Below are 288,358 nucleotides of genomic sequence, written 5' to 3'. Positions count from 1 at the left end.
TGTCCAGCCAAGAAAACATGTTTATATTTCTTGTCACGTCAAAGTTTGAGAAAAGTCCACAGCTTTGTTGGAACGGATATCCTACTTGAGGTACAGTTGTCTGTGTTATTGTGTTCTGAATGTTTGGGTACTGTAAAGTATATCCAGGAATTCCGAACAAATTTCCGGCTGTTACCGGAACTGGAACGTTTCCTGCAGTAAATGGAATCATTGCACTTGGAGGCGTATGCATGTGTGCAGCTGCATAGTTGTTCATCATTGCAAAACCTTTTTGTACGCAATATGAATAGTTATCATTTGTGAATCCATTTGATACGTTATGAACGGTCTTTGAAAATGGCTGAAATGCACTACTTGTATCCTCGGGAATAGCTGGTTCATCGTTATACTGTTTTGTAAACGGGGTTGCAAAGCTATTTTGCATTTGGTTTTTGTTACCCTGTTCGCTTTTCTTGTGTTTAACAGGTGAAAAATTGTTGCGAGAAGATGGTACTGTTGGATAAGAAGGTGAAACAACCGAGTGGGCAGACGACACAGCCGTCTGTGCAGACGATACAACTGACTCGGTAGACGACACAACTGTCTGGGCAGACGACACATTCGACACATTTGATGTAGAAGACACTGTTGAGTTATGTTCGGACGAATTCAATGACTGAACAGATGAAATCACAGAATGTTCTGTTGGTGTTTTTCTACGATTTGAGTTGCTTAACAAGTCAAGAATCTGACCAATAGGATCCCGTTTTCTTCTTTCGGCTCTGCTACTTGCATTTTCTTCTTCTGGCATCGCACCTTTAGTTTATCAATTACTGCTACACTTTCTATAAGAAATATGTTATAAATTATATAAACAATTGTTAATTTCAAATATTTTATCTTAAAAAAACAAACAAATAATAGAGAAAAACATCACAACAACAGCAGAAAATAACAACAATGACAGAAAAAAAAAAAACAACTCGACAAACAGAACAAACAACAACGGTTTGTCACTTTCTCCTTTTTTTCATGAGCATGTGTACATTTGTGTCTCGTAACGCATAACTCAAAATCTGGTGTAGTTCGATATGATTTGAATACTAATTGAAAATTGCCATTTTAGCAAAACGAGCGTTTGATTCCGTATAGAAATCTACGGGACAAAATATATTCTTGAAATCAGATAGAAATATAAATAATAATAATAAAAGTAATAATGAAAATGATAATATTATTACTAATTAAAATGATGATAAATATTGTTTTTTTTTTTCTTTTTTTTACTTTTAATAAATTGTCGTCCAACCAACCAAAGTGTTCGTTAAAATCTATCACAAGTGCACAATGACTCAGGAATTTGAATTATAATAATTATAATTATTCCAGGAATATAACCGTTATTCTGTGTTACATAAAAAAAAAGAAGAAAAGAAAATGCTATTTTCTTATTGTTTTAATTGCATATAGATCAAGTTTACAATTTGTGTACGTGATTATTTTCTTTTGGGAACATATATTATGGAAATAAGAATTCATTTAAAAAGTTAATTAAACGTAATGAAAGAATTGCCGCAGTACTGTCTAAATAGTCTGTACTAATGTAAAGTCAAATTCTGTGTTATAGAATACTAAATAAATATTAAATAAAAAATTAAATAAGTAAAAATAAAAGTATATATTAATTTACTTTAGTATATTAAAATTGACTTACCAGAAATTATTTTCTGTGTTCTGTTGACTAATTCCTTTTAAAAACTATTAATTTTTTTGTTGATGTTGTTAAATGATTTTTTCTCTCTCGATACGATGTTTATTTGACGGAATATAAAATAAAAAGTGACAGTCCCAAATTTTTTCTCTTATAATATAAGTAATAACTCTGTTGGAAAGAAAGTGTTTCTGATGAGAACCATTACGTTGTCCTTTAATCAACCAATGAGAACGCGTGGTTTACCGAAGCTATTTACATCTAATCAATTTAACGCTACGGCACCTCCTACTGTTTAAAGACAAGCATAAGTAATGTAAAGAAAACGAAGTGTGGCAAACTAGCTAAAAATTACTTCCCACTGGAATCCTTGCCATTTCAGTTAATTTCTTCTCAAAATAGATAAGTGTCGGTGCCATTTTTGACACAAATTAAAAAGAAAAATTAGTTATTCACCTGTTTTGAATCTCTTTTCTTGTAACTATATTATTTTCTGCAAATAATAATGATATTTTCTCGAAGTACCTCGGATGTAATTGTAATACAATTGAATGTTATGAAGAATATAAGTTTTACTTTCTCATGAAATGATTTGATTTTAGAATTTTACGTATTTTCGTGGTTCATTATTTCTCCCCTAATTACTTTACCTTATTCTTTTGATAATTCATCTTTTTCAAAAGTACTATCACGGACATAATAATTATTTTCCTTCAACCATAACCGAAATTGAATTAAATGAAGTTCCTGAAACAAACTTCGGCCGCTTTTATTCTTACATCGCCGTCATTTGGATAGGTGGATAGGTGGATAGTTGTCTTATTTGCATGGGATTCATACCAAATCTCTTTATCTTAATATTATATAAATGTACTGTTTGCAACGCTTTTTTTTTACAAAAAAAACCACCTTTTATGACTAAATATTGATGGTTTTTAATCTCAGATACGGTTCCTTATAATGCATCCTGCAATTCAACCATGTAACCTTAAAACGCCTTGAATTTATGTTGTCCCTTTCGCAAAAAATTAACGACAATGTTGAACTATTTACCATTCGCGGTGTACCTCCACAATAATACTAAAACAATGAAAAATAAATATGCAATTTTGTCTTTCTCTCGTCCAAGTTTTACGGAATCGTACTTTAGTAGGCACATATGAAACCTTTCTCATAAACTGAGGACTTGTCCTTGATTCAAATTTGCTTGTTGTTAAACTTGTATTTTTTTCTCCCCATGTTGCAAGTGTATTAACACATTTTTAAATTCAAACCACCTTTTGATATTAATTTGAAATACACAAAATATAAGTTGACTGCATCAGATAAGAAATCATTTTATTTAAAAGGAAGTGGCCACTTTATAAAAATAATTAAAGTTTTATGATCACATATTTCAATATGAGATATTATCTTAGAAAATCTTGTGCTTTAAAGTTCGGAAGAAAACGTTTCTCACGCTTCCTGAAAAAAATCTGAATTGATCTCGAGTGTTCTGTTTATTTGCAGCAATAATGATACAGAAAATGTAAACGTATTCGATATTTTTTTTCTCCAAACTTTAAATTCAAGCTTTCTTAATTCTATAAGCACAAGTTAGGCTCAAACAGGTCCCCGACCAACACCAATTTCGACAATTTCAATGAAACATAGCTTCACCATCCTTCTCAGTCGCAAACAAGAACTTACTTGAAGTCACATCAAATGCCTTATCGCTTGATATAAGTCCCACATAAATGTATTTTTGGAGTAAAATCGCCCGGTCATGAATAGATTTAGGCAAAACAAATTAGAATGAATATAAAATAAAGTCGTTCGCCCATTTTAGTTTTCAACTTTTTCTTCTAAACATAAATTGGCTTGTTCCGATTCATGCACGCGCAGTCTTCGACAATATCTTGTCCTGAATATGCAAGAAATATTTGCCACTGCACGATAAATAAATAACCATCAATTAATCAAACCATTTAATTTTTACAATTCAATTATGTGTATAAACTTCTAAAGCCTTATTGCATGGATGCATTCCTGTTTAATATTTGGTTTCTGCACTTTTGCTTGTCTCTTAAACTTATTTTTTAGACATGAAATTACAACATTTAATTAATTTGCTTCTTATTTTAAAAGCAGGTTCTTGCCATTTGGTTGCAATCGAAAACCATTTGAAGTAATATAAATTTTGAAGTTTTAACCACAGACTTGATGATGGGAATTCTGAAGTACCTGCAACGAATTTCAAGAAAGATGTGAAATGATAAATAACAGTATATTCGAATGAATAAGAGAAATTTATGTGAAGGAAAATATTGATTTCTGTCAACACTTGGTTGTAACACTTTATGTTTACATGGTAAGCGGTATAATGAACTTGGTTAAACACTTGTTTTCCTTAAATACATCGATTTATAAAAACAGGTATTTACGAACTTCTTAAGTATTTACTTTTCAACTGTAACATTACTTTAACTAAAGTGTAACCAAACAACTTGAAAATACGAAATAAGATTTCCGTAATTGTTTTCCTAATTTCAGATTTAGACACTTGTATCCTAATCCATCAGATTAACGCTAGGTGTTTGATCTTTTGTTCGATTTTAAAAACTTTGTTTTAGTTAAAGGTATTGCATTTGAATGGTCAAAATCAATAAACTTTTAAGAATTTGAAAATATTTCGTTTTAGACAATAACTGAGGACTATTAAGAAAGTTTAAGAACATTTTTGTCATTTAATTGAATGAAAATATTTGAAAATTTAAAATATGAAATTACAATCAGCTGAATCAACGGGCTAGTCTTTGTCGGCACAAACATGAACTTAGCTCTAGTTTAATATCGAAACATATGTGGAAAAATATGCCATAAAGTATAAGAAATAACATGCACCTTTAAAAAATAAGCATCCTCACTCATAATTAATTTTCAGATTGGATGAAAAAAAAAGAAAAGAAAAAGGTAAAGGGAGAAAAATTCTCTTACATAGTTGACGCCTTTTTTTAATATTCTTTTTAAAAAATAATTCATATCGCTAAAAGTAAATAGAGAAGATTTTTTTCTAACGAGTTCCTCAGTTTGTCGCTATCAATCATCTCTGCAGTAGAACAATGGGACAGAAGAATTCCACTTTGATCTATTTAATCTCTTTATGCTGAAACTGATGCAGAAATTCAATTCTGTTTTCTCTTTCCCGAAAATTTAAATATTTACTCTATCCTGATAATTAGGATGTATTTATGATAAATGTTCTCAAGTGGCTTCCCTGCGGGACTGCTCATCAAAGTCTATGATAACAGATAATCTACGGCGTATCTATATCTACCATTGAAACATGTACATGATACCCACTATCATACCGTTAGATTTTTGCATATTAATAATGTTATGATAATGAAGATGTAACCACGATACATTGTTATATACAATAATAACACCAGGTGACTGTGCACGTGCCCAACCTGCAGAGGAATAATGAGGTGTATTACAGGGGACCATACCACTGTTGCAAGATTCTCTTAAAACAATTGCGCAATGACGGCACTAATTATATACTTGAAAAAACGCATGCAAATTATTTTCAATAACTTGACCATTAGTGTACTGTTGTCTCTCAATCTATAAACTATTATTGCATTAATAAATAAGAAGATGTGTTAATATGATTGCAGTTCGTTTAAATTAATATCCAACTGCAATCTGTTTCATCAGAGACATATAATACATATGGATATTTCTGGTTTCCTATAATTAAACTGCAGCATTATTAACAGGGCAAAAAGCAGACCAGCGTTTTCAGTATCTAAGAAACAAACTTATTTAGTATTATATATTTGTTCTTTGGTCTAATAAGGAATTTTCACAAACTAATCAAACGTCAAGCTGTAATATCTTAGTTTGCTTAATGTCCAGTGGCAACAATTTCATACATTTCCATGACAAAAAAAAAAAACTATAACAATACCTTCAATAGGCAGGTTTTGTAAAATGGGTCGACTTCAACTGAAAAAGAGTATATGTTGGACACTTTTGGACAAATGGTTGTTGCATGTGTTCTTTATCAGCATGCATGCATATTTATACATCCAACACAACCAAACTGCATGTTTCACAGGTAATCAAATGAAAGCATATCTGGTACAAAAAAAAAAACTCATTCATGGTATACAAAATCCCTCATTATAGAAACCTTTCTCATGAGTCCAGAGATAATAAATTAGATAAAAAATACATTCTGTTGAATAGAATTGGTAAAATTATAATTTTGTATTAATCTTTATTGCTATTTCTGCCTTTTTTTCAGAGTTATCTCCCATATCAATGCAAATCTCCATTGGAATTTTAAAATCATTATTTTTTTAGTTTTCCTCCAGTTACATTTTATGGGACTTTTTTTTCTGTGTATATTTGGAGTATAATGCTAAAGATTAAAACTTAACCAGGTGCTCCGCAGGGCACAGCTTTATACGACAGCAGAGGTCGAACCCTGAACAGTTGGGGCAAGTATGGACAAAACATTCAAGCGTGATACAGCTCTGAATTTGGATTGTGATCAAATTTTTGACATTATATGGGTTTTTTACACAAAACAAATGTCAAGATTTTACAAATCAATTAAAGATTTCTTCTTCAAACTTATTTAAATCTAAAATTAAATAGTTGACACAGCATAGGTTTCTGACACAGAATGAATGTGGTCTAATGAACTTAAAATTTTTTTTTTTGCCTTTGAGCAATTCACTATGCTGTTGAATATTAATCCTCTCAAAAAAATGTTTGAAGAAATTTTCTTTTCATTTATGAAATCTGAAATGAGAAAAATTTAACTCCCCCCCCCACATTTTTTTTTCACATCCCCCTTTCCCTTTTTCCAAAACTGATATCAATTCAAATTTCTAATGGAGTTTGCAACAATAACTACTCTTAAATACACCATAAAATATTAAAATGTAAAATAAAGTGCTTGTTATCACTGAATGGTAAAGATTGGTTGGTAGTAAAAGTGAATATACATTGTATATTGTATAAAACAATGATTTAAGTTGATTCAACTACTATTCTGAACAAAGAAAGATAACTCCAATTGAAAATTTCTTGCTATTGCACAATATTGTGCAATTAGATATTTCTTGCTATTGCGCAATACTGTGCAATTGAAAATATTTGCTATTGCACAATACTGTGCTATTGAAGATTTCTTGCTATTGCGCAATACTGTGCAATTGAAAATTTCTTGCTATTGCACAATACTGTGCAATTGAAGATTTCTTGCTATTGCTGAATACTGTGCAATTGAAAATTTCTTGCTATTGCACAATACTTAATATAATAATTTTGGATCCTGATTTGAACCAACTTGAAAACTGGGTCCATAATCAAAAATCTAAGTACATGTTTAGATTCAGCATATCAAAAAAGGCCAAGAATTCATTTTTTGTTAAAATCAAACTTAGTTTAATTTTGGACCCTTTGGACTTTAATGTAGACCAATTTGAAAACGGGACCAAAAATTAAGAATCTACATACACAGTTAGATTTGGCATATCAAAGAACCCCAAGTATTCAATTTGTGATGAAATCAAACTAAGTTTAATTTTGGACCCTGATTTGGACCAACTTGAAAACTGGACCAATAATCAAAAATCTAAGTACATTTTTATATTCAGCATATCAAAGAACCCCAAGGATTCAATTTTTGTTAAAATCAAACTAAGTTTAATTTTGGACCCTTTGGACCTTAATGTAGACCAATTTGAAAACGGGACCAAAACTTAAGAATCTACATACACAGTTAGATTCGGTATATCAAAGAACCCCAATTATTCAATTTTTGATGAAATCAAACAAAGTTAAATTTTGGACCCTTTGGGCCCCTTATTCCTAAACTGTTGGGACCAAAACTCCCAAAATCAAACCCAACCTTCCTTTTATGGTCATAAACCTTGTCTTAAAATTTCATAGATTTCTATTTACTTAAACTAAAGTTATAGTGCGAAAACCAAGAAAATGCTTATTTGGACCCTTTTTGGTCCCCAATTCCTAAAATATTGGGACCAAAACTCCCAAAATCAATCCCAACCTTCCTTTTGTGGTCATAAACCTTGTGTTAAAATTTCATAGATTTCTATTCACTTTTACTAAAGTTAGAGTGCGAAAACTAAAAGTATTCGGACGATGACGATGACGATGATGACGACGAGGCAGACGACGATGCCAACATCATACCAATATACGACCAAAAAAAATTTTCAATTTTTGCGTTGGTATAAAAATCTTCTGTTGCAATTACTTCAAGGTTAGGGTCAAATTTATGCTAGATTGACTGGACTAAAAGCAGCGCCTGGTGAATCTTGTCCAGTATTTTTGAAAGGTAACACTCATATACCACTTTAACATGTATAGTGGCAAATATTACTTTCTAATATAGGACAAGAAGAAACGCCACTGTAGGGAAAGTTTATTTGTCTGATACATGTCTTTGTGGTGAATTCAAAATTGAATTTGTAAAATGAAATTAAAAACGAAGTGAAATTAATGTTTTTGTAGTTCTTGTTTTGTTATCAAAGTATAGTTTTAAGGATAATAGGCAAAGGTAGCTTGGATTCCAAAAACGTAGAATACAGTTGGTCTTAATTTTCAATGAAATAAGCAAAAATTAAGGAATAAATGAAATTCATTTTTTAACTTTCCAATTAGATAAAGAAAACCATGTGACTATAATTTTATCAATTTGGCTTTTTTTACGTAAACATTATATTCTTTGGTTGATTCCCAAAAATGTTAACTTTCGTCTTATAAGGGGAGATAACTTATATTATTTAATTTTATATATTAATGTACAGTATTTTTCATAGTATGAATTATTTTTGTATTTTATACACCTATACAACATTAACCAGGTGCTCCGCAGGGCGCAGCTTTATACGACCGCAGAGGTCGATCCCTGAACAGTTGGGGCAGGTATGGACAAAACATTTAAGTGTGATACAGCTCTGAATTTGGATTGTGATCAAATTTTTGACATTATATGGGTTTTTTACACAAAACAAATGTCAAGATTTTACAAATCAATTAAAGATTTCTTCTTCAAACTTATTTAAATCTAAAATTAAATAGTTGACACAGCATAGGTTTCTGACACAGAATGAATGTGGTCTAATGAACTTAAAATTTTTTTTGCCTTTGAGCAATTCACTATGCTGTTGAATATTAATCCTGTCAAAAAAATGTTTGAAGAAATTTTCTTTTTATTTATGAAATCTGAAATGAGAACAAGTATGGACACAACTTTTAAGCTAAAAATATTTTAGATAAGATAAGGAAAAAAAAACTTCATCAGCAACATTTTATATTGGTAAATTTCCAATGAAGTTATTTACATAAAGTTATTGGCAAATAAAAATAGAAAATGACACCATAGTCATGTCTGGCAAATGTCCAACATACATTATCTAAAAACATTTTAGATAAGATAAGGAAAAAAAGCTTCATCAGCAACATTTTATATTGGCAAATTTCCAATGAAGTTATTTACATAAAGTTATTGGCAAATAAAAATAGAAAATGACATCATAGTCATGTCTGGCAAATTTCCAACATATATTATCAACTACTATTCTATACAAAGAAAGATAACTCCAATTAAAAAATTAATTGCTATTGCACAATATTGTGCAATTAGATATTTCTTGCTATTGTGCAATACTGTGCAATTGAAAATTTCTTGCTATTGCACAATACTTGATATGGAATCCTGATTTGGACCAACTTGAAAACTGGGCCCATAATCAAAAATCAAAGTACATGTTTAGATAAAGCATATCAAATAAGCCCAAGAATTTAATTTTTGTTAAAATCAAACTTAGTTTAATTTTGGACCCTTTGGACCTTAATGTAGACCAATTTGAAAACGGGACCAAAAATTAAGAATCTACATACACAGTTAGATTTGGCATATCAAAGAACCCATTTATTCAATTTTTGATGAAATCAAACAAAGTTTAATTTTGGACCCCCATTTGGACCAACTTGAAAACTAGGCCAATAATTAAAAATCTAAGTACATTTTTAAATTCAGGATATCAAAGAACCCCAAGGATTCAATTTTTGTCAAATTCAAACTAAGTTTAATTTTGGACCCTTTGGACCTTAATGTAGACCAATTTGAAAACAGGACCAAAAATTAAGAATCTACATACATAGTTAGATTCGGCATATCAAAGAACCCCAATTATTCAATTTTTGATGAAATCACACAAAGTTCAATTTTTGACCCTTTGGGCCCCTTATTCCTAAACTGTTTGGACCAAAACTCCCAAAATCAAACCCAACCTTCCTTTTATGGTCATAAACCTTGTGTTTAAATTTCATAGATTTCTATTAACTTATACTAAAGTTATGGTGCAAAAACCAAAAATAATGCTTATTTGGGCCCCTTTTTGGCCCCTAATTCCTAAACTGTTGTGACCTCAACTCCCAAAATCAATCCCAACCTTCCTTTTGTGGTCATAAACCTTGTGTTTAAATTTCATTGATTTCTATTTACTTATACTAAAGTTATTGTGCGAAAACCAAGAATAATGCTTATTTGGGCCCTTTTTTGGCCCTTAATTCCTAAACTGTTGGAACCAAAACTCCCAAAATCAATCCCAACCGTCCTTTTGTGGTCATAAACCTTGTGTCAAAATTTCATAGATTTCTATTCACTTAAACTAAAGTTATAGTGCGAAAACCAAGAAAATGCTTATTTGGGCCCTTTTTGGCCCCTAATTCCTAAAATGTTGGGACCAAAACTCCCAAAATCAATCCCAACCTTCCTTTTGTGGTCATAAACCTTGTGTTAAAATTTCATTGATTTCTATTCACTTTTACTAAAGTTAGAGTGCGAAAACTAAAAGTATTCGGACGACGACGACGACGACGACGACGCCAACGTGATAGCAATATACGACCAAAAAATTAAAATTTTTGCGGTCGTATAAAAACAATACAACAAATAAAGTGTCAGTTGAAACTTTTAGACATATTGATTTATTGTGTATGAACTGTTGATTTTGTATGATCATTTTTGCCTTATGATGATAATATTCAAGAGTTAGATTATGTCTTACTTTCAAGGTTCCATGAACACTTATTTTTTAGGTATGGTGGCCATATGGTTTGATGTAGGGATAAAACCACTGCATGCTAAGTATCCTTTTGATCATTCAGTCCAAGTTCATTTGTTATTGTTTCAGTGGTTTCAGCAGAGAAAATTTTGGCAAAAGTTTTTGATAGTGGAGGTCACATGATGTCCAAAGGTCAATTCACCTATTTAGCCAGAAGAGCTAATTATCGTTTTTCAGATAAAACTAGAAGAAAAAATCATTCTTTTTTATTGAAAATCATACAAAAATAAATTATATAAACAATAGAATTTAACAACATGATTCTTCAAACATAACAACTCAACAATTCTATTTCTCTTTGATTTATAAAATCATATCTCTATAAAGATAAAAAAAAATAACTTAATTTCACACAGCAAACCTTTTTAACAACAAACTATGTGGGGGTGTTTAAATAACTTGTGACTAACTAGAATAATTCAATCCCAGTCTATGTGTCCAATTTTCTCCCACGGGAGCCATATATTAAATGTAGACATCATATATCAGTGGAATATAAATATAAAGGGGACGATAAATGGCTGACCTGTGTTGAGAGAGAGACATATCTCTTGCACATAAAAGACACCCAAGTAGATTTTGAAAAAAGAGCTGGCTAATGCCCCTACAAGGCAGCACTCACATCCGCAAAGTGGAAAAGGATTACTATAAGTTGTAATAACTTGTTTCCAAATCCACTATAAATAAATATGTTTAAACTAAATTATCAGCTGATGTAATCGTGTATGATGGAATGTACTTTAATTAAATTTTGTCCTCTGAGGGAAAATAACTGAAAAAACAACCTCTAACAATACTGAGATTGGTGACCAACAGTTGTGAAATGATCCATATGACTTGTACAAAGGTGTAATACATCTTATGGTTTTCTGGTAACCTGTGCCTGTTGACCTGAGAATCTGTTCTGCTTGAATTATTGATGTCATACAACAACCACTTTTCCATTGTGGCGTCAGATATTTATTATTATGACAATAAAATTTCACAGGAACCTATGTGATGTCCAGTAATGGCGGAAAAATAACGATAAGGTGTATACATGTTCCACCAAATCACAGTACGTCACATTCAGTTTCATACGAAAAAGGTTTGAAAAAATATTCACTTGATTTTGACAGTAGTAGGAAATAAACCCTGCATTTCATTGCAGAAACAAAATTCTGAGTCATAAACACATATCTTGTAAATTTGATCTAAAGGATGAACTTTTATTATCAAAGAGAAAAAAAACATTTTTAAAATAATAATTCACAATCAAGGTTGGTCTTTGGAATTATAAAATTTAACCTCTGTAAAAATAAAACAATTTACATAAAATAGCTATTATTTTTCTCAGTAACATCAATTTTAAATTACACTTCATAAAGATACGAGATCATGTTAAAATTGTCATGATTAACAATCTGCAACACAGTAAAACTATACAATCTATTCTAATGTTTCACTTTGGCAAGTCATTCAATACATTTGGCACATGGGAATTACTCCATTTAATAAGATAAGTTAGACATTAAGTTCATTTGGGACTATATTTCTATATTCAAAAAAGTCCATAACTTGTATAGCTTTCTGTAACCCTACATAAATTAAATACTACAATATATATATATATATATATATATATCAATTCACATTATTTTAATTTAAATATGGATACATAAAGTGAAAGTTTGAATGCATTATTTCATCATATTTCCATGCATTTCTAAGTTAATAAATTCTGAAATCAAGATTTCAGCAAAATTTTATCATTAAATTATGAGTGTAAACACACACCATTATGTCTTTCAGTTCGAGTACACAATTATTTCGTAGTGCATTTCTTTTACTCAATAAATGAAAATAAAAAAAAATCCCAACTGAGCTTTCTCAATAATATTTTTACAGTGTGTTGTAATATTTTTGGGACAAATTATATCAAAATTATAGAAAACTTCAACTCAAAATATGGACAATTCTATGTTAAAGGGGTCTTGAAATCTTTTTACAGCTTCCGAGGTGCTAATTTTCAACCTTTTTCTGCTGGACCAAATCACTACTGTACTTTAAAATTCATGACCCAAATTGTTTTACAGTGTAATTTCTTCCCCCTACTTGCTATTTGAGACATAAAACATGAAGAAATACATTTGGAAAGGGTACTAAAAAAATTGGCAACACAGTGTCCACACTAGGTACTATATTCGTGGACATCGAAAATCAAAGGATGATAACTGTGTACTCAGACCATTCTTAAATGCTTTAGAAGAACTAAGAATATTCTTATTTGCAGATTTACAGTTACAATTAATTAACTAAAGTATGAAAAACATATATCTTTTGTCGGTTATATATAAATCTCGTTAACTATGCACAGTAATATGAAAATATACACTCAGTAGTTATTAGTGCGAGATAATATGACAAAGGCATGGTCAGAAAATGAGCTTATTTTTACCAAAACTTTGAGACATTTTTTTTTATGATGAAGATGTTAAAAAAAAATAGATAAATGAACTATGAAATATGTAATATAATTAATATAATCAATACATGTACTAAGAAATATTCAAAATAATTAATATAATTAATATTTTCACTTTCAAAACAAACTAAATGCAAAAATTACAAACTGGCAAATTAATAATGTACAAATTGTCACATGTTAGTAAAAATATCACAGCAACAGCAAATCAATAAATCCACCCTCCAAAAAACATCAGACCAAACAAATCTATGAAAATGTTTGCCAGTGATACAGGCTTCACAATGATAAATGCATTTATCAATTTCTAAATTTACAGTAGTGGCACTGTTCTAAGATAAACAATTAAGTGCCAGGTTAATATAATACTCACTATACAAACTAAAAGAAAACTTAACTTAAGGCAAGATATATACCCAAAGTGGTCAATTTTGTCTGAACTCAAGAAAAATAGAGGTTAAAAAAACTTAAAACCACATCACAGAGTATTTGGCAAGGTACTGAGTATTATTTGTACTATGAATTTCCAATGAATCCATTGTCATAATCATCATTCCAGCCGATTCGTTTAATTAAACCGCTCCATTGTCATTAATTTCCATCATTTCTAGCCGACTCGGCTGAGATATAATTTTCGATAACTTTTCGACAATGTTATGTCCCATCAGGTCCTTCCTAGTTATAATACCTGTTACTTGATTGGATGTATCAATTACAGTAAGATGTCGCAGGCCTAAAGTTCGGAAAATGATGTATGTTCTTTGTACAGAGAACTTTTCTGGAACAGTTAAGCCAGAGTCATTCATGTACTTGGACTGAAATAAAGAATGATTTTCTGTTAAAACCATACTTTGATCTCTCAATTTTGGAGAAAAAATTTGCATGGAGGCTATATTTCACCTAGTCAATACAAACACAAATATGTAACAAAAAAATACCTTCATGTGCTACTTTTACAAATGGATGGGGTTGAAATTTTTTACATTGACTTCAAATTGCAGTTTCTTTGACATTTTTATCTTTAAACAAATATACCTAACTTTTTTTGTTTCAACAGATAAACACTTGCAGATTTTTGTAAAAATATTTTGTATATTTTTTGCAATGAGAATGATGTATAATTGTGTAATAATTCTTTTGAAATAATTCATATCACTGGTTTGATGTTTCATACTGACTTTTTTCCTTAAATCAATCTCTTAGATGAAAAGCCCAACATCTGAGATAAAATAATAATAATATTATAAAGTACTTACTAAATCAATATACTTTTCTTTATATGACTCTTCATCTAAGTATCTATGTAAAGCTTCACTAACCACCAGTGGATTATCTAACTTGGTAATATTCATCTACAATGTAATTTAAAACAATAAAACTATAGTACCAAGGTCAACTTAATTTACTATATACAGGACTCACAGATTGTACATAATTGTAACAGTATAATTCTTATATGATTTGCATTTCTATAAATACTTGAATTGGATTGGTCAATTAGAATTTTTCTCTAAGTTTACACTTCGAGAGGTCGAACCCTGAACAGTTGGGGCAAGTATGGACACAACATTTAAGCTTGATACAGCTCTGAATTTTGGATTGTGATTAAATAGTTGACACAACATAGGTTTCTGACACAGAATGAATGTGGTCTAAGAACTTAAACTTAAAAACTTAAAAATTTTAAATTGGTCATTTACCTATTATGGTCCAATATCCAAAATCTAAATACATGGTTAGATTCAGCATATCATAGAATCCCAAGAATTCAATTTTTGATGAAATCAAATAATGTTCAATTTTAGACCCTTTAGACCTCAATGAGGACCAATTTGATAACCAGGCCCAAATATTAAAATCTAAATACATGGTTAGATTCAGCATATTGAAGAACCCCATATATTTTTGTTGAAATCAAACAAAGTTTAATTTTGGACCCCAATTTGGACCCACCTGAAAACTGGGCCCATAATCAAAAATCTAAGTACATGTTTAGATTCAGCATATCAAAGAACCCCAAGAATTCAATGTTTATAAAAATTTAAGTAAGTTTAATTTTGGACCCTTTGGACCTTAATGTAGACCAATTTGAAAACAGGACAAAAAATTAGGAATCTAAATACACGATTAGATTTGGCATATCAAAGAACCCCAATAATAATTTTTTGATGAAATCAAACAAAATTTAATTTTGGACCCTTTTGGCCCCTAATTCCTAAACTGTTGGGACCAAAACTCCCCAAATAAATCCCAACCTTCCTTTTGTGGTCATAAAACTTGTCTTAAAATTTCACAGATTTCTATTTACTTATACTTAAGTTATTGTGAAAAAACCAAGAAAAATGCTTATTTGGGACCTTATTTTGGCCCCTAATTCCTAAACTGTTGGGACCAAAACTCCCAAAATCAATCCCAACCTTCCTTTTGTGGTCATAAACCTTAGGTTTAAATTTCAAAGATTTCTGTTTACTTATACTAAAGTTATTGTGCGAAAACCAAGAAAAATGCTTATTTGGGCCCCTTTTGGCCCCTTACTCCTAAACTGTTGGGACCAAAAGTCTCAAAATTCCCAACCTTCCTTTTATAGTCATAAACCTTGTGTTTAAATTTCATAGATTTCTATTTACTTATACTAAAGTTATAGTGCGAAAACAAAATGTCTTCAAGGACGACGACACCGATGTCATACCAATTTACGACCAAAAAATTTTCAATTTTTGCGGTCGTATAAAATCTCATGTAACAAGGTCAACTAGACTTACACACTTCTGTACCAAGGTCAACTAGGTTCAAAAACTACTGTAACAAGGCCAACTAGATTTACATTATCTGTTCCAAAGTCAACAAGATTTATAATATCTTTGTACCAGAGTCAACTAGATTTACAATATATCAGTACCAAGGTCATCTAGATTTACAATATATCTGTACCAAGGTCAACCAGTTTTATTATATCTCTGTACCAAGGTTAACTAGATTTATAATATCTCTGTACCAAGGTCAACTAGATTTACAAACCATTGTATCAAGGTTAACTAGATTAACAATATTTCTCTACCAAAGTTAGTAAGATTTACAATTCCTCTGTACCAAAATTAACTAGATTTAAGTCAACGAGTTTAACAATATCTCTGTACTTAGGTCAACTAGATTTATAATATATTTGTATCAAGGTCAACTAGATTAACAAACCACTGTACAAAGGTCAACTAGATTTACAATATCTCTGTACCAAGATCAACTAGATTTACCAACCACTGTTCCAAGGTCAGCTAGATTTACAAACCTTTGTACCAAGGTCAACTAGATTTACAAACATCTGTATCAAGGTCAACTGGATATACTAACCTCTGTACCAAGGTCAACTAGATTTACCAACCTCTGTTCCAAGGTCAACTAGATTTACAAACCTCTGTACCAATGTCCACTAGATTTACAAACTTCTGTACCAAGGTCAACTAAATTTAAAACCTCTGTTTCAAGGTCAACTAGATTTACAAACCTCTGTACCAATGTCAACTAGATTTACAAACCTCTGTACCAAGGTCAACTAGTTTTAAAAACCTTTGTACCAAGGTCAACTAGATTTACAAACTTCTGTACCAAGGTCAACTAAATTTTAAACCTCTGTTTCAAGGTCAACTAGATTTACAAACCTCTGTACCAATGTCAACTAGATTTAAAAATTTCTGTACCAAGGTCAACTGGATTTACAAACCTCTGTTCCAAGGTCAACTAGATTTACAAACCTCTGTTCCAAGGTAAAGATTTTCTATATATCTGGATTTAGTTCATCTAGATTTGCAATATCATTGTATGTCATAAAAGATGGATTATCTCAATGACTTATAGCAATACTATTGTGATTCTGAGTCTTCTTATAAATGTTTTGGTTGTAGAAAATTAATAACTTGAACATTTACCTGAATAATTCAGGACAGGCCCTCCCTTTAATCTATCTCTCCTCCTCTTTCAACAATGAACAGTCAAACATTATATTTTGATAAGCCTTTTACATGTGTAAGAGATTATAAATAGTCAGAAATATGTTAAACTTGAATCTTTCCTAATTTAACTACAAAGAAGTAAATCTCAAAATCATAAAATTAAATTGCTGTAAAGAGGGTGGTAAAGGGGGGGTGCTTGCACGAAAAAAACGTGAAATAAGACATAATTTCACGTTGAACGTGAAATCATTTCTGTGATGAACATTGCACGAAAAATAAATACTTTTATTTGAACCTTTTGTGACTGAGTCACTGTCTTCTTGTATATATTAACTCTTTGTTTTACTTGATATTCCCGATTTAGCATACACATTTATGATATAATTGGTTTACGGCTTTTAAAAAAGTATTTCTTGACGATCCCTGCCAAGTGTTTGAATTTTATTTGAAAAATACCGAGCACGCAAAATAAGAATTTGAAAATCACGATGCACGTAAAATTAATTAAGCAGAACACGTTGAACGAGGCACCCGTCTTGCACGACTGAACGTCAAATAAAAAAGTAAAAACACGTTGAACGTCAAATAAAAAACGGCGATCACGTTGCACGAAAATAACCCTTTACCACCCTCTGTAAAGTTTGCTAGAACATGGAAAATGTGAAATAAAAAATAAGTTGGTTTACAGTATAAATACTGAATTACAGAAATCCTTGTATAAACTGACCTGTTCGTAATCTATCCATGAGGCTTGTGGTTCTATGTTGTCGGCTGCTAGACTGCCTGTCTGGAATATTCTTTCATTCATCAACAGGACTGTCAACTCCAATCTATAAAAATACAATAGAAATAAAAAAAAAAATTGTCTGAGAGTCTAATAAAGGCAACAGTAGTACACCTGTGTACAAAAGTTATAAATCCATTGAGAAAACACAAATTTGGGTTACAAATTAAAACCGAGGGAAACACAGTTATGAATCTCTAATTTTGGTTTTGTTTGTAGAAATAAACCTAGATTCTATTCTTACAAATACTGAAATAATTTTCGTTGCCAAAAGCAATAAATGAGAATTACAAAGAAAACTAAAATGTACCAGTACATGCATGTAACTTTCTTAAATTCTATTTCAATCTGAGTGTGTATTTAAGCTGAAAGAAAAACTGAATTGATTTACTACAAAGCCTTAAATATAGAGATGACAAACTTATGTATCATATTGGTTAAAAATATTACAAAACACTATTAAGAATTTGTTTGTCTGCTCCAATATAACTTTTACTGAACAGGATCAATGAAACCTTTAATAAATCATAACATAAACAACTGTATCTCAGGGCACATATAGACAATATTTGGACCTCAATATGGTTCTTGCTTTTTTGTGTCATTGTTTTTCATATAACAAACATCTTTTTCTTCATCAAACCTAAATAATATGACGTAACTGTGCTACATACCTGCCTATGATACCAAGAAAGCAATGGTCTCCATATTTGGTTGTCTTGACGATAGGAAATCCACTGTGAGTTGTGTTGAGCAGTAAATTAGACAAAACAGTGACAAGTTCTCTCTGTTGAATGGTTATAACAGGTGATGCCATGATATCTCTGGCACAGTACAACTCTAACTCAATTCTAAAATTATAATTATATACAATCAAACATTCAGAGTTTGAGAAATTATTGCCTCCCCCTCCCCCTTGTTATCTTTGCATTGCTGTTCCTACCTAAATTTTCATAGTACATGCATTTTGTTTCCTACAAAAAATAAGATGTGGTATGAATATTCTTCAATTCTTGTATATTCTAAGATTTTTTTTCTGCTGTTTTTTTTACCCAATACCATTTACATGAAAATTGCAAATTAAGTAAACAAGTCTGATTGCTGGAATAACAAAATACTCTTTGTTGATCCATTTCACACAAATAAGTCACATGTAATATAAAGTTCCAGTATTTTCAAATGATTCTTGTTATGCAATCACAAAAAAATAATCCACAAACCAATGTCCTAAATCCCACATCTATCTAGTCAGAATATTTTCCCATTATGCATTGGTTTTATAGAACAACTTGTGACTTTTAAAAAAAAAAAAAATTTAATACACTAAATATATCATGACCACATTATGTAAATACCTATACATAGCATACCTATGCATAAACAACAAGAATGTGTCCCCAGTACACGGATGCCCCACTCACACTATCATTTTCTATGTTCAGTGGACCGTGAAATTGGGGTCAGAACTCTAATTTGACATTAAAATTAGAAAGATCATATAATAAGGAACATGTATACTAAGTTTCAAGTTGATTGGACTTCAACTTCATCAAAAACTACCTCGACCAAAAACTTTAACCTGAAGTGGGATGAACGAACGAACGGACGGACGGACGGACGGACGAACGAACGAACGAAGCCACAGACCAGAAAACATAATGCCCCTCTACTATCGTAGGTGGGGCATAAAAATTGATAATTTGCAGAAAAAAAACCCATTTTTTTCATAATGACTATAATCAAAGTGCTGGATAGCACCTCTGGAAAGTTTGCAACTATATATGTGTATTATTTCAAATAGGTCATGTAGGTTATAGACGTGTATTATTTCAAATATGTATTTAATCACAGTTTTGATTTTTCAAACTAAACTTTTGTCTTGCCAGCAATTTCCAAAATTCACTTTTTAGGCCCCATTTATGGGCATTATGGGCCGTTCGTCCGTCCATTCATCTGTCTGTCCCATTCAGGTTAAAGTTTTTGGTCAAGGTAGTTTTTGATGAAGTTGAAGTCCAATCAATTTGAAACTTAGTACACACTAGAACACACCCGTGATATCTTGGGTCTGTGACTGAATTAAAGTATATAACTATGCGTAAGCCTTATTTTAGTATTGGGATTGTCATCTGATAAAGTCATGCAGTATATAAGATGCACAGTTTTCTCTGCTTTCAAAATCTTTCTGTTTGAATCCGTCAACTTGGATCTTATCAATTATTGGTAATATTAATTACTGCTGACAAATTGGACCTCGTTATTTTAGTATTACAGATGTTCCCTATGATTTAATCTTTCTAAATTAAATGCCAAATTACAGTTTTTACTCCATTTTCACGGTCCACTGAACATAGAAAATGGTAGTGCAGATGGGGCATGCGTGTACTATGGACACATTCTTGTTTATACTTCTAAATCTTAAGACCGTTTTAATTTCACCTGATAAATGTATAACCGAAGAAAGCTACAAGTCAAACTTATATATAAGGGTATATATACTTGATAGGGTATACTGAAAATTTCACCCCTTTACACCTAGAATGGTGAAAGTGACGCCAACAAAATTCAAGCTTGACTTGTGTTTTGTGGTTATAAGCATTGCGTATAAGTTTCATAAAATTTGGTTCAGGCAAACTAAAGAAAACAGAAATCAAGTTTGGGATGTATGGATGTACGTACAAGTAAGGGACGTACATACTTATAGAACTTGAAAAACAAGGATACAACTCATTATGGTGGGGGCATAACAATAGTAGTATGACCTCAGGAATAAAAAGTTTATATACACTAGATTCATACAATGTTGATCTGAGGTGCTTATACATGTAACCCTACAACACGTTTTAGTTTCTGCTGTGTAATCACCATTGAGGCAATGTTATTTGAATTTTTTGTTTTGAGCCATTTATTTGATATACTAGTAATCATTGCATCAGTCTTAGGACGACACATTGTTAATTATACATGTAGGTCAATCTTAAAGAATTTTACTGCCCCAGGAATAAAGTGTGAGGATAAAAAGTTCTGGATCCGCTACTGCATTGTTAAGCACTAAGAAAGTCAGTTTGCTAGTACAATGTACATGGCCCGTGACAAATGTTATTAAATCATTTTTTACAGCACTTGTCTTTAGCTTGATCTCGGTCTTGATACAATGAACTATAATATTCTAAGAAGTAGATGATGACTCGGTTGTTTTTAAATTATACTGATGCTATGATACTTATTGTCATTAAAACGTTTTTTCTGATGTCTGTTGTCAGTTTGATGCACTTGAGCATGCTGAACAAGTGAAGGTCCTCATATCCACATTGGAATGTGAAACAGTTAGTATTCAAATGATGTTTGCTGGGAACAGTATATCTAACATAATAATATATATGTTCCTGATGTTTGGCATCAAAACTGTCAGATCGATGTCAGTTTTGACAAAAACAATGCACTTTTCTATTAAAGCCGGTATTTACCTTATTTACATGTTCTTGACGTGAGACATAAGCCATATAATTATCGATTATTTTATATTCTATCACCTGTGTATTGTTAAATAAATCAAACCCATTATCACTTGTCAATTATCCCACAACTTGGTCAAATATCAACTTGTTCTCGCAAACCGGACTCTTTCGATATTCTCGGGCTTTTACTTATTCAATAATAAACAGTTGTAAATATCGTACATAGTAAAAAATAGTGCGGGAAAATGTTCATTCATGAAATATTCATGAATGAAACGCTGCCTCGCGTAGATTTCTTTTGATTTTCTTCAGCCAATGGCCGATCCGCAAAGTAGTTTTGTGATACTTATTTGCAAAATGAAGCAAAATTCATCTGAATTGTCGGTAAACATTTATTCCTTTTTTATTCAAGCTGTAATCTTTTAAAAAGAGTAGCAACTCAAAATATCCAAGAACCAGAATTCGAACACTAGTACTACATTATCTTGGAGCAGAACATTGCGATAGTCTGTCTCACTCGAAGTTGAGGCCGACGCCTATGGAAAGTAGCTATAGCAAGCTATAGCAAACTTTCCAAAAAGGGTACCTTTTCTTTTCTATGGTGACTCTGGGCTCTGGATCAAGGAATGGTATACATTTCATTTCCATCAAGGCATGGTATACAGGATGAGTAAAGAAATCTCCAACCCACTTAGCTACCATCACTGCTACCATAACAGGAAGTAGAATCTGGACATCATTTGTCAGCTCCATCTAGTGAGCAGAATAAATATAAATTTAAACCAGAACTACATTTATCTGCAGAGCAGAACAAAGTGTGACAGAAATATTTGTTTGGAGAAGCGGACAAATGGATGAATGGTTAAGGTGAAGGCACTATAGTAATTAGTATTACTCATGAAAATCTATCAATATTGGTCAAGCTTCTTCCATTCATCACAAGTTCCTTAATTATCATAAGGGATAATGTATGATAGTTTAATTTATCAGGATCTGTTTGGTTGTAAAGCTCGTCAACTGTTTCTGTTCTTATACAACCTCGACTTTCATATATTTGGCATTGAGTATTCCTGACGAAGTTAAATCAAGAAAAGGGCTACAGATGCATGAAATTTAAAAGGTATTGTTCAATTTTTTACTTGAAACCAAAATACTCATGAAACTTCCAGTGTTCTTGTTTCTGCTGGCTATCATATTTCAACTACTGAATGAAACAATCCTGTCAATAAAACAACAATTGAAAAGAAAATAATATAATAACCATGTCACCATAACAGTAGATACTGTTGTGCTATATAAGTACCAAACTTGACATACGCCACTTTATATATGTATATGCCTGTCCCAAGTCAGGAGCCTGTAATTCAGTGTTGTATTTTGTTTATGTGTTACATATTTGTTTTTTTCGTTCATTTTTATATATAAATAAGTCTGTTAGTTTTCTCGTTTGAATTGTTTTACATTGTCATATCAGGGCCTTTTATAGCTGACTATGTGTTATGGGCTTTGCTCATTGTTGAAGGCTGTACGGTGACCTATAGTTGTTAATTTCTGTGTTACTTTGGTCTCTTGTGGACAGTTGTCTCATTGGCAATCATACCACATCTTTTTTTTACAAAATTGTCTGCCCTAATTTGTACCCACCATTATTACTGTTACTGCTAATGTGAGTCTGGTTACACCTCCAAAGAACGATGCTGCACCAATCAAAGCAAACGAGCCTGGATCTATCCACGCCCAATACCCTGTGTCCTCACTGTGTACACCAAACATACTTGTCATCAGTACACCAATTAATCTTCCATATAAGGCACCAACCAAACTAGATAAAGAAAACATTTTATTTTCATCAATCTAAATCTAATAGATTGAGTTACATCTGTCTATAAATGAAACATCATTTTGGTTATATTGTGTCATTGGGTTGCTGTCTTGTTGAAGTTTAAAGTCTTAAAAAGTTTTTATCAGCAGTGAAAGAAACTTAAACTAAACTTTGTGGTGACATAATACAAAGTGATATCATTAGGAGCCTCAACTTCATGTATGTCACAGGCCTTTAATAGAGTAGCAATTGCACATTGATTGTGGCATTTGAACACAGACAAAAAATAATTGACCATATGAAAGCCTATTTGCCAGGCTGACCAGAAAAATCTGTAATGCTTGAATATAGGCCAACATTTTCATTTACTGTTTTTTTTTTCTTATTCTAACAGACCAGACTGGTTTCTATGTAAATACTTACAGCATAGGAACCAGAGCACCACATGACACACTGGTTCCTGTTGCCCAACAGATCATTATAAAGTAGAAAACAAGAGCAGTCAACAGGGAACCATAACCAAACTCTAAATGTGTATCTCTAGAAAACAGATGTTCTACTGCTTGCTCTAAAGTTCCAAACATTAAGGTTGCCACTAGAAAACAATATTCATATGGTTAAGTAAAATCAAACTCAATTTATTATAAGACATATGAAAAATCAACTAGATTTGATGTTTAAATCCCAATTCTTCCTAGTCCATAGGAACAGTTAACCTGAATATAACTAAAATGCCATGTTTCAGTGAAACCTAACCTTGTGTAAACATTTGGCGAGGGTTAGTAAAAGTAAAAGCAAAACATTCTTATGAAATTGTGTTAAACTTTTTGTATGATGTTCTTATTTCCTTATAAACTGCATAATTGGAATTTACAATACAATTATAATTTCAAAATGATCTCCACTTCCCAGTATGATTTCAATATATGGCTTCACTGACTAAAAGTCTTTACTATTAGAACAGGTTCATATCTGGACAACGAATTATTTCCCTTGCTTAATTCCATTGTAAGTTAGTGAATGTAAGCAGTTAAATTTCTGTGGGATTTCATTGATTTGTCAGTCTTGTAATCAGATCATGTGTACAGTTTGACAGTGATTTATCTCCCATACTAACTTTTGTTATACCCATATTGTTCCATATTGTTCCCTGACTTATCTCCCTTACTTACTTTTATTATAAGTACAGTTAGTTTCCCATACTATTTCCCTGACTTATCTCCCTTACTTACTTTCATTATAAGTACAGTTGGTTTTCCATGTTGTTTCACTTTCTTGCCAGTCCTTGCAATCAGGACAAGTGTATTTTCTGACATTATGTTGTACATGAAGTGGATTTCTGGTATCATTCAGACAATTTTCACTAAAACATTTAGTTTAATGTTTTTAATTTTTAAATAATTTAACTTTTCAAAAATGTTCTACACAATACGATTGTAACAAGTTTTTTCACCGTTACCCCTCCACAGGTTCTCATATGTTGTCCACAAGTTATACAGTGTTCATACCTTTTTAATTTTATTAATTTTAAATGTGTTATATTGTACAGAATCATTAGTTTTTGTGTTTGAGCATCATCATTAATTCTGCTGTAGCAAGCATATTTTGACTTGGTTTCAAATCATATGCCATTTTTATTTGTTATTTAGGTCTGTTATCCGCCTATTAAATGTATTATTTTGACACCACATGTATGGTCAGAGACGGAGAATTGTGGTTTAACATGTAATATTGATTTAACCCTACCATGTTTTGTGTCTTTATCTAGCCAGGATACAGGACAATGTGTTGCTTTGTGTTGCTTTAAGATTTTTACCTATAAATGTGCTTTAACTTATGTAAAGTTTTTTTTTTTTATTATATGCAGATTTAAAAATCCAGAGGCATACATAAATCTACATATTATACAATGGCAACCATTCAATTAATTATATACAGTACTTCTTATTTCTTCGTATATCATTACAGATCAACTATAGCTGCAATGTACTTCTGATTACCCAAATACTTTATGTACTTCAGTGTGTTGTAGCAAATTATTTTTTGAACTTTAGCCTAGGTCTGTTTTTTTTTTTTATATTAGTCAATTATTGGTGGTTGATGTGATCTGTTGAACTGCCAACTGGTTTAACCCAACCACATTTGGTGCGCTTATGAAGGCAAGATATCATGACATTCAGTTGCTTTTATTTTTTATTGTACATAGGTTTTTCAGAGAGTTATGTGTAGTGCTTGAAATTGTTCCAGAAGTATATTGTGTCAATGAAATCTTTATGAGTGTATCTACTTACATAGGTGAGCCTAATTTAGATTCAATACAGGATTTCTTTATGAGTGTATCTACTTACATAGGTGAGCCTAATTTAGATTCAATACAGGATTTCTTAGTACAGGAGAATGCACCAGGCAAATACAGTGAAAACACTGTAACTATAATCTGAAATATAATCAGAAAAAATTGGTGTACATATTGTTTATTCACTGATTTAAATTAAAATTGCACGTAACTCCAATCAACATTATTTGAACCAAGATTTCAGAAACAGTGTTTTTATATTTACCAATGCACCTCTTCAAATTGAAGTCATATCTTGGAAGGAAATTTGGTGATGCATGCCTCTCCTATATCATAAACCTTGTGTTTGTTCTAGTTATATCATAATGAATTTGAAATTAATATAAACCCTTTTGATATAGTAATTCACTATCTAAACTCTGGACTACTGTGGATTCAGTTATTTTCGTGAGTACCAATTTTCGTGGTTTGAAGAAAACTTGCATATTCGTGGATATTTAATTTCGTTGTTTTTGCAAAGTCTGCATACATTCCTTAAGGAAATTTGCAATTCGCTGAGTATTCAAATTCATGATTCCCCTGTACCCACGAAATCCTCAAAAATTGGTATCCAACGAATATTAATGAATGCACAGTATTTAGAACTTAAACAGCACTTGAAACAAATATTTGTCAATTATAAATGATCGTTGACCTCTATATAACGTTTTTTGTGTGTCATTTTTATGTTGCTTTCTCACCACCATTGTCAACAATAATAACCAAGAAGTAAGTCTTACCATAATCAATGCAGGTTCAAATATTCTGACCATTTTCTGGACCCATTCATTACTAATTGCATTAAGCAGACGTTTTCGACCTCTGGTCATCTTCAAGGTCATGATTGTAAACACAGCACCAAGGATCCCTCCAATCACGCCAATTATCATGGTCGGAATAAACATTAAAATATTTACATCAATTCCTTTCTCTATCTACAAAATAGTCAAATTTAAATTTTCAAACAGGGTTTATTGAGATAATAAGTTTTTTTTTTCATATGATTGGACCAATACTTGATGACTTATAGTGGTTGAAAAATCTTGAATGTGAAAATAGAAATTTAAAGGGTGTTACAGAAAATCAAAAACTTCAATGCAGTCTTGCAAACAACCGTACTGTAAATTCAGAAGTTATTGCACCAATGATTTTTGTTATTTGACATGACTAACATTAATCATATCTATTGTAGGACAAGTGAATAGATATTATGTATGTATCATATATTACTATGCAAGTTCTTATTCTTGTGATACTCTCCCAGTTGCATTATCCTCGAAAAGTAAACACCATATATTTTTTTTTCATTTACAGTGTTTCATTGTTTCAGAAATCCTACTTTTCACATCAAGATTTGAAAGTAAACTAAGCACAAAATTAATTTTCCAATCATTAAGCCTGTAATACAACTATCAAGTAAGTAGAATATTGATAAGCCTTACCTGGAATAAAATATATCTCTGAGTTTTAAACTGGCCAAAGTTTCCTGTGTAAGAAAACCCATCAAATGCTGAATTAAATAAATCTGTGGTAAAAGTTGCTATCATGCAACAGAAAAATATCTGCCACGACAAAGTTGTTGTCCAAAATGAGGATACTTCTTCCATGGAAAACAACAATCCCCCCACTGGTGCCCCAAAGGCAGACGACACTCCTGCTGCAGCACCTGCAGATATGAAGTTTCTCCTGCAAAAAATAAAATATACGATTTTATCTAAAACTGTCCCCTAACCTAATCTTAAAAGCTTTTAATTATAACCTAGAGGCATACAGAAACCAACATGTTATACAAAGGCAATCACTCAATTCATTATATACAGTACATCTTATTTTTTAGGTATAACATTGACAACCAACTTTAGCTGCAAAGTACTCCAGCTTATTATAATAATGTATGTACTGATACTTCAGCATAATAATTATCAAACTTCATTCAGATACTATATGATAGACAAATTGTTGACCAGTGACTAAATTCCAATGCTTTCAAAATTTATCATGTGATTAAAGTTAAAACAAGAATGATAACTGTTAAATGAGCATGTGTTGCAGTGTATTCCCAATTAGACTTACTTGTCTTCTGACGTCCTAAACCTCTCAAATACAGGTATAGTCAACCTCAGTGTTTCTGACTTGAACTGACTCAGTCCAGCACCAACTAAAGCACTGAAATATATAAATACGTACATCATGAAAAAGAAGTGCATTTTCCATTTTTTAATATAGTTATCAAAGGTACCAGGATTATAGTTTAATATGTCAGACGCGTGTTTCGTCTACATAAGACTCATCAGTGACGCTCAGATCAAAATATTATAAAGCCAAACAAGTAAAAAGTTGGAAAGCATTGAGGTCCGAAAATTCCCAAAAGTTGTACCAAATATGGCTAAGGTAATCTACTCCTGGGATAAGAAAATCCTTAGTTTTGTAACAGGAAATTTATAAAATTGACCATATCAATGATATTCATGTCAACACAGAAGTGATGACTACTGGGCTGGTGATACCCTCGGGGACGAAACGTCCACCAGCAGTGGCATCGACCCAGTGGTGTAAATAGTTATCAAAGGTACCAGGATAATATGTAAGACTTTAGGTAAACATTAATCATTTCTTATAACACAATGACAAAGGCTCTGACCATATATTGGAGAGATTCATATTCATACTGTTGTTTCATTAGTGTATAAATTTTTCATACGAACAATGGATCCAGTCATTCAAACAAGAAAAAAATTATGATGTTATGGTGCCATGACCAGAATTTGAGACTGGGTCGTGACTGCATCATAATACAACGAAAAATAGCTGCCAAATAAGGGAACTTACCCCATATGAATCATTGGTCCCTCTGGTCCAACAGGAAGACCACAACCAACAGCTGCCACACAAGAGGACTTACCACATATGAATCATTGGTCCCTCTGGTCCAACAGGAAGACAACAATCAACAGCTGCCACACATGAAGACTTACCCCATATGAATCATTGGTCCCTCTGGTCCAACAGGAAGACCACAACCAACAGCTGCCACACAAGAGGACTTACCCCATATGAATCATTGGTCCCTCTGGTCCAACAGGAAGACAACAACCAACAGCTGCCACACATGAAGACTTACCCCATATGAATCATTGGTCCCTCTGGTCCAACAGGAAGACCACAATCCACAGCTGCCCCACAAGAGGATATACCCCATATGAATCATTGGTCCCTCTGGTCCAACAGGAAGACCACAACCCACAGCTGCCACACAAGAGGATTTACCCCATATGAATCATTGGTCCCTCTGGTCCAACAGGAAGACCACAACCCACAGCTTCCACACATGAAGACTTACCCCATATGAATCATTGGTCCCTCTGGTTCAACAGGAAGACAACAACCCACAGCTGCCACACACAAAGACTTACCCCATATGAATCATTGGTCCCTCTGGTCCAACAGGAAGACCACAACTAATAGCTGCCACACAAAAAGACTTACCCCATATGAATCATTGGTCCCTCTGGTCCAACAGGAAGACCACAATCCACAGCTGTCACACAGGAAGACTTACTCCATATGAATCATTGGTCCCTCTGGTCCAACAGGGAGACCACAACCCACAGCTGCCCCACATGAAGACTTACCCCATATGAATCATTGGTCCCTCTGGTCCAACAGGAAGACCACAACTAATAGCTGTAACACACAAAGACTTACCCCATATGAATCATTGGTCCCTCTGGTCCAACAGGAAGACCACAACTAATAGCTGCCACACATGAAGGCTTACCCCGTATGCATCATTGGCCCTCTGGTCCAACAGGAAGACCACAACTAATAGCTACCATACACGAAGACTTACTCCATATGAATCATTGGTCCCTCTGGTCCAACAGGAAGACCACAACTAATAGCTGCCACACATGAAGGCTTACCCCGTATGAATCATTGGTCCCTCTGGTCCAACAGGAAGACCACAACTAATAGCTACCATACACGAAGACTTACCCCATATGAATCATTGGTCCCTCTGGTTCAACAGGAAGACAACAACCCACAGCTGCCACACACGAAGACTTACCCCATATGAATCATTGGTCCCTCTGGTCCAACAGGAAGACCACAACTAATAGCTGCCACACAAAAAGACTTATCCCATATGAATCATTGGTCCCTCTGGTCCAACAGGGAGACCACAACCCACAGCTGCCCCACATGAAGACTTACCCCATATGAATCATTGGTCCCTCTGGTCCAACAGGAAGACCACAACTAATAGCTGTAACACACAAAGACTTACCCCATATGAATCATTGGTCCCTCTGGTCCAACAGGAAGACCACAACTAATAGCTGCCACACATGAAGGCTTACCCCGTATGAATCATTGGTCCCTCTGGTCCAACAGGAAGACCACAACTAAAAGCTACCATACACGAAGACTTACTCCATATGAATCATTGGTCCCTCTGGTCCAACAGGAAGACCACAACTAATAGCTGCCACACACGAAGACTTACCCCATATGAATCATTGGTCCCTCTGGTCCAACAGGAAGACAACAACCCACAGCTGCCACACACGAAGACTTACCCCATATGAATCATTGGTTCGTCTGGTCCAACAGGAAGACCACAACTAATAGCTGCCACACACGAAGGCTTACCCCATATAAATCATTGGTTCGTCTGGTCCAACAGGAAGACCACAACTAATAGCTGCCACACACGAAGGCTTACCCCATATGAATCATTGGTTCCTCTGGTCCAACAGGAAGACCACAACTAATAGCTGCCACACACGAAGACTGATCCCATATGAATCATTGGTCCCTCTGGTCCAACAGGAAGACCACAACCCACAGCTGCCATACACGAAGACTTACCCCATATGAATCATTGGTCCCTCTGGTCCAACAGGAAGACCACAACCCACAGCTGCCACACAAGAGAAAAACTTGACTGCTAACGTCTTGATGTTAAAAATATGACGCAGATGTGTGCCATTGAGAAAGCCTGATACTTCTGGAATACCTGATCCACTGGCACTTGGTCGTAGAAACTAGAATAGAAAAGGTAAACACTTAGATCTAATGGACAAACTATACAGTAGAGATCTTTAACACATTTATTCCTGAATAGTTTTGGTAAAAAAAATAATGGTTTTATCCCTATATGTAGTATACTGTGAAGTGGAAGAGGTTAAATTTTGTTGATTCAGTGATTAAAATAAAATTTTGTCTTTAGAAAAGATAAGAATCAAGACAAGAAAAAGGCCAATATGTTTGGCACTTAAAATCATGAATTTAAGATTCTAAGGAACATTATAGCTTCATGTATTTCTTTTTATATAATTTTACAAGAACTAGATGTCTGAACATTAATAACCTTATTAAACCAATACAAATACTCACAACTACAATAAAGGCACTAAACAGAACAAATATAACACTGTAACCTGTGGCAAATAAACTGGCTACTGCGAAATCTTGATTCTGTTAAATATACAAATACAAACATATGATTATTTCTACTATTTTCAACGTAAACCATGTTCTTCCCTATTTACCATTAAAACACCTTATTCCCTGCTTTAAAGTTTCATAACTTGGCTTCCCTCTCTATCATGTTCTTATTAATTCACACATTTCCTCTTGTTCTATAGTGTTTCAAATGTGTTCTAATTTACCACCTCATTCCCAGTTCTAATGATTTCCAATCAAATGTATTTAAATTTACCTACCTTATTCCCTATTCTACTTTGTTTAAATAACCATCTAATTCTATGTTTTTTTCTTGTTCCACATTTGATTTTGCAACTTTATTTAAATTCATCTACTTTCTCAAGTGTTAAACTTTTGCCCCTGATTCCCTGTTATACTGTGTTCCAATTTAACCACTCATTACTTGTTTTACTGTTTGAATTCAACCCCTTTATTTTCTGTTCTACTGTTATGAGATTTAACCATCTTCTTCTCTATTATAAGGCATACCAATTTAGACTGTTCTACAATGTTCATATTCAACCATCACATTGTTGTTCTAACATATTCTAATGTATGTCTCAGTAAATCTTGGTTTTTGCAGTTCACAATTTACAAACTGCACATAATCTCTCTTTTGATATTGAATCGAGTATAATTCCTTACCTCGAGATATTTCTCTACCATGTGCCACTTAAGTTTATGTCTCCATTTGATTTCTAGTAGAGCATTCTTACCTTGAGATATTTTTCTACCATGTGCCACTTAAGTTTATGTCTCCATTTGATTTCTAGTAGAGCATTCTTACCTCGAGATATTTCTCTACCATGTGCCACTTAAGTTTATGTCTCCATTTGATTTCTAGTAGAGCATTCTTACCTTGAGATATTTTTCTACCATGTGCCACTTAAGTTTATGTCTCCATTTGATTTCTAGTAGAGCATTCTTACCTCGAGATATTTCTCTACCATGTGCCACTTAAGTTTATGTCTCCATTTGATTTCTAGTAGAGCATTCTTACCTCAAGATATTTCTCTACCATGTGCCACTTAAGTTTATGTCTCCATTTGATTTCTAGTAGAACATTCTTACCTCGAGATATTTTTCTACCATGTGCCACTTAAGTTTATGTCTCCATTTGATTTCTAGTAGAGCATTCTTACCTTGAGATATTTTTCTACCATGTGCCAATTAAGTTTATGTCTCCATTTGATTTCTAGTAGAGCATTCTTACCTCGAGATATTTCTCTACCATGTGCCACTTAAGTTTATGTCTCCATTTGAATTCTAGTAGAGCATTCTTACCTCGAGATATTTTTCTACCATGTGCCACTTAAGTTTATGTCTCCATTTGAATTCTAGTAGAGCATTCTTACCTCGAGATATTTTTCTACCATGTGCCAATTAAGTTTATGTCTCCATTTGATTTCTAGTAGAGCATTTTTACCTTGAGATATTTCTCTAGCATGTGCCACTTTAGTTTATGTCTCCATTTGATTTCTAGTAGAGCATTCTTACCTCGAGATATTTCTCTACCATGTGCCACTTAAGTTTATGTCTCCATTTGATTTCTAGTAGAGCATTCTTACCTTGAGATATTTCTCTAGCATGTGCCACTTAAGTTTATGTCTCCATTTGATTTCTAGTAGAGCATTCTTACCTCGAGATATTTCTCTACCATGTGGCACTTTAGTTTATCTCTCCATTTGATTTCTAGTAGAGCATTCTTACCTTGAGATATTTCTCTACCATGTGCCACTTAAGTTTATGTCTCCATTTGATTTCTAATAGAGCATTCTTACCTTGAGATATTTCTCTACCATGTGCCACTTAAGTTTATGTCTCCATTTGATTTCTAGTAGAACATTCTTACCTCGAGATATTTCTCTACCATGTGGCACTTAAGTTTATGTCTCCCTTTGATTTCTAGTAGAGCATTCTTACCTCGAGATATTTCTCAAGCATGTGCCACTTAAGTTTATGTCTCCATTTGATTTCTAGTAGAGCATTCTTACCTTGAGATATTTCTCTAGCATGTGCCACTTCAGTTTATGTCTCCATTTGATTTCTAGTAGAGCATTCTTACCTTGAGATATTTCTCTACCATGTGGCACTTAAGTTTATGTCTCCATTTGATTTCTAGTAGAGCATTCTTACCTCGAGATATTTCTCAAGCATGTGCCACTTAAGTTTATGTCTCCATTTGATTTCTAGTAGAGCATTCTTACCTTGAGATATTTCTCTACCATGTGCCACTTTAGTTTATGTCTCCATTTGATTTCTAGTAGAGCATTCTTACCTCAAGATATTTCTGTACCATGTACCACTTAAGTTTATGTCTCCATTTGATTTCTAGTAGAGCATTCTTACCTTGAGATATTTCTCTACCATGTGCCACTTCAGTTTATGTCTCCATTTGATTTCTAGTAGAGCATTCTTACCTTGAGATATTTCTCTACCATGTGCCACTTAAGTTTATGTCTCCATTTGATTTCTAGTAGAACATTCTTACCTTGAGATATTTCTCTACCATGTGCCACTTAAGTTTATGTCTCCATTTGATTTCTAGTAGAGCATTCTTACCTTGAGATATTTCTCTACCATGTGCCACTTAAGTTTATGTCTCCATTTGATTTCTAGTAGAGCATTCTTACCTCGAGATATTTCTCTAGCATGTGCCACTTAAGTTTATGTCTCCATTTGATTTCTAGTAGAGCATTCTTACCTCGAGATATTTCTCTACCATGTGCCACTTCAGTTTATGTCTCCATTTGATTTCTAGTAGAGCATTCTTACCTTGAGATATTTCTCTACCATGTACCACTTAAGTTTATGTCTCCATTTGATTTCTAGTAGAGCATTCTTACCTCAAGATATTTCTCTACCATGTGCCACTTAAGTTTATGTCTCCATTTGATTTCTAGTAGAACATTTTTACCTTGAGATATTTCTCTAGCATGTGCCACTTAAGTTTATGTCTCCATTTGATTTCTAGTAGAGCATTTTTACCTTGAGATATTTCTCTACCATGTGGCACTTAAGTTTATGTCTCCATTTGATTTCTAGTAGAGCATTCTTACCTCGAGATATTTCTCTACCATGTGGCACTTAAGTTTATGTCTCCATTTGATTTCTAGTAGAGCATTCTTACCTTGAGATATTTTTCTACCATGTGGCACTTAAGTTTATGTCTCCATTTGATTTCTAGTAGAGCATTCTTACCTTGAGATATTTCTCTACCATGTGCCACTTTAGTTTATGTCTCCATTTGATTTCTAGTAGAGCATTCTTACTTTGAGATATTTCTCTACCATGTGCCACTTCAGTTTATGTCTCCATTTGATTTCTAGTAGAGCATTCTTACCTTGAGATATTTCTCTACCATGTGCCACTTCAGTTTATGTCTCCATTTGATTTCTAGTAGAGCATTTTTACCTTGAGATATTTCTCTACCATGTGCCACTTTAGTTTATGTCTCCATTTGATTTCTAGTAGAGCATTCTTACCTTGAGATATTTCTCTACCATGTGCCACTTAAGTTTATGTCTCCATTTGATTTCTAGTAGAGCATTCTTACTTTGAGATATTTCTTTACCATGTGCCACTTCAGTTTATGTCTCCATTTGATTTCTAGTAGAGCATTCTTACCTTGAGATATTTCTCTACCATGTGCCACTTAAGTTTATGTCTCCATTTGATTTCTAGTAGAGCATTTTTACCTTGAGATATTTCTCTACCATGTGCCACTTTAGTTTATGTCTCCATTTGATTTCTAGTAGAGCATTCTTACCTTGAGATATTTCTCTACCATGTGCCACTTTAGTTTATGTCTCCATTTGATTTCTAGTAGAACATTCTTACCTCGAGATATTTCTCTACCATGTGCCACTTAAGTTTATGTCTCCATTTGATTTCTAGTAGAGCATTCTTACCTTGAGATATTTCTCTACCATGTGCCACTTCAGTTTATGTCTCCATTTGATTTCTAGTAGAACATTCTTACCTCGAGATATTTCTCTACCATGTGCCACTTAAGTTTATGTCTCCATTTGATTTCTAGTAGAGCATTCTTACCTTGAGATATTTCTCTACCATGTGCCACTTCAGTTTATGTCTCCATTTGATATCTGGTAGAGCATTCTTACCTTGAGATATTTCTCTACCATGTGCCACTTAAGTTTATGTCTCCATTTGATTTCTAGTAGAACATTCTTACCTCGAGATATTTCTCTACCATGTGCCACTTAAGTTTATGTCTCCATTTGATTTCTAGTAGAGCATTCTTACCTTGAGATATTTCTCTACCATGTGCCACTTAAGTTTATGTCTCCATTTGATTTCTAGTAGAGCATTCTTACCTTGAGATATTTTTCTACCATGTGCCACTTAAGTTTATGTCTCCATTTGATTTCTAGTAGAGCATTCTTACCTCGAGATATTTCTCTACCATGTGCCACTTCAGTTTATGTCTCCATTTGATTTCTAGTAGAGCATTCTTACCTTGAGATATTTCTCTACCATGTGCCACTTAAGTTTATGTCTCCATTTGATTTCTAGTAGAACATTCTTACCTCGAGATATTTCTCTACCATGTGCCACTTTAGTTTATGTCTCCATTTGATTTCTAGAAGAGCATTCTTACCTTGAGATATTTCTCTACCATGTGCCACTTAAGTTTATGTCTCCATTTGATTTCTAGTAGAGCATTCTAACCTTGAGATATTTCTCTACCATGTGCCACTTAAGTTTATGTCTCCATTTGATTTCTAGTAGAACATTCTTACCTTGAGATATTTCTCTACCATGTGCCACTTAAGTTTATGTCTCCATTTGATTTCTAGTAGAGCATTCTTACCTTGAGATATTTCTCTACCATGTGCCACTTCAGTTTATGTCTCCATTTGATTTCTAGTAGAGCATTCTTACCTTGAGATATTTCTCTACCATGTGCCACTTCAGTTTATGTCTCCATTTGATTTCTAGTAGAGCATTCTTACCTTGAGATATTTCTCTAGCATGTGCCACTTAAGTTTATGTCTCCATTTGATTTCTAGTAGAGCATTCTTACCTCGAGATATTTCTCTACCATGTACCACTTAAGTTTATGTCTCCATTTGATTTCTAGTAGAGCATTCTTACCTCGAGATATTTCTCTAGCATGTGCCACTTAAGTTTATGTCTCCATTTGATTTCTAGTAGAGCATTCTTACCTCGAGATATTTCTCTACCATGTGCCACTTCAGTTTATGTCTCCATTTGATTTCTAGTAGAGCATTCTTACCTTGAGATATTTCTCTACCATGTACCACTTAAGTTTATGTCTCCATTTGATTTCTAGTAGAGCATTCTTACCTCAAGATATTTCTCTACCATGTGCCACTTAAGTTTATGTCTCCATTTGATTTCTAGTAGAGCATTCTTACCTTGAGATATTTCTCTAGCATGTGCCACTGAAGTTTATGTCTCCATTTGATTTCTAGTAGAGCATTTTTACCTTGAGATATTTCTCTACCATGTGGCACTTAAGTTTATGTCTCCATTTGATTTCTAGTAGAGCATTCTTACCTCGAGATATTTCTCTACCATGTGGCACTTAAGTTTATGTCTCCATTTGATTTCTAGTAGAGCATTCTTACCTCGAGATATTTCTCTACCATGTGGCACTTAAGTTTATGTCTCCATTTGATTTCTAGTAGAGCATTCTTACCTTGAGATATTTTTCTACCATGTGGCACTTAAGTTTATGTCTCCATTTGATTTCTAGTAGAGCATTCTTACCTCGAGATATTTCTCTACCATGTGGCACTTAAGTTTATGTCTCCATTTGATTTCTAGTAGAGCATTCTTACCTTGAGATATTTCTCTACCATGTGCCACTTAAGTTTATGTCTCCATTTGATTTCTAGTAGAGCATTCTTACCTTGAGATATTTCTCTACCATGTGCCACTTTAGTTTATGTCTCCATTTGATTTCTAGTAGAGCATTCTTACTTTGAGATATTTCTCTACCATGTGCCACTTCAGTTTATGTCTCCATTTGATTTCTAGTAGAGCATTCTTACCTTGAGATATTTCTCTACCATGTGCCACTTCAGTTTATGTCTCCATTTGATTTCTAGTAGAGCATTTTTACCTGGAGATATTTCTCTACCATGTGCCACTTTAGTTTATGTCTCCATTTGATTTCTAGTAGAGCATTCTTACCTTGAGATATTTCTCTACCATGTGCCACTTAAGTTTATGTCTCCATTTGATTTCTAGTAGAGCATTCTTACTTTGAGATATTTCTTTACCATGTGCCACTTCAGTTTATGTCTCCATTTGATTTCTAGTAGAGCATTCTTACCTTGAGATATTTCTCTACCATGTGCCACTTAAGTTTATGTCTCCATTTGATTTCTAGTAGAGCATTTTTACCTTGAGATATTTCTCTACCATGTGCCACTTTAGTTTATGTCTCCATTTGATTTCTAGTAGAGCATTCTTACCTTGAGATATTTCTCTACCATGTGCCACTTAAGTTTATGTCTCCATTTGATTTCTAGTAGAGCATTCTTACCTTGAGATATTTCTCTAGCATGTGCCACTTTAGTTTATGTCTCCATTTGATTTCTAGTAGAGCATTCTTACCTTGAGATATTTCTCTAGCATGTGCCACTTCAGTTTATGTCTCCATTTGATTTCTAGTAGAGCATTCTTACCTCGAGATATTTCTCTACCATATGCCACTTAAGTTTATGTCTCCATTTGATTTCTAGTAGAACATTCTTACCTCGAGATATTTCTCTACCATGTGCCACTTAAGTTTATGTCTCCATTTGATTTCTAGTAGAGCATTCTAACCTTGAGATATTTCTCTACCATGTGCCACTTAAGTTTATGTCTCCATTTGATTTCTAGTAGAACATTCTTACCTTGAGATATTTCTCTACCATGTGCCACTTAAGTTTATGTCTCCATTTGATTTCTAGTAGAACATTCTTACCTTGAGATATTTCTCTACCATGTGCCACTTCAGTTTATGTCTCCATTTGATTTCTAGTAGAGCATTCTTACCTTGAGATATTTCTCTAGCATGTGCCACTTAAGTTTATGTCTCCATTTGATTTCTAGTAGAGCATTCTTACCTCGAGATATTTCTCTACCATGTACCACTTAAGTTTATGTCTCCATTTGATTTCTAGTAGAGCATTCTTACCTCGAGATATTTCTCTAGCATGTGCCACTTAAGTTTATGTCTCCATTTGATTTCTAGTAGAGCATTCTTACCTCGAGATATTTCTCTAGCATGTGCCACTTAAGTTTATGTCTCCATTTGATTTCTAGTAGAGCATTCTTACCTCGAGATATTTCTCTAGCATGTGCCACTTAAGTTTATGTCTCCATTTGATTTCTAGTAGAGCATTCTTACCTCAAGATATTTCTCTAGCATGTGCCACTTAAGTTTATGTCTCCATTTGATTTCTAGTAGAGCATTCTTACCTCGAGATATTTCTCTAGCATGTGCCACTTAAGTTTATGTCTCCATTTGATTTCTAGTAGAGCATTCTTACCTCGAGATATTTCTCTACCATGTGCCACTTAAGTTTAGCGATTTCTTCACTCAGATTATGGAGCAGAAAACCAATGATTCCAACACAAAATCCAATCAGTCCCATGATTATCCATTTCCCTAGCATGTACCTTTAATAAACATATAACATGGTCACATAAAAGTAATTATAAAAAAACCTTTTCTCACTTATACCATTTAAAAGCATGTTAACATCAATATGTACTCTTAGAATATTAAGAAAGAGTAACAAGAATTGCAACAGGAATGACAAGAATCTAAATTAACTGGCCAAGGAAATATAATAATAGGAACATGATAGAAAATAAGTTCAAATAGTGCATCTTCATCTATTAAAAAATTATTTAAGGTAGTAAAATCAGAGCATGGTACAAGAACACGGATGTTATGGTTAAAAGAAACACTAAGGAATAGAAAATAAGATGGTTTAATTTGAAAACAATAGAACAGAGAAACAGGGGTTGGATTGCTGCAATGCAACAAAGATGAAACAGGAAATAAAGGGGTCAACTTGGAACAGTAGAACAAGGAATAATCAATAATGGGATTAAATTGAAACACAACAGAACAGAGAATAAGAGGGTTACTCATCTTTTTATTGGAACACATTGGGGTTAAATTGGACAGTAGAACCGGGAATTATGAGGTTCAAAAGAATAAGATATTGTCTGAATCTGCCTCCTAAAGTCCTGTTTTGACTTCAATGTTAACAAGATTGGAAAATACTCAGTGTAGACTAATATTCACCACCAATCAGCATCCTAGTTTTGATTTTTACTTTATATTCAAACTCAATTTCATATCATTAAATACAATTAAAGAGTATACATTTTGTGCATTGGCAAAAACAAAGCAAATGTGTTTACTTTGGGGAATGGGGAAACCTGCAAAAGTATTTACAAATTATTAAGCAAGTGATACATTACTGCTATTTTTCATTGTTTATTCTCATCGTTGCAATAAAGCAAGAACTATAGGATATATAATTATCTCATCGTTGCAATAAAGCAAGAACTATAGGATATATAATTATCTAACTTACCATTTAGTTTTGTTGTTTCTATATTATTTAACACAATGAAAGATATAACTTACTAATATATAACTATTATAACTTTCTGAATAAATCCTGAGAAACTTCATTGAAAAAAAATGTCTGGTAATAGAGTTTAAACACCAAGCATAATTTGGTTTTTATCTGTGTGTATTCACTAAATCAAAATGTTAGTAAAATTAAGCCCTAAAATTGTATTCATATACTTTAGGAATTCCATGCTGAAACAAAATCAGAGAGGAAGATTTCTTAAAAGTAGCAAATCAAGATCAAAGACTGCCTCTGACAGCAATGTTAGTTTTTTTTTATCCTATTGGAACTAAATAGGGAACCTTAAAAAGTGCCTGCTTTTCCACAGAATTCTATGAAAAAAACATTTTAACTTGATGTGATAAAGTTAATGTAGCTTTCTTATACATCTATCAAATGGTCAAGACGTCCTATCTTACAATCAATTACTAAATGATATTATAGTGCCGCGACCAGGATTTGAACCTGAAACACAGAACCTTCACTTTGAACCACACTTTATGTAATGTCATATCAACTTGTGTGTTACTACAGCTTTTTAATCTATCAAAAGGCCAAAAGGTTTTATCTTTCAATCATCCACTTTATGATAGAAATAATGGATAGGGAATTTTAATAAAGAGGGAACCTTTAATAAATTATCACTATCAAATTTGAATCAAACTGGTTTGGTTGTATCAGAGATGATTATGAAAATGTAATGGATTGGAAAGAACAAAAAGATGGATGCACAATTCTGTCCACATTGATGAACATAACTCAAGTGATCCAATTGTTGTAAGCCAAGTACAGTCATCTAAAACTGGGATACTACCCTTGAGTAACTAGTTTGATAAATGCATCAGTTTTATCAGTCATATGGCATTTTATAAACAAATAAAATTAGATTTAGTAAAGAAAATAGCTTTAAAGTTGAAGTAAATAAGCTTTTTACAAAATCCCAAAATCTAATTATATCAATTAACCTCACAAATAAAACTCTTAAAAATTAAGTTTTAAAGAATCAAATGTTTTTTATATTAAATTTGCCCAAACTTATTGAATTTGTCTTTTCACAAACTTTTGTATCTTTTGTCCAGTATTGTGCTGGGAGATTTAATTAAACAAACTTACCCCAGTGGTCCTTGTCTCCTTAACCATGATTTATAGATCTCACTATGAGAAGGGAGATAATCCTCACTCTCAAATGAACTCAGAGTTTTCTTTTCCTCTTCTGTGTATTTGTGGGTGATATAAACTGGTTCATAGTCTCGACCCTAGAATACAATTTTTTATCATTAAAACTTAAGTCTAACATCATAATTTACAGTCTAGATGCTGTAAATATTCATATTTGTCATACACTACTTTTGTAATATAACCTAATATTAACCTATGAACAAAAATATTCATAGGAATAAAAGGTAGTACTGGTGTCGAAATTTAAACAAATATGCCAATGGTATTTATGTTGTTTGCTATTGTTGTCTTTGTTTGTGTGTTTGTTTTTACAGAGGAGTTGGGTGTTGGTGGTTGATATGGTTTGTTGTTCTAAACTGTATTTTAGGGGGAAAGGGAGCTCGGAGGGGGGAGGGGTCTTCATTTGAGTTATATTTATTATCAAGAAATTTAAAATCTATTCAAATAAGGAATAAAATGTATAAGGTAAACATCAACAAGACAGAAACCCAACAATACAATACAATCAGTACAGATACCTAGATTGCTGAGTTTGTCTAATATAAATTAATGTAAAAAAGATCAGATGTTAATGTATTAACTTTGACCTTTGGTCAAATTAAACCGTAACAAAAAATATTGTCTTGGTTATCTTCAACGATAGTAATCAGAAAACCATGAGAAAAAAGTAAAAAATCTTATAAGTATATAAATTTTTTTTTTAGATATACATATAATAGTGTATTTTAATGAATATTCTCACTAAATTTATATCTTTGCTAACAGAAAGTCAGAATTGAAAATATTGTTGCTAACATCCACATGATTTGGACTTTGGTAAGATAGTTATCCATTCGGCAATCATACCACATATCATTATACATTTTAAATTGATGCAAAATAATCTGAAACTGTACGTTGAGTACCACAAAGTTACATGTTCAAAAATTGGTATATTTAGTTCAATTTGAAATTTTAAAAAAATCTATCCATGTTTAAATCATCTCCAATCAGTATTCAAGTTGTAAATGACAATAAATTCTAATGTTCTATTAGTTTAAAATTCTATCAATTAATTTCCAGTTTTATACAAAAATTTTAATGTAAATATTAATATTCTATAAGTGCATTGAAACTGCATTATTTAACTCAAATATTTTACACAAGCAAATGATAACTGAATGAAAAACTATTACAGGTAATCTGCAAAAAATACTAAATTATCTTCAAAATTTTTTATTTTTAAAATCCATAATTTTGGTTTATAAATACAACAAGCATAATAATCAAAATTCAAGGGTGCGAAATTATCTACTGTATTTTTCCCACTTATTTTGCACCACAATAATTATTCCCAAGTTCCTACCAAAATGAAAATAAAATTAAATTTACATGAATCATATCGAATTTCTTTTTACACTAACACTGAAAGCTTACACTGCAGCAACCATGTATATAAGAATTTTTCTAAACTTGCTAATGACTTACAAAAAAATCCTGGACAAACTTTCTTTCTTCCACTAAAGTAGAATGGTCTAACATGGTGAAATAATTCACTTTTGCTCCAGTATTGAATGCTACACTATAAAACAGATTTTCTGATTCTATGAGCAACCATAGTAACTTAAATTCAAATTTGCATAATTATGTGGAAATTCCACTTTTTAGCAAGAATTTCAGTGCACATCCTGGTCAAGATATATTTCCTTTACTTATTTACATAGTTCATGTTATTTAAATATTAAAGGTAAAAATGAAGATACAGAAAAGGGAGTGAGATTACCTCTCTTGTGATATAACACACCCTGTTAAAATTATCAAAAATCTGTCACTAGTTTACATGTTTTATGACAATCCAACTATCTCTGTGGTTAACATGTTTGATAAATACTTGATAATAGCCTGAGGATTTAAAACAAGAGCAAACATAAAATTTCCCTTTTTAGCACAGAATTCAAATTTAATGCTTATACCATTTTTTAACCAATTACATTAGTGCATTAAAGATCAGAACCTAAAAAAGCAAATTTCAAACATTTCTGATTCTGAATAATAAGATTTTTTTAAACACCATTTCAATGATAGGGAAATGTAAATCTTATGTTGAACAACTTATTTAATCTGGTTGACCCTTTATTGCAAGATATCAAATTTGTTTTTACACCATAATGAAAATTTGCACTGCAGAACACAATTAGAAGAATTTTCCTAAACTTGCTAATGACTTACAAAAAAGTCCTTGACAATAAAATTGAGAATGGAAATGGGGAATGTGTCAAAGAGACAACAACCCGACCAAATAAAAAACAACAGCAGAGGGTCACCAACAGGTCTTCAATGTAGCGAGAAATTCCCACACCCGGAGGCGTCCTTCAGCTGGCCCCTAAACAAATATATACTAGTCCAGTGATAATGAACGCCATACTAATCACCTTCTTTCTTCCAATAAAGTAGAATGGTGGGGGAGAGAAAGTCTTTCGTTATATAACGGTATACACAGACATGCACAAATTGGCTTGTTACAATATCCTCCAGAAATCCAAGCTCCTCCTGATGTTCCTGATATTATTATATTCCCCTAATAACTCAGGGCAGTAATTATTCATTGTAAAATTTATATTACATCAAATATCTATACAATTATATCACTCATAATAATTGTTAATATGTTTTCTAATGGTTACTAAAATATTAATTTTAATTGTCAAACCTACTCTTCTATTGAATTTATTGAGAAAAATTAAGAAAACATCAACATTTTTGGTCTTTTGATCAGATATGTAACAGGCTTTGTAAATTTAAAAACTAACAATTGTTAAAAAGTAGTCAACGCCAAAAGATTCTTTGTCATAAATATTATATTGAAATACTAAATGTCTTTATTTCATCTTAAAAGTTTATTTTACTTCTCTTTAAAAAAAAAATCATCTACAAACATGTAATTTGATCCAAAAAATAGAAAAAAACAGACACAGTATAACGTGAACACAATCTTCTTCCTCTGTACAAAAGTTTAAAAAAAAACTATTGTTTACAGTTTTCCACCTGGATAAAAGTTTCTTTGTAGGTAGAATAAGTTGTAGTAATTTACATGCGAATATTTTAAGTTTATTTTCTTTTAAATATTTGAATAAAAATTCCTATAAATTGTTTTGATAAACTGTGGATTCATTAGTATTTGTTGGATACCAATTTTCGTGGGTTTGATGGGTACAGATGAACCACAAATTCAAATTTTCAATGAATAACATATTTTCAAAAGGCTTTGTATACAGAGATTGGCAAAACCACGAAATCAAATATCCACAAATATGTGTTTTCAGCAATCCATGAAAATTGATATCCAAGAAAATAAATCAATCCACAGTAACACATTATCTATATTAAGTATAGACAGCCATTTTTTTGGTCCAATAGATGGTTCAAATTTTTATTTATGAGAGACTTATAGAAAATTTTATTTTTTCTTTTAACTTTTCTATAATGTCAATTATGTCAATGGGGTGCAAATTCACTTTTGAATGGTTATAAAATAAAATGATAAACAATAAAACAAGAGATTATAATGTGAAAAGATAAATAGAGTAGAAACAAGAAACAGAATATTTTTATTTCCATCATACCTGAGCAAAGACTCCATAAGTATCATCTTTAGGATAATACACAGCATCATCACGGGGAGGTTCTACGCTGTGACCTGACTTTTTCCATGGCAAACGGTTCCGTATATTATTTTCTGTGGAGGTCTCTGGAAGTGACGGTGCCTCCCCGGTCTGTTGGTCCTCAATGTCATGTTGTAGTACATATGCACTCATTCTGATTGGTCAATCATAATCTGTGAAAGGTAACAATTATTTCAAACAAGGATCATTGACTTAGTATTGTTCACTTGATAGATCATCTTTTACATAGAAACTCTCACAAAACATGTTTAACCCCACCACAGTTATGAGTTTCCTCTTTTGGAAAAATAGGGTAAGTAGCAGTGGCATATCTAGAAATTTTCATAAGTGGAGGCCCACTGACAGCCTAAGAGGGGCCCGCTCTGGTCATGCTTCAGTAATTCCCTATATAAGCAACCAATTTTTTTTCCCAGAAAAGGGGGACATTTTGAGGAAGAGTAAAAATTAAGGTGGAAATTCTTATAACATGTATTTTTTTCCATTTAGCCTTACAATAGATTAGACATTTTTGTCACTGGTTTAAAAATGTGAAAGATTCTAAAGGGGGTTATCTAGATGTTAATTCAATAAATGTTCAGCTTCTTTATATGACATGTATGAAAGGTAAACTGTAATTAGGAACTGCCTATTATGAATGTCATGGCTTGGCTTCATAATAAATGTACATTAAACTAGAGGCTCTTAACACATGCTTAAGAGCCTGTGTCGCTCACCTTGGTCTATGTGCATACATGTATTAAACAAAGGACACAGATGGATTCATGACAGGATTGTGTTTTGATGACTGTGATGTGTTCGTAGTTCTTACTTTACTGAACATTCTTGCTACTTACAATTTTCTCCATCTATAATAAACTTGGCCCTTTAGATAAAGAGGAAAATATTTTGAAAATTTACGATAAATTGGTAAAAAATGACTATAACTCCTTAAGGGGTCAACTGACCATTTTGGCCAGGCTGACTTATATGTAGATCTTACTTTGCTGAACATTATTGCTGTTACAGTTTATCTTTTTCTATAACAGTATTCGAGATAATAACCAAAAACAACAAATTTTCCTTAAAATTACCAATTCAGGGGCAGCAACCCAACAACCAGTTGTCAGATTCATCTGAAAATTTCAGGGCAGATAGATCTTGACTTGATAAACATTTTAGCATGTTGGTCATGTTGACTTATTTGTAGATCTTTCTTTGCTGAACATTATTGCTGATTACAGTTTATCTCTATCTATAATAATATTCAAGATAATAACCAATAACTGTAAAATATCTTTAAAACTACAAGTTAAGGGGCAGCAACCAAACAACCAGTTGTTCGATTCATCTGAAAATTTCAGGTCAGATATAGCTAGACTTGATAAACAATTTAACCCCATGTCAGATTTGCTCTAAATGCTTCGGTTTCAGAGTTGTAAGCCAAAATCTACATTTTACCCCTATTTTCTATTTTTAGCCATGGCAGCCATCTTGGTTGGTTGGCCTGGTCACTGAACACATTTTTAAAACTACATACCCCAATGATGATTGTGGCCAAGTTTGGTTAAATTTGGCCCTGTAGTTTCAGAGGAGAAGATTTTTGTAAAAGTTAACGACGACGGACACCAAGTGATGAGAAAAGCTCACTTGGCCCTATGGGCCAGGTGAGCTAAAAAGGTAAGATATTAACATAGTAATTCATTTGTTTTATATCCACCATGTCATGCAGGTTCCTTTTATAGTGATTATATAGTTTTGTTTTTGCTAATTGTTGAAGGTTGTACTTGACCTATTGTTGCTTTTATCCACATTATTTGGATGGGTTAGGCAACATTTGGTTAATGACCTCCATTGAACAGTGTTTCACATTTTCAGAAAAATTGGGTGGCTAACTTTTAGTTATCTTATTTTCTGCAACAAGTCTCAGTTCCAACTCTTCGTATTCTGCAACATTTGATGACAGAAAAAAATAAACCAGATGCTCCACAGGGCGCAGCTTTATACGACCACAGAGGTTGAACCCTGAACGGTTGGGGCAAGTATGGACACAACATTCAAGCTGGATTCAGCTCTAAATTTGGATTGTGATTAAATAATTGACACAGCATAGGTTTCTGACACAGAATGAATGTGGTCTAATGAACTTAAAATATTTTTTTTGCCTTTGAGCAATTCACTATGCTGTTGAATATTAATCCTCTCAAAAAAATGTTTGAAGAAATTTTCTTTCTATTTATGAAATCTGAAATGAGAAAAATTTCACCCCCCACCCCCATTTTTTTTTCACATCCCCCTTTCCCTTTATCCAAAACTGATCTCAATTCAAATTTCTAATGGAGTTTGCAACAATAACTACTCATTTAAATACATCATAAAATGTAAAATAAAGTGCTTGTTATCACTGAATGGTAAAGATAGTTTTAATTTATCAGTTGGTAGTAAAAGTGAATATACATTGTATATTGTATAAAACAATGATTTAAGTTGATTCAACTACTATTCTGGACAAAGTAAGAAAACTCCAATTGAACATTTCTTGCTATTGCACAATATTGTGCAATTAGATATTTCTTGCTATTGCACAATACTGTGCAATTGAAGATTTCTTGCTATTGCGCAATACTGTGCAATTGAAAATTTCTTGCTATTGCACAATACTGTGCAATTGAAGATTTCTTGCTATTGCTGAATACTGCGCAATTGAAAATTTCTTGCTATTGCACAATACTTAATATAATAATTTTGGATCCTGATTTGAACCAACTTGAAAACTGGGCCCATAATCAAAAATCTAAGTACATGTTTAGATTCAGCATAACAAAAAAGCCCAAGAATTCAATTTTTGTTAAAATCAAACTTAGTTTAATTTTGGACCCTTTGCACTTTAATGTAGACCAATTTGAAAACGGGACCAAAAATTAAGAATCTACATACACAGTTAGATTTGGCATATCAAAGAACCCCAATTATTCAATTTTTGATGAAATCAAACAAAGTTTAATTTTGGACCCCGATTTGGACCAACTTGAAAACTGGGCCAATAATCAAAAATCTAAGTACATTTTTAGATTCAGCATATCAAAGAACCCCAAGGATTCAATTTTTGTTAAAATCAAACTTAGTTTAATTTTGGACCCTTTGGACCTTAATGTAGACCAATTTGAAAACGGGACCAAAAATTAAGAATCTTCATACACAGCTAGATTCGGCATATCAAAGAACCCCAATTATTCAATTTTTGATGAAATCAAACAAAGTTCAATTTTGGGCCCTTTGGGCCCCTTATTCCTAAACTGTTGGGACCAAAACTCCCAAAATCAAACCCAACCTTCCTTTTATGGTCATAAACCTTGTGTTTAAATTTCATAGATTTCTATTTACTTATACTAAAGTTATGGTGCGAAAACCAAGAATAATGCTTATTTGGGCCCCTTTTTGGCCCTTAATTCCTAAACTGTTGGGACCTCAACTCCCAAAATTAATCCCAACCTTCCTTTTGTGGTCATAAACCTTGTGTTTAAATTTCATTGATTTCTATTTACTTATACTAAAGTTATTGTGCGAAAACCAAGAATAATGCTTATTTGGGCCCTTTTTTGGTCCTTAATTTCTTAACTGTTGGGACCTCAACTCCCAAAATCAATCCCAACCTTCCTTTTGTGGTCATAAACCTTGTGTCAAAATTTCATAGATTTCTATTTACTTAAACTAAAGTTATAGTGCGAAAACCAAGAAAATGCTTATTTGGGCCTTTTTTGGCCCCTAATTCCTGAAATGTTGGGACCAAAACTCCCAAAATCAATCCCAACCTTCCTTTTGTGGTCATAAACCTTGTGTTAAAATTTCATAGATTTCTATTCACTTTTACTAAAGTTAGAGTGCAAAAACTAAAAGTATTCGGACGACGACGACGACGACCCAGATGACGACGCCAACGTGATACCAATATACGACCAAAAAATTTTCAATTTTTGCGGTTGTATTAAAATTAGACTTAGAAATAGGGACTGCCAAAAAAATGTCACATTTCACATCTGTCTTGAGAGATATTCTTTTAAAACTAGAGGCTCTAAAGAGCCTGTGTCGCTCACCTTGGTCTATGTGAATATTAAACAATGGACACAGATGGATTCATGACAAAATTGTGTTTTGGTGATGGTGATGTGTTTGTAGATCTTACTTTACTAAACGTTCTTGCTGCTTACAACTATCTCTATCTATAACAGTACTTTTTGTGGAAAATGTTATTGAAAATCTTCAAATTTTAAGAAAATTGTTAAAAATTGACTATGAAGGGCAATAACTCCTTAGGGGGTCAATTGACTATTTTGGTCATACTGATTTATTTTTAGTTCTTACTTTGCTGTACATTATTGCTGTTTACAGTTTATCTCTATCTATAATAATATTCAAGATAATAACAAAAAAACAGCAAAATTTCCTCAAAATTACCAATTCAGGGGCAGCAACCTAACAACCGATTATCCGATTCATCTGAAAATTCCAGGGCAGATAGATCGTGACCTGATCAACAATTTTACTTCCTGTCAGATTTGCTCTTAATGCTTTGGTTTTTGAGTTATAAGCCAAAAACTGCATTTTACCCCCATGTTCTATTTTTAGCAATGGCGGCCATCTTGGTTTGTTGGCCGAGTTACCGGACACATTTTTTTAACTAGATACCCCAATGATGATTATGGCTAAGTTTGGTTAAATTTGGCCCAGTAGTTTCAGAGGAGAAGATTTTTCTAAAAGATTACTAAGATTTACGAAAAATGGTTAAAAATTGACTATAAAGGGCAATAACTCCTAAAGTGGTCAACTGACCATTTTGGTCATGTTGACTTATTTGTAGATCTTACTTTGCTGAACATTATTGCTGTTTACAGTTTATCTCTATCTATAATAATATTCAAGATAATAACCAAAAACAGCAAAATTTCCTTAAAATTACCATTTCAGGGGCAGCAACCCAACAACGGAATGTCCGATTCATCTGAAAATTTCAGGGCAGATAGATCTTGACCTGATGAACAATATTACACCAGTCAGATTTGCCCTAAATGCTTTGGTTTTTGAGTTATAAGCCAAAAACTGCATTTTACCCCTATGTTCTATTTTTAGCCATGGCGGCCATCTTGGTTGGTTGGCCGGGTCACCGGACACATTTTTTAAACTAGATACCCCAATGATGATTGTGGCCAAGTTTGGTTAAATTTGGCCCAGTAATTTCAGAGGAGAAGATTTTTGTAACAGTTAACGCAGGACGACGACGACGACGACGGACGACGACGGACGACGACGGACGCCGGACGCCAAGTGATGAGAAAAGCTCACTTGGCCTTTCGACCAGGTGAGCTAAAAAAGTAAAAATAGATCAATGAATCAAAGAACATGTTAGCACTTGGTTGGGGTGGGTTAAGATTGCTACCAATTAGCACTGTGAACTTGAATATCAAAAGGACAAGGTTCACTTATGGCACAAAATGGCCTAAAATATCAACTTTATCATAAAACACCAACTAGAGGCTCTAAAGAGCCTGTGTCGCTTACCTTGGTCTATGTGAATATTAAACAAAGGACACAGATAGATTCATGACAAAATTGTGTTTTGGTGATGGTGATGTGTTTGTACATCTTACTTTACTGAACATTCTTGCTGCTTACAACTATCTGTATCAATAATGAACTTGGCCCAGTAGTTTCAGTGGAAAATGTAAGTAAAAATTTACAAATTTGATGAAAATTGTTAAAAATTGACTATAAAGGAAAAATAAATATCTCCTTAGGGGGTCAATTGACCATTTAGGTCATGTTGACCTATTTTAAGGTCTAACTTTGCTGTACATTATTGCTGTTACAGTTTATCTCTATCTATAATAATATTCAAGATAATAACAAAAAACTGCAAAATTTCCTTAAAATTACCAATTCAGGGGCAGCAACCTAGCAACGTGTCGTCCGATCCATCTGAATATTTCAGGGCAGATAGATTTTGACGTGATAAACAATTCAACCACAGTCAGATTTGATCTTAATGCTTTGGTTTTTTTAGTAATAAGCCAAAAAATGCATTTTACCCCTATGTTCTATTTTTAGCCGTGGCGGCCATCTTGTTTGGATGGCCGGGTCACTGGACACATTTTTTAAACTTGATACCCAAAAGATGATTGTGGCTAAGTTTGAATTAATTTGGCCCAGTAGTTTCAGAGGAGAAGATTTTTGTAAAAGATTACTAAGATTTAAGAAAAATGGTTAAAAATTGACTATAAAGGGCAATAACTCCTAAAGGAGTCAACTGACCATTTCGGTCATGTTGACTTATTTGTAAATCTAACTTTGCTGAACATTATTGCTGTCTACAGTTTATCTCTATCTATAATAATATTGAAGATAATAACCAAAACAGCAAAATTTCCTTAAAATTACCAATTCAGGGGCAGCAACCCAACAATGGGTTGTCCAATTCATCTGAAAATTTCAGGGCAGATAGATCTTGACCTGATAAACAATTTAACTACGTGTCAGATTTGCTCTAAATGCTTTGGTTTTTGAGTTATAAGCCAAAAACTGCATTTTACCCCTATGTTCTATTTTTAGCCATGGCAGCCATCTTGGTTGGTTGGCCAGGTCAACGGACACAATTTTTAAACTAGATACCCCAATAATGGTTGTGGCCAAGTTTAATTCAATTTGGCCCAGTAGTTTCAGAGGTGAAGAATTTTGTAAAAGATAACTAAGATTTATGAAAAATGGTTAAAAATTGACTATAAAGGGCAATAACTCCTAAAGGGGTCAACTGACCATTTCGGTTATGTTGACTTATTTTTAGGTCTTACTTTGCTGAACATTTTTGCTTTTTACAGTTTATCTCTACCTTTAATAATATTCATGATAATAACCAAAAACAGCAAAATTTCCTTAAAATTACCAATTCAGGGGCAGCAACCTAACAACAGGTTGTCTGATTCATCTGCAAATTTCAGGGCAGATAGATCTTGACCTGATAAAAAATTTTACAACTTGTCAGATTTGCTCTAAATGCTTTGGTTTTTGAGTTATAAGCCAAAAACTGCATTTTACCCCTATGTTCTATTTTTAGCCATGGCGGTCATCTTGGTTGGTTGGCCGGGTCACCGGACACAATTTTTAAACTAGATACCCTAATAATGATTTTGGCCATGTTTGGTTAAATTTGGCCAAGTAGTTTCAGAGGAGAAGATTTTTGTAAAAGTTTACAGACGACGGACGATGGAACACCTTGGCCGCCACCTACAATCCAGAATGTGTTGTAACCAAAAGATTCCAATTTTGATATAGATTTCATCAATATAAAAACTTTGTGGATCGTAGATGGCAGCCTAGGTTAATTATGCCAAAAACAATTAAAGTTATGGGAAAAAAGTACCAAAATTGACCTTTTAATACAAATTATGTTGATAAAAGGGGTCATAGCTCCATAAATTGTAAAGCAAAGTGTCAGAAAAAATATTTTTGTCTCAATAGTATTATCACAAGTATTTCTAGGTGAAATTTGTAATTTGTTTGGCCAGATTTAAAAAACATAAAAAATTCAGGGCCAATTTTAACCCTTCGTGAACCTTCTCCTTTGCTGGCCCAAGACCACAATTAAAGATCCCGCTTTTCGTTGTCCACATTGAAATATACATGTAGCTCCCTTTAATTATAGTGTATTTTTTCTTTATTTTTTTTCCCTTCCTCATACATTTCCTAGTTTTTCTTGAGTGGAAATGAAAGAAGAGAGCTAAAATAAACTTTTGGATGTTTTATCTTAACTGATTTTGATATGGAAAGAGTAATTAGGCCATGTGCAAAAAGGTAATATTTACACTTTTCGGAACATCTCTTGACTTTTCTATAGGGGTATGGATGTGTATTGACCAAATTTGTATGATTTATATAAACGTTCTATTATTCGAATTTGGAATTATTTTTAATTATGGAATTTTCATAATTTTTTGTGCTTGAAATTTTTAATAAATTCCATGTTTATTCTGTACTTTAATGTTCTGTGCTGCGCACAACACTTTCTATTACAAAGAAGATAGTACATTTTCAATAGAATGTACTGTGCCGCACACAACACTATCTATACAAAATACATTGTATTGAAAGTGTTATGAACAGCTCAAAACATTACAATACCAAATAAACATGAAATTTATTAAAAGTTTCAAGCACAGGAAATTATGCAAATTCCATAATTAAAAATAATTCCAAGTTCAAATAATAGCCTGTTCTAATCTATGCAATTTTTCTAAAAATTGGATATATTTTTGGACTTGTACTGTACATTACGCACACAAATTAAATACGTATTTTTTTTTAATGCGACAAAACGTTATAAAGAAATAATAGAGGAATTAATTGTGGCCTAGAGCCTGATATGCATTTAGGCTTTTTCAAATAGAGTAATCTCCCCTTGTCTTTAAATGTAGGTAGAACAGATTCATGCAAAATACCATACCCTCTGTTTCAAAATATCCAAAAATTTGTAGTATTTAAATCTAATGGTGAATTAAGTCATTAGTCTTTTCTTATGTCTATTGCAACAAAATCTTAAACATTCAGACATTTCTGTTTATCCCTGACATCAGTAAGAAGGATTGGTGTAGTGTGCTTGCCTTGAGTACAGAATGGCGTGGGTTAAATCTACAGCCAACAAAACACCTCAATAGCTAATTTTGTGGTATACATTTGAATCTTTTGTCTGGAGGACCATTATCCTGTTTAATTAAGAATCCGACCAAGATGCAGCTTTAGAGTAGGTTCTCATCCTACTATGCATGTAATATTTGCAACTGGAAATTTAACACTTAGATTATGATCCAGGATTTTGAAAAGGGTGCAAACTCCACAATCTTTGGATTTGGAAATGTAAAATGTCTTCCATTGACTATGCAATAGACATATATGTACCTCCATAAACCAAAGGGGGCTGGGACCCTGGTCAACCTTGAATATTGTCACCTATGCCTACCATCTTATTGAATTTCAGAGGTCAGAACTGATTGACAGTAGACTTAGGAAATGTCCAAATCCCAATATGTATTAACATGTTTTAGCCTGATTGAAACTAATTAGATTTATGTGAAGATGAACTCCCCCAAGCAACATGTATCTTAAATCATCATAACTATATATAGATCCCATCATGTGACAAGCTACATCGATATGAACAGTTTTTGTATCTTTTTCTAATAAGAGATTGCCTTTGTCAACTGTGTCACTTAATTAACAATTATGTTATAAATCTACCTTTTTTACCCAATTTTTACCTGCAGTGATTGTGTGTAATGAAAACGAAACCAGTGAAAAGAGTACTTTCAAGGGAGGTAATTACTTATTAAAAAGAAAAGCAACATGTGGGCGACTTCTTCGACATCCTTTTGATTCAAAAGCTTGATTCATTGTCCGTATACATATTTTAAGCCCCTCTTTGGAGTTCGAGATTTAGTATACAAATCCTTGATACGAAGAAGAATTATATCAAAATCATTTCAGCTTTACACAAAAATAAATCATAGGGTCTCTGATAGTATAGCCTGATATTTTTCTGTTGAGTCTGGGATGATAATATATGTTTTAGTATCTTATTATCAGCTTGGGTCTTCTCAGGAGCGGATCCAGTCATTTTAAAAAAGGGGGGGTCCCCAATCCATTTCAAAAAGGGGGTGGGATCCAAATATATGTCCCCGGGCATTCAAATGCATTGATCGGCCAAGAAAAGGCCGGGGGGGGGGGGGGGGGGGTGTTCCAACCCCTGGACCCAATGCTTCTACCAAATAACTTGTAAACATGTATCATGATAAGCTAATCAACAAGGAAGTATTTTAAAGTGAATTGTATACAAATACTTTACTATAACGAGAGACTTAATATAGATCAGATCAATATACAATGTCATATATCTATCTATATGATCTCTGGTTTCACAGTGCAATTGCGTGCATAAATATTAACCACTTGGAGGCTACCAATTCAACTACATAAATTTGTTTTACATACTTGATCTTCCTTTTCAAAAGTAGAAATGTCTTTTTATAACTTTTACGTTCGCACTTCTGTGCTGACATGAATTAATTTATCATTGATTTGATATGGTCAAATTTATAAATTAAACGTTTACAAAACTTTTGATTTTTTAAAATACTATCTTAGGAATAGATTACCTTAGCTGAATTTGGCAAAACTTTTAGGAATTTGTGTCGTCAATGCTCTTTAACTTCGTCCTATATTTGCCCTGTTTTAATTAAGGGAGCTACCATTTGATTTTTATGGGGGGCTAGGATGAAAAATTTTGTCCTGCATTTTCTTTTAGTTGTAATCTATGTCCTGCCTTTTTATTTTTCACTCTATTCGGTCCTGCCAATTTTTTTTATTAGTTTATCCTGACTTTTTTTACCTAAATTGTCATCCTGCCTTTTTTTTTTGGCAAAGTGTCTCATCCTGCCTTTTTTTTTTTGGCAAAGTGTCTCATCCTGCCTTTTTTTTACTCAAAACTCCTGTCCTGCCTATTTTTTTCAAATTTCATCCTAGCCCCTCCCCCCCCCATAAAAATCAAATCATCGGTAGCTCCTTAAGTTTTTTTGAATTCGAGCGTCATTGATTCAAGTCTTTTATAGACGAAACGTACGTCTGGCGTAAATACAAATTTAATCCTGGTATATATGATGAGTATATGATGAGCTTTATAAAAGGGGCACTAGCTGTCAAATTTATGTTCACCGATTTGACTCACATTTTCATATTTGATCATTAACAAGGTAAAACATTTATCCAAATTATAAAAAGTATAAAATAAACAATAGACTGGGAATGTTTTTTTTTTTTTTTTTTTTTTTTGTGTATAGAGTGGGGTGCTCATTTTCGCCATATCTTTCCATGTTTTCTACAGTTTATGCTCAGGTCTATATGTTTTTGAAGTATACTGATATTTCTATATGAAGATAACTTCAAATGCAAAATATTCTTAAGCTTGAAAAGGTGTTTGTTTGAAAATAATCATCTGAAAAGTTAGATTTAAGGGTGTTTGCAATTGCCTGATGTTTTGTCAATGGGGGACACATATTCGCCGTTTTTATATATCTATTTAAACCCAAATAACTGCAGCTTTAAACAATATTTTTCAAATCAACTTCATTATAGATGGCAATAGCAGACATTTTAAAGGTGTACAGAACTGAAATTTCTGGCAATCAGTAAAAGATTTACTAAGTAATACTTCTTTGAAATCATGTTTTTCATTCAGGAAATTAGCCGAAAATCGTTGTCCGCTTTTCGGTCCTTTGCGGTAAGTGTCGCAATTTTGTCGTAGTTTAAAAAATAACCATATTTGTTATAAAAATCTAAGTCACCGGCATATTTCTTTCATTTCAGCCATCTTTTGAAGTATTTACACCTCAAAATAGTAAAACGGCGAAATTGTGTCCCCGGCGAATATGCGTACCCCACTCTAATATAACTTTATAATACTCTATGTACTTATAAATATGTTATTATTATTTTGAGGACTCTCAGGAAGATTACTAGGCCGTAACTAGGCATCTTATTTTAGTGAGGCAAAATAATTGAGCTGAGCGAAGGGAGGCGAAATTTTTTTTTGGAGGGAATGAAATGAATGGTGCAAAATCCTGCATTCTAGGCATTTTTAGAGAGTTTGATAATGTTTTGAATTTGGATCATTAGTTTTTAACTAATGGGATCATCCTCTTGAAATAAAGTTTATTTATTTATTTATTTTATTTTATTTATTGGGCTCGATAATGTGTAGCTTTGTTTCGTGAGTATTTCAGTCTAGACGTCATCTAATGATCTGTCAAGTTGACCTCTAGAGAGGCTCTGATTGCCATATAAGCGATATAAACATAGTATAGTGTCGTGGGCCTCAATCCTTTTTGTTGTCTTGGGGGGACTATAAGATTGAAGTCACGTTTTTGAATATCGATATCTAAATTTTATTCTACAGCCATTTTATTAAACACATCGGTATGACAGACGACACTAACTGTTCGCCGCCGACAAATATAAAATAAGGTATACAGTCCCGTAAAATACAATTAACAGGCTAAATTATGTCCTACATTTCCGGTAACCAGAAATACCAAAAAGAGGTATATATTAATAGATATAAATAGATATAAGACTCGTGCATTTGGATTTTTCTAGGTCTGTTTAATTTCAGATTATAGATTAAAAATAAATGTTAAGGTGGTATGGGTGTCTTCCTCCATCTTGGATTGTAAAAAACAGAGAACCAAAGGTCCAGATTTTCTATCAAGCTAGCAAAATTTGATGCAGGAATGCAGATATTTAATGTGAATTTTCATTTAAAAGAACCAATTTGTAAGAATATAACTTATAAATATTAATATTTTTGCAAATGTTGATTATTTTTGGTTGTTTTTAAAAAAAATTAAATTGGCATTTTAAGGGGAGGTAACTCTAAAACAGTGCATTTTCTGAAGGATTCTTCATGGAATTTTCCTATTTTGTATTTTAGCCGGAAAAAACGTACGGTGACCCTATATTTTCTTTTGATATTCTCAAAGCATTGTATGAAAGCTATCTTTTCCTTAAGTATTTAACAGTTCTATCATTTTGTTTAGTTTTTAATCACAAAATGGTGTTTTTTCCTGTATAATCCATACAAAATGTGTCATTTTGTCACGTCCTTTAGCTTGAGAAAATGCGCGGTGACCTACCACTTTTATTATATTTTTCAACATACATCAATAGATACTACGTTTTGGCAAAGTATGAACGAATTCTATCATTTTTATTTTAGACTCCCATACCACCTTAATCGGTTTTTAACTGTATAAGAATGATTTTTTTTTGTGGATTGAATCAGTCAATCAAATGATGTACCTTTCGGTTTCACTTTCAATGATGACATTCTTATTCTTAAAATAATTGAACAGACACAATGCATTCTGTATCCATCTCTAGCTAAGGGGTCAAATTAAAGTTCTCATGAAAACGGATTCAATGAGATCGAATGTAAATGTAACTTGTAAAGACGTTACGCACGTTATTGCGTCAATACCGTGTAATCAACCAGTCCACACTAATAAACAGCTTTTCTATAAAATCATACCAGTTAAGTTATAGAAAACTTATATCCATAGACTAGACAGGTAAATACTATTCCGAAAAAAAAAAGTACAAATTGCTTTATCATATTTTACTTTAGTCTAAAATATTAACAAAACGTCAAAAATATGCGTGTCAGACGTAACAGACTATACGCATAATCACTTTAGCAGGGGTGTTTGTGTTCTTCAAAATAGTTTTATATCCACGAAAATTCGAATGAATGATATGCTTTATATATAAAGTACAACAATATTACTGGATATGAGTTTCTGATACGACCAACGCTATTTTTTTGGCAAAAACAAATAGTGTTCATTATGGTCAGATTTTGGAAGATGTTAAGTTATCAAAATTTATAGGTTTTGAAATATAAGATTATATGATATTTCGTTTGTATAAATTCGGCTCACATAAGTACATACATAGACCATATCAAAATCGAATTTTTGCAGCACTCACACTACATGTAAAAATGCACGGCTTCTGGCAAATGTCTTGCAAGATGTCCAATGTCGGATTTCGCCGATTTTTACAAATGAATTGTCATTTGCGACGTTATTTATTGAAAATTTAGATTAGTTGCATGCTAAATAGTGCTTTTCCGTAATTGTGCTTTAACTTTACAAAACAGCTACATACTTTTTGATAACTTGCGTAGTCAAAACGACTTCGTTTTCAAAGAAATGTAATGTCTTGCAAGTTTGTCCACTGGACGATTTTCGTACTAATTCAACGTTGTCGATTCGGGTACGCTATATCTGTATATAGTTCCTCAGCTAGAATTTTCTTGATAGTCAGATACTATCAACAAGACCACTAAGTATAAAAAAAAAATCCAATGACTGGGTTTGTTCGTTTAGATGAGGTTCTTAAGTTGTGAAAAGTTTTGTATCACAAGAGGATAACAAATCATCTTTATCAAATCTTCAAATTTGGGAAGCGTAAACGGACTGCAATTTTTTTTTTTATTTCTCTGCAATAAGATTCATGTGTATAGAATTGAAAGTAAAAATAAAATTGGACCTAAAGCGTGGCTATATACTTCTCCACATCATACAAAGCTTGTAAACATATGAGATGAATTATGATTAACCTTTTTTTCTGACAATCGTTTCATTTCATAATCTAATTGTACCGCTATTAAAGAAAGTATAGTGAATTTTATAAGCAAGACCCGTTTAACTTGTAATTTCCGACAAAGTTTTCATATTAAAGCAAAATATATATCATCCTTCTTTTCGGATCTAAATGGGAAAACATTGCACTTTTTTTTTTACGTTTTATGTCAAGTGATCTCTGGTAGAGAGTTGTCTCATTGGCACTCATCATACCGTATATATCTTCTCATTTCATATAGCTTATGCATTACCCAAATACGATATATTTTGTTGTGTGTTGCTTACGTTACTTTCATTGGGAAATATTCCATGCATATTCAGTACAACAAAACATTATAAGAAGTATCCATATTGATATGCAAAACAAAAGTTGCAAGCGAAATACAAAACTTATCCCAAATAATCGGTAATCGCCGTAAAACGTAAAAATTTGACGTTACCATTTGAAACGCAATATCGTGCTTAATCAATGTTTCTTAGCTTATTTTGACCAAATTGAACCATACTGGCTGCTAAAAGCGATACATTAATTCACTACTTCACTTTCATTAAAAATTGAACCAAAAAAAAAATCATATTTTATATGTTTTATATATCTCATAGCTAGTGCCCTATTTAACAACGAGAATTCCCCCGGGAACCGCCTATGCATGTGTACCATGGCTCTGTTTTTGTTTATAGTAATAGTACAAACAAGTAAGATGTTGTAGCATTTTTTTGACAATTTCAAAATTAGACCAAATTATGATGTTATAGAGTTATGTAAGCTTATATCCTATAAGGATTGTATTAGTGATGTTAGTCTGCTAGTAGCTGCACTAATTCCTAATTTTTATAAATTATATTTTGTTCATTTTAGCACTCCATTATTCTCTATTCTTTTTTTTACCATTTTTCTTTATCATGCTCTCTTTTTCTTTGGGGAAAAAGGGGGGGGGGACGCGTATCTACAAGGAGAAGCTGATTATTTTGTCGCTTTTTTGTGGTCTCTTTTAAAAGTCGGTGAGATAACATTCTACAACCGACCAACAATGAGGATAGCTTTCTATACTATTAGTATAGAAAGTCCCTACCTAGTATGAATAAAAAATATATAGAAATTGTTTTATTTTTGTCTTTTTGTCATCTCTCACTGGTTTGATTTATTTTGATTGTTTTTTTTTTTTGATTGTTGATTTTTTTCAACGACAACGCACCGTATACTTCTTAATTATTTCTTGTTTGAACCTTTTTTCTTTTGATCATAAATCTGCATGAAATTTTTCCCACTGTACGTTCAGAAAACAACAATCAATCAATCACATCTCCTATAAAACTTCAGTACTATTTTTCAAAAAATTGTTAAAAGATTCGATTCATTGTTTCATCAGATCATGGAAGTAATATTTAAAAGGAATAACATCGACTCAATATTACTCCCAAGATCAGATATAAACACGTCCGTCGTCACTCTCCTATTTCACATTTCCGATACAAAGAAAAAAAGGTCACAGTATTATTGAATATCAAAGGAAGTAACCCATTAAAAGATGCAAGACTTGTGTTTCGTTGCATTTTAAATTGAAACAGTTGATTTGAAAATATGATCATTTCAATCGGATAATTCATGGTAACACATCGAGTTATATGCATATTTGGGTCGAAAACATGTTAATACGACAATACAATATTAAGGATTGCATATTTTGGTATTAATATTGATTCACTCATATTGTCTTTGCATCGGAAAAAACACATTTATTCTAAACAAAACAGTTGTTGGCATGATATGGGTTATGTTCTTCTCGTTTACATAGGCGGATCCAGGGGGGTCCCCCCTTTCGTGGGAAAAATTTGGTTGATTAAATAGGGAATCACTGAAGCATGACTGGAGAGCCCCCCCCCCCCTTTAGGTCCGTCAGCGGGCTCCCCTTATGAAAAGTTCTGGGTCCGCCATTGCTTTATTTTATGATGGGATGATACTTAACCCCTAACGGGAGAGATTTTACTTGATTTTCATATGATGAAGACATAATCTTTCAATCAGTTTAATTGAGGCCTGCAGCTGGCATGTCAGTCCTTTGTTAATTTACGTATCATTGTCATTTTGCTTGGTTTCTTTTGTTGCCTATTTTGACATCGGATTCGGACTTCTTTTAAACTGAGTTTTACTGTGCGTATTGCTATGTGTTCCTTTATTCTACATTTGCTAGAGGTATACGGGGGGGGGGGGGGGGATATCACAAAACATGTTTAACCCCGCGCATTTTCAGTTGCGCCTGTCTCAAGTCAGGGGCATCTGACCTTTGTTTATTTTTTATTTTAGTTCATTTATATGTTTTGGAGTTTAGAGTGACATCCATTTTCACTGAACTAGAACACAATATATTAGGGGATGACCATTTGATATTCTGGGGGAGGGGGGGGGGGCAGGAGAATTTGTTTTTGATCGGTTATTTATTTTTGTAAACTAAGAGGACAGATTATTCATTTTCTATTTATTCACCATTGAAGCATTAAAGCAAAGGACTGATTATTCATATTTACAACTATATTTGCATATTTGGGTCGAAAACATGTGAATACGACAATATTAAGGATTGCATATTTTGGTATTAATATTGATTCACTCATATTGTCTTTGCATCGGAAAAAAACACATTTATTCTAAACAAAACAGTTGTTGGCATGATATGGGTTATGTTCTTCTCATTTACATAGGCGGATAAAAGGGGGGTCCCCCCCTTTCGTGGGAAAAATTTGGTTGATTAAATAGGGAATCACTGAAGAATGACTGGAGAGGCCCCCCCTCTTAGGTCCGTCAGTGGGCTCCCCTTATGAAAAGTTCTGGGTCCGCCATTGATTTATTTTATGATGGGATGATACTTAACCCCTAACGGGAGAGATATTACTTGATTTTCATATGATGACGACATAATCTTTCAATCAGTTTAATTGAGGCCTGCAGCTGGCATGTCAGTCCTTTGTTAATTTACGTATCATTGTCATTTTGCTTGGTTTCTTTTGTTGCCTATTTTGACATCGGATTCGGACTTCTTTTAAACTGAGTTTTACTATGCGTATTGCTATGTGTTCCTTTATTCTACATTTGCTAGAGGTATACGGGGGGGGGGGGTATCACAAAACATGGTTAACCCCGCGCATTTTCAGTTGCGCCTGTCTCAAGTCAGGGGCATCTGACCTTTGTTTATTTTTTATTTTAGTTCATTTATATGTTTTGGAGTTTAGAGTGACATCCATTTTCACTGAACTAGAACACAATATATTAGGGGATGACCATTTGATATTCTGGGGGGGGGGGGGGGGGGGGGCAGGAGAATTTGTTTTTGATCGGTTATTTATTTTTGTAAACTAAGAGGACAGATTATTCATTTTCTATTTATTCACCATTGAAGCATTAAAGCAAGGGACTGATTATTCATATTTACAACTATATTTATGATATTCGGAAACATCCAATTTTAATTGATTTGTTTATTATAAATACCTCTATAGTCAAGACATTATGTACAATTTAATCAGAGTTAATCCTCCTCCTCTGCAGAAATGAATCTTTTATATTCCTAACTGCATATACATGTATTGCATACATACATAGTATTAAAGTTTTGTTGTAACTAGCTTCTTTTAAAAGTAATGGCCAAGATATTTCGCCGAGCGGAGCGAGGCAAATTTATTTTTTTAAGAGGTTTTTGAGCGGTTTATTCCTTGAATGCCAACATCCTTTGATCTATCGACAATTTACCTGTAAATTTATGTTGGCATTCCAGGAATAGGTGTAAGAAGCTATCACAACAAAAGTGCATGTTTATCAAAACAATCATACTCTTATTCCCTTTTTTAGTTTAAAAAATAATTGTATTTAACTAAAATTTCTTCAATATTTCTAATACATGTATGTCTTATGTTAATTAACATTTTAATTGCCAATATATCTTTTTTTTGATAAAAAGTTTTAATTTTAATATTTTATTTTTTTTTTATTTTAAAATTCATAATAATTTTAACCCTAAAATTTACAATTTTTAAATAAAAAAGTGATAAAATGTTGCAATTCTATCAAGTTCACTAATTGTTTTTAACAGTTAAATACTTGTAAAAACACCAATTGTTATTATATAAACATATATTGAAATATTTTTGTTGGCATTCAAGGAATAGGTAACATATAAAATGTTGGCATTGAAGGAAGACACCTTTTGAGCCACTGAAGGCCCAAGAAGCTATAGAACAAATGATGCAAAATCATGCTTTCTGGATGTTCCGAAGACCCTTTCATAATTTGAAAATGCAAGTTTTGTTTTAATGATTTTTTTACTATATTTTGGTCTTAAAGCATTAATTAATATATAAATTCAGTGGAAGACTTTCTAGAGGACCATTTCCGGGTGCGGGATTTTCTCGCTGCGTTGAAGACCCATTGGTTGTCTTCGGCTGTTGTTTGCTCTTTGGTTGGGTTGTTGTCTCTTTGACACATCCCCCTTTCCATTCTCAATCTTATCTAATACAATACAATACAATACAGTATTTTTATTTTCCAAATTAAAGAGCTCATTAAGAGCATAACATTAATTACAACATGACATAACATTACATCTAGTGATTAAAGAAACATAGAATAAAAATTCAAATGCATGAGGAAAGAATCCGGCAGTTGTCAAGGGGAGATAATTTTGATATCTTTTAGAGTATTTAAGTTAACTAATTTTCTGATTTTCTAAGTTGCAGGCCTTTATCGAGGTATGCACATAAAATAGATAAAAATCTGCTATCTTCCTTAATCATGATCCATGAAAAAAGATCTTTTCTGTTTGAATTATCTAAACTGGGGTATTTTTTGATATAATCAGTCACATCTCTTCTGAGGTTATTGTAAAGAGGGCATTCCAGAAGAAAGTACATTTCATTTTCAATACAATTTGAATTACAATATTTACACATATCGTCTCATGTCGAGGTAATATTTCATATTTACCACATACATTGGTAATTCGTTCATGTCTGCCAGTTTCTATTCTTAAACAGTGGTTGCTGAGTCTGTATTTTTTTAACAAATGTTTTTGTGGGTGCTTTAAATCTAAATAATTTTCGTAGTCAAATGACCTTTTGAATGAAAAATAAGTGTCCAATTTGCCTTGATTCTGTAAATAAAAATCTCCCATTTTCTCCCAATCATTTTGAAAATTTAATTTGAGCTGTTTTTTTTCAGTAAATTTTTAAATTTATTTTTGCCTAAATTTTTACATATATTTATTTAGGTCAATACCCAATTTTTCACTGTATTTAATATCTCGAGGGGCAGATGCAGGATTTTCAAAGGCATATGGGTTTACTAGTAAGTTGGAAATCAGTCAGACTTCGTTTAGATGGGACATGTCTTCAGAATGAATAAAGATGAACAATATTGGGAGGGGGATTTAAAGATTGAAAAGTTCAACGTTTTTTCATTGTTTGTTTTGTTTATTAAATGCACAATAGATTTATGAACATCTCTTTTCGGTTAATCTTCCTCTTGGCAAATTCATTTAACGATTTAAAAGTACACCAAGCGGAACTAAAACTGTAGAAGATGTGTGTTATGCGTCCATTATTAAGTCAGCAATCAAACGACAAAAACCACCTAATAGATATAGGAAGATGTGGTATGAGTGCCCATATGAGACAACTCTCCATCAAAGTCATAATTATAAAATTACTAGTTTTTAAAAGAAGCTCTGGCACTATCTAAAAGCCTACATGAAAAAAGGTCACACTTCATGGTATAGTTATATTGTTAAAGTTTTGGAGCTCTTTGGATCTCACTCCCGACAGTTTACTACACAAGAGTAAATATTGTATCTAAAAAATAGTCATGGGAAAACTTAAAGGATTATATATAAAAGAATGGAAAATTAACATTTTTGATGATGTAAGAAGTATTAATAACCAAAAAAATAAACTTCGTACATTTGGTTTATTCAAACAAATTTCAATTTTGAACCCTATTTAAACCTGCTAAACTCTAAACAAAGGCAGGCATTAACAAAACTAAGAATTGGGGACCATCAACTTTCAATTGAAACAGGGAGGCCCAAAAACATCCCAGCTCATGAGCGTATTTGTAAACTTTGTGAGGAAGAGGTGGAAGATGAGATCCACTTTCTCCTACGATGCAAAAAATTACTGAGAAACATACAGAATAACATTTATTAAAGAACTATGTATTTCTTATCCTAATCTAAAGAAATGTAACGATGAAAATATGTTTATATGGCTAATGGGTTGTGAGAATCTATAGAAGTTCTAAAACCGTGACCTATGCAATTTAATAATCAGTCTGTGAACTGAGAGGGATAAGTTGATAAAAGTGGATAAGTTGGTAAATGATGCCAATTTGCTGACCCAATGAATCATTCATAGACCAAATTTAAATTTTATGGCACTAATGGTAGTTGAATAACATTTTTACATGTTGAATATATGCATATATCTGCGGTTTTAATTTTGCTTAAATGTGTTTATTTTCTTTATTCTATATTTTGTCATTTGTATATCATTAAGAATTAATAATAATCATTGTAATAAATTGTTTGTAATTTTACTGCTCTTTAAGGGCGTCCTTGATTGACAATAAGAAATATTGTATTGTCTTGTAAAAAAAACCATTCAAACGGGAAAACTTTGTTCTTGTATAGCATTTCCAGTGTAATGGGTTCTCCGTATATAGGAGGAACATTATTACAGGTAAACAAATATTTACCTGAAATGACACCTGAGTCACGTGTTCTGTCTTAACTTGCCAAAACGGAACCAGGTAAAGTTGCGACACCTGTCGTACCGACATAATGGATTAAACCGGAAAAGAAGCCTCATTCACAGAGTTATTTTGTAGTAGTTCCCAAATTCCAGAAAATTAAACAAGTGGTAGGTTCATATGATTTTGCACGAACTAAACCTGAAAAAAATACATGTAAACAAAAACTCTAAAAATGGCGTCCTATTATACAAAAATATTTGTTATAAGTAAATCGCCCACTCGCTTGAGTCAGAAGTTACACCTATAGAAGCTGATGGATCAAATTAACCAGTAAGGTTTATGAACAATATATAAATCAAAACATAAGCCAGTTTGAATTTCAATGGGATTTGATTGATACTGTTTCACTTTCCAATTAACACATAATTGTTATGCAAAGAGTGCACAATTTGCTGCACATTTCTGAATTGTTACTGGATAATGATATCTTAATCCTGCAGAAGACTGCTTCTGTCAAGAGAAACGAATAGCAGATACATAAGAGTGTCAGTCAATCCAGTAAACTTCTGGACAACATAATGTTTACATTATTTAAAACAAACAATTTTTCATTTGGCATGAAAACAAAAAAACAAGAATATAAAGGAATCTTGTGATTCATTTTGAGGATTTGAAACAGAATTCCAAAAGTGGAAAAATAATCCCTCAAGTATGGAATCAACTCTTTTACACATTTGTAGTGATTTTGTCAAAAGATGTACATGTATGTATTTTAAAACAGCTCTGTAAGCACTTTTGAATTCACAACAACTTAATTTGGGTAGCATCTTTAAGTGAACTTTTCCAGGTACTGATTAATTTGGTTTGAACTAAGAATGGGAAGTTGACAATCAAAAAGTTTAAATAATCTGATAAACAATAAAAATTTAAGTCCAAAGAAAAACAGACATTATATACATTGACCAAAGAAAAAAAAAACCAACAGTCTACTAAAAAAACTTACTTATGATGGAGCAACATGCAAAAATGCCATTTATTGTTCTTTGTACACATGTATTACATTGTGTACCCTAAAAATTTGACATTGTAAGATTAATAGACTGATAGTGAGGTTTGGATCAGATGGTTGAGTATTTGAAAATGACCAGATAAATAAGGATACTATGTACATTGTAATGACAAAATGATATCACTTGTGTCACATTGGACTACAAATGTATGCTAAAAATCACAGCATAAGATATTTAAAACAACCCGAGTGAAACACCTGTGTAATTTTTGATTTTATAAAAATGGATAATTACCACGTGAATCACTGTTTACATTTACTCGGAAGAAATTGTTCCCAGTATTCCTTATTTTGATTGGTTAATTTGTTACCTGGATACAGGACGCTCTTATATATTTCTTTGTTTCTGGATTCCCGGTACAATTGAAATCTTTTTCGCTTTAGAAAAAATAAAAAAAAAGTTACTGCAAGTTTTGATTATCCAAATATCCAAAATCGATTTTACATGTACATATATGCATATTGGTCAATCATTTTTTCCCAAATTAAGAGGGAGGGTGTGTGTGGGTTATCCTACATTGAACTTTTGATGTTGTCCTTAACTATATAGCTTTTGTACAGCTACAGTATAACTGTATGATACTGTATGGTACCTGTAGGTGATTTGCTTAATTCTGTCAAAGGCTGTAGGATTTTTTTCTTTTGAGTAGTTTGTGGTAGGTGCAGTCTCTTGTTCTGACTTGTGCTTTTGATTTGTAATGTTACAATGTCTGATTAATACAAAATTATAAAATTTCAAGGCTCATTTGTTACACCCCAAAAAATGTGGTGTCACGTAAACTAACTTTGGCACTCATACCACTTCTTATATGTCTTGTCTAATAAATGTGCAATACTTTTAAACCACATTTTTTGAGGTGTAACAAATGAGATTTTATATTTTATAATTTTATATTAATCAAGTCATTGATTTATACATGTATTATAATTGATTAAACTTTGAACTTAGTATACCCAGCATTGATTTTTTTCAGTGAGAACGTGCTGAAGTGCCCTTTTTAAAAACGCGCCCCTCTATTTTCAAATCCTAGCTGGAACACTGCCCAGCAACATTTAAATGATGCTATATTGCTTGATCAAATTGTGTTAAATTTAAGAAGAACATTTAAGCACAGAGTCTGTCAGGTTGTAGACCACCATCATGCATGTCCAATAAATTCTGAATCCTGAACATTTTACATGGAACTTTGGTCAATAAATACTCACTTTGAAAAATAGCTTATTTTACACACTCAAAATATCTATTGAGAATATTGACTAATACAGTAATACTTTGCATTTAAATGCTTAAATGCAGAATTATATTGCAAGTAACTGCATATAAAAAACATAAAAGAGGTTTGAATTGAAAATCAAACTTTTGAAACTACTTGAAATAAATTAAAAATAATGAAGTAATAAAAATGGGAAATAAATATTGCATATAACCACTGAAATATAGGTATTACTAAATTTGCATGTATGTGTAATTTATTGTCCAATAAAAAAATAAAAGTTCGACATTTAAGTGAAAGGAATTATGAAGATTGTTGCAAAATATTGAATTATTACTAATTTTGAAAGCCAAATGATTTTCCCAGGAATAAATTTTTGATGAAAAATAGAGTTATCTCCCATGGAATGTGAAAATTTAACATGAATAAATCTTGTGCATGTATCAAATTTTGTATATTTGGGAAAAGTGAAAAAGGTAATGCAGATTAAGCCATCATAGTCAGATATACAGTTTTAAGTTGTATTTGATTATGTATGGGCGGCATGTAATATGCATAGCATCAGCTAGAACTCACACATATTTATTACTGTAATTACAACTTTTAATGAGACTTGGTATCAATAGATTTCACATTTGATATCATCATTACCTATCTTAAATCAAAATCAATATGATTTACAGGGGCGAATCCAGCCATTTTAAAAAGGGGGGAGGGGGGGTTCTCAACCCAGAGTAAAGGGGGGGGGGTTCCAGCTATATTGAGCAAAACTTTGTTGAAAAACTTTTTTTTTATTAAATTAAAATTTATGTTTTTGGTAGGTAAGGCCACACCAATTTAATTTCTTGTTTTACGGATTTTTGGACTCCAAAAATTGGGGCGAGCGAGCGATTTGAAAATTTTAATAAAATAATATTTATTTTGCAAATTTTTGGGGTGAAGCTTGAAAAGTAAAGGCGAGCGATTATATTTTTTTTTTGTAAACATAAAATAGTAGGTTTGGCAATATTAAAACTTGATTTATCACTTGTACTTTGACATTTCTTTAATTTATGAAGTATTTTTCCCTGTTCACCAATAAACAATTGAATAATTAGTTTTGGTATATGTATATATGTGTGCCAATTAATGAGACAATTCTCCATACAAGTCATAATCAGGTTGGGAACAACCCCTCGATTTTATAAATATCCTTTTTATGAGGGGTCAATATAAGTTACAATATATTTTTTTGTAAGCAAAACATTTTAGTACAAAAGAGCTCATATTTTCCCAAAGAACTATATATCTATCTGGTATTAAATGGTCAAAACATGCCCAAGAATTTTGTAATATTCCTGGACTTTAGGCCATGTTAACACATTTACTTTAATATTATTCAAAATAAGTGGACCCCTCTTTAAGAATAGTAATGTTGTTTAAAATATGATGTATTTCTCCTCTTTTCAAGTAAATTTTTTTTAAGTTCTTCGAAGGATTTGTATAGTAACACTATGCAAATCCTTGGTATTTCTTTTTTCTTTTTTACAACATAAAATGACCCCTTATGTGCACTGTCTGAGGGATAATAGCAAATACAGGTCATAGTACGTACGGCAGGGCTTTGACCCAGACCAAACAGCAAGCTATAAGGGACCCCAAAATTATAATGTACACAATTCAAACAGGAAAACCAACGATCTAATTTATATATATACAAACGGGAAAATACCAAATAATATTTATGAACATCAACGAACGATATCTAACTGCTGAACGACAGGACCCTGAATCAATCAGGACAGGTGCATAAACATGCAGGGGGTATGGATAGTTTTGTATCGCCAGCATAAAATGATATTGTAGTTGAAGGCATTTCTTTCCGAAGTTCTTTGAAGTTTATTACTAACAACGAACATATTTTGATAGGGAATCTAAGTAAGGGGAAAGGAAACCAAGGTTTTGTTCTGTACAGGTATTTTCTTCTGTTTTCTGTTTATATCGGAGCACTCCCATTTGGGATAAATGAGTTTCATGCTGAATCAAATATTATCACAGACATTGACACAGTGTACTTGGGTGCTTATATGTTTAAAATCGTTATAAATACAGGTTAGATTGTGATTATAAAAACAAGTGCAAATATCTGTTTATAATATTTACAAAAAAAACGGTGCGGGAAATGGACGCGATTACATTTCCGGATGCGGGAAGCGGGAATATAAAAAAAATAAAAAAATTCTGCTTTGAAAAAAATAGGTGCGGGCGGGTCTGTCGAACAAGGAATTAAATTGGTGTGGCCTAAATATAAAAGGTTATTGCCAATTTTATCAAATTTTTATGTGAATTTTCATTAAATAAATAGTTGAGATGGACCAAAGTCTTGGAAAACAGCAGATAGGTCCAAGGTCTTTTCTTGTCAAAGATTTCGTAAAAATTACCTATGCAGAGGTAATTTAGGGATTAGGACATGACAGGTGGCATGAACATGTATTTATATTATAATGACAAATTTGACCTCGTCTGTTCATGAGGTCAACTACTTCAGACATTCTTACCTGTCTAAGTTTGGACAGGTGAGATAATTATAGATAAATGATAAAAACATTATTCTACATGTATGTTATGTAAAATACAAACGATTATAGATAAATGATAAATACTGATCATTCTACATGTATGTTATATAAACGACAAACGGTTACTGCATTAAACATCCAGTCGCAAATAAGAAATCAAAGGGGAATCAACCTACATGCATGTAATACCATGCGCTTACTACAGTGCTATAAAAAATCCTAGTTCGAACTTTTCATTTCTTTAATGTATAACATACATATTTAACCGGATTTTTGTGTCAAAAATGTCGGTTATTGATTTGGGGATGTACGGCGGGTGGCCGGGCGGGCAGCAACCAAATGTTGTACGTGCATTTACTCATGAAGCGTTCAACCAAACCTTTTAAAATTTTAATATGTTGTTACTGACAACAAAATGGAGGTCAAGTTCAATAATGACGATTTTGACTTTTACCGTTCAGGAGTTACTGTTCTTGAAAGTTTAAAAATTGTTGTGTCAGTGCATTTACTCATGAACCGTTCAACCGAACCTTTTAAAATTTTAATATGTTGTTACTGACAACATAACGGAGTTCAAGTTCAATAATGACGATTTTTACTTTTACCGTTCAGGAGTTACGGTTCTTGAAAGTTTAAAAAATGTTGTGTCCGTGCATTTACTCATGAACCAGTCAACCAAACCTTTTAAAATTTTAATATGTTGTTACTGACAACAAAATGGAGGTCAAGTTCAATAATGACGATTTTGACTTTTACCGTTCAGGAGTTACGGTTCTTGAAAGTTTAAAAAATGTTGTGTCCATGCATTTACTCATGAACCGTTCAACCAAACCTTTTAAAATTTTAATATGTTGTTACTGACCAAAAAATGGAGGTCAAGTTCAATAATGACGATTTTGACTTTTACCATTCAGGAGTTACGGTTCTTGAAAGTTTTAAAAATGTCGTGTCCGTGCATTTGCTCATGAACCGTTCAACCAAACCTTTCGGTTCTTGAAAGATTGAAAAATTGTGTTACCTGAGTATTATTGGCAGATTATACAACAGAAATGGGATTCATTAACTTTAGAAGCATTCTATGTTTTAGATATTTTCAAAATCCTAGGTAGGTGGACTTAGTAATTTTTTCTTACTTTATGCATTAAGGGCACACAGTTTGTCCTGCTAGAAGGTCATTTTCTATCTAGTTTATATGTTGTTATTGTTGACAACATGGAAGTCAAGTTTGATATTGATAATCATAAATTTTACCTATTAGGAGTTTTGGTCCTTGTAATATTGATAAATGCCAGAACACAAATAAATGTTAAAGAATCCGGTTTACTGTCATTTTGACAGCTCTTGTTTAGTTTATAAAAATGTTTTTCTGTTACAAATCATGATGTATTAATTGTTTTATGTGGTTGTCGTTTGTTTATGTGTTACATATTTGTTTTTCGTTCATTTTTACATAAATTTTCTCGTTTGAATTGTTTTACATTGTCTTATCGGGGCCTTTTACAGCTCACTATGAGATATGGGCTTTGCTCATTGTTGAAGGCCATACGGTGACCTATAGTTGTTAATGTCTGTGTCATTTTGGTCTTTTGTGGATAGTTGTCTCATTGGCAATCATACAACATCTTCTTTTTTATATTAACATTTGAAAATGATATTTCTTATATATGCATATAACTGGGAAAGTCTGACAGGTATATCATATTTACACCATGCTATTATGCATTATTAAAGCAAAATGATAGCTTTCAATTATTTAGAACAGGTTCTTTTTAGGAATTTTTAAGTAACTTTTCCTGCATTCTTAAAAAATTTCTAGATCACTTCCAGCTGACGTTTTAAAGATTGTGATATAGTGACACCTACATGAATGGTACACCTACATGAATGGTACACCTACATGAACCATATGTATTTACTTAAGAACCAATGATATTTTGACCTAGTCAGTTTATAAAATTATCAGGTCAATTTTTTAAACACCTTGAGACATAACAGCCTGTCAAAATTCAAAGGTGATAAAATATACATGGACAAGTGTAGATAATGTTAACCTTGAAAACTAATGGTCAGTAAAAATAAAAATATGAATTTAACAATTCATATTTTTATTTTTATTAGAAATTACATGTATATAGTCATATCATTTCAGATTTCTGATTTAAATTCAGCCAAAAAATTGCATGTAGCATTTGTTTTATTGGCTTTTGTTTTCATTGATGAGTATTGGGCCTTGGTGGCCAATTGGTTTAAGTAGTTCTACTACTGTAGACACATCCAGTCAACACTGAGGTTGTGAGTTTGAACCTCGCTCGTGCTGGTGCACTCGACTCCAATCTTATTTAAATAGGATTGTTAGTTTTCCTATTTAAAGTCGTGGTTTTCTTCAAGACCTCCACCAATAAAAACTAGCCGCCACGAAAATAGCCAAAAAGTGCCATTAAAAAACCAAAAATAAATCAATCAATCTTGTTGGGTATATAATTAATTATAGGATTGTCTGGGGTCTTCTTTAAAAAGTGGTTTGCTTGGTTACTGTTTCATGATAGTTGGAAAGTGTGGGCACTTTTTGAATCTGTCAGTCACCTCACAATAGGAATTTTTGAATATGTTGAATGAACTAAATCAGGATTTTTAAGTATATAGAATCGAATCTGTTGTAAACCTTCTTCCTGTTTTCTGATACTTGAGTCTTAGGTATGCTTAGTAAGACAACATGTTCAATCTAGTTTGAATAACATACATGTACTAAAACAATTTACTGTTATAAAATTTTATAAAAAGTGATTTTACAGTGAATTACCTGTATTTCTTAACAGACAAAAAATAATAAATAAAAAATAAAACTTTTGAACCCATAAGATCCTTTAGTTGAAACTTTAAAAAAGATTTTTCGTATCTGTGCCAATTTACAAAGTGTTTAATTGCCTCCAGTGGGTTATGTATCAGTTTGCTACAAAAGTTAAGGTGTGTCCTTTCCCCAAGATCAATTTTAAGTTGTTAGGTGCTAAATTTTATGGTTGTATAAATGTAATTGATGAAATTTACCTGTCGGAGACAGTTCTACCTACATTTGTATATTGTTTAATGTAATGTAACAAATTTAACTATGCTTTTCATGTCATTAAAATATTAAAGTACAATTACGGAAGTTAAAAATTAAATAGTTCTGTTGCGTGTAGGAGGATTAAGAAATGCTGATATTTAACTGGTAGTATTAAATGTTCAAACTAATGTACTGCATTACTCATAAACATGCAATTATTATTAGCTGTTCTGAGTTTGTGAGATTTATAAGATCATTAAAATTAGCTTGTCTGCGTGATACAAAGCATTCTTATGGTAAAATCACTTATAAATCATGTACAATTTAGTATACTTTCTGTTTCAAATTTTATTGTAAGATTTTTTGTGGATAGAGCTAAAGAAGTGCAAATTCTGAAATACGTTATAAATAACACATGTAAGGGAGGTTTTACCACCAATGTTTAACATATATCATACAATCGACATTGCACATGACATAAATATTAGTTACAAAAAACTTATTTACATACTAGATAGTAAGATTGTTAGAATTTGAATAATCAATTTACTATTCCACAATCTTATGAAGAAATATTATGTAATAAGTTTGTACAAGAGTCTTGCAAAAAAATGAAATAAAGACAAACTGTCTGATTTTTTAAGTTTGATACTTTATCATTTTATGAAAAAAATTGTCAGTTTTCTTTGGAGATTTTGTAAACATTAATTTATGGTTAGAAAACATGTTGCCCATTACAAAATACATGTATCATCATAGTATGAGGATTTTTTTGTATAAGATTTTACTCAACATATGGTAGCTAGTGGATTAATATTACTCCATAATCCATATTCACATTCTCCTGGGAGAAGGCAGAACATGTAAGGAGCTCTTGACAATCTGTGCAAGTAATGCTGTTTTTTTTTTGTTTTTTTTAGACTTTCGAAGATTTACAGCTTTTCACAGTGCTATGTCTATTTTTGAAGATTGTGTGCTGGTCACCTTTTTGAGTCTATAGAGTTTAGACATTTTGATTATTTTTGTAGTTGGGTTGCTGATTGTCTGATGTATATCCCATATTTTCTTTTTACTATCCATACTTTAACCTTCTGTTTCTTATGTCAGAGTAACATATTTTTATAAGCACTTTTACCTACAATAGACATATGTCAGAGTAACATATTTTGATAAGAACTTTTACCTACAATAGACATATGTCAGAGTAACATATTTTGATAAACACTTTTACCTACAATAGACATATGTCAGAGTAACATATTTTGATAAGCACTTTTACCTACAATAGACGTATGTCAGAGTAACATATTTTGATAAGAACTTTTACCTACAATAGACATATGTCAGAGTAACATATTTTGATAAGCACTTTTACCTACAATAGACATATGTCAGAGTAACATATTTTGATAAGCACTTTTACCTACAATAGACATATGTTAGAGTAACATTAGTATACAAATCATGATGTATTGTTATATGTGTAGATGTTATGCTGCCCATCAAGGGTCCTTGATTGGAATAATAAATATTCTTATTCTTATACATATAAATAAGCATTAGAAGCACCAGTGTGATCATTATCTTGTCAATCTTGATTTTACCAAATGATAATCTTGATTTATAAAATCACTGTTCTGACTAGTGGTCAGTAATGAGGTCTTCTGGGTAATAAATAAGATATAATTGAGCCAAAGTAATTTGTGAGCATACTCTAGACCTCATACAATGATGCATGTGGGATTGTGTCAGTTTAGATTAAGGTAAATGGTAGTTGAATTGATCGTAATGGTGTTTAGTAGTTGCCTACAGAGGATGGGATAGACATTGTAATGGTTGTCTTGACTTGATGTCAGTCTGTTCATGACCATGGTCTCTGTTAGATTTATTCACAGGAGTTTGAAATCTTAGCAATAAAGGTGTATAAATATGCCAAACTAGACTATCACAGAAGAGCTTCCCTCGAAGAGAAATGGCTTCTCTCTTCAACTGTTTTTAGACTAAGATGCATATAAGGGTTTAGATGATAATAAAGGGTAATTGAATTGATCCTAATGGTGTCTACCTATAGAGGATGGGCATAGACATTGAAATGGTTGTCTTGACTTTATGACAGACCATCCATGGTCTCTATTAGATTTATTCACAGCTTTTTAGACTTGGGGCATTAAGTATAAGATATTTACATATGGTATAGACACCTGTCTAATATTGAATACTGTATGTGGACATCAACATAAATTTGTTGTTTATTTTAGTGTTGTGGTAGACTGGCAGTATTTGTAATGAAAAATTATTGTCTGATTCTTTTTGTATCAACACAGCTTTTTGGACTGAATCTTTGAATTCAATATATGATGAAAGTAATAATTATGTGATCTACCCTATCTTAGATTGTTTATAATGTAAAATTGAGAACGGAAATGCTGTTTGCAGTATAGTTTCGATTTTTTTCTGCTGTACCTAGTGAGTCATGCCGTAAAGCTGGGGTATTAATGTTTTTTTTGTCAAGTGTAATATACATGCATGGAATATAAAGGGAAATAACTATTTTATACTCACAAAACTTTAATTCTAAAATGTACATCCTTGATGAAACAAAATGACAGGGATTATAAGTACATGAAAGGTTTGAAAACACTAGCTGCACTGGCCCAAGCAATTTATTTCTTATTATATCAAGTATAACAAACATGGAGGTGAAAAGCACCTTATGACTGGCAGGAACAGTTTCTCTGTAGAAGTTGTGATTTTCAATCCTGTCGGTAGGGTGTAGTTTTATTCAGATGTAATTAATGTTTTTGATGTTAATTATCGTTTATTGATCATGTTTTGGCTAAATACCACATTAAAAGTAACATTACTTATCATAAGTAATGATAAACCTTTGCCAGTAGTAAGTATTAACTCTCTCATCCTCATCATGTATATACCTCAAGGGAAATAATTTAAGATGAGAGTGATTATATAAAAATCGGTGTTCGGTGCATCAGGTCAAAAGTTTTTTAAACACCTGAAACTTTGATGAAGAAGAAAATTATCTTTAATTTAAGATCTACACGCAGAGAGAAAATGCACTGAAATAAAACTTAAAACATTATATTTATCAAAAATGTGCCTTTTCTGCTTTTTCAAAAGAGTTTATATAAAAATTGGTAGTTTTGGTGCATCAGGTCAAAACACCTGAAACTTTGATGAAAAAGAAAATTTTCTTCAATTAAAGATCTACATACAGAGATAAAATGTACTGAAATAAAACTTTAAACTTTATATTTATCAAAAATGTGCTTTTTCTGCTTTTTTTGAGCAATAAAATGATTGTTTTCAATTTAAGTTTGTATAGTTATATGATATTTCTTACAGTTACGTAAGACAACAGATTTTAATCTTGTTTTATTATTTTTTACGAGAAGAATATGGCATAAAAAACCATGCAGGTGCTTGCTTACGCCAGTGTATTGGCACATGATTTTATGATTATATTGATCTATAAAGGTGTCAACAGAAAGAAAAACAATTATAGAAACTGAGATAACAATTGATTTGGCACATCTTCTTACAGATATTTTTAAAAATTTGTGGAGTATTATTTATATTTATATTACCTGGCCTATACAGTTCATAGTGGCCAATTACTATGAATTGAGAATGGAAATGAGAAAAAAGTCAAAGAGACAACAACCGGACCAAAGAGTAAAAAACAACTCAAGGTCAACACATCAATAATCCAGCACATTGAGCCAGTCTTTAGCTGGCTCCTAAGCAAAAATGTGTACTTGTTCAGTGGATGACATACTTAATAACTCTGAAACATGTAAATGAACTAGAATTGAGAAACAGACAAGACTTAACAATTCTTGAATGTTAAATAAAAGTTTGAATAAGGACACTGAGAAAGGAGTCTGAAGTAATTTTAAATTCTGACTGATTTTCAAAAGCAATGACATTTCATGTATATACATGTACATACTTATATATTATTTAAATTAATCATACTTTTATTGGGGGCCTGTGACCTGTGTTCTACTACTGTAATCACTACCCAGTCCACATTCAGGTTGTAAGTTCGAACCCACATGTGTGGGTGCACTTGACTCCAATCTTAATTGACTAGGAGTGTTAGTTTTCCTATCGAAGGTCCATGGTTTTCTCCTTGCACTCTGGCTTGTTCCACCAATAAAAACTAGCCAACATGAAATAGACCAAAAGTGGCGTTAAAACACCAACAATCAAACCATACTTTTATAAATATATATAGATATATTTATCTAACTTATTATTTTAGTGTCTAATAGATTTTCCTTGTTAGATAAGTTGGCTCTTGATGACATTGACTGACCCCCTCTCTACCCCGCTACCAAAATGAGTTAATGTAGTAGACATTTGACATAAGTTTGTGCGAGTGAGTCATGCTTGGTACAGCCTCTAATTATATTTGTTGTTTAATTAAATAAATGATATCTCTAATACAAATCATGATGTATTGTTTTCTGTATACATGTTATGCTGCCCATCAAGGGCCCTTGATTGGAATAATAAATATTCTTATTCTCTTATTCTTGTAAGAAAAACAAATGTATGTATAATTAGTACATAGTTTAATTAAACTGCATTAAATAAGATTTCATTGAACTAATACATGACCGTAGTGAACCATGACGGCCATTACTCACAATAAACTTTCTTGGCCTTGAAGTACATACCATAATACTGTAAGGAAATTGACAATTGAAAGTAAATGCAAAGTAGTATGATGGAGAAATAATTTACATTCTTGTTGATTAATTCATACTGATATTGACCTAGATTTATGTATCAGCATGTCAATGGGATAGTATAGAAAAGTTTGTCATGAACATGGATTAAGTACAATAATATAAGGGATGATTTATGGTCATGAATAATTTATTATTTGAAGGTAAGTTTTAATATTATACTTTTATTTTTGATTGGATTAGATAATACAGTATTTGAAATTAATGAGGTAGAAAAAACTAACTTTTTAATATTGACTATATTTAACCTCAGGTTTGATGGATGTACATGGATTGGGAATAGTTACACGTTTTGACAGCTAAATAACGTTCTTACTGTTATGTGAGAGAGAAAACATAGTGCGGTTATAAATAATAGAAGTGTAATTTTACTAAAACTGAAAATGTTAATCTTTTTAGTTTAAATGAATGATGCACATACATTATGTAATATAAATTATATATTATTATTATTATATTGATGTTTTGGGAGGCAACTTTCCTGATATGGAGCGCCCTAATATGTAATATAAAAAATAGGAAGATGTGTTATGATGTTAACATTTGCAATAAACCATACAACAAATTACCCTTATAAATCTCTTTAATTTTAGTTGAATATACATGTTCATGAAGCAGGTTTTTTTTTGGCTATTCATGAAAGTAGATTCAATTGTTCATCAACAATTTAAATATACATGTTAGAGGATCAAGAAAAAGTTTCTAGATTGCATTTGTAACAAATACACCTGGTGCTAGCTATCAACTTTTAATGACAAGTCGTCTCACAACATTTCATTAAAACCTACAACAGAGCTCAAATATTTCCATTGATTACAACATGACCAAGGGAATTAGATTGATATATCACACTTGTTAATTATTGAATACTGTATGCTGCCCCTAGATTTGTGAAGGTCACTTATTTTCAATGGATTTCTGTTTATAATTGAATGCTATATGCTGCCCCTAGATATCTGATGGTTATCTTTGTCATTGGGTTGTATGACATTGCTTATTATGAAGGCCTTGGTGGCCCAGTGGTTTAACTGTATCACTATCCAGTCTTCACTGAGGTTGTGAGTTTGAATCCCATATAGAGCAGGTGCACTTGACTCCAATCTTCATTGACTAGGATTATCAGTTTTCCTACTGAATGATGGTGGTTCTCTCCTGTTCCTTAGGCTACCCCCATATAAAAAAACCTTACTGCCACAAATAGCGCAATAGTGTTGACAGTGGCATTAAACACCAATCAATGGATCTGTTTATATTTTAAGACAATGCTTCTGAAGGTTATCTTTATCATTATATTGTTAGTATGTACTACATCTACCCTTATACATAACTCTTCTGTCTTTGTCAGCTTGTTAATCAACATACCAGCACATCTTCACACATTCTTGTTGAATTTCAATTCTTCACCTTGCATGATTTTAATACAAGGTCATGAGATATCTTTTAGGGATAACTATTTTACTGAGTTGAAAACTGCATCAAAGTAAGTATTCTCGCTGCATTGAAGACCTTTTGGTTACCTTCTATTGTTGTCTGTTCTGTGGTTGGGTTGTTGTCTCTTTGACACATTCTACATTTCCATTCTCAATTTTAATTTTACCTTATCATTGGTGGTGGTTGTTAGTTTCTAACCAGTATGAGATACATTGAACCACCTGTTTAACACTCTATAGAAAAGATAATTTAAATCCTATAATACATTGCTATACATGTATATGCATCATTATATATCTGTTTAGCTATGCTAATAAGAAAGTAAGTTTTCCCACAATGTTAAAGGAAGTGTGATGAATAAACACAAAGCAAATTATAACTAATTATAGTATAAGAAAACAGAACTTTTTACCTGTATTATGTGTGTGTAAATTTGTCTTCAATATTGAGTTTTATATAGCTCAACTTGATGGTTATAGATAACAATGGCTAATTTAAGTCGATTCATTTTGATTAGAGGTTGAATATAATGACTGATACCGTATAGTGCAGATGTAAAATTTCATGATTTTCATTGAATAAGGTATACAAAATATTTGATGGTTTCAAAACTTTCATCAATACTTTTGCATGTACACTTTTAATTTGGGGTATCTATTTTGGTGATTTTGTTCTATCCGTGAAAAGAAGTGAAAATTTACACCCAGCGAAATCAACCTGCTACAGGGTTCTCGCTAAGGCAAGTCCATGAGTCCTGGACTCATCAAAATCTGTCTGGACTCACCATTTTCAAAATTGGCGAGTCCACAGATGCATCAAGATTGAAATATTTTGCATAAACTGAACACAGTTAAACACAAATATACTCATTTTATAGAAAAAGTTTAAAAGTAATCTGAATTGAATGTCATTTCATTGCTTTGTTAGGCAATGGAGACTAAAATATTACATTTAAGGTGGTACCCAACACTTTCACTAAAATTAATTTGGCTCGTTTAATTTTTATAAAATTTTGTCAAAGCATTTACTTTGACACTTTAACAAAAATATAAAAAATTTTAAAATTTTGAACCAACCGCTTTGACAGAAAAAATACACTGGTTATATAGCAGATTGACAAACACCAATTTTGATCATTGAGAAGCTTAATATTCCCTTTACAACACAACGTTATTAAAACGTTTGGCTGATTTTACAGAGTTATCTCCCTGTAGTGTTAGGTACCACCTTAATTGTGATAAATATCTTCTTCTTGATGTTGGACTCACCATGGCCAAAAATGATGAGTCCCTGGACTCGCCTTCAAAAATCCTTAGTGAGAACCCTGACTGCTATACGGTAGTACAGACTACTGCTAAGTTTTTTTAGAGATTATTCAATCAAATTTTGAAATCAATTTGTTTACTTTGTTTATAAAAGATCAATAGAAAATTTGCTTTATTCAGTATAAATTTGGTATTTTCACTTTCCATATAAAATCAAATTAAAATTGTTATGTTATAATTTGTGTAAAGATATCTTTTCTATATCTTCGTCATTAGGTAGCTGTCCAATTGACCCCACATTTACTTTTATTCATGTGAATCCTGATCTTTTTAACAATCACATGTTTATATATGGGACTAATTACTGAAAGTGTCACTGATCCAAACCATTATGTTTAGTATATCATTCTATACACAGGAAGGGATGAGAATTGCAAATTCTTCTCTAACTGGAAAATAAGTCGCCCTAGGCCAAATAAAAGTATGCAAGTTTACTGTCGCCTGACTTTAAGTTTCAGTTTGTTTCTACTTTTTATCCCTACCCTAAATTTATAGCGTAGGGGTTAACATATGTTAATACAGACCCTTATTATTTTTGTCATTTAAAAGCATCATGTATTTTATGTTTCTTCTACTTTTGTTTTCTTTATGAGTATTCTACATTAATAAAGTGTCAAATTTGGAGATTTTTTTTATACTCACATTACCCTGCAATGATATATGTCAGTATTATTTAATTCTATATGTCAAAATATATTTCCTTGTTTTGATATGTTGTGTTGTTGGGATGCTGTCTCCAGGACATTTATCCTCCCAGTCTTCTTTTCTTACCAGGTATGCATCCTTTGTTTGGTTTTTAAACAGTTAAAGTTCTTAAATTACGGTTTTTCCTGGAGGTAAAAATTTTGTATTCCCCCTGAGTGTTATTTACTTCCTAATGTAGTTTGAACAATTAGGATCCATTAGATAAGATTTCTATCTGATTTCATTTTAGAAATGAAAGTACATTGACAGTCGTAACAGCTGTGAGAAAGTGGTTATGATCGACCCAGTCTCATCTATATCTTTTATCATGACAATTGTATGTTTGGTGTGTAAAGTTTTTTGGGAAAAGGATATTTATACAAAGGTACATGTATGAACTAATTTTATGGACTTTTAGATTTAGTAAAGATAGTTATGTTCAGTGGGAAGATCATGTAATGATGAACACACAAAAAATAGTATTGAAACAGTTTTGCCTTACATGTACATGTGGTTGAAAAGGATTGAAAAAATCCTAGTCATTTAATAACTTGACACATTCATTTACCACAACAGTTTAAATATATATATATTGTACATGTATATAGATTTATTAATTGACTATCTACTCTTCTAATTACATGAGACAGGACATTTTAATTAGAAATTCACTTAATATTTGATTAACTGTCTGTAATTACTATGACCTCAGACTACGACAGTCATAACCAACCAAAGCTTCAACGATTATATTTTACTATTTGAAACGCTCAAACTTTAGCAAATCATTTAGATACATGTAAGTAAAGATTTGATAAGATTGTCCGATTATTGAGAATTAATAATCTCCATCAAGAAAAGTGATTAGTAATTTGTATCATCTGAATATGTCACATGAATAAACGATAGCCACTTACCATCGAGACAAATTTATTTATACAGATTTAATATAACGTTCGCCGAGTAAAAGAGTTGACTTAATTTTCTGCTGATTTGGGAGACGATTTCTTGGTAGTAAACCTATAGTATTATAATAGTAATGGTATTGATGATGCAGTTTTGTCTCATCGAATCATTTATCTCTCTCATGTCATAATTACGTATCGTTAAATAGTCGCAGAATCTAATAACTATTTATCTTAACCAAAATAATTCCAATGTGTAACAATAGTTTTTGTTATCAAAGGGAAAGAGGAAGTTAATTAAAGTCAAATTCTAAAGAGGCTGAAGTAATATTTGTTCCGTGAAGCTATAGCGTCTGTAGTAGGTCTGCTCTTCCCATGACTCAATTAATGTTTGTACAGTGAACATACTATCTTGGGCATTCTCAATTCTATGGAGACTGAATTAATGTTTGTACAATACAGAAAACTACCTTAGGAGGTTAAATTAATGTGCGGCTACTGTCTGGGGCATTTCCAATGAATGATCTTGTTTGTTAAGCAATGTTGACTTTCATCAGTTTTTCAGGGTTAGGATATAACATTGACCAGATTGTAAACCTAATATATTTAACATTGGCCTTAAACCAGACTAATAACGTGAAAAAAGCTATTCGTAAAACAGAGACATAAGTTTGTGAAGTATCAATTTTAAAATAAATAAAAGGATTAAGAACTGAATCTGATTTTTGCCTGGAATTATTTAAATGTTTTATATTCGTTGATTAATAAGGTAAGTGTGATAGTGTTATATGAAATTTAACATGTTAAAAATTAAATGTGGTTTAAACTAGTCAATGAGACAGCTACCCAACATAGTACACCAGACTTGGGGTCAATTACATTGGAATGTAATTAATTAAATTACACATTACATTGCAAAAATGAGCAATTACACTAATTACACATTACACAGTTTTTGAAATGTAATTAATTAAATTACAATTACTTTACTAAAGTAATTAATTAAATTACACATTACATTTTATCATAATAATTTCTTAACAATATTATACATGTATATAAAATACATGTGTAAAATATGCATGACATACCGATAAGCATAGTTTAAGCGTTGCATTTGATAACCATTAATAATTTTAATGTTTTGTCATTTAGTCTGCATATCTCTGGTCTGAACACTTTGACAGCAATTCTAAGTTTTCCGACAGGAGTTTATGTGGCAGATATTGCTTGATTAGAACATGGAAGTTCCATGATTAGAAAATGTGTTGATAGGAGAGGGAATTTGTTCATAATTACTTGCCAATACATTAAGGGGTATTTTGACATCTCAGAAATGAAATCTTTAAATAAAACATAACATAAATAAAAAAATTATAAATAAATTAATTTTTTTTTTTTTTACTTTAAAAATATTAATTAGTGTGCTTGTCACAATGTTGAAAATAATTTTTAGTACAAACAATGTACATAATGTCTAAATATTAGCAATACATGTATTTCACTAATTAGATAAAAATGCATGTAAAAGTTGCATTGTCCCTTGACATTTTAATCTGATTAATTGCTGTTTGTTTTTACAGCTATTAATGTTTATTTCTATAGTCCTTTTGTGTATACTAATTTGACAAAATGATTGGTGCAGTGATTTTAAATTCTAATTACCTGTATAAGAAAAAAAATCACAGTGACACATTTTTTGGGGTTTTGTTTAACAAGGTGGTTAATAACTTATCAATCTATTTAGTTAACAAAGATCTTTCTAAAAAACTGAACAACACAAATATTCTCACATTTTTTTTTTATTATCAGACTATTCAGAAAAAAAATTCTGCAGGTCAAATAAATAATATAAAAACTTCAGCAAAAATTACAGACTTCATATATTAAAGAAGTATGTGATATCAATATTTAAAAAATAAATATATTTAAAAATTTATATTATTAAACACAAATCCTTATCTTTAACACAATAAAAGTACATGTAATTGAAATGTAATTCAAAATTAATTAAGCATTACATGCTTTTTTCAATGTAATTAATTAAATTACCATTACATGTAATTAAAAAAATGCTCAATTACACATTACATTCAATTACATGGAAAATTGTAATGCATTACACTTAATTACCATTACATTTTCAATTACCCCATCCCTGTAGTACACAAGAGTAAAACCAACGATTAATGATTTATTAAAAGGAACTATAGAGAATCAGGACATCCATTAACAAATTGCTTATCTTGTGGTCACAAAATATAACCATCTGTCAGACCACCTACATACCTAAACTGGCTAAAGTGGTCACAAAATATAACCATCTGTCAGACCACCTACATACCTAAACTGGCTAAAGTTCATGTGATACAGAGTTTAATGTCCCATTAATCTATCCGGTCATGATGTGCCAATGAGGAAAGAGGATTAACTTAAATGAACAAGCAATTCTCAAAATTTTATTGTCATCAGCAATTAATTTTTCTCAGAAAGTGCAAAACTGTGTCATTTTAAAAAATTACTCTGAAATCTGTTTTATAAAAGATAGATTAAAGTTAAGCGTGTGTTAAGTTCAAATATTAACTAGTGATTGTCTGGACCCTTCAGCAATATCATAGGTAGGTGATTAGTAAGAAGTTAATACATTTGTTCAATTTTGTCAAATCTTATATAGATCTACTTATGAGTAAGAAAAACGAATTAGGTAATGTATAGAAAAATTTTGTTAAAGAAAAAAGTAAAATTTAGTAAGACAATGTTTATAAGGTCACAAATTAATTTCAAGATGTTAAAAAAACTTGTGTGAAAAAGAATGGAAAAAATATAAAGATCAATGTTGAAATCTTAATGGATTGACTATCCAAAATTCAAGTCTTAATTGAAGTGGAAACAAGTTTTTTGCATTTTTTTTTCTCAAGCAGCTTATTTAAATACATTTTTTAATTGATTGCAAGTTTTTAAAGGAAGATGATACTTTACAAGTGTAAAGTGACCTTGTTTTAAGTTGGTCCTGTTATAATTGAAAAATAAAATCAATTTTCATACATATTTGTTCTGTGGTTAACACGACCACAGACAAAGTGAGATTAAGAAAATTTCCATATTCACTTAAAGATATTAGATTTAGCAGAAGCAATGTAGAGCTGTTTCTATTTTCAATTATTTTACCATAAAGTCAATTAATTCAATGTGCCAGGGGACATTACTCTGTAACATCAACTGTCAATAGATAATAATGTTTTAAATTTATAGTTTAGACAAAATGGTTTATATCAGAAACCATGTAAAAATAGAGATGTGTTATGATTGCCAATATGAGAGTACTATCCACCAAAGTTCAAATGACCTAGAGATAAGCAATTATAGGTCACTGTATGACCTTCAGCAAGGAAAGAGACCCCATACCCTATAAATGCCAACAAATGTTCTTGCCACTGTAGAGTTCAATTTAATTTCATCAGTTACAGATAATTATCAGTACCCCAGCAATAGTTTTCTCTTATTAAATAAAATTGATAAGACCTTTTGATGAGCATGCTTTTTTACATCCTTGACTACCCATGAGGGTTTTGCACCGTATATTAAGTCCTTTAAATAAAGTCTTTTTGATATTATATAATGCAACTTTTAATAATAACATTGATCTTTTATACTTGGTTTAAAAACTATATACTCTATACATTTGAAGGTTAAGCCATAGAGATTTGTGTTTAAGGATGGTCATGATTTAACTTTTCAATGAAATGCGCTTGTTCAGCTACATGTATCTCAATTATCCACTAATAACTTGAGTATACCACATTTGGTGATTATTTTTTAGTGATCAGGGGAGATAATTTGCCTAGTGATCAAGGGGAGATAATTTGCCTGTGTTCTATCATCAAAATGAATTGTGAAGTTTACAGTAAATTAAGTGATTTTATCAACAATAATTGTTGGTCTGGTATCTGACTTCAGAAGTCAATATATATTTATTGTAATTGATTACCGTTGATTGAGATTGACAACCAAATACATAAAATCATCAAGGTTTCCTGGGACTTTGTTGCATAACAAAAATATACAGATAAAAGGGGAAATTGGTACAAAAAGACTATTTTTGAATTATTGAAATTGACAGAAATGATAAGGATTTTAAGAAATTTTCATCTTTTCATGTGATGAGTATATCTAAAAGTGCTTAATCTAGGAGTGCAGGACAATATTTTGTTTAAGTGTATAGTTTTTCAAGACTCAAATATTGACCTACTTTTACAGTATAATGCAAGCTTGCTCTTTATTGTTCTTTTGTTGTACAGTATTGACCTGAATTGTTGTGATTTCTTTGGTTATTGACCTTGAAATTGATTTTCTTGTTTTTGATTGACAGTGGTAGAGTTCATTAGAATATAACCTTATGTAGGTATGAATTAAAGATACAACTTTTTAACTAGCCTTTTGTTTTATTTTCATGTATTGAGCAAAATTTGTATTTTCATAGAAAATTTATTTTATGGTTTTAGAAAATCTGCATACAAACCTATTGTAAATTTGTGGCTAACTTGTGAACGAAGAAATCCTTGAAATCTAAGTCGTAGGTATCCAGGACCAGGAATGATAATGAATTCACAGTCATTCATTCTTCAAGACCCACTCATACTCAAGACAAGTTGTTTAAGATTTATGTTAATATTCATTTCGGGGCCTTAGTGGCCAAAGGGTCTAAGTAGTTACTAAGATTGTGAGTTCGAAACCCGCTTGTGAGGCCAGTGAGGGTGCACTGGACTGCAATCTGAATTGACTAGGAATACTAGCATCAGTTTTCCTATCAAAGATTGGTGGTTTTCTTTGGGTATTCCCGCTTCTTCCACCAATAAAAACTGGCCACTACAAAATAGCCCAAAAGCAGAGCTTAAAAGTAGTGTTAAAAACACCAAAAATCTAAAAATCAAATAATATTTATTTCATTTCAATATTTCATCAGATTTGAATATAAATTGTGTAAGTTTGCAAATGTATGAAAAAAATAGATAATTAAATGTTTCCCTTGGGGATGCAGGATTAAAATGTTTTTTAAAAGCTTGCAATAATTTTCTTCTGTTATTGTACAGAATTTTGGAGATATAGAACATTATTGACTTACGGAGTAGAAATCTAGTAAATTGAAAACACCATATACGTTGGTGATGTTTTACATGTAACCTTTAATAAATTGATTTGAGTGCAGTTTGAAGATGTTATTCTTACAATGCTTTTCCATTTGTGAAACAAATAATTTTAAATGATCACTTACCACCGAATGGTTTTTAGCAGTGTATTGTCTGCAATCAGCGCTATATAATTATTGTTTCTGAGGGTATTGTCTGCAATCAACACAGTTGATTATTGTTTTGAGCAATTTCGTCTGTATCCTGGCTTAAAGACCAGTTAATTAAGTCTCTGTTACACTCATTGAATGGTCAATTTAGAGGGATACTTAAGTTAATGGATTAATGTCCAGGAGAATACTGATCTGCAATTATTGTGTTGATGTTTAACTGATGCATAGGGAGATTTTCTGCTGGTTCCTAAAGGTCAGAAAGAGTAAGGAATAGTAGGTTAAGAGGGGATACAGAAAATCATGATTGATACATGTAATTAAGATTTAATTGAGTAGATGTTGGTGACATATCTTCTTGCAGTAAGTTTTTTTAGAGGGTTTATGAGGTAAAGTCATGCTAAAGTATTGGAAGTTTACTATATAATTTGACTCAATTGTAGCTTAAATTGCTTTTGGTGATGTAGGTCTGTGTGTTCTTGTAGCTCTGCAGTTAAATGAAAAATTAACATGTTGTATTGTTAAGATTATACATACAAATAAAATGGTTCACCTTTTTAAATGAAAACTTGTTGATTTGCTCTTTGGATTGAGGGAAGTCAAAATGTTAAACTTGTAAATAAATGAATTATTCTAATGCAATGTGACATTGAATGCTAATTTGTTCTGGATGACAGCTGCCATCCATGTTGGGAGTCATTGACTACAACTCTCACTGAATATTTCAAATGTTTCCTTAGAATACTAAGAAATAACAGCACTGGTTGAAGCATTGCTGGGGTCAACTGGGATTTCATAGTCACAATGATTACAGGCTTTTCTTAGCTATTCTCAAAGGAACTTCATTTCCAACCACAATTGATGCCCGCGACTCTTAAGAGTTGTACAGTTATTTTTTTGTTTTATTGTCATTGTACATCAAAAGTCAAAAGTTTAAAAGATAGATGGAAAATGAATAATGAATCAATATTTATTTTTAGTAGCACTATTATTTTTATAGTCCTTCTTACACTTAAATTTCCTTTACTTAGAATTCCAACTTTAAACTATATGTTTGTATATCTTGAATTATATAACTGTTTAATTATCATTTAAACCCTCTGTAATGTCTGATTTGGTAACAAATTTAAGAGTACATAGACAATTTGTATCCATCTTAAAATCTAATTAAGTCTGAATGAAGTAAATACATTAAGATTTAATGTAGCCTATGTAACAGGATACTGAAATATATTTTTTGTGAACTACAACTGAATTCGCTGTCGGAGGTGATGACATTGATGTTAACATTATAATGTACACATTTTTGGTGATTGATGTTTGGTGTACACGATTGTTCACTGTTCCAGGTTATATGTAAAACATTTCACTAGGGATATGGTTGTGACATGTTGTTTGTACTTATACAAAAAAAAGAATTGCTTCACAATTTAAAAAAAAATCTATTTTAGCATGACAAGCTTCAAAGATTTGTTGATATTCTGACTTGTGAAGTCAAAATCTATAATTGCAAGTATTTGAGCATAATTTGAACAAACAGATATCATATTTACCATAGCCATTCAAATACTCCCAGTCAAAAATAGTAAGATGAAAGTAAGAAATGATTGATTGATTGTCAATGCTTGCTAATTTTCCAGTGACAAATATTTCATTGATCTTCAGGAAAAGTTTAATAACAGAATTGCGTAGCCTTAGTCGATAGACTTATTTAAAGACTATAGCTATTGATGAAATGAACAAATTTATTTTTGGGGGGAATTTCAGTTACAAAATGTATTATTAGTTATCAAAAGTACCAGGATTATAATTTAGTACTCCAGACGCGCGTTTCATCTACAAAAGACTCATCAGTGACGCTCATATCAAAATAGTTATAAAGCCAAACAATACAAAGTTGAAGCAGGCCCGTAGCCAGGAATTTCCAAGGGGGGTTCGTTGGACTCATGAACTCGACTTTAACAGTCACAATTTGAACAAAACGTTGACTTTAACAGTGCTTATTTGATTTCAAGGGGGGGGGGTTCGTCCAAACCCCCCCTGGCTACGGGTATGTGAAGAGCATAGAGGATCCTAAATTCCAAAAAGTTGTGCCAAATACGGCTAAGGTAATCTATTCCTGGGACAAGAAAATCCTTAGTTTGTCGAAAAATTCAAAGTTTTGTATCAGGAAATTTATAAAAATGATCACATTATTGATATTCATGTCAACACCGTAGTGCTGGTGATACCCTCGGGGACAAAACGTCCACCAGCAGTGGCATCGACCCAGTGGTGTAAATAGTTATCAAAAGTACCAGGATTATAATTTAGTACGCCAGACGCGCGTTTCGTCTACAAAAGACTCATCAGTGACGCTCATATCAAAATATTTATAAAGCCAAACAATACAAAGTTGAAGAGCATAGAGGATCCAAAATTCCAAAAAGTTGTGCCAAATATAAGATATGGCATAAGGGGATTGCTCATTTATTTTATTTAACCTGACCTCCATTATTTAATTTTTATGTTTTGAAAATGCCCATGTTAATTGTATCTGAGTTGAAAAATATTAAAAGTTACAAATATTGTAATATACATACAAAGCCTGTTTGCAGAAACTTATCTGCAGAAAAAAAGAAAAGATAATGTACATTGACCTTTACATGTAAATGTATGTTGCAGAAAGATTGTCAAAACACCACTAAATCAGATTGTTTGTCAGCTACAGTTATGTAATATATGTAATTATTCTCCTGAGATATTGTAAACAAATGTGTAACAATGTTGTTAAAGTTATGAAATTGTGGTCCTCCAACATTACATTGTTGTTAAAGTCCTAGCCTGGATATAAGGATATAAACTAATGTGTTACAATGACATAGAAACAATGACATTGTGGTCAAGAAATGAATAAGGTGAAATAAAACTCTATAACTTGTGTAGAGTGAATTAGAGTGATTTGGAGTGATAATCAAAATCGGATAATTCAAAATATTGTTATTTCACCACTGTGAACAGACACACACAAACTATTGTAAGTAATTTTCTGATAGCTAGACCTATTATAGGGTGAAGCATCAATTATTGTTGACAATAGCATGTTATGGTCAGTCCTATCTTACCCAGGAGACACTGATTGTCACTGATGTTAGGTAATGGTCAGTCTGCAGAAGACAACTAAAATCTAATGGCCTTGATTCAAGCTCTCAGTCTTGTAAAGGAAATGTTACTAATCTTATCACAACTTCTGACTTGGCTGACAAAATCGGAGCTTTTACAGCAGAAACTACAATAATTGCAGTATGTGATGCATCCTAGCAACTTGGTGAAAATCCTGATTTTAAACAGAATGTACTGATTTATTGTAAATTCTATAATGTGTTTTACAGTGCATTTAATTTTGGATTGATCTTACATGCATGCTGTATCCTGGGCAAAGTGTCACTCTTTCATATTGAATTATCTCTTATTAAGTTCTGTGATTGAGCAGCCAGTTAATGACATTAACGACATCATTATGTCCTTGGTAGCAGTTAGAACTTGATAAACATGCAGATCGTAGTAGTAGTTGGAACCATATAAACATGCAGATCTTTGGTAGTAGTCAGATCCATATAAACATGCAGATGAACGATAAATATTGCATAGGAAATGAAGAAATTTAAGACAGGCTCTTAAGTCAAATTTGTATGACTATAAATTAACACAAAAAAGGATATTTTATTAGGTTTTATTTCCTGTTCTTATGAAACTGTTGCAATCACAAAGATGAGCTTGTTTGTTATGTTTAACTTAAGAATGTTTTTAGTACAACAAGTATACATCATGGACTATAATTATACATAGCAAATTTGCACTAGTATTAAATAGAAATGAACAGTGTAAGGCTGACCTCAATGATTAGGATTTTATTAAACTAATACTGTTAGATTGCTGTTCAAATGATGTTGAGCCCACATTTCCATTTATTCGATGATTAATTCAAATATGTTTAAATCATGATTACATTTTTATTTTTCAGATGTAAAAAGGAATTGTACAGAAACATTGAGTAATGGAAAGTGTGACAAGATGAACAGTTTTAATTTTTAAGCTTTGGATAAAATGTTTCTACACACATTGGATGTTATTATACCCTTTAAAAATAATTAACAGTATGCAATATGGAGAGATGTGGATAATGTTTCCCAAATATAATCTTGGAATATAAGGAACAAGTTTTCAATAGTACCTTTTGTGGATTTAAAACAAATAGAATTTCAAAATGTCTGACCACAACGATTTAGTTTTGGAAATTGCAATGGTGGAGAAAATGAGTACGCAAGAGCGACTCAAACATGCAAAGAAAAGACGTAGTCAGCAACTGAAAAAATTTGCAAATTATGAAAAACAGGTGGATAAAGAATTTGCTAAAAAGGTTAAAAAAGGAACAGGAAAAAAACGTCGTCCTCGAGTGAAGTTTCGTGGAAATATTATGCTTTTAGAATCAGCAGCTAGGGGAGACATTGAAGATGGTAATACTATTACTAAGTGTCACATGATCTGTTATAACTGTTGTGTTGTATAGGTTTTGTCAGGGGTATTCATGTTTCAGTTTTAAATACTGAATATCCTCTCAATTGATTGAGTAGTTTAGATCTGTAATATTCAGCTCTTCCAACCTCTAATGATTGTTGAAAAGATATCCTATGTTAAAACTTTGTTTGACTTTACATTGTCAATAAGTTGTTTTTGATAAGCCAAAGGCTGTTGTGATTGCTTCTGGGTTCTGTTTTTCTTTTTATGTTATTAACTTTAGTTCCCTTATTTGAATTGTATGCATTTGTTATCCTTTGACCTTTTCACTTTAACCTGATGATTGAATTCCCTTATTTGAATTGTATGCATTTGTTATCCTTTGACCTTTTATATCATTACTAGAACACACCCGCGAAATCGCGGGCATTCAGAGCGTAGTTTATAGTATGTAAAGTGTTTTTGGAAGAATTTTGTAAAATATTGAATGACTGGAGAATTTCAGCAAAAGTATCATAAGTCATAGGTTATTGGGGACAGGAAAATGTTTTTTTTTATCCCTCCTCCTTTATTTCCAAAATTCCCAATTTTTGGTTTTCTATCAATTTCAATATGAACACACATTTAGTATGTTATGAACATTTAAGTAAGGATCCCGAGCCTGTAATTCAGGTGGTTGTCGTTTGTTTAAGTGTTACATATTTGTTTTTTGTTCATTTTTTGTACATAAATAAGGCCGCGTTTTCTGGTTTGAATTGTTTTACATTGTCAGTTCGGGGCCTTTTAAAGCTGAGTATGCGTTATGGGCTTTGCTCGTTGTTGAAGGTCGTACGGTGACCTATAGTTGTTAATTTCTGTGTCATATTGGTCTCTTGTGGAGAGTTGTCTCAACATGGCAATCATACCACATCTTCTTTTTTTGTAATCAATGAATTTTGTAAGATTTAATGACTGGAGAATTTCAGAAAAGGTATCAAAAGTTCACACGAATATTTTTAATTAATTTATTGTTGAAAGAAGAGAAGCGACACACAAAATGAGGTCTTCTCGTTTAATAGTATAGATTAGCTTCGGATCATAATTTAAAGGGACTAAATAGGCTGTATGGTCATTGCCCTTTAACCTCTAGTGGCAATCATTCAACATCCCCTTATTTTTTATATTAGAATTTCTGTCTGTTATTTTAGAGTGGAGGTATGTGAACATTTAAAGTCAAGGAAAAAAATGCATTTATGATATATTCTTAGTACTTAATCAAAGGTACCAGGATAATAAATTAGTACGCCAGACGCGCGTTTCGTCTACATAAGACTCATCAGTGACGCTCATATCAAAATATTTATAAAGCTAAACAAGTACATAGTTGAAGAGCATTGAGGATCCAAAATTCCAAAAAGTTATGCCAAATACGGCTAAGGTAATCTATGTCTGGGATAAGAAAATCCTTAGTTTTTCGCAAATTCAAAGTTTTGTATACAGGAAATTTATAAAAATGACCACATTATTGATATTCATGTCAACACCAAAGTGTTGACTACTGGGCTGGTGATACCCTTGAGGACGAAACGTCCACCAGCAGTGGTATCGACCAAGTGGTTTAAATCAAAGGTACCAGGATTATAATTTAGTACACCAGACGCGCATTTCATCTACATAAGACTTATCAGTGACGCTCATATCAAAATATTTATAAAGCTAAACAAGTACAAAGTTGAAGAGCATTGAGGATCCAAAATTCCAAAAAGTTGTGCCAAATACGGCTAAGGTAATGACTTAAAATATGTGATTAAATGTATGTATTTATTTTTCAGTGCGAAAATTACTAAATCAGGGTGTTAATCCAGATGTCACTAACGAAGATGGTTTAACGGCTCTTCATCAGGTGAGTGATCACAGCTTTTAAAAGTGGCTCATTCAAAATCTGCTTATGTTTATAATATTATTTTTTATCAGGTCAATTTTAAAAGCAATGGACTAAGACGTAAGTAATCAGATTGTCATTCTGTGTTTCTGTCACTGCATTCCGCTCTAAATTAAAACCCCTTCGAGGTCCATGATGAAACTTGGTATGATTATTCACCATTACAAGAAGGTGTTTTACATAAATAGAAAAAAACTGTTTCGTGGCAAAAACCTAGCTAAATTTGTAACTAAGAACTTTAAGATTTTGGTAATGAAAGGTAGCATCTAAAAGTTTGTTACATACATAGCAGGTAAAATGCTTGTAATAAAGTATGATAATGGTCTTGTTTACAGCTTTTACATTAATGCTAGCAAGACAAATCTTTGTTTGGCTTGCTTGCTTTGTTTGTATCAATGTTTGCTCAAGCATGGTAATTAGATAGGCGGGGCTTCAGCTTGTATACATCATACTTAAAATTTATTGGACGTTATGTTGGAGGTTAAGGACACTAAATTTTAAAACATCACATGATACTTATTCTCACATGTTTCCTTACCTCTAAATATACAATACAGACAGGATTCTACTTCGTCGAAATTATCTTCCTATTACGCCAGTTCATTTTCACAATCGTAGAAACGGAAGACAATTTTTTTTTTTCAGAGATCCAACTTAAAGACTGTCGTCAAGCACTTTTAGTAAAATAGCTATTCAAACACACCTACTCTGATTTTGTGATCCACTGGATAGGTATTTCACTTGACCCCTATAATTTCATCTTTAAGTACTGTGATTTTTTATGTTATGAAGTCAACCTGTAGCTTTGCTATATAAAATGATGGAGTCTGAAGCGAGATGATGTATCAAATACTCTTGTTTTGTACATTTTCAAGACAAAATATTCATCTCAAACACACCCTAACATAAAAAAAGGTGCACTCGATTTTCTCTTTTCGATACAATTGTTTCCCATTTTTTGGAATATTTTCTTGAGTTGCATAATCGAAGAACAGACATGGAAATAACTGACTGAACTAATAGATTGTTATGTTATAAAAACAATATTAGGTCAATTAATGTTGAAGGCCAGTTTCTCAGCCTCATACAAGAAAAAAGTTTATATTTTTCTTTCATTGACAAATTATTGTATTTTTACAGGTGAGAAAACATGTGAGAATATTTGTCATGTGATGTTTTAAAATTAAGTGTCCTTCACCTCAGACATAACGTCCAATACAATCTAAGTATTCAAGCTGAAGCCCCGCCTATCTTAATTACCATGCTTGAGCAAACACTGATACAAACAAAGCAAGCAAGCCAAACAAAGATTTGTCTTGCTAGCATTAATGTAAAAGCTGTAAAAAAAAAATTCCTTGAGTTACACTGCACTGAGGCAGATTTAGGGGCAGGTGGACGGGGGGCCAGGGCCCTATTACTTATATGGTTAAGGCATAGGCTTTTACATGTCCCACCACTATGACTTTCATAATTTATGGGCTCCCATTTTCAAGATCCTTGAACTGCTGAAAACTAGATTATAGATATCTAAAACAATAGATCATTCATACATGTACGCTTTGTTTTGTAAAATCTATTGAAGGACAATTAACACAAGAATAAGTCTGAGAAATGCAAATGATTTATTGAATTAGAAGTTGACTGCTGCTGTTATTGACATTTTCAATTTAGACTGATATGTATGGTGTCAGCAGGTACCAGGCTTTATTGAATACAATGGACACATGGTTTTGGTCAGGTTTCTAGATTTCTGTTTATGATATTTACCTTACTGATGTAGTGCAGCAGATATTTGCTGTGTTAATTGTGATTAATGTTTAATACATGTAATTATGCTTCATAAATTTGGATGATTCATGTTCTGAAATATTTTTGGTAACTTTTGTGCTTTGTCCATATTTCCCACGAGAAAGAAAAACACACTAATTTTTAAAACTCTGAAAATGTTGTCATTTAAGCACTAAACTCCTCCTAAAAAACGTTGTGATGAACAATAAACACAAAAAATTACCAATACATATCAATAAAAGTTTACTTTTCTGTTGACTATGCTTCTATTAGATAACAGAATTTTGTTAGAATAAAATCTATAAAAGTAAGAAACATATTTATAAAGTTCCCCGCTCATGTATATCCTAAGCAGTACTTCAAAAGAGTGTTTGCTCAATGTTGAAGGCCTAACTGAATCTTTGAGATGAAGAACAGCAATGAAAGCTGAAATGACTGTTCCCTTTGTTTTTTTTCGTGTGTTTGTAGTTTAAACATATTTATTTATAGTGGATTGGGAAACAAGTTTTGCAACTTATATATTAATCCCTTTCCACTTTGCGGGTGCGAGTGCTGCCTTGTAGCGGCATTAGCCTACTCTTTTTCGAAATCTACAAGGGTGTCTTTAACGTGCAAGAGATATGGCTCTCTCTTAACACGGGTCAGCCATTTATCGTCCCCTTCCGACGGACTATCATCGTTTCCTCAAGACCATACTCGCAGATGATGTCAAGGGAGAGCCGAAAATTGAGCTCCTGAAATTTTCATCCCAAACAGGAATCGAACCAGGAATCTTTGTGTTAGTAGTCCGATGCACTAACCACTATACCACGGCTCTCACGTGCGTTTGTAGTGATGTTTTGTCTCAAATAGATACCCTATAAAAATGATTCCTTTCTTTTCTATTCCAACAACTGCTTCGTTTAAACTATTTGTTTAGAAATTAGTGTTGTCTCAATGCAGTACAAACTATCTTTAGATTAATATATAAGTGTGAATTAATGCAAATGAAGGAATTACATTTATGTTTTATTATATAGGCTTGTATTGATGACAATGAAGAGATGTTAAAACTTTTACTTGAATATGGTGCCAATGTTAATGCCAGGGACAGTGAACTTTGGACCCCTCTCCACGCTGCTGCTACATGTGGACATTCCCACCTCTGTAAACATCTCATCTCTAAGTAAGTACTGTCGTTATGGTGCTGCTACATGTGGACATTCCCACCTCTGTAAACATCTCATCTCTAAGTAAGTACTGTCGTCATGGTGCTGCTACATGTGGACATTCCCACCTCTGTAAACATCTCATCTCTAAGTAAGTACTGTCGTCATGGTGCTGCTACATGTGGACATTCCCACCTCTGTAAACATCTCATCTCTAAGTAAGTACTGTCGTCATGGTGCTGCTACATGTGGACATTCCCACCTCTGTAAACATCTCATCTCTAAGTAAGTACTGTCGTCATGGTGCTGCTACATGTGGACATTCCCACCTCTGTAAACATCTCATCTCTAAGTAAGTACTGTCGTCATGGTGCTGCTACATGTGGACATTCCCACCTCTGTAAACATCTCATCTCTAAGTAAGTACTGTCGTCATGGTACTGCTACATGTGGACATTCCCACCTCTGTAAACATCTCATCTCTAAGTAAGTACTGTCGTCATGGTGCTGCTTCCATTAGAATCTTTTTTTCACCATTTCTGTCTGTCTGATACAAAAGTATTAAATAATTTTAACTGGAAGTAGGTTCATGATTACAAAGTCATTTTTCAATGTTATCCAACAGCTCTTATAAAATGTAGATAAGCAAGTTATGCCCTAACATATGTACATGCAGTATCATATGAGTATAATTGATTATCAGACTTAATAGCCAAATAAAGACATGAAGTTTTAAGAAGATCAGACTGTTAGGAGAATAAAAATCAACAGAATTGACTGTAAAGGGAATATATTAGACAGATATCTACTGTAAGTGGAATAAATTTGCCAGAATCGTCCTTAGAAGGGGAATATATTTGACACACTTATCAGATTGACAGCTCCTATGTGTTATTTTTGTTGTAATTCGAGTACTTGGTTAAGTGGCTTTTTAACATAAATGATCACTAGACTTGAAATATCTGTTGGGAATATTGTAACTGTCAGCGTATTATGTGATCAACAAAATATTGCTGATTTAATGCATAAATATAAGACCGAAAAAGGTCAGAAGAGAATTGTCGATTACATGACAAGATATTGATCTAATATGATTTTATAATCCAGGATTTATTGTGCATTAGATTTATTATAACTTGGTCATTTGTTCTGCTTGGTTTTTTGGAGAATCTGTACTTAAGTGTGACTATATAATCTGTTGCTATTATTTGGTATCCATCTTTAGCTACTTTTTGTCATAAATACAATTACCCTTTCTGAAATAAAGACAAAATGAGAACAAAAATGACAGATATATCTCAGTCAGAATATGATTGTAGTAAACTTTTACCCAGATATTGCTAATAACTGATACAATGTCTTATCATTGCTAATATACATTGTAGTTAATTTTGGTGCAAACCATTATGTTACCATTTTGAGCCCCTGATGGTCCTTCAGACAATATTTGGACTTGAGATTGCCACAAATTAATACAAGCCTTCAACTGGTGAAAAGTACGAATTAAATCTATGCAAACTCCTATGACAGTTTCTTATCTTCATTGACTGCAAAAACTCTTAATTTTATAAGTAAAAATATTTTATTTTATATGTAAAAAGTATTGTGTAACATATTCTACCAAAACGAAATACTCATCTAAACCTTGTCTTGCATAGGCGGATCCAGGGGGGGCCCTGGGGGGCCTGGCCCCCCCTTTCGTGGGAAAAATTTGGTGGATTATATAGGGAATCACTGAAGCATGACTGGAGCGGGCCCCCCTTAGGCAAAGTTCTGGATCCGCCACTGTCTTGTTAGCAATTTATCTGAAATTTAAAGCTGAATGTTACTGATTCAGCAACCTTAGAAAAATATATTATTTGAAAAGAATAACTGTTAAAGTATCCTTGCCATCCCATGTTAGATGTACAAACTCTTTACCAATATTTTGTTGTTGATAGAAGTGATTTATCTTCATCGGTTGGAAGTTTTTATGTAATGAACAAAAGCTTAACAAAAAATTTAATTTCCCCATAGCTCATCACATCCCGCCAAAATAAATGTCCAGAACAATCAAAGTTTCCAAGAAGAGTCATAAGGAACAATTAACTTAGTGTTTCTGCTTAATACTGTGATTATATTGGTGAATAGGTTCCATAAACTTTTCCTTTTATTACATATTAAAACTAAAAAATCGATAAAGCTGTGAAAACTGGCTGACTTTCCTAATTATGGTATCCATTTATCTAAGTATTGGTGACAAAATGGTCTTGATTTTTCATTTGAGCTTTAGCACTGTCAGTTTGTTGCTAACAATAAAATTGATGAGTTGCATAAATGTAAATTGTATGGTGAGATTGATCAGGGACTTATATAAAGATTGAATAAAAAAGTATGTAGAAAGCTGGTGGAATGAATCTATTGAAGTTATGAATGACTTCATTAATTTAGATGTCATAGTATTGTGGGGTAATCAACTTGACTGTTTACAGACCTGTAACATTCATATCAATGTTGAACATGATAAATTTACGATCCATTTAAGAAATCTAATTCAGTTACCATGGATAGGTTAAATGCTTTTAATTTAAAAAAATAAGGGTTTTCTAAGAAATTAATTTAAAAGTTCAGAAAAGTAAATAGTTCATCTGTCTTTATCATCAATTTCTGGTATTGACATACCATTTATATTAGACATACTTTGGTATTTATCAGATTAAGAAATATCGGGCACTGTTGAGTTTTGGGTCAGTAACCAATTCTTACAGATTTCTATTAGACATGTATATTATGAGATAAATTATATTGTTTGTCTGTAGCAAACACATTGATGATCAGTCACTTACAGATTACATTTCATACTATAGACCAAAAGCACAATCAACTTGTAGCAATAGTAATAAGAGGGTGACTGGGGTCATAGCAGAGATTTCAACAGGGTAAATAATTGTAATGTAATAAATTTAAAAACAAAAATTGCTAGTAAAATGACAGTGATGACATGAATATTAAATTTCAATAAACTTGGCATAAGCTCTTTTAAATTTATTTCCAACCAGGGCAACAAATTTGGTCTGGTTAATGCACAACTGTCTACAACACTATATAGTGAAACATACTATAACACCTTCAATCCATTGATTACCAAGAAAATTGTATTAAACTTTTGGTCCTTTATTTTTGGTTCCGCAAATAGTACAGCCAGTTTTAAATAAAATTGAAATTTCGTCTTATGATATACAGTAACTGTTGTTTTAAAAATCATAGCATTTTTCATAAATCTTTCCGTTAAAATGAGTTTTTACCAATTCTACCATATTACATCAGTTCAACTACAGATTATGTATTAGGGATGGGGTGATTGATCGGTTTACCCTTGTTAAATTGTGAATGTTTCTTTTTGACATAAAATGTATTAAACTTTGTTTAATTGAAGCTTAGCGTTACATGTTTGCAAGGAAGATTTGATTGATGTGGGTGATCCTGGCTCCGTATCTTCTCAATTCACGCCCATTTTAATTTGCTGAAGTGACTAAAGAGTAGGAAGAAAGAAAGATAACATTTTGTATGTGTGATTGATGAAGTGGATTAACCATTAGTTGAAGAAGCCATTCAGGGACGTCCTTGTTGTCGGAATCTCAGATAACATACGACTCTTTAACATCCGTTATTGTTAGAAATCACCTACAAAACATACAAAAGAGAAATCAACTTAAACCTTCACACAGAACAAAATAGTCATCAATTATTGAGATTTAATTCATAATAAAATGCAGTCTATTGCAAAAACATATTAAAAACCTGTTAGTTGTACATGTATTTTCTGCATGATTATATTGAACACATGCATAATTATTTTACTAAATACTTTCTCTTTCACTTTATCATCAATAATTTAAAGATTTGAAAACAGCCACTAGTAAAACATGTTGTCTTTAAGAATATATTATAGTACAAAGCGATTAAAATATTGGAAAAGTAAAGTTTGATAAACTGGGAAATTTGTGAGCAACAAGAAAAAATTCGACAAAAACGTGTTTGAGTAAATTGATAAATGTGAGCTAGCCCAATTGAGGTTGATTGGATAAAATCACAGTTGTATATGAATCACTTATCAACATACTTTAGATATTTTTGCGGGGTTTTATAAGACCTTGACCTCATTTTCATGATTCCTTTGGTCAATGTTGACAATTTGTGGTGCATTCTGTTTCTCAGGTACTATTAGTGATAGTATCCCTATATTTGGTGTTTGTAATGATTGTAGGTGTACATGTCTCTCAGGCATGGTTCATCTTACTGTGATCTGGTACTATTAGTTATAGTATCCCTATATTTGGTGTTTGTAATGATTGTAGGTGTACATGTCTCTCAGGCATGGTTCATCTTACTGTGATCTGGTACTATTAGTGATAGTATCCCTATATATTTGGTGTATGGAATGATTGTAGGTGTACATGTCTCTCAGGCATGGTTCATCTTACTGTGATCTGGTACTATTAGTGATAGTATCCCTATATTTAGTGTTTGTAATGATTGTAGGTGTACATGTCTCTCAGGCATGGTTCATCTTACTGTGATCTGGTACTATTAGTGATAGTATACCTATATTTAGTGTTTGTAATGATTGTAGGTGTACATGTCTCTCAGGCATGGTTCATCTTACTGTGATCTGGTACTATTAGTGATAGTATCCCTATATTTGGTGTTTGTAATGATTGTAGGTGTACATGTCTCTCAGGCATGGTTCATCTTACTGTGATCTGGTACTATTAGTTATAGTATCCCTATATTTGGTGTTTGTAATGATTGTAGGTGTACATGTCTCTCAGGCATGGTTCATCTTACTGTGATCTGGTACTATTAGTGATAGTATCCCTATATATTTGGTGTATGGAATGATTGTAGGTGTACATGTCTCTCAGGCATGGTTCATCTTACTGTGATCTGGTACTATTAGTGATAGTATCCCTATATTTAGTGTTTGTAATGATTGTAGGTGTACATGTCTCTCAGGCATGGTTCATCTTACTGTGATCTGGTACTATTAGTGATAGTATACCTATATTTAGTGTTTGTAATGATTGTAGGTGTACATGTCTCTCAGGCATGGTTCATCTTACTGTGATCTGGTACTATTAGTGATAGTATCCCTATATTTGGTGTTTGTAATGATTGTAGGTGTACATGTCTCTCAGGCATGGTTCATCTTACTGTGATCTGGTACTATTAGTGATAGTATACCTATATTTAGTGTTTGTAATGATTGTAGGTGTACATGTCTCTCAGGCATGGTTCATCTTACTGTGATCTGGTACTATTAGTGATAGTATCCCTATATTTGGTGTTTGTAATGATTGTAGGTGTACATGTCTCTCAGGCATGGTTCATCTTACTGTGATCTGGTACTATTAGTGATAGTATCCCTATATTTAGTGTTTGTAATGATTGTAGGTGTACATGTCTCTCAGGCATGGTTCATCTTACTGTGATCTGGTACTATTAGTGATAGTATACCTATATTTAGTGTTTGTAATGATTGTAGGTGTACATGTCTCTCAGGCATGGTTCATCTTACTGTGATCTGGTACTATTAGTGATAGTATACCTATATTTAGTGTTTGTAATGATTGTAGGTGTACATGTCTCTCAGGCATGGTTCATCTTACTGTGATCTGGTACTATTAGTGATAGTATACCTATATTTAGTGTTTGTAATGATTGTAGGTGTACATGTCTCTCAGGCATGGTTCATCTTACTGTGATCAGATCTCATTTTCATAAAAATTTGATAATGTTGGGTTTATGTGATACTTGTTAGTAAAACCTTCATATTAAAGACTCAAATTCAACCATAATTCAATAATAAGTAAAAAAGCAAGACATTTTAGGGTGGCACTCTTGTTTTAGTCTGCCAATATTAAATGACATGGGTGTTGATGTCTAGATATTGTTTTTGTTTTTTTGTTGGATTGCTGTCTTGTTAAGAAACACTGTCATATATCCTATTATTCAGATGTTTATGTTGCACCGAACATTCATGAAATATTTACCACTGGACCATAATAAACCAATCATATATTTATTGCTTGTGGCTAGACCTTATTTTAAATGGTGAATGTATTACAGAAAACATATATATATGTATACTCAACATCCTCAAGGTGTAAGATCATTGAACTACTGTCCATTTAATGATCCAGCTCATTTCCTTATAAATTGGTCAACAATAATAACTTTGATTTCTGTATGGTAAATCATATTCCGAATACATTAATAGGGATTACACATTATGTATCCAATTATTTTCTCCAAATTGAACATTGATTTCTACTTCATTAAGTTGATAATGTCATGGAGAGGGTAAATAAATTTATAAGCTTTTTATTCTGTTTTCAATATGAATCTTGTCATGCAGTAATATTTTGATCAACCCCAAAGCTTTATTTGAATGACTGATTGGTTATTTAGATTCACTGGGTGTATACATGTATCAATTTTAGTGAAAAATGTATAAGGAGAAAAACCCTGTAATGAAATAAGGGCGAAATCACCCTGATTATACATCATCTCGTTCAACTTCAGAAGATATTTCCAATGAAGGGGAGCTAACTCTGTAATTTGCCACACTTGTATCCAAATGATATCTTGATATTTCCTTAATTACCAGAAACACATAAACGAAAGGTTAACCATTTAAACTCTGGATGAAGGTAGCTTTAAAATAGGATGGTTAGGTCAGTAGGTTTTCTTCTGTCCTGTTTTAAAATTTGTCTAAAATGTCTGATTTTTACAAAGACTGACTCTTATATACAAAAAATATGCAGTTAATTACACCACTAACCTGCAGGGCATAAGGAATGATGGAAATATCAATGGTTGTAGAATATAAACATTATGGGATATATGTAAATGTCAAAAGGCAAAAACCAGACAATACAAGTTAAAAATAATCATGTAAAGGTCGCAGAATAACAAGTAATAATCATGTAGAGGTCACACTTAAACAGATAAATGGTAAGCACTAAGTTGAATGAAGGAAAATTGAATTACAGAAAGATCCATTGAAGGCCAAATAGTTGTAAATAAACGTAGTCTGTATATTAAATGGTTTAAGTAGTTAACATAGTTAAGGTCAAGTAACGGAAAGAGGGTAAGACTACAGATTTTACTTTCCACTTGTATAAGCTGCACTTACTACTAAAATAAAAAATAACACATTTTAATCTGTTATTTTCCTGGAATATTATTGAATGAATATTGTCTATATAAAAGAAAAATATGTAGAAATGTTCTTTTTAAAATTCTGTTAATGTCAAAAGTTCATAATTTAACAGGATACACGATCTACATAATTCTATGGACTAGGTTAATTTATGTAGCTAAAGACTAAGTGAAGAGTCTTTAAAATTTTAGAATTTTACAGAACCATCATACAAGTGAGAGACTTAGCTCCCTATGAAACCAAGTTTGATCCATCGTTTTTACGTAAAAAGAACATACCTGTACCAAGTAAGGAATATGACAGTTGTTTTCATTTGTTTGATGTGTTTGAGCTTTTGATTTTACCATTTGATTAAGGGACTTTCTGTTTTGAATTTTCCTTAGAGTTCATTAGGGCATTTATTTTTTTTCTCAGAGAATAAAAAAGAACTTGAAGTAGTGATTTTCCTCTATTTTTAAATTGACTATTTTTCAGGGGAGCAGAACTTTTAGCAGTGAATGCTGATGGTAACATGCCCTATGATATCTGTGAAGATGAAGTTACTCTGGACTATATAGAAACAGAGATGGCCAAAGTTGGTAAGAATTTTTAGTAAGATAGTGTTGTGTAAGGTCACTTGATTTAATTGAAAAAGTTGTAAAAGTGAATTTAAACTTTTTCTCAACCATTTTTAACTTCAGATTTTGATAATGAAACAGAATAGAAAAAAAAGTATTTGTCTTTCTGGTCTAACTCTTAAGATTTGAAAATTAGAATTTGCTGCTATATGCTAAGCCCACGGGGGGGTCTCTTCCTATATAAAGGTATATACATATGTGCCGCTGGAATGGGTCCCTTTTTTGATCCGTCAAATATATCAATGGGGTGCAATTTTACCGAGGAAATATATCAATAGGTAGTAATTGACCGATTGTGATATATCAGTATATGCATATAGGTACTATTTGAGCTGATAAATATATGAATGGGTTATGATTTCGCTGTGAAATATATGTATAGGTAGGGATTTCACAATTATTCAATATATGAATGGGGGGTGTTTTTAAAATCCCAGCTGCACACCTGTACCCAAAATCCCATGTTGAGACCCCCCCCCGTGGCTAAGCCCCCAACATTTAAGAGTAAGAACAAAAATTGAATGGCTAGGTAGGATGAGCATGTTCAGAATCGGTATGCTGCTCCAGTACAAAACAGAGTTTATTAATGTAATATTTGCCACTGGACTGTACACATAAATTGTTTATTATTATTAGAATAGTTAATCCATATCTCAGATCATTCATAATATGCCTGAAATATTTGCCACTGAACATTAAACAACTAACAATCTTAAACCAATGTAGATCAGACTAAGATATCTGATGTTGATATAAAATTTCTTTTTGAAAAGAAAAAAATAGTTACCTAGCTGTCTGATGATACAGTATCCTTTGAGTTATAACTGATTTAAAAAAAAACAGCAATATGTTTGGTACTCATGGCAATTTCATCAATAGTTTCCATTTCTCAGTAGTAAAAATGTTTTAAAAAATGTACTAAGATGTAATAAATCTGTACTAGTATGTGAAAATGAATCCCCTGTAGAGTTATCTTTTTTAAATAGTATTATAAAGTTGTATGTAACATCAGTGTCTCAGTCCATTGTGGTCTTACTGGCAGGAAAATGACCAGGAATGGAATAAATTAATTAACTTTAATATATTATGTTGGGAGTTAATTTAATGTCAGGGAACCATTAAATTCAAGTAAAGGAAGGATGTAATATATTGTCAGTAGCAAAGTTATAGTGGTCGATAAAAACAATTCAATATGGTTTTATTGTATAGATTGATACAAACATTCAACTGTGTTGTGTCATATGTAATTTATTGCCGCGGAAACATTAATATTTCAGATTCAGGGAATATTATTAATATGACAAAAACAAGCCTCAATATACAATATTCTTATTCATAACAATTAATTCAGTAAAATCCTGATCGTCATAGGGACTGGAGATGTATAATTTCTGTAATTGATTCCAGAATGGTCATGTAATTTATAGATGGGTTTTGATAGTATTGCACAATTAGGAAATAATCATCAGAAACGAAGGTCTAATATTTCATCAGTAAATACCATAATAGCTGCAATCTCTTTGTACACGTATCTGTTTTATACAAAACTAATAGATCACGACTATAAAAAATTACTTTGTACTTTTGCAGGGTATGAACATTAGTTTTCATTACGTAAACGTTAATTAGGGTGCAGGCTTATTAATGTTTTGGTTTCCGTACTAAGTTCATTTAGGTCATGTATCAAGGACAGATTTTTCCTTTATACTTAAAATGATGTTCAGGATGAACAATTTATGTATTTGGTATTTTTCTGTAAAGAAAATATGGAAAATTTCAATATTATTTTACTTGATTTTAAACATTTTGCTCTGAATAATTCATTTTCCCTATTTTCTTAAGTCATATGAAACTTCAAATTAAAAAAAATCATGCATATGTTTTATAAATAAATGGCTAGTTTTTATTATAAAATTTATGTACATATACTTTTTTCTCAAAAAAATTCTATAATTTTTCCAAATTTAGAAGAAGTTTCCTTTTATTTAGTTGTTTGCTTCCAGCATACAGTTCGCTAACATGTTTTCTGTATGCAGGATATTAAACCTTTCTCGTAAAAATCTGGTGATCGCAATAGGCAAGTGTCAATGGAAAACCAAACGTAAACAAGATTAACTATATCTTTTTGTACCTGTTATACATGTGCTTACCTGAATATCCATTAATTGATTGTTTACAGGTGACAATGGTTAAGCTTAGGTTTAAAAATACGACCTTTAATTAGCTGCCATATTTTCACCACAACATTGACTGATTGAAATATTTTATGAAGATTATACCAAATTTATGCGAAAGAAATTATGAAATCCTGCACAGAAGACTAAGTTTATGAGATATGTGTGCATTGGTTCAATACTTGGATTAAGAATTTTTTTCACTGGTCACTCCTCTCATATGACTTTAATATTTTAATCTTTTCAACCTCAAAAGACACAGAAACGAAAACAAATATGGATTCATTAATTTTTGAGGATTGTGTTTCCCTGTATATTTGATTTTATTCCACATTTTATCATTTAATTCCACCTTAATTGTTATGACTGTAATATTATTTTAGGAATCACTCAGGAAGAAATAGATGAGAGAAGGTTGATACCAGAGAGAAATATGTTAAATGATGTGTCTCGGTTAGCCAAGACAGGTGGGCCCCTGGATGAGAGGGGCACTGATGGTGCTACTTTAGTAAGTAAATGATGTGTCTGGGTTAGCCAAGACAGGTGGGCCCCTGGATGAGAGAAGCACTGATGGTGCTACTTTAGTAAGTAAATGATGTGTCTCAGTTAGCCAAGACAGGTGGGCCCCTGGATGAGAGAAGCACTGATGGTGCTACTTTAGTAAGTAAATGATGTGTCTCAGTTAGCCAAGACAGGTGGGCCCCTGGATGAGAGAAGCACTGATGGTGCTACTTTAGTAAGTAAATGATGTGTATCAGTTAGCCAAGACAGGTAGGCCCCTGGATGAGAGGGGCACTGATGGTGCTACTTTAGTAAGTAAATGATGTGTATCGGTTAGCCAAGACAGGTGGGCCCCTGGATGAGAGAGGCACTGATGGTGCTACTTCAGTAAGTAAATGATGTGTATCGGTTAGCCAAGACAGGTGGGCCCCTGGATGAGAGAGGCACTGATGGTGCTACTTTAGTTAGTAAATGATGTGTATCGGTTAGCCAAGACAGGTGGGCCCCTGGATGAGAGGGGCACTGACTGAGGGCACTGATGGTGCTACAAGTAAACAAAACCAGATATTTTCTTTCTTGAAGGTTACAATGTCTGATCATTTTATATATTTTATCTATAGGTATAAGAAGATGTCGTATGAGTGCCAATGTGACAAATATCCATCCAAGTAAACCATTATAGGTCAAAGTACCGTCTTCAACATGGAGCCTTGGCTCGCACCCAACAGTAAGCTGTTAAGGGCACCCAAAGTTACTAGTGTAAAACTATTTTAACAGGAAAACAAACGGTCTAATCAATATAAAAAAAAAATAGAAATGAGAAACACTTATGAACAACATCAACAAACAACAACCACTTCACATCAGGTTACTGACTTAGGACAGGTGCAATTAAATGCAGCCTGTTGAAACCTTTTAACCAACCTTCACCTTTACCTGAAACAATAGTGAAACATCACAACATAGAAAGACACACTATAAAATATCAATTGAAATGTGTTCATCTTGGTGGAAATGTATTTCCTGGTCAATTGTGCATCCAACTCCCCAAAGAAGATGAAACTAGTTCTTATTTTTCTCTCTCAAGAAAATGTTGTTATGTATAATTATATAATTCGTGATGTAATAGTTTTGATCATGTGATATTTCAAAGAAGTTCAAAGACAGATATTGCATGTGACTAAAATTATTAGTGAAAAGTTGAACTTGAGTTGACTTATCCAAAGAATAGACACACCTGAGACTAAACTAAGGTGTCAAGCAATTACCAAACCAATATTATCACAGATCAAATATCTTATTGATTTGATCAACAAAATCACAAAAGAATTTCATACATTCACAATAATTGATGTATATAATTATTTCCTGAAATTAGCTGACTCCTATAAACTCCCAACAGTCTCAGATGTCGAGAGGTGGTAATGATTACCCTTCAAAGTTTGTTGACCATTGCTTTGGTCAGTTACGTGATAGAAGGTCATTTGAACCAAGAAAAATAACAATTAAATAAAGTAAGAAAAATAGAAGTCTTAACAGTTGTAAACAACATTACTTGATGTAATAGTTAGTGAAAGTGTTTGTATTTATATATAACAGAGAAAAGTACAAACTTATTTCTTTTATGGAAAAATCGTTCTTCTGATTCTTGTTCAGAGACAGAAAAAAATATAACCTACATTGCACTGTCTCCGATTATCAAGGCTTAGAACTAGTCCAAACCATTATTGATCGAGGCAGAGGTGCTGATTGTTTTCCTTTTGATATATAAGAATAAAAGATCTAAGTTGACATGGGAGACTTTGTAAATCTTTGAGATTAATTTAAAATAAGGTATGTGATCTTTATAATGTTATATATTTTTTTTCTTTTCAGCTTCACATAGCAGCTGCTAATGGTTACATGCAGGTGGCCGAGTTTTTACTTGACCACCATGTTTCTGTTGATAAAAGAGACAGTGATTCCTATCAGCCAATCCATGCAGCAGCTTTCTGGTGCCAGGTCAGTTAATCTCAAAGTATGATAGGGTCCAAGGGGATCCAGATTTGGATCAACAATTGACAAACACCCACTCATTCATACAAAAACATTTGGGTGCCAGTTTAGATAATTTTGTTACTATGAAATCATGGATTTCGAATTCTTTGATTGAAGAAAAAAAATCTTTAAACATTTTTCTTCCTCTTCAAATTCTGCATACTATCATATAGACATTTTAAATATATTAAAACTATGATGTGTGGCATGGTTTACTTATATCCACCATATCCACACAACTGGTATCCCATAAACTGTGGATTCAGTTATTTTTGTAGGTATTAATTTTCATGGATTTAGGAAACCTTGCAGTTTCGTGGATATTTGATTTCGCGGCTTTGCCAATCTCTGAATACAAAGCATATAGAAATTTGTAATTTGTTGAACATTTAAAAATATGTGGTTTAACTGTACACACAAAACCAACAAAAATTGGTATCCAATGATTAATAATGAATCCACATGGTTTCTAAATACTGTTTTATATCATCAGTTATTCATGCAGATCTCTGTACAGTATTTCAATGGTTAAGGAAGCTGGCTTGTCATGTTTTGGAATTTTTGTCAGATTTTCGAAATTCTCTGGTTTTATTCATTTGAATGCCTTGAAAAAATTTGCCCGGTGACCCCCTTTTTTCTTTTGGTAAATCTTTTACATGTATAACGATAAACCATCTGTAAAAGTCTTATAAAATTTTAATTATTTTTTATTAGTTTTTGAGAACTTAAACTTGTCAATGATAAAGCTATGAAAAGTCAAGAGAAAATATTTTCCCGCCAAAATTTCAATGGCTTATATCTCGAAAACAAGCACGGTGACCTATATATTTTTTTGCTCTTTGGATTCCTTTATTAATGCCCTATCAATATAAACTAGTGTTTTGAAAAGTTAATTACTTTGAAACTGAGAAGCGAACTCCCTTAAAGAACTATGTTCTATAATTCATTTTGTCGTAGATACATTCCCAAGGCAGATGAGATAGAGTAATACTATGGTTATGTTTTAATAAAACAAAAGTAACATAACCATAAAAAATGTCAATTTGTGCCATCCATGGGAGTCCAATGATTGAAATAAAGTGTTATGTGGTGGGAGTTGGTATCATTACCGATACTCAAATCCTATTAACAGCTCCAGCCTTGTTAATATTTAACGCTTGGTCACACAATGTATTACATGTCAATTCTCATTAATTGTAAGACAATTTCTGATCGGTCAAGCATGTTGCATTATTGTTACTATTGTTTAATAGAATTGTCAACTTGTCTATTTCACATCAACATCCCATAATTTATACTTGAGAATTTATATGATATTGAGAAAATTTGTCTGGTGTTATCTGGAATTATTCATTTGGACCATATATTAAAGGTAAAAAAAGGGAAATTTATTGAAAATAAAATATAAGAAGGGGAGATTTATTTCAAATGAAATCAATTTAGATTGTTGTGTCATACAATAGACATTACATTACTTCTAGTGAAAAGAAAAATACTGAATTTGTGAACCCTGCCCATGCCCAGACATAACTACCTTGATTCAACAAAAAGATCTTTCATATATTCCACTTATAAATATGAAATGAAAACATTTCGGCATACTTTTTGGACAGTGCTTTTTATGTAACTTTTGTCTGAAAAATTGTTGTCCAAGGAAGTTTTGACATCCACATGAGAAGAAATACAACAGTACATGATGCAAGTGACATTTTATATAACTACAGTGTTAAATGAGGACAATATGTCATTTAACAGTTCGTCAAGTAACATCACTCATTGTATAAATCCTCTATATTTATTCTGTTGTGGTTAAGATGATAATTGATTTAGAAGCTTGCATTCACTTATGGAAAGTTGTGAGATTACTCTCGGACAACTTCAAATTGATTTTTGGTTAATTTGTAATGGCTTCTCAATTCATAGAAGAGAAAGACAATTTGAACTACTAGTAAGTAGATCTGATAGATTACAATCAGCTTTACATTGTCAGTGTTAAAACGATGTATTTTTATCTTTTTATTAAATGTTTATATCTGTAACTGAATGTATTGAAAAAAAACTAAGTTTCAGACATAGTTTCTGAGAGATTAATTCTAAAGACTGCAGCACTCATTTGAAGAGAATATTTAAGCATGCTAATAACAAACATAATTTGAACTAAAAAGATTTTTTTTGTTTTTCCATCTGACTTTCATTCTAAATTGGTTATTTTTCTATTTTCAGCAAGATGTTTTGGAACTATTAGTTAAAAATGGTGCGGACATTGATGCCAAAACACGAAACGGAGAAACACCCTTTGGTATTTATTTAACATTCATAGTCCTTTTTTTGGGGGGATTGTAAAATTTCTTAAAAGTTTTTTTGGTAGAGGAAACCAGTGCTACTGTTGGTAAACCTTGTCTTTTCAACTAGTTTAAAAATTATCCACCTGCTTATGGACCAACCATTTAACTTAACTTAGGAAAGGGCGGGGGGGGGGTTATATTTTTTTTCTAAAAAAATATTCTGGTCAAGCAGGTAACAAAAAAATAATATTCTGAATGCAACTTCCCCCATACCTTACAGTGTTAAATTTTTAAGAAAAAAATCTGATTGATTTAGTTAAAAAACTAAATAAATTTGTTCTGTCTAAAAAAAAAAAGCCCATCCCCCCTTTTTAAGTTAAATGGTTGCTCCCTTTATATAGTTAAGTGGACCATCTGAATTTTGCAAATTGAGAGATAAGGCTTAGATCCCCTACCCAAAAGGGGTCAATTGTTAACTAGGGCCACTCTTCCAAGGATTCTGACCACCATTTTATTGTACCAATGTGAAGAAAGTAAGTTAATCCCAATCAGAGAAACAAATGTTATGAACTGCTTTATGACCGAGTTTAACAATGATTGAAGACTTCCCTAAAAAGCCAGGAGAAATGTTTTTAAGCATGCAATGTTTTTATTGATTAGGAAATGTTTAATCCTTAAGGTATTGTTACCAAGAATAACAAGTACAAATTTATAAAATATGGATTTTTGATGAGGTCAATATGTGATACTTTGACCTGTTATAGTGACCGAGGAAGAAGTCTGAGTATGAATAATCTGACCCAAAATAATCTAACAGGTCCATATATAACGTTTTGACCGAGTGAAAGTCATTAATTTTTAAATAGTTCATATCATAATAGTGTATTATGGAAATGGACTTCAATGCTTTTTCTGTGGCAAGCAGTAGATTTCAGACCAGAACTACCCTAATCAATAAAAAATTATTTTTCAACAAATTAATTTCAATTACTCAGCAATGTCATATAAAAAATTGATAAAATATAAAAGCGAGCTTCAATGGATATATAAACAAGTCGCCAAAGTTTATGAACACTGCTCAAAGAGTTTTTGGAGTTATATTCTGAAATATGTATTTATTAAATATGAATTGATTAAAGCAAATTCCTATTTTTTTTTTTTTATTTTTCTCAGATTTGTGTGAAGATCCTGAAATGAAACAGAAGATTTTAGACTTAAAAGATGACCTGGAAAATAAGAAGGCCAGTCGTTCATCTGGAAGTACCAAACGTGGTACAAAACATCAAACCTCACGATCGTAAGTTTATACCCACAGATTATAACCCTATCAGTGTTCTGTGTTAAGTACAGGTTTCCTTGTGTCTGTCATGTTTTGTTAGTATTTGTTAGTTCATTAGGATGGTTTTGGTTAAAGCATATATTATTCCTAATGCTCATTCATTTTTCATTATTTTGAATGAATCCATAGAAATCTGAAAGTTAAGAAATATTTAAAAAAAACGATTGAAAATTCAAAATTTTAAAGAAAAAAAATGTATCAAAGTTTAATATATTTTAAAAGACAAACAGTCAAAGGTGGACAATCCCTAACAATTATTATTTATGACAAACAAAAATTATAGAAAATATAACCCAAACAAAGGTTGTATAAGAAAATATAAAAAACAATAGATTAGAAAATATTTAAAAGGGGAGATAATCTAGTATTTTTAAGCTGCACTACATGTCAGGCTGCTGCTGAGATGCATAAAATATATTTGAAATATTTCATGTATTTAAATTTGTTAGCATGCAGTATTTGTAGAGTTTGCTCAGTGATGCTTTTATATACCAAGAAAAAGTATTAATAACTTTATATTATTCAGAACTTTTAATTATTTATTTTGCATGAAAAAGCATATGCTTTCATATAATTTATCGAGCTAACTCGTTACCATATTAGAGTAGACAAACTAAGGAAATAATTTTGAAGATCGTAGTTATCATTAACAAGCATTTATTGCCCGATTTGATAGCACTGTCATATCATTTATTAACATCCTTATTAAAAACTTGGTTTTTTATTATTAGTCTTTATTTTAATGATGGTTATTTGGGCTCTATAGATTGGAAATTAACCAATGTCTATGTTTATAGTACTGGTGAACCATACCAGGGGTACCTTTGTATGTTGGCTAATGATTTTCACAGCAAAGTCATGGCAAAAAGTTTAATCTCAAAATGTTTTTACATACATTTTTAAAGTTGTTTTTTTTTTATCTCTGAGAATGATGTTAATAATCTTGTTTCAGTAAATTACTCAATACTCAAAGATTTTATAAGACTATAAATAGAAACAGGTTTTGGAACATGACAGCATATAGAAATCAGAATATAAAGTAACACTTAATTTAAAAATTTAAATGCATAGATAATATTGTTTACAATACAAAAGGCTGTGAAAGTTTTTATCCCACAGAATAATTCCTTTATTAGCTCATTTTGTTGCACCATCCTCCATTTTTATATGTCTTTTTAGGAGTGGGTCTTCTAAGTAAGTATGATTGTCTTGATGTTATTGGACAATTCTCCACATGTCACCGTCTTTTCAGATCTTCAATAGCTTCTCGTTAACTGATGTCTTTAACCACTGAGCTGATCAGGAATAAACATTGACTAATGCTTCTCTTACTTTTAAAGTACTTTCATTTGAGAGGCCATATTTTGTGGGATTTATAATTTAGGCTTTTTATAAATAATTGGTTATCCTCAATTGGTTTGAAATATTTGCCACTGGACATTAAGCTAATAACATTAATCAATCAGAAATAATTGAATGATGGCAAAATTTAATTGATTGATTAATTAGTTGTTTAATGTCCAGTGACAAATACTTCATTCATATTTAAGGAGGCTCGCGGGTATAAGATTTTCAGAAAAAAATTAAACATTAAATTTTCATTACAAATTTTATTTATTACCTTAAGTAGTTGTTACTTTATCATGTGGTACAAAAATCATTCCAAAAAATCAATTCGTGTTGGCCCCAGCGGACTTTTAAAATGTAGATATCACTTAGAAAGCTCCAAATTATCTCCCTTTGGTGCAAAAATGCCATTTTTTGGCATTAAAATTGAAATATCTTTTTTAATTCATCGGTGACCTATATTTTTTATTGTTGTTTTCGAATAAGCTGTACATAAACTAAATAATTATAAAATTTTAGCGATTTCTGTAATTTAGTTCTTTTTTTATTTCGATATTACCGCTATTTCTCCTATTAGTTCAACAGAAAAAAAGGACATTAACAAAAATGTATGCTTCTTTCGAAAGCAGATTGTGAGCGTAAATGAACGGTGACCCCATTTTTTTATTTCATTTTTCTATTAAGTATAAGATAAAGTTCATTTATAGAAAAATATAGAGAAATCCTATATTAAATTTAAAAAAATCATTTAGACCCGCGAGCCGCCTTAAGGCAACCATTAGGCACTCTACCACATTTTTGAATTTTTGATTTTTTTAGAAACTCTTTTGCTTTCTGAACGTGTAAAAAAAAATGAGGGGTAAAATTTCATATAATATTATATTGATTTAAAAAAATAATTATTTAATGAAACAAAAATACAATTAAATCCTTGCAAATTGGTCCCTCGCATTAATGAAAGTACTTAGCAGTGTACTGTTGAACAATTAATACGTATAAAGGGCAGTACACATATAATAATTTATGTATGTTACACCCAAACTTATAAAGGTGTTAACTCAATTACTTTCAACTGGTCAGTAAGACTTGAATTTTACCTAGAAATTGAAATCAATGTTTCTAAGTTTTGTTTAACTTTACCTTAAAGGGATAGTAGCTACGATTTTGACAAAATTATGAACAAGTTTTAAAGCTGCTAAAATCAAAGATATGTACTAAAAATAAGCAATAAGATCGCTAGAATGTTTTCATAAACCACAGAAGTGTTAATAATTGATAATTCATATCGTGTTGTGTGCCTATTCATCTCATTAATTATGCATCGGGTTTACTTCCCGAACTTTGCCGACATAGCGAGTGAGCTAACCAAGATATATATAGATACGAACACGTGCTTTTTGTTTTCTTACATATTTGATAATTACTCTTTATTAAACGTACATATTTGACGCCATTTATCAAATTATGTAAATAAAAAATATAACAAATACCGGCATATTATTCCAACTCAAGATTCTCCAACAACGGCGATATTATACACTTGTTATTACATCTGTATGACCAAACCATGCCGATAATGTATACACGTGTTTGTGTGTTAAGTCGGGGCCTCCATGAACAGATGAAGGATACACTTGAAGAATAATACTAAAGTTTAGGAAGTTGATTTCAAATTTCTTCTAAGGTGGGATATTACTGCCCGTAAATTTTTAAACATATTTTTGACAATTATGAACACGTTGAGATTTTTTTTCATGTTTAATATCTGGAAAATTTAAGAAATGTAAACATTACGCAAACCGTCGGCTACTTCTGTTCGACTTTGCCTGCGTCGCAAGTGTTTTGAGTGATTTTAATGACCGATCTCATCGACGTTTTTAATTTTTAATTTACAATAACTTGTCTGCACCTCTTTTTTGTTTCTTTTCTCGCTGAAACTGTAAATTCGCGTACCATTTCCGCGATAACATTCCCCTGTTCGACCATTTTCCCTTCGAGGCACAATGTGCGATTGCGCATTGGGAACTGAAGGGTAAAGGTCATATGAATAAGGGTTGGGCTTAACATCGAATTATTATCTATAGATAATAAATAAATGTAGGTGTTAAACGTTAAAAAGCTTCTAAATGCTTAATGGGACGTAACCAGTAATTGTTTTAATCATAATTATTTAACTTTTTGTACAAAATTCGGCATATAGTTTAAAAAAGTAATTTTAATGAAAATCGTAGCTACTATCCGTTTAAATTAACATTAGTTCTACCTTAGTAATAAGACTTTAAACACCTGTATTTTTAAAGACAGATTTTCCTAAAATATAACATGATTGACCAGTTGCAAGAAAATAAATATTCACCTTTATAAGTTTGGATGTTGTATAAAAGAAGAAACGAAAATTCTTAGACTTTGAAGTTTCAGCTGTTTCTAATAGGACTGATTGAAATTTGGTTGAAATTCCTGTTGGGTGCTATGAACAATTGAATTGTTGTGTGATTTTCTGTTTTGACCCAGAATTTTGGTATCTGACAGACCAGATAAACAAATTCCAACATTGAAACATGAAATTGTCACCTCTTCATGGACACGATATGTTTTTATGGAAATGTATAAAAACATCCATTGGATTTTCTCCAGTGATAGTATGAATTATCTCCCTTATATATTCAATCTGTATACATGCATTTGTATTCACCACTTACTTATGATAATTTGCTTTTACATACAAGTTTAGGGCATTAAGGGACTAATATGTCTATATATGTGTGTTGTAATTTTTCAGCCTAGGTAGTTCGAGCACGATGTATAGCTCCACTAGTTCATTGAACGAGCCTCGGTCTCACGGTCTCCATCACAGGTGACGTCACTGTAACCTTCATTTAACTGTGGCTAACGTAACATCTATGTCATTCTGTCATGTGCAGCTATCACCACTCAGAATAAAACATACTCATCCGCTAGGTTAAAAGTACTGTAAACCAACTAATTTTAGAGAGCAATTTAATTTTAGCGACTTTCTTGAGTAGAAAAATAATGCGAATATAAATAGTTTAGAGTATGTAAAACATGGATCTTTCTTTATTTAACTACATTTAACAAATTTGAAAATCCTGAAATTAAACTGCCTTGAAAAGGGCTAGTAAAGGCTAAATGTGAAATAAAGTATCCATGAAAATAAGTTGGTTTACAGTAATGGGAAAAAATCATTTCATTCTTATTTTTCGTACATTTGAAATATACAGTCACCAAAATGAATTTTTTATTGTTCTAGAAATTGATCTTCTAATGTATCAACCATTTGATTACCAGTGCATAATTTTATATGATAAATCATTGGAAAAAAACTACTTTAAAACTATTCTGTGTGGTAAATGTGGTTGGTTGTTTTAAAGGTTGCTAACTAACTTTCACAACTTTTAATCAGTGTTTCAATTTAAATTATTTCCAAGTGTGGCTTTAATATGGAAAAGAAATCCTGCATATTCTCAGATCTGCAGTGACATCACAACATGTAACTGACCAATCAATGATTAGAATTTGTGTTATATAAACAATGTTGAGAGGTGATGCGGATAAGAATCCTTTTGATTTTCCATAGACTTCAATGCAAATTAATTTAATTGATATATATTGACACCAGCTGAATCTAGTAATTTTACCCACTTAATATTTTTAAAGACACTAAATAATATCTCCATTTTGATTTTTATCATACTATATCCTCTGGTTAAAAAATAATCAACAATATAAATAATCAGTTATCACCTTCAAATAGATGAAAAATCTAGAGGAATCCTATCTCCATCACCCCTTGAAAAATTTAAATGCCAGGATGTCCGGATCTGAGAATTAAGGAGATATGTTTGCCTTTCCATTGGAATAAAAGCAGTGAACTGATCATTCTTTCAGATTTAAAATACCAATAGCTGCACATGATGTTTTGACCACTAGGAGCATGCAGAGTTAAGGGAATCCTAATATATTTATAGTAATACACATCTAAGTTAAGGGAATCCTAATGTTATTTATAGTAATACACAGGTCTAGGGAATCCTTATGTTATTTATAGTAAAACACCAGTCAAGGGAATCCTAACGTTATTTTTATTATTACACAAGTCAAAGGAATCCTAATGTTATTTATAGTAATACACAAGATAATGGAATTCTGTGTTGTATATTGTGATATACTGAATCAAGGGAATACCCAAGTAACAGGGGAAATTAATTATAGAAATATACATCAAGAGTAAACCTTAGATATTAATAGTGCTGTACATCACATGCCATTCCTGGGTATCCTAAGTAATTTTTGGAAATACACATGATTTTAAGGAAATCCATTTAATTTATAGTAATCCTCATGCTTTTAAAAATCATTCATAAAATTTTTAAGTATCAAAATCAATTGGAGATAATGGTGTTTTCTATTTGCTTTTTTTAAATGAATTCAAAATGGAACTCCCCTCCCTCTTTAAATTTTTATAGTTTCCTTGGCCTTACTCTTAAATACAAATTATTATTCTGTAAAGAACCTCTTTAATTTGTTCTCGTCTGTTATAATCTTTTAAACACCTGTAACTGTATGCATGGTTGACACTTTTAGTTAAGGGCATCATTTGACAATCTAAATTAGAATGTTATATCTCTTCAGCATGATTTTAGCATGGACGGTTTATCAAACTGTATGATTTAGTTGTTCCATTTTGTTGACAGTATAACTAATAGCTGCATGATATAATAACCGCATTATGTATGTAAACTTTCTAAAAGGTAAATTTTCTCTGTTTATATTGGTTTTAGATATACAAATTAACAGACTCTGTCTCAGTACAAATAGCAAGTTGAACAATTGCTATATATTGTACTAAATCATCTCTGTTATTGATTGACCAAACTAACCTCAACTTGGAAGGAAAAATTACAGTAAAATGTTGTCTTGTAATTAGTTCTGATTAATAAAATATAGAGTCATGATGATGCTATTTTAGACCCTGATCGGTTAGTTCCAAAATGTCATTTTCCAATGAAATTGCATGGAAAAATCTTTTAAAATTTTGTCAGATTAAGATAAACTAAAACAGTTTTCATATCAGTGATCATTCTCTGAAATTGGCAATACTACAAAATCAGTTTTCTTTGAACCTTTATAATAAGGGATTTACATTTTTATGTGCTTTTGATATGATTATGAAAACAGAGAATGTCTATCTACATATAAATGCTTCTGTCTGCTACATGTGTTGTATTGACTAATTTGAAATTATGTTCTACGAGTACATGTTCATTTAGACTTGAAGTGCTGATTTAGAATCACTGTTTATTTATTTGATAAATGTTGTTGCTTTTTATTTATTTATTTAGTTACATTTCATAGAGACTTGTCAAAAAGGCTATCATAAAGGTTTACATGCTTTCAAAATTCTTGAAGACCCTGTATTTTCAACTACAAACATATATGTTTCTAAATCTTTAATTATTGCTACAATGCTGCAAGTCATTCTTATATGCAATTCTTATGACATTGTGTGTAATGCTGCAAGTCATTCTAAAGTGCCAATACAATGACATTATGTGTAATGCTGCAAGTTATTCTTATGTGCCAATCATATGACATTGTGTGCAATGCTACAAGTCATTCTTATGTGCTATCATATGACATTGTGTGCAATGCTACAAGTCATTCTTATGTGCCAATACAATAACATTGTGTACAATGCTACAAGTCATTCTTATGTGCCAATACAATAACATTGTGTACAATGCTACAAGTCATTCTTATGTGCCTATCATATGACATTGTGTACAAAGCTACAAGTCATTCTTATGTGCTATCATATGACATTGTGTACAATGCTACATGTCATTCTTATGTGCCAATTTTATGACATTGTGTACAATGCTACAAGTCATTCTTATGTGCTATCATATGACATTGTGTACAATGCTACAAGTCATTCTTATGTGCTATCATATGACATTGTGTACAAAGCTACAAGTCATTCTTATGTGCTATCATATGACATTGTGTACAATGCTACATGTCATTCTTATGTGCCAATCTTATGACATTGTGTACAATGCTACAAGTCATTCTTATGTGCTATCATATGACATTGTGTACAATGCTACATGTCATTCTTATGTGCCAATCTTATGACATTGTGTACAATGCTACAAGTCATTCTTATGTGCTATCATATGACATTGTGTGCAATGCTACAAGTCATTCTTATGTGCTATCATATGACATTGTGTACAATGCTACAAGTCATTTTTATGTGCCTATCATATGACATTGTGTACCATGCTACATGTCATTCTTATGTGCCAATCATATGACATTGTGTACAATACTACATGTCATTATTATGTGCCAATCATATGACATTGTGTACAATGCTACAAGTCATTCTTATGTGCTATCATATGACATTGTGTACAATGCTACAAGTCATTCTTATGTGCCTATCATATGACATTGTGTACCATGCTACATGTCATTCTTATGTGCCAATCTTATGACATTGTGTACCATGCTACATGTCATTCTTATGTGCCAATCATATGACATTGTGTACAATGCTACAAGTCATTCTTATGTGCTATCATATGACATTGTGTACAATGCTACAAGTCATTCTTATGTGCCTATCATATGACATTGTGTACCATGCTACATGTCATTCTTATGTGCCAATCTTATGACATTGTGTACCATGCTACATGTCATTCTTATGTGCCAATCATATGACATTGTGTACAATGCTACAAGTCATTCTTATGTGCTATCATATGACATTGTGTACAAAGCTACATGTCATTCTTATGTGCCAATCTTATGACATTGTGTACAATGCTACAAGTCATTCTTATGTGCTATCATATGACATTGTGTGCAATGCTACAAGTCATTCTTATGTGCTATCATATGACATTGTGTACAATGCTACAAGTCATTCTTATGTGCCTATCATATGACATTGTGTACCATGCTACATGTCATTCTTATGTGCCAATCTTATGACATTGTGTACAATGCTACAAGTCATTCTTATGTGCTATCATATGACATTGTGTACAATGCTACAAGTCATTCTTATGTGCCTATCATATGACATTGTGTACCATGCTACATGTCATTCTTATGTGCCAATCTTATGACATTGTGTACAATGCTACAAGTCATTCTTATGTGCTATCATATGACATTGTGTACCATGCTACATGTCATTCTTATGTGCCAATCTTATGACATTGTGTACCATGCTACATGTCATTCTTATGTGCCAATCATATGACATTGTGTGCAATGCTACAAGTCATTATTATGTTCCAATTATATGACATTGTGTACAATGCTACAAGTCATTATTATGTGCCAATTATATGACATTGTGTACAATGCTACAAGTCATTTTTATGTGCTATCATATGACATTGTGTACAATGCTACAAGTCATTCTTATGTGCCTATCATATGACATTGTGTACAATGCTACAAGTCATTCTTATGTGCCAATCATATGACATTGTGTGCAATGCTACAAGTCATTATTATGTTCCAATTATATGACATTGTGTACAATGCTACATGTCATTTTTATGTGCCAATCATATGACATTGTGTACAATACTACATGTCATTCTTATGTTCCAATTATATGACATTGTGTGCAATGCTACAACTGTAAGTCATTCTGAAGTTCCAATCTTATAACACTGTGTTCATGATACAAGTAATTCAAAAGTGGAAATAATATGAAATTGTGTTCAGTGTTGCAATTCATTTTTAAGTGGCAAGGGTATCTTTCATTATCATCTAAAACAAAAAATTCTTGGAAAGACAAAACTCATTTTCACTTAAATGCAAATATAATCATGCATTGTCATACCATTGATATCATCATGAATATACAAATCTTGTTAATATCATGATAAATATGCAAATCTTGTAAATATCATCATGAATATGTACATCTAATAAATGTTATCATGCACATGTAAAAGTAGTATAACATAGATTGTAGACTAATCACACTTTTTCATGTCTGTAGTCATATCGTCACCAATAGACTAATGAATAATAAAACAGTTGTGTTTGTACATAGTTATTTGTCATAGAGTAGTCCATCACAAGTCACTCATGTAGAAAGCATTTATAATTTTTATTTTTAGATATAGTAATAAATGTTCCTTCTTTTCAGGCATTCTTCGGATCATTCCCATAGGTATCCCTATATTTTTACGTTGGAATGTGTTTTGTTATATTCTTTTATTTTATGTTTGGAATGAGCTTTATGTTAATCTAACTTTTAACTTATTATTTTGTTGGTTAGTAGTATTTATGTTATTTTATATTATTGTTTATACTAAATATTCTGTTCACAGTACTCCATTTACTCACATGACTGAAAGCTACATCCATAACTTGACATCAGTCATTCCTTGTCAAAAAAAATTAATGTCCCAAACACAGGGTACAGCTGGACAAGAATCTTACTTATTTCAAAATGAAGTCTGAAATCAGATAAATATTACTGGATTAACCAAATTAACATTGCTATAAAAACACTGGGACACAAGATAAACACAACAAGGACATAGAAACACTGACCTAAGAGGAATACAACATGGTGATAGAAACACAATGGCATAATGCATACACAACTTGGTGATAGAAACAATCTGTTATGGCACTAAAACACGAGTAAAAGTTTTCTTTATAGAGTTATAACCATACTTGTCCAATAGAACTATAGGATTAAAATTTACATAATTTGCACAAATACATAGTGTTTGGATCTATCAGTATGGTCAAAGAAAGGTAACTCAATTGCTTCATTTAATGAAGTTCGCAATGCGACAGAGAAAATCTGACAGAGCCTAAGACCATGATTTACAAGGTTACTGACTGTTGTCATGCACATTAACATAAGTTAAAGTCAAACTGATTTTGGTTTAAGATTCATTTCACATATAAAAACTTTGTATCAACTCACAGCATGTTTAGATCTACAATAAACTTGGTATGATGTGAAATTAGTCCTAGAAACCAATATAGAAAATTAGAAAATGTAGTTGCATAAGAAAATTTAAACATAAAATAGTTTCTCTAATTCTTTGTCAATTTATCTCTTTCTGCACCCATTGTATAAAAAAAATTTAATCAACGTGTGGTTCGTTTGATCTCAGTACTTCCTTGGTTAAAATCCGATTATGACGTCAAATTTTCTTGCTTTCCTCTGAATTTCCTATTGTGAGGGCATGAAAAAAGGAGACCATGCCTGATGATGTCACATAGAAAGAACACATCTTTTTGCAGATCATTCGAAAAGAAGGAATAAGTTTGCCTGCATAATGTTAGAAAATCATTAGAGAAACAGATTCCACCACCAAATCTCTTGTAATACGATATTTATCCACCTCGACAGTTTAATTTTAAATATTTAAAACACTGGGGCAAGTCTCGTGTTTTAGATTTGAAAATTTAACTGTCTCGAGTGGATAAATATCGTATTACACTCGATGCAGTGGTAGAATCTATATGCATATATCAGTTATCACCTTGTGTCAAATTATCAGATCACTAATCACAGGTGTTTTTACAGCAACTATTGGTTTAAATTTTGGACTGATATAAATTTCAGACCTTTAACCAACTGTAAATGTTTAAAGAATATATAATTAAAATTTGTTTAGGATAGCCATTGTTTTCTCTTTCTAAAATGAAGTCTTTTTCATTTTGTTTTTACAATACATGAATAGTTCACAAACAAATAATCTTCACCCTGCATTATCTAAAAGTTTAAGTGAAGAATTTTTAAAATTATTTGATTGAAAATATGAATTGCCATGTAAACTAAAAAAATAACAAGTTTTGACATGTTTGATCACTGTTGAAATCATTATGACATCATAAATACACACTTTGATGATTAATAATATATTTACTGATAACATTAGCGATATGCATGAACCTTTATATTATTTTGTTAGGAAGTATATCTCACCCATATACTGAATAAAGGAATATTTGTACCTCAGCATATACCTCTTTAAGAGTTATAAATTGTGACTATTATTTAGCACTTTTAATTGATGTATACGGACCATCCATAGTGATAAACGAAAATGATAATGAAAGCTCAAACTGATTTAAGTTAAAAGTATTCAATGATGTTTTTATTGACGAGACAGCGGATCTAAATCTAAATAAGGGTAGACAATCCAGTTTATTTTGTAGTTTCATTTTCAGCACATCTATCAAGATATTATAATGTAAAATTGCCATTTTTAGGGCATCTATCAGGATATTATAATGTAAAATTGCAATATTGATTGAAGAAAAAAATGACATATTTATTTTGTTTTTTCAGTGCCTCTATCAGAAGGACTAGTATGAGAGGAGAGAAGAGTCAGCTGTTTATGAAGGAAGCAAAAGAAGAAGCTATGCATTTTGGTTGGGGAAAAAATGATTTGGATGTAAGTTTTAGACCAAAAAAGAAAATGTGCCTTACTTAGGCAAACTGAACTGAATTGTGAAAATTCTTACATTCGATGGATGGATAGAATTTTAACAAATATAAATAAGAAGATGTGGTATGAATGCCAATGTGGCATACTGCCTATCCTGGTATAGAAGGCAATTCTTATATAGCAGAATGTAGTAAAATTTCTATGGTTAAAGAAAAATTCAATATGTACAAAATGTAGAGTAAAATGTATATGTAAAGTAAGTTTGGACACACCAAACCATCAAAGATATATGTCCAGTTATGACATATATTGACTTTGAAAATCAAAGCATGTTATAGTGCCCCAAACACTTGTGATGTTTTATGCATATATTTTAGGAAAAACATATCTGAACCTTAACATGGAAGATTTCTGGACTAATGTATTTCTTAAACTTGTTAATTTTATAGAGTTTATGAAATTTTCTTCTTTTTAAGCATATATTTGCAGTTATTATATTTTTTAATAAAATTAATTTCTGATGAACAGATTTGTAAAGGTATATTTATATAAAAAAAAAGATGGTATGATTGACAATGAGACAACTCTTCACCAGAGACCAAATGACACAGAAATCAACAACTATAAGTCACTGTACAACCTTCAACAAATGTAAAACAGCTCAAAATGGAAAACTAACGCCCAAATGTATGTACAAAATAATGAACGAAAACAACAAATATGTTACACAGCAACAAATGCAACCACTGAATTACAGGCTGCTGACAGGCACTTAAAGAATGTTGCAGGGTTATATTAGTTTGAAGGTGCCAACCCTCCCCTTACCTGGGATAGTGGTGTAACATCACAACATAAGATTATTAGATATAGTACAATCTTACTTATATCAATTTTCATGTTTTACCGCATATTATCTGTTTTATTTGGTCGACATGTTTCGCCTAGTCGATAGGCATCATCAGGACAATTGTAGAAAGTAATATTACAGTGAAGTATGATTTTAGCGGTTAGCGGTTTTAACCGGAAGTACAAATTAAACAATGGTGGTTATGGTGACGTCGTTGAAAGTGAAAGTAAAAGTAATTTAAAAATAGAATTAAATATAAGCTAACCGCTAAAATCATACTTCACTGTAATATTACTTTGTACAATTGTCCTGATGATGCCTATCGATTAGGCGAAACATGTCGACCAAATAAAACAGATAATATGCGGTAAAACATGAGTGTTGTTGTCTTTTTGTCGACACATTCTTTATTTTCAAGATGACTGTGAATACCTAGCGGTATCCACTCGGTTTTACCCTACCACACATTCACCACTTCAGGTGTTGGTTCACTTGTATTTTTATTTTATTAGGCCAACTAAAATTAATTAGTAGATTTTCATCCAAATTTTTTTTTTAAATGGGGCGGGTGGGAGGATTTTATTTTTTAAATTTTATTTCAAATGAAACCCTTGTCACGAGTTCTTCATACCGCGGGTATATACTAGTGGAAAACAAGCTTGTATAATGTATATATACATGATGTAAAAGAAATCCTACACTATTTTTTGAACTCTTAAATAAAAATCCCTGATTGTCAACCACTGTTATACATGTACCGCTTTAGAAACCTATTTATAGTATACATCAAAAAGAAGATAAATGCTCTCTTCAGTTGGACTATACCTACCGGTACACCAAATTTATTGTGCTTTCTAAGCAATGGTTTGTAGTACCCATAAAATCAATAAAATGTATATGTTTTTGATGCGCTTTGTTATTTGATTTTGCTTTGTGATTATGGACTTTCCAAATTAATTTTCCTCTAAGTTCAGTATTTTTGTGATTTTACTTTTTGGTATTGTCCATTTGACTTCTATATATTTGCAGAAAAAAATTCTTAAAAATTCATTTTTATGAATTAATAATTTTTTCCTTGATGTACCGTATGTTAATATATGGTATATACGAACTCTGACTATTAATTTCATAATTTTTGGTCAATATTTAAAAAAGTTTCCCATTAGGCAGGGTTTCCCCTGGGTCAATTATTTTTTTCGCCACCTCTTTCGCCAAAACAATATATTTTTCGCCACTTTATTATTTTTTTCGCCAAGTAACATAAATATATTTGCACATGTATGTTGTTTTTGTTTTGTTTAGAAGGCCGTTACACTACTTATACTTACTCCATCAGGTAATCAACACTTCAAAAAATAAAATTAACATAGAGACCTAATGGGAAACTTTTTTAATTATTGACCAAAAATTATGAAATTAATAGTCAGAGTTCGTATATGCCATATAATAATATACATCAAGGAAAAAATGATTAATTCATAAAAATGATTTTTTAAGAATTTTTTTCTGCAAATATATAGAAGTCAAATGGACAATACAATTGTATGCAACACAAGTATTATGAGTACAGAATAAAATGTAAACGCAGTGTTGAAAGTAATTATGATGTAAAACATGAACTTAACCAAAAAGTAGTTGTTGTTTAATGACTAAATTGAGGGTATTGGGACAGTTACAGAGGGTGTTTGTCGTTTGTCAACAAAAACAACAGCCATGGGCTTGTTATAATTAAAATGCGTGTTTGTCGACTTTTTTCTCTCAATATACGGTCATAATTTAAACAAGTTTGTGCTTGCGTCAATTTCTTTAATCTAGTCATGTTTTTGTACCAATTTGTTCTACGATTCTTGGGCTTTGGATATCATTCAAAGTCCAAATTTCCTGACACAAAGTCATTGTACAAATAAAGAAAAAAACACGGTTTTCGATTCACTTGTGACTACCGCAATTTGCATTCAAGGACAAGGCATTTTACTCGTAACTCAAATAATTCATGCCCTTCTCGTTATCAATCTCCATTCTCGGTATATGATGTTGTCATCATAGAGCAGCAGAATATGTCGACTTAATCATTTTCGTTAGAAGTTACTCAATTCAATACAAAAACGAAATTTGAAACAGGAAGTTTTGAATGAAACGAAATTATCGATGGTTCCCGGTAACGGACATGAACAAAATCCGGAAATCGTATTTTTGTTAAATAAAAAAAATCGGGGCGCGACGATTTGAGAGGGGCAGGCGGGGATGAAAATCTAGCAATTAATTTTAATTGGCCTTATATGAATTTTAATATTTTATGTGATATATAATCTTATACTTTCTCCAGGAGGAGGATAAAGAGAACTCACATAGCACAAATATTGATGATGTTGAGTTGATTATTGATGACGAAATTGATAAAAATCGTCATAGGAATGAACATCATGAAGAAAAACGTCAACAACAAGAAAAACCGACCATCATACGACAGGAAATCAAGAGGGAAGACAGTGAACGGAGCTCACGGAGTGGTGGAGGAAATGACCTCTCTCGACGGACCTCCTTTAACAAACGAAATCAAAAACCTGACATTCCACAGAACAGGGACCAGTCCATCCCAGACAAACCTTACGAACTCAATCATGATGATTCTCGTCGGTCTCAGAACTACGATCATGAAAATTCATCAACAAACTTACCAAATGTAAACTCTGGTTCATCTTCCTCACTTACATCTAACAGATACCCTTCAGGGACCCCATCATTGAATTTATCAGAACTGAAAAAACATAGGTCTGATAGTCGAAGCCGAGAGAATAGTGTGACGGCTGTTGACAGTGCTGTACAGGACATGTTCTTAAGTTCTCTTAACAACAGAAATAAATACAGCTCATCACCTTCACAAAGTAAAGATCAACATCAACATTCCAAAAACAATGGACATAATAATAATACGCCATACTATCCTAATGAAAGTATGAAGAAATTCAAAGCTCCTGGAGGTGCTCCTGTAGTAGGAGGAGAAGAGAAAGATGGATGTTGTAGTATCCTGTGATATAATTAGATATTTTAGGGTATTAATTTTTAAACATTTTATATAATGTAATATTGCTATAATGTGTGGAGTACTAGACCGAAAAGGAAAGTTGACCGTATTCAGTTTATTTAAAGGACGAATGTACATGGCAAATTATATTTTTTTTTTACTTTTTCATATAAAAGGTTGAAACGATATACTTTAAAGTTACTTATTTTACAACATATAGCCATGATACATGGATGTAATTTTATGAAGTCTTCTGTTCAGAGGTTGATGCATGGTATGTTTCTTTAGGTGTCAATTAATACATTGAAATAACATATTAAAAGTGCTAGGTATATTTTATTTAACATGGTTCCTAATATAATAGCTTAGATTTCTCATACTATTTCTGGTAAGGACAGTTGTACTGAAGTAGATATTCAAAGAAGTGTTTCAATTACTTGGAATTAAATTTTATACAATGTAGAAATTTATAGGGAGGATTATATAAGTATTAATTTCTGAGAATATAGATCATATAATTACAGTTTAACTTAAGATAAATGCCAATATGACTTTGTATTTTATGAACATTAAAATAATAACTTAGAATAAAAAAATCTATTGGTGTAAATATATGTTTTATTTCTGGATTTCTATACTTCTATATTTTTCATGTAAGCATAGCAGTATAGTTTAGTTGATTTGATAATTTAGAGACATTCCGTAACAGTAACTAATATAGGAATATAAAGCTTTTTATAGGCTAATGTTATATACTCTAGACAGGGTGTGCTTTTTTGGAACCTTTTGAAAATAATGAAAAGAATTAAATAGAATTACAAATATATTTGCTATATATTAAGTTACATTTTATGTGGGCTAGTTTTTTGATAATTTTGTGAGGCATCTATCAAGATTCCTAGATAAAATCAATCTCTACTATTAAAGGAAGCAAGAGCTGTGAAAGAAAATTATCTCCCCTTATTGTATGAAAATTATCTCCCTTATCTTAAGTATTTTTATTGTTAAAAAAAAGTGTTCCCTCTTTCTTTCCATTCTCCAATTATTCTAATAAAGGTCTTTATTCAAATACTAATGCAAACGTATTCTAGGTGCAATATTGAACTATTTTTGAAAACTTTGATTGATCCATTGTATACATTAAAAGAAAGCTATGTTTTACAAATACAATGTAACGCTGTCTATGTTTTCTTATTAATACAGATGTATTCATTTCTTAAAGATTAGGTTAATAGTGCATTAGTATTAATACATTTACATCAAGGGTTTTTTTTGTTTTGTTTTGTACTAGTTTTTTTGTTAGATGAACACATATAAACATATATATATAAGTTGCAGTGCTTCTTTATATACCCAATCATTTTTATAAAATTGAATCTATTTGTTTGTCAAGCCTTGTTATATTTTGTGCAAGTGAATGGTGTGTTCTGTTCTGTACAGGTATGATTCTTCATTATATAGTTTGTCAGTAACTAAAATGATCATGAGTTTCTTTGGTGCCTTTTTTTGGCATGTGTGAAATAGGACATGCCTTTACTTTATAATGTCATAGTTGAGAGTAAAATTAATACTACTGTTTTAACTTTAAAACTTAACAATTCATTAATAAAAAAAATATGATCTAAAATAGTTCAGGTAAAAAACAAACAAATGAAGTATTTAGATAATTTTGTTGCATCTTGCTGCTGAGGAATAAGTTAATGTGAAATCTCTGATATAAATCAAGTATACAGAAAGTCCTTTTAAGCAGTAATATATACATAAATAAGACAAATTTTAAACAAACATTCCATGCTTACTGAAAACCTCATTAAAAGAGGACTTAAATAGGTTTCATATGTGTATGTATGTGTGTGTGCTCAGTATATTTTTACATGATTTTCATTTAGTTCTTATTTGTATACCTCATACACTTATTAATGTTGCTATATTTTGTGCAATGGTCCATGTATATCTTTAAATAAGTCATCCAGTTTCATTTGTTGAACAAGTAGATGATAGTCAAAGTTCTGTAAACATTTTTTTTTGACAGCATGTAAACACCTGATGCAAAATAGCTGAATTATCTCCCTTTAAAAGTGAATTGTTTAATTTAGGACTGTTTTTAAAGTTATTCTGCTCAAGTGAAACTGTTCAATTATCATTTTGAATTCATTTTTATAAACAGTTTGTGTTCAAACAGTATTGATGAATGAGAAACTCTAAAAACAATCTTAATTTTTTACACTTTGATAACATTTTGTTTGTTACCTTGTTTGATTGGGAATGAATGTCTTTGTCACATATACAAAAATGTTAATCATTGTATTATGATTTCAGCTTTTGGAAATTCTTTGTTTTTTTTTTATCAATTTGAGAAATTAAAAGTAAACATAAAGATAGGATAATCCATTTATAACTTATCTATTTTGAAAACTGTATCCCCAAAAGCATTTAAGTCAACTGAATTCAGTAGGAAATGTATTGATAAAAATATTGAAGATTTGTTACACTATAATTCTCTTGAATGTGTTATAGAAATTAACCATTCCAATATTGGTTTTGCTCACATGTTCAAACATTCAGGTTTTTTATATGAACTACAAGAATAATGAACATTCACCAACTAAACAGGAAGTAATTTATTTTATAGGACAAATCTGACATGTTATAAATGAATTTAAAAAGTTATATAAGGTCAAATCAATTATTCCTTCTATCCTCAGGTAGTCTTTGCATTATATATTAAAGGAGTAATAGACTTTTGTAATATAATTGGTTATGAATTGCCAATTAAGGTGAAAATATGAACTTTAAAATAAACTAAAATACTTTCTACACTGTTTATACTTATTTAAGTGATGAATTTTCAAAAATTGATTGCTAAAGGTGAAACCGTATTACAAATATAGAGGAAAACTATATATAATTTTAGTATTTTACCTTATGTGATGAAAGAAGACATAAATAAACCAACTAGCATTTTCCACTTTACCTTTGATCATCCCATAAACTGATAACTGTATCCTCATTCCCATTATCATATCATTAAGATATACACACTGATTTTGTTTTTTACAATAAATGATAGTTATTACAATTAATTAAATCATATTTTCCATCTTTAATATAACCAGTTCATTGATTTTGTGAAGACTTCCATTTGAATCCCCTGGTTAATAGAATAAGAAAAATGCACAGAAAAATAGGGGGTTCAAATTGAAGTCTGGTAAAGATTTTCATGCAGAAATAGATTGTTTGAAGGATTGCTTATTTATTGAAGAAGAAATGTAAAACACCTATCTGTGTTTGTAAGGTTGTCAAGTACATAATAATATACAATATTTTGTACATTTTTTTAATTTGTAAATTTTATTTTTTAAAGTAAACATTGCTCACATATTTGTTAAGTATGATGTTACAATGATGTATGTTATCACCTTAAGAGGGAGAATGGCACAACCTGAACAAAATATTATATACTAAAAATTTCTTTGTTTATTCCTTGGCCAACAAGGATCAGAAGCATTAGTCCCACTGCATAATTTCTGCAGAAGCTGAAATGGTGCATATTTGATGCTGTTAATTCAGAAATTATTGTGTGCATTTATTATCGAATTTTGTCATTCAAGTCTAAAATGCAATTTTAATTTTTGCAATATTGAGAAAAATCCTTTCCAAGTATTATACATGTACAAAATTTCAAAATGTGAGTTAAAATTATTGTGATTATAACCCTGTCACAGTTTTCAAATAATAAAAACATCACCATAATTTCTGAATTTACAATAGTAGAAAGTTACTTGTATGGTGTATTCTATTCCACCCACAACTTTCATTTAATAACATATGACAAAGGGTTTCTTTTCTGTGTAAATAGTTACTCCAACTAATTTCGGTTCACACATTTTAATCTCTCTGTTTATTTGTTCATTGATATGCACAATTCACTTTATATACATTTTTGGAGAATTTCTGCAGATTTTTTAAATGATGAAACTTGGTAAATTTAAGCAGCATTTAATATAGAGTGTTCTTTAATGATCAAACTTAAAAGCCTTTAAATTTTCTAGTTGTAAAAATAAGATGTGGTATGATTACCAATGAAACAACTCTCAGCAGAGACCAAATCATTAAGAAGAAAACCCAGTACCTTAAAATCTGCTATAAAAGGCCTTGATATGAAAATTGTGAAACAAATTCAAATGAAAAATTAACAGTTCATTTATAACCAAACAATTTATGAATAACAAACATGACAGACATTATAGTCAGCCCCTAGCACAGGTTCATCAAAATTCTATGCAAGATTTCGACGTTCTACATCTAAATAACACATAGACTAGAGTTATATCACAGGCAAATAAATCAAGCAATTACATGTAAGTTCACAATTACCGGTAACATTGTAAAACTTGAAAACAATAAAAACATTACAACAACATGTCACTTCAAGGAACTTGGTTAAAAGTATTGAGCATTGTTACTCTTGTGCTGATTTGATAACAAAAAAGGATTTGGCATGGACAGACTTTTTAAGACCTTAAAATTCTTTGAATTTAATTAAGTGTTGTAACTTTGGTGCCAATCCATGATTCAAAATTATTGCCAAATTCTTGGGCAAAATTTTGCAATGAAAACCAAAGCATAAAATTTAGAAGATGTGGTGAAATACATGTACAACATGTATAATTAAAACACTTTGGATTAATAATTACTCATGGGATAGCAATTTTCGTTGTAGCAGGTAAACCATGAATTTAAGTCATCAACCAATTAATTACACCTTGTCTTTGGGCTTGTTTACAGACTGGCAAAAACATGAAATTAAATATCCATGAAAAAAACAGTTTTTTATACATCAACATGATAAATCCACAAAAAATGGTAGACAGAAAACTGAATGAATCCACAATATACAGGAATACTATTTAAATATCTTAATAAGAGATTGGCAGTCAAACCCGACTTCAAAATTGGCCACATTTTTAAGTAAGAACAAACACTGGTCAGCTTGGTGCTAGTTTATTGTATCCAGTAAGATTTGACAAGTTTGCCCTATGATCTTGAATGTGAAATATCTTTAGCATGAAGGTCTTGTACTACCTGTAAGCTGGATACATTCACATCAAACTAACAGGCTCTCATTCTGAATATGCATGAAATATTTGCTGCTAAACAATAAAACAACCATCTATTTATTTATCCAATTGTTCTAGAGAATTTAATAAGAAATGCATGATCTCATCTTCTTTTTATTTCAAACAATAAGCTTATACAAAATTATCTATTTCACTCCCCCAAAATCAAAATGTAAATTTCATTACAATTTAAAAAATATATTTTGATATTCATTGTTCAGGACATCTGAAGGAAAAATAATGTACCAACTGATTCAAATTTAAACTAATGTTCATATATCAGTAGCTATATTTTTTTTCAATTACACTGCCAACAAAAGAATTCACCGAAAATTGTGTTTATGAAATAAGAACCAGTAGATTTTGTTCATTTACTTATAAAATGTTCATTAGTAACATACCTGCCAACTTTTCAAAATCACCATGGGGGATTTTAAGCATACTTATTCATGCCATTAGTGTACTTTTAAATTAGAACATCACTGGTTAAGAATGAGTATACATGTGTTAAATATGTATTTTATTACTCCTCTGAATGCCTTTTTCTAAAGTATTTTAAAAGTCTAAATAATTGAGTTTTTTAACAGTTAGGTCAAAACCTCTCATGGGGGAATCCCTCCATAAGCAGGGAAGTTGGCAGGTCTGTTTTAAAAGTAATGATGAGTCACAGCAACAACAGAAAAATAACAACAAAGTAATCTTATCATTACAAACTTTGGTCCACAAATTTGATTCATAAATCTGATATAACAATTAATAAAACAGTAATTAAAGCTTAATACATTTTATCATAATTCAACAATACCTATACAGTATTTCTTTATTCAACAAATCATCAAAAATAAGGTTATCTAAAATTAACCAACACATTATACATCTCACCGGTAAATATAAAAGTGTTAAAACATAATGCTGAAATATATATCACAATTTGGATCAAAATTGATAAGGGTACTTTTTTTTGCCCTTAATTTTTAATAATCAGTGTTTTAAAAGCTATTAGGTATCCTTCAAATACTTGAAATAATAAAAAAAAATCACATTTTTTAAATTACAGGTACCCATTTATATAAAATCAAACATGAAAAAATAAATCAGACTCAAATGTCTATGTTTGTGTAGAATGTTTCTTTAACAATGAAAAATATTAAAATACATTAAATTGGACAATATAAAAAAAAAACTTTAAACAATTCAATAATTGAAATTGCACAAGCTTTCTACGAAGTTTGAAAGAATTGGGTGGAAAACAAAAGTTGGTGGTACCATCTTTTGAAAATTTTACAGAACAATAACAGTACTCAAGTTTCCAAGGATTGAAAAATTGGAAAAACAATCCTCAAACATTTCAATAACAGATGCAAAATATGTGTGTTATATACCTGTGAAGTTTTAAAGATCTAGGTTTAATGTAGAATTAGGAGATTCATTATATAATATGAATTACACAAAATAATACAAAAGCATCAGTGGTCCTTTAATTTAGCAAATACAGCTAATATCACTATTTCACAAAAAAAATAAAAACATTATTTCTACCTTCATTGACATTACTGATATCTTTATAATATGAATGCATAGAGATATGCTAATTTTTATCACTTATCCTTTTTCCTTGATCATATATATACATATAAATATATTCTATATCTACTAAATAAGTTTTAAAAGTTCATAATCCAATTAGTTTCTATTTATGGTATCATCAATGTCTCCTTTGCTGTTTGCTTGTGCATGTTTTATTGGCAAGGATCCAGAATTCAACAGAGTGGGCGGTCAGAACCCTGTTTGGATCTTCTAAGTCTGACGGTATTTGACCTAAGACATCCATAGTTGTATCTTCAATCTGCTGTTTGCCTTCAAAGGGACAGGAGTCCTGGTATCCAATCAAAGCATCTCGCAAACTAGAAATACAAGAAAATTAAAAATAGTATCTTTCCAATCAAAACAAAAAGACTGGTTCTCTTATTGTAATTAAAACAACAGGGTTCAGCTTTTGTAATAAAGGAAGGAAAAAGATAATTACATTACCCCATGGAGTAATTAAATTTTATTGAATATTCTGTTTCATCATGCTCCATTATAAAATAAGGTTAAATTCCTGCAACTGATGGCAGCACTTCAAACATTTACTGGAATTACATCAAATCTCAAAATTTGTAAGCCAAGAATGTATTTAAATAATTGATACTTGAGGAGAATTAATACCTTAAAAGCGCTAAAAAGAAGAGTTAAATGCACCTAATTTGATCTCTGCCAGGGAAAGTTGGAACCTTACAGCATGATGCACAAGTATTTGTCACCTTAAAAAAAATATTGTGAGATAGTTTCTGGTTAGCTTTTAATGACCTTGCTACAAATGTAAGCAATGTTGTCTGATGTTCTTTGGTTTACTGTCGATTCATTCATTTTCGTGGATTGAGGGAAACTTGAATTTTTCTGGATATTTGATTTCGTGGTTTCCCAAGAGTATGCATATAATCATAAAGCAAATTTATGATTCGTTGAACATTTAAAGTTCATGGTTTCCTTGTACCCCACGAAATCCACAAAAATTGGTATCCAACGAATAATAATGAATCCACAGTATTTGATCAATATGTAAATTTTTTGATTTTTATGTGTTTCAGACATGGACAATGACTAATACTATGTTCCAGGAATGAGTAAAGTGCTTGTCAGATATCAAATATCCAAATGCTATTTGAAGGGTGATAAGCTCGTCAGTAATAACACCATATTTAGTGATATTTATCCACTCACTTCATTTTAGACATGTCAAAGTAATCCTCATCTTCTGGATTTTGTGGAACATCAATTTTCAAAACAATACATTCAAACAACAATTCCACCACTTCACTAATTTGTTCTACGGTAAGGCTCTTCAAAATGTCTTCTATAATCTTTGTTTGGTCTTCTGTTAGTGTTGTTCTGAAAGTCTCTCCTATACTTTCAAAAGCTTTCTGAAATAATACATAACTCAATTGAATGGAATGATTGTTATAAATTAAAAGTAAGAAAATTTCTTTGAATCACAGAAATTTGTAATAGCAATGTAGTTCAATGAATTTTAGAATTTAAAAGATGTCGGGCCTTCCTCAATTTAAATTTAACACTCACTTCCATATCAGGTAATTATTCTATGACTTGGTCTTACAGTTTAAGTAAGTATTGACACAATAGACCTTATAGTGGGTAATTTTGGCAAGTGTAAAATTTTGCGTTTTTCATTGAATAAGGTACAAGAAATATTTTGGCAGATTCAAAACTTTTATCAATACCTATGCATGTACACTTTTTAATTGGCATAATTTATTTTGGCAATTTTGTTCTAACTGCGAAAATAAGCCGCTGTACTATAACAGTTACCTTTTCATATTTGGCTAGGGTTCTAGCTCTCTCTAAAGCAAATAAAATCCACAAAGACATTGTGTGTTTACACTTGCTGGACTGCTTAGCCTGGAAATAATAACAATTTTAAAATATATGTAATTTAGAATAGCAATATAGATAATACCACACTATCAAATACCTTAGATTAATTATAGCAAACCCGAATTTAGCCATTAAACGTTATCATAGCGGAAAAAAAGACTATCTTTTTGTATTTCTGTCATATTTGTCATATATCTATATTCCTTGTTATTTTACTTAAACAATGCTGTTGCTAATGCAATAAAGATTCTTCTATTAATTTTTGAAACAAACGTGTTATAAAAGTGTTTTTGTAACCAATTTAAAACTAGCATTAATACAATTACCTTTGGACTTGGGAATGGGTTATCTATCTTGATGTTAGACATAAAGTCTACAAGAGAGTTGTCGGGGTCTGATCCTACAGACTTGAGGAAACTTATGGCAATGTCTAATTTATCCAGACTTTCACATAATTCAGGGAATGATTTTGTACGTAACTCTCCACATATCTGGCTCTGCACAGCATGATGTAACCTTTCCTGTAAGACATACAAACTTGGCTTAATTCTTTATAAAAATCTTCTATACTAAAATATGAAAGGACGATTTTATATACACACATTGATAGTTAAAGATTTGCAAATGGTTTAGGATGATCCCATCAATATTTGACATGTAATTATAAGGGGATAAATAGAATTTCAAATGTATTTAGCTTATGTAAGGAAATTGTTTTGTAAATAGTTTGATTAAAAGAGTTGTAAGTTTATAATGCTTTTGGTTGATATGCAGAGGTCAGTCTTGAATAAATAGTACTTGAATCTTGATCAGCTTAAAATTAAACATAATAAATAATAATCATTGGCCTAGACAAACATGGAAGATGGAGAAACCATCTATAAACACAAAGTACCAACCTGAGGAATCTTGTCACATAAGGTTTTGAAAACAATAGCATTTGTAGATTCAGATCTGTATATGATGGTTTCTATCTGAAAGTGGAAAGTAATATTGTATAGTAACTATAAACTATTCAGCCTCTTAAATAAGACCACCCTTTCTATACAACAAAAGAGGTTGTATAACACAAGTACATATTGTTGTTTAAAGTAGTGTTTTTGTGTCTATCAGTGGATTAAAATACAATCTGTGTAAGAAATTTACCATGAATTGTTGTAATGTGCTTTTCTGCATCTTTGAATATGATGATCTAATTCATTTATAGCAAAAAATAAATGGAGAATGTGTCTATGGGCCACAGATACCCCTGCTTGTAAATATGCATGATCTGTGTTTTGTAGTAATAAGCATTGTATATAAGTTTTGCTTATGCCACCTCTGCTACGGCAGAGGCATACAAAATAATTTCCTCCATAGCGATAAATTAGGCAGGTGCTTGTCCTGAAATTATTGAATGGAGTGGTTGGAAAATAGTTAATAAGCTAGCTGTCACAAATTATATATTGTCAAAGCTTACCTCTCCATATCCTTTTATAAATGATTTTGAGAAGAGAAATCTATCCATTAATTGTCTCTCCAAGTTAGCATAGTTATATTCTATCTCAGTACCCTGGCCAACCTTAAAGGAATAGTTACAGTTAGCCAACACCATGGGTAACAGGTCCTTGTCTGGATGGTAACTGATTAAATGGGCTGAAGATATGTCCTTCACATGCACTGTTGGAAGATTTTCTGCCCTAAAAATGTAGAAATACTTATTTACAAGTTACCTATATAGAGAAAATGCGGCAAAATCTAAAGGAAATAATTATTTTCTGTTATATCCTCTTGTCCTCTTGTCTTACAATTTTTAGCAAGATAGCAGTGTCTTTGCTCTAGGCAAACCCTGAAGTAGGTATCAGATAGATCCTAAAACTGACCATATACCAAATATAAATTCAGTAGTTGAAAGTGTGATGGAAATATTTTTGTTGGACAAAAGTTAATCTCAAAAAATATTAACCTTGTTGCAGAATACAAATGAAGATAACTCAACGATTTGTTTTTCCATTTGTATTTTGTATCTTAAATCTTTAGTTACATGATTTAAGACTCTAATACCATTTAAATTAAAACATCAATGGACATGTGAAATGTGTACTCCAATTTAAATTTCTTACTGGACTGCTGTTTACATGCAAAAGCTATATAATATTTCATCAAATTCGTAAAATATGAAAGTGACTTTGTTTTTATTTATCTTCAATAAACTTACTTCAATTTTCTCTGAGAACAATAACTTTGCAAAAACAAATCCTGCTTTTCTAACAGGAAAAACAACAAGACATAAGAACAAAGTCCTGCGTCCTGATATGTGGGAATCAGGTAAGAAACAGGTGTATCATCTGTGAACTTTGACCTACAGTAGGCCTTGTCAATCATCACTAAATTTCCATCAGCTGGACATGCTGCAACATAAGGTTTATTCATATCAATACAATATTTACATTAAAAACTGGTGACAGTTGTTGCAATTATAAAAAATAACAAAAATCATCTTTGATACTAAGTTTTTATTTACTTAAGTGTGCTTAATGTTGAGAGTGTTTGAGGTGATATTATGAAAATTATATACCCATATGGATTTATTTTCTGTCAGAGCGATAGGTCTGTCTTTTGATGAAACAGTTTGTACCTTACTAAGTTTTAATGTAATGCAGATATCTCAATAATTTCGAGGCTTTTGTGGAAATGAATACTGCAAATGTTTCTGTAAAATAAATACCACTGGATCAGCTTTATCACTTTGTTGTCAAATAGTTAACATGGCACAAATGTAGTCTTTTGGTAAAAAATAACTAACAATAGTATAGTAAAAAGACATATCAGTACTTACAATATGTCTCCAAAGATTCTTTGACACAATTCCAAGCTTCTGTGAAATCTTTCAACAAGCCTACAAATTCTTTCAGTTTTCTATCTACAAGGCAAAATATAAAATCGATTGAAAAGCAAGGCACTGAATATCAATAGCATATATTTCAAGAAAAAATAAATAAATTTACAAGCATATAATCACATGTTTTAAGCAGGTGGTTTATGGTTATTTTTTTTAAATATTTTTTTCAGGTTACGTGTTTTCAATTTTGATTGCAGTCATTGCACTATATATTGTGCATATTGGAAATAGAGCAACAAGTAAACTATTTAACACAAAAATTTTAGGTATAAAATTATCATTTTACTTTTCTTTCGTCCATGTTATAAATGTGAGGATATACAAAAAAACCAGATGCTCCGCAGGGCGCAGCTTTATACGACCACAGTGGTCGAACCCTGAACAGTTGGGGCAAGTATGGACACAACATTCAAGCTTGATACAGCTCTGAATTTGGATTGTGATTAAGTAGTTGACACATCATAGGTTTCTGACACAGAATGAATGTGGTCTAATGAAAAAAAATTCTATTAAGCAATACACTTTGCTGTTGAAAATTAATCCCCTCAAAAAAAAAAATAGTTGTAGAAAAATTCTTTTTAATTTCTGAAATCTGAAATGAGAAAAATTTTACCCCCCTAACCCCACCCCCTCCCACATTTTTTTCTTCATCTCCCCCGTTTCCTTATTAAAAAAATAGTCTCAATTCAAATTTCTAATGGCAACAATAACTACTCATTTAAATATATCATAAAATATTAAAATATAATATGACATAGTCATGGTTAAAATTAATATTAATAAACAGTAACTTCTTAAAATAAATTTACAGCTACACATCTCAAGACAATCATCATTTCGTAATACATAATTTTCAAGCAGTGTAAGGGAGATAACCAAGTTATCAAACATATATAAAACAGTGTTCTTTAAATTTTATTTGAATTACCTCCCCTTCACTGCTTTTAAATTTTCTAAATTGTCCCTTAACCAGAAAAACTCTTGTTTTCCCCCTTTTTTGTCCCTAATTACTTGATGATTTGAACCATAACCCCTCCCCCCCCCTGACCATCCCTTTGTAGTATGGAAACTTGCAGTATAATTTCAGAGAGATTTATACACTTAAACACAAGTTATTGACTGTAAACTAAAAAACAAAATGCTTATTTTGGCGTTTTTTTTGGCCCCAAATTCCTACACAATTGGGACCATAACCCCCAAAATCAATCCAAACCTTTTACCTGTGGTATTAAACATTGTGGAACAATTTCTGAGCAATTGAAATGCTTATACACAAGTTGATATCCTGAAAGTAGCAAAATGCTTGTTTTGGGCCCTAATTCCAAAACAGTAGGGACCATCATCCCCAAAAACAATCCCAACCTTCCTTTTGAGGTATTGAAGCTTTTTATAAAATTTCATAGAGATTTATTCACTTAAACTAAAATTATTGTCCAGACACCAAATGTGTCTTAGGACGACAACGCAGACGACAACATCATACCATTTTACAAACGCAAATTTTTTTTGCAGTCGTATAACAACAAGAGGTTCGGTTCATAAGAGACAAATTAACAATCAAATTTTATTTTAAGTAGAACAAGTAAAACTGCGAGCTACTGCTCACTGATGAAACCCACGCTGAAATATTTCGTTAAACAGGAAGTTGTTGAGAAATGAATCTGAAAACGCATCTCAGGGTAAAGCTGACTTCTATAAACCCTAAAACCAAATTTCAGAAATTCTTGTAATGTAGCTCCTGAGAAAATGTGACGAAAATATTCATGGGACAGACAGACTGACGGATGGATGGATTGACAGACAGAGGTAAAACAGTATCCCCCCTTTTTAAAGCTGGGGTATAACTAGATTATCAGTTAAAGAAAAACAAAGGTTTATATATCAGAAGATAAAATTTCAATGATTTTTAATATTATAACTACAAACCTTCATCCATTTTCTGTTTAACATCAGCAAAGGTCAAGGTTGTAGCTTCTGCTCTGTCTAACTTTCTACCATATTTCTGTATTAACATCCTCTGTAGTTTTATTATACTTGGTATAAATCTTATAGCTCTAAGATGATGTTCCTGCAAATGAAGATGTGAATTGTAGCTTATATAGCTTTTGTTTACTAGACAGTATATGTTTTGCTTATTTTTATCATCCAAGTCATCTATTTATAAATTTCCAAATGATAGTACATTTCTGAAACCTTCTTTTTTCTCTCCACTAACATATCCAAATTTGATGACTTAAAATATGATGTGGTATGATTGCCAATGAGAAAACTCTTCACAAAAGATCAAATGACACCGAAAATAACACCTGTAGATCACAGTACAGCATACAGCAGTGAGCAAAACCTATGATCAGCAATAAAAGCCCTAAAATGATAAATGTAAAACAATTCAAACCAGAAAACTAATGGTCTAACTTATATACAAAATAATGAACGAAAAATACATATGATATACAGCAACAAACGACAACCACTAAATAAGATCAAATAACTTTCTCCCAACTAGGGACAGGCAGATTCAGAGTGTGGCAGGATTAAACCATTTAAGCTATTCACATAATTTAACTTTACCTCTTTAAGGAATAGTTGAAGAACAGGCAGGTCTATTTTGACTGTATCTAGATTCTGTCTGAGATGGTTAACAGAAATCAGTTCTCTATATCTCCACACTGCGGGTATGTCATGCAAGTTCACCATATCCTGACCCTCTGGGGCTATGTCTGTTTCATACAATATCTGTAGCAATGGATCAGCTCCTGAAACATTTCAAAGTCGATATTGGAATATATTGCTCAGTCCCTTTTTTATATCAAAATTGCTTCCTTAAGTTTTTCAAAGTTACATTGTATTTAATTTTGGTGCTGTCTCCAACTTTTTTGAATTCAAATAACTTATCTAGATTCCGATTTTTACTGTAGTGTCCATGAATTTCACGGAATAGTAGACAATTTAAAGTTGAAGTTACATTACCCTCATCCAGTCCAATAACAAAAAGCAAAGCATAAAATCCTTACCAAGTCTTTCATCGTTCAGTATTCTTTGATTGCTCTCCCTCAAGACATTCTCCATATTCTACAAAATGAGTATTGTATAATCACATCAGTTACTTAGCTAAATAATATTTTGTATCAACTATTAACATATTCTTTAGTATTATCATATAGTGGTGAAAATTAAATCATTATTAGGATAATTTTCTGGATCAATCTACTCATTTGTTATTTTTTTTTTAAAACATTAATTGATTTAAGTTTGTTTTAGAGACATTTTTCTTTTTGTTTTTTACCTGTAAAACTGGTATTATAAACTTTCCAGCAAATAGCTCCTCCCACTCAGATCTGGATTCTTTACTGACCAATCCACAAACCTCTGGGGGATGATTGTCAGCTAAAAGAAAAAAATAATTTATGATATCTTGCAATAAAGTAATTTTGGATGTAACACGTCTTCTGATTGGCTGACGTCGTTTTGTTTATCATCCCATAGACGTAATTTAGTCATGTGACCGTGACGTCATCAACGTTTTTTCATGGTTTACTCCAGTTTAAAATGGAATTTAGAATTAAATTATAAGAAATGACTGTACTATTTTTTCTGTCTATTTAAAATAACATAAAAAATGTGGTGCACACTGTTAAATAACCTGCTATGCGTGTTATTCAGTGTGCACCACATTTATTAAGTTATTTCTTCATAGACAGAAAAAATATAACAGTCGATGTTAATTTACTCTATCACATGGCTGAGCGGGTAACAATTTTTTTGAATGTCACCCTCTCGTCTGGACCAATCAAAATGGATAATTTAAAGAACAAAGAATTGAATTTACATCAAGTAAATAATGGCACAGATTTTAGTATTTGACTGTCGAAATAAAAACAATAAAACACCTTGCCTCATTTTTGTTGTTGTATGTACCCGACGTCATAGAAAATACTTTAAAAATAAAATTAATCTGTAATAGGACAATAATGATAGGACATTCAGTATAATAAATTAAATAACACATAGCTGAGAGGGGGATAGAACAGATTGTTACCCCTCGAAAAAGCATTGTCAACCTTGGCTTTGACAATGTTTTCTCAAGGGTAATAATCTGCTTTAAAAAAAAACCAATCTGCTCTATCAACCTCTCAGCTATGTATTATTTATATAATGCTAAATGTTTTCAGTTTGTATGAAAGCAATCCATGCCTTATGTAAAAGGTATTTTTTGTCAACTGAACAGCTAACTCTGAGGGTTTACAAAACTCAATACAATAGTTACACTGATGATTATTTTCAAAATGACATTAACTTTACAGTGAGTGTCTTGAAGTTTTTTCTCAAAAAAATTGTTGAACCATGACTTTACATCTTACCTACTACAGCTGCTGTGTGACTAACCATGATCTGTACCAATAAGTAGTGTATCAACAACATGACATCATCTCTATTTTTACCCAGAATATTTTGTAGAGAGGTCAAATCAAGGTCAATATGTTCCAGTATATAACCACAAACTTCGGTCTCCTCTATACTTGGTTTGATGGACTGACAAACCGCCTGGAAAATATAATATTATATCACATCGAGAATACAAAGGAAGGAAATCTAAACAAATATCAAATGAAAAAGATTTCGTTTATCCAGTGTGTATCAATAGTTGCAAGAGCTATTCATAATAGTGTGTCATCAACATTTAAAATGATCATTTTAGGTGTGGTTGATTCTGCATTTAAGAAATATTTTTTTCTTATTTTAAGTATTTCATGTATCTATTCTTTGAGATGCTTAAACAGTAAACAAGATTAACCTGCAGGTTTATATTTGCTCCTAAATACATAGAGATATGTGTGCACAATCTGAGTACTGCTACTGATGTTCTGTTTAACCTCCTTTCTGGACCAGTAACAGGGTCTAATTTAGCTGCTCTTCCTAACGTATGTCCTGTCTCTGTTCTATCAACTCTGATAACATAAGAATCATATATAATATTACTCAAACAGGTTTAATTGATCATTCAACTATAATGAAAACATTTTTACTGTTGAATTTGAATTATGATTTTGTAGAAGACAAAAGGAGTTTTGCATTTACATTTTTAAACATAAACAACAATAATCAGAAATGGAAAGAATAATTTCCTAAAATTATCTGTTTCAGTGATAGCATTAAGGTGTAACACCACTAATTCGGGCCCGGCCAGAAAGCACATACCAGAAAGTAGTACATATTTAACGCAAAATAGTTCCTACGCATGAGTGTAACTTTCAAAATATGTAGGATATTTAGGTAGTTTTGACATCAAATGAAAGCTGAAGGACTGGTGATCATTGTAGAACACTTTTGGACTTTTAATTTTAAATATTTAAAAAACTGCAGCAAATTTTGAAAAGAGGGTACATTTGGTCTGTTTGTCAGATCTGAAGTACCTGTTTTGGTACATCCGAAGTTCTGGGAACCAGTTCTTTCTTATATGCCATGTAAGGTATGTTGATTTTTTCAGTAGAAGACGCCATAAAGAGTTGCTTTGACGTGCAATGATTGCCACTTTATTTGAACTTAAAATGAAAGAGGTGTGCCTGGTTGAAATGGAGGAATTTAACATAGAAAGTAATGGGACCATGAATTAGTGGTGTACTTCCTTAAATTTTCAATTTTGTAAACTGAAAGAATCAAAACTACTGATACACAATAAACCATCAAACCAATATATAGTAGAGACATCTGTTTACAGTTAAAAAAGAAAGAATGAAAGATACCAGAGGGACATTCAAACTCATAAGTTGAAAATAAACTGATAACGCCAGATAAAAAAGTAAAAAGACCAAAAGACAAGCAAATTAGGATACAAAACACAACATAGAAAACTAAAGACTCAGCAACAATAACAGCAGCAAAAACTTGATTTCAGGTGCTCAAGAAGTATTAGCAGATTCTTCTCCACAGGTGGCACTAGTCCTATTGCTATTATAACCAAATGACTGTATGGCCTTCACCAATGAGCAAAACTCCTAGTGGAATGTCTGTATTTAAGAATGAAAGATTGATGTAAAGATAAACAATGCCAATATTCAAGTTTTTTACTTGACCAATGCCATTGATTGAACCAAGACCCTCTAGCACTCACGGTGACAACTTCAATAGAGTTCAAAACAAGGGATAAGTCTACTTTAGAGGAAAACCTGCCTACTGTTAACCATATGTTGACCTATATATAAGAGGTTGAATGTCAATTACACAACAATCTACACAACAGCAGACAGCAACCTACGACAACCATTGACTAGTTGTTGTTGTAGTTTTTTTTTATTGTTGCGCTGATATCTCATTAACATATATTTCACATCTTCTTTATTATAAACATACCCAGTATCCTTGACATTACCGGCCAACAGTTTATGACCTTCTCCACCTATTTTCTCTCCACAACCTCTGCAGGTCTTAATCTCTTGAGGATTTCCACACTAAAATAAAAATAAAATCAATCCAAATACTATACAATGAGCTTAAAGGACCAGGACTTTGTTATGTGGGAATGTTATGTTACTGTAAATGAAGATTAACAAAATGCTTATAAATATTTGAAAACAAGACCTATAGTTGTTAATTTCTGTGTCATTTAGTCTCTGTGGAGAGTTGCCTCATTGGTAATCATACCACATTTTCTTTTTTATATTTCCAGCATGCCTCAAATACTGTAAATTCAGAAATGATTGCAAGGTTTTTACTTTATGCGAATAATGAGACTTGGTGAAAACTGTGAAAGTACTTTAATTTGTAGGCATCAATTCTTGTGGTTTGAGCAAAAGTTACATGTGGGTTTTTAAACTTGTGGATTTTAGTTTTCTAAAGAAAAAAAATCCAGTTAAGAATTGAAGCCATCAGAAATGAAGATTTATTGCAATAAAACTCACATTCTGCCATCTGATATATGTCAAGCCTGATATCGCAAGAAATAATCTTGCATTTTTGTCTATTCTTCAAAAATCATAAAAAGTAATGCATGCAATAATTTCTGAATTTACAGCAGCCTTATTATGAAAACTTTTATCACTATTCAATATGCAATGAACAGAGTATATTTGAGTATATGATACTAATGGAACTATTTTATATAAATAGATTATTAAGATACAAAACGTTTTGGAATGCTGTACACATGTTATGCAGGGGCCTTGACCTGTTAAGATTATTATCCAATCAGCAAGGGGGTTTCCCAGTCACACCTAGATGGGCTTCTTGTTTATTAATTGCTTTGTGAGATCATACTAATTAACCAATGAGATTGCTTATTAATTTTGAATTAACCAATCAGCACTTATTAGCAGGGCTTTGGTTTTAAACGCCAGCAACACTTGATTGTAGCAGGCATTTTATATTTTTCAAGAAAACAATTTTTCCCACCCACTACTCCCTAGTGGACATTTATTGTTATTTGCTATATACATATGTTATTACATATATTGTTGCATACGTAGAATCTATGCAAACTTTATATTGTTTAATAAGTAGAGTAGTAATGTTTCAAAGAACTCACAGTTTTTATGTACTTCTTGTATGGAGTACCACAGTTTTTCAACTTGATTTTGCTTTCTTTGTAAATATGTTTATTGCATATTGATATGCAAAGAAAATATTAAACTGTGATTCTTCTCCCAAACCTGTGTTTTTTCAGTTTATACTTAATACACTAACCAGTTAGCTTATGTCTTGGTCCCGCTACTTAACTCTGATTAGTGTAAATCAAGTGCCTACCTGCATTGTAACTCTTCAGCATTAGGTTTGGGCACCAAAGGGATAGCAACCTGGTTATTGGTACCACTGGCCTTAATATTCAACATCAAATAAGGGAGGATCTGGGTGGGACAAGTTTTGTGGATTAATTGCATGACATGGGTTGTATATGATCTGATATATATAAGGGGTTTGATTTCATTTCATATAATCTCTACCTAAAGAATAAGTCAACCTTGTAAAATTGTAAAATTGTAAAATTTTCAACAATCAAATGTTAAGAAGTTATTTCTCCAATTTCAATTAAAAATCTATACTCACATTACCAATAACATATCCATGGCCATTTGGGCATCCTACAAAATAAAATTAGTACAATATAGCCTTAAGAATATCAACATGTTAATTTTACTTTATCTTTATTACATTCCAAAGCAATTCCATATTTACTTATGTGAGGAAATTCTCCCAAATTTTCATAGGGTTGCCTTATGCTTCATTCTCATTTTATCTGCATACAATAGTACAATGAAACCTACTTCCAACCTAAGCAATATTTTGTACAACAGTTGACAGCTTTAAAGAGATGTTTAAATGAGAAGATCTTTAGGATAGATTTCCTAATACTTCTTTGTAACATTGTACAACAACAACAATATTTTATTTTAAGAGGGTTACACAGTTAGCTATATAACTAATCTTCCCTGAGGCTCTCATCATAGAAAAGCATAAACAACAAGAATGTGTCCATAGTACAGATGCCCCACTTGCACTATCATTTTCTGTGTTTAGTGCAGCGTGATATTGGGGTAAAGACTAGAATTTAAATTAGAAAGATCATATCACAGGGAACATGTTTACTAAGTTTCAAGTTGATTGGACTTCAACTTTATCAATCAAAGCACTGTAAGTGCTGTAGGCAGTTAACCAAAAACCAAGGCAAACATAATTATGAAAACTGTGGCAATGTTGCTTCAATTTTTTTTTAAAGATTTGAAAGAACAAACATTAAACATTCAAATATTGTTAGTCAGAGTAGTATTTTAGTTTCTTGTATATAATTTGGAGTTTAGTATTGTGTTCATTATCACTGAGTTAGTATGCATATTTGTTTAGGGGCCAGCTGAAGGACGCCTCCGGGTGCGGGAGTTTCTCGCTACATTGAAGACCCATTGGTGGCCTTAGGCTGTTGTTTGCTCTATGGTCTGGTTGTTGTCGCTTTGACACATTCCCCATTTCCATTCTCAATTTTATATATTGTACATTTATGTTCATTTAATGAATAAATAAAGCAAATAATTCATATTTTATCAAGGTTTTCAAAAGCAACGCATATATCAAGTATATATTTTTCATGGTCATGTGTCCGCAGTGGTACAAGTTTGCAATGATTGCAGTTCTTCTAGTTGATAGTTAATGTTGATATTAGTTGACTGTTAGTAGTTGAAGTTGACTTAAGTACGAGCTTGTAAAAGTATGAATGGACTTGCTTCCCTGGAAAGAAAACTGATTTTGTGTTCTACAGTACAAAAGTTATGAGACACAAGTCAGACAAATGTTTACTACTACAGGGACAAACAGGAATGATTATGGTTTAGGAGTTGGTATCTCAATCTTTTAAAAGTTATCAAAACACACACAAGAGGGGGTGGGGTGACCCTAGGGACTACCCCTTATATTTAATTTCATTTTTTATATTGTCCTATACATGAATACATATGGTTTAGGGTTGGGGATTTGACCGTTATCAAATTTCAAACAGTAGGGGTTGGGGTGACCCCAGTGACTTCCCCTATATTTCATTTGATTTGTTATATTGTCCAATACATGAATATATATGGTTGGGGGTGGGAATCTCATCTGTTTCCAAGTTATCAAACAGGAGGGGGTAGGGTGACCCTAGGGACTCTCCCTATATTTCATTTGATTAGTTTTTTGTCCCATACATGAATATATATGGTTTAATTTAAAGGTGGGGATCTCTACTGTTTCCAAGTTCTCAAATAGGAGGGGTGGGGTGATCTCAGGGACTCCCCCAATATTTCAATTAATTTAGAAGTGGGGATCTCATCTGTTTTCAAGTTCTCAAACAGGAGGGAAAGGGTGACCGCAGGGACCCCCTATAATTCATTTGAATTGTTATATTGTCCCATACATGAATATATATGGTTTAAGGGTGGGGATCTCGACCGTTTTCAAATTCCCAAACAGGAAGGGGTAGAGTGGCCCAACAAACTCCACCTATATTTCATATGATTTTTTATATTGTCCCATACATGAATATAATTGGTTTAGGGGTGAGGATCTCGAAAGTTTCCAAGTTCTCAAACAGGAGGGATGGGGTGACCCCTAGGGACCCCCTATAATATATTTGATTTGTTATATTGTCCCATACATGAATATATATGGTTTAAGGGTGGCAATCTCAGCTGTTTTCAAATTCCCAAGCAGGAAGGGGTAGAGTGGCACCACAAACTCCACCTATATTTCATTTGATTCATTATATTGTCCCATACATGAATAGATATGGTTTAGGGGTGGGGATCCCAACTGTTTCAAAGGTTCTAAAACAGGAGGGGGTGGGGTGACCCTAGGGACTTCTCCTATATTTCATTTGACTAGTTATATAGTCCCATACATGAATGTATATGGTTTAAGGGTGGGTATCTCAACCGTTTTCAAATTTTCAAACAGGAAGGGGTTGAGTGGCTCCATAAACTCCACCTATATTTCATATGATTTGTTATATTGTCCCATACATGAATATATATGGTTTAGGGGTGGGGATCTCGACTGTTTTCCAAGTTCTAAAACAGGAGGGGGTAGAGTGGCCCAAAGTACTCCACCTATATATCATATGATATGCTTACATTCAGGTATCATATATATATGATATAACCAGTTTGTGAAATAAAGTAAGAAACTTCCAGCTTTTTTAACTGACCCATCAAAATTGAGTAACAAAATACCCATTGAATTTGCAGTAATATGTTTACACTTTAAAGGCATCTAACATGCATTACCAACATTTATCACTGATGAAGAAAATTTATACTGTCACCAGGAACATATATATTGTTTAGATATACTGTTCCCAGCTGTCACATTAATTTTGAGTTTCTGTATAAAATATTTTCTGCTTTTTCTTTCTTTTACATATAGCTTTTGGTTTTCAATTCTAGTGTTTATATCTATTTACCATGCATAGATGTATTTTGTCACATTTCAGGATTTTTTTAGTTGATCGCCAAAACCTGGGATTACTCTTATCCGCTTCCAGAATCGAATCCGATATTGTAATTGTCTAGCATCAGTTTTGGTTTCAATGTTGTTTTTGTCAGATAAGATTTTACTCGAATTTACACATTATTTGTCGGCGATTTTCTGTATAAAGCTAGCGGTTGAACAAAATGAAAATCACTGTCGTGAATAATAATGATGAAAATAAGTTTTGAGATTGTTTATTAGGAGACTTTAGTAAAAAGTTTGCAAAGTTATTTTTTCAAATTCTTCCAAGTGGAATATGTCCGACAGGCATGTCAGGCATAGCTAGTAACCAAGTCGAAAGTCCGACTGCAAAAGTGGAAGGTCACAGCCCTCGGACCACCGCTAATATGAACCCCTGTCTCCAAATTGATAAGATAAGAAATTTTGTCGTCTTCTGATTTGAAATTGCCGCCAACAGCATGAACAATTCAACTTTTTCACAGTTAAACTTATATAATAGACTACTGACGTAGTTGACTACGTATTGTCGACAAACAATATTCCTACGAATTTTGTCATTTGGGAAATCTTAACTACTTGTCTTTAGAGATTTTTGCTGATTAAATAATTCATACATTTGTTCTTTGACATCCTAGCCAAAAGCTCAGGGGATAATAACCTACATAAGGATTCCTAATGTGCTCTACTTCCTATGTGCAACTTTAGAACTTTTGGGTGATTCGACGACCATTTACGGTTTTTCTGGTCATATATTTTGTAATCCAAAATTAAAAGTGTGAAAAAACTGTCCAATTAGTTATAAATAACATAACATCCAGCTAGATAATAACAATTGCACGTGTTTCAGCATTTATTGGGTAGAACACAAACCTAGGGTGCTCGCATAAGGCAGCTTAACTGCCTAAAAACTACCTTGACCAAAAACTTTAACCTGAAATTTGCACTATCATTTTCTATGGTCAGTGAACGATGCAATTGGGGTCAAACACACTAATTTGGCAATAAAATTAGTAAGATCATATCATAGGGCACATGTATACTGAGGTTCAAGTTGATTTGACTTCAACTTCACCAAAAACTACCTGACCAAAAACTTTAACCTGAAGTGGGACGAACGGAAGGAAGGACGAACGAACGGATGCACAGACCAGAAAAAATAATGTTACTCTACTATCGTAGGTGGGGCATAAAAATGCAATAATATACATGGCATACATAAGTATAAAAGTCAAGTATGATGCTAATGTTAAATACAACTTACTGAAACTAGAGGCTCTCAAGAGCCTGTATTGCTCACCAGATTCTACTTGGGTTTTTGAAATCATATAAAAAAAATATAAAATTTGGCTAAAAGTAACAACACTTGGCCAGCACCTCATAAGGAAAGGAACATTCATGTTTGATTTTATTCAATTCAGTGGTTCTTTAGAAGAAGACCTTTGTATGTATTTCATGGGGTCCTATGTTAAACTAAGTCCCCCCCCCACACTGGCGGCCATCTTGGATGTAGCAATGACAACAAAGTAACAACACTTGGCCAGCATCTCATTAGGAACATTCATGCTATGTTTGGTTTCATTCCATTCAGTGGTTCACTAAAAGAAGACATTTGTATGTATTTCCTATAGGGTCCTATGTAAAACTAAGTCCCCCGCAGGCGGCCATCTTGGATAATGGATCGGCTACAAAGTAAAAACACTTGGTCAGCATCTCATAAGGAACATTCATGCCATGTTTGGTTTCATTCCATTCAGTGGTTCTCTAGAAGAAGTTCAAAATGTAAAAAGCTAAGACGATGGTCGACGGACAACGGACAACTGACGACAGAAGCCAGACGCAAAGTGATGAAAAAAGCTCACTTGGCCCTTTGGGCCAGGTGAGCTAAAAATAAACATGATGAAATTATCAGTATTCATTTTTTTTTCTTTTAACAGGTTGATTTCAATATATAATCTGCTGTTTTGTATTTGAAAGAATTAACATTTGTAATATTTTCTTAAGATTATTGGAAAACTATTCCACAAGAATGGTCCAGAATACATAAACATTTTTTTAAACAGTTCTATTTTGGGTTTAGGGAGTTTGAGGTTTCCTTGAACAGCATTTCTCAATGGGTATGGATTTTTGTTTGAAACATATTGAAACTTGCTAGTAAGATATGATGGGGCATCTACTTACTATAAAATGCAAGTTCGTAATCATCTGGGTTTTTTGTTTTTCCTGCAGCAAGAGCTTTCTGTAAATCTATAAAGTCGTCCTGCGGCATAGTGGGGTAATATGAACCCTGTAAAGAAAAAGATTGAACAAAACTAAAATTCATACTATCTGGTCCTTCCATTTGTACAGATAAAAGATAGGATGATCTTTATTTCAGACTCAAAAGTCCATACATACACATAACGCATAATATTTTATTTTAAAGGAATTAAATGTTTAAATATTTACAGAATTTACTAGAGAAAAAATTAAGAATATAACTCATTGTACCACATACTCTTAACAACGTTAGAGAATACAATAAATCCCTACTGAGAATTGTATTAACCAAATGATTTTAAGATTCTTTTAAGCAACTTCACAGACTAAATCAACTTAATATGTGGAAATCTATGTTTTGATATTAATGCCATGACCACACTCACCACCATACTGGCAGACTCCAGTGCTATTTTCTTCAGTGGTGTCAGTAGAGTTCTCTCCCCTGGAATCTCTGTCATCAGAGTAAAATAATGTGTTAACAGACAGAAAATATTTTGTTCTGCTAGATCCATTCCTTTGGTTATGTTTCCTCCATATTTCCACACAGAATTATTCAGTAATCTCTCTGTGAAATCCTGTTAAAGATATGAAAGCAGGAATATGACATTTCTTTTTGTTTTTTCATTTGTATTATCTTCTGATACATTGTATGTCAAGTGTTTTCCAAAAGGGTATTTTGTCTTTGAAGTTCAGATTTTAAAAAGGTAATTTTCTTTTGAATATATGTTACAAGGAACTACAAGAGTATCAATAAGTCTTTGCATTCTTTTTATAAAATACCATAGTTTGGTGGGGTGTTATTTGATTATTTTTTTTATAATTTGACAACAACTGCACTATCCTTGTGAATAAAGGTTATATGTATGATATACTCTTACCTTATTTTTCACCAAGGCATGGTTCATTATGTGTTCACTTAGAACAGTCTTTCCCTAAGAAAGATAAATTGTTCATTGAAAATTTTGATATTCAATTTTATTATATAATGTAAGGAAGGTATATATTTTGAATGACCATTATTCGTTCCAACCACTAATGTAACTATGTTAAAATTTAGAATTCATAACAGTATAATTCAGTTATAGTTCAGGGCTTCCAAAACGGTCATATATTCCGGTCATTTGTATAATGTCCGGTAAAAGTCCGGCTGGTCAAAGCATGAAACGGTCATATACTTTTTAGTTTTCAAGGCTTTTTCTGTCATTTTTACATAATTCACGATCTTTTTGACCCAACCTTTTGCCTTTAACATCATCACATTTCCGGTCATAAATGTGACATGATGATTAATTACTATCAAAACAACACCTACTTCAATACTTTCTAATTTTAATCAAGGCTAATTAGTAGTTGGACAGCTGAAATCTACCTGTTCAGGTGACAGGTGATCTATGTTCAGTACCGGACATCGTATAAATTGATCGGTTTATTCACAATTTTTTTCTTACTTTTCAGCGGTTTGTTTCTAATAGATTTAGTCCAAAAGATTAAAATTATTAGAAATTAGTTTATCAACATAATTTGATGAAAAAATTAAAAGGTTTTAAATGAAAAATCGTCAGAACTACATCGTATGAACTAGAACACGTGTGCGCATGTGCACAGGTGGGAAATTTAATTATGCATCCTACATTTCTTCAAAAATGCTAAAACTATCATTGATACATGTATCTAACGTTCATTTCAAGTATTTTGTTGAAGAAATAACGTGGAAAGAGCTTCTTCACTCAGTCGTGCTTTGTAAACGTATACGGATTTTACGTATCCGTTTATGGTCCATGTTTTACCATTGTCAAGTCAACATCCGGTTGACCTCTCCTGCGGTTAGAACAATGTGAAACGAAAGTAAAGTTTTTGACAATGTCATTTTGCACAAATAAAAAGTCTAAGGCAGATATGAGCACGCTGATGTGCACACTTTGAATGTTGCACTGCCAATTTAACAGTTACATCCGTACATCAAATTCATATCATATCAAAGTAAAGTTTAAAATCGGTTTTTATTACTGTGCCTAACCGATCACCTTTGGGGTATTATAATACCTACAGTGTTACCTGGATAAAAAATTGTCAACACAATTTGTCCATTTAAACTGTACAATAGGTTTTGTGAGAGATTATCAATAGGTGGTCATTTAACTACCTGTAGATTTTACCTGGTTGTTTTTTGCCCTAAATTTTTTTTTCAGGTAGTTAAATGACCACCTATTGATAATCTCTCACAAAACCTATTGTACAGTTTAAATGGACAAATTGTGTTGACAATTTTTTATCCAGGTAACACTGTAGGTATTATAATACCCCAAAGGTGATTGGTTAGGCACAGTAATGTTATGTCAATCATTGGAATGGCCATCTGATTACCATAATTGCCTTTTGTGACCAAGTCTTAAGGGATTAAAATTGGGATCAGATATGAAATGTCCGGCTGGCTCAAATATTTTTTGGAAGCCTTGTTATAGTTAGACATATTACAATTCAAGTTCATTTACATTGGAAAGTCTTATCTGAAATGATAAAAGCAAAATGGTACTGATGGGGATAAAGTATTTCATGTTTTTAAAATATCATTAAAGTTACAATTGAAGTAAAAACAAACTTTGAGAGTTAATTTCTGCCGATCTTCCTCATATACATTCTTCATGCAGATTTCTCTGTGAATGGCCAGTGATAACTTTATTCTAGTCTGCCATTTTTTACCAGGATTCTGTTAATATAGAATTTGCATACATATATGTGAACTTCTGAATGAGTGAAAGTAAAATATATCACAAAACCACAGATTTCAGTCACTCAATAGAAATATTCAAAGTATCATCAATGAACTCAAAAGTTTTTTTTCACTAGTACATCTACAAGGATTTTGTCTATGTCAATTATTACTTTGTTAATTAATCTACAGGGCTAACATAAGTGTGCCATTCTTTCTTTCTCTGCTCTATAAGTTATGGATTACAGTAAGCAAATCTTTGTTTATAAAAAAAAAAACAAGAATGTGTCCATAGTACACGGATGCCCCACTCACACTATCGTTTTCTATGTTCAGTTGACCTTGAAATAGGAGTCTAAACTCTACTAAGGCATTAAAATTAGAAAGATCATATCATAGCGAACATGTGTACTAAGTTTCAAGTTGATTGGACTTCAACTTTATCAAAAACTACCTTGACCAAAAACTGAAGCGTGACAGACAGACGAACAAATGGACGAAACAAACACACAAACAGACCCACAGATGGAAAAACCTAATGCTTCTAGGTTGGGTATTAATTTTTTTTTTCTTACTTTTCTTGGTAACTATTTAAGAACCTTTATCAAATTACTTGTACAATAATAAAGCTACATAGAACATGATATAAATACCAGTAAAATCTTCTCCAGTGTTTCAATCTGTCCACTTAACAATGTTGTGACTAAAGTCTCTCTCAGTTGTTTGTAGTCATCTCCCAATACTATATATCTATCATGGCATTCCTCAACCTGTTGTGATAAATTATCTATTAAGTCTTCTGCATAACTAACACTATTTGTAAATTTCAAATAATTCTTAAAAACAGGCTTCCTGCATGATAAACTAAGTTTCTAAAATTATTTGCAAATTTCAATAAGTTCTCAAAGAAATAATTTTTCTTGCTCAAAAACAGTTTTATGCCCCTTATCAGTTCTTGTTTATCTATCTGCAGTTTAATATTATAATTTTAGGAACCTGTTCAACCACTGACTTTCCATAGACTGTTTAAGTTTGTGCAAAATGAACATTTAACTGTTTTTTTGATATTTGGTTTAGCTTTATGATGTAAATATGCAAATACTGTTTTAACTGTCAGGCATGTGTTTCTTTGCAGAGAAATGGGATTCTGCTCAGCTTTAACAATGCAGTTCCCCATTTCCATTCTCAATTTTAGTTACTGTTTAAGATCTTATCTTGTTTTCCATGATATAATGAGCATTGAAAGCAATATGGCCCTTCAATCAGATGTTCTGTTCTCGTATCAACCAGTTTAGCTGGCAGTGACCATGTTCAGGTGTTGGATACTTGACCCTGATAATTGTGAAATGTTTTTGGACATGATTTAAGCCAAAATATTATATTTTACTTCTTAACCTTACATAGGGAGATAAACAGGAGTTACAAAAGAACAGTTCATGGATTTAATCCATTGTTATGTTAATTTGTCATTATTACCTGTCGTCCTTTAAGTTCTGGTAGATTGACCCATCGTAACAGTCCTGATTCACTTTTAGCAACTATAGTCTGGTAATTGTCTATTCCATACTGTCTACACAACTGCTTTACAAAGTATCTTCTGCAATGTAGGGGTAGAAAAGGGATGACTATTGTATTTAGATTACAATCTTGCCTCAAACCATTATCTAATGTTTACTTCCAATGAACCACTGTTTATTTTTGGATTTTTTTATTAAAAAATTAAGGAAAATGTTCATCAACCAACAAAAGAAAAAGATAACACAGCAAAGGTATAATAGCATGGAGAAATTAAATGTACTGTATATTGCTGTGGTGTACTGTAAATTGGTATTTGATACCTAATATGCAATTCTATTCTAAGTGAATATGTGTTGAGTGACATCAAAATTTAGTTATTGGCAATATCTAGTGTATCATTTCTATTTAATTCACACTGACTTTATCCAATGCTAACATTGATGACTCATTAAGCACAATTAGAAACTACAATTCATCCATACCTTGGCCATGGTGAATTACATTCATCACAAAGTCTGGCTGCTTCCTCAAAAAGACTTCTCATGGATGCATCAGGCATGGATTTCTTTGATGTTCCGTACAATTTATGAATATATTTGGCAACAACAGTCAGTGAAAATCTGACTTTAGAAATATGTCCGATTTTGTCCAGAATGTCATTATCACTTGCGATGTTTGGAACAGCCTCCCTTAACATCTGAGTGGCTGCAGCAATATGTTCATCTTGGTCAAACTGCTGATGCAAGGAATCCTGAATAAAATTAACATGAAATCCCATTATTGAAGGCTGTACTTCATTGGTTAAAGTTTATATATTCCTCATTTGAACTCTTATGCATAGTTCTATACAACAATTATCTAATTATGTTAAGCCAATTGCTACAATTCTGGCATAATTCAAATGATACAACAAATATGACATTAAACTGTTTGGCCCCACAAACTCATGTAGTTTGATCTGAGTCTATGAGTTTTGGTTCTCAGCATCGTGTATGACTTTCATATAATTTGTATAAAAGATAAGTTGCGGAAAGAAATATAGGATGGAAGGACAGATGGTCAAGGGTAACACTGAATACGGCAGGGGCCAAGAAAAATAGGGGATTACTGTGTCCTGAATTGGAAGAAAATTTTCAAAATATGTTAATATTAGTAGAGAAAAAGTTTGTGATACTAATGGAAACTGACAGGAGTTATCCAAGAACACAAGGAATACATGAATTCCTCACCTAGCTGTTACATAACATTAATTGTAAATCAGTTTCAATTCTCATTTTGACTTCGATACTAGCACACATATTATTTGTTGTAATTATATCGGTAGTTAAAAACATTAAAATTACTGTTGTTAAAGGTAAAATTGATAATTTCATGCAAAAATTAAATGAAAGTGACCACATTCGACAGGTGTTCCCTAAAGAGAGTTAAATCAGGATTGAAAGTACGTGTCTACCAAAACAAAATATATTTTTTCCCTAAGGAAAATATGTCTCCATTCATCTATACATTACTATTGCATCAACCTTTGAGATGTATAGATGAAGGTCACTTACCTCCATACACTGCAGAACAAGGAGACATAACTCCACTAACTGATGAGGATCTCCAGAGGTCTTGACTAAGTCACTAGCACTGGTAAAATAGGCTGATAAATACTGATGTATTTCATTGTCACTGCTGAAAACAGTTAACAATTATGTCAAAACATTTATTTATCTGTCGCTACTTATTGTAAACAAATGAATTCCACAAACATCAATTTCAAGACCTGGTTACTTCCCTTTGCCCTATTTTTATCACAACTTTGCTTCTGATGTTTCTTCCTGTCATCAATGATAAGCATTTTGATTTACATTGGTTGTGTTTGCTATGCTAAGTATTGTTTGTATACTCAATTTTGATTCATTTGTATGTTTCAGAATTTAGTGTAATGTCCAATTGGCTGAACTAGTATAAAAATTGTTAGGGGCCATCTAAAGCCAACCTATGGGTGCATAAATTTCCCCTGATTTAAAGACCTATTGGTGGCCTTGGGCTGTTTTCTACAATTGTGTCCAGCTGTTGTCTCTTTGACACATTCCTCACATCTGGTAATGAGTTGTTTATGATAACAGTCTGACTTCTAACTCACCTTGTTTGCATCAACTGCTGTAAGAGGAATGACCTCACGACTGGTGTGGGGTCAATAGAATCTTCAAATATAGTCAATTCTTTAGATACAATTCTCTCAGCTCTCTTAGTCCTACTATGACCTGTGATATATGACAGCAGTTTATCAATAACCTCCTTTGACGGTGGTGTTCCATCAGCAAAACAGAGTTGTGATACAACCTCCATAAAGAAACTATTACATCTTCTCCTGAAGTCATAGTACTTTTTCATTTCCAACCTAGAAAAAAGATTTGTAACAAAAAATAATACATTGCTTTCATCATTAAAAAATATCATTTCAATGAAACAAAATTCGACTTGTGTTATGGTACCAGAAAACATAAAAAAAGGAATTATAAAAAAGGCTGTAAGAATACACAGTATTGCTATTTGAAGATCTGTTCTGATTAACCAGAGAATCTGCACCACTTGAACTTTTGTCATCATACAAAAATCACTTATTCATTGTGGCATCAAATATTTTCTATTGAGATGTCAAAGTTTTATAGAAACTGTTTAGATTTCCAGTAATGGCGGACAAATAGTGACTAGGTGTATTTGAAAAATACCATTTGGGTTTTTATAAAGCAAGAATCTGTTGGCCAAAACCAAACACTAAAATATAGCATAACAAATGCAAGTACAAACTAAAAAAAGTTCAACTTGTCTTTCCAATAAAACATGACAAATGTGTCAAAGTACACCAATGCCCCTGCTCATGCTTCAAACAAACAAAAAGGGGATGGACAGGGAAATGAATGGAAAGACAGATGGACAGACGATAAAGGGTAACACTTCATGTTCCTATCACCTATAAAAGAAGCATTAAAAGCTGTCAATTGAATTTAAGGTAAAGAAAGTAGATACAAATTTAAAATCTTACTTTGTATCACAAGTATTGGGGTCCAAATCTTTTGGGAATATCTCCTGACAGTCTTGTTTTGGACATGCAAAGTCTTCTGTAGTTACAAGTCCTTGGAAACATTTCCTACATGTCACATGATCACAAGGAAGTCTGACAGGAGCTCCCTCTATCAACATCTCACACTGAGTACATTTGTCTTGCTGACTGCAAAAAGTAAAATAAGTTTTGATGAAAAATGTGCACTCATTAATAATCAAGTTTATAAATTCAGCAATAGCTTCCACCCTTTCTCATACAAGTCTCAAATTTTCTTTAATCTGACATTAAATACTTGTTAACAAGCTTAAGGACGTTCATGAACATTTTGTGTGTTATGCTAAGAAATACACCATTCAGATTTCATAGAAAACAGAGTTGCAAGAAGGGAAATATAATTCAATGAATCTTATGGGACAATTAGTTTTGTTTGACCCAGAAATGTTAAACATAAGATGCATTATGAAGATTTCAAGGTAACTTTTGTCATGTTTACTGTATTATTATATGATATTTGTTTTACCCAAAGCACTGTGTTGCTATATCCTTGTTGCAGAGTTTCAAGAAACCTTCAACTTTCTGGAGTGACTTGATGGTCTTCATATCAGCCTTCTCTCTGAGCAACTGGGAAATAAATTATGAACATTAATAAAATAGCAGTTACTAATATGACTTTCTTGTCAATAATAATATTCCTAAACTGTATACTGCATTATTATCTACAATTCGACAATTGATGGTCCTACCAAATCAAATATAAACGACAATGCGTCCATAGTAAACAGATGCCCCAATCCCACTATCATTTTCTATGTTCAGTGGACCGTGAAATTGTGGTAAAACTCTTATTTGGCATTAAAATTAGAAAGATCATATCATAGGCAACATGTGTACTAAGTTTCAAGTTGATATGAATTTAATTTCATCAAAAACTACTTTGACCAAAAACTTAACCTGAAGCAGGACAGATGGACAAATGGATGGACAAACGGTCGCACAGACCAGAAAACATAATACCCATAAATAGGACAAAAAATATCCAGGAAAGTCCCAGAAAGTCCAAAAACTATTGCAAAATTTGTCCCAAACAAGAATGTGTCCACATGTGTACCAAGTTTTAAGTTGATTGCACTTCAACTTCATAAAAAAACTACCTTGAAAAAAAACATTAACCTGAAGTGGGACAGATGAAAGGAAGAAAAAATGGACAGATGAACAAACAGATGGACGAACACAACATAATGCCCCTTAGTGGGGCATAAAACTAGAGGATCAAGAAAACATTACTTTTTTATTATAACAATCCTCGTTTTTTGAAATGTGCCAATTATATCTGTATTGCATTATTTACTAAATAGAATAGAATAAATACTCACACCCCAGAGTGTCATGCATCGTTTGATATCAAGGTTTTCCTTTCCAGTACTGCATACATGTTCTATCAATAACTTCACCACCACTGCTCTGGTCCACTGATACCTTATAATAATATAATGAATAATTATTTTAATGATTCAAGAATTGAATTTGAATAATAAAACTGTATTGTCTATTTTTCACCTTACATATTAAAACTAAATGTGTCAAAGCGACACGAATGGCCCAGTCTCAAAAAGTTGGAAAATCTGCAATTTCAATAACACCATGTGGACACAAACATGATGGTAGTCTCCGTATCAAAAATCAGTTCAAAATCTGGAGGCATATAGAAAAAAAAGTGTGTATAACTGTGATTTTCAACAATTTTCAAAGTTGTAAACCCTTAATTTTGGCAAAAAATTAGCGGAGTGGAACGAAACTCAAACTTGATCTGTAGCTCATCATGATACCATAACTCACATACCAAAAATCAGCCCAATATCTGAAAGCGTTTAGAAAAAAAAGTCTGTATAACTGTAATTTTCAACAAGTTATCAAAGTCCATAGCCCATAATTTCGGCATTAATTAGCCAAGAGGAACACAACTTAAACTTGATCTGTAGCTCATCTTGGTTAACTCACATGTCAAAAATCATCCCAATATCTGAAAGCATTTAGAAAAAAAGTCTGTATAACTGTGATTTTCATAAAATTTATCTAAGTCCAAAGCCCGTAATTTCGCCAAAAATTAGCAGAGCGGAACGAAACTTAAACTTCATCTGTAACTCATCATGGTTAACTCACATACCAAAAATCAGCCCAATATCTGAAAGAGTTTAGAAAAAAAGTCTGTATAACTGTGATTTTCAACAGTTTATCAAAGTCCATAGCCCGTAATTTCAGCAAAAATTAGCAGAGCAGAACAAAATTTAAACTTGATCTGAAACTCATCATGGTTAACTCACATACCAAAAATCAGCCCAATATCTGAAGGCATTTAGAAAAAAACTCTGTGTAATGGTTTGTTGCGGAATGACGGAATGACGGGATTTCTGAATTACGGAATTACGGAATTTTGGAATTATGGAATTACGAAATTTCGGAATTATGGAATTACAAAATTTTCGGAATTACGGACAAGGGTAAAACTATATGGCACCTAAAACTTCGTTGGGGGGCCATAAAAAAAATCCTCTTTCTTAAACAGGTAAAGATAAAAAAAAATTTATAAAATTAATTAATACCTTGCTTCTTCTATTCCTTTTGCACACCTCTCACCATATTGACAGTCTTTGTCCTCAAATTCCTGATTAAAATGTCCAAAAATCCTTTCTACAACTGGTCTGTAATCACACATTAGTCTCATCCATTTTGTTCGACCTTCTGTCATATTCAGCTCCTCTCTGTTTGGCTCAAGTTTACCCATTAACATGTGAAGTGCTAGTATATCTATTGTCTGTAAAAGGATTGGCTTGTTAATTCACATTTCACCCATATGTTACAAATGATTTTGTCCTGCAGTAGTCTTATAGGGCAGCGAACAACAGTATTGCTAGTTTAAACATATCTTATTCTTCAGAAACTTACCAAATAGACACAAATTTTACAACATAGTTATGTCTTTTGCAGAAGTACATCTTCAAATAAAAATTCATAAAAGGTCGACACATTTGATCCCTTAAATACAAATTACTAGTTTATATACTCTCACATTGCAGAACATTAAATTTTCTACCTTGAATTTGATACAAAAAAGAAATAATAGACTTAATCATTAGAGCTGCTTACAATTTCATCCTGAGTGACTAAATGAGCTGTAGTCTGTTTCTGTTGGTAATCCAGTGTCTTCTGGCTGCATTCTGGCCATACATGTACAATGTTTGAAAAGTTTTTAAACCTTGTGTCATGTTGAATAAAAGTCATGTGGCATCCTACAAAGGAGGGTAGGATTCTTCCAAATTCTCCACGAATCAGTTGTCTACATCCAATTACTACATTTTCACACATCAGCTAATATAAGAAAGTTATATGAATCAGTTAAAAAATATAAAAAACATACAAACATCTACTGCTTAGGCCAAATAAAAATATGTGTGGTTACAGTTACCCTACCTACCCTACTTTTAAGTTTTAGTCTTATTAAAAGCCAACCCTCACAATATTTTTGTCTTTTTTCATTAAACACTGTTAAAGTAGGGATTTTGCTCCCATAAAATCAATGAAAAAAAACCCAACCATTTTTAGAAAAATTCCCTACAGACCTACCCTAATTTGTTTTGGATGCAACTGAAACCACACATACTATTTAATTTGGCCGTACTAAAGAATTAAACAATAATGAATTCATAAAGTTTTATTTGTTCAATAATCTTTAGTACTGATCAAACTATTTGATTCAAGAGTAAAAAAAAATATTTCCTGAATATTCAGTTTTTAGGAATATTAATTTTCTGTCAATAAGGTATTGTTATTAAGTCCTGTACTGGAACCACACAATCACCATAAGAGCATTTTGAGTCCATCAGTGTGCTTTGATCGGGTTTCTGTTGATCTATCATTAGTTTTCTGTGTTGTGTTTGTGGAATAATGGCTGAGTGTTGTCTTTTCATTTATTGTTTGGCAATGCTGTGTCCATCTTTCTTCCATACGTGAAAGAAAAAGAACTCTTACAATTTTCAGACTACAAAATGTTTTTCTTGAAGATTTTCTAGTTTTTATTCATCATAAGTTGAATGCTTTTCAAGCATGTAATACATTTGTTGGAATGGCAACCCTTTTGGGATTTGTTTAGTGCTGCTTGACATATATAGTTTCTCAATCATTATGTAATACTTTGAAAACCTGATTTTTTGCAAAATTTTCAACATTTGAAATTTGACCTTTTGGTGACCTTTCTGCACTTAAAAGGAAATTTGAGAGGTCAATTTTAGGATAATCATTAGTTTCATATTTGTTCATATAATTGATAAAGCAATACTAAAATGCCTACAAAATATTAATGTATTTCGAAGGCGTATTTTAGCAAAAATAGCATGTTTTTAACCTTTTATCTTGACAGAAATTCTATTTTTAGAAACAGCCCTTTATAAGGTATATCCTTGAAAATTTTTGGAATTATTTTGTTTCCTGAAATCAATATATGATTAGACCTTCCTTGTAACAGAATATGAAGATGATCTTGTAACCTTGCTTCTGGATGACTTTGCATGGATTTATTTGAGGCAGGCACTTAAGTTGTCTCAATACTTTGTTTTTTTAAATAAATTGTGATAATAACTCACACTGCATTCTTCCTCTGACTGCACAGGATAAACCATATGAATGAAATCTTTAAGATATGCCTTTAGAACATTATGAATATATGTTCCCTCTATACTATCTAGTAGTTTACCCAATGGTATAGACTGGAAGATTTCTGAAGCCTTCACCACCACATCAAAGTCACTGTCTGTAAAACAGAAGTAAACATGAACAAAACAATAAAGTATCAATATAAGAACCCAGTATAGGATATATGTCAACGAAAATGAACTTAAAAAAACATAATAAAAATAAGAAAATAAAACATCTAAAAATAAACAAAATTTCAAATATTCCAGCAAACTTTTGACACCTAGATCCGAGCATTACACAAATTAGTGGACAATTATTAAATGTTAATGGGATTGTTCTAGATTAAACAATTGATTTATCTACCTTTCATATCTTTTGCATCAATAGTTTTTCTCAAAACTTCTTCAATCTGACCGAAAATAATCCAGGAAAATGGCATACTGGCTGAGAACAGTTTTCCATCCAAGGACGTTGTTTTAACAGAAACTTCATGCAGTTCTTTATGTCTTGTTGGCGATACCATTAATGAATATTTCAGATTGGTCAATTCTGGACTATTTAAAATTTGAGACCAAAGATGGAACTGCCAATCATTGCGGTTTGTATTAGCTAGTATATCTAGATTTTTGTTTGTGTCTATGAAGGCTATAATACCAGCTAAAACAGGAATAACTTTAGATTCCAGACATTGAAGGGCAAAGTTCCTAAAAAAGAATATGTATACAAATGATTACATACTAAAAGTTAATGTTTTAGATTTTTAAGCCTTTTTCAGTCCACAATATATATATATATATGTTAGCGGCAATAAGTAAAATTAGGCATTAAGCTGAAATCCTAGGCAACAAGCTAATGCCTAGGTATTAAGTTATTGCCTGAAATTTTCAGGCATTAAGCTTATTGCCTGAAATCTGATGATGATTATTCATCCTATTGCCGAACATAATTTTAGGCAATAAGTAAACTCTGGAATTTATGCATTTTGGGTGATTTATTCTTGATATAGAGTCGTTTTTTAATTACATTTCTAATTCTACATTTATAAATATACATTCATTTGACAGATCCTGAAATTTAGTAAGTTTATTTAGTAATTTTAGCAGTAATTTGTTGAAAAACAGAACTAACTCATACTTTTTTCATGTTTGTGTGGTATTACTAAGTATCAAAAAGACTTAAAAAAAAGTGATTGTATCCAACTGAAAAAGGGGCAAATTCTATAGAATAATTATAATTATATTTATTTGAAAATTTGTACACTTCATTAGTCGAGCTGGTTTGAACTGGTCAAAAGTAGACCAAATTAAGATATGATTTTTTTTTATAACACGATTTTCCATTTTTTTTATTGGATAAGTAAATTGTCTTTGTTAATAGTTCCACAATTTGGGATAACAAAATGATTTTTTAACACAAATTTCTATCAAGTTTTTATATTTCTAAATTATTATTTGATGTATTTTAATATAAATAACATATTTTATTAGTGAATTTATTTCTGGTCTCTTGTGGAGATTTGTCATATTGGCAATCATGACACATCTTCTTTTTTATATTTAGGATGACACTGGGCCCTGTACTTTTGCATCGTTAAAATCGGTGAAATTCGATTTTTTTTTCCTGCTCATTTTCAAACGTATCCCAAGAGAAAACGAAAACGGGATCCATCAGGATCCCAATGCAATCCCGGTGAAATTGTCGGGATAAACCGGGATAAGCATCTGGAGGCGGGATCCCATACGGGATAAATATTTGAAACTGGGATCCCATTCGGGATAACTGTCTGAAGCCGGGATTCCAGTCAAGATGAAACGGGATAAATATCAAACACTGGGATCCCAATCGGGGTAACTGTCTGAAGCTGGGATCCCAATCGAAACTGTTTAAAGCCGGGATCCCAATCGGGATGACTGTCTGAAGCTGGGATCCCAGTCTAGTTAAAACGGGAAATTGTATGAACCATAATTATGTTGTTGAAAATATGTAAGTGTTTAGTTTCTGTGGTCGGGTTGTTGTCTCTTTGACACATTCCCCATTTTCAATTTTATTTTTATATATGTCTCTGATAACATCAAGTACAGGTTATTGGTGTTAATTACAGTGAGTTGACTGTTAGTGTTGCTCTCCACCAATTGCAACTCATTCAAAATTTTGACCAAATTGCAATTTGTTTTATTAAACCAAATTGTTCAACTGGTCAGAATATTGAACAAATTGTTCAGTCAAAATGTGAAAGTGCAAGGTGATAAAAGAAAACATACTTACAATCCTATAAGACTTTAACTCCACTTTAATGATGTGACAAAATTAGTTTATCAGTTTGTATAGTTATATTATAGCCATTTCCATGCTGAAGGGGAACTGTTTATTTTGAATTGCTATAAAATTGTCCAAACTAAGCTTTCATATAGTTTTTCTTTCTAGGAAGTTTCCATGGGGGAGATAATAACTTTTCTTTCAAAAAGTCTTTATTCAAAAGAACAATATTTTAGGTTATCTCCCCTGAAAACTTATCAATAGCATATTGTTATGTCACACATATTTTACTGAATATATGATGTTTTATTTAAAATGATATCTGATTCTTATAAATATAGAATACTTTTAGAAAGAAAAACTATATGAAAGCTTAGTTTGGACAATTTAATAGCAATTCAAAATAAACAGTTCCCCTTCAGCATGAAAATGAATATAATATAACTATACAAACTGATGAACTAATTTTGTCACAACATCTTTTAAGTGGAGTAAAAGTCTTATAGGATTGTAAGTATGTTTTATTTTATCACCTTGCACTTTCATGACTTGGCTGTGGTTTTCTACAGCAGTTGGTTCAAATTTTGACCAGTTGAACAATTTGATTGTATAAAACAAATTGCAATTTGGTCAAAATTTTGAATGAATTGCAATTGGTGGAGAGCAACACTAACAGTCAACTCACTGTAACAATGTGTATGACACCAAAGCTGTCAGGTGAAGCCAATCACATTTAAGTGTCACTTAATATTCAGTTTGACAGATATTTATAAGTCAGAAAAATGCAGAGATTTTCGCAATAAAAATGGCAGGGCGTCCGAGAAATGTCAACGAGTGTTTTGCCAGACAAGCTTCGGCGTTTCTGATGTTCCCCAAGTTCCCATAAGTGTGTTACTATTAGTTGTCGTCCGGCATCAATGATAATATAATGATCGACATCGTAAAACTTTGATTTCTAAACTTATGTAAACTGTAAAAAAAATCATAACCACGTGCTTTGTTTTCAACTGTACTGACTAGTTCGACCCTAGAAAATACTGTCCTAAATAATGCGGCCACTATCTTATCCGGGATCCGCATGCACCATGTGCCGATTAATAAAGTATAATTTTCTTATATTTAGTAAAAACTGGCCAGTAATTAATACTTTTATGCGATACCTTTAATTTATTTATAATACCGTTACGGAGACAGATCAACTTCTGGCCGATATAATTTGGGGCGAGATTCGACGTTAGTGTACTGGTAAAAACGTCATCAAAATCTGATTACGCTGATTAGGATTTACGGAGGAACAAGATGATGCAGATGTTTTCAGATAAGTGCATTAATAATTTAATTTAACATCTGTATATGTGCATATAATGATTATAAAAATAATTTATTGAGGATCTATGATTTTTTATGGTTTTTATTTGAGCAAATCAACATCAGAAAGTCTGAAAGCATGAACTGAAAATATATTTATTTTTAACATATATACAATGAATAAACTTGTTGTCACATAACAGGCAAAACTAGTAGGTATGTAAAAATTTAATTCAGTTGTGTATATGTTTATTTGGTGAAAATAATAAGTCGCTAGTTATTTATCTTCAGTGGATAAAATAGGGGGAGGGTAATTAATTTGCCAAAAAAATTCAAATAGCCTTCAAAGACTTCATAATTATTTGCTACTGTATAAACATGCAATAATATTTCTATTGAATTTGTTGCTTCAAAACGTATTGAACAAATGATTCTTTGTGGATTTTTTTGATACTTTTAGGGGATTTAATGATATTTTTAAAGGCACTGGCTACGGTTACATGGAAATGTAACAATAATAAAAATAATATTGTTACATTGGAGACTAATTGCCGGAATGCAAAGTTGGGTGAGGAACCGATTAATTACAAATGTAACAATAATTACTGAGGCTACGGTTACATTTCGTTATTGTTACATGAAAAACAGCAATGTACGCTAGATTGATTAAACTTAAATCTTCTATAGTTGTATTGCTTCATTCTTTCATATGTACTAAACAATACTTGTAATTTAATACTGATAAATAATAAAATATTATTATTCAACAAATGGTGTACAACTTGAATAGTTTTACTACGTATTACTAATGGTTTTGATGTTCTTAAAGATACTACTCAAGATTAGGAGTGTGACTGTCAAAGGCGAAAAATATAGTTCAATGGTTTCACTTTTTTTAAAGTATTTAACTGCACACCTACTCTTATTACTGTCATTATACTTTGGACCAATTTTGTTTATGGTGAACAAAATAAAACTTGGGATGCGTTTTAAACGAAACTGAAACAATATCAAGACATACATTTCATACAGCTTTATAACTTGACGCAAATTGATAATCAAAAGCAAAGTTTGCTAACTGTAACTTAAATACTAAGAAATTATGTATGTACACGTATCTGTGGAGGACGTAATTTCGTTCATCAAAAATGTGTCGGACTTTAAAAACAACTTACTGGATTTGTAGAAATTGTCATTGTAAATAAAAAAATTACAGTAAATAAATTATATGTTATAAATGTATGTAATAAATGTCCTCAACTTTTATTATTTAGTACATATTACTAGTCCCATCGTACATTGCTTTTTTTCATGTAACAATAACGCAATGTAACCGTAGCCTCAATAATGTATCCTCATCCAAGCATCTCGGATGAGAAGGATGAGGACCATTCTATGAGGGAGCCAGAGGCTCCGAGGGTTAAGGTGAACTTTAACTATTATTCCCGCCGCACGTGCCTTTTTTACAGTAGAGTGATTTTCTCCAGGTGAACCCTATATAAGGACGAGGAATCCAGTACAAGGCCTCTTTTTACAGCATAGGAAGCAAAAACAAAAAGCCAAATATATTTTTTCCTGGAACCTCGAATTTGAAAATAAATTGTCATTGGGTGGGATCACCAGAGGGAGGGTCCTTAACCCTCGGAGCCTCTGGCTCCCTCATAGAATGGTCCTCATCCTTCTCATCCGAGATGCTTGGATGAGGATACATTCTATATCGGTAGCCGACGGCTACTCAGGTTAAGGTGAACTCTTTAAAGCCAAACCAAAAACCAGTTACTGAGAAAAATATATTTCCCCAAAGAGTAAAGCTTGTTGACCAGTAGCAACCTGAAAATGTCTCATTGTATAATTACCCACAAAAAGTATTATACTGATATATGTGTACAAATAACTCCTAGATAACTACCCACGAAAACTACAGAACTGTCTATTGGCATTTATACCACACTCATCTTGTAAATACAGAATGACTTAATCTATAAGTATAATAAGTAATGTACCAACAATACTGGCAAAAAGAAAGGATTAGAAACTACTATATGTTTATTAACATAACTGTATAAGCATATAAAATACATAGGTAATATTGACAAAAAGTTCAAAGTCTCTATAAACACCAAAACTGTAACACAGTCACTCGAGCTCCCAAGTCTCTAAAGCATCTGCCATGATCTGGATATTAATCCTTCCAATATATAAGTAACGACATACCGGTACAAGTACCTGGAAAACAAGATATCAAAATCATTCACAATTCAAGAAAACACTGATTCAGTGTAGTTAGCTGATTTTTTAATCTCTTTATGATAAAACTTTTGAAAAGTACCAGCAGAAGACCAATTCGCAGTCTTAAGAATGCCAGCTAGAGATAGGCCTGCCCTGCTGGCTGCTGAAGTAGATGCACTTCTATAAGAATGTGCTTTAAACTTTGAAACGTCAATGCCTGCTAATGTCAGGACATCACGTAACCATCTAGCAATTGTAGATGTTGTTACATTCTTAAAAGTTTTGTACGAAACAAATAACTTGTTAGATTTGCGAAAATGCTTCGTTTTTATGATGTAATGTTTTAAAGTATAAACTGGACATATCTCTTTCCTATGAAAAGAATAGATCTTAACATCTGGAGACATATGCTTTGGCCTAGAGGTTTTAAATAGTTCCCTTGTATTAAATGTAACAATATTATTATCACATTTCATCAGACTTAAGTCCAAAGCAATCAAAGTTTGTGCTCTATGAGCTGTTGAAAGTGCAACCAATGCAACACATTTCAGAGTCAATTCCTTAAGTGGTAAGTCTGTTAATGGAAAAAGCTGTGATAAATATGCCAAAACTTCTTTGACATCCCAGATAAAAGTATACCTGGGTAAAGGAGGTCTTAGATTGAAAACTCCTTTCATAAATTTCGATATAGTGTAATTTTTAAGAAAAATTTGCTTTCCTAAAGCAACCAGAGTCTGGCAAATAGCACTTTTATGTGAATTAATACAACTATAAGATTTACTTTCTGCAAAAAGCTGAGACAAATAATTTACTATCTCCATTGGAGATGGTGCAGTGGGATTAACTTGTTTTGATGTACACCAAAAACACCATTTTTTCCAGCAAAGATTGTATTGTTTGTTTGTCGATTTTCTCCAAGAATAAGAGATGACTCTTGTAGCCTCTCGTGAAAACCCTTTATTGATGAGGCTTTTCCTGATACAAGACATGCGGTCAGGAAAAGTTTCCTTTTGTTCATAGGATGAAATTCTTTGCTGTGAGGCAGAAACAACAGATCGTTGCATAGTGGTAGAACCACTGGAAAATCTATCAGCATTTCCAAAAGTTTTGGAAACCAACTCTGTGTTGGCCAAAAGGGTACTATTAATAAAGCTTTCCTCACCTTGTCGCCTTCTACTTTCTGTAAAATCTTTCCCGTCAAACTGAAAGGAGGAAAAATATATGGTTCAAATATATTCCATGAAAAGGAAAAAGCATCTGTTGCAAAAGCCTCAGGGTCAGGAAACCAAGAGACGTAACAATCCAGATGTTTATTAATTCTGGAGGCAAATAGATCTATGTTTGGTGTGTAAAAGTGAGAACAAACTTTTTTAAATACTGCCTCTTTCAATTTCCATTCTGATGAATCATTAAAGATTCTTGATAAATTGTCTGGACCTATATTATCCTTCCCCGGTATATGAACTGCAGTAACAAATATTTTTCTATCTGAACACCATAGCCAGACTTGTTTTACAATTTCTAATAGAGTTGTTACTGAACCTCCCATATTATTGATATAAGACACAGCAGTAGAGCTATCTGTATGGATAATTATGTGAATGTCATGACAATCTTTACAAAGTGATTTAAGAGCAAAATATATTGCTTTCAATTCTAAAATATTGATATGTAATACAGATTCCTGAGGCGACCAGCGACCTTGTGTATTAAACTTTCCACATACTGCACCCCAACCTAAATGGGAGGCATCTGTCTCAAGATAAATTTTATCTTCCTCATGTCGAATGGGATTTCCATTTTCTTTAACAACATTTTGTATCCACCAAAAAATCTCATTTTTGCTATTATTTGATAGTACCATTTCAGCATCATAATCATTGTTTGACTTAGATAAACTTCTTGTTTTATCTATATCTAGATACCTATGAAATAAAGGAGCCAGAAGGATACCATACCTTGCTGAATTGTACAAACCAACAAGTTGTGCAATTACTTTAATTGTCACCACATTTTTTCCCAAACAAAACTCAGATAGATCTAGTATCTTTTTTACCTTGTCTTCAGGTAAGAAAACTTTAAATTTTACCGAATCAATAATATATCCCAAAAAAGTAATGCGCTGACATGGGACGATGACTGACTTTTCATCATTGATCGAAAAACCTAAAGATTCAATAAATTCATATACTCTTTGAGTATTCATAAGACAGGATTTGTAAGATATGTCCTGAAATAAGGAATCATCAATATAGAAAAAAGATGATATACCATAACTTCTAACATGAGAAAAAATTACTTTTACAACCTTAGTGAATACTCGTGGTGCAGATGAAATTCCAAAAGGGAGAGCACAAAATTTGTACAGCTTCCCTCGCCAATAAAATTTCAGATATTTCCTGTAAAATTTGTTTATTGGAATAGAAAAATATGCATCTGACATATCCAAAGAAGTAAAGAAATAATTTTTTCCTATACTGTTCAAGACCATATCTAAATTTTCCTGCTTAAAATGATGATATTGAATAAATTTATTCAAATTTTTAAGATTGATTACTGGTCTAAATTTACCATTTTTCTTATTAACGAGAAAAATTTCAGATATAAACTGATCTTTCTCAAAAACTGAAGGCACTATAGCCTTTTTTCTTAATAATTCTTGAATTTCATTATCAATCAATTCCAGTTCAGTTTCAGAAAATTTCTTTTTCTTTTCCTTAGGGACATATTTCTGATATGGCTCTTTACAGAATTCTATCTTATACCCTTTTATAGTTTGTAGGATCCAAGGATCATTCGTAATTTTTATCCAATTTTTAAAACATGATTTTAAGGAACCTGCCTTAAATTTGTCTTTCTTAACTTTGAAACTAACCTTTATGGTTTTTTCTGACCGAACCCTTGAAATGCCTGCTGTCTGCAGTTTCTTGGGAACCTCTGATAGGGACTGGCTCTTGCACTCCCCCTGTTTGTGCCTCGGAAGCTTCTCCCAGCTCTGCCGTAGCTTCCCTGGCGCTTGAAGTTTTTTGAATTTGATAAATTTCTATTCAATCTATGAGCATCATTTATATCTCTCAAACGTTTAGAAATGTCATCCCCAAACAAATTATTTTCACCAACTGGCTCACTTCGGTTAATCAACTGATTAAAACGTCTGTCAATAGCAGGTCTTAGTAACATACGTCTACGAACTGACATTTCAAAGAAAGCATTACATAAAATGGCAATGGCTCTAGAAACTAGTTCCCTGCAAATAGTCTGATCAAAGGATTTAGTTTTCATCATTTGTGCAATTCTTAAAATTGGGACAATGCCCAGGCCCATCAAACGTTGTACTGTTTGAAACATTATATCTTGTGATCGTGCCTTGCGGTCAAGATTTTGCCAAATTTCTGCATTAACAGCAGGAGGGTTCAGACCCTTGCAGTTACTAGGGATCTTGTTATCTTCTTTCTTAACAAGGGAGGCTACATCGGCCTTTTTCCTAATGACTGTTTCAACAATGTTAGAGACTGAGGCTTCAACCTCTTCCCCATAACGCTCAGAATCCTCAAAGATGTTTGGAAGTTCAAACTCGATATCTCCTAACTGATCAGAATGATCCAAGTTATGATGGGTGCTGCCCTCAGAATTATCAGATTCATTATCGCTAAAGATCATTTGAACTGGTTCAGTTGAATTACTTATATTATCAGCACTAGTACTAGTGGATGGAACGTTTTGTTCCCCTACAGCATGAGATGGAGTAAATGGTAATGCTGCCAAAAGATTAGATGTAAGTTCTGTGAACATAGATCTCATACTATCAGAAAAATCAGAAAGTTCCTGTTTGCGCTTAGAATGTTTAGACTTCTTACTAGGAGTTTTGACAGGTATATCAGTGTCAGACTTCCTTTTTAATGGAGCCTTTCCTTTCTTATTCTCCCCCGGGCCTTTGCCTTTCGAGGTTGACGCAACGGCGCCATCTTTGATAATTGTAGCTTCCGGTTTGGAGCTCTTAGTTTCAGATTTTTTGGAAATTTTCCCATTCAAAGATTTAGCTGGAGATGAAAAACCAGAAAAACTATTATCAACTTCATCTTCTGAAGCGAAAAGCTTCATAACCTCTGAGTCCGAAACTATCGACTCTCTGTCAGATTCTGACTGTTCCATTGGAGTTCAAAATCTAGAACAGATAAAAATAACAACGTGAAAAAAGTTTTACCTTGTGCATACAAAGTCAAAACTAATTCTTCCTCGAGTCGAGAATGAAAAACTGATTCAGTTTTTACTAAATAAAATGCTCTGTACTTACCGTACTTGTCTACGTGCGGCCTAAATAGTTAAAGAGGCCTTGTACTGGATTCCTCGTCCTTATATAGGGTTCACCTGGAGAAAATCACTCTACTGTAAAAAAGGCACGTGCGGCGGGAATAATAGTTAAAGTTCACCTTAACCTGAGTAGCCGTCGGCTACCGATATAGAATTATTGTTACATTCGTAATTAAACAGGTCCTTACCCAACCATGCATTCCGGCATTTAGTCTCCAATGTAACAATAATATTTTTATTATTGTTACATTTCCATGTAACCGTAGCCATTTTTAAATGCAGCTGCCAACGGAACAGATTGCATGCAGATATTCAAGTTACCATCATTTACTCAGCAATACTAGTTGGAAGTACAGAGACAGCAAATTAATTAACAGAAGGGAGAACATGACATGTATCCTTTTGCATAAATAACCCAGGAATCCCAGTGGCAGTTCAATTTGAATTGGTGCATGTATATCCTGCTGGGATTTATTTTTGGGATCCCGCTTTTTTTCGGGAATCCCAGTATATTTCCACTGGGATTTACATCGGGATCCCGCTTCTTTTACGGGAATCTCGAAATTTTATCCCAGTACATTTACATCAGGATCCCGCTTCTTTTGCAGGAATCCCGAAATTTTATCCCAGTGGGATCCCAATTGAAATCCCACAATATCCCAGTGGGATCCCAGTACATTTCAACCGGGATTTGCATCGGAATTCCCGGATTTTGGGCGGGATTCCCGAAATTTTATCCCGGTGGAATTAGGTGGGATCCCACTTGGAATCCCATCAAAATTCCAGCCGGGATTCCAGTGGAATTCCAGATTTATTTTCTCTTGGGATGTTATTTGCAGTAATAAAATAAAATAGTTGAAGTATTCAGTATTTATATGAAAGATGCACGAGATTTTCCTATGAACTTAAGTATAAAACCGTGACGCTTCGAATTCAGGTCCCTCAAAGCATAAAATGATTTTACTGATTATATATTTAATTTTAACTATTTACAACTATTTTGTTCAATTCTAATATAAAATGTAGTTATATTTTTTGACTTATATTTTGTTTCAAAGAGTTTATATCTACAATTATAATATATAAAAATTATTTATAACCTTTCATTTAAAATAATAATTATTTTCTAATAATTAAACGGTTTATGAATTAAAAGTTTTTGGTTGAATTTGATACAATATTTCATTTTTTTTATTTGCTATTTTCTTTTACGCCAATACTTAGGACATCCCAGCTAATATAATCCTCAGATAGCTTCGATGTGCAGCATGCTGAGAAATGTCGTAAGTTGATCCTAACTATATCATATTTTCTGTCCTAAGAATATCTTATAGGACTAATCTTAGGACAAGCCACAGTTATCATAATGTTATTATGTAACAAATGTATTTTAATTTAAATGAATAAATGTCTTTTATTTACTAGCATTTACATTTTAGGCATTAAGCTTAATGCCTGCACACATTTTTCAGGATTTAAGCTTAAATCCTAGGATTTAAGACTAATGCCTAACATCATTTAGGCAATAGACTTACTGCCTAGGCGTTAGCTTATTGCCTAGGATTTAAGCTTAATGCCTAATTTCACTTATTGCCGCTAATATATATATAAATATTAATACCTTTAAATTCCTCCTGAAATTTGACATACTGTCAGCAGGCGTCATAAATGTTTGTCTTATCAGAAGTACATTTTCATGAATATTTTCATACAATATATTTCAAAAATGCAAAGTTTTATTTAAATTCCCATTGTTAAAGGAAAGGATAAACACTTACAGTATGTAAAGATTTAATTTTGTATTTAAAAATTAGTTTTAAAAATAATAAAATATCTGAAACAAAACTATGTGTTTTCAGGAGTAAAACTGTAAGATCTTGACAAAGACTTATATATAAGGGTTGATGTATACAAACCTAAAAGTTCCAGCTCTGTTTACATTTTCTGGTTTAGCAGCTTCTCTGGCCAGCCAGTTATTTACTCTTTGGGCGATCTTCTCCTTTTCCTTCAGTATACAAGTTAAGTGTTTGGCAATTCCAGACAAGATGGTCATTTCACCTGTAAACAATAAGCATTGAAGCTTTGTATGAATTATTTCATGTTTCTACAGGGTTTTCGTCAGTCAAAAGCATTGAAGTTATAGATATAGGAAGATGTGGTATGAGTGCCAATGAGAAAAATCTCCATCCAAGTCACAATTTGTAAAAGCATTAAAGCTATGTATGAATTATTTCGTGTATCTACAGGGTTTTCGTCAGTCAAAAGCATTGAAGTTATAGATATAGGAAGATGTGGTATGAGTGCCAATGAGAAAAATCTCCATCCAAGTCACAATTTGTAAAAGCATTAAAGCTATGTATGAATTATTTCATGTATCTACAGGGTTTTCTTTTGCCAACCCTTTAGAATAATTCTATTATAATTTGAATTGCTCTCTTCCGTGAACTTAATTCCCGTAGGAGATAAGCATCTTTTCTTTCAAAGAAGAATATCAGGTAAGCTTATTCAAAGATATAGGCTACCACAAAAATATAAACATAGTAATAGGTATCCTAAGGATAATTCAGTTCAAGTAGGATTGAACTTTGTACAAAGTTTTCTGAGATAAAGATTTTTTTTAAATTTAAGGCAACGACAACTACAAATATTATAAATACATTATATTACAAATCTGTTATGTTCAACATTACAATAATTAAGAATTTTAAAAGTTTCAAATATATTAACAAACCTGTATCATTATGTATACAATTGAGAATTAATGTAAGTCTTTCTATTGCTCTGGAAGATTCAGATTCCGAGTCTTTCACATTTCCTACAGCAGGCTGAATACATTTCTCTATTAAATATTCAATGTTAAACTGTCTTGTTGGTGCAAAACTTCTTCTAATAATCTTTTCTTCTAATTGAATGTCTGTCAAATCTATATCCTCTGCTGTTTCCAGTCGTTCACGATCTTCTTCTTCAGGTTGTCTTTCCCTTAAGCTGGTGTTATCTCCCTTAGAGTCTAATAGAGCACTAACCGACATTCCATACATATCAGCAATAGAGGGTAGCTCCAATGGCGGAGGGTGGATGTCATCTATGTGAACAGAATGCCATAACCCACACTAAAATTAAAATGTTTAAATAAATCTATGTGTAATTATTTTTAATTTTCATGATATTTCACATACCTATCAAAGTGGCATTGCAGTATGAAATGGTTAATATAATGTTGAAAAGCCTATCATATATAAAAACTTGTCATAAAAGTGTCTGACAAGTATTAAGGAAATTATAACTTTCAAAAACAAAAACTTTGTTGTTTGGGGTATAATTACAAACTATACCTGGAAACCAGTAAAGCTACTTCCAGCTATCCCAGGCAGCTGTATCAGAAACACCACATGAACATTCAATGTCTGATCATGTATCTGTTGTAATTCATCCTGTAAAGTATTCCTAGCACAGGCTATCAAGTCATTGTTCTGATCACCGCTATCACATTGTATAATCAACAGCAGGTCTTCAGTAGTATCTTCTTTGTCAAAGAATGCCCTATACAGAATAAATTATGTAGGAAATTGATAATCAAAACTTTGATGTGATAAAAGAAAGGAACAACTGAACACTAATAATGTAATCTCTTATAGCATAAAAAAATATATGAAAACCAAGCTTCAAAATAAAATTGTGTTTTTCCATGTGATGTATCAGATAATGATAAGGATTCTCTGCTGAGTCCAGAAAAATAAAGAAGCTCAGAATCAGAGAAAATTTCCATTAAGGTATATGCCAATTATAATATCAAAATTATTACTTGATCTGTCTGCTGAACTGTTGTTCTGTATCAAATGATTGAAGATTCAGTAACTCTACATTCTTTCTCTGGATTGGTATAACTTTACACAGGATTTCAATATCTGCTACTGAGAGCAACTTGGAATTAGTTGTGATCTGAAAAAGTATTTTGATGTTATATTTTAGCTAGATTTAATATTTCGCTTTCTTAACTTTTCATCATCACTTTAAAGGAGAGAGTTCCTACATATCCAAAGGATCCAAAGAACCAAGTAGTAAATTTAAACTTATCCCTTCCAACTTTTACAGCTGCCACCATCATTTGTTTAAACATTGTAGAATATTTCTGTCACAGATGACTAGGATATGTTCAACTTCTCATCGCCTAAATCATGTTCTCTTTTACTTGACTGTGACATTACTCAATGTTTCTTACATCAGTAAATTCCCTTGCAAATTAGTAACATGATAGGTGCTACTGCTTTTTTAAAGGAGCATCTGGGGTTTCCAGCTTTAGCTTTCTGTGTAGTTTTTTGTTTATTATTTCTTGTCTTTTAATTTGGGATTTAAGATTGCTATTTGGTTTATTCTATCTCCTGACATATGAAATTGGTATATAAGACATTCAGAAAATATTATGAATTTGACTCATCTCTCTTTGTCGATAATTAAAGGTGAATCTATTCTGAATACAGATAGATTCATACACAATGCAAAACTGATGCAATTTCCAATAAAATAGTGAATTTTACTTGAAAATCTTGATATAAACTCCTGTGTTAAAGATCCATTGGTGGCCTTTAGCTGTTGTCTGCTCTTTGGTCGGGTGGTTGTCTCTTTGACGCATTCCCCATTTCCATTCACATTTGTATAATACATCTATATTACCTGAGAACGAATGCTGTGTAGTTCTTGTTCCACTATCTTATAATGCATATAATCCTCTAGACTTTCATGGTGCTGATCCAAGAAATATGTGTACAAAAACTGTTCGTCTTCAAGATCAACAACAGCTGAAGGAGTAGCACACCATAATAGCATCGTCTCTGCATCTCTCATTATCTATTTTTTAAAGAACACTTTCTTAAAAAAAATATGATTGATGTACAACATTGTTCAAAATATTTACTAAAATTTTGTAACATTATGAATTTTTCATCAATATAAATAAAATAGATATATTCTTCTATCCCTGTTGCTGGGTTATAAATTGTTTTATAATATCTTTTTGCAATAAAGATGTATACAAAAAGGGATTTTCAAACATAGCTTAATTTTTATCAAAATTCCCCTATACACTAAAATGGAAAATATGTCATCAAAGAAGAATATTTTTTATGTTTTCAAAAACAATAATGTCGTAAAGATATACCTCTATAATAAAATACAACATTGCTAGGCCAAAAATAAAATATTGTTTTTTTCCCCCTTCCCTGACCGACCGGTAAAATCGCCGCGACTCAAAATTTTTTATTGGCCATTCTTGTCCAAAATTTCTTTTTTTTAAAGGATAAAATCTTTGAGTAAAAATGGTCTGAATCGTGCTTTGAAATCAATCTACTTTGTCTTCGACTTTGAACAGGTTGGGCACAAGTCAGAAAATGTTGGATACATGAATTCCCTGCTTTCAGGAAACCTCCCTGATTTCTGGTGTAAACAAGACCAGTTTAAATGTGTTTTTATTTTTCAATTTATGGCATGAAATTTACAAAAGGACACGTTTTACGTTTAATATAACTGCATCAGTTGAATTTGTAAATACTTAAAGTATTTTAGGAACAACAAAACATATAAGTGAAGCCTTGTTTTTTCTAGAACTTGAAAAAAACATACAAATCTTTTGTTTAGGAATTAATTGACCAAGCTGCATGATCCAGGTGCAACTGAACATACATGTAACTGAATTATGTTCACTTCTATTGAAAATTTTTATTCATTAAATTTTAATTCCCAACTGGCAAGTCATTAACATATCTTTTTGTCATCTCATAATGTTGTGAGTTATGCATCAAATTAGACTTGAAATAAGCGTGATTTTTAACTAATTTAACACTTATTTTCATTAAACATTGTTATCACATGAAGAATGTGTGCTTTTGTAGATTTCATACCATAAAATGAATAGGAAAAAGGAGGTCCCTGTATACTGTTTTAACACCAGAAAACTGGGGTGTACACTGAATACAGGGAATACCCCACTTTTCTTGACTTATCTTACCTGTTGAATTTTGTAAAAATTCAATATAGAAAAATTATATCAAGAAATAAAATAAAATAATTTGCCTACCTACCTACCCATACCCTGATAACCTCAGTCGGGGAGGGGAAACAAAGATATTTTTAATGTTGGCCCTACTTTTTTTTTAAATTAAAAACATTCTTATGCATACAAGTACACATATTTGAAAAGGGCCAGCTAAAGCCCACCAGAGCAGTATTTAGTCACTGTATTGAAAACCCATTAGTCAGCCCTCATGAAAATATTTTTCTGAATTATTTCTGAACTCGATGCTGAAATTTTACTGAACACATTTAGTAAACCCTTTTCTTAAAAATGCCTGAATTTGGCACGTTCCAGCAAGTTTTCAGCACATTTTCAGTAAAAATTCAGCAGTACGTTTTCAGTAAATATTCAGCAATATTCAGAAATAATTCAGCATTAATTCTGAATTTTTCTGAACACCTTGCTGAATTTTACAGAATCTATTAAAAAGTCTGAATTTGGCATATTCCAGCACATTTTCAGCAACAATTCAGCAAGTCATTTTTAGTAAATATTCAGCAATATTCAGAAATAATTCAGCATTAATTCTGAATTTTTCTGAACACCTTGCTGAATTTTACAGAATCTATTAAAAACCTTTTGCTTAAAAATGTCTGAATTTGGCATATTCCAGCACATTTTCAGCAACAATTCAGCAAGTCATTTTCAGTAAATATTCAGCAATATTCAGAAATAATTCAGCATTAATTCTGAATTTTTCTGAACACCTTTCTGAAATATTCAGAACCTATAAAAAACCTTTTGCTTAAAGATGGCTGAATTTGGCACATTCCAGCAAGTTTTCAGCAAACTTTCAGTTACAATTCAGCAAGACATTTTCAGTAAATATTCAGAAATAATTAATATTACTTCTGAATCTTTCTGAACAATTTGCTGAAATATTCAGAACCTCTTAAACACCATTTTCTAAAAAAAAACCAGCTATAATTTAACCCGTTCCAGTGGGTTTTCAGCAAATTTTCTGTTAAAGTTCATCTAAGACTCTAAAGGTAAACTTTTTAGCATTTCTTTTTAAAATGTTCAACAAACAAAACAATATTTAAGGAAATATTCAGTAAAAATTTGAATTAATCTATACTCAGCCAATATTCAGTCTTCAGCTATTGTTCAGGAAAGGTTCAGATGATTTTCAGTTATAATTCAGGAAAGTTTCCATTGGTATTTAGACAATATGAGCTTTTTAATATTCTGTCTGAAAGACACTATTTATCCAAAACAAATAAACATTATTTAAGAAATACAATGGTGTCATATGTGAAGTAGAATAATTAGTTGTGTCTTTGTCTTTTTTATTATTGCTTTTTATTTTGTGTCTTATATAGTTGCAATCAGATCAGTCAAGCCTTTTACAACTGATGATTAGTTTGTTATGTTGTGACATCAATGACCCAGCATTGTGACATATGAAATTTCTTATGTCACAATGAGAAAGTGGACACATTTTGAAGTCGGTTATACATAATACAGTATAGATTTTGCCCATTTTAATCTTTAACTGACCAGTAATGACCGTTTATTATATCTCTGGGTTTTTTGGTTTTTTTTATCTATGAATTGTTTGCTCAGCATCAATCATGCCACATCTAATTATTTTTATATTTTGTATAATAAACTTATAATTGTCCCAAGTGAAAGCTTCCATGCTGCTGTTGATACTTGAGCCAAGTATTGTACACCGTTAGGTTACCACACGAAAGGAGCACTACAGTAAATCTACATGTAATCTCACGTCTTTCACTTGAAACATTTCGTATATATAACAGTAACATGAACAATATGCGTCTTGTTCTATTTTTCCAACTAAAAAAAAGAAGTCTTTTGGACTCTTTCCTGTCCTTCAACCCTTTGAAATTTTCTTGTGTTAGTGTTAATAGGGAAAATCATCAATCCAATTTCAACGGCCTGATAATTATTTCAAATAATGTGAATCATGAATTATTCATGAACTTTTAATTCTATTAATTCAGAAATTGAGAATCATTTGTATATTAAATAAAAATCAGATTATAATATATGTAAACTTCTCTTTCTTTCTGTATTAATCAAAATTGAAGTTTCAGAGCTTCAAACTTAGATCAGTTCAATTTCTGCTTGAATTTCAAAAAGTTTCTGTGGAAGATGCAGGACTTTCACCTGCAAGAAAATACAATCCACAAAGAATCCAATGTCTTACTTATTTTTTAATTCAATATAAATTATGATTTTTTTATAATGCCATTTTTTTAATTGATTGATTTAATATCATGAAAAAAATTAATTTTAGAAGGGAAGCGAAAAAAAGTATAAACATTTCTTAGAGTTTTCTGTATTGAAAGGTGCAGATCCATGATTTTGTTAGAGGAAAGGGCACCCACTTTTTTTTTAATGATCAATGCATTTGTCAATTTGAATTGGGACATATAGTTGCCGCACCCCAACTTTTTAAAATGTCTGGATCCGCTCCTGTTGGTGTGAATACTTGTAAAAAGTCTATGCAATTATCATATATATGAAGCTCCATATGTGGGATCCTGGCACCCTGTATCTGCCATTGATTGATACGTTCATAAAGAAAAGCAATGTGTCATATCTAAGTTCAGGTTAGAGGCACAATATGGTTCATTTCCGAAATCCTGCTTTTTTGTATTTTTTTTCCCATTATTCCTCTCACATCTGACATCCTCCCCCCTCACTCAATTTCATATCCCCACAATCCCCTATAATTCACATCCCAAAATTTGCAAAAGCATGCCCCCCCCCTTTTTGTCCCTCAAATTAAAAAAAACTGCTGGTTCCCAAAATATGGTTCATTTACCTAATCCGGTTATTTTGTAAAAAAAAATCATGAATTCTCTCACATTCTCCCCCTCCCTTTGTTCCATATTCAATCCATGTATCTCACATACCAAAACTTGCAAAAGCATGTCCCCCCTTTTTCTTTTTTCCCCATTAAAGTAAAAAAACAGCTGGTTCCTAATAAAAACAAGAACATTCCCCTTCCTCCTCTGATTTTCTCTAAATACATGTAAGTTAAATGGTCAGTGCATAATGATGTGCACAAGTTCAATACATAATACACCTTATCGCTATTTGTCCGCCATTACTGGATATCACACAGGTTCCCGTAAAATTATGACGTCATAATACAAAAAAGCTGACGCCACAATGAAAAAGTGATTGTTGTATGCGTCAAAAGTTCAAGCGGCAGGGTCAGCCGGGAATAGCGATAAGGTGTATTTCAAGGATTTTCTTCATTTTTATTTATTTTCTGGTGTTGACTTTCTCAAAAATGGTATTTATAGATTGTCTCAATAAACTTTTATCTTTAAATATGATTTAAAATTAGCAATAAACATTTCAGTTCAAACTGTAATATACTTATCTGATAAATATAGCCATCATTTCACAAATCGTATTTAGGGCGCCTAAATAGTTTTTTGTTGACGTAATTTATTATGCGTTTCCGGTTCAGAAAGGTTTCACTTATTAAACTGGTATCTACTTTCTACGAACATAGTGTAATAGCCAGCAGGGGACCAGCTTAGATCATGAAAACGTTTGAACTCCCTATATAACTGACTGTACTATCAGTGCTTGTAAATAACACTGTATTAGTTTACAATTACAACGATTGACTAATCTGATATTTTTCTTAGTTCTTTTTTATGCCGGAATACAATTAAGTAAGGCATATTTAAGAACTTGGAGAGAGATTCAGAAAACTTCTTCTACAGATAAAATTAACACTGGCAGTGCACCAGCAAAAACGGATAGGCGATCGAACAAATCGCAAATAATTTCAACGTAAGTTCCCTTTTCAAATTTTGAATTTTTATAAATACTTCGACACCAAGACACATTGACACCTGGCAAGACCTCCGGTGTCAATATTTTAATATAACATAGGTCCTTGCTAGTATAATTTTGATATGCCTCTCAAGTCTTCATATAAATGAATTCTAGACATTCCGGCACCTTGTCAAATCGGCACCGTTATAGACAGTTCCGCACCAAGTCAAATCGGACCTGGTTAATTCGCCCCCAAAATTAACAGATTATGTTTTGCAAGTTGGGGAATCATGACTTTTAAAGAAAGGAAATTTATTATAGAAAAAACAAACTTGTTATAAATTGTAATGATATATAAGATCTTCAGTTTTTAATGTGATTACCAATCATAACATTATTAATAGAGTACTCATGACTTTAAACAGAAAGTCAGCTTAATATTGTTTATTGTAGATTTCACAGGTACCTGTGAACATGATTACATTTGGGTGCCCCTGAGTGGGAGAATCTTAAATGACACCACCCCCCCCCCCCCCTTTTTTTGGTACATGTAGTTAATGATTTTGAGATTTTTTTATTTGTTTATATAAACTATTTTCACTTCGAATATATTTTGATTTTACTGATTGGCTAATATCTCAAAAAGATATGACCCAAATTCTTAAACTTTCCCTTAAAAATCATATGTCACAATGACTCAATGCTTATGTTATATCAATTACTCTGCTCTAAAAATTAATTGTTTACGTTGTTAAGGCCAATTGACTTCAGATCAACTCATGTAATTAAAAAAACAACTTCAGTTTGGTGGTCTTTGGTGTACGTACATGTATTCTGCTCTGGTCTGATATAAAAGTTTGAAAAAATATTTTTTATGCCCCACCTACGATAGTAGAGGCCGGTGGCATTATGTTTTCTGGTCTGTGGGTCTGTTCGCCTGTCATTTTGTCCGTCCATTCATCTGTCTGTTTGTCTGTCCCGCTTCAGGTTAAAGTTTTTGTTCAAGGTAGTTTTTTTATGAAGACTTAAAGTCCAAGCAACTTGAAACTTAGTATACATGTTCCTAATGATATGATCTATCTAATTCTAATGCCAAATTATGCCAATTTCAAGGTCCACTAAATATAGAATATGATAGTGTGAGTGGGGCATCTGTGTACTGTGGACACATTCTTGTTTGTATTATTTTCAGAAGATTTTCAGTATTCTGTCTGAACAGTTCAGCATCTGGCAAATCTGTTCATACAAGCTTTAGAGCTGTTCTGAACAGTTCAGCTTTCTATCATTTCAGAAAGTTTTTTTTTAGCTGCTTTGAAAAATTCAACACTGTCTGAATAGTTCAACACATTTTCAGATGTCTCTCTGAAAAATTAAGCAAGTATTTATTCTGTTCAGAATGATTTCAGTATTGTTTCTGAACATTTCAGGATCTTGAAAATCTGTTCAGAAGTTTTCAGGGCTGTTCTGAAAAATTCAGCACTGTTCAAAGATATCAAAATTTTTTTAGCATAGTTTCAGATGTTTGTCTGAGGAGTTCAGCAATAACTGAACAGTTCAGATTATTTTCAGCTTCAGTTCAGCGATGTCTGAATTTTTCAGCACAGTCTGAACTTTTCAGAAAATGTTACAGCACTTTTTCAGCAAATCTGAACATTCCAGTAAGTTTTCAGTATTTGTTCAGAATTTGGAAAAAAAGCTTCAGCACATTTTCAGATCCCAAAATTTGGTTCAGCATGCATTCAGCTAGGGTCCAGAACCTATTCAGCAAAACTCAGCAAAAATTCAGACATTCTTTTTCATGAGGGTGACCTTCAGCTGTTTTATGCCCTTTGGTCAGGTTGTTATCTCTTTGACACATTTGCCATTTCCATTCTCAATTTTATTACATCTTACAAAATACCTGTTTCTCTAATTGTGCTATAGTAAATTCTGTACATTCTAATTCTTGACAAACATGCAGAATTATTGCAGCACAGGTATCGTCATGGTAACCCATAAAAACATCCCCTATTTTTTTAGTCTCTTTCCTGCAAATAATATCAAAATATTGAATATTCAGCAAAAAAAAATTCAAGAACATGTTAATGGTATATGAATGTATACCGCTTTGAATTCAACAAACATGCTGAGACATATAATGAAACTTTTGCACACAAGGTAACAGTCCCCAAAATGAACATAAGCGTAGGAACTATTTGGTTTTAAATATGTTCTACTTTCCCATATGTTCTTTTCTAACCGGGCCCTATTAGGTGGTGTAACATTTTACTAAGACTATCCAAATTATTTTTGAAAGAATTCCACTCAAGCCAGGCTAGGGCCATCTTAAACTTTCAGTGAGGTGAGAGTTTTTTTGCTCGTTGCTGAAGGCCTCACTGTGTATTTGAGATGAAGAACTGCAATAAAAGCGATGTTTCTTTGATTTTTTTGTGTGCTTGTTTGCTGCGTATGACCTGATTTTGTGTCATGTCACAACCCCATATCCTTTGTTGTTCTATTATAACTACCACATCTAGTCACATTAATGCCTTGTTCATACATACATTTAATTTGAATTGAATTTGAATCGAATGCAAATCGAATACGCTAGTCGCTTTCTCACACTCTTCTTTTTTTAATTTGAATTGATTCGAATTGGCTAATTTGAATTATCAGATTCGCATTAAAAATACATTTTTGTTAATACGAATTAAAAGTTAATGTCGTTTGGACAGTAAAGCTAATTTGACGCGCATTGCAATACGAATTAGAATTGACGTTAGAACGTAATCCTTTTGGAATGTGAATTAAACTAATTCGAACTAGTTAATGCGAATTGAATTCAAATAACGTGTGAATGCTTTATAATTTAACTCTAAACCAACCAGACTTTGCACTCACCCATGAAAGCCTTATGTCTATGATTTAACCAAATTGACGATCAAAACAGACAACCTTCTACACAAAAGCAAAAAGGATATTTCCATAAACTTGAACAGGCTCAGGATGGATGCATTTTTTTTTAAGAATTATGTAAAGGACATGACTTTATCAACTTTAAATGAAGTGTTATAAGTAAAGGGTTAACTGTTTAGTACTTATATGCTATGTATAATTACTTTTTTATCAAGTATCTCATGTCTAAGGGAACTTTGACCTCACAGAACTGTTGTGCCCATTTCTGTAACTTGACTGTAAGCTCTAACTGATAAGGTGTCAGCATGGTCTTCAAAGACAAGAAATGTTTCTCCAGTCGATTGATCAAAGGTATTGGAAACTTGTCATATACAATCTGTTTCTCTGCTACTACAATCAGTCTAAAAAATAATTGAACAAAATCTTCAAAAATATTCTTTCTGTACACACAAAAAAAAAGGCTGATTTTAATAAAAATTTAAAACTGACATTGGGTTGAATATTAACAGTATTCGAATTATAAACTATATCGTATAAACATGAAAACATATTACGTGAGAAATATTTCTAGAACCAAATTGTGACTAGAAGTAAATGTCATCCATGTTACAAGTAATACATTACTGTATCAAAGTTACTTGTCCGTAGACAACTACTTGATATTCTATAAAGGAAATTTTCATAAGATACTGGCATTTTTTTAACGTAAAATTAGACAACACCAATAATTGCCTTTAATTTCTCATTTTACAAAAAAAAAAAAAAAGAAAAAAGAAAGTCATCAGGTAAAAAGTGCAATAATTTGAAGAAGTAAAATTTTACCTGAACGCTCTATGTACTCTACATTTTACTCTGTGTGTTCCAAGTCCTAAATCTACATATCTCTCATCACCAAACTCAACATAATACTGAAATTATTGTATACAATTTATAGTCATGAAAATCTAGAAAACAATTTTTATTTTTCAATCTTTTTTAAAAACAACAAACATGGATTGATATCCATATAAATAACCTTTTTTTTCAAGAAAATGGAGCTACTCAACATAAAAATATGATCATAAAAAACAATAACTGAAAGAAAACATTTTATTTTAAGTAACTGTCTTATGTAGAAAACAACTTTGATGTTACAATTCCTACCTGGTTAAGTGCATCGTAAAGACTTTCATATAGATTCTCCAAGTTTAACAAGATAACTGTACTCCCAGTCTCCATACAAACTTTGATGCGGTTTATATTTCTACACACCTTCAAAATAATAGTCAAAATATTTCATTTATTCTAATTCTCTATGTTAAAACAACTCTATGGAAGAGATTTATAAATCTTTCAACTGATTAAGCTGGTCTTTTTCACAACTTTTGTCCTCATTTTACACTCATAGGGCACTTGGTGTTTTATTAATCAGAAACCAGTCTTTGGTTGAAGACCACATACTAGTGACTATATGTTCTTTTGCCTTTTACATTTTTGTGCTGGTGTCTCATAATTGGATAAACTGGGTCAGTCATTGTTTATAAAGTAAAAAGTTCAATCAATTTTAGTAATATTTTGAAATGGAAATCATGTTCTGTTAAAAATCTTGAGTTGCAAAACAATAAAATGACAATTAACATCTTAAAACTTTTAGAGCAATGTGATCATTTATCTAATATATTATACATGTTCAAAAAATGACCCTTTTAAAAACTATGCCCACCCATTTTATGTTTTACCTGTGTATATTCTTGATCACTACGAAAGCTACTACCAAATATAACAACAGCATTCTCCATGGTAAATATTTTCTGCTGTAATATGGTCAGGGCTCCATAGTTCTCTGTCAGTAACAGCATGTATCTTGTCTCACTACAGGTATAAAACATCTTTTATGAATATCAAGGTTTTTCTTTTAATGAAAATCATACAATGTTATAACAGGTAATTTTTACATCTGAAATCATTATAAAACCCATATAATTGATCAGGTTTGTGTTAAATTTTTTTTGTATAGTCATTTATCTATAGTTGATGTCTAGATGTCTTTGTGTGTTAAGTTGTTTGGCTGCTGTCTCATTGATGTATACAACAAATCTTTAATATAAGGAATCAACTTGGTATAACATAGATGTTCCATGACTTTCTTACAGTAAAGTTATAATTTTACCTATTTGACATCTTGTCCCCTGTCAGACACGCCTGAATCATTCCTGCTGATGTACAGTTTGGATCATCCTCTCTTGGCTGAAATAAATGATGTCAAACAATAAGAGTTAGAAGCAAGGTATACCTGTTTCAAAAAGTGTAAAAGAAACATTTTCTATCAAATATATGTTCATAAAAAAAATGGAAATAGTAATTCTTTGAAACTATCTGCCGGATTTTGAAGACAAATCAAGATAAATCAGGAAGATAAAACATATTTTCTGCTATATTGGACTTGAATTTTACAATACATGGTGTTTGAATAAATCAGGTCATTAATATATATTTTATAACATTACATAATTGTTTGGTTTACCTCCTCATCTTTGTCAACAAGATGTGATAATTTATCGTAGAAAATGTCAACCGGTTTGACATTCTCTAATCCACCAAAGTTTCTAAGGATTGAATGCTTTAGTTGAAGCCATGAGGGTTTCTTTTTAGATCTGGACAGGAAACCATACAACATCTTCAACAAACTGAAATAAATAAATCAAAATTTCGCATCTGGCAAAGAATAAGATCAGAACAAGAATGTGTCTATAGTACACAGATGACACCAATCGCATTTTAACTTTTTATGTTTAGTGGATACTGAAATTGGGGTAAAAAATATCCTGTGGCATTGAAATGAGAAAGATCATATCATAAGGAACATGTGTACTAAGTTTCAAGTTGATTGGACTTCAACCTCATCAAAAACTACCTAAACCAAAAACTGTAACCAAAATCTTTAACCTGAAGCGAGACAGACGATGGACAAATACACGGACACAGACCAGAAAACATAATGCCATAAATGGGACATAAAAATTGCTGAATCGCTACAACTCATTATTATGAAGGTGCATACCAAATATTAAATATTCCCTTTTGTAGTAGCCAAGAAAACTATGACAAAAAATTTACTTGTATAATGAGTGTTGTTATATTTCAAACTATAGGCAAACTGGAAGTGGCTACATGGCAGATAATAAATTGCTTACTCGCTACAACTCAACATTATGGAGCTTCAAACCAAATATCACATCATACTCATTCTTAGAAGCTAAGAAAACCTTGACAAAATTAAAATGGATGGAAGGACAGAATCCAGTGGTAATTATACCTGCTTACACTTCTGGGATGCAGGTTTTAAAACGAAAATAAAAACAATACATGTAAATAAATACCTGTAAAAGTCTCTGAGGCCAAAGAATTCTCTCATTTCTGTGGATGCTTCTTTAAACAGGGCTAAGTAAGATTCCGCTAGATCTGGAATCAGCGGTTTTATATACTTCAATATCTTTTGTCTTTTTGTAGTACAGATTCCCCTGAAAAGAAAGAAAAATAATACTCCATAATTTTTATTCATTAGCTGACAAGATAAACTCATCTAGTGAAATTCCTTAACAATCAACAGTAAACATATTTACACTTTTGGTATTTAGCAGGATTTTGTCTCCAAATGACCTTAGATCTGCTACGAATAACCTTCTGATGTGAAGCAACAATCAATTTTTAATTGTGATGTCAAAGTTTACAGGAACTTGTGTGATTTTATGTAATGGTGGACAAATTTGTTCTTATATTAACTTAGCATTTGACTTCATCATCGTTTATAGATCCTTCATAATAAACATTTACTTTTCTGTTGGTTATATCTTTTTTAATCAGTCCTTCTGTGAGGTTTCAGCTGTTTCTACTTAGTGGACAATATTTCAACATCATCTAGTTTCAATTTTTCAGTAAACCATGGTCATTCTTACAAAAAGCAAATTGAGAACACATGTGGAACTGTTGACATGTCACATTGCATGGCACAACCAAATGAATCTTGGGGCCATAGTAGTATATCAAGAAATCATAACTTGTAGTTGCTGAGATATTGTGACAGAAATGTATCCTGGAGAGACAGATGTATAGAAGCAAACAGAAAAAAATCATACTCAGCACTTTCGATGAGTTCTGTAATATCAGGAACTTCTCTCTGTACAAGGATACCTCGATTCATTTTAGCTGGATCCAGGGCCCAGTTTGATATACCAATGAAGGCAACCTGTTCAAAAAGCATTTCATTATGTTAATTTCTAAAGCCATATTTGGTTATGATAACACATTACATTATGTTACATTTTTTAATCACCGTTACACTTTTTAAAAAACATTCTTAGGGTAACCCATATTTGCCATCTCACATGATTTTCACATATAACATGTGCACAAGAAAATTTCCATTCTCGGTGGCTATACTTTTAAAATAATTTAAAGTATCTTCAAACAGGTTGTTATACTTAAAAAAAAAATGAAGGTATCTTCAAACTGGCAGTTACTGCCTGAAAGATCTGAATTCATCAAAAATTACAGACCACATATCTATTGTATACTTTCTAAATATAGTAACTGAGAAAACAAAGAGAAAGTTATGGCAAGACACATTTATTTAAGTTTAATTTATACTCTGTGAGTGTATTTAGAGGATAATTCTATCAAATTAAGAAGAAAAAAATAGTTGAAAATAATATTTGATCATTCTAAAGCATTTATGGATAACATACCTTTTTATATTTTTCTGGTTTTTCATCATCAGGGCAACCATCTTCCAACAGAGGATGTAAAGTCTACAAAAAATAAAAATTGCTATAAATAACAAGTTTAAATTATTCTTGTATGAGATATTGCGGTGTTGTCTGGCTTCCTTATTCAGGACTTACTGGGGCAGTCAGACATAAGAGACCCCTTATATAGAACACATATGTATTATTTTTAGCTTTAGCAGTCAAGTTAGTTTGTAGGCAGAATCAAAGGACACACATTTTTAATACTAGTTTCTCCAAGGCTGATTCTGGCAACCTTTAGTTCCATTTTGACCAGCAGATTCAGATTATGATGATTTTTGTTAAAGTAAAGAGACTATGGACAACAGATGAATAAAGCCATTGATTGCAAAACCTCTCAATTACCTACCTTCAATGGCATTCTTGGAGAATCTTCAGCCAGACCAATCTCATCCAATACAACAATTGACACAAATCTATCAAGTGGTTTATCTTTCTGGAAGTTAGCACATTGTCTGAACATACCCACAATGCCTTCTGGTACTGATAAGGGGCTGCACTGGTATGATACCATCTGAACCTGTACAGAAATCAGAACATATACATTACTTGTGCTTTCCTTAGACCTGTAAATTTTGCTAGGATCTCAAATTAAACAAAAAAAGCAGAAATTTTGTTAGTGTTATAATGTTGTTTATCCAATACAAAAAATATTACTTTCACCTAATAAAAACAGTGAAAAACTAATCCCCATGAAATTGAACTACAAGACTCAACCACTATAAGTAACTTATTATTTCTATTGAAAGTATCATCAAAATGAAAGTGAACTGCAGATCTGAAATTTTTTACCTGTAGGATGAGTTACTGCAGAATGAAAGAACTATAGAAAGGGCAAGGTCATTTCAAAATAAACAGATAATGCCAACTTGCAAATTACATTATAAAGGGAAATAATTCAAGATAAGAACAATGAAAGTGACACTACCCAAATTTGTACTTGATCTGAGTTTTGTGGTAATAAGTATTGTATATAGGTTTCATAATGGGTGTATGGGGCAAACTTAAGTTACAGAACGGAAACTAAATATTTTGCATTTTTTTTCTATTTATAAAGGGGCATAACTCTATGATGGTAAAAGTGACATTACCTAAATTCAACTTTATCTGTGTTTTGTGGTAATAAGCATTGTGTATAAGTTTGATAACATTTGGTTGAGGCAACTTAAATTAAAGAACGGAAACTAAAAACTTTGCATTTTTTTTTTCCATTTATAAAGGGCATAACTCAAGAATAGTTAATGTTACCCCACAAAAATTCAAACTTGATCTGTATTTTGGGGAAATAAGCATTATGTATAAGTTTGATAACATTTGGTCGATGCAAACTTAAGTTAGAGAACGGAAACTAAACATTTAGTAATTTTTCCATTTATAAAGTAGCATAACTCTATAACTGTTAAAGGGACGCCACCAAAAATCAAATTTTACCTGTGTTTTGTGGTAATTAGCAATGGATATAATTAGTTATCAAGAGTACTAGGATCATAATATAATATGCCAGATGCACGTACGTTTCATAGCAGTAAAATTAGGCAAACTCAATTAAAAGAACGTAAACCTATACTCATGTACAGACAGACAAGGGTAAAACTTAATACCCCCTACGCAACAGCAGGGCATAAAATCAAAGAGCATGATTGCTCTGAGGGATATGATTGCCATTGTTTTCATTGATACATGTATTGTATTATTTTCAAAAATAATTAAACTGCACAAAGTCATGTAAAATGTAATTTACGTAAGTTAAGTAGTTACTCAACTTTAAAAATAGCCAATCCTTGATACAAGTGTATGAACAATGTAATTATTGTGTTTTATTTTTGTACTATCAATTCCAAGCTTACTTTCCACAGCAGTCACTAGAGTGAGACTGAGAGAAGGTATTTCACTTCGTATCTCATCACCTATTTTCCTACGTGAATTCTAGGAGGAACCACATTTCTAACTCTTTAAATATTTCATTTCCTTTGGGTCAGTGGGCATGACTCATTTCCGTACACATTCCTCATTGTGATCACTTTTAGTATAATACGACGTCTATCGACAGAACGAGTTATTTTTCCTCGTATCGTCGTATTTTAATTCAGAATTGACGAAATGTGGAAGACTCGATTTCGGCTGAAGGGGTGGTCTAGTTACACCTTTACGTCGTGGACTACATTTATTTTAATTTAAGTGATGTATATGATTTAAAATTATGCAACAACAATAACCCTCAATAGCAGACAGACATTGAAAGGATCAAATTAATCAATGGAGTGGGGAATCCAGAGCAACCATTCAATCTGATACCCCTTGAAGTCAAGAAAACTATATGCATGCGCATAATTACATTAACAAACCCTTAACTTGTGATTTGTAGCAAGGACGTATATTAAATGTTAATTAAACGATCTAGATGGTTCTCCATTTCTTATGGAAGTACAATATCAAATATCAGTTTCATAACGTTGACATATAAGAAAAACTCCACTTAAGTTCTTATATGACAGAAATAGATTTATCGGAATTCAGAGAACTCTCGCATTTTATCAAAACTGGGGAATTCCCTCTGACGTGTTTCTAAATTTATGAAAACACTAAATATAAATACTGCTTAATTCTGATTTTCCGTGTTGTTAAAATCACGCATATAAGTCAAGGGAAATATCGAAACATGAAGATTATGAGCAGAACATTAAAGGAAAGTTGTTTAAATTCAATCCTTTTGTTTGTTTTTACCTTTTAAAGCAAGACAATATTAAGAATCTGAGATGTTCCTTAATGTTAGAATAAAATGGTTGACGTGAGGGCATGGACCTGAGTCAATGGTAACAGTCTACAGATTGCTTGAAAGCAATTGTATCCCAAAAACACACTCCATGAGTTGAAGCATAAGTTATATATACCTGTTTGTAGTTTTTGAATAGATCATCTTGTGCAGCATTTCCCTGCATGGCATCAGCTACAATGGTCTTGGCTAGAGATTTAGAACTTCCAGGTTTACCCACCAAAAACATAGGAATTCTCAACTCTATACACACTATCATCATAAATACATTCTCCTTTAAAGCCTGATTTTTTGCAATATTTGGTGCTAAGCTTACACTATTCAAAAACACAGACTGACAACTGAAAAATACATATTCATGTAATATAAGTATCTATTACCAGCTAGTATTTGGATTTTTTTGTATATTGACTAGTAGTTAATATTTCTGTCATACAAACATTATCAAATGTAAACAAAAAGAATCTCAATGTATTTAAATTGCAAATTATGAAATAAATCCTTTCTGGAGATAAACTGACTTCAAGTTATTAATATTTAAAAAAAAGTATGTAGATATATATATAGATAGAAAGGTAAAATAATAAAATGTCAAACTGAATTACTTTGAAATTTCCTCTTCTATTTTGTCAGCTTCTCCTACCAGAAGTAATGGTTGTTTAAAATACTTGGCTACTGTATCTCGGTACTCTTCTCGATTTTTTAAGCAAGCATGATAACATACTCCAAGAGCAAGAACCAATGATCTAGTGATCTCATTTATCTAATATACAGAAATTAAAATTGTTAGTAAACTTTAAGTTATCAAAGTACATTTAAGTTTAAACAGGTATATTTGTGTTAATTGTGACATTCAGGAATTGTGATGGAACCTGTGTGATTTTACATAATGGCGGACAAATTTGCATACAAGTGTAAATACGTCTATTGCAGACAATTAGTGATTAGATGTATGCTGGAATATACTTTTCATATGTTAAGGTAAAAAAATACAACAGGGAAGAAATAATGCAAACATCAAGAGAATTATATAGGTCTCAAAGTTAGATTCAAACAGTGCATAATTATGTACAATATATACTGAGCCAAAAAAGTTTAGCAACAAAAATATGAAATTTTGTTTTATTATAAAATCGTAACAACATATAATTTTAATAATAAACCAATCTAACTTTGACATGTCAGAAGCAACATGAGTGTTTAACACTAATATTCATTAGGATATTTTTTGTATGGAGCGTGGAAGGGTCAAAATGCGGAAATGAGCACAGTGTTATTCAAAATCAATTTCTCGGCCATGCTCTAAGTGCGTCAATGAAGATTGGAAGACACAACAGCAGCTGCCCTTAGTCAATGCACTACTCTTGTGGCCGGAAAAAACTTGTCACATGTTGACGTAAAGAGAAGGTAGGGCTCCTCCCTTGACGGTGGTTGTTTTTAGTCTACTACATATCGACCTATCCTGTGCCGTTGCAATTTATTGATATCTGTTTGTTAGTCTCTAAACTGTTGACTTATTCACATGAAATCAAACCAAGACGTCAGCAACACTCATGACTGCATCAACCATTCCAAGAGCCATCTGACGGTCATTTTCGGAGAGGCCTGGTTGACGCCCCATGCAATTTTTTTCAAACTTTTATGTGTTTTTCTTACCAATGGTGTGTTTCTGCACGTTAGTGCCCCCAAAAAAATGACTTCGTTTTAAAAGTACAGGAACAACAATTAAACATTAATTACACATGCAAAGCTGAAATGGCGCAAAATCAATCACCTGGAAAAAAGTACGACTGATTAAAATAACAGGTAAAACTAAGGATTATATAAATGATGTTTAATAAAAAAAAATATCCAGAAACAACAAAAAACAAGCGTTGCTAAACTTTTTTGGCTCAGTATAGCAACTTTCTTGTTATGAAAAGTATGTCATAAAATATACCTGTGGAAGTAATATTTCTTCTGTTGATTCATCATCTGAGTCTGTTTCCGAATCAGAATCAGAATCCTCTAATTCACCTCTCATTCTCCTAAACAGCAACTGGTCCTCATTACTCTGTCTAAAGAACCAACTCATCACTTGTAATACTCTCTCTACATCCCTCAAACTAACAAAACTACACTCATCCTGAAATACAAATTGAAATTTTATTTTTCAATAGTAATCTTTGAGATATAGACCAACATAGCAATGCATAATTGTCTCAATTTGTATGACCAACTATCTGAGAGAATCATCTTTCACATCTACCTTAATTGCTATGTCTATTTCTCTCTCTTATGCCTGGTATAAAGATATTGACAAACATAATACTACATGTTATTGCGAAGCCTATGATAGTTTTCCATAGATTCACCTACAAGTTACCTGGCGATTTAAACTTTTGTAAGTTCTATTGTCCCATCTAACAAATACAACAGGTATTGTTCTCTGCGTAGTTTATTTGATGGGACCTTTAAATTTCTTCTAGGAGAAATATATCACTCATTGATTAATTTACCTGACCAAAAAATTATCTTCTTTTTTTATTGAAATACTTCTATAAACTCACATAAACTGTATGCAATATTGTATTTATTCAATATATCATTAATATATTTTCAATCTGTTCAATATAAAATCTGGTTTAATAATAAGAAGTTTATTTCAGACACATTTTTCAGTATTTTCTAATGAATTTGCATGTTTTTGTTGTTGTTCATTTATAGACTTATGTTTATGAAGACCTTAATTTAAAAATAATAGTATTCAAATTTTTATTTATAAAACACACAAAAATATTGCATATGTGATCAGAAATCAACTTTTAATTTTTGAATCAGTATTAATGTCGAACACATTAAAAACGAGTTATTGGTATTGAATAAATACAACACCACATGCAGTTTTGTGGGTCCTTACTCAGTATTGGTATAAATATTTTTTCATCATTGACAGTTCAATTTTTTGTTCAGGTAAATTAATCAATGAGTGATATATTTCTCTTGGAAGAAATTTAAAGGTCCCAGTGAATAAACTACACAGAGAACAATACCTGTTGTATTTGGTAGATGGGACAATAGAACTTACAAAAGTTTAAATCGACAGGTAACTTGCAGGTGAATCTGTGGAAAACTATGATAGGCTTTGCAATAAAATGAGCATAAAACCTGACATGATAAAGTTATTTCTTGAATCTATTGTAAGCCATAAAAAGTTTTCATTTTTTTCAGTTTTGACTCTTGTGTATTTTAGCCATATCAAAATTTGAACAGATGGTAACACAATTGTGAGAATATCTTCTTGAGTATATAATCATATGATTAAGATGCAGGTTGCTCACAAGTTTCCACTTTTTTTCTTGGGACAGAGCTTCTAAAAGATTAAATGATGGGCATGTACATCTTCAATCACTTCACAAATCTTCCATCATTCCTGTTATGATTCAAAGGCAAATACATTGAGAATATCAGTACAATTACCTTTTGTTGTCTCATAAAGTCTTGAGATACAGTCAGTATCTTACTTAAGACTGTCTCCAATCCTTGAATGTCAGGGAGTTCTCCATTCTTTACCTACAACACAATATACCTAGATCATATGCCAAGTACAAATACATTCTGATTCTAAAATTTACTACATATCAAGTTGTTTGAAGTAATGTTAAGACAATCATTAATTTCACTAACTGTTCATTCATAATACTGATGAATAGGTATTATAAACTTTAGCATACTTGGCCCAATAATTCAGCATGTTCCACAAAACAAATGGTTAATACTTACATATCTACGGACCATCTGTTTTATGTACATCTCCTCTACTTCTGTTTTCAGTTGTCCAAAGTCCCAAACAAGCGGCAGCATGCTTTGTGGGAGTGGCTGAACTCTGTACACCAATCTTCTCATTGGTACACGCCCTAAAATCATAAGAACTTTTAATCACATATCCAATCATTTTTTATGCACAAATCGTGGTCTTTATTTGGTAACTTTGACCTTGAACTTTAAAATGTTGATCTCAAAATCATTATGGATCTTCCTGATTGTAATGAAAATGAAAATGACTGACAAACTGAATGACTGACATGTCAAAATCCAAATATCCTCACTGAGGCTTTTGGTCACATTAGCTACACGCCCATTCTGGTATTTATGCGGGTTATTTTACAGACAAACAAAGTTTTTAAAAGTGCATTTTTTTGTTTAACATCATCACCTACTGCCTCTCTTATAGAATTGCAAATCCTACTTCAAAATTAAGAAAAGCTCATCTTGTCTAGTTTCTTATTAACTGGATAAAATGCTGCAAAGCATTGCAACACTGATGCTTGATCAGATTATCGCTAATGTTTTTCTCATTTTACCAAGTTTATCTGTTGTTTTGTCAGCATCAACATGATAACCAAGTCCAGCTTGTTCTAATCTTTTTATCAACTCATCAGAATGTCTGCAAAAATATAAGTAAATTAACATTACTTAAAACTTATATATATATCTATATATGAGTATAAGGGTTTATATAAATATGAGCTTCATATGGATAGTTTTGGCATACGGCAAGAAACATCAAACCAACAACAAAAATAACAATTAGGCCGTAGTTATTTTATTTTTAGTTTTAAGAACCCTCCTACCCTAATTTTTGCCAAATAGGAAAACAAATAAAATTAAAAATGTTGATTTTTATTTTTTTTTCTCCTCCGACCCAGTGTTTTTCATGCAAAAAAAAATAAATTTTAGTTCATAACTGCATGAAAGAATCTAAATTTATGCTCTTGGTGATTTAGTAAGTTGTTGCACATTGATTTTCAATTCAAACCTTGTCAAGAAAAAAAAAATAGTTGTTACACTAGTAGAAAATCTCCTGGTGAAATAAAAAAAAAAAAATTTGATATTGACGGTTGGTATTAAAAAAAAAATCAGCAGCATTTTTTTTTTTTTTTTTTTCGTCCTCCTACCCATTGGTTTTGTCAAAAAAAATCGTAAAACTAAAAATATAATAACTATGGCCTTAGACATGCAGAGGTTATGCAGAGGTTAACAAACATTGTATTTTTGTATCAGACATCTTTATTGGAAAGCAAAAAAACATATTTTCTTGTTTTATTGGGTATTTGAAAGGTATAAGCCTGATTACAGCAAAATACCTTGAGTGTGTAGGTTAAGGTAATATCTTTGGTTAAACTTGCTTGCTAGCTGAATCATGAAGTCATTATAAGTTAGGTTTTTTACCCTCCCTTAAGTGTAGAAAAGTTCAACAGATCTCCAATATATCTGTCTGTAGGACTAGACTACTCTGAAAGGTTTAGCTAACAAACAAGCTAGCCAAATATATGACCTATGATTACACACTCAAGCCATTTTGCTGTAACTGCAAGAGAAAATTTGTTAAAATTAAAAAGAGATATTTTGATATAAAACTTACTTTCTATATGGATTACAAGCGGCCACTATTTTCAACCTCTCATGGAGATTAATTGGTTTCCCTCCAAGAGATTTGTCACACATGATTTCCTTGATAACACCAATGGCTTCAGTTGTATTAGCTTCATCAAAGAACAAAACTGTGTCCATATTTTTATACTTCTGTGCATTATCCATGGCAACTACTTCAGCTAACTGGACCTTTTTAACAATGTCTGAAGGTTTTGTACCACCATGTACCTTTAATCATAATTAAATTTCTTGTAGCATGAATGAGGAAATTATAAAGTCTAAAAATAATTCAAAATCAGATAGAAATAAATAAAAGAGTAGTATTACACATATACAACTGACATAAAGACATTGTGAAGTTTATAGACGAAAATGTATGAAGAAAATATCATTTATATTTGATGCCATTTTGTTCAGAGCAGATTGAGAAGTCTAAATATAGTTCTTTTTTTTCTTTGACTTTCAAGGAAGCTACATTCACCTAACCACATTTATAATTTCAATAACAACCTGGCCACCGTTTCACAAAGCCTTCTTAACTTACGATCATCCTATCAGTTTACGATCGGTTTACGTATGGTTCTACGTTCCCGTTACGTGTGTTTCACAAAGGCATCATAAAGAACTACTAAGTTGATCGCAAGTTACGTCGTGTGTATCATCGTAAGTGTATCGTAAACCGAGAAGAGTGCTTTCTTTCACGTCCGCACTTTTATCGAGTATGGCATGCCAAATAAACATTTTTTAAAATAATTATTATGGATGGCGAATTATGGCGATATTTTTATATCAACATTAATACAACTAAAGAATTTCAGTCCGTTTTCAATATGAATTCAAGATATATGACGCTTACAGTCATAGGACAAAAGTGAGTTCCCACTCAAAAAATGTCCTATTATTTCAACTAAAATCGGTTTTTTTCAAAAAAATATTACCAAGTAAGTCTATGAGTGATTTTTATAAAATAGATACCATAAGATGCAGAAATGTCTGAAGTTCAATTGTTTATTTGGCCATATTTTTAGTGAGGTGCTTTTTCATTATTCAATGGGTTAAACACAAATGCAATTTTTAACGATTTTAATTTGGTAAGAATACATAGCAAACTTTGCCGTGAGTCAAGTTATATTTTTCTTTGTGTTCACCTCGTCAGTAATAATACATATATTAACAACACTTTGTACCAATATTCTATTTGGAGACAAAAACAGTAAAATATATTAAACGAAACTATCCGACACAGTGAGGGTCTAGATTAGTGGCAACGAGGGGGGGGGGTAGCATTTCTTTGTTTTGTTATTCTTTTAGCCATTCTTATCTTTTCAGCATTAAAAAATATGCTAATACTTTAAGTTATGTGCCTCTTTAGAATTTGCACTAAACAAATGAAACCATTTATCAATTTTGTTAAAGGGGCACTAGCTACGAGATATATAAAAAATCTAAAGCGATGGAAAACTTAATGAAATTGTTTGCTTAATCAACTTTACTTTATATTCTCTTTTTTCTTGGGGGGGGGGAGGGGATTATTCTCTATTCTGTAAACCTCATTCACAACCTCATATATCTTGTGTTATTTCAAATAAATATCTGATATTCAAGCGCCTATTAGCGGGATAGGATGCTTAGTACTATAAGAGTATCCACAAAGAGAGTTTGCGGGTGGTCTCTTTTAAAAGTCGGTGCATGAGAATATTATGGTACAACCTAACAACAAAAAGGTTGCATACTAAGTATATAAAAGCTAAAGAATATGCAAAGCATGTAATTTTTACACCGCAGGAATTCGGGTTAAAGGGGTTCCCAACTGTGAATATTAAATAATATACATGTATACCGATTTGATTGTCCAATAACTGTTTTAACACACGACGACATCAATTTACGTGAATATTTTGGAAATATACAGACGATATTCCGCAATCCACGGCTTATAGGAAAGTTTCTTGTAGTGTAACGAAAAGCGGGAAATACTCGTTTATGTAGTTAAAAATTGGCAATTTTAAATTATTAACTTATTTTACATTTAGGCTTCTCCTATTTTTCTAAATTGTTACATTATTTGGAGAATTGCGATTTAATGTTATTTTTTTGTATCGTTTCTAAACTAGAAATTGACCTGTTGTCTCACAAGGAAACAGCTGTTTTGACGTTTTTTCTAGAAAAGTTCCTAAATATTCTAAAAACTTTGCACACACATTATGTCTTCAATTCAGTGAGCAATATTGAATTTCATGCTAAATACAGGAGCTTACCAGATTAAATTAACGCGACCTATTAAAATAGGCAAAACAATAAGTTTTTATTCCAACTACAATTGAACTTTTTATATCTAATCGAGATTCATGTCATATTGATCTGTAATATATTTACATGTATTTGTATTAAAACTTGACCAACTTCTTAAAATCTGACCGTACGCGAACAGTCTGGTGTATGCGTATTTTGAAAAAGTACGCATACGGTGTGGAACATAGACATCTGTCTATATTGTTGAAAACTATACTATACTATGTTGCCTACTGGATGTCCTTAGTTTGTCTTTGTCATTTGATTGCTGTCTTATTAACGTATAACCTACATTTCCAACAGTTTTGTATAGCTAAAACGGCTGTTGTGTATAGAATAATTGTCTTTCTTTCCCTAAATAATATGCTTAAAAGAAGATGGACCGAGGAGAGATGTGCACAGGCACTTGTTTCGATCTATCAATGGGAAGGTCGACAATTCATATATATATATTACATATTGATAGTCCACCTTCCCATTGATAGAAACAGGTGCATGACTGTGGCAATGTCCCTAAATAAAAAAATATATAAAGTAAACAGAAAAAAATGCTTCACTTTTCAATCTTTAACTTCCCCTCCCCCTTCCAAATTTTTTTCCTACTGTATTAATTTTTTTAAGACATGTCGCATCTACACAAAGTCTTATTGGTCTGCAGCTTACCCCTCCCCCTATTAGTTTTGGTATATATGATCTACATTAAATTCGATCCAAACTTGAATAGTCACTAGAAAGGCATACAGTAACATATCTAAATAGTTGCAATAAATTCCATTAACCACGAAACTAATTACAGTCAGATATTTATTTCGATATTCTAATTAAAATACATTTCTTTTTTGGCCGAAATAACAAAAAAAATAATTATTATCTGGTTTGACTGTGAAACACTGATTTCAGATTTATATTATATACATAACTTTAAAAATGAATCAAAAATGGGGATAAAACATCCTTCTTTAAACGTTTTATCGATTACCACTGTGCCTGTAGTGATATAATTATAAATAGATTTCAGAACGCGGACGTGATAGAAAGCCTATTTATTAAATTGTTTAAAAAGACGTACGCCGGTAGGAAATAAGATGAGTAAACAATGATTAATACCTTAGATTTACATTAAGTAAGTTGCTTGCATATACAAATTAACAAACGAAGAAAGACTATAAGTGTAGTTCTATAATATTGAAGATTCTTCTTCGTCTTCTAACATTTGAGGCATCTTGACCAAGAATAAAGAACGCTGCAGCCATGTTAGATGGATTAATTCATTTTCGTAGAAAAACTACGATGGAGTTACGACTGGGTATAGCTGTAGTAAGTTACGCCAGGATTTACGCATTATTTACGATCATCTTAAAGGGAAAATTCACGATTTTTTACTTATGGTTTAAATATGTTCATTATGACATAATATATATATTCACAAAGTTTTATCGCTATATGTGCAGTAATAAAGGAGAAATTCAATAATTAATGAAAAAATATCAACTACTTCCTGTAGGTCGTGACGTTTTCTCCTGATTTTTGCATGCCGGGATTTAAAATACAATCATTAAAAGTCTTGGTTTTTAATCATATTTTAACGTAATCGTAAGCGCGCCGATGACTTATGCTTTATCTAATAACCATCCGATAATAAGAAGATAAAACGCACAGACGTTCAATTGTACTCATTCGTGAGATAAATTATCTATGTTAAACGTATATATTCGAATTATATTTGTAGACAACACAAAAAGTTATAAATTTATTTTTAATAAATGCATTTTCGGACTGATAAGGTGAACAAATTAAAGTACAATAATCTGTAAAGACAATATGTTGGTGTACTATTATTGACCTTTTACTATCTCTGCTATGGCTAGGTTTATACGATGTGTGTATTCACGGTTCTGTGGCAATACTCGTAGATGGCTTGTTGAAAGGTAAATTGTTATTTGCACTTCAGTATTTAACCACGCCTCTAGGGCACACCTTGCCAGGTGTGACTGTCTATTCGGATCAGTGGTAGCATTTAATACACACATTAAAAATACATATTCAAGTTGGTGACAAATAAAAATTGGTCGCCGTGGAATTATCTAATTATATTTGGTGCTATTATTTATTTGAATTCAAATAAGTTAATTTACTAAGAAATACACAATTTTCGGTTAAAGACGGGAAACTTAATTCATATGTCAGAATGAAATGATATACAAGTCTTGTCCTTGATTTATGTCTCATAAAAAAGGGGGACTTAGAAATTAGAAATAGCTTTACTAAATCATTTTTATTTGTCTTTATTAGGCGAAAAAATGTACGAGAACACTTACATTTAGACTTTTGAAAGCCATGTATTAATTAATATATGAAACTATCTGAAGATAACTCTACCGAAGCGGAATATAATATGTACGAATAAAGAAAAAAATATTTTTGTAATGGAATCGAAAAATTACGAATAGATATTCTTTTCAAGTGTGATAAACGTCAACCAAGTTTATTCATAATGGGGAACGTCCTTATTAAAATCTGAGACAACTATAATAATCGTCGTCTCCCAATATACTTAAATAACTATTTGATCAACGATGTTTAAAATTAAAAGACAACGAATTTAATGTTATCTTTCCCTATTTCTGAATGTTATTATAAGTCTGTTCAACTTGCAAGAATACCCCTAAAGCGGACAAATATCCGACAAGCAGTTTATTCTTTAAATTGCTGTCATTGAATATCAAGAAAGAAAATAAATCCCGAAATTGATACTCAATAGCTTTCCTAGAAAATATTCACATTCCTTGGGGATTATAAGTGTACGTCCAGTTGCATATATTTTACATGAATGTTGGAACAATTGTGATGATGACGAATTTCGTCCTTTATTCGAGAACAATTTAATTGATATATAAATCTGTGAGTTTACTATGTTCTTAACTTCGATGAACCAAAGCAAGTTATAAATTGACCTGTATTTAAATCAAATTGTTTCTTTTTTTTCTTCTTCTTCTTTTGGTATACAATAGTCTATCGAATTCGTTGATTACATACTGTTGGCATACATGGACTAGTCTATTTACAAAACTTTTACCACAATTTACACAAAAAGGTATGTTTCTTTCTTATGTTCAATGTATACATGTATACATATTTTAAATTGCGCTACTGACTATAGTTCCGTAACTTTCTACCAGGCGTATGTATACACGAATCGTCGACAAGTGCGCACATTTTTTTAGATCAATAATTCTGGTATGTTCCAATCTGTCCTAAACTATTGACAACGAGTATATATTACATTTTCCCAAATTAACCCTTGGAAAAATATGTAAATAGATTTGTATTTCTTCAATTATTTTTTTTTGTATTATTTTTTTTTTATAAATAATATTCTTTACACCAGAAATGTTATTTATAAACAAGCGTATGAGTTCAGTAATGACTAGTATATTATATCACTTTCGGACACGCAAGACAAACATGTATATTATACATGCACCTGATAGTTCAAAATGGAAAGTTATAAGTAACGGTCGTGTACACTGATCAATACCTACAGAAGTGAAACGATGCATGAACTTGCAAGCCAGTCGGACAGGAAATCGATTGAATACCTGGACGTGTCACCTTACACCCCTTCCAATACCTTTGGGAGTAATACCTTTAGCCATGCTGGTGATCAGATAAGGGAAGATCCGAATTTATTTAAATAAAGTTTATTACTTGAAAGAATTATGAACGAATTAGATTTTCGAAAACAATTTCCACGGAACACTTATTTATCATTTTATGATTTGAACTTTGACTTTTTAACTAATTACAATATTATCAGTTTAAAAATAACAGACTATATGGTTATTTAAAAATATAAGACCATTTTCCGTATCAAGTTAGTCAGTCAGATAAAACAACCGTACGATTGACAAGATATCGACACGCAATTACGACTACATCGTTTACTGTAGTTTTGTTCCTTTGTGGTTTATTGACATATCGGGATTTTTCATCGGAGAAGGTGACAAGATGGCGGAGAGTAGAGAACTGATACTCAAAATTTAAAATCGATGGTGATCTCTTATTTAGCGGAATAAAACTTTAATATCTATAAATTTGAGCATTTTTATACAGAATGGACATAATATCAATTTTTGATTTTTTTGCGAAGTTTCCCTTTAACTTACGACGGCTTTGTGAAACGGCTGTAAATCCTACGATTTATTTACGATGGACTTACGATGACACGTAGGCTTACGAAGGCTTTGTGAAACGGTACCCTGATGTTTTTGGAAGTGGCTACATAAAATGCTGACTCAGAGCATTTGAAGTGACCATGTAATATGCTGACTTAGCACATGAACTGGGCGAGTTTTTGTCAACTGTTCAAGGGACCTTACTCTTACCTTCATAAGAATCATATTTTCCACTTTAACACCAGGAGGTTGCTGAAGGGCACACATAAACTTGATAAGACGAGTTTTGCCACATCCTGTTTCTCCCATAATGATAACTGGTATATGACATCTGTAGTGTACAAAATAATACAGTGACAGTAAAACAGAATAAAATTGCTTAGCATCCAGAGGCTAAAAATTCATGCATGTTCAAGACCAGTTTAATCAAGAAAATGTGCATCTGACAAAGTGCTCTTATCATACTTTCACATTTACATATTCAGTTAACCATGAAATATGGGTTGAAAGACTTAAAACCCTAAAATGGTCTTCACTTGAATCATTTAATTATTATAATTTTTTTTCGTTGGAATGAGAGAAGATCTTTGTAAGGATATTCATGTTTCTTTTTAACTTATAACATGAACTTTAAGCGATCTTGCAATATAAGAATTATCAAAAAGAAAAACTTTTGATATATAACCCAATATTTACTTGAATCTCATATAGATAGCCAGTATTTTTTTCACATTATCTGTGGTCAGTTCGTACGTCTCATCAGGGTCGTGTGGTGTATCTAATCCCATAACATTACATAGCTTAGTAATTTGTTCAGATCTACAAAAACAGAAAATAACAAGAATGTGTCCAAAGTACACGGATGCCCCACTCACACTATCATTTTCCATGTTCAATGGAGCATGAAATTGGATAAAAAATATAATTAGGCATTAAAATTAGAAAGATAATATCATAGGGAACATGTGTACTAAGTTTCAAGTTGATTGGACTTCAACTTCATCAAAAACTACCTTGACCAAAAACTTTAACCTGAAACATGCACTTTCATTTTCTATGTTCAGTGGACCGTGAAATTGGGGTCAAAAGTTTAATTTGGCTTTAAAATTAGAAAGATCATATCATAAGGAACATGTGTACTAAGTTTCAAGTTGATTGGACTTCAACTTCATCAAAAACTACCTTGACCAAAAACTTTAACCTGAAACATGCACTTTCATTTTCTATGTTCAGTGGACCGTGAAATTGGGGTCAAAAGTTTAATTTGGCTTTAAAATTAGAAAGATCATATCATAAGGAACATGTGTACTAAGTTTCAAGTTGATTGGACTTCAACTTCATCAAAAACTACCTTGACCAAAAACTTTAACCTGAAACATGCACTTTCATTTTCTATGTTCAGTGGACCGTGAAATTGGGGTCAAAAGTTTAATTTGGCTTTAAAATTAGAAAGATCATATCATAGGGAACATGTGTACCAAGTTTGAAGTCGATTGGACTTCAACTTCATCAAAAACTACCTCGACCAAAAACTTTAACCTGAAGCGGGACAGACGGACGAACGGACGAACGAACGGACGAACGGACGCACAGACCAGAAAACATAATGCCCCTATGTGGGGCATAAAAAGAAATATATATAAAATATAACTTCAAACTATCAATTCAATATAAAGTAGAAGGAATGTACAAATTCAGAATACATAACAAAGAGAATAATTAATACATGGCAAAATCCCTATCATATGCCGTATCATCCCGAGATTCCAATATCAGCCTGAGGGATGATATTGGTCAAGGGTGATACAGCATTTGATACGGATTTGCCATGTTTTATACTCTTTATCCTATATTTCAACAGGAGAGTATATATGAACTAATTTCTGATTCCTAGCAACTAGGTTACCTTCAGTTCTACTTTTGTCTTGTTTTAAAAGCTTCAAAATTACTGCTCAACTACTCATTCAAAGCACCTGGGTTACCTTACAATTTGAAACTAGAGGCTCTCAAGAGCCTGTGTCACTCACCTTGGTCTATGTGCAGATTAAACAATGGACACAGATAAATTCATGACAAAATTGTGTTTTAGTGATTGTGATGAGTTTGTAGATCTTACATTACTGAAATTCTTGTTGCTACAATTATCACTTTCAATAATGAACTTGGCCCAGTTATTACAGTGGAAATTTCAGGGCAAATAGATCTTTACCTGATAAACAATTTTACCCCATGTCAGATTTGCTCTTAATGCTTTGGTTTCAGAGTTATAAGCCAAAATCTACATTTTACCCCTATGTTCTATTTTTAGCCATGGCGGCCATCATGGTTAGTTGGCAGGGTCACACCACACAATTTTAAACTAGATACCCCAATGATGATTGTGGCCATGTTTGGTTTATTTGGTCCAGTAGTTTCAGAGAAGATTTTGTAAAAGTTAACAACGCCCGACGACGCTGGATGCAAAGTGATGAGAAAAGCACACTTGGCCCTTCGGGCTGTGTGAGCTAAAAATGAGTAGGGTGAGATAAAGGGTATGATAAAGGATGTGCATCAAAGTTGTGCAATATGGATTAAACAGCAAGTTATTTATCAGATATCCAAACTACTGTATTAACTACTAAATATATGATAAATGTACATATAGCATATTCTTTGTAAATTTCTTTCAAACAGTAAATATTTATAAAAATTACCGAGCTGAAGTTAAAACTGAAAGAAATTTCTGTTTAAAAAAATATATAAATAATTTTCTTTCATTTTTTCTAAATGTTTGAAAATATTCTAAAAAGTAAAACTCACCTTTTAAGGGCATCAAAGTTTTCTGCCAGGTTGACCTTGTTTCTTTGAAGTGCATCAAATAAATTTGTTTGCATTATTCCTTTTTCTAAGACTGTCCCTGTCTGTAAATCAACTAAGTTTCCTGTTCTTTTCTCTATGTTAAATCCAAGGAATGTCATACTGTGGTGGTCTGGGTTGAAGAACAAGTATGGATGTGGACTGGATAAAAATAAGAAAATAAGACTTAATGAAAGAATTTTGTATTAACAAAACATAGAATGTCTTCTTTTTTTGTATGGAAAAAATGAATAATTGCTCAATATAATTGCTTCTTTAAGTAAACATCACCAAACCATCTATGTTTGTCAGAGTTAGGCTATTTTCAAATATGTTCTTCTTCTTCTATATGTATATAATTCCAATTATGGAACACCTCCACAACGGATATTATCCAGACAGGAGTTAATTAAAACGTATATTGTATGCACTAAAAGTTTTCCACAAATAACATAAAAAATTTAGATTCGCTGTACACGGATAAAATCTAAACTAGTTTAAGTGTTCTCAATACTGATTGGTTGATTTTTGTCTTACTAAATTGGTTAAAGCATTCTTGATTTGGGGTGAACAGAAAGTAAGACTGATGATCGTTTTTACAATGATATTTCACAGCTTTTTAAATACCTAGTTTCCCAAGTTCGCCTCATCTTGTATTGTTGAACAACATCATCATCCCCCTCCTCAGGACTTATTTCTCTCTTTAACATCTGTATTGGTGACTCCTCACTTACTTCTAATGATCTTGTGGAGAAATCCTTTAAAATCAAGACAATTAAAATGATACATTCTAAACTAATAAAAATATGACCTGCATTTTAACTTGGTAATAAATATTGAAAAGTTATTTAAACAATTAAATCACATCAGTCTGTCAATTGATAATAAATAAACAAATAAAGGAATTCAATTCTTTAAATAAAATGCTTCGCCAAGCTCAGCCTGATATGACCGCAGAGTTCAAACTGTGAACAGTTAGGACATAAATGCAATATTCAAGTTTGATACTATTTGATTTTGGATTGTGATCAATTTGTTTTATTTCTAGATCTACTGTCCATCAGATGGCTTACCCTAGACATCTGTATCAAAAATCTGAGAACAAATTTAGAAAATCCTGGTAAATCCTCCATTGCTGCTAGACCACAGAAAGCTGACACCTCAAAGTCTTGTAACTGTTTGTTCAGGAAGCTGACAAAATGGTACAACTCTGACCAAGATGGATCTTGTATACCACAGTGACTGAAAGAAAGTAATATATCTATTTCATTACAAAATTATGTAAAACGCTTATCATAAATTGATTTGACTTAAAATGTATAATAGTCTGACTATTTTACTTTTGGTGTAGTTGGGTTGAGATCAAATTGACCCAAATCCTTCATTATCTGTTGTTCATAACAATATCTGCTTTCTTGAAAATAAATGTTAAACAATGAAATTAATAAAATTTTGTTACACTCCAATTAGGAGATAACTGTATTGTATTCGCGTTAGCATAGACAGTAAACGGATATTTGCGACCATCAAATCCCCAATTGATGCCATCAGAGATTAAAATACAATATTGTTATCTCCATTCTATTGAAACTGACAGAAAACAACGTTAAAACATGTATTTAATGTCTCTCATATGCTGTTTGCGCTTGCACTTACGTCCCATAGCATCAACTGTCAATTGATGACATGTAAATAAGTGATGTTATCCAATCAAAATGAATGTTGCAAACGTTGTTGCATTAGAATTACTATTTTAGAGCAACGACAACAAATCATAAGGTCATACAATTGAAAACGGCCACTTTATCTATGTTGAATCAGCTATTCTTATTTGTTACCCTTTTACATGTAATAAAGGGGATTGTTTGGGAGTACGATTTCTTCAAGCATTCTGAGAGTATAGACGTATTTACACTTGTATGCGTCCGCCATTTCGTAGAATCACACAGGTTCCCGTAAACTTTGACATAACATTTAAAAAAATTTGACGTCACAATAAATCAAAGCGCTGTAAGCACTGTAGGCAGTTAACCAAAAACCAAGGCAAGTCAGGAGACTGTAATTCAGTGGTTGTCGTTTGTTTATGTGTTACATATTTGTTTTTGTTCATTTTTTTACTTAAATAAGGCCATTAGTTTTCTCGTTTGAATTGTTTTACATTTTCTTATCAGGGCCTTTTATAGCTGACTATACAGTATGGGCTTTGCTCATTGTTGAAGGCCGTACAGTGACCTATAGTTGTTAATGTTTGTGTCATTTTGATCTTTTGTGAATAGTTGTCTCATTGGCAATCATACTACATCTTCTATTTTATATAAACATAATTATGAAAACTGTGGCAATGTTGCTTCAACTTTTTTCAAGATTTAAAAAAACAAACATTAAAGTCATAAGAAACCTCAAATCAAAAATAAATAATGCATATGTTTTTTGTAACTCAATGGATAGTTTTAATTGTAAAACTTATGTACATATACTTTTTTCTGAAGAAAAATCTTTAATTTATTCATATTTAGAAGAAGTTTACTTTATTTGAATTGCTTCCTTCCAGCAAGCAATTCCCCCGATATATTTTCCGTATGCAAGGTGACCTCAGTGTGACCAATCTCGTAAAAATCCGGTGACCACAATACGCATGGATGTCCTTAAAATAAACTATTATCTGAATTTACATGTTAAACACATGCTCAAATTCGATGCTTTTTTGTTTATTTTTCGTCAATTGTTGACAAACAGACCTGTGACAATCGTTAAACTTCGGCTTCAAAACACGAACTTTAATTACCTGCCATATTTTCACAACAACACTGACCGATTGAAAAAAAAATGACGATTATACGAAATTTACACAAAAAAAATGATAAATTCGAGCACAGAAGACTAAGTTTATGATGTTTGTATGCATTGGTTTAAGAATTGGAAGAACATTATTTTTCACCGGTCACTCGTTTCTTATGACTTTAAACATTCATATATAATTGTACATTTATGTTCATTTAATGAATTATTCATTAAGGCAAATAAACATATTTTATCAAGGTTTTCAATAGCAATGCACATGACCATGAATGGTCATGAGTCCCACATGACCCAGCAGTGGTACAAATTTGCAATGATTGCAGTTCTTCTAGTTGATCCTAATTGTTGGTATTAGTTGACTGTTAGTAGTTTAAGTTGACTTTAGTACGAGCTTGTAAAAGTATGAATGGACTTGCTTCCCTGGAAAGAAAACTGAGTTTGTGTTGTACAGTACAAAAGTTATGAGACACAAATCAGACAAATGTTTACTACTACAGGAATCAATGGTGAGGTCTGACTGACCTGTCCATTGTAAATGTAAATGACTCCCACCTTCACCCCAAGTCCATGGTGTCTAATTAGTTTGGAATAAAATGACAGGTGTTAGGGTCTAGCAAAGTGATATGCATATGTGTCGCCTATGAGATTGACCTTGTATGTCATTCAATCTTTTTTGAAATGACAAACAGGAATGAATATGGTTTATAGGCGTTGGTATCTCAATCTTTTACAAGTTCTCAAAACACACACAAGAGGGTGTGGGGTGACCCTAGGGACTACCCCATTTTTTCATTTGATTTTTTATTTTGTCCCATATATGAATATATATGGTTTATGGGTGGGGATCTCGGCCGTTATCAAGTTTTCAAACAGGAGGGGTGCGGGACCCCAGTGACTTCTGCTATATTTCATTTGATTAGTTATATTGTCCAATACATGAGTATATATGTTTGAGGGGTGGGGATCTCATCTGTTTCTAAGTTATCAAACAGGAGTGGGTAGGGTGACCCTAAGAACTCTCCCTATATTTCATTTGATTAGTTCTCATACATGAATATATATGGTTTAATTTAAAGGTGAGGACCTGGTTTGTTTCCAATTTCTCAATCAGGTGACTGCAGGGACTCCCCCTATATTTCATTTAATTTAGAGTTGGTGATCCCATGGCCAACTGTTTCAAAGTTCTTCAACATGAGTGGTAGGGTGACAACAGGGACTTCTCCTATATTTCATTTGATTTGTTATATAGTCTTATACATGAGTATATATGGTTAAGGGGTGATGATCTCGAATGTTTCCAAGTTCTCAAACAGGAGGGTGTACAGTGACCATAGGGACCCCCTTATAATTCATTTGATTTGTAATACTGTCCCATACATAAACATATATATTGTTTAAGATTGTGGATCTCGACCATTATAAATTCTCAAACAGAAAGGGGTAGAGTGGCCCCACGAACTCCACCTATATTTCATATGATTTGTTATATTGTCCTATACATGAATATATATGGTTTAGGGGTAGGGATCTTGACCGTTACCAAGTTTTGGTCATTTTTGTCTCTTGTGGACAGTTGTCTCATTGGCAGTCATACCACATCTTTTTTTATATAAGAAATGTCCAGCTATTTTTACTGACCTATCAAAATTGAGAAGAAAAAAATACCCCTTGAAATTGCAGTAATATGTTTAACTTGAAAAGCATTTAACATTCATTACCAACATTTATCACTGATAAAAAAAAATATGCTGTTACCAGGAACATATATATTGTTAGATAAACTGTTCCCAGTTGTCACAATGTATTGGATTTTCACATTAAAATTGGTGTACAAAATATTTTCTGCTTTTTCTTTCTTTTACATATGTCTTTTGGTTTTAAATTCTAGTGTTTATATTTATTTACCATGCATAGTTGTATTTTGTCACCTGTCTGGTTTTTTTTAGTTGATAGCCAAATCCGGGATTACCCTAATATCCGCTTCCGGAATCGGGTCCGATATTGTAATCTCGCGGCAGCCATTTTGGTTTCAATGTTGTTTTTGACAGATAGTGAGATACGATTTTACTCGGATTTACACATTACTTATCGGCGATTTTATGTATAAAGCTAGCGGTTTAACAAATTGAACATCGCTGTCATGATTAGTAATGATGAAAATAAGTTTAAGATCGTTTATTAGGAAACTTTGGTAAAAATGTTTGCAAAGTTATTTTTTTATTTTCTATCAAGGTCCGTCGGGCATGTCGTGCGTAGCCAGTAACCAAGTAGAAAGTCCGACTGCAAAAGTGTAAGGTAGCAGACTTCGGACCACCGATAATTTGAACCCCTAGGGCCTGCGTCCAAATTGGAAAGATACGAAAATTTGTCTTCTTTTAAATTCAAAATTGCCGCCAACAGCGTGATCAGTTGAACTTAAATACCTAGTTGACTACGTATTGACGACAAACAATATTCCTACGACTTTTGCCATTTGTGAAATCTTAACTACTTGTCTTTGGAGATTTTCGGCGATTAGATATTTCATACATTTGTTCTTTGACATCTTAGCCAAAAGCTCAGGGGATAATAAACTACATAAGGATTCCTAATGTGCTCTACTTCCTATGTGCAACTTCAAAACTTTTGGGAAAATCGACGATCATTTAAGGTTTTTTTGGTCATAATTTTTGTAATCCAGAATGAAAAGTATAAAAAAACTGTCCAATAAGTTACAAATAATATAGTAGCCAGCTAGATGATAACAATGGCACGTGTTTTAGCATTTATTGGGTAGCACACAAGTCCAGGGTGCTCGCATAAGGCAGCTTAACTGCCTAAAAAGTGATTGTTGCTTGACGTCAAAGGGTTATTCAGAGAAGATCTAAGGTCATTTGGAGACAAAATTCTGCTAAATACCAAAAGTGTAAATATGTTTATTGCATGGCAATACATAATCCCACTAACCGTTAAAAATTAATTGTACTGGAACAAAATGTTAACTTGATCTATAATTTGTAATGGTGTAAACTTTGTAACAAACATCAAGTCAATATCTTTTAAAAGCGACACAAAAAATTTAAAATCTCTGATTAAATAAGTGAATTTTCATAGTCCAAGGCACAAAATCATCAGACCAAAACAAAAAGTGTACAATAAATTTGTGCATGCTCTATATGAACTCAAGTACTATATTGTACCTGATTAATACTGTTAAGCAGTTTCTCTCATCTCCTTCAACCTTGTCAGGGTCCACACCATCAAGTTTCTGGTTGTTATCTAGTCTCTTTAGGTACTGGTATGGTCTTTGGAATGTGGCACTTTGAAATTCAATGTTATCAAAGAGTCTATCATGGGTGGTATGGTCCTTAGGTATCCTAGTATTATTGAGTATATCCAGACTATCTTGAGGAGATCTACAGGTTACATACGGTAGAATGTCCAAGCAATGATGTAAACATTTCAGCTTTCCTACCTGTATGAAATTTAAATGAATCGTTATCATACATCGTTCTTATATTAGTATCTGAACTGCAGTCAGTTTAAAATTTGTGAAATCGTAAAAATAAAAAAATCATGTACAAGAATTAGGAGATAACTGTATTGTATTTTAAGCTCTGACCAGCTTGAATTGTTGACTGGATGGTCCCATTTAAGTTTACTGGTGACACGTTAGCGAAGCCAGTAAACGGGTACAAAATGTATTTGCAACCGTTAAATCAGCAATTGATGCCATCAGAGCTTTACAGGCAATATTGTAATCTCTGTTCTAATGAAACTGACAGAAAACTATGTCAAATCATACATTTAAAATATGCCATACATTTTCTGCACTTGCACCTACCTTTTCAAAGCATCATTTGGGAATTGATGCCATGGAAATTGAGAACATTATCCAATCAAAATGAACATTACAAACAATGTTGCCTAAGAATGTTTATTTATTGTAACATGTTTTCAAATCGTAATAAATTTGCACCTCTTTGACTTTTGCATCTGTGTCCCTAGCCAACAGAGGCATAGACTCAATGATGTAGTAGTCCAACTCAGATCTCCTCCATATATATCCAGAACTATGGCCTATACAACCTAGTATCAACAATTGAAAGAGAAAAGCATCTACTCCCTCCTGGACCTGCAAATAAATCCAAAAAAAATGTATATAACAAGTATAAATCGGCTGTTTACATACTTAGTAAAAGAACAGAGTTCTAATGTACCCCGCTTTGCATTTATTTTATATTTCCATTTCAAAAAAGTTGATTATCCGCGATTATAAAACTTGTCTGAAATATAACTGATAGCAAGTTATAGTATTAGTTTTATAAAAATTTGGCAAGAATTGTACCTTTGAGAGGACTAACAAAGCCATTTTCCATAAATTTAATATTTCCAAGGGACATAACTCTTTTTAAAAAATATATATCTTTCACCATTTTAGAACTTGTTTGGGATATTACTGATATTAACCTATAGTATAAGTTTAATAAAATTTTGAAAGAACTGTACCTGTGAGAGCACTTACGAGGCCATTTTCCACAAATTTAATATTTCTAAGGGCCTTTTATTGTTGACTATGCAATATGAGCTTTGCTCTTTGTTTAAGGCTGTAAGGTGACAGTCACCTATAGTTGTTAACTTCTATGTCATTTGCAAGTTGTCTCATTAGCTATCATTCCAAATCTTCTTATTTTTACACCTGAGCATAATAGAGATATTACCTCATGTGAAATATCTATATGAAATATTCTTGGTCTATAATCTTGTGGGGGTGAAATTTCATCTTTGAAGATGTCCATAATTTCATCGTTGTTTAATGTCTTTTCATGAAGTGGAATGGTGATACTGTTTTCCATGTTAGAAATTTGTTGCTGTAAACTCTCTACCATTCTTGTCTTGTATAATGTCTTCCCAATACCAGCTCTCCATGACTTTACAACCCGGACACTACATCTAAATGAAGCATAAGGAATAAAATATGAAGATATTTTTCTGTTATTGATGTTATTTGGTGTCTGATTGATTAAAGAATACGCAATATGTAAATACAGAATTAATATATAAACTTTTTATTTTCATACTTATCACAGAAAATGTACAATATATGCAAGTTATGATAGCAAATTTACAAAATATTTTGAAAAGTGTTTTCAACTCTACCATTAATAGCCCTTGGTTTAATAATTTTCCTAAAAATTATCAACTTTGTTATATATTTATATATATGTGTAATTCAGTTTGATATGTTTTACAAAATTGTACAAGTGATGTGAAACACCTTTTTGTTTTATTCTCTCTTTTATTAAATGTCGTCAACCTAAGACTTGAGCTTGAGCTAGTCCCAAGCTATAACTTATAATTAAAACGAGGCGATATCGTTACAACTTCCAGTCAAGAAATTTTATACATTTTGTACTGAATATTCCAGTACTGCTGGAATAAAAACAGTTTGCACATCTCTTTATTTCAAATTTGACATTACCGTTCATAATCTACGACAGATGCTGGTCTTGTGGTGTTCTCCTCATGGACCTTTAATTTTGCGAGCAGGTACTTCCTTATAGTAGATACCTCTGTGTTTAAAGGGCTCTTGTGATATTTGTCTAGGGCTGCTACTATTCTAGATTTGTATTCATTTTCACTACTGCAAATAACTACAAGTCGGTACTGTATGTCTTGAAAAAAAAATAAAGATTAGCCTATATATTTTCTATGAAATCAAGTTTATTTTTCAACACAGTACTTCCAGTAGGTTTTGAATTCATAAAAGGAGTAAGTTTGGTAAGGGCCATATTTGACCCAATTATAAAGTTCAATGTTATAAGACAAAAGATGTTTCAAGATGACTTAAAGACTTGTGAGAAAGTTATATAGAACTATTTTTGTCAAAGTTTAATTCTAACATGTTGATTTTTACATCCCAAAAAGGACAAAATATGAGATTTTGGTAAAATTTGACAAAATCGGTTGAATTTCAACCATATTTAAGACCAGGAAACATAGAGTGCAGGCATCGACAAACTAAATATTTAAATAAGACATGTGAAATATCTTTAAAAACATTATTTTAAAAGATCTCTGTTGTCGAGGTATGCGCTCTGTTTCCTGTCCAATAATCTATTGACATTAGGCCATTTTTATTGATTTTTTCGTGGAAAATAAATATGAATACAACTTGTGACGTCATCATAAAACGTAGGAACGTAAATTTTCAACGAAATGGCTTATTTCCTATCTAGTCATTGTATTATATCAGTGAAAATACACCTACTTCATGTAATTGCAGTGATTCCGAATATATTTATGGACCCATTTCCCATGTTATAACAGGAGATCTTAACATCGTTCAAGACCAAGAGTTAAAATCATTCCTCAGTAAAGGACCTAAATATCGTCCCCCGTCAATTATTAATTGGAATGAGTGTTGTAATATCATCCACGACTCACTCCATATATACTGTATGAAATGGATAAAACGGGAAAAAGCTGACAAAAAATCTTTGGACTCTTTTTTTAATTCAGTAATGAAGATAAATGATATACTTATTCAACATTTTAAAGAACATTTTACTATAAACAATAACCACAATAAACCTATTTCTCGTATCAAACATAAACTAAAAGAACTAGCCAAGGAATTTGTTTTTGTCCCGGCCGATAAAGCTGCTAATAATATTATTATTGTTTGACGTAAATTTTACATTGAGGTTCTGAAAAAGGAAATCACCAATTCACCAACATTCCAACTGACTCCATTTTCAGAAAAAGAAATCTGTAACAAACATAAACTTTTAGCCACCGCTTTACAAGCAGAGCCAAATACAATGAAAGTCCCAACTATGTATTGGCTTCCGAAGCTACACAAAACCCCTTACAAATATAGATTTATTTCGTCTTCAAGCCATTGTTCAACTACTAAATTGTCTATTCTTCTTACCAGCACACTTGGTACAATTAAATAACCTGATAATAAATTGTTCAAATAAGGCCTTCGAAAATAGTAGAATAAATTACTTTTGGAGTGTCAAGAACTCGTTGGAAGTACTTGATAAATTGCATGCTTATATTGGTGATTTTGAATCTGTTCAAAGTTTTGATTTTTCTACCCTGTATACCACATTGCCTCACATTCTCATTAAGAAAAAATTCACACACCTAATTAAATGGGCATTCAAAAAATCAGAATGTGAATATATATGTTCAAACTCTTTTAGGTCATTTTTTAGTAGCAATAAACAAAAATAAACAAAGTTAATTGGACATGCTTTGATACTATATATGCCCTTGAATTTTTACTAGATAACATTTTTGTTCGCTTTGGGGATTCCGTATATCGTCTAACTGTGAACCACTTATTGCGGACCTGTTTTTGTATTGTTATGAGTTACAATTTATGACAAAAATAAGCAAAGACCCATCGAAACAACATCTGATAAACAAATTTAATAATACTTTTAGATATTTGGATGATATTTTGGCTCTCAATAATGACGACTTCAGTATGTATATTAATGAAATTTATCCTGTTGAACTTACTTTAAATAAAGCTAATACTAACAATGACCACTGCCCTTTTCTCGATCTTGATATCTATATCACTAATGGAAAGCTGAATACTAAAATTTATGATAAAAGGGATGATTTTTCATTTCCTATCGTTAATTATCCGTTTTTAGATGGTGACGTTCCCTTGTCACCATCTTACGGTGTTTATATATCTCAACTTGTACGATTCGCTCGTGTATGTAATAATGTTTTAGATTTTAATGAGAGAAATTTATGTATTACTGAAAAATTATTACACCAGGGTTTTCGATATCACAAACTAGTCAAAACATTTACTAAATTTTATCATCGGTATAAAGACATCATTCGTAAATATAGCTCAACATGCAGACTTCTAATACGTTCAGGTATTTCACATCCAATTTTTTATGGAAATATTCTTTATAAAGCACAAAGGTGTCAGTATTCACCTCAGAAACTTACAAAACCTTTGAATAGACTTATTAAGAAGGGATATAATTACGATACTGTTGTCAAGTCATTAAAGATTGCATATTTTGGCGTTAATATTGAGTCACTGATAAGGTCTTTGCATCGGAACTAAACACATTTATTCTAAAAGCAGTTGTTGGCATGACACAGGTTATGTTCTTCTCATATATGTTATGATGGTGTGATACTAAACCCCTAACGGGAAGGATTGTGCCTGATGTTCATATGATGAAATCATAATCTTTTAGTCAGTTTAATTGAAGTCTGGAGCTGGTATGTCAGTTAACTGCTAGTAGTCTGTTGTTATTTATGTATTATTGTCATTTTGTTTATTTTCTTTGGTTACATCTTCTGACATCAGACTCGGACTTCTCTTGAACTGAATTTTAATGTGCGTATTGTTATGCGTTTACTTTTCTACATTGGTTAGAGGTATAGGGGGAGGGTTGAGATCTCACAAACATGTTTAACCCCGCCGCATTTGTGCGCCTGTCCCAAGTCAGGAGCCTCTGGCCTTTGTTAGTCTTGTATTATTTTAATTTTAGTTTCTTGTGTACAATTTGGAAATTAGTATGGCGTTCATTATCACTGGACTAGTATATATTTGTTTAGGGGCCAGCTGAAGGACGCCTCCGGGTGCGGGAATTTCTCGCTACATTGAAGACCTGTTGGTGACCCTCTGCTGTTGTTTTTTATTTGGTCGGGTTGTTGTCTCTTCGACACATTCCCCATTTCTATTCTCAATTTTATTAGCTATAATTTCTTGTGATATTGGTCAATAAATCCCAAATTGAAATTTAATCGTAAACAGGGGGCTATTTTATGACCTTGCCGAACCTACTCCTTTCTTATCTTTCATTGAATGACTGACTGATTTATCTCATTTGATTCTGTAGCAAGCTTTCATTTTCTATGAAACCAACCCAAGATATATGAAATCAACCTTGCTTTGCTCTCTAATAAATGAACACTATAAACCTAACAACTAAGAAAAAACTTTAACATGAAACAGAATATTTCAGACAGATAAATGTACAGAAAATAAAGCATAATACCCTGCCAACAATAAATTTTTTTTTACAGTATATTTTAATTATAATTACTTACATTCACTTACCAAAATGAACAAATAATAATAAAAGGTTAATGAAGAAAATTACCTCTTTTTTTAGCATTTTGCATGTGTCTTTCCAAAGATTTCTCTCCTTTATCACTGACATCATAGTCTAGCAGATCTGCATTGACAAGGCAGTAGATTTTACTGTTGTCTGCAAATAAAGCTCTTCTCCAGAATGTTTCAAGCTGAAAAAGGTGCAAATTTAATGTTTTGTATTTGATGTAAAAATAAATGTCACTACATGTCTATTGTTTACTATCATTACTACTTCAAACAAACTAGAGGCTCTAAAGAGCCTTAGTTGCTTATCTTGGTTTATGTGCATATCATAAACAAAGGATACAGACGGATTCATGACAAAATTGTGTTTTGGTGATGGCGATGTGTTTGTAGATCTTACTTTACTGAACATTCTTGCTGCTTACAATTATCTCTATCTGTAATGAACTTGGCCCAGTAGTTAAAATATTTTGTAAAAATTTATGAAAATTGTTAAAAAATGACTATAAAGGACAATACCTCCCGAAGGGGTTAATTGACCATTTTGATCATGTTGATTTATTTGTAGGTCTTACTTTGTTGTACATTATTGCTGTTTACAGTGTATCTATAATAATATTCAAGATAATAACCAAAAGCTGGAAAATTTTCTTATAATCACCCATTCAGGGGCAGCTGTAGGATTTAATAATGTCCCCCATGAAAAAATGTCCGCTGGACACATTTTCATAGTAAATACTGTCCATGGACAATATTTACTTATTTAAATGTGTCCTGGACACAATTTCCTATGAAAATATGTCCTCAGGTATGAAAAAGTGTCCATGGACATGGACATAATTAACAACCATAATATTGTCCAGGGGGACATTTTTTCACAGGACATTGTGTCCGCCAGGGCATTTTTTGATATGATTAAAGTATTAAATGATATTCATTGCCTTGTTATTACTGAACGCATTTTAACTTTTAATTGCGACCTTTAATTGTTACTTTGACATAGAGTTGTCTCATTGTCACTCATATCATCCTTATCTTCATATCTATATCTTTTAATATAATATATACATGTATAATTCAAACTCAAATAAGTAACGAACAGATGCTGTCAGTATTATTTTCCTTGGGGGACACAAGGATTTGTAAAGTGATACAACTCCTTAGGGACACAATTTCTTAACATTCACTACAAAAATGTGTTCTGTAGATGGACCATTTTTTATAACTGTTGCTCTAAAATGCTGTCCACTTAGGAGACAATATTTCATGGCAATGGACATTATTATTTATTTTCAATTGCCTTCTTCTCTGACAATAAATATATAGTAAAGATCTTCAGATTTAAACTTCCTTCTTATTGTTATTCTTTCATTGTCATTTAATTATTTGCTGGAAAATTCTTAGAACTTAAATTTCTCTATATTCATGCACTTCCATCCATTATTTGTTTGTTTACATTTGTATATTATTCAATTTCTCATCAGTCCTTCACATTTTAATTAAAATTCAAGTATAATAAAACTTTTTAATGACCTTTGTATTACTTCCCTTGGAGGACACCATTTAATAGCAACTATTATGAAAATTTGTCCTGTGGGTGGACACTATTTCATATCTTTCACTGTAAAAATCTGTCCATTTGAGGGACACTATTCCATCGTAATGGACATTATTAAATACCAAAATTCTATGAAAAACTGTCCTCATGGACACTTTTTTACAGGACACTATCATGTCTTACACAGCAACCCAAAATCGGGTTGCCTTATTGGTCAGGGCACATAGACCTTGACCTAATGAACAAATTTATACAGCCAGATTTGCTCTAAATGCTTTGGTTTCTAAGATATGAGCCAAAAACTGCTTTTTACCCCATGTACTATTTTTAGCCATGTCAGTCATCTTGGTTCACAGGCAGGGTCATCAGACACATTTTTAAAACTAGATACCCTAATTATAATTGTGATCAAGTTTGGTAAAATTTGTCCTAGTAGTTTCAGAGAAGAAGATTTTTGTAAAAGATTACAAAAATTTACGAAAAATTGTTAAAAATTGACTAAAGGGCAATAACTCCTGAAGGAGTCAACTGACAATTTTGGTCATGTTGACTTTTATGTAGATCTTACTTTGATGAACATTATTGCTGTTTACAGTTTATCTCTATCTATAATAATATTCAAGATAATAACCAAAAACAGCAAAATTTCCTTAAAATTACCAATTAAGGGGCAGCCACCTAACAACAGTCTGATTTATCTGAAAATTTCAGGGCAGATAGATTTTGACCTGATAAACAATTTTACCCCATGTCAGATTTGCTCTAAATGCTTTGGTTTCAGAGAGATATAAGCCAAACTCTACATTTTACCCTAATGTTCTATTTTTAGCCATGGTGGCCATCTTGGTCAGTGGACACATTTTTTAAACTAGATACCCTAATGATGATTGTGGCCAAGTTTGGTTTAATTTGGCCCAGTTGTTTCAGAGGACAGACGACGGACGAAAAGTGATGAGAAAACCTCACTTGGACCTTCGGGCTAGGTGAGCTAAAAAGCAAAGGTCTGTCAATGTTAAGCATCATCTAACATTCCATCTTTGTAAGATAAGTATACAGCAATGATACTTTCGTAATCTGACAAACATTGATTGTAAGTTATAAAGATTTTTTCATATTTACCAGTTAATTGTCAACCACTAGCTTTCAATAAGACATGGACATAACCTCAAATTAAAGAGATGTCTACTTACCATATCCAATGTAGTATGCGGTGTACACAAGAGAACCTCATCTGATTGTGGTAAAGGTCTATCCACTTCATGGCTGTATATTGACAATACTGTGTTGTAGATTTCACCTAAAATACAATGTCATGTATTTGATAGGATCTGCACTTCCTATATCTAAAACAAGAATGTGTCCATAGTACACGGATGCCCCATCCACACTATCATCTTCTATGTTCAGTGGACCATGAAAAAGGAGTAAAAACTCTAATTTGGCAATAAAATAAGAAACATCAAATCAAAGGGAACATGTGTACTTAGTTTCAAGTTGATTGGACTTCAACTTCATCAAAAACTGCCTCGGCCAAAATGAACAGACTGGCGGACAGACGAAGAGACAAACCAAAGCAAAAACCACAAAACATAATGCCCATAAATGGTGCGTAAAAATTGTAAATGCATTTGACAATTTTACATATAATTGGCATTGATTTAAAATCTAATGTGTTTTTTTTTAAACTCTGATACATGAAAATATTAGGAAACTAATATTACATGAAAAACCTATCATCTCACTTCAAAACTTGATAGACTTTGGATTAAATGCCAAAACATTAAATTAAGTTTACAAATTGCACCTAAAATATATCTAAGAGTATTTATATTCTGCAATCTGAAAAATTGAAACACTTACTTTGTGGACAAATTATAAGGTTAGGTTCTGAAGAAGCAAAACATGGCAACAATGTTCTTTCTACAATGAATGTTGTTTCTGGAAAATAAACAATAAAACATTGTTGGTTATCTTAAAGAATAAAACATGTAATCATCAAACTAGAATTATAAGTGCGGGTGAAGCTCACAAAATGATACCCCATAAAAATCATGTACTGTCAACTTTGCACAAGGGACATTGAACCTTAGTTTCTTTAAAAATAATGTATAAATGTTTAAGCATGAAATTATAAAGATTCTGATTATTTTAAAAAGTTGTTACGTGGTACTCAATACTACTCATTAGTATATTTGTGGTACATTTACATCATCGTCATTAATTACCAATTTAACAGTAATCATTTTTGAATTGATTGTCAACTCCCTTTTTAATTATCTAAAGTTTACCTTGCTCAGCAAGTCTGTTTAAAATCATGCCTAGATGTTCCACACTAAGATAGTCAGAAACACTAGATGAAACGGACATCAGAAAATTCTTCCATAGTTCCTCCAGAGTTTTGATAAGTTTCTCTACAGCATTCTCTCTGTAAAGAAAATATCAACTTTATTAATATATGTATTATGACAGTGTATTACTGGTTTTCTGTTATTAACAAGTGAAACTGCGAGCTACTGCTCACTGATGATACCCCCGCCGCAAGTGGATAATACTAATAGTGTAAAAATATGCAAGTGTTCGGTAAACAGGAAGTTGTCGAGTGATGAATCTGAAAACGCATCACAAGGTATAGCTGACTTATATAAATCCTGAAACCAAATTTCAGAAATCCTTGTATTGTAGTTCCTGAGAAAAATGTGACGCAAATATTCAACTTGGCTATCATGTGTAAAATCATACAAGTGTTCGGTTAACAGGCAGTTGTCGAGTGATCAATCTGAAAACGCATCACACGGTATAGCTGACTTAGATAAACCCTGAAACCAAATTTCAGAAATCCTTGTATTGTAGTTCCTGAGAAAAATGCGACAAAAATATTCATGGGATGGACGGACTGACGGAAGGACAGACAGAGGTAAAACAGTATACCCCCCCTTTTTTTTAAAGCGGGGGTATAATGAGCCAACAGCTAATAGGAACATATTTTGAATACTTTATATTATTGTGTGCTGAAAGAGTTTTGTGTTGGAAAAGGTCAATGAAACTGGAGCATCAGACCCTCATTTACATTTGCACATAACTGATATAATAATGTATTGAGCTTTACACAGAAATGATTGAAACATAAAGAAAGAGTTACGATGACAAAGTCAGTGTTGGACAGGGTAAAAAAGGCATAGATGAAAAGGGCATAATTCTGAAAAAACTTAATCCTCTCATTTAGATGTTTGTGCATATCACAATAAATATATTTTTTCAAGTTTGAAGCAAATACGAGGATTAAAAAGTAGGTCTGGGATCTGTTAAAATTATTCCTGTGAATTCCCAAACTTTGCTTACAGGGAAAATATTAATATCTTTTCAGAGATTTTTTGTTCTGCAAATAGTTCCTTTGGAACAGATATAATTAAATACCTAGTGACACCACCCAGGTCATAGCTGAGGGGGGAAATATCCCTCCTTGAAGGTTTCAGAGGTAAGCAGGTATGGGAAACAGATATAGTTTAATACCTAGTGGCACTACCCAGGTCATGAACAAGACCTTTTGTTACAGAAGCTAATGATTGATCTGTCTTTATCCATCCTGTAAACACTTTCTCTCTCTCAGCATCATCTATAGTTTGTTCTTCTGGCTTGAAATCATCTTCATTGGTCATACACCAAACTAATCCTAAATCAAAATAAAGAAAATGATAAAAGAAATTATTGATAAAACATAATGACATGAAAGATTTTCAAAAACTGAAAGAAAAACAACTGAAAATGAAATACTGTGGATTCATGACATATATTTTTGTAAATTTCAATTTTCATGGATTTTGTGGGGGTAAAATGTTCAAAGAAATCTTTTTCTCTACTATTGCAACTGTATCGTTATACAAAACTGTTAACTTTTATCATGCATTTTCCCGTATTCTCTTATTCACAATGAGTATGTAATAGGTAAAATAAGTAAGTTGTTATATGTGTTTAATGTAAGATGCTAAACAAATGAAGCTGTAGAAAATTTTATGGTTTACAATTTGAATCATGGACATTTAAACAAGAGTGCACACGCTGAAATGTCTCGCCTTCTTTATTAATCATTGATATTATGTTGATAGTCCTAAGTATAAAGCTTTATTACAACTCTCACATAAACTAAACATTAACCAAGATAACTAAATAAAGACCAATGAGGTCAAGGTCAGATGAACCATGCCAGGCAGACATATACAGCTAACAATGCTTCCATACAACAATTATAGTTGACCTATTACTTATAGTTTAAGAAAAATAGACCAAAACATAAAAACTTAACACTGATCAATGAACCGCGAAAAGGAGGTCAAGGTCAAATAAAACCTGCGCCACTGACATATAGATCATAAAATATTTCTATACACCAAATATAGTTGACCTATGGCTTATAGTATTAGATAAAGAGACCAAAACTCAAAAACTTAACTTTGACCACTGAACCATGAAAATGAGGTCAAGGTCAGATGACATTTGCCCGCTAGACATGTACACCTTACAATCATTCCATACAACAAATATAGTAGACCTATTGCATAAAGTATGAGAAAAACAGACCAAAACACAAAAACTTAACTATAACTACTGAACCATGAAAATGAGGTCAAGGTCAGATGACACCTGCCAGTTGGACATGTACACCTTACAGTCCTTCCATACACCGAATATACCAGCCCTATTGCTTATAGTATCTGAGATATGGACTTGACCACCAAAACTTAACCTTGTTCACTGATCCATGAAATTAGGTCGAGGTCAAGTGAAAACTGTCTGACGGGCATGAGGACCTTGCAAGGTACGCACATACCAAATATAATTATCTTATTACTTATAATAAGAGAGAATTCAATATTACAAAAAATCTGAACTTTTTTCCTTGATATTTTCAATATCGGCCTTAGCTGCAGTCATGGCTTTCACCAAGTCTTCTTTAGTACACCCTTGTTTCACGGCAGATAACAATGGATAAATTAGAGCTGATGGTTCTTTGTCAGACCCCACTTTCACAAGTTCTTGCTGTAATATCACCATTTGGTCAATTGTGAAGTTGTTCAAGCAGTAATATTTGTCCCTTGTTTGGTCAATATACTCCAGCCATTTGTTATGACACTGCTCCAGATATCTAGCAAGCCTTGGAATAATATCACTGACATCTTTATTTGCTTCGTCTACTCTCCCTTTTAATGTCTGTCTATCTCCTTCGACACCAAAGTTTATAAAAGCACATGCTATGCATTCTCTGTCACATAAGAACTTCACATTCCAATGTGAAAACAACACACATCCCTCAGTTACAAGCTTGGAATAAAATCTTCCAAGTCTCTCAACTGAATCTAGAATCTAAAAATATGATCAATTTATATATACCGGTAGATTAAGATATAAAAACTTTGCTTGCAGATTGAAGGATACTTTAAATAGATATTTATGATATGAAATAAACTAATTGAAGTGGGTTTTTATTTTCCGGTTAATAAGAATTGCTGTTTTGACATTTTAAAAAAAAGATTCTGTATTTTTATTTTTTGTGCAAACAACAGGACTATGTAATAAACAGGAATGAAATTAAGTGGAGTCCACTTATAATGCAATTAAGTTATAATCTTTAAATGATCTTAATGTTTCTCCTATTAAAATCATTTGCTTCATCTGACAAAGGTGTATGTATGTGTCAAACTTACCCACATAAATCTGTCCACATCATCTTTGCCTCTCTCAGCTTTGCCAGCGACTAACATAAGTCGTGATTTGAGGTCATGTAACTGATCATATCTGTAATGTTTCTTTTCACCCTCACTTCCTTCCTCTTTGGGAACAAACAACTCTATTACATCGGATAATTCCTAAAAATTAAAACCTGTATTAATCAAGATAAATCAAAGATCTTGGTAGCTATGATGGAAAAGATCACTATTATTTACCTCAGTATCTTCCAGAAAATAATTTGCACAAACATATGTTCATCCTTACAGAAAATAAAGTTCCATTTATTTTTTTAAAACAATGTAAATATGATTCTTCCAAAACAGTGTTTAGCTTATGCTGATGCTCCCAGAAACTGTGCATTAGTTAATAGAAAACTTTATCATTTTAAATACTAGTATGCTTAGAGAAACAAACAAACCTGTCCTTTTTTGTTGGATTTTACACCCTGAAAACCAAATTTATGCAACATTGACCATTGATAAAAAATCTCAAGGATCCCAATCATTTTTAATTTAATAATGACCTTGACCTTTGACATATTAACACCCAAATCAATAAACCTCTTTCCTTTTACTATATTCCATCTGTATGCAATAAATTCCAAACAAGCATGGGCTACTCACAAAGAAACTATTTGTTTCAAACATGCAGAAGCCTGCAAGGATAGAAAGAAAATATTACCAAACAATAAGATTCAGATTCTCTTCTTATTCATGTCAACTATTTCCTGGAACCAGCTAACTTTTGGAATACTCACTGGGCTTTTCAGAGTGCCTGTTTTCATCAAGTTCCCTATTTGGAAGATGCCCTTTCCATTAATAGCTTCTGTCTGAGCAAGGGAGGTAACCTCTACTGATCCATGAGATTTTTTCACTGATTGTAACCATTCAAGTTGTTGTGTGGTGCGAACCTGAAAAGTGAAAAGTTTATTACTTTAAAATAAAGATACTGTCACAGTGCAAGTGGTGTATCAGATTATTACAGATAAAATTAAATTTATAATATATGTCACTGTGGCAATTTAAAAAAAAAGCTGCAAAGTTTTGCTGTTTGAAAGGCACAATAAGTTCAATGGTGATGAATATTCCATTGTCTTAAAATAAGAGGCTGGAAAGAGCCTGTTACCTTTCACCCAATCTCAGACAATCATGTGAAGTAAAGTGTTTTAAAACTTGTCTTCAAAAAGTTAATTATGAATCCACAGTATTTGACTAAACTGGCTTGTGTGTTTTGATCCTCAGTGCTGTACAACTTTATACTTGTTTTGCCTTCCAAACTTTTATATCTGGGCGTCACTGGTAAATCTTACAAGTGTGGACGGCGTGTTTCTGGCGTATTGAATTTTAAACCTGATGCCTTTTGTTCATGTTTTTCTTTGTCTAATATGTTCTCCTATTTATTTGTATTGTAGTCCTGTAATATTATGTTGTCATTTTAATGTTATATTTAACATTGCCATTAAAGTGCGAAGTTTGGCATGCCACAAAACCAGGTTCAACCCACCATTTTTTTCTTTCAAAATGTCCTGTACAAAGTCAGGAATATGGCCATTGTTATATTATAGTTCGTTTCTGTGTGTTACATTTTAATGTTGTGTTTCCGTTGTGTCGTTTGTCTTCTCTTGTGTTTGAGTGTGAATTAACATTACTATAAGACGTGTCACGCTACTTTTCTATCCCAAATTTTGTGTATTTGGTTTTGATGTTTTATTTGTTATTCTCATCGGATTTTGTCTAATGCTGAGTCCGTTTCTGTGTATGTTACATTTTTATTTTCTTTGTTCTCCTCTTATATTTAATGCGTTTCCCTCAGTTTTAGTTTGTTACCCGGATTTTGTTTTTTGTCCATGGATTTATGAGTTTTGAACAGCGGTATACTACTGTTGCTTTTATTTACTAAATATCATTTTTGCACGTAACTGCAATCTTATTGATGTCCCTATCACTGAGGGCTTATCCAAGTTAGTAGTTAGTGTGCAACATAATAGAATTTGCATATTTCTGGAAGATATTAAATTCCTTTAACTCTGAATTCCCAAAAATGAATCCCAAAAATGTATACATGCATGCAGGCTCTATCATCATTATCCGAAGAGAATACCATAACATACCAGTTTTTCAGGAAGTTTACAGTTCGATTCAAGTTCCTTCCACACAACCTCACATTTTTCCAGGAACATCTTTGTATCACATTCTTTTTCCAAATTAAAGATGAGTGGTGCATATCCAGTGGTAGCTGAATGTAAACAATTGACCTTGGCAATCTCATAGGGTAATTCCCCAGCAGATATACTGGCCAAGTCTACAAATACTTTCAACTCCTTCAAACCAGCTATGAATAAAAAATTACAAATAGTTATTTCATAAGACTAAATGAAACATATCTAACCAAAATAATCGTTGAATCATGATAATCCAGTAGTTGCCTTTTGTTGCTGTTTATCATATTTGTTTTTCACTTAAGGCTTTTTACATTAATCAGGCCTTTTGTTTCTCATTTGAGTTGTTTAAAAATTGTCATTTTGTGGCCATTTATATATTGCTGTGCTGTATGGGTTTTGCTAGTTGTTGAAGCAGTACAGTTATCTACAGTAGCTAGCTTCTTCATCATTTGATCTCTGGTTGATAATAAGTTTAAAACATAAAATTCACTAAATTGGCTGCTTGCCAAAACAGTACAAAGATTTCAAGTTCTCTGTTTCGTGTTGTATCCATGTAAGGGCATTGCTGATACATCAATTTTTATAATGTTTTAACCTTGTTATTATCGACATACATGGGAATGTCATTATCAAACAACTAGTACAGGTAGTTACAACTGTTACCTGGCATAGATTCTGTTAGCCATTCAACAAGTGGTTTACATTTGATAAATGCCTTAAGACATTCTGCCCTTTCCTTAGTAACTTTCCCAAGTATGGAGCAAGTAGCTAATAGATTGTGATCCAGTTTCCTCATGCTAGTATCAGCACCACCAGTCTGTAATAATTGAAAATTAAAATAAATAAGAAAGTTTGAATTCAATAAGAAATTACACACTCTATTCTCAAAAGGTCAATTCTAATTTTGCGTATGAATGCATGGATTGGTTTTCACTAATGCATTGTGCTTTTCTATAAAATAAGTCCAAATGGTCACATGTCACCTTTTTTAGACACATAATTCTAACTTTGACCAGTCTTTGATCTTACTGGTAATTGCCACATGGTAACTCATTTACTTGTATTTTAGCAGTTATACCCCACTCGAAGCATACACACTACCATAAGACCACTGGATGGTTTCAATTTTAGAAGAATTATAAATAAATCTGATCCAAAGATAAATAAGACCAAATGTCATTTAAAAAGATATCTTATTATATATTGTTTCACTTGTAACTTTGTTTTTCATTTTGTGTTAAATAATAAAATGACTATCTTATAACATATAAGAACAAGAATGTGTCCATAGCACATGGATGCCCCACTCGCACTATCATTTTCTATTTTCAGTTGACCATAAAATTGGGATCAAAAATCTAATTTGGCATAATAATTAGAAATATCATATCATAGCGAACATGTGTAATAAGTTTCAAGTTGATTGGACTGGACTTCAACTTCATCAAAAACTACCTTGACCAAAAACTTTAACCTCAAGCAGGACAGATAGACGGATGAAGGAATGATTAACGGACAGACGAATGGACAGACTAACAGACAGTTGCATAGATCAGAATATATGATACCCCTCTAATATTGTAGGAGGGGCATAAAAAAGTACAAGTTTTATAATCTTTGGTTTGATCTGGCCTGGAATCAAATAAACATCCCTAATTCAAAGTGAATATGCTACCTCAAGTTCACAAAGGCATTTCTCTACATGACTAAAAAATGTGTTTTTACAGCAAAAAGGCAAATTTAATCAGACACTAGGTCCTGACTGTTGTCTCATTGGCAATCATACCACATCTTCTTTTTCATATGTAGGATCATTAAAGATATTTAAACTAAACTTACCAATCCAATAATATCCTGAATCTGAGTAAAATTCCCTTTCAGTTCATATACATTCACTACCTCCATAATAGCTTCTGCTCCGTACAAACAGCTTTTCAAATCCCTGTGATTATCTATCTGAAACAGCCTGTCTTTGATCCAATTTGTATTTTCTCCATTTTCAAAGCTTTCAATATACAAAAATTCTTTTCTCAAACTGTTGGTATTTCCTGCAATTTCTTTGAACCATTTTTCAAAATCTGAGAATAACATGTCACCTGTTTTCAACTGGTTGCACAAACTTGTCCATAATTCAAAGGCTGGTTGCCAAACCTTTTCAAAGATTTGATTCACTGGTAGGAGTTTTCCAGTCTTCTTTTCTAATTCTATTCCCTTCTTTTCCCAAATTTTCAAGAAAAGATATCCGATACAGCAAGTAAGAATTTTAGGAATAATTTCCAATTCTTCAGAACTTAGTTCAAACACAATTACTGCAGGCTTATAATGTTCAACACCTTTCAAATGTTCTAAATTCCTAGTCTGAACAAGTGTATTGAGAATAACCATATCTGTATTGCTGAATTCTTTGAGTTTGGTTTCCAACAGGCCAACATCAGCTGTGGTAATCATAATAACATAATGAGTTCATAAAAAATATTTACCTACTTGCAAAACTAAATGAACAAAGCTTATGTTAAAGGGGCACTAGCTACGAGATATATAAAAAATCTAAAGTTAGATTTTTTTCTGTTCAATCAATAATGAAAGTGAAATAGTGAAATAACAATTCGCTTTTTGCAGCCAAAAAGGTTCAATTTTGTCAAATAATGCTAAGAAACATTGATAATTAGTTATTCACTTGCAAGTGAATGATTCACTTGCAAGTGAATGAGTCGACCTCTTTAAATCTGTATACATGTGAACTTCAATTTAACCCCTAGCTAGAGATTGACAACGCATGCATTGTACGTGTACTGGTTATTTAAAGAAAAAGAATGTCAACAATGAAAGTGAAACTAAGGTAAATCATTTGATTACTAACTCGATGCACATAAAATCATTCTTATACGGTTAAAAACAATGAGAAACATCTTTTTTTAATCTATAAAATAAAATCAAACAGACCTATAAAAATCCAATTGCACATGTTGGTTTAATCTATTCATATCTTTATTTATGTAAACATCGCTTATATGGTCATCTGAGGTCAAATCTATAGTTAATTAGATGGCGTCTGGACTAAAATACACACGAAACGAACCTATATAGTATCTACCCCATGCTCTGTAAACTGTTTATTTTAGACTTTTGATAGTCTGGATAAATGTTTTACATTGTTATAAATCAAACATGAGAATTTGAGTCAAATCGATGACCATGAATTTGACAGCTAGTGCCCCTTTAATGTAGAAGTCAAAAGATATAATTTGTTGTTACATCTTTGTCAATTTAGTATGGAAGATATTTGGTAGCATAAATTCCCAATTTGTTCTGACGCTTGGTGTTTAAATGTTTGACCAGTAGTATGGACACTTGATTATCATTTAAGACTATATGCTGACATCTAAATATGCTATGATTTTAGGGGATAGTATCTTACTGTGACTCTATAGGAATTATTTACAATTTAAAGGCTGTCTCATTGATATTTACCCCTTGTCAATGTTTTATAATTTTCACTACTAGTACTACTCTTCTAGGTCAGTAAGGTTTCAGAGGTTAAATTACAATTTGCTGTGAATAAGCCAACTTGTACATTAAAAATCCTTCATTTCATTAAACTTTTTTAACAGCTACATATATATATATATATCAATACAAATGATATATGCAAAGTTTCCATGGGATAGACTTTTCAAAAGTGAAATTAGCAAATACTGTATAGAATATAGCAACAAACCTCTGCAATGCTTGCTGTAGTAAACAAATTCTTGGACAGTCTGAAAGGTTGTCTTGAAAGTCTCATACTCTTTTATTCTCAGATTCATAATCGCCAATATGCTATCTGTATCATCAACTTTTAAGGCAATAAGTAATTTCTGAAAACTATTCCATTTATTTGACAAGTTCATCAAATCTTTAATTACAATATTTCCTTTGAACAAGTGTTGAATAAAATCGAGTATAATTGCTTTAAACTTCTCCAGCAAACCTTGACAATAATCACTCAACACATTTGGACTGTCACCTGAAAATTATGTGATTAAAATCAGTGAAAAACTAAAATGTATCCATGTAAAAAAAAAAAAAAAATCTGAAAGTACATGTACTGACATCATTGCCATCAACAAAGTATGGATATTTTGAGACAAGAAAGAAATTCATTTGCAAAACTTTTCATCTTAAGATAGAAACTATGTGATTTGTCTTATATGTAATAAAAACCAATGTTGTTACAAGTACAGAATATTTTTGCTCAATTAATCTGAAAAATTACCCATATAAGGAAAGATCAATTAGATTTTCAATTTCATAAAGGAGTTATGGGTTAGGTCCCTTCTTTGCCCAACTATGAAGTCACTATTTCCAAATAAGATGTCTCAAGTTGATAAATAAATGTGTGAGAAAGTTAAATAGAAGTTATTGTAAAAAAATTCTAATAAAACATTATCATTTACACCTAAAAATTTTACTTATATTTCCAGACAATAAAAACCCATAATGAGTTTAGAGTGTAAAGAATAGAATTTCATTGAGCTGCTGACCTATATACTTACAGTATAACTCCATATATGTTGGAAAAGGTCCCCATGTAATGGCATGATCCACTGCTTCATGGAAGTTTTCTAACTTTTTTACATCCCAGCTTGTTTCAAACACATTTGATAGAAGCTCTCCCAACCGTAAGTTACATCTTTCATCTTGAATGTTTTTAAACTTAAAATGACTACACCTGCCTACTGCCTGAAATAATATATACGAGATGACAATCCAGCCGTTTTGGTATTTTAAAATGAAATTAATAAACATAAAGTTATAGTACATAGTACACTGATGCCCCACTCACACTATCATTTTCCATGTTCAGTGAAATTGTGGTCAAAAATCTAATTTGGCATTAAAATGAGAAAGATAATATCACAGGAAACATGTGTACCAAGTTTCATAAGGATTGAACTTCAACTTCATAAATAAACAGCTGTGCCATGAGCTTGATACGAAAGTCTCTTTTTCAAAGAATAAAGTTTAATAACTTCTCAACGTGATCAGAAATTCATGAAAAACTAAAGGGAGGTTATCTTTATAGATATAAACCAGTCACCAAAGTTTCATGATAACTGGTCAAAGCATTGTCCGAAAACTGGAAAATCACCCCTTTTTTATGAATATAATCACATAACTAGAAACATAAAATTTATAAATTTATATAAATCAAAAGCTCATGTCAATAAATTTAAACAATGCATCAAAAATTCTTGCAAATTGGTGAAAGCGTTTTTGACTTATTGTCTGAAAAATAGAAATCACCCTTTTTTAATGAAAAATCCCCAAAACTTGGAAACTTAAAATCTGGAATCCACACCAAACAACATCAACTTAACATAACTGTCATACAAGATGAATATTTTGACATGTGGGTAATGTTGGAACAACCTGTCATTTTCCTTTTTGAAAGTGTCTGTATCAATTCATGACTTTAGCAGCCAATCCTTTATGGTTCCATGAAAAAAGTATAGATTATTATAACATGCCCTTTTCCATATTGGCCCTGGTATCATCCTGAGACTTCCATATCTGCCCTAGACTTCAGTTGAGTATGGAAAAGACATGTTATAATATATTTATCACATATTTCAATTCGTCAGAAAAGAGAAAAAACGTCAATTATGACTCTCTGATTAACTACAAAAGGTAAAATCTAAACAGATTTATCACATTTACCATAACTTTTTTTTCATGTACTGCATTGAAATTAATTGTAACATACCCCTTTTTTTCAATATGGTACTACACAAAAACAATAATTTGGCATAACTGAGGCTTAATCAATAAGCAGGTGCTCCGCAGGGCGCAGCTTTATACGACCCTAGTGGTCGAACCCTGAACAGTTGGGGCAAATTTGGTCACAATATTCAAGCTTGATACTGTCTGAATTTTGATTGTGATCAAATTTTTGACATAATATAAGTTTTTGCCACAAAATTAATGTGGTTCAAGATCTAACACATCTATTGCACGATACTGTGCAATTGAATATTTCTTATTGAAACTTTTCAAAATTTGAAATTTGAAAAATGTTGAAAAAAAAAAAAAAATCCCTTAAAAAAATGGTAAACTGAAATCCCCCCCCCCCCAATTTATTGAAACCCCCCTTGGAGCAATAACCCTTAAACTCAATCCCATGTTTTCCTTTGTAATATTGAACCTTGTAGTACGATTTCAGAGAGATCCATACACTTAAACACAAGTTATTGTCATGATTGTTTGGAAACTAGAAACATGCTTCTTTTTGGCCCTTTTTTGGCCCTTAATTCCTACATATTTTGGGCAATTAACCCAAAACTTAATCCCAGCCTCCCCTTTGTTATATGGTACATTGTGGTACAATTTCAGAGAGATCCATGCAATTACACACAAGGTATTGTCTAGAAAATAGAAAAATGCTTGTTTTAATGGCCCCTTTTTGGCCCTTAATTCCTAAACTTTGGCCCCATAACCCTTTAAAGGAATCCAAACCTTCTACTTGTGATTTTAAACATTGCAGTATACTTTCAGAGCAATTGAAATACTGGTTAACAAGTTATTATCCTGAAACTAGAAAAATGCTTGTTTTGGCCCCTTTTGGGCCCCTAATTCCTATACGGTTCGGACCATCATCCCCAAAATAAATCCCAACCTTCCTTTTGTGGTATTGAACCTTCTGAAAAAATTTCATCAAGATCTATTTACTTAAACTAATTATTATTATAATTATTATCCGGAAACCAAAGTGTCTTCGGACGACGACGACGCAGACAATGCTGACGACGCAGATGACACAGACGACGACATCATACCATTATACGAACCCAAATTTTTTTTGGGGTCGTATTAAAATTAGTTGCACATTGTTAATAGTAGCTATTGTAGCAAAATTTTCATAATTTTCAGTACTAACAATGTCATTGTTAGTCATTGTCGTTAAAGGAAGCAATAAAATCAAGTCATTTGGAATCAGGGCACAATAACGGTTTTGCTCCACGGCAGTTTTGAGGTTATTACATTACATATGTAAAACCAAATGTATTGGTAACAAATATGTGATGAACCAAAATATTGAAGTGGTTCCATTAAATAAACCAATATACCCAAACCAGCAAGTCTTTATTGAAGATAAAACATTTTTTTAAATCTAAATTCTACTGTGAGCATACATACATTTAAAGCAACTTTAAGGAGAATTTCTTGCACTACTCCTTCAAATGAGTCAGTGTGTAAACAGTAAATTTCAATCAGTTCTTCTTCTGATCCCTGAAATAATACATAATATAAACTTTTATATGCAGGAGCTTGATAATATTGGAACAGAGGCAGTTCAGAGGGGGGAGCTCAGGGGGTTATAGAAACACCTTTTTTTTTTTGACAATCAATGCATTTAATGGGGACGTTTAGTTGGAACCCACCCCCTTCAAAAATGGCTTGATTAGCTCCAGTGATTTTTTTCATTAACTTAAGGTTAAAAGTATGAAAATTTGGTGAGAAGTTGTATTTTTCTATTATGTGAATCTGATTAAAATGTCAGTTAAAAATCCAAACATGAAGGTTTTTGTGGCATACGACAAGGCTCTCTAAGAATTGAACTATATGGACTTTGAGGCTAATAATACTCCACAAGTCAACTCCCATCATTTACAATTTACACATTTACACACAAAACAGATGTATGTTGAGGCAAACTTATAAAATGTGAATTGGGTGCTTACATTTATATGTACTGTAACCTTACTTATTTCTTTTTTAGTAGATTTCTTTAGATCTGAAGGTTTAACACATTCAACAATTATAAAAAGTGATAGTTTAAATAATTACCTTCTTTTGAAGGATACTCCGTAAACTATCTGCTAGTTCTTTTATATAAGAGTCTTTTATCCTGCCGTTTGGAATTTTCAAAGATAAGGCTGCATTCCATTTCTGAAAAATACATTTTGAAGAGTTTTGAGATTTGTTATCATTATAAATAAGAAGATGTGGTATGAGCCAATTAGACAACTCTCCCTCCAAGTCACAATGTATAAAAAGTTAACAATTATAGGTCACAGATATCACACCTTTATCAAATCATCCAATTTCATCATAAACTAAAGTGAAGATCAAATTCATGATTTGAGATTCACACCAAATTTTTAATATGAATTTGTGGGTTTTTAATTTTATTTTGTAATTTCATACAACAGACAAAGTAAATCTCTTTTGCATATTTAATCAAATAAAATATATTTTAACTAAACAATGTGTTCTTATCATTATTTATTACCTTCATATATTCTAGTTCTTTGTATGTAAATTTTTCTCCTGCTAACCATGCAACTATTTTTAGTCTAAATTCATGAAATTTTGTTAAATGTTCATCCTTGGTCATACCGAGTTCTTTATATTCATTTCTGTTTGGATCAAGCTTTTCCTGGATTTTATGAAATCTATCAACAGCTGTCAAAAACACCTCTGCTGCTAACAGATGAACTTCTTGATTTCCACTTTGATGGTATTTTAAACTTTCTGCAAGAAGGTCAGCTGCAATCTTATACATCCTAAACCACTTAATCAAACAATTTGAGGACCTGTAATGAAAGGGAAAAATTATCATAACTTTTAAAAACAAAATAGAGAAACAAGAGTGCACACACTAAATGTCTTGCCTTCTTTATTAATCATAGATTTCATGTTGATAGTCCTAAATATAAAGCTTAATTACAACTGTCACATAAACTTAACATTAACCAAGAAAACTAAACATTGACCAATGAACCATGAAAATGAGGTCAAGTTCAGATAAACCATGCCAAGCAGGCATGTACTGTGAGCTAATAATTCTTCCATATACAACAAATATAGTTGACCTATTGCTCATAGTTTAAGAAAAACAGATCAAAACACAAAATCGTAACACTGAGCAATGTACCGTGAAAATGAGGTCAAGGTCAAATAAAACCTGCACGACTGATATATAGATCATAAAATATTTCCATACACCAAATTTAGTTGACCTATTGCATATAGTATTAGAAAAAAAGACCAAAACTCAATAACTTAACTTTGACCACTGAACAATGAGAGGTTAAGGTCAGATGACACCTACCAGTTGGACATGTACACCTAACAGTCCTTCCATACACCGAATATACTAGACCTATTGCTTATAGTATCTGAGATATGGACTTGACCTTCAAAACTTAATCTTGTTCACTGATCCATGAAATGAGGTTGAGGTCAAGTGAAAACTGTCTGACGGGCGTGAGGACCTTGCAAGGTATGCACATACCAAATATAGTTATCCTATTACTTATAATAAGAGAGAATTTAACATTACAAAAAATCTTTTTTTTCAAGTTCTCTATGAATCATGAAATGAGGTCAAGGACATTGGACATGTGACTGACAGAAACTTTGTAACATGAGGCGTCCATATACAAAGTATAAAGCATCCAGGTCTTCCACCTTCTTAAATATAAAGCTTTTTAAGAAGTTAACTAATGCCGCTGTCGCCTTAGCTCCACATCACTATTCCTATGTCGAGCTTTCTGCGACAAAAGTCGCTTAAAAAAATGTTCTTCTTAAAGGTTTTATATTATATCACAAATTCTTATTGTTTTTCATTTAGTCCTCTCTGTCAAAAAGAGTTTAATTTCATGCAATCTTTGCTTTGCCGAGTGCAGCTGTATACGACCGCAGATGTCCAACCCTGAAAAGTTGGACCAAAATGGACACAATATTTACGCTTGACACAGGTCTGAATTTGTATTGTAATTGAGTATTTGACACATAAGAGGTTTCTGAACCAGAATAACTGTAGTTAAAGAACTTAAAATTGATTATATGATTTGAATTTATATTCAATTTTTTGCTTTTGTGCAATACACTATGCTGTTGCAAATTGAGCCCCTCACCACCTCCTCATGATGCCACATTATATATATAAGAAAGAACACATCTCTTTGCAAGGTCGTTCAAAAAGAATGTTTATATTGTCTGCATATCATCTAAAAATCATTCAAAAGATTCCACCACCAAACCTTGTGCAATACGTCATATTTATCCACCATCAATATTTAAATTTGAAATTCGAAAATCTATCTGTCCTTAGTGGATAAATATTGTATTACACTGAATGCAATGATTGCATTCAGTGTAATCTTGACTAGCTTATATATATATCAATTCTACGATTATCATAGAATTGATATATATAAGCTAGTCAAGATTTTAGAATTAAGCCAAACTGTCATGACCTAAAATAACCCCCTTCAAAGACATCATGGATACAAGCCACTTACATATCTGGACTATCATCATAACACTGCTTTGCCACATGCTGAATTATCTTCTTAATAAATCCCTACAAACAGAAATTCAAAACTCTATAATCACTCATCAGGTTTCAAACAGGACAGCAGTGTGAATATATATGTAACACTCCCAAACGTGTCCTGTCCCCCAAACGTGTCCGATTCTCCCAAACGTGTCCGATTCCCCCAAACGTGTCTATTCTCCCTAAACATGTCCGTAATATCCAATATTCCCCAAACGTGTCTGATTTTATAACCCCCAAACGTGTCAGATAATTGTTATTCTCCAAAACGTGCCCACTATTTAACGTCAGGACATCTCACGTCTTTTAGCGCTAATACATGAATAAAATCAATAACGTTTACGGCAATTCTATAATTGGGGACACAGTTGATAAAATGATCATTTATTAGTATTAGTTGGTTCAATGCCGGTTGTTATTGCAAATTTAATCTGTAACATATAAATCGACTTTTGACTGAAATTGCTTATAGTCCAGTTGCAAGTATTATGCTCGTTTAGAGCGCACAAACATGTACAAACAATTCTAGTTCAGTTGGATTAAGCGTTTACCATAGGATAACACCAAATTAAATTCAAATATAATATATTCAGGTTAAACTATGCCTATACATATTGTTTAAAGATGTCAGTCTTATTTACAAAGCTTGTATTAACAATTACACAAACAAAGCAAGCAAGCCAAACAAAGTTTTATTTTGCAAGCATTAGGAAATCAGCTGTAATCCGTGAATACTGCACGGTAGGATTTTAAATGAATATTCAAATCATAAACTGGTTATCAGGTATTTTAATAAATTTTAGATTTCCAGCATCACTACTAAAGTGAAGACATACAAACAAGAGTCATAAGTCCAGTGCCAAATATTTCATGCATTATTTGAACGATATCATATTAACAATAAATACTATACATAAGTTTTATTATCAAACCGGAATGGGCCTAAATTTGTTTACAATTATTTGGGATAAACCTTAGTTAAACTTTAAAATCTAAAGAGCCAGTAAAGACCGATTTTTTTAAAAACTTCACAAAGAAACTATTTGATTCTCTCAAAAAAATGGAAAAAAAGCTCTAAAAATTATAAACTGGTAGTAAGGGTTTTTATTATGAACTTATTATGAACTTTTAGTTTCGAGCATCACTTAAATACACGCAAACAAGAGACATTACGTCCAGTGGCAAATATTTCATGCATGGACAGGACGACAACATACTTTGGATAAGTTATATAATGAGATGCAGAAGAATATTTGTCGGAACTCTTGGATTGTACCTTAATTATTCCAGGAATTTGGGATTAGGCCTAAATGAATTGTGTACAGTTATAAGAATTTACACTTTACGGTTTTTAGGTATCTACACTAATCGTAACTCGGAATTTAATTATATTTTTTTTTGAGTGGAAAAGGACAGTTTTATTTTTACGGAATATCAGTGTTACAATCTTTTAGTTCACTTTATATTATAGGACAAGTTTGGGGGATTGGGCACGTTTGGGTGTTTATTAAAAAATGGACACCATTAGGCGTTTAAATAATACAAATGACACGCTTTGACGCCCTTTTTACAACTAGACATGTTTTGCAGTTCAGTGACGTCGATATGGACACGTTTGGGAGTATCAGACACAGACGGGGGGAAGGACACGTTTCTGAGTGTTACATATATTTTTTTTCATTTCATCAATTGATATACCCACTAAAGACCTTTCATACCTCTGAAAACAAAGAGCTATCATAAAACCTGAACAAAAAAGTTTAATCTCATTAAAAAATATCCAAGGTAATTTCACTTACCAGCTAGAAATGATTTATAAATATAAAGAAACTTTAAAAAACTAGCATTTTGCCTGCATTACTCCCAATGTTCTATTTCCTATACCGTAATGGTGTCCATATAAAAAATAAGGAAATTTTGCAGTTGATGGATTCCTTATAAAACAGATATCATTTAAAAAATTATACCATCAGGAAAAAGATAATTATCTTTATTGGAATTATCATAAAATTTTCCAGTTTATGTTATATTCAAAACTTTCTCATATGGTCTGAGACCACAATTATTTCATAGTGCATTTCTTTTAGAACATAAATAAAAATAAAAAAAATCCCACCTGCGATTTCTCAAAGAAATTTTTACAGTGTCTTGTACTACTTTTGGGACAAATTATATCAAAATTATAGAAAACTTCATCGACTCTAACTCAAAATATGGACAATTTTATGTTTGGGGCGTCTTGAAATCTTTTGACAGGTTCCGAAGTGCTAATTTTTAACCTTTTTCAGCTGGACCAAATTAATACTTTCTTTTAAAATTCTGGACCCAAATTTTTTACAGTGTAATTTCACCCCCCCCCCCCCTTCTTGCAATTTGAAACATTAAACATGGAGAAATAAATTTGGAAGGGGTATAAAAATTAATGGCAAGTAGCCCACTGTCAACACTAGGGACTATATTCGTGAACAACGAAAATCAAGGGACGACAATTGTGGTCTTGGAACTATGCTTACAAGATCTGCATCTTTTTTCAAGTAATAAATAGATGATGCCAGTGATATTTCAGGAGAAATGTAATGAGTTGTGACAACACTGTGTATCTGCTCCAGCTTCAATGATGCCAATAATGTCCTTGGAAGTAGATAATCAACTTCAAAGTAGGGTTTCAGTTTCTCTAATATCTCATCCTTTGGCCTGCAAAAACACAATATTTCTCAATTCTAACACCTTAAAAACATCGTAAATTGTAGGTTGCACTTTTGTAAATACAGCTGTATCTCAAAAATTTTGGGGAGATATATAATATTTATAGATTATCGTTGATCATCTCAATGAGAAAAGCAATCAAGTTGAGATGACCAATGAAAATCTGTTTATGGCTATTTTACCTATGACGACCTTGTCAATTTCAGGTCAATTTCATTAGTAACTCTATGTGCGTCCTTAGTTTCTGGCAATAATTTTCCATCTCAAGCAAGTAGCATGATATGAAAAATAAACAACTGCGCCATGAGCACATGATATAACCGTCATCTTGTGTGCAATAATCATAAATAGTTTCTGAGATACAGCATGACATGTGAAAAACCATCCTTTTTAACAAAAAACTCAATATTTCTAAAATAAATTTTGAATCATCACCAAAAAGTATACAGATAAATATAACTAAGAAGTGTGTGAAGTTTTAAACAATAATCATAAATTGTTTCTGAGATACAGTGTGACATGTGAACCAAAAAACTCAATATTTCTACAATAAAATTTTTAATCAAAACCAAAAAGTGTACCGATTTTTAGGATAATACAACTTATAAGTGTGTAAGGTTTTAAGCAATAATCATAAATCGTGTTTGAGATATGGCGCGACATGTAAAAACCCCATCCCCCTTTTTTACAACTTTTTTACAAAATACTCAATAAGGCCAACTAAAATTAATTAGTAGATTTTCATCCAAATTTTTGAAAAAAATGGGGCGGGTGGGAGGATTTTATTTTTTATTTTTTATTTCTTATGAAACCCTCTTGTGACGTGTTCTTCATATACCCAAGTGTAATAATAAGCTTATATCATGTATATACATGTATTTATAAGGAATCGTACATAATTTTTCAAATCTTAAATAAAAATCTAGTGTTGACAATCACTCACGGTTCTACATGTAATTGCTGCTTTAGCAACCTATTTTTAGTAAACGGCATAAACATACGAGAAATGCTCTCTTCAGTTGGACTTCCTTCACCAAATTTATGTTTTTTTGTCTCCATAAAATGGAACAAATATGCATTGGTATGCAACACAAGAATTATGAGTACAGAATAAAATGAAAACTCAAACAGTTTTGAAAATAATAGGGTTGGTGCTTTTATGATTCTTCTTATAGCCTGATGCAAATATAATTAATATGTAAAACATGAACTAAACAAAAAAGAAGTTGTTTAATGACTCTATTGAGGGTATTGGGACAGAAAGTGTTTGCTTTTTGTAAACAAAAAAACAATAGCCATGGGTAAATCTAAGTGTATGTTTGCTGACTTTTTGAACTCAATATACTGTCATAAATCTAACAAGTTCGTGCTTGTGTCAATTGGTTTAATCCAGTTATATTTGTACTAATGTGTTCCACGATTCTTGCTCTTTCGATATAATTCATAGTCAAAAATTCCTGACACAAAGTCATTTTATCAATAAAATAATCAACGGTTCTAATCACAGAAATGTGTGTCATGCCGCAATTTGCGTTCTTGGACACAGCATATTACTTGAATCCCGAGTATTCCATGCCCTTCTCGTAATCAATCTCTATTCTCGGTAGATGATTTGTCACCATAGAGCTGCAGAATCATTTTAAATTACTCGGAAGAAATACGAAAACCGAAATTTGAAACAGGAAGTTTTGCATGAAACGAAATGTTTGACGTTTACCGGAAACGGAAATGAACAAAATCCGGAAATCGTAAATTTTTAAAAATAAAAAAAATCGGGGCGGGGCGATTTCAGAGGGGCGGGCGGGGATGAAAATCTATCAATTAATTTTAATTGGCCTAACTCAAAAATAGATTTATGAATCATCACCAAAAATAATACAGATCTCTAGATTAATATAACTAAGAAGTGTGTAAAGTTTTAAGCAATAATCATAAATTGTTTCTGAGATATAGCGCGACATGTGAAAAATAAAACCACCCCTATTTTAGTTACAAAGTCCCGTACCTCAAAAAGTTTGAATCTTATTTTCACCAAAAAGTATACAGATTGTTTGATAATTATAAGGAACAACTGTATTAAGTTTCATGAAATTTTGACGAGTCGTTCTCAAGTTACGGTGCGACATGTTTACGCTGGACATTTGTATACCATAATATAATTATCACAAAAAAAGATCCCTCAATGAAAAAATGCACAAAATAGCGATAATCATAGATAATTCAATTTGTTGTCATTCTCATCCTATGGGAACAATATCTGTGGTTTCATGTTTTAGTAGACTTTTACAGGAACTTTTCAATAAAAGTGGTGCAGTAAACCAAGTTTTACCTACCAGTTTTAGTTTTTAATGTGTTGAGAATCATATGATTATTAATCATGAGCAGTGAGTGACAACTCTCAATCAACCTTGAACTGATGACACTATATATAGCTACATTTAAGATGTTTACCTGTCCCAAAATGTTTTCCCTTTAAAATATTCATGATCACCATTAAAGTCACTAACACCCCACCAAAATGGTGTTGATTCAGCATGGTCTACTTTTGGTGGTGCACTTTCAAATGGAAAACTATACTTGAACATTGAATGAATAGCAGGAACACAGAACATCCAGCTTGGATCTGATGTAATAAATGCTATGCCCCTTGCAAATTTCAATACTGAATCAGCAACTTTTCTGTAAACAAAATATCAAATAAACAACTTTTTACTAAACTAGAAAAAAATTAATGTCCTAATTTTTTTACCAATTAATATTAGTGAAAGTAAAATCAACCATAGCCATGCACCCATGGCTAACCCTCTTTAGTTGGGTTATTTTTCCAGATTCAAATAATTCCTTGTTTTACGTGAAACTGCTATATATCCAACCAATTTTTTTACGAGAAAGTGATTGGTTTCAAGTTTTTTGAAATTTATATATTTTTTCACAGGGTCAATTAAGTAAATATTTTGTCAAAATTTTAAGAAAATTAAACAAGCCAAATTAATTTTAGCCAAGGTGTTCAACCACCTTAAGATGTCTGTTGACATTACCAAGCATTCTAACGTCACTTAAAGGGCAAATTTTGTTATATATGACACCATCCCTTACAGTATCTTTATATATATACACATAAAGTCATAAGAACTGAACATTTAGTAAAAGGATGCCAGCTGAAAATTAAACTATCATCAAAATAAACATCTACTGTGAAAGTACTTTAATTCGTGGGTATCAATTTTCGTGGTTTGAGCAATATTTACATGTTGGTTGGTTTTCAAATTCGTGGATTTTAGTTTTAAAAAAAACAAAATTGAAAAATTAGCCTTTAGAAATGAAGGTTACAAATAGTTTGGATTGAGGAAATTGCAAAGTTGACATTGACCCGTGTAAATCATAGTGATAACACTAATTAACCCATGATAAAGTGATCAACAGATTAAAGACCATCAAAGGTGTTAATTAGGCCATAACCATGTCATATAAAGAAAACAGTAACAGAAATAAATGCTATAAACATATCTTGAATTGTCAAATAATTCTTATCAAAATCAAGCCCAGCATAAAATTATAATTTTCCATATGTATGAGAACTATGAGGATATAAAATGAACACTTTATCATACTAGCATATCAATACCGGAAATCTGACTTTCATCGATCAAAAATATTTTTAAGAGAAATAAAAGATCAAAAGTTGTACAGTTTAGGTTATTAAAGATTCAATGGGTATAATCCTGCATGCGGTTGTAGTTCTGTGACTGCTATTAAAGTATTCTCAGATTTGGTGTTATTCAAGATATTATCTCGATCATATCAGTAGTCAAACTAGTCCAAATAATTATGATGTCTGGCAAGGCTATAGCCTTGCTACGACGGCGTCCCAGAAAAAAAATTAAAATAGCCTTGCCAGACGTCATAATTATTTGGACTATAGTCAAACCTACCAATGGGGATCTTTCCATGTCTTGATTTGGACAATGATTGTTTTATTTCGTTGGACACTTAAATTCGTGGATAACATCATCCACGAAAATTGGTTTCACACGAATAAAAGTACTTTCACAGTAATACATGCATAAAAGGACAACTTTTTTATATTTAAAAAGTATTTCGTAAATAAAAAAAACAAAACAAACAACATGCATAATTTCTAGATGACATGTTTTTCTGCGGTAAAAAACATAGAATGAACTGGCTAAAAGAGGAACCATATTCTCATTACACATAAGATAACCAAGTTTTAAAATATCTCATAAATACTCAAAATCAACATTTAAAAGACAGGCTTTGGCATTCATGTCTGATATCAGAGTAATAACAACATTTAAAAAGAAAGTGTTTTTCATCTTCAATTTTGCTACTTTCACAAAAAATACATAAAACGGTCTTATAGAGGTTTTTGTGGTCTAGCATATTGACCTGTTTCAACTTTAAGTTGTAATGAACCAGCTCCGAAAAGTGACAAAATATGTCGGTGGCATCTATTAATGAAAATCCCTTACATAAGGCTCTGTACCAATACAAGTTTTAAACAATCTATAATTTAATTTATTACCATTGACATTATTTTTATCATTCCATATTTCATGATGACAAGATGTAATATGCATGCGTAAATGTGTTGTCAACACATTTAAACACTTAATTGTAAAATGCAAAATGATTGTATGCTAAATATTGAAAGAGCAAAACTATTATAAGGTATATATTCAAACACTTTAAGAGTTACTAGAATTAAAAATATTCAATGATTTTGTCATTTGAGAAAAGATGAATCTGGAAACACTTGTAAATTAGTATAAGCTTTAAACTAATCTGTTTTTATTTCCTCTTCAAAATCGAAAAAAAAACATTAATGATTCCTGAGAAATTTACTGTTTTATAATAAGTAATTAATATCATTTAAATTAAAACTGTTGAATTCCATAAATAGTTCTTGAATATTTGAAGAAATAAACTGTTATCACAGAGATATGTCGTGTTTTTTTATAATTTTGATTAATATGCAAACGTTGACATTAAAATAGCAATACTTAACATGTTATATAAGTTAGGCAAATATTCAAAGTCAACGAACCATGACTGAGTTACAGGGCTAAACAATCTCCATGTAAATGAGATGTGCCAATCCTAATACAACTGCATACCAAATATCATTGACTTATTATAAGTTGTTCCCTTTAAACAAACCTAAACACAACCATTTACTTGCAAACTATGTAGAAGTTACAAAGTCAATGAACCATGAAGAGGGTGGGAGCTATAAAATCTCCATGAAAACGATACTTAAAAATTCCAATAAATTTGCATACCAAATATCATTGAATTAACATTAGCAGTTCATCTTAAACTGATCGCAATCACAAATTAATACATTTAAACTAAGCAAGTTTTAAGTCGATAGACCATGAATGAGGGGACGTGGCCAAATATTCTCCATGGAAATGAATGTGTCAATTTTTATACAACTGAATACCAATTAAAATTGGCCTACCACTAATGATTCCCCTTTAACTGACCTAATCACAAACTAATACATGTTAACTTAAGCAAAATTTTCAATAGTCAATAGACCAAGACTAAGGCATTTGTAAGGGGGCGGTGTCGAAAAATCTCCATGAAAATGAGACATGCCAATGCTTATAAAACTGCATACCAAATATCATTGACCTACCACAAGTGGTTCCCCATAAATTTACCTTATCAAAAACTGATACATGTAAAAGACCTAATCACAAACTAATACATTGTTGACACAGCCACTGCAGTCACTGCTGTCAAAAACAGCATACCTATGTCTCGCTTTTTTACTCTGTTAAGCGAAACAAAACAATTAGAAACTTCATGAAGTTGATGCAAGGAAACATCAATACAAGTTTGTTTATGCTGTGAATTTCTATAAATGATTTCAACAGTTTGAAACACTCAAGTTATCTCAAAAAACATTTCTAGAACAGAACAGCATTGAATTATGTCATAATTGGGGAAAAAACATGGAACAAATGGCATCAGTTCAAAGCTAGACCTCTAAGTGATCATAAGGCTTATCATGTTTTTCAAAATATGATAAAAGAATCAACCCTAAAAGCCCTTTACACCAACTGACAAAAATTTCCTTCAAGTATTTTGCCTGCTTCAAGCTATTTCATACTTATTTTGTCTATTTCCAGCATGCAATATATTTAAAATTAACACTACATTAAATTATACATTACTTTAACTGGTTAGGCAGAAAACTTTGCAAATCTTCAACATCTTGAGAAACTTTGTTTTCAAAATCTGGTCTTGGCAACAAAGCTTCACATAACATTCTTCTTTCTTTGGTTTCTAATTTGATTCCATATTCACATATAATGTGTGTTAGAGTAACTGCTGTGAGTAAACGCATGCTTTTAGCTTCATCAGTCAGTTCTTGTCTGCTCACTACATCTAACTCATGTATAACTGTCTGTAAGTGTTGACATAAAACCTTTAAAAAATATTGTTTGCTTATCAATATTTGCACAATGAAAACATTCTATTTTTGATTCACCTAAATATAACAGTTATTAAAGAACCTTTGTAAGCATGCTCACACTCCCCAATATTGCCAGTCGGCAAACAAAATCTCTCTAGATTCCCAAGACTCGAGCAAGCAAAAGTTAACATTAACAAGAGTACATACGCAGAAATGTCTCCCCTTCTATACTAATCATTGATATTATGTTGATAGTCCAAAATATAAAGCTTCACTACAACTATCACATTAACTTAACATGATCTAAGAAAATGAAGTCAAGGTCATATCAAAACAAGAAATACATGTACATCTGACAATCATTCAATACACTAAATATAGTTGATCTATTGCTTATAGCTTCTAAGAAACAGACTTAACCATGAAAACTAAACGTTGACCAATGAACCATGAAAATGAAGTCAAGGTCAGATAAATAATGCCAGGCAACTTAACCTTGTTCACTAGTCAATGAAATGAGGTCAAAGTCAAGTGAAAACTGTCTGACGAGCATAAGGACCTTGCAAGGTACACACATACCAAATATAGTTATCCTATTACTCATAATAAGAGAGAAATTAACATTACAAAAAATCTTAACTTTTTTCTCAAGTAGTCACTGAACCATGAAAATGAAATCAAGGACAATGAACATGTAACAGACATAAACTCTGTAACATGAGGCATCTATATACAAAGTATGAAGCATCCAGGTCTTTCACTTTCTTAAATGTAAAGCTTTTGAGAAGTTAGCTAGCACCACGGCCACTGCCACCTGATCATTATCCCTATGTCGAGCTTTCTGCAACAAAAGTTGCAGGCTCAACAAAAAAGGCTTATAAATTGAAAGTGGCTGGACCATGACCTAGGGACAGGGCCTTGAAAAAGTTGTCTATCTGAGTTCCACTGATAATAATGCAACTTCATATATAAAATTGAATTTAATAACTTATCTGTATTCATTCATTTTTAAGAGGCTGGTGCCATTAGGAAAGAATATTGTTCTAATCATTCCTAAAACACAGTGTATATGTTAGATTATGAAATTGATCAAGTGATTACAGAGAAGAAATTTAAAAAAAAAGTTTACGACAATGAAGACGAAAGACATCAAAAGAATACAAGAAATGGACATTAAATAATTGCAATAGCTTATATGGCCTATTGAGCAGGACAAGCTAACAAAATGATAAATTCAAAGTAGAACAAGAGGCTGTAAGAGTGACAGCAAACTAGATTTCCTAAAATAAAATTGATATTTGCACATCTGGACCCCAAAACAGGTAAAAAAATAAATGAATTTTTGGAGGGGCAAAAATCAATCTATGTGTCACTTTGTGCTACAGAAAAGTGTGCAACACAACATCTATAATAACTAAAATTGTGAAAATCGAAATTCACTTTCATTTAGTCATCGGAAACAACATATCTAAATTTGAAAAGATTTCCTCAAAGTATTTTTAAGTTTATGCACATACACCGTTTCACAGCCGTCCATAGTAGATCTGGTTAAAAAGTCTGCTGTAAAGACTGGCATTTAGAAAAAAAATTAAAAAGAAAGCAAATCTAAAAGAAAGGATGTGTTTAACTCACACTAGAAAACACAGAATCAAAAGCTCCACCAAACATCAATTTAATTTCTTTAACACAGACATTCCTTAGCCCTTCGTTTATCTCTTTCATTTTTGATATCATTTCTTCTCCATTTAAACCATCAGATTGCATAGACTTTAACTGCCAGGCTGGTTGAAATGCTAATATTGAAAATTCTGTTTCTTCTTGAAGTAACTTGTCATACTGGTTCTTTCCAAAGAAATGTTTAACTGATTCTTTCACACTACCCCAAATGCCTTTTCCTAATCTCGGATCCTCCCTAACAATTCCATCATAGCAATGGTGAATACCTGAAATGATTATAATATAAATATAGAAAAATAACATCAAACCACTTTCTGGAAATATCAGCTTCAGTTATCAAGCTAACTAGAAATACCTACTAGAAAGGCCTTCTCCGATTTCACAATTCAATTTTGCAATTAATAATATAGTGAATCTCTAATAAATCTTTAACAACACTTGATAACAGGACTCTAATAAATAGTTGGGATCTATGCATATAAAGATGTTTGAAAAAAATTCTAGGCCATTTTGCTCCCCACCTATTGTCAGGGTATCTTAACCCCCTCCTATACATCTCCAATTAAAAAAAATAAATAGCTATTCCAAATTGTTTACATAGTAATAATACTCCAATAAGTAGTTATGTATTAAACATGTTTGTAAATTTTTAAGTTTTACTCTGACAAGGGATTTTGTAATGTAGGGCCTGGGTACCGTAATTAGCCTTGTATATTTTGCACTGGTACATTGTCCACACTCCCTTTTCGCCACGAGGAATTCAGGAAATAACTTTTGAGTTTGACCGATTGCAGTATTTTCATGGAAAACACTTGTTCCCATCATCAATTTGAATTTGAAAATGCTGGTAACTGATTCTAAAGCTAAATGTGTTGCAATAAGCCAAAATTACAAGAAAAACAATTGTAAAATTTATAGCTGACATAACTGGATATATGGGAATTGAACATGTAAATTGCAAACAAACACGGCTATAATTCTATCAACAGTGCAGTAATTCTATATACTTTTGACTCATGAGACTACATCAGAATGTCTTGCATTTCTTCCCAATGTCATAGAAAAAACTCTACAAAAACAGAAACAAAGCCCTATACATTGAATTTTTACTGTTCAATAGCAGATACAGTGTAAAAGAAATGTTGATATCCTGCCAATAATAAAGTGATGCCACACTAAAGTGTCAATGAATTATGCCCTCTAAAATGGGTTATACATGTACTTACCTTTAGAAAAGTATTCTGGAGGTACCCACAACTTTCTGAAATATCCAATTTTAGTCATTTCTTCTCCATTTTGATAAAAGTATTCAAAAGTATTCCCATTATTTGTGCCTCCATGATATACACGATAGTTATACCAAAATGTTTGACTTGAATATCCTTTTAGCATATACTTTGGAAATCCAACTGTGACTGTTCCTAATGTGTATCCATCTGATCGAGGGCTACAAAGTAATTAAATCACTTTCTTATAATAAATAAAAGGTTGACACAGATATATGTCTCAATTTTATTATCTAGTGACAGACAAATATCTTATATTTCCAATAAAGCAAGAGAAACTGTAGGGTGATCCTTAAACCAAAACACTTTTTTTTCTATTCTAGTCAGTAAAGACAAGAAACAATATATGAAATTAAAACAATTTGCTTGAGCACTACGAACAGATGAAAGCCGCCATATAACTCAAAATATAACTGCTATTTTCCACTGAAAAAACAGTTAAAGATTTATTCTATGATAGTTAATTAGTTTCTAATTTATAGTATTTATTAATACCTTTCCAGTTTTAACTTGTATTTTTTGCTACCCCATCCACCTCCATATTTCTCAAATGCCAAAACCACATGGTCTTTTTGAGGGTTCAATATTGTTGGTGAAATAATAGCATGGAAACATACATCTATAAAGTTATTTGATCCTGGCTTGTTTTCTGCTGATTTTGGAGGCTCTTTAGTACTGAAAAAGTAAAAATTCTTAATGATTACTACACCAATGCTTTTAAAGTCATAAAAGCCATATAGGGGACACAAAAATTAAAAGTGTTTATTGCTCTCATCAAACAATCTATACTTCTAAGGAAGAGACAAATTTCATTGAGTCACAACTCCTCTGAAACCATAGAAGTTCGAGATAATTGTAATACTATGTATAAATGTAGTGTTTTGTTCTTCCTAAATTTGTCTTTGAAACAATCTTTTTTCCAATAATCTATGGAAATTTACCCATTTCATTTCAAAATCAATACAAGTACAACTTGTGACATCATAATAAAACGCAGGTACGTAAATTTTCAACAAAATGGCTGTTTTTCCTATCTTGTCACTTTATTAGCTATAATTTATTGTGATATTGGACAATAAATCCTAATTTGAAATTTACTCTAATAAGGGGGGCCATTTTAGGACCTTACCGAACCTACTCCTTTCATCAAAATCAGAAATATCTCCAAATAAAATTAACTTTCCCTTCATTAAACTTTTAAATATTCAATAGCCTTACCTTGAAGAAGCTGCATCTGCAAAAGTGAAAGACTTTCTTCCTTCTTCTTTCTGAAATGAAAAGGAATATAACTAGAAATAATTTGTTTGAATAATGTGTGCACACATGCTAACATGCTTTATTATGTTCCAAAGAATATTTGATTAGTCACACTGCCTAGAACTAATTCTACTCACTTTACTCATCAGATGTGTTTCTTACGCCACATTATTGCGCCTGTCCCAAGTCAGGAGCCTCTGGCCTTTGTAAGTCTTGTATCATTTTAATTTTAGTTTCTTTTATATATTTCTGAGTTTAGTATGATGTCTATTATCACTGAAATAGTATAAATTTTTGTTTAGGGGCCAACTGAAGCACACCTCCAGGTGCAGGATTTTCTTGCTGCATTAAAGACCCAGAGGTGGCCTTTGGCTGTTATCTGCTCTTTGGTCCAGTTGTTGTCTCTTTGAGACATTCCCCATTTCCATTCTCAAATTTATTGTTAGAAAATGTCAAGAAAAAAATATTACTGAATGAATATATTTATACACATCTTGCTATGAGAAATAAATCTGAATAAAACTATGTTCAAATCGTTCTATGATTCAAAAGCTGCCTTCTTATTAGCAAGTAGACAAAAAAAAAAGAAAATCACAGCAAAAGTACAACTAATTTTGTATATAAATCACAATAGGAGGGAAATGTGTAAGGCTGAAGATATAGTATAGAAACTTATCCATTGTTGACAATTGTATGTTGTTTCTTTTGACATTTTAACTTAAATCATATTTGTTGAGAATTCTGTATAAAATAAAGTTATCTGCATGCTCTGTGTACTGTCATAATACATGTAATTAGTGAATTAATTAGCCTATAATGCAATAATAAAGAATTTAAGCATCAAATAACCAACCTTTCCGCCATGAGTTTCGCTTCCTCCAGGAGTTTCTGCTGCACTGGTGGTGTTGTGTGTTTCAGTAGTCTTAGAACCATTGTTGTCTGTTTCCCAATTTTCAGACAAATTCTCATTCTGGCTTTTATTGTCTTTAGTTTTCTGTTTTCTTTTATTACCTTCTTCTTTTCTTTCCTTCTTTTTATCCTCTTTTATCTTTTTGTTCTTTTTTCCTCTTTTCCTTTTCTTATTTCCTTGTACTCTTCGTACCTCCTCTTCAGAACTATCACTATCAGATGTATCTGCACTATTGTCCTCTTGGGTCATTTTGTTGTCTTGATTACCTACTGCTTGGACTTTATTACCAGTATCCTCTGAATGACCATTTTTATCTTCCGCGTCTTTACTTTGGTTCCCATCATTGCTTAACCTTTGTCCATCATTACTTTGTGATTGACCAATAGTCTGCTGTTGTTCATGGCTCTGTTGTTTTGATCCATTATTATTTTGATTATAATCTCCTGATTCAATAGTTTTACCTCCAGGAAAAATAAAAGAGCCCTCAAATCTCTTTGAAGGCAACTCAGAGTTTGCACCCTCTTGAACATCCTCTTTTTTTAAGTCCTGCATTGCTCCACCAAATACTGGTGGCTGTTGTCCACTAGCATTAGCATTTGTAGGTTGAACTGGTTCTGGTGATTCTGTATTTGACTTGAATTTTTCTGCAAAAAATAATAAATTCCTGATAAAATGCAAACATATAACTTTATAAATAAGTTGCTTCATTATGCGCAGCCGGATACCACCATAGAGGTCCAACCCTGAACAGTTTGGGCAAAAATAGACACAATATTGATTTCTTTAATAATTTGTCAAATGTAGTCTATATCATGCCTTTTTCAAAAATATAACAAAAAGGATGGGTCACTGGGCTATTTTCTCTCTACAGGTTGTGCATGTTGACAGATTTTGTATAGATTATGGATGGAAAACCCAATTGCTTGTGATAAAAAAAAGTACGACATAGAATTCAAAGATAAAATATGAGAAGATAGCTCTAATAATATGCTTCCAGATAAGAAAAAGAAACAAGAGTGCACACGCTGAAATGTCTCGCCTTCTTTACTAATCATTGATATTATGTTGAAAGTCCTAAATATAAAGCTTTATTACAACTGTCTTAACATTAACCAAGTCAACTAAACATTAACCAGTGAACCATAAAAATGAGGTCAAGGTCAGATGAACCATGCCAGGCAGACATGTACAGCTTACAACTCTTCCACTGAGCAATCAACCATTAAAATGAGGTCAAGGTCAAATAAAACCTGCGCAACTGATATAAAGATAATAAACGAGCTACTGCTCACTGATGATACCCCCGCCGCAAGTGGATAATATTAATAGTGTAAAAATATGCAAGTGTTCGGTAAACAGGAAGTTGTCGAGTGATGAATCTGAAAACGCATCACACGGTATAGCTGACTTATATTAATCCTGAAACCAAATTTCAGAAAACCTTGTATTGTAGTTCCTGAGAAAAATGTGACAAAGATTTTCAACTTGGCTATCATGTGTAAAATCATACAAGTGTTCGGTAAACAGGAAGTTGTCAAGCAATCAATCTGAAAACGCATCACACGGTATAGCTGACTTAGATAAACCCTGAAACCAAATTTCAGAAATCCTTGTATTGTAGTTCCTAAGAAAAATGCGACGAAAAATATTCATGGGACGGACTGATGGACTGACGGAAGGACAGACAGAGGTAAAACAGTATACCCCCCCTTTTTTAAAGCGGGGGTATAAATATTTCCATACACCCAATTTAGTTGAACTATTGCATATAGTATTAGAAAAAAAGATAAAAACTCAAAAATTTAACTTTGACCACTGAACCATGAAAATGAGGTCAAGGTCAGATGCCACCTGCCACCTACCAGTAGCCATGTACACCTTACAATCATTTCATGCACCAAATATAGTAGACTTATTGCATACAGTATAAGAAAAACAGATCAAAACACAAAAACTTAACTATAACCACTGAACCATGAAAATGAGGTCAAGGTCAGATGAAACCTGCCAGTTGGACATGTACACCGAATATACTAGCCCTATTGTTTGTAGTATCTGAGATATGGACTTGACCACCAAAACTTAACCTTGTTCACTGATCCATGATACAAAGTATGAAGCATCCAGGACTTTCACCTTCTAAAATATAAAGCTTTTAGGAAGTTAGCTAGCGCTGCCACCGCCTCCTGATCACTATCCCTATGTTGAGCTTTCTGCAACAAGAGTGGCAGGCTCAACAAAAATGGGGTGACCGGACTAGTTTTCTTGCTGCACAATAATATGGGTAAATTCACAACACATTCTAATATAAAAGTTACTTTTTCTGAGTTATATAAAAGTTACATCCCCTTATGTGGCAAAGTTGAAAAAAAGCAAATCAAATAAAAAAATCATTTTTTTGTAAAATACAGCCGTAAATATGATAAATCACATAATTATTTATTAACACGAAAGTCTTACATATGAATTATAAACTACTCTCAAAATCTGCACATTTTATTAAAGATCTGGACTGATTGTATTCTGCTTTTTCAAAATCCAAGATGGAGGAGATAACCTAAGCCACCTTAAGACAATTTTATTGTGATAATTAGTGTTGTGTATAAGTTTTTATAAAATTTGGTTGAGGTAAATTAAAGTTAGTGAACAGAAACCTCAGATTTAGCAATTATTCCATTTATAAAGGGGCATAACTCAAGATCCCTAAAAAATCTGTGTTTTGAAATAAGCATTGTGTATAAGTTTCATAACATTTGGTTGAGGCAAACTTAAGTTAGAGAAGGGAAAACAATTATGGGACACATGTTTATTTTGAACAGATTGATAAACAAGAATGTGTCCAAAGTACACGGATGCCCCACTCGCACTATCCTTTTCCATGTTCCATGGACCGTGAAATTGGGTAATTATCTAATTTGGCATTAAAATTAGAAAGATCATATCATAAGCAACAAGTGTACTAAGTTTCAAGTTGATTGGACTTCAGCTTCATCAAAAACTACCTTGACCAAAAACTTTAACCTGAAACTCCCACTTTCATTTTCTATGTTCAGTGGACTGTGAAATTGGGGTCAAAAGTCTAATTTGGCTTCAAAATTAGAAAGATCATCTCATAAGCAACAAGTGTACTAAGTTTCAAGTTGATTGGACTTCAGCTTCATCAAAAACTACCTTGACCAAAAACTTTAACCTGGACGGACGAACGGAACCACAGACGGACGGACGGACGGACGGACGGACGGACGGACGGACGAACATAGCCACAGACCAGAAAACATAATGCCCCTCTACTATCGTAGGTGGGGCATAAAAATATATTTTTAAAATTGAATAAACACAAAATCCCATGCATTTTTAATGGTAGACCTGTTATTTCTATCTATTTAGCAGATAAACTTTTTACTCAGGTATATTAATCAATGAGTGATAGATTTCTCTTACAAGAAATTTAAAGGTCTGAGTGAATAAACTACACAGAGAACAATACCTATTGTATTTGTTAGATGGGACAATATAACTGCCTAAAGTTTAAATGGACAGGTAAATATCAGGTGAATCTATGGAAAGGTATAATTGGGTTCGCAATCAAATAAATACCAACATGAAGTTTGCTTTCGAATTAGGTGAGGCAGTTGTTTCAGAGAAAATTTAGTTAGTTCACGGAAGTTTGGAGGATGACAACCAAAGAAGATAGACGAAGGATGAGGAAATTTTAAGGGATGGAGATAGCTCACATCAGCACTTTGGATCAGGTGAGATCAAAATGGTGATTGAAAGTGTAAAATATATATACTGCAGACTAACTTGATGGTTCCTCTGAATGTACAGACTCCAATCCATGTTTATTTACTGAATATGATTTACCAGACTGGTTGCCTGTCAAACTTTGTGTTAGATTGGTTTTATTCTCAATCAGCTTGGATTCATTTTGTTGAATCTTAGAGGCTATATTACTGTTGGCTGATCCTAGTCCTCCCTCCATATTTGCTGGATTTTGTTGTGAACTGTCTGTTGATGCTAGTCCTCCCTCCATATTTGCTTGATTTGGTTGTGAACTGTCTGTTGATGCTAGTCCTCCCTTTATATTTGCTGGATTTTGTTGTGAACTGTCTGTTGATGCTAGTCCTCCCTCCATATTTGCTTGATTTGGTTGTGAACTGTCTGTTGATGCTAGTCCTCCCTCCATATTTGCTTGATTTGGTTGTGAACTGTCTGTTGATGCTAGGCCTCCCTCCATATTTGCTTGATTTGGTTGTGAACTGTCTGTTGATGCTAGTCCTCCCTCCATATTTGCTGGATTTGGTTGTGAAATGTTTGTTGATGCTAGTCCCCCCGCCATATTTGCTGGATTTGGTTGTGAACTATCTGTTGATGCTAGTCCACCTGCCATATTTGCTGGATTTGGTTGTGAACTGTTTGTTGATGCTAGGCCTCCCTCCATATTTGCTTGATTTGGTTGTGAACTGTCTGTTGATGCTAGTCCTCCCTCCATATTTGCTTGATTTGGTTGTGAACTGTCTGTTGATGCTAGGCCTCCCTCCATATTTGCTTGATTTGGTTGTGAACTGTCCGTTGATGCTAGTCCTCCCTCCATATTTGCTGGATTTGGTTGTGAAATGTTTGTTGATGCTAGTCCCCCCGCCATATTTGCTGGATTTGGTTGTGAACTATCTGTTGATGCTAGTCCACCTGCCATATTTGCTGGATTTGGTTGTGAACTGTCTGTTGATGCTAGTCCTCCCTCCATATTTGCTTGATTTGGTTGTGAACTGTCTGTTGATGCTAGTCCTCCCTCCATATTTGCTTGATTTTGTTGTGAACTGTCTGTTGATGCTATTCCTCCCTTTATATTTGCTGGATTTGGTTGTGAACTGTCTGTTGATGCTAGTCCTCCCTCCATATTTGCTGAATTTGGTTGTGAACTGTCTGTTGATGCTAGTCCTCCTGCCATATTTGCTGGATTTGGTTGTGAACTGTTTGTTGATGCTAGGCCTCCCGCCATATTTGCTGGATTTGGTTGTAAACTGTCTGTTGATGCTAGTCCTCCCGCCATATTTGCTGGATTTGGTTGAGAACTAGCTGTTGATGCTTGTCCATCCGCCATATTTGCTTGACATGGTTGTGAACTGTTGGCTGATACTTGTTCTCCTGGTATATTTGCTGGATTTGATTGTGAACTGTTTGTTGATGCTTGCCCTCCTGGCATATCTGCTGAATTTGGTAGTAAACTGTCTGGGGATGCTTGTCCTCCTTGCATATTTGCTGGATTTGGTTGTGGTTGTGAACTATCTAGTTGTGTCTGAGGATCTTTAGTATCTAATATACTGACAGCCTCTTCAGTAATTTTAATACTTTCCTGAACATGCTGAAGAGAAGCATTGTCAGTAGGTCCTTCGACTGATCCATCTGCAGCATCATTATCTACTTGCTCATTTATATCTGAAATTATACATTACTTCTTAATAGAACATATTTTGGTAAATGGTTCTAACAATGATAACTAAATGAAAATGGTAAAAGGCTCATTCTGGGGAACGATCTCTTGTGAAGAATTGTCTTATTGGCAATCATACCAAATCTTCTTTTTTATATCAACTAAATCATGTTTCAGTTAAGACATATCCAATGTCAAAACAAGTTGTTAATTTCTTTCTAAACATACAGTACTTGTTCTAGGGTTAAAATAATTACATATATACCAATGGTTTATATATTGATGATGTCTTAGTGTTAGACAATAGCCATTCCCTATAACTGTGAATTTATATAGTTTACAATTTTTTTCAACATAAAACAGGAGGTGTGTCACTAGTTAAAAACTTAAGTCTAGTACCTTTTGGTACTGGTGGGGAACATTCTGGGCAGAATTTCACTGCTGTTGTTAACTCTGTCCCACACTGAGTTCCATCACTCTTTTGTCCTTGGCAAATACTAACTGCAGTCTTTAAATAAATACTGAGATCTATTTTTGACCCACATTCTCCACAGAATTTCTGTCCTTGTTTGACTTCACTTCCACAACTTGGACAGGTAAACATTATTGAAAGAATGTTAAGAGTCAACTACTTCCTTTTTAAAGGATCCTAGAAAACATAAATATAAATATTTATATAAATTGTAATGCAACTGCTCTTATTCTATATGTTCCAATCTATTTGTGTTCCTCAATACTAGTGATTTCAAAATTTAAATATTTCTTAATTTTTTTTTTTGCTTGATTTTTTCAACTACACACTGTGTCTAAACCACACCGGCAAAATTTGTTCGGACTCGATGGTATCTAACATCCGGCACAATGACGGAACATAAATAGACAGAAGAAAGCTAGGTTTCTCCTTATTTTCTTATTTTTTTTATGATATCGAAGAATATATATAGATATACAACTATTTTCTATTGTGATATGCAATATTTTCTACAACCGTTCTATATTAACGAAGACATAAGTCAAAATGCATGTCAAAATGACGAATTGAGTGAACCTTGCCTCGAAATTGTATAATTTCTCGTCAAATTGTTCACATTGTACGGAAAGAAAGGTACGGGAAGAAAGATATTGACACGGAGATTGCAAATTTAGTATTATGAGCATCTCAATAATTGCATTTCTGTGTATGGAACGAAAGAAAAGGGTCATGTCAAATTAAAATAAACCGGTTTCGTCAATGTTGTTACTACACAATCACCCGGTTTCGTCTATATATATCACCCGTTTTTTTTTGTTTTTTTTTTAACAAACAATTTATGAAAAGAAACTTTGGCACGGATCTGAACATTGTCTTTCGAGAATTTAAATATATATTTATTGTAAAGTAAACTTAGCGTGTTAAAATCTATTTTAAACGGGCACTTTTGGACATAGTTAATTATGATAATACACATTTTCCTAATGAAAGGCGTATCCCTTATTTCACTTAACTTCAAACTAATTTTAAATGGAATATAAATACTGAATAGCAAACACTGGTATCTAATTATTTTGTAACATTATTATATTTTCTTTGTTTATAATATTAGTATGTAAAGATGAAAAATAAAAGGATGTGTTTTGATTGTGTCATAATTTTAATTTACTATACTATATTATATACACTTAGTTTACAATAATTACTATCAATTATTAATACATTTATGCATTCAATCATTGACGAACAGTCCCAAACCGACTATAGTCTATACTGTTCTGCACAAATTAATCATGCATGCAGTCCTGCCAGATTTTCTGGTACTATATATACTGTGTTACTTGCGCACTAAAGAGAGTTTTCACACTTAAGCATCCATAACATAGCAGTGAGATTTGTAACTTTCTCCCCGTTTCTGGTAGGCACATTTATTTTCATAGGCATGTTTTTCACTTTATTTTTACAGTTCAAATTCATTTTTTGTACAGTTTAAATTCAATTGAAACTTTAAGATAACTTTCGAAAACAATATCTGACAGTTTTTTATTTTCAATGTGAATAAAAGTTGGTTTGCAAAACATGACCGTCATTTATATCTAGGTCTTATTAAAAAGAAGTGACGGTAACCACTTATCTCATAAACATTGACAATGAGACAACTTTCTTTTAGACACAAAAATTATGTTGAATTAATCAATTCTAGGTCAGCGTATGCCTTAAACAATGAGAAAAACACACAAACTGCATGAAAGCAAGCTATAACAGGGCCCTAAATTATAAATGTAAAACAATTCAAACAAGAAAACTACCTGCCTATTTTATGTTCAAAACGCATATGGTATAAAGCAACCAAAGACAACTATGGAATTACAAGCGTGTGATTCGGGAATGGACTGAGTCAAAGTGTTGTCGCTGACACAAACAGTACAACAAAAGTACAAATAATAAAAAATGATGAAAAAACCTTAACTCGTCCGATGACAGAGCCTGTATAGTAAATGCGCGATGTGTGCCAAAACTTGTATCATAGTTAAAATTATCCCTTAAATATAATAAATATACATGTATTCGCAGTTTACTATGAAGTCCACTATCACTGAACTAGTATAAATATTTATTAAGAGGCCAGCTAAAGGACGCCACCGGATGCGGGAGTTTCTCGCTTCATTGAAGACCCATTGTGGCCTTCGGCTGTTTTCTGCTCTATGGTCAGGTTGTTGTCGCTTGGAATTTGTATGAACTTTTCATGTTGATAGACATTTTTAAATCTTCTGTTGTTTTTTTATTAAGATAAGCTGTCCTGAAGTTACGGTGCGACATGTTTATGCTGGACAGACGGATAGATAGACGGACAGACGGACGGACCGAATGACTGATAGATGGAGGAACGGACGGACCGAGGGACAGACGGGTGTATACAATAATACGTCCTGTCAAAATTGGGACAGGCGTGTAAAAACGCAAAGAAATGAAAAAAAAACTCGTAATTAAAGGTCAATAAGTTTTATTAGGATATCGGCCAAGTTGATTTATTTGTATATTTGTCTGCCTTATCATTTTTTATATAACTTTTATATATATTTGAAAAAAATGTATAGAAATCGATAAAAAGAACTTGATATTCGGCATTTATTATAATAAACATAATCCAACTCACATAATCCGATTTCCCGGGTGTCCCTGCTTTCTCATTTCTTACAATATTTTAATTCGGTATACACTTTATCAGATAAGTGGCGAATCTAGATGACGTATAGGTTGCACGCCCCGACCCCACCTTTGGTTGCCAAAACTATATTGATTTAACGATTTTGTAAAGCAAAAAATAATCAAAATATTGTTCGACTCGCTACGCTCGGCGGTATGTAAAAGTTGTTCGAATTACGTCCACTTTGAAATAAACTGAATCCGTCTGTCCGTATATATTGTCAAAATATATTGACCAACGTCAGTGTACGATCATCATAACACAACGGCGACAGTACAGACTCGTTTTTTTTAGTAATGTTAACAAAATAATTATTATTGAATTTTGTCGATGACCTGAGACTATTATACTAATTTGGACATAGCAGTATAGTTACAATAAGGGATAAAAAAAAATTATTTTAATGCATGGTAATTGTAATCCTACATTCATTTTCTATGTCGATTATGCATGCATATACAGTTGTCTTATTATCAACGTTTATCCTTAAGAAGATTTATTTTTAACGATTGTAGAAACGATTACATACATAGAATGATTAGATTACTTATAAAGGTGTCCATCCTTTTGTGCGAGAAAATCACATATCAATTGTGTGTTTCGATTTTTAAGACCGTAAACTTTAATTTCAAGTTTAAACATGTTCAACATATTTTCCCATAACTCATATAGAAAACGCATATTTAAAGAGCTTTAATCTCAATATGCTGTTAAAAAATTTCGGAATGCAAAGTAGATTAAAATATTTGTGTTCTATAAGAGTAGGAATTCAAGTTTTTGCTGATTATTTATTTGAATCTGAGACTCATATAAATAATAAGCCGTTGTCCGGTGAACGAACTTGTTTTCCAACGACCCACAAAACTCCTTTTGAACGCTGAAGTTAAATAATCAATTATAATGTAATGCGATTATGATTTTTTTTATTTGACCAAACCAGGTTATGCATTTTGAAATCTATGACGAAACCGGGTTGTATACATTGACGAAACCGGCCAGTTCCATTTTGACATGACCCATTTCTTTCGTTTCATACACAGAGATACAATTATGGAGATGCTCATAATAACTAAATTTGCAATCTCCGTGTCAATATCTATCTTCATGTACCTTTCTTTCCGTACAATGTGAACAATTTAACGAGAAATTAAACAATTTCGAGGCAAGGTTCACTCAATTCGTCATTTTGACATGCATTTTGACTTATTTCTCCGTTAATATAGAACAGTTGTAGAAAATATTGCATCTCACAATAGAAAATAGTTGTATATGTATATGTATTCTTCGATATCATAAAAAAAAATAAAAGATAATTAATGTTCCGTCATTGTGCCGGATGTTAGATACCATCGAGTCCGAACAAATTTTGCCGGTGTGGTTTAGACACAGTGAATTTTAAAAAAAATCAATCTAAAGGCTCACAAAATATGAAAACATTAGGCAGTAAATGTGATGCATAAGAGGAAAATAAATATGGGCAAAAAAAAATAGTACTTATATCATTTTTTTTCTACTTTAAATTTTATACTGTCATAACTGTTAATTCAGAAATTATTGCGATGATTTTATTATTGCAAAAAATGCGACAGAGCTGAAAACACAATAATTTGAACTCGAATTTTGTGAAATATTTCAAATGAATAAAACAGGATTTTTCTCAAAACTATAAAAATTAAAATTGCGTTTAAGTTTAAAATGACAAAATTGCATTTAAGTTTAAAATGACAAAATCACAATAATAAATGCATGCAATAATTTCTGAATTTACAGTATAGAAATATTTCTTGCATTGTATGCTCTAGCTAGCTGCTGTTTTACAGCCTTTATCATTATATTTGAAACATTTTTACTTCAGGTATTATAGTTTGGTGTAAAAGTCAAGAATTATAATGCCGATTCATGATTCTGATGTGGTAGACTGTATTTTATAGGTTTTACAGTAATTGTGTATATTTTTATATTTAGTTTATAGTGTTGTATTTTGTATATCATATGACTTATATTGATTAATTAAAAGGTATAGTATATTAATTACAGATTGTAATTAGTTGATTAGTCTGTATATACGCTTTGTTCATTTTATTTACGCATTTGACAGTTGGACTTATTGACATATGACGTTTTTTACTAGGCGGTAGTTTGGGTAACTTTGGTTTGACTGTAGTTTACTTCAAAGGTTTTCTTTTTATGCTTCAGTGAACCGCACACTTTCTTTATTTCTATTGGTCATTATATTTTCGCGTTATATTTCTTTTGTTCTTTTATGCTGGTCATCACTTTCTATATACTGGTGGTAGTAAATAAGCAGCCTGGTGAATCTCATTCCAAGTTTGTACGATCACGAAAAATAAATGAATTAAATTGGATTAAAAAATTACAGACAGTCTACCCTCTCGGTCTTAATGATAATATCATGGGAATTGGCAATATATCAAGAACCGATTCTGTTAACATTTTGGATATAGTTTCTAAAACTGTTCGTAAAAATCGTTCTCATGGACGCAGAAAAAATCGCAATCAAAGAAAATTTCGGACCAACCATACAAATATTTCGGACCTAATTTCCATTTCAAAAAACAACGGCAGACATTATCTGTTAACCAAGCTTTGTTCTTTACCTATAAATAAATTAAATAAAATTTTAGAGGATTGCAACACAATTTCATATTACAGTCCTAAGTATGAAATTGTCCAAATTATAATGGCATATTGTTATTCTAAACTGTTTCCAAAAATTGATCGCCCTGAAGATCATAAAAAACATTTTATTAAAATAAAATATGTCAATAAAGGTTTTGATTTTGTAAATATTGCCGGTATTTTTAACGACCATTCTGTTAAAGACCAAATTCCTGGATATTTTGATAATACTGAACTCCCTCTCATTTGTTATATTTACAAGAAATCTACCCGAAAATATGTGTTTAATTATAGCCAATTGTGTAAAGATGTAAATATCACTGAAAATACACCTATGTCGTGTAATTGCAGTAATTCAGAATACACCTATGGACCAATTTCCCATGTTATAACAGGAGACCTTAACATCGTTCGCGACCGAGAGTTAAAATCATTCCTCAGTAAAGGACCTAAATATCGTCCCCCGTCAACTATTAACTGGAATGAGTGTCGTAATATCATCAACGACTCACTCCGCGCCTACTGTTTGAAATGGGTAAAACGGGAAAAAGCTGACAAAAAATCTTTGGACTCTTTTATTAATTCAGTAATGAAGATAGTTGATATTCGAATACAACATTTTAAAGAACATTTTACCCTCAACAAAAACTATAAAAACCCTATTTCGCGTATCAAAAATAAACTAACAGAACTAGCCAAGGAATTTGTTTTTGTCCCGGCTGATAAAGCTGCTAATAATATCATTATTGTTTGACGTAAATTTTATATAGAGGTTCTGCAAAAGGAAATCACGAATTCACCAACATTCCAACTGACTTCATTTTCAGAAAACGACATCTGTAACAAACATAAACTTTTAGTTACTTCTTTACAAGCAGAACCAAACACAATGAAAGTCCCAACTATGTACTGGCTTCCGAAGCTGCACAAAAAACCTTACAAATATAGATTTATTTCATCTTCCAGCCATTGTTCAACTACTAAATTGTCTGTTTTACTTACTAGTACACTTGGTACAATAAAAAACCTGATAATAAATTGTTCAAATAAGGCCTTTGAAAATAGTGGAATTAATTACTTTTGGAGTGTCAAAAACTCGTTGGAAGTACTTGATAAATTGCATGCATATATTGGTGATTTTGAATCTGTTCAAAGTTTTGATTTTTCTACCCTATATACCACTTTGCCTCATATTCTTATTAAGAAAAAATTCACATCCCTAATTAACTGGGCATTTAAAAAGTCGGAATGCGAGTACATATGTTCAAACTCTTTTAGTAGCAATAAACAAAAGAACTATGTCAATTGGACATGCTTTGATACTATTTATGCACTTGAATTTTTACTTGATAACATTTTTGTTCGCTTTGGAGATTCCGTATATCGTCAAGTTATTGGAATTCCAATGGGGACTAACTGTGCACCACCTATTGCGGACCTGTTTTTGTATTGTTATGAGTTACAATTTATGACTAAAATTAGCAAAGACCCATCAAAACAACATTTGATACAAAAATTTAACAATACTTTTAGATATTTGGATGATATATTGGCTCTAAATAATGACGACTTCAGTATGTATACTAAAGAAATTTATCCTGTAGAACTTACTTTAAATAAAGCTAATGATAACAATGACCACTGCCCTTTCCTCGATCTTGATATCTATATCATAAACGGGAAGCTTAATACAAAAATTTATGATAAAAGAGATGATTTTTCATTTCCTATTGTTAATTATCCATTTTTAGATGGTGACGTTCCCTTGTCACCATCTTATGGTGTTTATATATCTCAACTTGTACGATTCGCTCGTGTATATAACAATGTATTAGATTTTAGCGAGAGAAATTTATGTATTACTGAAAAATTATTACACCAGGGTTTTCGATATCACAAACTGGTCAAAACATTTACTAAATTTTATCACCGGTATAAGGAAATAATTCGTAAATATAACTCAACATGCAGACATCTTATACGTTCAGGTATTTCACATCCAAAATTTTATGGAAATATTCTTTATAAAGCACAAAAATGTCAGTATTCTCCTCAGAAACTAACAAAACCTTTAAATAGACTTATTAAAAGGGGATATAGTTACGATACTGTTGTCAGGTCATTAAAGATTGCATATTTTGGATTTAACATTGATTCACTGATAGGGTCTTTGCATCGGAACTAAACACATTTATTTCTAAAAAAACAGTTGTTGGCATGACACGGGTTATGTTCTTCTCATATATTTTATGATAGTATGATACTAAACCCCTAACGGGAGGGATTGTACCTGATATTCATATGATGAAGACATAATCTTTGAATCAGTTTAATTGAGGTCTGGAGCTGGCATGTCAGTTAACTGCTAGTAGTCTGTTGTTATTTATGTATTATTGTCATTTTATTTATTTTCTTTTGTTACATCTTTTGACATCAGACTCGGACTTCTCTTGAACTGAATTTTAATGTGCGTATTGTTATTCTTTTACTTTTCTACATTGGCTAGAGGTATAGGGGGAGGGTTGAGATCTCATAAACATGTTTAACCCCGCCGCAATTTTGCGCCTGTCCCAAGTCAGGAGCCTCTGGCCTTTGTTAGTCTTGTATGATTTTAAATTTTAGTTTCTTGTGTATAATTCGGAGTTTAGTATGACGTCCATTATCACTGTACTATTATGCATATTTTAGGGGCCAGCTGAAGGACACCTACGGGTGCGGGAATTCTCGCTACATTGAAGACCCATTGGTTGCCTTCGGCTGTTGTTTGCTCTATGGTCGGGTGGTTGTCGCTTTGACATATTCACCATTTCCTTTCTCAATTTTATATTCATATGTACTTGATAAAATTCTAAGTCTGAACTTATATTAGGCCAAATAAAAAAGTATGTGTGGTTCCAGTTACATCTGAAAAAAAGTTAGGGAAGGTAGGTAGGGATTTTTTTTTTTATTTTATGTTTTTTTTCACATTGAGTCTATGGGAGCAACATTCTGACTTTAACAGTGCTTAATGAAAAATGACAATAAAATCTTTAGAGTAGGCTATTTTTAAGCCGAAAAAGTAGGGACGGTAGGGTTACTGGAACCACACATATATTTTTATTTGGCCTTATTGCTTAGTTTTCTATATTCTGTATTCAGGTCAGTTATATTTCTCTATTACTAATTATACGTTAATAGTCCAGATATTTATTATTTTACCTAGAAGGACTGTTTAGAATGAAAAGGCCGATGTGTAAATGTTGAATGCGAGATGAATGCTTTAAAACGATATAAAATAGATAAAGTACAGTAAAGTATTATCGGTTTGATTAAATAGTTTAAGGTGGTACCTAACACTACAGGGAGATAACCCTGTAAAATCAGCTAAACGTTTTAATTACGTTGTGCTGTTAAGGGAATAAATATTAAGCTTCTCAATGATCAAAATTAGTGTTTGTCAAACTGCTATATAACCAGTGTAATTTTTCTGATCAATTCGTTTTAAGTGAAGGTGTTGGGTACCACCTTAAGAGACGTTATTTTCATATTTTCATACAATTTTCAATTTTCATAAATAAAGTACTTTTAACTAATTTGGTAAATTATTAAAATCTATTGCACATTGTATGAGAATTTGAGTGTTCCGGAATGAATGTGTTAAATACTTTTAACGGTAAAGATATAAACATAATAACAGTTACGTGTATTGATTGGTTATTTCAACTAAGAGTACAAATCGTAAACAGGTGGTTTATTACAGTAAAACATGGATTACAATTTGTTTATTTGTTATGCAGGTATATTTTAAGTAATCCTGGGAAGATGTGAATTAATTTCCATATAGATAAATCAGGAGGCCTTAAAATTTGCACCTCATGCAAGGGTATTTTTTTCTATTTATAATTGTTATAATCCTGAGTTTGTTTAGAAATAAAAGGAACCACCTCTAACGAAAAGTATTGTGTTTAATAAGTCCTAGAAAGTGGTACTACACTGATGCTGAGTTCACACGTAATTCGAATTCGATTCCAATTAACTAATTTGAATTAGTTTAATTCGCATTCGAAACGTTTAACGTCCTAACGTCAATTCTAATTGAATTGGAATGCGCGTCAAATTCGCTTTATTGTCCTAACGACGTTAACTTTTAATTCGGATTAACAAAAACGTATTTCTAATGCGAATTAGTTAATTCGAATTAGCCAATTCGAATGAAAAAAAGAAGAGTGTGAACGCGATTAGCGAATTCGATTCGAATTCAATTCAAATTAAAGGTACGTGTAAACAAGGCATTAGAGAAGCATTGGTGGCCTTGTGCTGCTCTTTAGTTTAGGATTTATATAATGATGTACTCCACCCAGAAAAAAATTAAAAAGCCAAACCTCAAATTTAAATTTTATAAAAAAAAAAGCCAAATATACATACACTTTATATTGACAACTATCCAGCGCAGCTTTCAATTTAGAATCTACACCGATGAATTACATATTCTAATTATCCTATTCTTTCGAGTCAATATTTCAAATCAAGAGCAAACAAAATTTCAGCTGCAATTAATATTTGGTGACCAGTCAGCGGTCTCCAATTAATATGTCATGTATTGTTTTCCTTATTTTTTTTAAAGAAGGCAACTTGTTTTGTTTTTTTAAAGCAAATAAAATTGTATAAAGTGTAAGTTAAGATATTTGACATATAGATAATATATTTTGTCTATCATTATCTATTGTTCAAAATAAATTATATTGATCAGTATTGCTAAATGGGGTCATAAATGCTACAAGGTCTATTACACCAGTAGCTAAATACATTTAACTTCATTCACTTCCCTGGGTGAAATCACATTGATGATTAAGGAAAAGTGTAAACCGAAAACACAAAAGATGTTTAGGATACAAATGATATCCCTGGAAATACTGACTTGGCATGGCTTACCTGACTCAATTTCAAAGACCAACGGAATGTTAGATTTTCATTTGATAAATATACTGCAACAGTGACTAATATACTTGTCTCTTTCTCTTTTGCTTCTTCTTGTACATATTTCTAAAAAAAAAAGTGCAAAGTTCAATATTGTTTCCAGAAAATGAAAAAAATCTACTTTCACTTTCCATCTTAAATTCCCGCGAAAAAGAGAAGAGTTATCTCCCATTTAATGTAACTAGGCTGAACTCAGATATTTCTTATTTACCGGTTAATTCAAAAACACTTTAACCAATTTGCATAAAACTTTGGTGAATTGTTTATGTCTATTGACGTGAGCCCTTTCGTTTTTATAAATTTTAGATTTTACGTTTTTGAGTTGTTGGGTCTTATTCATTAAAAAAAAACCGGGTGATTTTCCAGTTTTCGGAAATTAACTCAAGAATGCTTTCACCACCTTCCAAGAAATTGTGGTGAATTGTTTATATATATTGACATGAGCTCCCTTTTGATTTTCAAGTTATAAATGTTAGAGTGTACGTTTCCGAGTTACAGGGTTTTATTCATAAAAAAAGTTTTTTTCCAGTTTTCGAACAAAAAACGTCAAAAATGCTTTCAGCAGTTCTTATAAAACTATGGTGAATTGTTTATATCTATTGATGTAAGCACCCTTTATAATTTTATATATTTTATATTTTACATATATAAGTTACTGGGGTTTTATTCATTAAAAAGGGGGGATTTACCAGTTTTCGGACAATAACTCAAAACTTCTCTCAGCAATTCTCATGAAACTTTGATGAATTGTTTATATTTATTGATGTAAGCTAAGTTTTGGTTTTTCATAAATTTATTATTTGACATTGAGAATTAATTAACTTTATTTTGTTATAGTCTGACAACAGATCTAAAGTTTACTAACGGTTGCATTAAACTGCATTAGTATTTAAAAAAATCCCACATATTATAGATTCTTTATCTACATATTATTAATTAGTTCTCATTAATTTTTTTTTAATATATCATTGTTTGTATTGCATTATGAAAAATATTGATGATGTAATGTGTATGCCCTTTTGGGCCCATGATTTGAAATAAAATATCTTCTTCTTCTCATTTTTAGTATTGTGCAACAGCACAGTGTCACATGATTACACAACAGCAAGAAATCTCAACTAATTCCAAGTTCTTCAGCTACATTTATTCAGAAACCTATGTGTCAAATATTTAATTACAATCCAAATTCAGACCAGTATCAAGCTTGAATATCAAGTTGTGTCCATTTTGCCCCAGCTGTTCAGGGTTGGACCTCTGCGGATGTATTCAGCTGCGCTCAGCGAAGCAGTATATTATAATTTTGATAGTTTGTTTCCACTACTATAGCCGACCGTGCAAGGGCTACATAGCCAGTCAAGGTAAAAAAAACAAAAAAAACTAGCATTTGTTGTCCACTGCTGTGTGTTTGTAAACCTGGAAGCATATTCAATGTCAAGTTAATATATTTCAGTATAGAAAGAAAGCTCACTGAACTCAATTTAGAATCAGTGCTTATCAACATCAGTTATATAGCTATTCAGTGGAAAGGGTAGATGAAAAAAATCGATATTTCTTCCTTACAAACTTATTAAACTCCCTTTCTGTTGTAAGTATAAAAAAAATTATGATGTGATATGATTGCCAATGGCCAAACCATGAACCATAGAAATTTGACATCTGATCTATAGCTTTAATACTTGCGGCTAAGATAGATAATTTACTGATTTTTTTACTCAATTGTTCAGTTTTGCAGTTTACAATTAGATACAACCCTGGGTTAAAGATTTTCGACATCAATTACTTGATTGAAGCCTCATGGAAGTAACGAAACTTTGGAATGACTTTCGTCAAGATCAAGAAATTGCATCTGTAGGAAAACGATCAGTTTTTTTTTCTTTCTCCAAATCTTACTGATATAGGGGCTATAAGTTTTTTTACAGTCGGACCATTACAGGTATCGACAGATTGTAGATCCATGAATTTGTATATGTACATAACACTAATATTTATTTTGCATTTAATTTATATGCTAACAAAATCAATATTAATATCGATAAAACAATAATCAATGTTCTAATAACAGTTTCAGTGAATTTGTCAACTTTGAGAATGAGTTTATTGAAAGGATCGATAAGTTTAACAGGATCGTTTATAAATTTCCAGGCAGGGTAAACAACATTTCTATAAAAATGTAGATGTGCTATCCCGTTTGAAATAATTTTTCTCCAGGTACAACCAAACTTCAAATACAAATCTTTATATCTATGGAAGAATTTGGTAAAGGTTTTTAAGAAATTTGTCTAAAACACCCAAAGATTTGTTTCCACTCCAAAAATAGTTAATTCCACTCCAAAAATAGTTAATTCCACTATTTTCATATATTTATTACAATAGTTTATGATAAGCTCAAAAGCAGTGCAAAATTAATTGCAGAACACTAACTAGAGGCCGAGGTGAAATGATAGTGTACTGGTTTTTGTGTAGTTTAACCAATACATAGTAAGGTCCTTTAAATGTGTAGAAGAAGCCTTCAGCTGTGATGTGGACATGCAATGTTTTTTTACTATATGACTTTCTGTGGAGCTTGGACTTGAATGTCGATGAATTTAAAATTTCATTCTTAGAACAAAATGATACAATCAACTGTAATTTGAACAATTTAACAAATGAAGCAAACCAAACTTAGCTTTGTATATACAATTACAATGTGCAATAAAGCATTTAACCAAACAATTGAAAAAGCAACTTTTACAAGTTAGGCAAGAATTAAAAAAAAAAAAAAAATTGTCTTATCAATGTCATTCGAGAGTCTTCTTGAATTCGGCAAATTCGGCGATATTGGCTAGTTTCTCTGCCAATTTTAATGCATGGTCAACAACAACGGCTATTTTTGATATTAATGCTATCCCTTCAGTTGCAAGTGCATAAACAATCATAAGTGCAACCTCTGCAACAGCTTTTATCTTTTCCCATGTAGATTTATTCTTGTTCAAAAGAAGTTTGATGATCCGCCAGAAAGAAGTAAGTTCGAATGTATCTTTGAGAAAAACGAAAATAGCCTCAGCTCTTCTCCAAGTACCACCTCGGTTCCATTCATCTTTAAATTTATTGAGCGCCTGTTGAAATGCCGGTTGTCGGACAATATCTTCTACTTCTTTAGTGATTTCTCTAATCGCAGCTTCGCTTAAATCCACAGCAATATCCACACAGCTTAAGACCAACATAAATATTTCAACTGCTACGCTCGCCCACTGTAATACATCTGCAATTTCAACATCTTGAATTGTTGCAAGATTTAATTCTGGTATGAATTCTGCTCCACCTCGATGTACCTGTACAACCGTCTGGCCATTTGACTTTTTGACCAGTTTCATTCGGTATGTTTCAATGCTGAACGCTTTCTTGATCACGTCTACCCGATCCTGACCAATAATGGTTGACATTTCTTTTTCGACATCATCGGCTGATTTTTTACCAACCATATCAAACATTTCTTTCGTAAGTCTTTCTTCCGTTTTTGCTCCCTCCTCTAATACATCCATTATCTTGGCCTCATACTTTGGGAAATCTTCTATTAAGTTGTTATCTTTCAATACTTTTAGTGCTTCTTCGACAACCACTTTAGTATCAACTGAAAAAAAAGGATTGAAAATAATCTTCTACTGGCTATTAATTATTACTTACTCTGAATCATACTCAACACACATCATATAATGGCAGTCAGCAAATGGATCGGCTCAGTGCAGTCCATAGAGTCAATACAATATAATTAATTTTGGTTGATTTTCAGGTAGGTATATTTTCATTGATTACATTAAAATTCTGACTTCAATTGTGAGAAAGTTTGTTTTTGCAAATGCAAGGCTATTCTCAACATTTTCTCAATAGATTCTAACTATTGGTATGTTGTGCATCATCGAAAAGGATTTTTCTCAATTCTTCATGTCATAAGCTTTCGACTATTATATACATTTAGTTTTTCTGTAAATCTCCCTACACACAAACGATGTGAAATCACAACACGGTATAAAGATGTATCATTTATGGCATTAACTGTCTTTTGAGATTATGAAATTATGATAAGCCCATTGTCTCCGTATTGAATTTTAAGTTAATATATTTATGCAATAAAATATTCAGAACCCGGTTTTCCACCTTAGACAATATAACAAGTTTGCATGTTCTTATTGTACATTAATTATACTTTCAGTTTATAAATCAGAAATAGGTTTGCAGAAATCTTATATCTTTTTTTATGCTATAGCTCTAGCCATAGTTGTCTGTGTTAAATAAGACAATAGCTGATTTTCATGCGCATGAAAATGTTTAATAGTAACATTAGATAAAGTATAACATGTATAATAACAACAAAACAGTACCTGGTTTGAATGTCTTTGCTGATTCCATTCTGTGTCTATTACCGTGACAACGTCTACAGCTACTCCTGCGGAAAATAAGTAACTGTTAATTCGTACTGAAAAATATTGTAACTCTTCATCCCAATTATATTTAAGAAAGAAATAGTCTTCATTATTACGATTTTATTCGATTTCATATGATAATCTTTTCATTGATGAAGGCAAATGCTGAATGGAGAAAACAATCGCGGATATTTACTTCCTTGTACTATTATCTTTGTCTGTTTGTCTTTTTCACTTTTAGCCATGGTGTTGTCAGTTTAATTTCGATCTATGAGGTTGACTGTCCCTCTGGTATCTTCCACCCCTCTTTTAAATTACTTATATATTTACGTTATAAATGAGATATGTATGAAAAACTGGCGGAATAGAAAAAAACTGAAGATAAAAACAACTAACAAGAAGTAATACAAAACAACACAAGCCTTTAAAAAGAGGAGTTAAAATTCAGACTTGAGTCTTAAAAGTTTCCTTTGAAATATCCAGTCTAAAACATATTATCCACCGGATAAAGCTTGTAAGATCATGTAATGAACCTGGAATTTATCTTCTGACCATTATCACAAAGACCCCTTACCGCATTTACTGTTATTGTCTAACATATAATTTCTTTTTAATATAAGTATAAATTATAAAAGTACTTACTAAAAGATGAAAATTATCAATGCTTATTATCTAATGAGATTAATCTCAACATGAATGAAGATTGTAAGGTAAACAACTAAAGCGGATACTTTCATTTCGAGTTTTTATTAAACCTTACATAAGCATCTAGTATTTCGATTGGTCGAAAGTTGTGTATTTTCACGTATGTTTTTAAGAAAATTCAATTATTCAATTTACTGAAATTATTTCCTCATGTGGATATCGTTCTGGTGTTCTAATATAACAACTGCAACTATAGTAGGTTATCAAATGGCTGTCTCAATTCTATATACAACCTTCTATATATATATTAGTTGATCTTGTTTTAAAAAAGATGTTTGATTTTAAAGATTCAAGAGAAAACTATTTCATTCTTTTTTATTTTGTACATTATATATATATGTATCTGATATATTTGATTTTCAATATAAGCGTATATTGCTGTCTTGAAAAAACAGTATGATATGGTTGTTTTCTCAACTGTTTCCATCGTGACAGAAGGAGAGAATAATAATCATTGCAAATACGTACAAATATTCCAAGATTCTTTCATCTTGCAATAGTATTAAATCATTTTATTTATCTACACTTCAAACAAGTATTTCCCATTCCAAGCTAAAACATATTGAGAGAGTTAGTCCTGCTTTATGTCATAAAAAAGATTTGCCAACGAAGATACACGTATCTTAGGGAGGGATAAATCCTACTCTGTAATGAAATCATCTTATTTAAACAAACAGTTCTCTGAAACTGACATTATCAAGATGCTTGATTTCTTGACTGACAACCTATTTGTTACGTTTGGAGTACGTGTCTCGCAATAAACAATTTATTTTCCCATGCGAACCAACTGTGCTCTTCTTCTTGCCGACTTGTCCCTATATTGAAATGTATAAACAAAGGCAACAGCAGTTAACCGCTGTTCAATAATCATAAATCGAAAAGAAATCGGGTTACAAACTAAAACTATGGCAAACACGTCAAATATAAGAAGAAATCAAAGGAATAACAGAGGCGGACTGTTTACAGTACATTCGAAGGAAGAAAGAAACGAAATTAGACTAAGTACAAAATGTAGTAGACTACTTTTTTTACTTTCCGCTATAAAGATGATGTTCTCTCTCTTGATAATTCAAATTTAGTGATTAATCTATATGTTGGACGCATATATACCATTGAACTTGACATTTTCCAGCATATAAAACGTGCAATAAAACAATGCTAGAACATACATTTGTATTTTTAAATAATCTAAAACATGAATACGGCATCTCTAATATTACATAGATATAAGATGTGGTATGAGTGCTTGTCTAATAAAATAAATTAACAACGAATTACTCTTCATATACTTAAATTCGATTTCTATCCCATACTTAATTTTTATCTCGGTCAAATATCTATGATATTGCGCTTTTAAGCCTTAATTTAAATTTTTAACACTATTACCAAAAGGGAAATACATCATTATAAGATTCACATGACGATTTGTAAACGGATTTGAACCAGAAAATCTAGTAAATATCAATTGAACGCGCGGAACATTAATTATTATATAAATAGTGGTACTTGAAAAACTTGTGTTATGTAATTGCTATTTACGTTTAAAATAGACATTCAGATCTAAAGTGTTTCTGACTGTGTAACTATATGCAATTTCCCCTATCTCTCTGAAGTTGTTTAAAAGCATGACCCAACCATTTATTTATGAAATGCGTTGTCTTATTATAAGAGGCGTCCGGGCTCACTACTTGACTTAATTTTTCTTCAGTTTGTGATGTTATGTAAGTGGTATTTTACTCAGTATTTGGATTGATATTTATTTTTGGTTCAATTCGAAAAATATCTCATTGAATCATATCAGAGCACTTATTACAATTGCATGATGCGTCTGATACTTTGGTAAAACCAAATCCGTGTTACAAACTAAAACCGAGGGAAACACATGATCAACTATAGGGAGGAAAACAAAAGAACCAGGACCACGGAACTGCAACAACAAACACAAACGCCAACATACATAGAAAAGAACTATTTGATAACAACTACCATTTTCCTGACTTTGCTACATGACATTTTAATAAGAAAAAATGGTGGGTTGAACCTGGTTTTATAATTCGTTTCAATCTATGTATGTTGCATTATTGTTTTTTTGTTGTTGCACTTCAGTGTTCTGTTATTTCGTAGTTTTCCTCTTATAGTTAATATGTTTCCCTCGGTTTTAGTTTGTAACCCGGTTTTGTTTTCTCTCGGTCAATTTATGACTTTTGAGCAGCATCTATGGTATCTATGATGAGTTTATTTGCTAGTAGATATAATTGCTTTGTTTCTTTATTTTAAATTTCAGCCTTTAAATAGCTTTAAATCAGTTAATTAGGAGCGAACTATCCCGAATCGATATCCAAACTCATATATATCGAAAACAAACTAACAATGCCATAGCAGAAAAGACGAAAACTGTAACACAATGTGTTACAGAACAATATTTAACAAGGTGTATTTCAATCTAACATAATTGATCAAGAGCATGTGTCTTGCAAACATTTATTGTACATGTATTGTGCTGACGTTAATCTGCCCAAACTAGCACATGTATTATTTAATAGCTAGACTACTCTATCAACTGTTGACATTTATGGCTATTGTTGAAAGCTGATGGATGACCCCTCTGAACTATATAAGATTCAGCTTTGGACTCGAACAGCAGATAGATTCTGATAGATAGATTCCGACAGGAGATAATTCCGCCAAGGTATCCCCCTCGTGGGTAGGCTGGAACTCATGCACTTAATATCCGAATGTACTCCATCAGGACTGAACAGTTATACCACTATACGATCACATGCCCGTGTGACGATTTATTGAACATTAGAACAATTCAACTTTAAAGACAGTTTGGTGAACATTCGAACATTTGAACTTTAGAAACCTTCTTGACTTTGTAATTACATAATAAAATTATTTAATCAAATACTTACTTCGTTTCAAAACGACGAACAAATAACAAAAAAGCACACATAACACTGAACAGAAAATTAAAGACAGCAACACGATCCCCTCTAAAAACCTGGGTGATAGTATGAAAATACACATGTATTTATGAAAAACGTTGTCTTATAAGAGACGTCTGGACTCACGACTTTACTTATTTTTTTCATAAGCTGATCCTGCTCCATATGTGGCACCCGTCATGTTACTCGTGTAAGTACAAATCATGCACGACAATATGTAAAACAGATATTCTATAACAGTCAACCGTCCCGTTATTGCGCCCATACAATTTTTCGAAGGGATAATTTCAACTTCACCACTGGGAAATGATATTGGTTAAATTGATTCATTGTAAGCAGCAACCTCCTTTCAAGCACATTGTGATCGAAAATAAAAGCTCCAAAATATTGTATCAACTGGGAGATATATTGAATGATTTGGTGGTGCTTAAATAACGTCTAATGTTCTGTTTCTGGCAGATAATATCAAACGAGATGAATTTCAAAGGAAAGAACTCTTTAAACCACTACAAAGACATTCTGAGCATTTGCAATATTGATATTTGTTGTAAGTCGTTTGTGAAATAGCATTTAGATCTTACAAAGATTCGATACACATAGCGACATTGGCGCAAATTCTGTCAATTTTAGAAGTAATCAGGGACCATTTCTTTTATTCTAAGCAGGCATCACATTCGCCATGGTCGTCAAACGTCGTACTACTAGTAGTCTTGAAAATACGAACAAATCTGATTGTGCGTTAATTATCGTCGGTACAACTTATCATCTGCCAAGGACTCCTTAGCAAGCACTTGCACAAAATGAAGAAATGCTTTGCTCACTTAGTCCTAAATCCATCAATGGGGAAAAAAAACTTCAAAATACTGATGGATACAGTCGAGAATAATGCCAGGCAACGGGCTAAGCGCGAGAAGGAAGACGTAGATACTCTTTCCGAATGGATTAAGTCTGTGAGGTCTTTAATACAAATCAAAATTAAGAAACTGGATGTGTCTATCAATACCCATTCTACGTCAATCTTAAAAGACCCAAATATTGCAAAACACTTGTCCTACCTTCATGACAAAAATGTTGTTGTCCCTGCAGATAAAGCCCCAAACAACATCGTTTGTGTGTGTGCTTGATAAATGAATTAGGTATTGACAATCCACTTGGAAACTCAACATATACCCTCACGACACTTACTAAAGAGGAAATCCTGGATAAGCATAGATTTGTAACAATTATATATTCTTTTGTAATTTCAACCAAAGATGAAGAACTGGATCTTCCATCACTGTATTAGAAACCTAAACTACACAAGTATCCTTACACACAACGGTATATTACTGGGTCTTCCAAGTGCTCCGCGAAACCTCTTTCTAAATTATTAACATATATTTTATCAGCAATCAAAGCCGGGCTTCAAAGTTATTATGAAACTGCCTATTCTAGAGGTGGCGTGAATCAGATGTGGATACTAAAAAATTCCAAAGATCTTTAAGAGTACATACAATCTAAAACTCTTTCATCTTGCAATAATATAAAAACATTTGACTTTTCTACACTTTACTTGAAAGAGTTGATATTGCTTTGTTTCACGAAAAAGAATGGCCAGCGTAGATACAAGTATCTTGTGTTATGGAGGGATAAATTCCACTTTGTAAATGATCACTCTGAGGACGTGTTTTTCAACAGACTGTCGTCATTCCAATGGGAACCAATTGTGCCCCTTTTCTTGTCGACTTGTTTCTTTATTATTATGAGGCTGACTTCATACAAGAAGGAAGAAAGATAAGAAGTTAGCTATATCCTTTAACTTTACTTTCCGCTATATAGATGATGTTCTCTCAACAAATAATTCAAAATTTGGTGACTATGTTGAACGCATCTATCCCATCGAACTAGAGATAAAGATTACAACAGAAACATTTAAGTCGGCCTCATATCTTAACATACATCTAGAAATTGACAATGAGGATCGATTGAAAACAAAACTTAAGGACTAAAGAGATGATTTCAGCTTCCCAGTTGTGAACTTTCCATTTCTAAGAAGCAAAATTCCAGCAGCACCTGCAACAGGTGTATATATCTCCCAATTGATACAATATCATAATTTCCTTGATAGAGGGTTGCTGCTCACAATGAAGCTATTAAACTAAGAGTTCCAAATGGTGAAGTTGAAATCATCCATTCAAAAATTTTACGGGCGCCATCACGAGTTGGTTGACCGTTATGGAATAACCGTTTCACGGATGATATCGGATATGTTCCTCAAACTAATGATTTTCTTATCCCAGGAATAGATTATCTAAGCCGTATTTGGCACAAGTTTTTGGGAAATTTGGTTCCTCAAGGCTCTTCAGCTTTGTACTTGTTTGTCTTATACATATTTTGATATGAGCGTCATGTATGCGTCTTATGTAGACAAAACGCGCGTCTGGCGTATTAAATTATAATCCTGGTACCTTTGATAACTATATTCTTTACGTCGTGACTACAATCCCCTTTCCTATTCATAAATGTGACATAGGCTACCGAATTAGACTATTTACCGGGTGTGTAATAACATGAGCAACACGACGGGTGCCACATGTGGAGCAGGATCTGCTTACCATTCCGGAGCACCTGAGACCACCCTTAGTTTTTGGTGGAGTTAATGTTGTTTATTCTTTAGTTTTCTATGTTGTGTCATGTGTACTATTGTTTGTCTGTTTGTCTTTTTCATTTTTAGCCATGGTGTTGTCAGTTTATTTTCGATTTATGAGTTTGACTGTCCCTCTGGTATCTTTTGTCCCTCTTTTATATTTGATCTATGAGTTTTACTGTCCCTCGTGTATCTTTCGTCCCTCTTTTAGTAGGAATAAATAGTAAAATATCAAAAATAATGACCGTCGATGTAAATCCAAAACGGAAAGTTCTTTATGAAATAGTAAAATCAAAAGCTGAAAAACATCGAACAAATGGAAAGCAGCTGTCATATTCCTGGCATTTCCTTATAGTGAAACTTCATGTACCGTGATCGACATCCATCATAAAGTAAGGTTATCATGGGGTTGAGATGATGAGGAACACAAGCAGTGAACAGTTTTTTACTGAGGGTTTAAAAGACATGCATGATGCTGTCCTTATCAGATGCAGTAATGGAAACATCGAGTTATTACTTATGCCAGCTCAGGCTTGTCAGGGTCCAAACTATCAAGTTCAAAAACAAGAATTTATTACATTTAAATGGACCGTCAAAGAGAAATCTAATGACTGCATGTTTTACCTTAAGCTCATCGTGTACACAGATAAAATCCTTCATATACACTAACCCACCACAAAAATGCCGGAGAACATCGCAAGTTTGAAGCATAGTTACGCATTCTTATATTTCAGCATTATGGACCAGGACAAATCAAGGCAGATCCGAATAGACTTTTGCATCTTCCTTTTAATAATACCGAACCAGATAACATCTAAGAGGTGGCTGTTAATACCATTTGCAGCTTACGTTTACCTGTTGGCACCAATAACTCATAAACAATGACATACCTTGTGTAAGGTAACGGCCAATTCGAGAGAAAGGAAAAACCTTGGAAATCTTGTGAACAATATAAAAGCAGACGAAGTTTTTGCAGTGGTCTTATTATTGAGGCTGACAATTCGACAAAAAAACCCTACAAATTACAAGACTAATGAAAAGAAACTAATTACAGAACAACTGGCCATTGTAGTGAAAAAAGAGATTGGTTGTGAAAAGAAATGCCTCATAAAAAACAACCAACTTCAACAAAGAGTTTGAGGCAGAGAATATGCACACAACCAGTTTCTTTCCCAACGAAAAATTCAGGAAAACCAGCAATGCCAAAGACGAGAGTGGTGACGATTCAATGGTGCGTGTCCTGATAAAAGAGCCTAAACTAAATATTCAGCTGGATGACATTGTTCAAGAGGATAATGAAATATCCTCCAACTTTCATAAACTTCTGTGTAGTTTGACAAGGATGGTCTTTTATACTGTTTGTAAGTTTCGTAGGTCTTAAAAAAAACCTATAATTTTAGCATATGCTTTAAATGCTCAATTCTCTCTTGGATTACGTTGTCTGAAAATCTTGGTTCCTAATATAAGGCATATATAATGGCTGCCTAGACATGCTCTTAGGATCAGATTAACAATACACAACAGTGCAGACAGAAAGGTTGTTCCTGCTTTTGTCTGTGTTGAAAATATCCGAATTCACGAGGTACTTTACTCCTATTTCGGAGCTGACCTGCAAGCAGGAGATTTGAGTAATTTCATCCTGCTCAAGTCAGTAGGGTTTGCAGGTATGAACTTTCAGGTGAGATATGTAGGTCAAGTAAAGCAAAAGTTTTTGAAGTTAGGACTAATTTTTTATTGCATACATTAAAAAACTCTGATTATATATTGTTTTTGTTTATTTGATCATAATTGTGGCTACATAACAAAAATAACAAATATCTTCAAAGTTCATAAAAAGGGGAGATAACAAATAATAAATATTCCCTTCCTCTACACAAAAATGTATAACACCTAATTTACCCACGAGGATATCACTGCCATGCTGGCCTTTTTAATTGACAACTTATTTGTAGAATTTGGAGGTTTGGTCTTCCAACAGACTATTTGAATCCCAATGGGTACCAATTGCGCTCCTCTACTTGCAGATTTGTTTTTATATTCCTATGAAGCAGACTTTATCCAAGGGCTTGTACAGAAAGGAGAAAAGAAATTAGCCCAGTCTTTTAATATCAGCTTTCGGAATATTGATGATGTGTTGTCTCTTAATAATAATAGATTAAGTGATCACTTACATTTAATATATCCAAGTGAACTTGAAATTAAAGATACTACCGACACAGATAAATTTTATCTGCTTCATATTTATACCTTTTTCTCGAAATGACTACTGATAGTCGGTTGAATTCCAAAATTTACGCGATGATTTTAATTTTCCTATGGTCAACTTTCCATTTCTATGTAGCAACATCCCAGCGGCACCAGCATATGGAGTATATGTGTCTCAATTGATACGTTACTCTAGAGCTAGCACAAAGTACGTTGATTTTGTTGAACGAGGAATACTGCTTTCTCAAAAGTTGCTAAGACAGGGCTATGAATCAATCAAATTAAGGTCATCACTCAAGAAATTTTAAGGTCGCCATCATGAGCAGATTGGCCATTATGACAAAAGTGTGTCAGAAATCATATCTGATATTCTTCCTCAGTCATAATAACCTTCCATCATTACCGAACTGTACAAGGAAATAACATGACGGTTGCCGTATACGGTGCAGGAAATGCTTACCCTTCCAGAGCACCTGATTTCACTCCGGTTTTTAGTGGAGTTCGTGTTGTTTCTTAATTATTATTTATAACTGTTGATGTTAATGTCCTTTGGTTTTGTGAGTCTTTGTTTACTCCTTAAGCTTAGTTTTGATTGTTATTGTCTTGTTACATTTTTGTATGAAAACAGTGAAAAAATAGATAAAAATAAAATAAACATTGAATTTAACTTAGTGCTCGACAACAGTCTATCATTTCAGACAATATACATTGATTTACCTCACCATGTCTTTTCAGAACACTTCACTGTTTGCAAATTTTTTTGAGTGAATGGATCAAAATTGAAAGTAACAATAATGTTTTTGCACATGGTCTTGTTCAAAAATTCAAACAACACACAAAATTGACACAAAGTGGTAAATCCGATATGGCACTAATGATTACATAGCAAAAGATACATTTTCCTTGCCCCAAAAAATGAAAAAAAACATATTGCGAGGGGCACTTTTCATACCTCAATTTTGTTTTCATATTTAAAAAAAAATCAAAAATCTTTGAACAATTAAGCATCCTTAAAAACAGGAATGCTGCTAATTTCAGATCATTTTCAACATTTTTTTCTCACAATTCAGCTCTAAAACTTGACCCCCATCAATACATGCAATATCGATGCAAGTAAAGTGTTGCATCCCTTTTTCATGTAATACAGGAATTTCATTTAAAATATGTTTAAAAAAAACTAATATTATGTCATTCCTGGTTCAATCAACATGGTACCAATAGAAGCAAAATTGACATTAATTGTTTCTATGATTATTTGGTTTCATTTTTGTTGTGAAGCCTTATCATCTTCTGATGATATAAACAAATGTATTATTTTTTTCCTGCAATTAACTACAAATGTATATATTTCAACAATATAACATGTATAACATTGCAAAAATATTGTTATATGACTATAATATATAGATTCTGATAGAAACAAACAAATGTGATATAAATATGTTATAGACAGAGAGATGGATTTATAATCCCTAAAATTGAGAATGGAAATGGGGAATGTGTTAAAGAGACAATCAAACCAAACAGCTGAGGGCCACTGAAGGGTCTTCAACACAGCGAGAAAATCCCAGACCCATATTCCATGAGGTGGGTATAAATACTGATTAGTAATTTTAACAGACTGTTACTTTGAGTATTCTTTTAAAAAACAACTAAATAAATAAGAATTTCAAAATATTAGAAGAAAACAAGAATGTGTCCTCAGTACACGAATGCCCCACTCGCACTATCATTTTCCATGTTCAGTGGACCGTGAAATTGGGGTAAAAACTCTAATTTGGCATTAAAATTAGAAAGATCATATCATAGGGGACATGTGTACTAAGTTTGAAGTCGATTGGACTTAAACTTCATCAAAAACTACCTTGACCAAAAACTTTAACCTGAAGCGGGACAGACGGACGGACGAACGAACGGACGGACGGACGCACAGACCAGAAAACATAATGCCCCTCTACTATCGTAGGTGGGGCATAAAAACCCATATCAATGATAACTATCAGAAAACCAAAATTAGAACAAGGGGATAATACATGAACAAGTAAAGTTAAATTGTAGCTAGATTACGTATTTTAGGTTTTATACAGACCTAAGCTTATGCACTGTTATTTTTTTTAATTTTAATGCAGGGATTTTGTGAGAAGAGTCAATACTAAAAGCATATCTTTTCTTTTTCATCACAATGATAAAAAAAAATCTTAACAGTTTAATAGTATCTTTCTACAAAGGAGAAGGTCTGGTAAGACCTCTTTTTGGCCCCAAAATATAGCAGTTTTACAAAATTGTTAAAATGTAAACTTTTAGTTATTTATTGGACAGTAGAATGCTTCTGCTACATAAATATGGGCTGTTTTTGACAATACAATGCACATATATCGGGTACTAGCACCATTAAGTCGTGCTAAATTACTGAAATCTTCACAATTCCATCATTTTAGTTAAAATTTAGACGGTTTTCGGGTTAAAAATTGAAAAAGAAAGTGGCCGCATTCGTGTTCATCCTTAATATTGAAATGTAAGTTG

General features: G+C 32.2%; 5 protein-coding genes and 1 long non-coding RNA gene across 20 annotated transcripts; 1 reads left to right on the top strand and 5 right to left on the bottom strand.

Moving 5' to 3' along the window:
* Positions 1–11,039: 11,039 nt before the first annotated feature.
* LOC143080886 (chloride channel protein C-like) lies at positions 11,040–53,754 on the bottom strand. Of its 4 annotated transcripts, XM_076257036.1 has the most exons (18): positions 53,603–53,754; positions 44,563–44,774; positions 40,895–41,037; positions 38,678–38,807; positions 31,056–31,136; positions 30,528–30,703; positions 27,729–27,821; positions 27,098–27,341; positions 26,396–26,590; positions 25,669–25,757; positions 24,553–24,683; positions 23,744–23,915; positions 23,143–23,320; positions 22,085–22,251; positions 18,718–18,894; positions 17,987–18,089; positions 14,569–14,664; positions 11,040–14,127 (listed from the first exon to the last, which is right to left on the bottom strand). In XM_076257036.1, exons 2-18 carry the CDS (start codon positions 44,752–44,754, stop codon positions 13,885–13,887), a joined length of 2,610 nt encoding a protein of 869 aa, XP_076113151.1. In that variant the 5' UTR covers positions 44,755–44,774; positions 53,603–53,754; the 3' UTR covers positions 11,040–13,884. The 4 variants fall into 4 exon arrangements, with proteins under 4 accessions (XP_076113151.1, XP_076113152.1, XP_076113154.1 ...); XM_076257037.1 differs by lacking the exons at positions 38,678–38,807; positions 40,895–41,037; positions 44,563–44,774; positions 53,603–53,754 and adding an exon at positions 33,495–33,525; XM_076257039.1 differs by lacking the exons at positions 38,678–38,807; positions 40,895–41,037; positions 44,563–44,774; positions 53,603–53,754 and adding an exon at positions 32,856–32,878.
* Positions 53,755–65,587: 11,833 nt separating this feature from the next.
* Positions 65,588–132,547, top strand: LOC143080883 (protein phosphatase 1 regulatory subunit 16A-like). 12 transcript variants are annotated; one of them, XM_076257022.1, is made up of 14 exons: positions 65,588–65,741; positions 91,878–92,370; positions 94,183–94,253; positions 97,100–97,245; positions 104,907–105,010; positions 107,607–107,731; positions 109,600–109,725; positions 111,985–112,060; positions 113,220–113,343; positions 114,565–114,579; positions 117,512–117,586; positions 122,936–122,959; positions 125,108–125,213; positions 128,381–132,547. In XM_076257022.1, the coding sequence occupies exons 2-14, from the start codon at positions 92,121–92,123 to the stop codon at positions 129,086–129,088; spliced, it is 1,950 nt and encodes a 649-aa protein (XP_076113137.1). In that variant the 5' UTR covers positions 65,588–65,741; positions 91,878–92,120; the 3' UTR covers positions 129,089–132,547. The 12 variants fall into 12 exon arrangements, with proteins under 12 accessions (XP_076113137.1, XP_076113141.1, XP_076113144.1 ...); XM_076257024.1 differs by lacking the exon at positions 65,588–65,741 and adding an exon at positions 78,234–78,376; XM_076257023.1 differs by lacking the exon at positions 65,588–65,741 and adding an exon at positions 81,924–82,058.
* A 1,520-nt stretch (positions 132,548–134,067) lies between these two features.
* On the bottom strand, positions 134,068–239,399 carry LOC143081088 (E3 ubiquitin-protein ligase rnf213-alpha-like). The gene is made up of 76 exons (XM_076257324.1): positions 239,314–239,399; positions 236,673–236,859; positions 235,856–236,143; positions 234,289–234,572; positions 232,801–232,954; positions 232,087–232,307; positions 230,734–230,886; positions 229,952–230,113; positions 229,139–229,610; positions 226,113–226,190; positions 225,443–225,549; positions 222,738–222,879; positions 219,062–219,254; positions 218,301–218,532; positions 217,559–217,714; positions 216,780–217,054; positions 211,875–212,043; positions 211,429–211,559; positions 210,766–210,963; positions 208,663–208,785; positions 208,177–208,297; positions 201,489–201,727; positions 200,428–200,510; positions 199,847–199,980; positions 199,544–199,636; positions 198,024–198,209; positions 196,690–196,847; positions 196,203–196,425; positions 193,661–193,831; positions 193,252–193,314; positions 192,643–192,752; positions 191,887–192,027; positions 191,031–191,193; positions 190,677–190,753; positions 190,246–190,378; positions 189,671–189,778; positions 189,350–189,435; positions 188,731–188,928; positions 187,533–187,659; positions 180,469–180,642; positions 179,600–179,736; positions 179,130–179,337; positions 178,529–178,907; positions 177,714–177,855; positions 166,057–166,397; positions 165,642–165,808; positions 164,149–164,370; positions 163,605–163,816; positions 162,378–162,480; positions 161,525–161,625; positions 160,984–161,169; positions 160,081–160,338; positions 159,503–159,626; positions 158,432–158,700; positions 157,908–158,028; positions 157,085–157,201; positions 156,321–156,428; positions 154,600–154,653; positions 154,105–154,296; positions 153,641–153,746; positions 148,556–148,590; positions 146,867–146,964; positions 145,311–145,464; positions 144,877–145,060; positions 143,802–143,902; positions 143,530–143,587; positions 143,087–143,271; positions 142,442–142,583; positions 140,453–140,536; positions 139,832–140,024; positions 139,094–139,313; positions 138,534–138,608; positions 137,961–138,155; positions 137,569–137,658; positions 136,963–137,162; positions 134,068–136,103 (listed from the first exon to the last, which is right to left on the bottom strand). Exons 2-76 carry the CDS (start codon positions 236,683–236,685, stop codon positions 135,905–135,907), a joined length of 12,099 nt encoding a protein of 4,032 aa, XP_076113439.1. The 5' UTR covers positions 236,686–236,859; positions 239,314–239,399; the 3' UTR covers positions 134,068–135,904.
* LOC143080885 (uncharacterized) lies at positions 171,368–175,679 on the bottom strand. Its single transcript, XM_076257035.1, has 3 exons — positions 174,362–175,679; positions 172,649–172,688; positions 171,368–171,483 (listed from the first exon to the last, which is right to left on the bottom strand). The coding sequence occupies exon 1, from the start codon at positions 175,636–175,638 to the stop codon at positions 174,364–174,366; it is 1,275 nt and encodes a 424-aa protein (XP_076113150.1). The 5' UTR covers positions 175,639–175,679; the 3' UTR covers positions 171,368–171,483; positions 172,649–172,688; positions 174,362–174,363.
* Positions 239,400–252,369: 12,970 nt separating the features above from the next.
* LOC143081087 (uncharacterized) lies at positions 252,370–273,152 on the bottom strand. Its single transcript, XM_076257323.1, has 9 exons — positions 272,907–273,152; positions 262,576–262,825; positions 260,607–262,181; positions 256,686–257,386; positions 255,794–255,843; positions 255,071–255,250; positions 254,516–254,736; positions 253,245–253,555; positions 252,370–252,453 (listed from the first exon to the last, which is right to left on the bottom strand). The coding sequence occupies exons 2-9, from the start codon at positions 262,778–262,780 to the stop codon at positions 252,370–252,372; spliced, it is 3,327 nt and encodes a 1,108-aa protein (XP_076113438.1). The 5' UTR covers positions 262,781–262,825; positions 272,907–273,152.
* A 2,624-nt stretch (positions 273,153–275,776) lies between these two features.
* Positions 275,777–278,084, bottom strand: LOC143080882 (uncharacterized). The gene is made up of 3 exons (XR_012979814.1): positions 277,994–278,084; positions 277,310–277,374; positions 275,777–276,561 (listed from the first exon to the last, which is right to left on the bottom strand). It is a non-coding gene; the product is annotated as an uncharacterized LOC143080882 (long non-coding RNA).
* Between the last annotated feature and the right edge of the window lie 10,274 nt (positions 278,085–288,358).

The sequence above is a fragment of the Mytilus galloprovincialis genome, chromosome 6 (genome assembly GCF_965363235.1).
Source record: "Mytilus galloprovincialis chromosome 6, xbMytGall1.hap1.1, whole genome shotgun sequence".
Taxonomy (NCBI): Eukaryota; Metazoa; Mollusca; class Bivalvia; order Mytilida; family Mytilidae; genus Mytilus; species Mytilus galloprovincialis.
The sequence above is the reverse complement of the archived record's forward strand: the minus strand, read 5'-3'. Positions and strand labels throughout refer to the sequence as shown.

Bases quoted from the DNA above. Each gene is read 5' to 3' on its own strand.
- LOC143081087 (XM_076257323.1), bottom strand. From the start codon at position 262,780: ATGTTTACCTGTCCAAGTTGTGGAAGTGAAGTCAAACAAGGACAGAAA. The intron at 255,844-256,685 runs GTTGGTTATTTG...TTTTCATTTCAG, and splicing joins GCGAAACTCATGGCGGAAAG to AAAGAAGAAGGAAGAAAGTC. The intron at 255,251-255,793 runs GTAAGGCTATTG...TTACTTTTTCAG, and splicing joins GCAGATGCAGCTTCTTCAAG to TACTAAAGAGCCTCCAAAAT.
- LOC143081088 (XM_076257324.1), bottom strand. The intron at 145,061-145,310 runs GTTAATCTTGTT...TATATTTTCCAG, and splicing joins GAGCAAATATAAACCTGCAG to GCGGTTTGTCAGTCCATCAA. The intron at 140,025-140,452 runs GTAAGTACTGAT...CTTATGTTGCAG, and splicing joins AGAATCTTTGGAGACATATT to CATGTCCAGCTGATGGAAAT.
- LOC143080885 (XM_076257035.1), bottom strand. From the start codon at position 175,638: ATGGAACAGTCAGAATCTGACAGAGAGTCGATAGTTTCGGACTCAGAG.
- LOC143080886 (XM_076257036.1), bottom strand. From the start codon at position 44,754: ATGAGTGCATATGTACTACAACATGACATTGAGGACCAACAGACCGGG. The intron at 38,808-40,894 runs GTAAGTTTGTTT...TGTTTATTAAAG, and splicing joins AGGAGACAAGGACCACTGGG to GTACATGCTAGGGAAATGGA. The intron at 30,704-31,055 runs GTGAGTATTTGT...TTTCTATTCTAG, and splicing joins TTAGTGCCTTTATTGTAGTT to TTTCTACGACCAAGTGCCAG.
- LOC143080883 (XM_076257022.1), top strand. From the start codon at position 92,121: ATGTCTGACCACAACGATTTAGTTTTGGAAATTGCAATGGTGGAGAAA. The intron at 105,011-107,606 runs GTAAGAATTTTT...ATATTATTTTAG, and splicing joins AACAGAGATGGCCAAAGTTG to GAATCACTCAGGAAGAAATA. The intron at 125,214-128,380 runs GTAAGTTTTAGA...TACTTTCTCCAG, and splicing joins GGGGAAAAAATGATTTGGAT to GAGGAGGATAAAGAGAACTC.